The 226,654-nt window shown below is 42.4% G+C and overlaps 2 protein-coding genes across 4 annotated transcripts in view; one reads left to right on the forward strand and one right to left on the reverse strand.

The window, feature by feature from the left end:
• Positions 1–261: 261 nt before the first annotated feature.
• Positions 262–135,192, reverse strand: SVEP1 (sushi, von Willebrand factor type A, EGF and pentraxin domain containing 1). Its single transcript, XM_063319541.1, has 50 exons — positions 133,036–135,192; positions 114,715–114,970; positions 113,341–113,517; positions 87,532–87,690; positions 87,114–87,293; positions 82,508–82,687; positions 78,031–78,228; positions 75,585–75,703; positions 74,057–74,186; positions 73,280–73,387; positions 72,911–73,042; positions 71,347–71,541; positions 70,147–70,268; positions 68,053–68,161; positions 65,941–66,126; positions 65,376–65,609; positions 64,700–64,861; positions 63,787–63,948; positions 62,790–62,951; positions 62,083–62,177; positions 60,806–60,902; positions 58,943–59,056; positions 57,967–58,080; positions 56,888–57,089; positions 55,716–55,873; positions 54,321–54,522; positions 53,518–53,693; positions 52,084–52,208; positions 47,259–47,382; positions 46,562–46,732; positions 42,803–42,976; positions 39,722–39,841; positions 38,772–38,948; positions 37,966–38,050; positions 37,461–37,652; positions 35,320–35,487; positions 32,736–33,408; positions 28,590–31,369; positions 26,728–26,953; positions 25,497–25,652; positions 23,651–23,714; positions 22,770–22,943; positions 21,617–21,790; positions 19,490–19,663; positions 17,839–18,015; positions 16,809–16,979; positions 11,466–11,561; positions 7,554–7,649; positions 4,860–4,953; positions 262–2,893 (listed from the first exon to the last, which is right to left on the reverse strand). The coding sequence occupies exons 1-50, from the start codon at positions 133,546–133,548 to the stop codon at positions 2,863–2,865; spliced, it is 11,064 nt and encodes a 3,687-aa protein (XP_063175611.1). The 5' UTR covers positions 133,549–135,192; the 3' UTR covers positions 262–2,862.
• Positions 135,193–180,565: 45,373 nt separating this feature from the next.
• Positions 180,566–226,654, forward strand: part of MUSK (muscle associated receptor tyrosine kinase) — a 56,033-nt gene continuing 9,944 nt past the window's right edge. Inside the window, exons 1-14 of one of the 3 annotated variants that reach the window (XM_063321102.1) lie at positions 180,566–180,662; positions 184,844–184,970; positions 188,227–188,378; positions 189,784–189,911; positions 190,443–190,584; positions 204,556–204,680; positions 208,380–208,539; positions 210,046–210,052; positions 212,877–213,143; positions 217,837–218,012; positions 221,438–221,526; positions 221,857–222,016; positions 223,235–223,424; positions 223,768–223,959. In XM_063321102.1, coding sequence (XP_063177172.1) covers positions 180,566–180,662; positions 184,844–184,970; positions 188,227–188,378; positions 189,784–189,911; positions 190,443–190,584; positions 204,556–204,680; positions 208,380–208,539; positions 210,046–210,052; positions 212,877–213,143; positions 217,837–218,012; positions 221,438–221,526; positions 221,857–222,016; positions 223,235–223,424; positions 223,768–223,959 — 2,012 coding nt within the window. Of the gene's footprint in view, positions 180,663–184,843; positions 184,971–188,226; positions 188,379–189,783; positions 189,912–190,442; positions 190,585–204,555; positions 204,681–208,379; positions 208,540–210,045; positions 210,053–212,876; positions 213,144–217,836; positions 218,013–221,437; positions 221,527–221,856; positions 222,017–223,234; positions 223,425–223,767; positions 223,960–226,654 lie in introns of those variants that run through there. The other 2 variants (XM_063321099.1, XM_063321101.1) reach the window with 2 other exon arrangements.

The following is a 226,654-nucleotide window of genomic DNA, read 5'->3' on the forward strand; positions in this document are numbered from 1 at the left end:
TCACCATCTGGTAGTGGAGTAGTGAGTGAAGCAGTTTTAATGCATCTGTTTATGCCAGTGGTAAATTTGGCCCTTATTAATTTTAAAATATGCTCCAACAGAAAGGATTTTAAAAATTAGGTGCTAACTGCATTTTTATCTGAGGATCAAACCTGGACTAATCCAGCAGATCCTTTTAAGATTACTGGCAATTATTGTGTCTTTTCCTTTGAGTGGAGTTCCATCTCCCTAACACTCGGGCTTTGCCAGCAAGTCCTAAAGGGTAGGTTGATATTTCTATTGTGAGGCATTAAGAAAAGTGCAGTGTTGCCTCTGTATGGGTACTAAAGAGGGTGCAACTTTATTTACAGTGTAAAGTGCATCACACAGAAGTCGTTCAAAACACACAACAAGCAGTGACATAAATGACAATACAGTACTGGGTAGGGAGGGGAAAGTGTTCCAGCAAGTATCAAAACATCATCAACAGCACTAATGTAACAGCCTCTAGTTTCAGCTACTCTGTCCTACCACCACATCTCCTTATGAAATGTGTTGACTGGCTTGATCCCAGGACTCCATGTACTAGTCACCAGTGTGACACTGGACTGCTGAAAGCCATCCTGCAGCCCCGAAGTCTCCAACAATGTCCTGCCAGTTCTAAGCATTGTCCTCACCGCCGCTGTTCTGCTCTGGAGAACACCAGGGCAGAGTCAGCGCACACACCAGAGAAGCACACTGGAAAAGGGACCAAAACATGAGAGTGACATATAAATAAAGATCTGCTTTTCTCACCCATGCACTCTTTTGCTTGAGAAGTCCTGTGTTGCTCACTGCACCTTCCATTCAGATGTCGTTACGGCAGCAAGGAGGTCAAGGAACAAAGTGCCTACAAATGGTGGTGACTCTGGGTTGAAATCCAGACATTATTTACTGAACACTAACTTCAGTCAAAGCTGTAAACATCGATGGCTGTGGAGCTAGCTGGGAGACAGAAGATTGTTGCTACGTGCTAGCAGAGTCCATTACAAAAAGAAGATTGTGGGAGCTGAAACGACAACTCTTCAGCTGGTTGCAGCTCCCACTGGGAAGGAATCTACATTCACATTAATCTGATCCCCTAATGACTCCTATTCTTTACCTATCAGTTTTTCTTTTAATTGGATGAAAGCTCTTCCTGGCTCACAACTGTGCTTGTTTCCTTCTTCCCCGTTTCTGGTCTTGGGTAACGGCCATCAGTTATGTGTCAGTATTTACTAGTGCCCTATTACTGTAACTGTTAGCTCATTTTGGTGTCACATCACTTTCCTGTGTCCGAGTTCATGCATTCATAAAAGGAAGGTTAATCTATAAAGGAGGGAGAGGTGGGGCAGGATGTGCACACTCTAAATCCGGAGGGTAACTAAGCAGGAATGCTACAGAAGGTAAAATTTATTTCTGCTTCTTCTTTCCCAGTGCTGACTGCAAGTCATGCTCTTCTATTATTACTGGGAAAAATGGAGCTTCTGATCAATGACTCTTAGGTTCTCACTCTAACATCTTCTTTCATAGATCAGACTTTTTGGTAACCAACAATAATTACCAAACATCTGACCTCAAAAAATGCATGTGATTTCCACCTTGTAATTCCACCACCCTGCTTAACCATAGGGAAATCTTAGCATCTCAGTTCATTAGAGCATGACTTAACGATGGCACTCAGGTGTGTGTTATCCTCAGATGCAATGGGATCAACAGAGAAAGAGATATCTGACAGCATGTGTACTCTCAGTATTTCTCACTCAGCCGAGCACTTCTGCCTGTGTGTGTACTCAAGAGAGGCCTTTTCCAGTTCTCTGAGAGTTCTGCATAACATAAATACAACCTTTCTGTAAGCAAATAGCAAAGTTTCACCTGTAAACATAACCGGTGTCTTCTCTTTCCATTTCAGGGGCAGTGAAACTCTGGGACCCACACCCCATGTATCAAAAGCATTCACCTGGCAGACAGCGGCTAGACATGTATTTCATCATTTACACAGGAAGGAGATATTGGTTGCAGGCAGGTGGTTTGTCCCATGGCAAGTGGGAAGCGCAAGTTTCAGTGGTCCTCCTGCTTTCCACTGCTGGATCCTGGATTATCCAGTTTTAGAGCTACACCTGAACTGCCCCTAAGCCAAAAAAGCCTCAAAGGCTCTTGTTGGCTAGACTTGGCCCATCTTTCTCTGAATGACATGATGTTCTCTCATCTTTTTTGACTATTTTACCAATAAATCTCAGGTAAAATTCATGCTGATGCCTTCCACTAAGTCACTCTCCAATTATGTTAATGTCACATAATATACATTACAGAATCTTCTTCTTATGCCCACCAGAAACTGTGGTTACAACATGGACTTTATCACATGTACTTCCAATTTACATCAAAATGAGTTCAGAAATAGGCCCAATGCAAAGTTTAGCGGCTCAGTTAGCCTTGCGTAACTATTCTTTACTGTTGAGTCGCTGGACTCAGTTATGCTTTGGCTGATGGTAAGCAGAATTGCCACATCCTGTTTAATCATGATTGGCAGTATAGTATGGTTTAATTAGCTGACAGTATGTAAGAAATGGGAGGGACCTCACTATACACAACCACTTCCTCAGTGGACAGTAGGAATCTTTATGTGTATGTGTGTATGGTGTGTGTAGCAGCATATATTTGATAATACTTTTGTAAATGAGAAATACAGATGAATTTCTTTAAAAATGGAAAGGCATAGTAAAAAATGTACCACAAAATAAAATACAAAACAAGGGAGCTGAGGGGGAAGGGAAGCAATGGATTTGATTTACGACGCATTAGATTCCAAGTCCTGGTGCCTAGGCTGAAGAAATATCTGAAGGTAGAACTGCTGCTCTGATGTTAAAAGGGATAGAATCCAGTCTTCCGTTTCCTGCATCAAAAAAGCCAAACAAAATAAAATCAGTGCTGTACTGAACATACCAAACAAGATCAACAGTGAGGCACAAGAAGATGGTGTCTGCAGGTACACCGGGGATTAGAGTGCCACAGCTCAAGATGGCATATTGACAGGGAAAAGAGTGGACGTGGGGAATAGAGAGATCTGGCATTTAATACAAGTCATGACCCATCACAGAGTGGTTTGGAGCTAATCTTGCCCTGGATGCTGACAAAACCTTTTGGCCCTTTCAGCTTCCCCTTATAAGTCACACCCAGTTAACCTGCAACAGCGTATCTTTGATATCATGGCATTTACTCCTGCTTTGCTTGTATTGAGTCCTCAGCGCAGCATCATAACCCATAAAGAGCCACTGGCAGCTGAGGGCAAACCTTAACAAAATACGAAGCAGATCTTAGTGCTTGTTTCTGTCTCTTCTCCTCCACTGACTGCCCCAGTTCTGGGTGTAAAACTTCCTCTCAAACAGCTTTTGAAGGGATGAACTGCTAGACTGCCAGCCTCTCAGACTTGATCCATGCTCTCTCAGACTTCACAGCGCAGCACTTGGACAAAAAAAAAAAACGAAACAAGAAGAGTCCAGAGTCCAGTTTGGCAATAGCCTGAAACTTTTCTTTGCCTCAGTGATAACTCCATATTTTTTGTCTGCTACGTCCACTGGATTTCGGCTTCTCTGCTTCATGTCCTGAATGGAAATACTATCAGACTTTTTATGTGTAGCTTACATTCTAAAGCTTGATACTGTTTGTTGGCAGTACATTTAAGTTGCTTCACTTAGGCTTATATAATCACAGATGACAAATGGAAACTATTCGTTTTGGACAATGTGATTTCTCAAACAAGCACCTTTTCTATAGCTTTAAGATAAACAGCATCTCAGAGAGTCAGGGAGGAATTTCTGTCACTCCCTGTCCAGAAAGAAGAATAGAAAAAATGTACAACGTCTTTGTCTGTATCCTGAATAAAAATATTAATATTCAGCTGTTATTTATTTACCTCTCCAAGATAATGAGCAATGTGTTCAGTAGGAGCCTGTGTGAGCTGAGGTATAAATATTTTTGCTAGCATGTTTTCATGGCCCTCATTAATATTCCATGCAGGGAGCAGGAGGACTCATGCTGCATCCTGACCACAACGATATCATTGCCATCCCACCACCCTTCCCTGTTCAGGGCTGTAAATGGCTCTTAATGGCAGTGTAAAATAAAACATCTTTCCAAAGAAAAACTGGGTCCTGTTCAGACTGACCTCGAAGCTAAACACCCAAACTTCACAAGTTAACTTTAAAAAACAAAGCCAGTCTGCTACTGGCCCCATTAGACACGAATCAGCAAACCCAAACACAAGTACTGTTAAAACTCTCTAAAAGAGAGCACATGTGAACCAGATCTAAGCCCAGCCCTTGGGCCTCTTGATACAGGGACTCCACTGCCAGGTGGCTTGAACTGGGACTTGACTCAGAGACACTGTGTTGTACTCTTTAAATGATTACATCACCCAACACTAGGTGTAAGAAGAGCTATTATTTATAACATCTGTTGCATGGCTCTAGTCTTGAACTTGGACCGAGCTGAGGTATATACAATTCAAAATGAACACTTGTACACAAGTTTCCAAATTTCCTTAAGAACATTCTGTATCAGACTATAACAAACATCTCAATTTCCACCATTAAAAATAAGGCTAAACCTTGCGGGTTTGCCTGTCTGCTTACATGTAAATGTACCACTTCCTGAGTTTTCTAGAAGTTTGGCAATCATTTTGCAGATTATTCTCTACGGTCTTTCCAGATTGCCCATAAATCAGGAGCCACCCGATGACGACTGATTTACAGGATCTAGAGATGCTCAAAATGCGCAAAATTAATTGCACATTCTTCAGATATAGAGTACAGTAGGGTGTGATTCAGCCTAGATATGGGACAGCCCTCGGCAACACTTACCTAGAGCAGTCATGTCCAGTCCATGACGAAGGACAATAGCATCGATTTGGTCGTATGCACTTCCCACCATTTAAGCAAGGCAACTGGCAAACAGCTGCGTACAGACACATACAGAGTTGCATTAATGAGCACACCCACAACAAGCGGATTAAGGAGCCAGGGCACTGAAAATCCAGCCTGCATTATTCTGTTAAGAACAGGCTACTCTCAAAACTACAACATTAAATAGCACCTGTGAGTCTGTTGTAAAAGATGGCTTGCTCTGGAAAGGGCAGCCTCAGAAGGACGTCTCTGCTGAATGTGATTTGACACTCTCTGCTGCTTGTTGCTATTGCGCTTTTGCTGCAGCGTATGAGCTGCATGAAACAGCCAATGTATTATTTTATGTTGCCTTAAAAATTGTTTTCTTTTTGCCTCAAGTTGAGGCAAAAAAAAAGGAATGCAAGTGGAAGCAGGAGGAGGAAACAGGAGAGAAGAGTTAGAAGATCAACAGGAGAACAGGCCTTATTTCTAGGAAGAAAATGTGGGTTTATATGAAAGGAATGTGACAGCTAAAAAGCAGCCAGGACAAGCAGACACCAGATGTGGTAAAAAAGTACAGAATGAGGCAGCATAAACAGAGAAAGTTAAAGGTCAGAAAGCCGTTTACAGATCAACAGGAGGCACGTCAATGGCAACCTGCATGGAGACAAGGAAAGGAAGCAGAGAATGACAGTAGATGCCTGAAAGACACTGGATAACCATAGGAGGTGTAAGTAGGCGGTACCAGGCATTTGAATTAGAGAACAAACACTAGCCTGCCTGACAGGGTCATGCTGGGCCAGCTGTGAAATGGCTGCATCTGCTTTTGGGTGACGGCCTAGCCCAAGGGTAGCAAGTAGCAAAACAAAAGTCAAGGCTTCAAGTCTTCCTAACAATTTTGAGACTGGAAGATAAAGCACCAAACAATTTAGAGAACACATTTAGAGACTCTCTTAATGAGGTACTTCGAACAGAGACATTTATATTGCAGGAAAGCTGAAAGACATGAAGTCTTTTAAGCAGATAATGCCGTATCTAGAGGAAAGACCTAAAGATACCAGTGAGGACAAATGCTGAGTAATATTTTTGCAAGAAATATCCATATGGAAACACTGATTAAAATGGAATTACAGGAAATGGAAATAAGTAACCACAGGAATGTGAAAGGAGATGGAAAAACACTACTATGATTCCTCTGGGCCAAACATGAACAAATAATGGCAGGTGATTATAGACATGGACCATCCCTGTGCAATTAAGTGCACCAAGTTTGTGACATTGAAAATTACTTCTGATTCTGGAATGAAACATCTTTAGCTCTCACTAGCTCTCACTTTAGCTAGCCCAAAAGCGAAAAAGGCATCTATTCTCCTCAATGACCTATACTATTAGAGCTGTAAAGTTTGTGAAATATGAGAGGAAATGATGCATTATGTGCTACGCAATTGTCCCTTCAGAAAACAGTAGTTCTCAGTTAAAATGTTCACTCCAGAATTTCAATTTGCTGAAGGATGGTTGGGTTTGCTGCTTATCCTGCAGACTCATTATTCTTATCAGTTGAACAAATAATATGAACATTTGTTAACAAAAGCATGACTTCCTCCTCCAGTTCACCCAATCAGCCACTCCAAAATCTTGCAGGAAGGCAAAATCAGGCTTTCATGTTAAGGCCCTGTTAACAATCAGTTAAGGTGCACCCGGACAATAAAAATACAGTGAACTGCACAAAAATTTTTAAAAATAGTTAACATTCATTAGTGATTGAGATTTAATAACAACTGAAAGACATTTCAACAATCACTCAATTGCTATGAGTTTTACAGGCTATTTCCACAGGGACAAGCCTTTCAAAAACTGACATTTGTTTAGCCTTGGTCTGGAACCATATATCCCAAACTTGGGTTCAAATAGTATCCCTAATTGCAAATCAGCCTCATCGGACACAAGCTGACTTGCCAGGACACAGGTCTGGCGCCTAGAATCACTCCCCTCACTACCCCTCACTATTTTGGTGTGCTACATGCCCTTCAGCCTCAGTTAGGTGCATGTAAGACATCTAGTAAAATGCAGCACACGTTAAATTTGTTCAGAGAACTTAGATGATACCTAATGTAAGGTACCCACATACCGTGTACATGGTACCTTACATAGGTACCACGTACCCATTAAACTCAACTATCCTTAAGCAAATCCTTGCTTTGCTCTGCCCTCTTGCCTAGCTCAGCGCACAGGCAGTAAGTGGGAGTCCCCCAAATCAGACAGCTGTGTGGTGAAAAACCTCTGTAGTACCTGCAGCTTGTTTGTGAGTGTGATGGTGACCGTCATGTGCTGAAGATGAAACTGAAATTCTAACTCTTCTTGGAATGGACAGTCTAGTTTCATTCTTCTCTTTGGAAATCCTCTCTCCTCTGCCCTGCTTCTTCCAGACAGCACTTTTGTGAATGTTGTCTGTCCTTTCTGGGAGCAAACTTTTCTGAGGATTTTAAAGACTTACCAGGGACTAGTTTGAAAATAGCTTGCAGCTGCGGACAGCAAATCCTCCAGGAATATTGTTGCAGGCCTGAGTTTTCCTGTGAGAAGCTTAGTAGTTCTACAGAGTATTATTGAATGGTGCTAGGGATTGATAGTAGAGTCACAAAAAGTGAGAAAAAATACAGGTGAAAAGAGTTTTACCTGTATGGCAGCGCGATCCAGTCCATCCAAGGGGGCAGTCACACTGGTAGGGGGCCACACAGCGACCTCCATTGAGACACGGCAGAATGCATATTGCTAAGGAGAGGAGAAGAGAACCAGTGAAAAGAATTACCTCCCATGTAAGCAAAGAATAAAATGTGCAAGAAAAGAACCTGTGTTTAATTAGAAACTCTACTTCCCCTTGAAGTGCTTGCATGCAGTATCAGCAGAGTTGAGTATGATCTACCCACAAGGCATGAGCAGCAAATACGACTGGCATGGCAGCGAGAAATGAGAAGGAATGATGACAAACAAATGGACAGACTGGAGCAATTGCTAGAGTCCTCCAGATGCCTGTAGGCTCTGTGCTCACTGGAAATGAGCAGGGCTGTTTGTTTATTTCTCATGTGTAATACCCACAGACATGTCCCACTTCTGTGACAGAGGCTAACAAAATCAGTTCATGCTTTAATTACAAACAACTGGATTGTTTGTGAGTCCCACAAGGCAATGGCCAAATCAATTAATCTATGCACTGCCCATAGAAAAGCACTTGGTCTGGGGCAGTGAAAACATGCCAAGGCAGGTGATACCACAGGCTCCCCATGGAAAGACAGCTTTGATAGAAGGCATTTTGGGTGCAACAGGTTGACTGTGGCTGGAAGCTTTGGGGAAGAAAAAGCAGATACCAAGCCGCTGAAGGCCTCAGGACTGAGGCACCAATCAAGCTATACTGCTCCTGTGAGCAGACGACCTGCAAAATTGTCCAATGTGCACAATGGTCATGACTTAAGTACCTTCAAAAAAACTACCATCTCCACTACCCTAATGGAATGAAATATTCTGTGAACATGCTCTAATAAGAGCAAGAGTTGAGCTGGGTCTCAAATTTAGACCCTTGAGTGGCACTTCCAGCAGAGTTTTATACGGGGAAGGTGGATGGGGGTTGCAGAGGATTGATGCGGAAGTTCTTTCTCTTCTGCTGCACAGCAGAGGTCAAGCTGAGCAGGTGCAGTCAGGCTGGATAAGAAAAGAACATTGAACTTCCACAGATCCCATGGGACTAACCCCTGTCACCAAGAATTACTTGTCTATATCATTTAACTAGTAGCGCTCTGCATGTCTTTTAGAGTGGTCAGGCCTCTCTCAAGAAGTTGAGTTTATCTTGTTATCTGTGAAATGTACTGTGAACCACAAGGTGACTGAACTCTGTCAGAGCTCTGTGGCCTCACCTGTGGCCTGATCCTGACAGATTGGTGCCCAAAGCTAGCACTCAAAAATCCCTTTGACTTCCACAACAGGCCCTCAAGTCCAAAGACTAAACCTATCTTTTCTGTTCAAAGGTGCACCTTACTAGACAAGCAATGCTGCAAAACTGAGGTGGCACTAACCAATGGTGGGAATCCTTTTCTCCTTTCCTCACTACCCATGCCAAAGTAAAGAAAAAAAAGAGAAAAAAGAGAGCTAGTGCCTGTATCTGCATGAAGTGTGATCTGGCTAGTCAGCTGCCTGTTCATTTTCCTCATACGGGAAAACAGGGTCTGAATTGGGATGACAGATCAAAAGGACTGGGGGCAGAAAATTTGTCCTCTGGTCCTGAAGAATGCATTAAATATTATTACTAATTGTAAGATAAGGAAATCAACTGTGGCATACCAAACGCAATTCTGCCAGGCACAGGCTCAGCCCTCTTCTGCTGAAACTGTGAAATGCACAGGGCTGAGTTTGTGTGTCTGGCCGTGATGGTAGTGACAGACACAGGGGCAGCAAAAGGGGGCTGTGTGAATGCACAACATAGCTGGAGTTTCTGTAAGTGCAGAAGGACAAAACTTGCCGAACTACTTCTCCTCGTTCTGTATCTACAACGAATTTGTGCCATGTGGAAATGACACTGCCACAGAGAAGACTCGAAAGCTGCGGAGGACCTCAGAGGACCATTTTAAGATGTGATACATCTACCTTGCAAAATGCATGAGCCACATTCCTCTCCATGAACTACAGGAGGAGGTGCCTATCTTTTTGTAGGTCTCCATGTATACTTGGAGCCAGGGACAGTGACAACACCTCAGCTTCAGGTGCTCTTGGACAGCTTTAAAAGATGTCCAGCTAAAGCTTTTAAGTCAGTGCCACACGGAGTACTAAATACAATAAGGGTACTTTCCTTTTCTATCCACACAGACCCATGACTAACTATGTGTACAGTAATAAGGCTTCTCGTGCAGCAGCTATGCCAGCATGAAAGGGTTAGCCCTCCCAAACTCCTTGTGCTAAGATCATAATGAAGAAAATGGGGAACATGGCATAAAATGCTATCTCCCATGTCACCCAGGGAATCTCTGACAGGCCCAAGAGTCAGATTTGTTTCTTTTCAATCTGAACAGGTCCAGTTCTCTAACTATTCAGAGATCAAGACCACAAAGACCCAGCCCAGAATTTGTGGGCCACAGGCACACAGGTGAGGAAGGACAGCATGGAAAAGATGACACAGTTGTATTAGAATCATAGAATCATAGAATCATAGAATCATAGGGTTGGAAGGGACCTCTGGAGATCATCTAGTCCAACCCCCCTGCCAGAGCAGGGTCACCTAGAGCAGGTTACACAGGAACATGTCCAGGTGGGTTTTGAATGTCTCCAGAGATGGAGACTCCACCACCTCTCTGGGCAGCCTGTTCCAGTGCTCTGCCACCCTCAGGGTAAAGAAGTTCCTCCTCATGTTTAGGTGGAACTTCCTATGTTCCAGTTTGTGCCCATTGCCTCTTGTCCTGTCCCCGGGCACCACTGAAAAGAGCCTCGCCCCATCGTCCTGACACCCACCCTTTAAGTATTTATAAGCGTTGATAAGGTCACCCCTCAGACGTCTTTTTTCCAGACTGAAGAGACCCAAATCCCTCAGCCTTTCCTCATAAGAGAGGTGTTCCAGTCCCCTAATCATCCTCGTAGCCCTCCGCTGCACCCTTTCCAGCAGTTCCCTGTCCCTCTTGAACCGGGGAGCCCAGAACTGGACACAGTACTCCAGGTGCGGTCTCACCAAGGCAGAGTAGAGGGGGAGGATGACCTCCCTTGACCTGCTGGCCACGCTCCTCTTGATGCACCCCAGGATGCCATTGGCCTTCTTGGCCACAAGGGCACATTGCTGACTCATGGTCATCCTGTTGTCCACCAGGACTCCCAGGTCTCTTTCCACAGAGCTGCTCTCCAGCAGGTCAGCACCCAACCTGTACTGGTGCATGGGGTTGTTCCTCCCCAGGTGCAGCACCCTACACTTGCCCTTGTTGAACTTCATAAGGTTTCTCTCTGCCCAGATCTCCAACCTGTCCAGGTCTCTCTGTATGGCGGCACAGCCTTCCGGTGTGTCAGCCACCCCACCCAGCTTGGTGTCATCAGCAAACTTGCTGAGGGTGCACTCTATCCCCTCATCCAGGTCATTGATGAATATGTTGAACAGGACTGGACCCAGTACTGACCCCTGGGTCATTACTTGAACAGGAATTGATAAGGTTCATAATCACAGACTGATAAAAAAGGAAGCCGAGAAACAAATGCATCCATCAGCAGTACACTCACATCTCTTCTGTTCTAACCCCTGTTCTTTCCCCCATACTATTAGAAACAGACTTCAGAGAACTGAAGCAGGCTGTTTTTCAACCATAAGTGAAAGAACACCCACAAACAACATCACATCAATTAAAAAAGTGCTTGTTTTGGTTTGGAGATGTCAAGGCATGGTCATTTATCCAGACACAAGCAATCAGTCGGTCCTTTGTGTTCTAATTTGTCAAGCAGAATAAAGTAGTGATTTTTACGGTTTTGTCTCTTATGCTTTTAATTTTCCCACCTGGTTCACTGCAGTAAATTCACTTGTCTTACCTACAACAGCCTTAAAATTACATTTAGGGATGATATACATACGCTCTTCACAGAGACGACCCATCCAGCCATCTGGACATGAGCAGGCATTTGGTCGCTCACAGATGCCACCATTCTGACACGGAAACCGACACACAGCTGCAAACAATATAACGTTATGAAAAACCCAAGACAGCTAATTAGAAGCTTAGCAATTCAGCATTTTGCACAGGTCTTTGCAGTTGTAAAGTTTAGAGTAGAACAAACAAATGTAGTGAGGTTCAGAAACATACCTTGACTTTGATTTCAAGGGCTACATTGTTTTCTGGCTCTGTGTGTCTGACTAGGTACCGTGAGCAAGAGCAAAGGAACTCTTTAAGATGATCAATCACCTCTGTGCCTGGGAAGATCATGGAACAGATCCTTCTAGAAGCTATGCTAAGGCACATGGAGGACAGGGAGGTGATTTGAGACAGTCAGCATGGCTTAACCAAGGGTAAGTCCTGCCTGAGCAACCCAGTGGCTTTCTGTGATGGAGTGACTACATCAGTGGACAAGGAAAGACCTACAGATGCCATCTATCTGGACTTCTCTAAAGCCTTTGATATGGTCCTGCACAACATCCTTCTGTCTAAATTGGAGAGATATGGATTTGATGGGTGGACTGTTCAGTGGATAAGGCATTGGTTGGATGGTCACATCCAAAAAAAACTCCACCCCAGACAAACATGTTACCTGCCCCCCCCCACTTCTAAATTAACTCTAAAATAAAATCAAGATTTCTTCTAACCTTGGTATGAAACACCAAGATAATGCCATGTGGCATAATATAGGGTTTGTTGAAAGTAAGATTAAACACTGTGGTAGAACAAGCAATTTTAATTGCACTATCATCCAGCATAATGAGGAGTGACCAACAAGGGTGCAGCAGTAGCACAGTGAAGTGTTTACCTGTGGAACCCAAAGTGTGATTATAAACTTCACTTAGCATTCATGCAGACTGGTGCTCCTTGGCTCACACACCGGTTAATAAGCACCTGATCATAAAAATGAGGAATTTGAAGCGGACTCTACCAGGCTAGCCCAACACGATGCCTGGACTGGACAGGCTTTGGACTTCATCATCATTTCTATGACATCGTATCGTATCTTGGCTAATACATCCAGGAAAACCAGGACTACTTTACAAAATCAGGTGGCAAGCTAAGTACAAACATGTTAGACTTAAAGATCATTGGAGGAAGTACAATCCTTGTCATGTTGGTGTACATACTATATATAGAAGATCAAAAATTGTGGCTTTGAGACGATACTACAGAACAAATAAGTAATCAGACTAACTTCTAATTAGTGGTAGTTATGAACAGAGGAAACTCGGTGTGAACTGCTAATTGCATCCTATCTTTAATTAGTTACTAGGTGAGCAAAATACAAGTTTAGGCTTTGAGTGTTTCAGATCTCATTCAATGTTAGTATTAAATACAAACAGTGGTTTAGCACACTGAAACACCGTTCAGACCTGAGCTCCACTTTGGAAAGAATGCAACTCTTCCCCTGATAGAGCCAAACTTGAGTCACTCTTGCAGCTAAGCCACGCCAAGCTGCAAGCTCCAGCTTGGAGTCTGCTGAAATGAGGCCAAAACTTTTGCCATTTTATTTTTCAGTCTCAAGAGCCTTCCCTTCAAACGTCAGTTGATAATGAGAATGGGAAAAGACCTTAGGCCCTGGCAGGTTCACAGAAGTTGCGATATTTTAACAGGTATTTTGAACAATTTTTGTTGTGAAAATATCTGTGACTACACAGACAGCTTGTCTCTGGGTGTTGACTAAAGCAAAATACTGTGCCAACTAGATTTCCTTTGTGCAATGAAAATTTATGAAAGTTGAATCAAAAACCATTTAAAGCTTTGCGTGATCCACGCCACTTAAAACGATACCCCACAAACATACAATGGGATGGAAGGTAAAAAAACATATAAATGATATCCCATGTTAAATTCAAAGGCCATGAAAAATGGTCTCTGAAATCTGTTTTCTCTGTCTCTCTGATAATGGAGAAGATGTGGATATTTCATGAGTTACAGAAATCGCTTTGGATGGCAACTCCATCTTTCTAAGTAATCCAGGATCTCAGGCAGAGATAGGCTTTTCCTGGATTTCTGCCCAGGTCCTGGTTGTGAAACTGAATGAGTAAGTCAGTATCATCCCTAGGTGTGCGCTTGTTATACAACAATTTAGGCAGGCAGTGACTCTCTGTCTGTAGCTGTGGGGATTATTCTTCACTCAACAGACAAGACTAGAGAAAGGCTTACAGCAGGAAATTAGGCTGGGATCTCATTCTCTTTTTTTGCTACTGTAAAAGCAAGCAGGGCAAATACAGTCCTGATGTGCTGGGGAGAGAATGGGCACAATTAACTGTGACTTCGGTTAGTGGTAGCACATCTCACATCCATGGTATCAATCTTAATCTTTGAGATCCCCTTGTAAATCCATGCCTGATAGTTATCTCCACAGGATACAAAAGCATTACACTGCTGCAAGACAAACATGGGTAAGAAGGGCAAAAAAATAATTTCTGGTATTTGTTCTCAGCTTTGCCAAAAAGCTTTCCTGTGGTTGCAAGTGAATAATTTCCTCCATGCCTCAGTTGCCCTCACATAATTCTCTTGTTTGCTGACAGGGTATGAACTGTTTGGTTGGTAGCTCCACACTGCCCACTCCCGATCAGCAAGATGCAGGCAGAAGCCAAACAGACAAGACAGATTTTAGAGCACTTCAGAGAGAAAAAAACCTGGAGTCAGACAAGCTGTGTGCATGTGTGCACACAGTCTGCGGAGTCCTGCAGGTGTTTACGATCGGCAGATCCAGGCTAATACTTCTCACCCCTGAAACTCAGATCAGAATCTGGCCTGCAACCTCTAACCAGCACTGATTCAGGCAAGTGCAGCTGTGGTGAGAGCTCTCCCAAAGCAGCTAACGAAGTCTGCTTTTTAATTATAATATTTACGTTAACTAACCTGTTCAACCGGGCAAGAACGTTTCAAGCAGGCTTAGGACACATTAATAATCAACTCACAGAGCCAAAAACAAGAAATGCAGTATGAATCATTACAAAGAGTGCTTTCATGTCGCTTCTGATGTAGACCACAAAGGCTTGCGTCCTGTAGGCCTTTTGTTAGGCAAATCCCTCAAATGAATTATAAAGCAGTTTTGAAAGATTATTTTGACATGTGTCACAAAAACACAGGTCAGTCCTCTCAGAAACATCTTTTGTCCTTTTTAGTTCCCCTTTCAGGTGAAAAAAGGGGTGGAAATTGTTATTGCTCTCCCTTAACACACCAAAAGGCAGGCTATTCTGCTTTGTTTTCCTGCAATTAGACTCTGATCATCTGTCCACCTCATCAGTTTGTTTTTTGAAATAATTTTTCCTAATGCTTATTTCTCTGGTCAGTCCTAGTAGACTCCATAGTGTTGCAAACAGGATACACGTTTGACAATGCTTTGCAGATCAGCCCTTCCAGGTTGCTAGTAACCAGTGGCAAGACCCTCTCTTAGCAGAAAATTACAGCCCTTGGCATAAAGTGGGGTTCTGTGTAACTAATAAATAAGAATAAAAAGTAAAGCTAGTGATGTTAAAGGGGCAGCTGAAGAATCTGAAGTGTTATAATCTGAAGAGATAATAGCCAAATAATTTTGCTAATGAACTCTAGCTTAGGTAGAGTAGCTATTATGCAGAAATGCCTAGAATTCTGCAGCCAACACGGTTTAGAAAGAAATGACGAGATACTTGTCAAACTTTTCAGAAAGGGCTTGGTGCTTTGGGAGTGTAAATTTCTAACAGGACTTTTGGATACCCCTTGACATCTGAAGAAACTCAGGTGCTTTCACTGTAAAACTCTGCTTGTCTACCTGAGAGGTGATTATTCATGGCAACTGCAAGCCATCGTCACATAACTGGGAGAAACGCATTTTTCAGGAGCAGCTTTTCTATTCCTGAAACGTTCAGGAGTTAAAAGCCCACTTCTTTGGCTCTGGGTCTCCTCAAAATGATCTACTGATCCATAGAGCAGGGCAACTCAGCTTCTCTAGGTCTTAAAATTCATAATATTTTGCTATCAAAATTTATATAAAAAAATTATGAGTGGGCCCTGATTAGTCAGGCTTAGCACAGCATGGAATTCTCCATCTCCAAAGGGCTTCTGACCTAAACAGAAAATAGCCAAGGAGCAAGGAAGTATTGTTGCTTCTATTTTCAACACAGGGAGCTGAAACTTGCAGGAGGAGAGGCAGACCTAACAACTTTGATGATGGCTCTAACGTTCCCAGATGAGTGTTCTGGCACCTCCCCTCTTCTGTGGGAATTCTTGAGCCTAGGGAACGGAGCTGCTTGCAACTGGCTACTAATGTGCCCTAAGCTTTTTCACTTTTACTACATTTCTAAAACAAAATACCTAAGCCTGTTTGTAGTATGGCTGCTGTTACACCAACTGAGATAAGGCTTCAGAATGCAGCTAACTCACTTCTCTACAGCTACCCAGCAGCAGGCGGCTGGTCAAGCTTCTGATATGGAAATGGCAGATGGCAAGGTCTCTTCCATCAAAGCCCTGTGACCCCGGAATCCTTTTGCTACGCCTCATCCTTGGTTTTTACTATATGAAGATCCTTGTATCTGTTTTTATCTGTTTAGTTTATAATCTCTGTTTTGTGTTGGTTTCCCCCATTTTCTGTTCAAAACTTTTTATTTATTTGAATCTTCTGTATAGAGGAATTAATTCTGTAATATAAACAACTGAATTTTTTAGCTCAACAAACCAAAGAGTGACATTTTGCTGCTGGTATGCCAAGGGTCGGAAGGCTACATTTTGTCTTTGTTATTTTGTTAAAACCATGACTTTTCTGCAGTACTTAGTGTGTACTATTTAGTGAGCTGTATCAACCTATCCTTAAGAATTTTATTGCAAAACAATGTTCAGGAGCTGCCAAGCTCTAAACACAGTGACAGACACTAGGCACTCATTGGATCACTTTTGTTTTCTGCTGTACTTGATCTTGGCCTATGAAAAACTGACTGGCAGTGAGTGTTTATGTGAAACAGCTCAGCATGTCAGAAAGATGACTGGTTCTGTCACTTTCTCACAAAAGATGTGAGGAGGGAAGATCTTAGGTGTGGGATACAATGTTGTAGCAAACAGAACAGTAAGATTAGGAAGGACTAAAGAGAAAAATTGTGGAAGTCCTCTCTTTCACTTGGAAAGAAAGCAATACCCTGCTCTTTACATGCCCTGGGTGAAACTGTGACTGCACTGAAACTAGCAAAAATTTCATTTTCATTTTTATTGCAGCCAGGATGACACCTCCGTGCTTATGGCAAGTTAAGATGTGCTTCTGTTCATAAAAAAGACTTACCTTTGCAGGTAGGTGGTGTTGTCCATGTTCCATTTTCTAAGCAAATGCTCCGCAGGGGCCCCTCCAGCATGTACCCACTGTAGCACGAATAGGTGATCATGTCTCCATACTGATAGAAGCTACCACGAATCAGAGCATTCTCAATGTGAGCTGGGGGGCCGCAAGATATCTCTAAACAAAAGAAATCACCCGGAGGCTGGTGAGCTGCAATGCCTACAGGATACAGTTTCTAACCCTGGACGGCACTGCACAAAAGGACCTGCGAGGTGCCAGAGAGACACCTCTGATGGGAAATCAATAAGCAGGACTTCTTCATGGTGCAGACACTCACAAGGAGAACCAGTGAGCAGGCAGATGGCCAGGAACAGCAGTTTTAGGTAACGCAACAATGGCTATATCCACCATATAGATCAGAAACTTTCAGATGGTCCCAGCCTATACTGACTTTGTAGAGTGAGGTGATGTCGCTGTCTGACAGCAACAATATTCCTTGCCAGAAGCCAAACAGCTTTCAGATATGCCTGCAAAAGGACACTATGCATTCTATCAATGTCAATAAACACAGTAAAAGGCAGCACCTCTCCCTACAACTCTCATCACCCATAATCTCACAGGATCATTCCTGGGATATTTAGGGTATCCAACAAACAATCAAAGCTCAGTGCTTTCAAAAGGTAAATTGAGAATAAAATTACAGTAGGGTATAGTCGATAGAAGAATGAATGCTCTTGGGGCATCAACCCACACAGATATATTCTGGATCCTTTTAAAGAAACAACTCTGTTAGAAAGAAAGAAGAAATAGCTCTTCTGTAGAGCTTCTTAGGTTGCCTTTATGTGCCTGAATCTCTTGGAGCGACCCACCTCTCCAAATGGCAATAGTAGACAAAAGCTCTCTTCCAGAATAACTGCACCTAGGTGGAGCACTGTGTTGACATGTCTGTGCCGTCATGCTCCTGTGTGACACAGCTGTGATCATCAGCCCTCTAGAAAGTACTAAGCCCCTGTGGAACTGGACCTTATGTACTTACTTTCACACTTAGCTGTTGCTGGAGTCCAGGTCTCATCCGCCTTACAGGTGATCACAGACTGCCCTTTCAGCTGGTAGCCTTCCCTGCACCTGATGGATACGTTCTGACCAACATAAAAATCCACTTCGGACAGAAGGGCATTCTCTGGGATTACGAAAGGCACAGGACAAGGGTTTGCTGTTTAAAGAAATAGTGTGAGGGAAAAAGGATGGAAGAAGAGAATACTTTAGAGTAGTTTCTGCAAATTTCAAAATCAAGTAATAACAAAAGCAATAGAAATGGATGCTGCACACAACTCCAATGTGTAATTTGATGTAAAGTTATGAGATTTGGGTCATAAAATAATAATAAAAGGTTGGATTCTCTGCTGTCACTTGGCTTGCTACCATACTCTACCATACTACCATACCATACATGCCAGTAGAAGATATACTAAGGATTTAAGTGGCAAATATCCTACTTGTTACTATCAAACCATTCTCTCTTGTCCTTCCTGTTTACTATAACCTTACTATAAAAAAGAGCCAGACCTATCCTACTTCTTTTTCTAAGGGGCTGGACCAATAAAGAGCAGCAAAAATCCATGTGTTTGAGTAAAGACTTCATTAGAGTTTAGAATTTCTCTGATAATCTTATTTATTGCTGGCTGTAAGCTTGTTGAGCTATTTTTGCATGCTTTATTGATGTCATCATGAATGTGGAAAAGGTTGGACTCTATATACAGCAGAGATTGATGCCAGTTTCCTGAAACTAAAATCCTATGAGTCCTTTGTAATACAAAAATTAAATGTCCCAGTTAACCACCCTAAGATACAGTAGATCTTAAAATTAGCTACAGACACATACAGCAACAGGGAAGGCTATATAGGGGGTGCATGCACAGCACACGTGCATAAGGTGCTATTTCACAGAATAATTTATACATCCATTAAGTCCAACCTCCTTCTCAAAGCAGGGCCAACTATAGGTCAGAGGTTGCTCTGGGACTTGACCAACTGAAATTTGAGTATCTCCAAGATGGAGATTTCATGTCCTCTCTGGGTCCTTGTTCCTTCATTTGCCTGCTATGATGGTGAAAAGTTTCTTCAAATACTTAATTGGAATTTCATTTCTTGCAACTTGTGTCCATGCCTCTCATCCTACCACTGTGCACGTCTGAGAAGAGTCTGGCTCTTTTTTCTTTACACACTCCCAATAGTCAATTGTAGACAACAATAACATCCCCCTTTTGCCTTCTCCTCCAAACTTTCCTCTCACCTGATTTGTCACATATCAAGTGCTTGACTATAATTGACTCCATTTTATGTCAGCTTTCCAACTAGAAGGAGCTATGCAGAACACAGCTTGGTCTTTTACTGTCACAAAAATCCACTCAGACAAGTTAATGCTTTAACATGTCTCAGTAACTGCTCCCTTTGTTCCTCTGTAAAAATGGGATACACACCAACAAATCTCCCAACGTAGATCAAACCAATTTTTTAAACTACAGGTGACAAATTCTGCTTATGGTCACTCCAGAAGAAAATTACAGTACATTTCCACAAAGATCTGCAGAAGCTGCTCTCATTTACTGTCAATTTAAATGAAGAGCAGCCTAGCCTTTAGTGCTTACAAACTGAGATCACATTTTCATTACAAAGCAAACACACACGTTTACAGAGAGGCAAGGGATTACTCCATCTTCCATCTCTTGTGCACTCTGCCGCAGGTTCCCCTTCCAAGTTGTATCCCCTCTCACACAAATATGCTATTGTACTGCCAACTGTATTGTTTTCATAAATCGCCTTCCCATTGAGCAGGGAAACTGGAACTTGGCATCTGGTCTCTGCAAAGGAAGAGCTCTCATTAATTCAGCTTGATATTAGATCTGGACTTCCAACAATTCCTGAATTACTCACACAATACGTTTAAAGTAGCAGCCACAGACTAATAAATCATGAACAGCACTGAGGGAGAGTTCAGTAGCCCTGGGAAGGAAATGTAGCCAAGCTAGGGAAGGAGCTCCTCCCAGTGATGGATAAAAGCCACAGCCACATGTTTTTCAGGTCAGCAAAGTGTGGCAGTGCTGGGAAGGAGAGGACACATTCGTGACTTCATACAGGGGTCAGTGGGGCAGAACATGGAAATGGTTCTTTCTTGCCGCTGACAGATATCCAGAAACTTGCAGCACTTTGTGCCTTCCTTTTCACCTGATAAGAAATACCAGATGAGATGCAGGGTGGCTTTGGTGCAAGATGTTGACACTTAGTAATTGCCCCCTGCAAGATTCTCAGCTGTGTTTCTGAAGCCAGCAGGCAGTCAGTCCAAGTTCGGTTACCACTGCTACACAAGAGACTGTGTTCTGTGTTCCATTTTCCATTTGATTTTCCTAGGTGGTCTCTGTTATGGGATGACTGAAGAATAAAGCTGTGAGACAGACACAAGGCCATCAGGCAAGAGACAGAGAGGAGCTGGTGAAGTGGCTCTGCTCAACCTTGTTCAAGGTCTTCTTGACATCTGTTTGGCACTGCTAGTGTGTGACTTTTCTTAGGTGCCTGGCTAGGTACTAGGGACCTCCTTCTTGATGTGGATGTCCCCTGTCAACTTTCCAGGTTGCTACTGTAAGGTCTGCAAAGCATTAGGGCACCGTAGTGCACAGTGATCTGTGCACTGTGTGGGTGCCTAACACTACATCTTATGGTCCCTAGCCCTCATGCAGTTTTTATGGCTCTGGTGACAGGAACCTAATATCTGCCTTGAGAGGAAGATCATTATCTGTCTTACTTTGGTGAAGCTGCCACAGCATACTGGTTCTCTCTGTGTGCAGTTGGCGGTGGAGACATCAACATATCAACTCCATGTAAGAATGCCAGGAGTAGCTATGAAAAGCAAGCAGGATGCTGGGTCTGGAGTATAGCTTGGGAGACCTGAGGTATATGCAGCAGGGACAAGAACAGCCTGAAAGGGAGTGCGACAGGAGGAAACGAAGCAGTGTGTTTCTGAGAGGAAAGGAAAAGTGTGAAGCCCAGACTTTGGATTTTCATGGCAAAGAGGCCAGGAATGGAGAACACTCATACTTAAAAGTTAATGATACTGCAATTTAGTAAGCTTCTATATGCATTACATTTTGAACAATCATCCAACAATACTGGCTATCTCTTCAAACTTGGCATCTTAAGTTTTTGTTCTCTTTTTGTGTTGACAGCCTTGTTTCCACCCACTACTGCCCTCTCCATATGACACAGACAGTTCTTGCTCAGATCTCACTCTGCTTTGTGGCATAAACAACAGGACCTACCGAGGGAGCACCTGAAAGCAGTGATTTGCAAAATAGTACACATCATGCATTTGTGGTGGTTTTTCATGTGAGGAGTCTGGAGGTTAAAGGCTGAGTTGTTGAGACTGTTCTTTGGACTCGGGCCCAAAGTTCAGAAAAAGAATATCAACTTAATAATTGACTACAGAAGGCCACTGGGAGAAAAGTCAGTTGTCCTCGCAATCAATCACCATTTGTTAGGGGTTTGATTGTCTGAGATGGCAAGTAACCTCATGTCTCATCAAGCTTGTTAAACTGCAGATTAAAACCTTAAGAAAAATGATGCCTAAGCTCTTTTTGGCTCGGTAACAGGCAGTGCTCCTTGTGACACATTTCATTTTTCAGGTACCATTTTTAATGCATATTGCAGAATCGTTTCCTGAAAGCAGCTCAATCCCTGGATCCTAAGATATGCATGCATAAGGAAGGAGCTATTGCTTATCTCAGATCAGAATGTGCCATGCCATGAAACCAAAGAGTTACCTTCACACAATGGCAAGGGTTTACTCCAGCTCCCGTTGGCCAGACATGTGATATTCTGGGGCCCAACAAGATGGTATCCAGAGTTGCACACAAAGGTCACGTTACTTCTGTATGTGCTTCCTGTAGAAATGGCCTCTGCTTTTTCAATTGAGGGATGCAGTCCACAAGTAATTCCTAGGAGAGAAGAAAACTTTTTGGTTTTATACAGACAACGAAGGCCATTCTGTCTGTTACACACTGTCAGACACCTCTGTTCACACACTGAATTAATGGAAAGATGGGAAGAAAGAAGCTGGGGAGTATTATATGGAGAATGGTTATACAATGCCTGGCCTATCCTCTCTCCTGGGGTTAAGGCTGCAGACACCTGAAAGAGAATGTGCCCAAGTGTATCTGATGGTGTTGCAGGCTACTAGGTGTGTTCAATCAAACAGAGTGATCCAGAATATTTCTTCTGAGCAGGCCAGAGGCTGTATTTGCAGTCTCCTGTGCTCCCTGTAGAGTGGAAGGTGATCTCAAGATATCCTCCAGAAAAATGACAGTAGTTAAGAAGGATCTTGCCCCTGGCATATTGGTCAAAGGTGAGAGGGAAGAATGCAAGGGGTGGGACTACGACATCACCATGAGAAGATGAGAAATGATTTATTGGTAACGACTATAAAATCTTGGCATTTTATTTATAAGCCATATGAAATAAGTCATAAATCCTTTCCATACTCGCACATTTAATCATCCTTCTGCTGCACAGAGAGCCAAGATTTGATCCTAGGGAGCAGAATCTTGATTTCTAGATATATAGAATGGCCAGGATATATTAGCCTTGGCATGGCAGAGAAAAGCCACGCAGCACATGATGTCCAAGGCTCTGCACACCACAATGCAAGGCACATCAAATACAGCAGGCCATGCTCCTCCCCTACTGACCTGAGCACAATGCTACACTTGTGCCATTTTAATGTGCCAAAAGGAGCTCCCTTCAGATCAGAGAGGAACTGCCAAGGAGAACTCCTCTGCTGGCTTTTCCTCTGGCTTCTTCTGTTACAGCCCTCCAGCTGGAGGGGGAAAATGGGAGGAAGCCAATAAAAACACTCACTCAGTTTGTTCCCCTACTCTCTTGGAAAACTGCCACCATGTTGTTCCACTTGCTACTTACGCGTGCATGAAGGGGTGGAGGGGCTCCACTTTTTGTCAACGTGGCAAATCCTTCGGCTTGGTCCCTGTAGCTCAAAGCCAGGGTCACAGCTGTAAAAAACCTCACTGCCAAACAGGAACCCCTCTCCTTGAACAGATCCATCTTCTATCATGTCCGGGGGTCCACATGATACTCCTGTAGCATAAAGAATATGTTCCAATCAGACATAAAGCACATGGCCTGTCCTGTTCATAGCTCCTATACAAGGTTTACTCTGAGAAACAGGGAAAGAACACAGCATTTATCTGGGTATTCACCGATATTTGCCCCAGAGTAGCAGAAGAGTATCATGCTTGGTGCTTCCAGTTCCTGCTGAAAGACAAAATCTATTGTGGCTGTGCTGGCAGGAAGCCTCGGGAAATTCTGCTGTTGCCACTGACAGCCAACAGCTGAAGTCCACGTATTTGTGTAGACAACTCCTATTTCGTCACTGCAGTTAGTGTGCATCAGACATCTCACAGAAGTGAAGTACCTTTGAATGAGCATCTGTAGAGTTACATTTGAGGATGCTGAGTATCCTGGCAACTAATGTTTTCAGAGGTCCTCAGTAACCCCAGAAATCATGACCTCAAGTATCAAAACTATTTAAACTTGGAAGCTGTCTGCACAGCTTTCTTAGGGATACCACAGCAAGGCAGAAAGGTGTAGTGATTTCCTTCACACTATTACCTGCACACAGCAACAATTCTGCAACTCTTCCAGAGTTTTATCAGTGGTACTTACCAAAAATTTTTAGAAAAATGCGGACAGTATGAATTATAAAGCAAAATGAACATTAGTGTTTTCTACTGTGTAAAATCAACCTTAACCAACATTAGGTGATAAACTCTGGTGGAACGTACTTCTGCACACCGGCACTGAGCCACTCCAAAGCTTGTCTTCTTGGCAAGTGCGTTCTGCATTACCCTGTGAAGCAAAAGAAAATGCTCAAAGAACAACTTCACTTAGTCAGCTCTTTTCTCCCATCAACTCTAATATCCAGTAAGGCCAGGATGTTTCCCCTCCACGTGCAACCCATGTAAATAGACAATTAAAAACCACAGCCCAAGTCTACTAGTAGAGTTTAGGGTAGAACTCCCTCCTGCAAAGTGATGGGTATTGTTTATAAACCAACAGTTTGTGGGGCCAGTTAGTGAGTTCTCCTGTCCTTCTCCCTGGAGTATCATCTTTCTTGTCAGTTTTACCACTCTTGTTCCCAGGAATGTGTTTTGATGACAATTTTTCTCCTTCCAGGACTGACTTAAAGGAAATTTAACTCACATTTTTTTCAACAACAGTACAAGCTTGTGTTTTATAAATTTGACCGCATCCCAAAGACTCATTCTTTAAATATGCTTTCTTACATATGGGCTTTACAGCCGGTCTAATAGCCCAGGATTTATTTCTTATTTTATTTCAAGACATGCAGAACAACATCTAAATTTGTCTCTTGAAGTAATGTACTTCCATTACAAAGCAAACCCACTAACAAGGGAAGCTGTTTGACATGAGTGTTGTATGGCATCACATGCAACAGATTCTGCTTCCCAAAGGAAAAAAAAGCAGGACTTCTCTTCAACAGCAGGGAGACAGACCGACACTAGATGGCGAAGCTGGAATACAAAGCTTGGAAGGACTTTTTACTGCATGAAAGCACTGGCTTATTACCTCCAAAAATTACTTGAAACAGCAATTCTACCTGTCTAAATACCAACACACCCCTTCATCCCCAGTGATATTACATATGTGGCAACATAATGCAAATTAAATTTATTGTTACTTAAGCATTCTCTAAACTCTCCTTATTTTTACAGAGTGACTGAGTGAATTCACTCCTGACAGGCTGAATTCACATGCATGAAGTTCTTAACTTATTATTGGTGTTAGGACAGTACAAAGGAAGCACAATACTGCGTTTTGCTTGGTACTCACACAACACTGCGTTAAGACCCAGCCTCTGTCCTGGAGACACCTCACCACCCCATACCTCTGGACATGACTGTGTCCTACTCTGCCATCACCTGGGGATGATGGAGGCCATGCTGTGCCACAGCAACATACTTTCATTTCCGAATTCATTGCAGCTTTTGAAAACACACCCGAGGCAGCTCTGAATTGGCTAGCCTGGGTCCTGATAACTGGACAGCAGTGCTGCTCCAGAGCGCAGGGGGGATAAGAGCCCAATACTCATAATAAAAACAATGGACAGGAAAGAGCTTTGTTCCCTTATCCATCAGGGAATAAAGGTGCCATTGAACAAATTGGAATCTCTTTGCCTTACTAAACCAAGAAATAGCACTTTCATACCATCTAGCGATGTCATAGAACTGAGGGCAGTGGAGTCTATCACGAGTTTTGAGTCTGAGCTTTGAGTTTGAAAGACACTGAAACCCTATACTTGCAGAGGATGGAAACAACCTTCAGTCAAAAAAACCAAACAACAACACTGAAAGGTAACTGCTGAACATGTATCCCTAACAGCATGCTTATATTTGCTTCAATTATACCCTGAAGTCATTCAAGCACTATCCCAGACATACCAGGAACATTCTACAGACAATAACAACAACAGCAACAAATGCCCAACTTCTGTGGCAGTTAAGGAAATACATCAATATGGCCCAGACATAACACATTCTCACAGTCATCACTTAACAACTGAAAATGACAACTTAAGGTTTAGAGTGCCAGAGATTTGAGCTTGCTTACTTGTAATTCATAGCCAGAATCACATTTATAAAGAACCACGTCTTTGTAATTGTATTTAGTGCCAACCACAAATCCATGCTCTGGAGACTCTGGGGTCCCACAGGAGACAGGAATGCAGATGTCATCAGAAAACGGTGGCACCCACATGCCACTCTCCTGAAAAATAAGTGTAATTAAAAGTGTGAAGTCACCACTTTATATGCTTAATTCATATGTAAATGAAAAAGTTAGTAAAATCATAGTAGAAGCATCCAACGGCTGTGGGTGTACAGATGTGCTTAATGTAATATCTGTGCAATCTTTAATAAAAATCTTAAGTAACACTTTTAAGATGTCAACTGTAGCTCAGCTTTGGCAGCAATGTTCAGCTTAGACTTACAAGACAGAAGGAACAAAAAGTAAATGGGGAAATACAAGCTTGAAAAAGCCAGTTCGCTTGTACAAGGTCACCTAATAGCTCAGGGAACACACCAGGAGAACGAAAACTACAGCTGCCTGATTCCATGTTCTGTATTTCTCTCCTGGCTGAATGTCTAACACCATGACTAAGTGCTTCAGCTGCCTTCCCAGACTCTCTACGGGAAGTCTGGTACCTGAAGTGACGCTCATCAAACACATCTACTCCTACCTCCATAGATCTTTGAAGCAGCAAAATAGGGGGAAAACCTTTCCTTATGGAGTGCTGATTCTACAAAAACACACGTGCTCAGCTTTTCTCATATGCGCGGACTTTAAAGACTCTATTTACAAGCTTAAATCAAGGTTGTCCACAGCTAACGCGACAAGAGGCTACTAGCAGAACTGATGAGGATGTTTGCTTTTCAACATACAGAGGATTCACATTTCTACAGCTGCACAGTGGATTACGATCTGTGCTGCCTGTTATTCTGGAGAAAAAGAGGTCTGCACACAGCCCTCAAAATACATTAGAAATCTTGGACATAATTTTTTTAAAATATCAGACATAATTTATTCCCTGAAATGTAATAAAAAGGAATTAGCATTAGTTTTTGATGGAAGAAGAAATCGGTGATTTCTAGTTCTGAAAATTTAGACATGGAAAACTAGTAATTGCTCTTACCAGGCAACAAGGAAGCCTATTATATTTTGCAGGACATGGTTTAAATTTTTCTGTTGTGTGCAATTAAGGGCCAAAAGCTAACAAGGGCATGAGGAGGACTCCTGAATTCAACAAAGCCAGCAAAATAAAACAGTGCAAATAATACTATACCTTGCACGTAGATATGCTTGGCCCCACCAGACTATAGCCTTCTACACATGACAAAGTGATGTTTGTGTTCATAGTGAAGTTGTCCCCAAGTACGATTACATGGGTGATATTTCCTGGGAGGGGACACTTTCTAGGGCAACAGGAAATACTTTGAGGAGACCACTGTCCATCTTCCCGGCAAATGCATACATCCACCTCTGTCACCATTGTGTAGCCTTCCAGGCATCTGCAACACAGCATGAAGACCTGACCACACAGACACAGCTAGGGATGAGCTAACCCATAAATTACAAAGTCAGACAGCGATTTTTCAGCCTCAGTTGTTCATAAACACACTTTGGGATTTCTCTATTATTTCAGAATATTTTGGGTTGGAAGGGACCTTTAAAGGCCATCTAGTCCAACCCCCCTGCAGTAAACAGGGACATCTTTAACTAGATCAGACTGCCCAGAGCCTCATCAAGCCTGGCCCTGAATGTCTCCAGGGACGGGGCCTCCACCACCTCTCTGGGCAACCTGTGCCAGTGTCTCACCACCCTCACTGGAAAGAGCTTCTTCCTAATGTCTAATCTAAACCTACCCTGCTCTAGTTTAAAGCCATTGCCCCTCGTCCTGTCGCTACATGCCCTTGCAAACAGCCCCTCCCCAGCTGTCCTGTAGGCCCCCTTCAGGTACTGGAAGGGGCTCTAAGGTCTCCCCGGAGCCTTCTCTTCTCCAGGCTGAGCAACCCCAACTCTCTCAGCCTGTCCTCATAGCAGAGATGCTCCTGCCCTGGAGCAAGCTGGACTTGCAAGAAGCAAGCCTGGACTAAGTTTATTCTGCTGCAAGAGCTGGAAGCTTCAGACTTCATCTCCAGCTGCTTCATGCTGCCGCAGCACCTCAATGGAAAGTGAGTGGGTGGCTTTAGTGCTTGGAGTGTACTGAATGCCTTATGCAGTTCCTGCACTGCCCCTCCCTTTGCAAGGAGGGCTTGCAAAGGGAGCACCAAGCAATACTAAAGATGATCTTGATTTCTTCCAAGAATAAACCAAGCTTTAGCCTGACCTCAGGCCATTTGCTTAGACATTGAAGGCTGATTCGTTCTGTTCCACGAGGTGCTTCACCAAGAGCAACTCAATTGGCTTGCACAAGTGGGTTCACTTGTAGAAAGGCAGACACAAGCACCGCCTCCACCTTGTTAAAGATGGATGGAAATGACTGATACTGTTAAATTCATCCACGTGCAATCTCCCAGTTCTTGTCCCATAGTATTATTATATGCTTTTACTACCAAAAATCACCACCCCTTCTGCCAAGGAATTCCTCCCCTTGGAGAAAGAGATCAGCAGTGTGCACACTTCAGGAAACTAACAAACCCCTCTTTCTCTCGTATCTGACAAAGGAGTAACTTTCCATCAGCAACACTTGCTGACAGTGTGGTGTTGCAGTACAGAAAATGGCATTAGAGAGATCGGCCCGTCTGTATTACGACAGGCACCTGAAGCAGGAGGAAGACTAAATGGGATGCCAAAAGGGGAGAAAAATTGCACACCCTGCTGACTGTTGCTGCCACCTGCTAAGAAAACCTGAATGTCCAGACCAGTGTTTCAGAGGAGAAGAGGAATGCAAAGGGGAATGGGAAATTAAAGGTGGTGGTGGAGGGCAGCCCAACAGGCTGAAATAACTTGCTGGCATTTCGACAGTGGTCCAATTAATACTTCATATGCGCCCCCCATGCGTGGGCTTCATCAATCTGAGCATGTGATAGGGCATAACTTTTCTTCTAGGTCTTTTAAAAACTTGCACTAACCTAGGGTGCATAAACCTTCCATTTTCATTCCTTCAGAGATTTTATGGAAACAGAATGGCAGCAGCATTCTTACCTGTACTGGACCTTGCTCCCATAGGTGTAAGTGTTCCCAAGAACCTCAGCATTTGGGACAGAAGGTGGTGGTCCACAGCTTAACAGCTCACAGCTTGGGTATGGTTCCTTCCAGACACCAGTCTCCACACAAGTCAGTTCTGGACTCCCCGACATGACAAAACCTGTCAAGCAGGTATAGATGATGGTGTTCTCATCTGCAGAGCTGCTCCCATTAATAAATGTGTTGGGGATGATGGGTGGAGAGCCACAGGAAATTTGCCCACAGCGAGGAAACCCAGAACTCCACTTGCCAGCTGCCTCACAGGTGACTTCAGAAGGCCCCAGCAGTTTGAAGCCCTCCAAACATTGAAACTGGGCACTTTTACCACAGCTGAAATCTGTACCAAGAACGACTCCATTCTGAATCTGTGGTGTAGGACACAGACAGGGTAGGCAAGATGGAAGGCTTCCACTCCAGGAGCCATTGGACAAACATTGCCGCAAAGGATTGCCATGCAGCTCATAACCAGGGAAGCATACGTACTGAGCAAATTCCCCATAGGTAAAGCCTGAGCCATTCAGATATCCATGGGAGATGTCTTCAGGAGGTCCACAAATGACTGGCTCACAGTGTGGAGCTTCTGAATCCCAGGTACCATCACTCTGACAGGTAAGTGTAGACACTCCTTGCAGGCTATATCCTTTGTTGCAGTGATAGTGCACTTCTTTCTTAAAGCCAAAATCTGAGCCACTAGTTCTCCCATTGGGAAGAGGCAGCGGCACAGGACAGGTCACCGGTTTGCAGACGGGAGCAATTCCACTCCAGCTTCCATTTGCAAGGCAGACTCTACTCCTGTCACCATCTAACAGGAAACCTTCGTTGCAGCTGTACTCTGTGCGGCTCTGGAATGTGTACTCCTCTCCAGTCACCTGACCATTTTCCAAAACTGGTGGTGGGCTGCAGGAAACAGGAATGCAAATTGGTTCACTGCCATCCCATTTCTGGTTCTCTTGGCATGTCCTCTCTGTGGGGCCATTTAACTGGTATCCAGGATCACACTCATAGTACACAACACTCCCATACGTGTAGTTTTCTCCTCTTATGTTCCCATTCATAAGCTGGGCAGGTAAGTTGCACGTTATTGCTTTGCAGTATGGAGCAGTGCTACTCCACTGCCGACTTGGCAAACATAGTCGTGTGTCAGAGCCAACAAGCGCGAACCCTGGTTTACAGGTGTACTGCACCGCGCTACCGAGTGTGTTCTCAGTGAAATGTAAAAAACCGTTCTCTGGGGGTGATAGCAAGGTGCACTCTATTGAAATGCAGGTGGGGGCAGTGCCGTTCCAAGCCCCGTCTTCTTGGCAAGCCAGAACAGGGTTTCCCAGCAGCTCGTAGCCAGAATAGCATGTGTATAAAATGATAGTTCCAAATAAGAAAGTGGTGAGCTGCATTGCACTGTCCTCCTTCAAGGAACTTTTGAAGTGTTTCAAATTGTCAGCCAGTAACATATGCAAAAGAGAGGGACCCTCTGTAATACTCTCCTGGTCAGAACGTCTTTCCCCATGTCTCACCTGCACGTATTCCCCAAAGTCAATGTGAGGAGGTAGACCACAGTCTGTTGGGAGGCAGGTTGGTGTGGAGCTAGACCAGCCCGATTCTTCACAGGTCTGCATGGCAAGGCCAGACAGCTGGAAGCCTGGCACACAGCTGTAAATGACCATGGCCCCATAGCTATAATCTGCACCCTCCACAAAGCCATTCTCGATGGGCTGAGGGGGCTGGCAATTTATGGCTTTGCAGGAGGGAACCTCTGTACTCCACTCCCCCGTCTCTAAACATCTCAGTGTTTCCTCCCCTTGGAGCTGGAAACCCCTGTCACAGGAATACCGAACAGTCTGCCCATAATGGAAGTTTGTGAATGAGTATTTGCCATTGAGGATCTTCTTGGGCCTTGGGCATTGAATAGGTTTGCAAGCTGGCCTTCCTCCAAGCCACTGGCCATCTTCTCCACAGAGGATAGTAGTATTCCCCACCAGTTCAAAGCCTGGTTTACATGTATAGAGGGCTGTGCTAAGAAAGGTGAGGCCCTGCACATCAACAATGCCATTCTGAATTTCTTCTGGTTGGGGGCATTCCACAGGAATACATTCTGGCAAAGGCAAGCTCCATAAGCCATCAGCCTGACATCTGATGGTAGACTCACCCTTCAGTAAAAACCCATCCACGCAGATGTATTTCACAGTGCTACCAAAATGAAGGGATGAAGTCAGGGGGTCACCAAAAGGGATGTATGGAGGTGCAGGACACTGTACAACCTTGCAGAAGGGAAAAGAATCATTCCACTGTTGGGAGGGCAAGCATTTCAGTACAGAGGAGCCATGCAGAACATAACCCTCCTTGCAGGAGAACTGTACAACACCGACTTGGTAAGTCACTTCCTTCAAGACCAGCTGGTTTTCTGTCAAGGGTGGTTCTGGACATTTTGTTGGCACACACTTCGGGCTTTGCTTTTTGCTCCACTTCCCAGACTTCTGACATGTCCAAGAAACATCTCCAATCAGCTCATAGCCTTCATCACAGAAAAACTCAACTTTGGAGCCCGTATCAAAAGTTTCTCCCTTGGAGTAGCCATGCTGGATGGGTGGTGGTTTTCCACAGCTGAGGGGAACACAGTTAGGAGGTGATTCACTGTACCACTGCCGATTGGCTTGGCAGATAAACACTGAGCTCCCAACCAGCTGGTAGCCAGGCTCACACTGATAATTTGCCTGATTCTCAAAGAAGCGTCCAGTTGTTTCCTGCAAAACAGGTAAGAGGGAGACATATCTGAAATAAAAATGTGTGACTGGCACAATAGGAGGCTGATTTAATTTCTTGTGTTCTCTTGGTCTAGCTTCTAGCTGAATCCCAGACAGCAATAAAGGCTGTCTGCAAAGAAATGAATGCAAATAACTGATACAGAATGTCTTGCCTCAAATGATGCAGTCTGCTGTCATGAAATCTGAGAACACCATCAAAAGCAAACAGAAAATTCAAGCCTTAAAAGGTAAATGCTAGAAAATATTTCCTCTGCTTTCCCCCTTCCTGACCCATGAGGCCAAAAAATGTGTAGACAGGAAGACAGAAAAGAAATGAGTCAGGAGAAGCTGCCATAAAATGGCCTATTGTTGTTATGATTCTTTAGCTTCCAGGCGTATTCAAGGCTGGAGCCTTCAGATGTACTACTACTAGGAGACATTTATTAGTGCCCCATATGCAGCTGCAGGGTCTTGAGCAGGCTGAGCTCTGACAGAGGTACTAAAAAATGTCTCTAACTGGAAGGAATATGTGGACGAGTTATCCTACTTAAGGAAGACAATACAGAGTGATATGTATTAATTAGAGAATGTATCTGTGTGGGAGTCTGAAGAGGAATTGTTGCTGGAAGCCCATGTAGGAACCGCGATGCAATCCCCTACCAATTTTTTAGCAAATGCAGATTCCCTGGTGGCTAGATTTAAGGAAGGAGGGGGGATGTTCGGAAGAAAAATGCTTTAAAAATTCAAAGCTGAATCTTTACAATAGTTTTTTTGATCCTCCTTACCACAATATTACCCTTGTGCATCAAAGCACAACACAGGTTAAGTAGTTCTTACAGGTTTGTGCTGCCATGAGGAGATTTTTAACTTCAGGCATTGTTGCAATGTAATTTCATACGGAAAGGGAAGTTCTGACTTCATAAAAAAGTGTGCTTGCATCGAAAAGAGAGAAATTATCCCGAGGTGATTTACCTATTGCAAATCAGGTTTTTTTTCATAGCAATGAAAAGACCAAGGCTTGTGAACGGGCAACAGTACTTTGAATGTCTCCAGATGGCTTTGGAAAACCACCCACGGACCAAACAAATGAAGAGTAAGACATCAAGGACATCAATTGATTGTCATATGGCATCTTGAGTCTCCTAAATGAAAACCCACTTTAAGATAGGTAGTCCCATGGAAGTGTCCATGATGTGATTCTGCTGCAAATTCACCCGTTTTTCCCTTTGGTTATTACATTCAGTTATGTGCTTCCTCAATTTTAACAGGAGAGCAAAACAGAAGAAAGAAAACCCCAACAGCAGAAATTGTGAAGACATATTCAATTTGCTATGGTATGAGGCAGATGAGAAAACTCATTCTGTACCTTAATAAAGCCATTCTCAAGCTGCGGTGGTTCTCCACAGGACACTGGGTGGCATGTGGGTAAACTGCCACTCCAGTTGCCAGTGGCCTCACAGGTCCGCTTCTTCTCTCCCTTGATGTAGAACCCCTTGTTGCAGCTGTAAGCCACCACTGCTCCGAAGCTGTAGTTGGCCCCGCTGGCATAGCCATTGCTAATGTGGGGAGGCTCTCCGCAGCGAACAGGGATGCACTGGATGCTCAAAGGAGAAGGATTCCACTGTCCCCCTCGAAGGCACTCAATCTTGGCTGACGTGTTCAGAACAAAACCTTCCATGCACTTGAAACTCACGATGGAGCCAGCTACAAACCTGGCTTTACTAACGGACTCCAGGATGCTGTATGAGACAGTGGATGGCTTTTCACAGAAATCAGCTATGCAGTGGGGCATCTCCCTGCCCTCTGGAGGCACCCACTTCCCTTCTGCATTACAAAGCAGCTGAGAGTTATCAGCCAGGCTGTAGCCATCTGAGCAGAAGTAATAAGCTATATCACCAAAGAGGCGGTGGCCACTCTCTGGTGATGCATTTTCCACATGGGGTGGTTCATCACAGGATACTGCCAGGCACTGCTGGTGGCTCACACTCCACTCGCCGCTGGCTAAGCACTCTATGGCTGCAGGGCCAACTAAAGTGTAACTGTGGATAAGGAAACCACACAAGAAGTCAAAAAGACAAGCATTGTCAAATGCTACCTATAGTTTCCTGAAGCCCTTGCAGTACAAGCTTGCTTGCTAGCACCCAGGAAGAACAGGATCCTTTACAAAAGCTATGATCAACTTCAAAAGGAAAATCTTAAAGCCTACATGTCCACAGGTGAGGTATCACAATGAGGGATATCCTAGCACACCCTGAGTACGTTGCTTCTCTCTCATCTGTCCATCTGACAACCATTCCTGAACCTCCATTTTGGTTGAAACTACTACAACAAATCTAGTATTGTGCTGCGACAGTCCATACAATCTTCAAAGAAACTATCCGACCGAGAAATTCTTCTCCTTTAGCAGAACTGAATGGAGAAGAAAGAGATGAAAAGCCCACAAAGGCCTTTTAGTTCCCGTATCAGTCCTATCAATCTCTTTTCACACTTGCAAGCAATGAGAAACTCCTTAGTGAGCTACCCTGAGATGCCCTTGCCAGTAATGCACATAGCAATTTTGCAACAAAAAACCACTGTAAAATTTCTTATGAAACCCAATAAAAATATTAATGATGAGTAGAAATAGAAAAAATCTTTTACAATGAAATTCTACCACATGATTACTGACAGTGTAGTTGTATTTCCCTATTCTGTCTATGCGATGCAGTGATAGGCATCCCATGCTGCTTACTACCCCACTTAAAGCCCTGCTGCTTAAACATGCAACAGGATAGTGACAGTACCTGTGACTATCTTCTTCCTCAGTTTTGAAATCTCTGTGGTGTGCTCTCACAGAAAGCAAAGAAACAGTAACTACTACAAGTTCCCAGTGACTCTTTCCAGCTGGATGCTGGAAACTAGTTGTTCAGATTTTGATGGCAATGTCTGTAAAAGTCATGTTTGCAGGATTTGTTTCCAAAGCCTCATTACTGGACTCCAGAAAAATAACATTATGTGTCAATGTTTAATGTGATCCACTCTATTCATTGCCACAGACAGCTGCGACCCTCTTTAAATGGTGCTATTCTATCCCATTTAAAATGCCTGCACAGGGAAAAGAAGCAGCTTTTTAAATCAAAATACAATCAAGAAAACAGAATATGGATGCTTTGCTTCAATTATGTTTCAAATCATATTTCAAAGTCAGTTTGTAAGAGAAATGCTTGTTTATCAATCTAACTTTTTACAACAAGAAGGAGGACAAAATCCTCAAGTTATTTAGGGACTGACCTGACAAAAGCTCTGCATACCTGCTCTGCCTTGTCGACAGAACAGTTTGAAGAAATTCAATGGAACTGCTCTTTACAGGCTGTAAAGATAAGCATGTGCAAAGGTTCTTGCAGGATCAGAGTCCAGCATTGTATTCATACTTGACACCACCAAATGGAGCCCCATCTTTGAGGAAATTTGGTCTGAAAAGGTGACTACACTGAGTAGGTGGAAATCAAAGAAAAATAATGGACTTCAATAAATGAGGATTCAAGAGTTTTAAGGAAGCAGAATTTAGAACACCAGAACAGACAATTCTCAGAACATACCAAACAGCTTCCTTACAGCCTGAGGAGACACAGGGAATTCTTTACGATCAGGGCCTTGAGTTTACCACAGAAGTACTAGTTCTGGAGTAACTCCAATGGAGAGGGCTTCCCATTGAATTAGTCTATCATTCCCCATGACTCCTCTCCATTCTCCTCTTCCACAGCGTACTCAGGTGCTGTGAAAGCATTTTAAGAAATGCCTATGTGTCCTGTACTAACTTCACAGCCCCCAAAAAATTCTCAATCACATTTAATTTCCAGAGAGTTAAGACAGAAGCAGTAAAAATGGATTAGCATGCAGTTATAAAGGACTTGTGAAGCAGTGCACCGGTTTTACTCATCCTATTAGTCCAGTAATGCTAATCTACATACCCTTCCTTACACGTGTAAGATACCGTGTTTCCAAAAGTAAAGTTATTTCCAGTGATGACCGCATCTTTGATGGCAGGAGGGGATCCACAAGAGACAACGTTGCAAGCTGGAGGTGTGCTGTTCCAGTTTCCTGAAGATGCACAGACAAGTACAGAAGGTCCCTGAAGGCTGAGACATAAACATCATTATTAAGGCTGCCATTTCAGTCCAGGTGAGGAACAGAGGGAGAGAGGTGCTTTGCTTCTCACTGACTTCCTTGCCCCAGTGAAACCAAGGGGAGGGATTCTCTCACTGACTTCGGTAGAGGTCAGAATCTCACCCTCTGATCATGAAAAAGCACTCTGATGCTGTCAAAAAAGCTGGTCTTCAGATTATTTTGAAGAGAGAGCTGGTGGAATTCATGTGGGGCCTCAGTGCACTGTGCAGACAAACACATAACTTCTGCTGTAGCTTTCCCCATCTTTGAGACACAAAAGAAAGTCATGGCGTACTAAAATATTTATTTAAGCTTAAAGATTTACTTGTATGCCATCAACACCATGCCGATCTTGAGACTTGCAGCTGGGCCTCAGTTCAAGACCTCATTCACTCAAGGACTTAAACACTATCTTCACTCAGAAAACTGAAGGAAATGCTCCAGTTCAGGTTTGTTTCCTTCAGGTGGTAAAGGATTTTGCTTGAGTGAACGGGCCACATGCATTTGAAGTTAATGGTATTTTTTGGCTTCCTTAGCTGCGGAAACAGCAATGCTTTGATACCAGAGGTGTGACTCAGTTGTCTAAGCAGAGGTATTCAACACCACCCTGAGATGCCCTGCGTGAATCCCATGGCCTCCAGCTGCTATGTCACCTGGCTATGGATTCCCCATAATCCCATGTCATATCTGAGAGCCCTACACAGGTGTGTCTGATTCTCTACAATTTCATCTCAAATAGCATTAGAACCCCATGTTTAGTTGACTGAAATGAGCTCAGGGGTTAATGGAAGAGAACACTGAACTATAAAGCTCTTACAGATACGGCACAGGCCCTTGTCAGGGCAGTGGGCTCTGCCTACCTGTGGCAATATGTTTAAGACAAAAAGCATATAAGAGGTGCTTGAAGGAGGAGACTGGGTCCACATTTAGGTCCGGACATACTGCATAAAAGGGATATTGTTTGGGAGGACTTCCCCTGGCGTGGTGACCTCAGGAAACAGGACTTCTCTCACCAAGCTACACAGGTAAAGGGAAAAAGTCACAAGTGATGTGGCATTTGCTGCCTATATGTCCTAAGTCTATGGTCAAAAACATCAATGACATCGGTAAAAACAGTGCCTGGTTTAGTGGGGTCCAGATAAGCCCACACTGTGGATCTATGACTTAACACTACACTGGGCTGCAGCTGAGGTAACCATTTGTATTAACATAATTAAAACATTCACAAGATGAGCACACCTCACCTACCTGCCTGCATCTAGACACGGGAATGCTTGTAGCAGGAAAATACAGAAAAAATTCAGACCTAAACAGGTCCATATGAGATCGCATATGTCAGAGCAGATCTGCTAGAGGTACAAGAAGACATCAGGAGAGGCAGCAACTTGTACTAAAAGCCACATCCTTGGACATAGGTTACTGTATTATTTTTAAATTGCAGCATATTAAAAATGTATTTTCAATATAATTGCTTACAAACGTAAAACAGAATAAAACCCTAGAATAAATTACTACAAAGAGTTCAAGGAGTAAATGAGTAACTTCCAGAAGGTTCTTGCACCATAGGCATTGTAAAACAATGGCAAAAATAATACTGGGTGTCTACTAAAGCTATAGGGGTATGATAATCTTTAAAGACAACTCAGAACTTTCAAAAATAATAACAACTATTTTCCTGAACATTCAAAATATGTCTTCGAGCTTGATGGTAAAATGAAAGCATTAAATATATATATATAGTAAATCGTGAATGACCTTCTTGAACTCCTCAAATTTAGGATGAAATACAGAAATTACCTTCAAGATATAAAGACATCTTTTAAAATTCTATTTAAGTATTTAATCTTTCTGAGCAATGATCCCAGCTTTGTTTTTTTCAGACATAAGTTAGACCTTCCAGCAAGCATGCTGTCTGCATTTGGCTCAGGAACGTTCCTGCATTTACCTGTATCCATTGTCACAGGTGTATGATACAGAGGAAAGGTAGGTTGTGCCAGTGAGTGTGTATTTTCCATTGCTGATATCCTGTGGGCTAGGACAAGTCACCATTTCACAGGAGGGGGGAGGATGATTCCAAATGCCACTAGCAAGACACAGAATTTCCTTTTCACCCACTAAGTGGTATCCATCATTGCATCTGAGTTAGAAGAAAAGAAGTGCTATCAAACACAGACCCTTTTATGCACAACGTAATTAGCTGTACCTTGTCTCTCTTCATCCACACGTGCATACACCATCTGTCTCTGCAGGGCATGGAGAGGTAGTACTGAGTAAACCTTCCGCTCTGCTAGTGAAGAGCCACAGCTATAACCATATGTATTTCATGATTTTAATCCCATCTTGCTCCTCTCCTTCATTTAGGACACTCTCTCAATTCATCCATGCTCTAGTTTGTTGCCAGATTCTCAACCAATTATTAATATAGCACTTCAAGCATACTGAATTCCTACCTGTACACCACCTTATTGTGGTATGTAAAATTTGAGCCCAAAATGGCACTGTTCTCTGGAATAACTGGACTGCCACAGGATATAGCTTTAAAAAGACAGGAATGACAAGTGAGGTTGATATAACACAAATAAAAAAGAACAGAAAATCAGGATTGTTTTCTCTAAATAGGTTTGAAGAGGTAAAGCCCTAGGTAACACTGGGTTCTTGACTCAGCTATAACTGACATTCAGTAGTTGGAACTGCTCTAAAACCCACACGATTGATTGTCAAAAGGATTCCATAGCCACCCCTCCCTGTGGACAAAGTAATTGTTTTTTTTGACATTGCCTTTGTCACCCCTTCATTTTGCCCTGTTGCTTCACCTCATTAGTTCTGGTTTTCTAAAAAAACCCAATTATACTATGTATATGTACATGCACCAGCCTGTCCTCTCTGTTGTTTTTTATCCACTGAAACACAGTTAGTGATCTTTAATACATTAAGTTCCCACAAGCTCCTTGACAACAGGAGGTTGGGTGGAGAAGAAAGACACTTAATGTTTGCATTAAAATGAGGTGAGTCTACGCCTTTGACACTTTGGGGAATCTGCTTAAGAGAGTAACACTATGAATATGACAACTGTTGGAAAAGATTCAACTGGTGTTTACATCTCTTAAGACAACAGAAACACCAACACCGAGACCCAGGTCTTCTAGGACAGGGTTTCATTAGCTGCTATGTCTCTAAAGGCTCTACCCTACTACTTTCCCCCTTCCATCTCTCTAACAACGCACATTACAATATGCATTCTCCCCAGGAACCACACCTTCGCAGTATGGAATTGGGTGGCTCCACTCTCCAGACTCCATGCATGTAAGTTTAGTCACTCCTGTCAGCTGAAACCCTTCTTCACAGGAAAATCTTACTTCACTGCCAACACTGTAAGTGTCTCCATATAAATGGCCATGCTCTGGATTTCCTGGATTGCGGCACTTCACCGGTTCTGAGGAGGAAAATAGTAACTATAAATAACATAACTAAGTACCAGATTTTATAAACAAGATGCAGGGAATATCCTTGAGAATTTTTTGAAAGTAGGAAAGCAGAGCATGTGGAAAACACTCATAAATAAATTACAGCCTTAACAGCTTTTCTTTGTTCTGTATGTGACAGGCACTGAAGACTCATGCAAGCAAGCTAATCTTGATATGGAAGAGCCTTCTGTAACTGAGTTTGCATTCATTGTCAGAAGAAAACACATCTCACAGTCATTTTTCCCTCTGTGAGGGAAAGCCCACTCCAGCACGTTCAGCCTGGAACATGAAATCAGCTCAGCTACCTTTTATCCCAACCTATGCCACTGTCTTGTCATCTTCATACAGTTACCTTGCTTAATGTTTCCACCTGCAGCAAAAGCCCTACTCAGATGCCTGCAATTAAGTATTTCTTCACCGCCTAGCTCTGCTGTGAGAACTAACAACGTGTGGCCTGTGGCCTTCCCAGGTCTTCAGCACACTTGCTCCATGTGCAAGAGGATTATGCACGCCTCTATGTCTTGGAGCAGAACCCCAATGACAGCTGTCTCCATAGGGAGAGGTGAGTTCTCAAGAAACAAACGGAGACACTTCATCACAGCCTCATTAGGGCCAAAGTGATCTGGAGATGGGAGCATGCCTGCCCTGTACCTCCCTAGATATCAATTACTGGCAACTGTTTTCCACAGTTGGGAGGCAGCAGAACCTGGAAATGTTAGCCTGATGTTTTTCTTTTCCATACCTGCACACTTTTTACCATCTCCTGTGTAAGGAGGGATGCAAGTGCAAACATAGGATCCATTTGTGTTGAGACAAGATGCATGCTCATCGCAGTCTGATCCAACAGCACATTCATCAACATCTACAAAAAAGAATCACATAAAAGATGTCTCTAGGGTGGTATTTGTAATAAGCATCTGCTTTAAATTTCTGTCTCACTAACTGTCAAGAGGAATCACTTTATTTAGTATAATTAAAAATCACTTCAGTCACATTTTTGATGCACTAGTAAAAATCATTAATATTTAATATTTATGTTTTCTATATAACTTAATATACAATATTGTAAAATGTGTGAAAATCAGAGACAAAGCCTATTAACCTTCAGTCAATACCTCCACAAAAAGTATACAGTTTTCAAATAGTAAAAGAACAGACATCGTAACTCATGTATGGTTACTACTAGTTTGGACAGACACTATGAGGGAGGACTTCACAACAAACACTTGCTTGGGAAATCCACTATATTTCAAACTTCGCACTTGTAAGACCGGAAAACTTAGCCAAGAGGGGAAACATAAAATATGATTAGAGCCCCATCTTTGCTGAAGAGAATTCCACTCCAACTAGAAATGAGAAAAGCCTGCAGTTGCCAAAAAAGTTGAAATGAGTTCAAAATATATTAGTTATTATAATTAACCATTTATATGATAGTAATGCCTAGAAATGCCAATTGATGATTTATGCTTCATGTGGCTTGGTACTGTAGAGCAAAAAAAAACCCTTGCTCCAGAATACTTCATATCAGCTTTCAAATCCTGACTGTAAAGAAGTGTTCATGGTATGTAAACAATAAGTCATAAATTGCAAAGGGTCAATTTCAAAGTATCAGGGATTATTCCTCATATAAATCAGACTGTTAGAGATAGACAGAACAATTCTTCATTTAAAAGTTCTCCTACAGGACAGCTGTTGAACTAGGTATATCATGCAGACATACAGCTGGAGTTCTTTGCCCATTTCCGGCAAAAAAACCAACTTGGTTAAAAAAGCAACAAAATGTACTGAATTGGTGCACTCATTCTTCACTGCTGAATGGGTCTGGCCAGCACGAAAAGAACCAACAATGTTCTGAAAAGCGAGTTTCTATCATCTGGCATGCAGGATGAAAAGTGCACATTATATCAAAACAGTTGCCAATTACACAAGCACCAGGGGAATGCAAAGTGCTACCACAGCAGAACTGGAATGACTGCTCCTCCTGTAATGTCTTGTAAGGCAAGGAAGAGTGGAAGGACACTATGAATCAAATCCATAACAGAGCAGAAGGAATGCCCCAGGGCACAAGTGTACCAGGCTTTGTTAGCACCTGCCTGGAGCATGAATCAGAAAGGTAAAGCGTGGGTTAGGGTGCCAAAGCCACTCTGGTTTTCCTTTTGCCCTTAGTCTACTCTGCTTTAGAGAGACAAGGCAAGCTGGAAGGTGGGGCATAGGGCTTTCCTTCTGAACATTACGCTGCCTACTGCACAGACGTCAAACTATTTGGACAGCCTTGCAGTATGTGCTCTGAGCCTGTTCAACTTCAGGCCTTGGTATAAAGTGCAACGGAGAAAAAAAAAGAGGAACAATAGACTGGATGGCCTGTTGGAGGTTCTGAAGGAGTGCCTGGAGACAGGATGCTATGAAACCAGATGGATCCTACTCCAAAGTGAATTTTGGCAGAACTAAGAGACTGTTGGCTTTGCTTTTACTCATCTTGACTAAAAAAAGTGCTACACCTACATAAAATAAAAAGTCAAATCAAACAGAAATCTTGCCAGGTTGTTAGCCTGCAACTCCCACGTTAGGCATGACTAAGATGGCAGCAAACCAAGTACAGCTAGCTAGCGGATTCCAACAGGGATCTGCTGGAGAGATGACCCTACAAGAACAGTCATGCCTAGTCCTCCTCCTCCATAGACCAGTACAATGCTGGTCTGTCTCACCTTTCAGCTCCTGCAGCTGCCTCTGGTAGAACAGACCCAGCTGACCAGGAAGTAAGTTATGGCATAGCAACTATGTGAGTTGTGTCCATAAGCGTGCTCCCAGCCCTCTCAATGCTGCAGCTGCTTGCTGGCAGGTGTGCGTGACTGACCATTAAATCCCCACAGTGTAAGAAGGCTTTGAGGCAAGGAGCAAAGGTGATCTGCCCATGAAGCTCAGGGAACAATGCGGCATGTGACTGACCCCTGCCTGCTGTTACAAAGAAGCTGATTCAACCTAAGGGGACAGGAAAACGGCCTTTGTTCGAGGTTAACAGTGATCAACGGTTGAGTGGATCAACTGGTGGTGTCAAATGTCTCCCCCTGAGTTCATTAAAGGAGTGCGAATGTGTCACTGAGTTAGCCAGACAAGTTTGGGGAAGAACTGAATACGCGGCTCAGGCCAACATAGAATATAAAAACCAAACAACTAGCAATGGGCTTGAGTTGGCTTCAACCCACATATTCATTCCTGGCTCCTGGGGACACCCAGTGTCATGATGGCAAGCACATTATAGAGACTTGTAATGGGAAATAACGCTGGTATTGTGATTGAACTGTGTATTGCAATTGCTATATTTTGCTAAGTGGAACTTACATTTATTTGTATTGTGTTATGCAGTGTATTTTGTATCACTCTGCTAAATTAGAAATCCTGTGCAGCATCAACTATCTTCAAATAAGTAAATTTGACACTAAACATAACAACCTCCACATGTGGAACATCTAAAAGAACCTGGTCAGAGAGTACGGGACACTGACAGGGTGCTGAAGCACAGGGAAATGCACAGGTTAGAAGCAGAAAACGCAAGGACTTCACGGCTAAGTGAACCTGGAAGGAGAGAGGCTGGGAGTGCAATGCAGGCTTATAGGGTGTGGGGTATACAAGACTGACAGAGAAGTTGTCAGAATGTAGTTTTGGTTTCACATAATGCCGAACATGTTATTTCAGAAACGTTAATATTTTGGAGTGTGATTTCTGAGACTCTGGTCAGCCATAATTTCAGAATTAAATCCCACCAAACCCAAGGGCACAGGACAAGTGCAAAATCTCCAGCCCATGCATGTAGGGCAATTCTCACCTAGGCAAGATGGTGAAATGCTGTTCCAGCTCCCATTGTCCTGGCACAACATCCTGGAGTCGCCCAACAAATAGTAGCCATTGTTGCAGTGATAGGTAACGGTACTGCCGGCAAAGAAGTCCTCAGCTGAATAAAATCCGTTTTCTAAAGGTGGAGGCACTCCACAGCTGATTCCTGCAACATGAGTGAAAAGAGGGCATAGACATTAGCAGAGCAGACACAGATCAACTTCAGAATAATTCCACATGAGAGCCACCACTGGAGATTTTTTTCCTGAAACTGTGGAATTCCATCCGCAAAAGGCCCCAGACATTTTCTGAGGTAGCTAAGTGATGCCAGTTCTGGCAGAGGGGCACTTTTCTGTGGGCACTTTTCAACCAGAGACTGAGCAGGACTTTCCAGCTCCTACTATTCTACTGGCTATGGAGGAAACATCTGTGACTATGACCTGAGCAGATGCTCTTCAGTCACAGGACACTTCTCCTGATAATCAATGATCCTTGGTGAGTTATAAGGAAAAAGGAAAATGAAGTTTGCCTCCATGGAAGTTTCTGTTATTTCCCTTCATGGAAAAACAACCTCAATGTTACTGTGTTTGAACATTGCAAAACTAGCTAACAGATTACTGCTAAGAAGTTACAGTACTGGTCTGAGACCAGGGAATGTATGAAAGATGGAGATGTTGGAACTGACCTCACATACAACTGTGGGCATCACTTTGACTTTGACTATAGTACATGAGCCCTTTTGACCCCACCTGTGTCAGCAGAAGGTATTACTGTACCTGCCTGCCGGAGGTTACCATTTATTCTAGCAGAGCTGCTTCTGTTCATTTCAATGAAGATGAGATGAACTTATTCCAACTGCTACACAGCTCATCGTTGTAACTGCATGGATTGTAGCAACTACCTGAAGTCATGGCTAACTGGGGAGGTCCCAATGAACTGGAGGGTAGCAAATGTAGCACCCATCTACAAAAAAGGCAGAAAGGAGGATCCAGGAAACTATAGGTTTGTCTCGGTAGCAGGGAAGGTCATGAAGCAGATCATCTTGAGTGCCATTACAAGTCATATAATGGACAAGCAGGGGATCAGGCCTAGTCAGCATGGGTTTATGAAAGGCAGGTCCTGCCTGACAAACCTGATCTCCTTCTATGACAAGATGACCCGATTACTGGATGAGGGAAAGGCTGTGGACATTGTCTACTTAGACTTTCGAAAAGCATTTGACACTGTCCCCCACAGAATTCTCATGGGAAAACTGGCGGCTCATGGCCTGGGTGAGCATACGATCTGCTGGATCAAGCACTGGCTGGATGGGCAGTCCCAAAGAGTGGTGGTCAATGGAGTTAAATCCAGCTGGCAGCCGGTCACAAGTGGTGTCCCTCAGGGCTCGGTGTTGGGACCATTTCTGTTTAACATCTTTATTGATGACCTTGATAAGGACATAGAGTGTATCATCAGCAAGTTTGCAGATGACACCAAGTTCAGCGGGAGTGTTGATCTACATGAGGATAGGGAGGCCCTACAGAGAGACTTGGATAGATTGGACCGATGGGCCAATGCTAATGGAATGTCCTTCAACAAGGCCAAGTGCCAGGTCCTGCAGTTGGGCCACAACAACCCCATGCATCGCTACAGGCTTGGGGAAGTGTGGCTGGAGAGCTGCCTGGCAGAAAAGGACCTGGGGGTTCTAATTGACAAGCGGCTGAACATGAGCCAGCAGTGTGCCCAGGTGGTCAAGAGGGCCAGTGGCATCCTGGCTTGTATTAGAAATAGTGTGACCAGCAGAAGGAGGGAGGTGATTGTCCCCCTGTACTCAGCACTGGTGAGGCCACACCTTGAGTATTGTGTCCAGTTTTGGGCACCTCAATACGAGAGAGATATCGAGGTGCTGGAGAGAGTGCAGAGGAGGGCAACGAAGCTGGTGAAGGGCCTGGAGAATAAATCTTACGAGGAGCGATTGAAGGAGCTGGGACTGTTTAGTTGGAGGAAGAGGAGGCTGAGGGGAGACCTCATCACTCTCTAAGACTACTTGAAAGGCCACTGTAGAGAGGTTGGTGCTGGTCTCTTCTCACAGGTAATTAGCGATAGAACAAGAGGGAATGGCTTCTAGCTGCAGCAGGGTAGGTTTAGGCTGGACATTAGGAAAAAATTCTTCACAGAAAGAGTGGTCAGACACTGGAATAGGCTGCCCAGGGAGGTGGTGAAGTCACCATCCCTGAATGTGTTTAAGACTCGTTTAGATGTGGTGTTAAGGGATACAGTGTAAGGGCGAACTTTGTAGAGTGGAGCTGGTGGTTGGACTCGATGATCCCAAAGGTCTTTTCCAACCTAAACGATTCTATGATTCTATGATTCTAACTCCTTCCTCCCCAGTCATGTGCAAGGATCACACAGTAAAACACTGCAAAGTGGTAATAGAAGCCAAGTATCAGCTGTAGAAGGATAGTGCCTGTAACAAAGACAGGCTGTCAGGGGAGGGGCACCTGTGGTTTTGGGGTTCTCTGTTAGCTTGAAGAGGAAAAGGATCCTGGTGGGTGAAAGGAGTGATTACAATGAGCCTGATTCAGTCAGTAGAAAGCTCTTTTCTGCACCACACCTTCCACGATAAACCCTGTAGCTTTTTATGCAGGAAACACCTATCTTCAACCCACTTTAATTCATCAGGTACTTGTGGAACAGGCTGAGACAGGCCAGTGGGAGAGTCTGGCCCTCACTCACTCAGCATGTTTGTGGCAGGTCAACCCTGGTCTGTCTGAGCTCTGTGCTCAACAGGTAAAACTGCATGGCCCAATACAGAGAAATGAGATGACAACACTAACAGGATTCTGGTGGCTTGTCACTGGTAACACACGAAAAAAGAGAAAAGCTGTCTCTGCCAGTGAACTTCTGCTCTGCCCAGCAGGACTTGTTTTTGGGTAAGTCCTCACATGCATGCTATTCTTTAGGCAGAAGAGGAGAAAGATCCTAGATTTGTGCTATAAACAACTGAATAAAGAGGAAAACATGAAAATCACATCAAATCTAGATCAAACTATTTTTAAGGCATTGTTAACAAATTTGATGATTTTCTGCAAACTACTGAATGATTCTGGGATTGTGCAATACCTATTTCTGGAGGTAATTTACTATTCTGCTGAAATGAAAAATATAGTCAGCTTCAACACATGCAACTGCAGTCACATGTGCAGCCACAGCAGAGAAGAATCAAAGGAAAGGAGAAGGCAGGGGCAGGAAAGCAGGAATCAAAGAACTCCGGCAATCTGAATGTATATAGCTTAGTTTCTTATAAGAAATCCTGTAGGTCTTGGAGCACTTTTAAATTCTGACAGAAATACCTGCTGCCTTTAAAGAAATTATAACGTACTAATGCCAAAACTTTTACTTCAAACCAGATGTTCTCAGTGACACTTAAAAATCACAGAGATATTCTAGCACTTCATGTGCATCTTCCACACTCCTGATGCCACTAGGGAGGAAAGTCTGGAGTATCAGATTGCTGATGCAAATAGACTCATTTCTAATGAGTCTAACGCCATGGGCATTAGAAACTGACTGAAAAAGGCGGCAGAATCCAACTGTGATGTAGCTCCTGCTCAGTAAAACAGAAGTTCAGTTTTAAGCACATATGTATATGCTGTAACATGGATGGATTCAAGTGCATCATAGCTACAGGGATAAACAAGCCACGAATAGTGACAGGGTCCAAATAAAAGCTGGGGTTTCCTAATCCTGTCAGCCCACTGAGACAACTCACTTTCACAGCGGGGAAAAGGCCGCGTCCACTGTCCCAGGTTAAGGCAGTGTTGAACAGAGTTTCCCACTATCTGGAAGCCTGGGTCACAGGAAAGGCTCACTTTTGACCCTGGCTTTAAATCAGCAGAAGAGGCCCGCAGATGTGGTATGGATCCTTGCAAAGATGGACAGTCTGTGGACAAAATATATGCATACAGTGAGAGATACAGCTATGCGTTAAAATAAATAAATTTGTTATGTAATTGTTTGATCCCATATAAGTTTATCTAGGAGAAAGCTTTGGGAAGCGTTATGTATGTATCCTGCTCTGGTTCAAAGGTTTTTGAGAATCACTGACATGTAACATCAGAAAAGGAAACTGTAGGAAAAGAGGTGAGGAGGCAGTAGATATTTTAATATGATCCAATTACTTTTATAATAAAAGACAAGAAAAACTTCTTTCTGACCCAACACCATCTTCACTCTTTTCCCATTTCAATTCAGGAAACAATAAATCTCTTTCAGAGACTCCAATGAACTTTTGTTACAAACCCCTGGAATTTGAGGAACGAAGGACTGAATGTTCTGACTGTCAAATTATCAAAATAATTTATTCAAGGTTAGTAGGGCAAAGGCTGCAAGCTAGCATATTTGACCTCATAAAAGAGTCTTATAATATTGTTCAGAAAAAAAGGGGTTCTAGGAAATAAATTTCTAACCAGCACAAAATATACTCTTGTAATCTATCTTCACTCTTCCAACAACTCCTGGCAGGAAATCTGGCCAGGCTAGCACATTTCCTTTTTGGAGTTCTTCTGGACAGGATGTTGCCAGAGATTTTACCTATGGATTTAAAACAGTTGATTAGGTGCTGTTGAAGGACCATGTAGGAAAAGAATGTAAAAAAATATTCCTTCCATGTCTGCATGCAACACTTGAACAAATCACTGAATAAGCGATGTTCATCCTTTCTAGCACAAGAGGCTTCTGGCTGAACTACTTGTTATTCTGCACTTATAAGCCAGCTAGCTGTGGACAGGCATGTACTGAGGCAATACCTGAAGGAATATTTCTCATACAAGCAAAATCTAAAACATAGTTCTTGAAACACAATTGCATTTGTTATCAGGAAAGAAACATGTATATATGTCACAGAAAAAGGCAGATATGACAACGCAACCTGAAGAGAGAACTTGATGTATTTGCAGAAAAATGTCAAATAGGAGCCAGAAGGAACTTAATGTTGAAGATCTGCATTCCTCAAACTCTGCTAGCACTGCACCACGTTTAGGGAACTAAAACACCAAAAGGAGCAGTTTAATAAAGCAATTTGTTGTTTCCAGGACAAGAGTTTTGTGAATTCAACGCACTAGGCTTTTGTGTGGCTTTCCAAAACATTTCAGGCAAGACCTGCCCATACCAATACTAGCATTGTCATTGTCATTGGTATTGGCATTGACTTCAATCAAAACAGGACAGGGCCATAACTAAACATGTACTGAAACGGGAATGATATAGGTAAACTAAGGATTGCAGAAAGAAAGGAACACACTGTGAGATCAACAGCATATTAATATCTTGGGAGGAGATCTGGTCAAATATCTTTGATGGAAAAGTTTTCCATTTAAAACATAACTCCTTTAATGGACCACTTCTTTCGCATTCTTACTACAAGAAACTGAAATGCCAATGGGAATCCTTAAGCTGTTTCAGTACTGTATTTTAATGTAAAAAAAATTAATTATTTCAATAAAGTAAAAATATTTCTACTTCTTCACTGTAACCCTGAGAATCTATTAAACACAGTAACATTATTATATTTCTATCTGGCCACCAACAGAAGGACTTGGGCAATACAACAGCAGATGGCACAGTACTTTTAAACTACTCAGACACCAGTGTAAATTATATGCAACAGTAAGAATATGCAGCCAGACCCTTTATGATGGAATGTCACATAAATATTCCATAATGGTCCCTTGGAAGGAGCTCAGGTGCCCTGATCCCAACATTTGTGAAAAAGAAGGCTGTCTAGTTCCATTGGATGCTCAGGGAGATTTCTGCTACGTCAAAATGTTTTAAAACTGCAAATGAAAGACCAGGGCTTGAATTCACTCTGCATTGCCTTTGTTCACTGTAACTCCAGGAACAGGAAGGAAACATAGTTCCAGAAGGTGACTGGGACTAAGGTGTATTATTGGCACAGTATTCCCCATTACGTTCCTCCCTGTCAGACAGACACAATTGTCTTTCACCCATGGAACTGCTGAAAAAACCATATGTGCCCTGAGGAGGATAAATGCACAGCAAAGGGGTAATTAAGGATTTCCTCTTCTTTGAAGATATCAGAGAGGGAAGTGGTCTATGGAGAAAAGATGCTTATTCAATCAAGAGAACATGTTAGTAATTAGGCTACGGAGAGTACTTTCTACTCTTTGGCTCTTTTGTGCTGGAGTAATTCCCTGTCAGGGAGAAAGGAATATTTCCTTCAGCAGCATGAAAAAAATGAATTAAGAAGAGCAAAGATGAGCAGCCCAGTCGGCTGTGTACATCTCAGCACAGCCAGCCTACCCATGCAATACATGCTGCATGGCTTCAGGGCATAGCTAGCTGGTTAGAAAGCACAGGCGTGCCCCGTTTGTACCCAACAGTTGGGAAACTGTCTTTCACAGAAGGGTGACTGTCTTCTGTCAAGTCTCCAGTGGATGATACCAACTACCAAGAATAATGTGCTATACTGTCTGTCTTTGTGAGAAAGGAAGGTGATGAACACCAGGCTGAATTATTCTCACATTGTCCCTACCCTGAACTCCAGTGAGGCGGATCAGAGTCTCGTAGAGTCAGCTTAGTTGGAGAAGAGAGCAACCTGCTCTGTTTATTCTGAGGCCATTTCAGAGATCTCACTTCTACAGTATGTGCTGATGGAAACTGCTTAGGCCAAGGGCTGCAAACAAGCTGCAAGGAATCTGCAGGGGAAAATTTCCAGTGTGGGAAAGAAAGGTTTGGGAATCAGCCCTTCCAAGCCATATGATGGAGAATGAAGGGCTGGAAAGGACCTCACCTTCCCATATAGACAACTCGTATTTCTACAGCTATCTACTCAGCAGCAAAAGCAGCAGACTGTTGGTTTACTCACACAAAATTAATGTGCAAGTGGATGGGCAACTAAAGCACACAAAGAAAACTCTTAAAAGAGTGAACTTAGCCCTACTTTTGTTCATGGCTGAGAACAGGAAGGTAAGACTTACTGAATAGTTCCATCTGGCCATAACAAAACTGATAGTAACAGATTAACAATACTGGTTTACTATCCCAAGCTCTGAAATAAATGAGGTAAAAATTTTATAGGAAGTTTACTTGGCTCAGCTGCCTCAGCTCCCCTGTCTGGTCTCACATCTGTCTTTTCAGATGAGTAATATGAATGCCATAAAGGAAGCGCAGGTTATTCTTCCCCATCACAACTGCATTGCATTTGATGCAAATGGGAATTTAATCAACCCTGTCATTAAAGACTGGCAACTACTGAGAAAGAGAAAATTGAGCTTACTCACTTCACCAGTGTGTCCTGTAAAATCACAGGGTACTTATTAGCTTAAAAACTGCTAGTGAACAAAAACCTGAAGATTTGACTTGGCAATACAACAACTGGTGACCCCAAAAGCAGTTCTGGGGTCACCCAAACAGTAACAGACTGTTGGGTGGTTCTGACATAGCAGAAAGCCAAAGTAGCAAAGAAAAGGAGGAAGACGCAGAGGAGACATCTGGATGCTGTAAGCAAAGATTCTTCTTTATTTCTATTTTCTGTTAATTTCATTATTTCTTATTTGGATTATGGATAACAAACAATGATAAACTACTAAATAGTGGTAAAACCTTAAAAAAAAACACAAGGAGAAGGGCAAGACCTTTACACTGTCATCAGGTTTGCAGATAATATCAAACTGGGACGCCCAGTCAGTATGCTCAAGGACAGAGCTACACGCCTATGGACCTTGACAGGCTGGAGGAATGGGCCAACACAGACTTCATGAAATTCACGAAGAACAAATGGGAAGAAAAAACTTCTGAATGACACAGGCTGGGGAAAGCCTGCAGAGGGAGCAGCTCTGTGGAAAAGCACCTAGGGGCTCTGGCAGGCACTGAGCTGAGTATCGGCCCTGGCAATAATGAGGACCAACAGCATCCTTGGCTGTGTGAATAGGGTCACAACCAGAAAACCAAGGAAGGGATTATTCCCTCTTCTCTGTGCTCATTAGACCATATCTGGAGTACTGCATTCCATTTTGGGCTCCTCAGTACAAGAAAGACATTCTTCCCCCTGTACTCAGCACTGGTGAGGTCCTACCTCGACTACTGTGTCCAGTTTTGGGCCCCTCACCACGAAAAAGACATTGAGGTGATGGAGTGTGTCCAGAGAAGGGCAATGAAGCTGGTGAGGGGTCTGGAAAACAAGTCTTATGAGGAGCAGCTGAGGGAACTGGAGTTGTTCAGCCTGGAGAAAAGGAGGCTGAGGGGAGACCTTATAGCTCCCTACAACTACCTGAAAGGAGGGTGTAGCCAGGTGGGCGTTGGTCTCTTTTCCCAAGTAACAGGCGACAGGACAAGAGGAAACAGCCTCAAGTTGTGCCAGGGGACGTTTAGATTGGATATTAGGAAAAATGTTTACACTGAAAGGGTTATTAAAGCATTGGAACAGGCTGCCCAGGGAAGTGGTTGAGGCACCATCTCTGGAGGTATTTAAAAGACAGGTAGACGTAGTGCTTAGAGATATAGTATAGTGATGTTTTTGTCAGAGTTAGGTTGATGGTTGGACTAGATGATCCGAAAGGTCCCTTCCAACCTAGGCAATTCTATGATTCTATGACAGGCTGGAGCAAGTTCAGGGGAGGGTATCAAAAAGGTGATGGGCTGGAGCATTTGCCCTGTGAGAAGAGGCTGTGGGACTAAGATTGATTCAGCTTGGAGCAGAGACAGCTTTGAGGACACCTAACAGCAGCCTCTGGCAGCTATAGGGAGATAATCACATATATAGAGTTGGGCTCTTCACAGTGGCGCGTGGTGGAAGACAGAAACAGTAGTCATAAACTGAAGTGGGAGGTCCCAACTACATATAACTAAATAGCTCAAATTTTTCATAGTGTCTAATGTGTCGACAGAAATTCTGATGCATCCCCTCTGAAGTTTTACTGGTGCCTTCACAGAGGAGGATGAGGGAACCATAAACTGTAAAACAAGCCCTGAGCTGATTTCATTGGGTTTTCTCCCTCTTTAACATGACTGCTAGCTTTTGTGTATGCCTTAATTTCTCTTTCAAAGCTATGTAATACAGAAAGGTTCAGTCAAAATAGAAGGTGACTTCAGTGTTGATTTTACCACACCTAGTTTTGCTTATGCTAAGCTTATTACCTTAAACCAGAGCTCCATCTCGTCCCCAGTGACTTCTGTTGGAACAGAAGTCTATCCAACATGCTAAGTTGGAATGCCTTTTTAAATGTTCATCCTACATTCAGAGCCCTGTGCTCAAACACTGCTGTACGGACTTACCTGCTGTGGAGACAGGACATGGTCCCAGATGTTGAGCTGGCTGATGGAGCCCACAAAAGATTCAGCTGGGTTGAATCCTTCTCCTTTCTGATCTTGCTCTTGACCCAGTACAAGTGCACCACCACCTAAACTCAGAGAGAATTAGAACAGGGATAGGAAACAAAGCCTTACAGCAGGGATCCCCAAAAGAAGATTAAAAACTAAGCAAAACAAAACTTTTGCTACATTATGTTACTAAGATTTTCTAGTGCAGGAGACCAGCCACTTCAATAAATTCTCTCAGCAAACCCCTGGGAAGTCTTATGCTAGACCGACGTAAGTGAGCATAACAATTTGGAAGTGACTCTCGAATATGCATTAATGCTAAACTCAGGCTGATGAGAGCAAAAACTTTACATGGCTGCTTCAGGAATCGTATGGACTTTAAGAGGCCAATTCTAGCTCAGTACCTGAAGCATATTACAGAGCAATGCAAAATGCAATTTTGAGCAGGTGTGTCATATTTCACAGTGCTAGCTCACACTTGCTGCTTTAAACAAAAGCTTAAGAAGTCAGGCAGAAAAATTTGATTCAAAACCCTCAGAAGCACATTGGTGATTAGACAGTCAATGATCTGACATGCCATGCAAGTTAAAATTCTTCCCCTTGACAATAATACAGACAATGTGGACATGTATTTTGTATGTCACAGGGTGTATGGACAAGGGCAAAAAGTAATGGAGTCTGCACACTTCCTTAGATCTTGTGTCTGGAGAGAACTGCAATGTAATTGGGAAAGTCAGGGGCAAACATAAGGTACACAAACTACTTTTTTTTTCCTAATATGAAGTTTTTGAAACTCTATGTAAATTTGGATGATAGTATGAAAGCAGTATCAAAATGAAATCTCTTTGCACTAATCTAACACCAGGTCTTTATTAGCTCTTCAGTACTGATGGTATTCCTTTTCAGGTCTTCTGATATTACTGGAAAGACTGCTGATTACAAGAAACAATGCAAAACCCAACTTGTTAAGAAAAAATGCAAACGTAACTTTAAAAAGATGTCTGAAAGTAACAGCAGAAGGCTAATTCAATCAACTCTGAGCACACATTTGTAAGGGAAATGCCATTTGAACTTAAGTTTGTTGTATGACAAACCTATTCTCCATTCCAAAATCAGCTCAGTACAGGCTCCTTTTTAGACTAAACTTTGTCACCCCCAAAGCAAGTTAGCTACTAGTTTATCCTAGAAATGTCCACTATGTCTTCAGCAAGGCTAAGTGAGGGAACTGTCCTCATGAACAAGAATAACAAATGTGAGCCCTGCATAAATGCTGAAAATGTGAAAACATACTAAAACCACCAAAATAAACACTTCCTTGCAGGCACAGCAAATTCTGCAATAAAAACAGAACGAAGGCAACAGATCTGGTGTAATATAAATAAAGCATACCAGGAATTTTTGAGCCAACAGAGAGCCCACTGCCTCCATCAGACAGTTTTCCATCGATGTACACTTTCCATGCCCCATCTGTACATGTCCACGTGACTGCAATGTGATGCCAGTTACCATCATTCACTGAAGGACAGTCTGTGATCCTCTCTTTCCCATTTACATAAAGAACCCAGCTGCATGGAAGGAAGATGAAGGCATACTCAGTTGCATGCAGCAACTTTAAAAGCATGGCCCATCCCACATTACTCAGAGAAATGTTACTTGCCAAAAGAGATAACTGTGTCTACACCATACAAGGAATTTCTCTTGAAACGTCATCATACAAGATATCTCTCTCTCAGAGAACTTGGAAGTCATGGTTATCATATGCAAAGCATGGTGAAATAGGTGCTGTGCTTTTGTACCAAACCATGAAAAGTCAAGTCATGGCTGCACAGTGGATTCTTAAACTTAGGCCCATCCCTGCTTTTGGAGTCACATTAAAAGTACTCTGAGTGCTAAGCTCCATTTTATCCAATCATTGTCTCAATGCATCATTTAAATATGATGTAAATGTGGTCCAGACAAAAATGTTCCGCTTTCAAAACGTCACTGCTTCCTTGGCATTACTCTTCTACTTGGCAGAAAGCAACGAAAACAAAGCCAGAAGAACAAAACAAGGAGGCAACTCCAGCTATGGAGTTTGGATGCAGATTTTTCTATCCCAAAGTAGATAAAGCTGACACTTGTACTTCTGGTCTATGCTTTCTTTACCTATTCAAGACATCTGTAAGCTACAGAAAAGCAGAACTGTGATTTACCCATTGTAATCAGTGAGAAGAAATGCATTATCACTTCCATTCTCCACTGCATAAGAAATGGGAGTCCCATAGTTTGTGGTGTCAGTGGATTTCATCCAGAACGTACAGGTGATGTCACCAAGAGATGGGAAGACACCATCAAGCATGACGTATCCATAGATACCAGAGACTTCAAAATCAAGATTGAAACCAGAGGACTGTTCTGCAACAAAGACAAAGAGTTTTCAGAGCTACATTCCTGAAAACCCAGAAAGACAACGAAATGGAATCTAAGCAAATGCAATAAAATGGAATACAACCCATCTACAAAAATTATTCACTTTAAATTGATCAGAGGGAGAAAGAATTACAGCAGTCTAACATCAGCTGGCATACAGAGCTTTCCAGGGCTAGAAAACTCATAGGGTTTGAAGAAAAATGACTGGAAAAGAAGCTAATTATCTAACAAACAATGAATGTGAACCTTGCTTTTCAGTCCTCTATCAATGAAATGACATATCTATCTGCCAACCTACAACCAAAAGAGGTGTGATCAGCTGGTTCCATTTTATTCACAAGAGTTATGATTAAAAAAAAAATTTTTTTTTTTTTCTGTTCTGGACTTACTGAAATACACTTCACTTATATAGAACAGCACTTCTGTGCTGCTCTTCAATGCAGAGTGACATGCTTTACAAGCATACTACATGTATGCACTTGGTAGTGGAGCTCCCCTGAAAGCTGGGTGTTATTAAACTGGGACATAGGATGGCAGGCCTAAATGACCTGTATGCCCTCTACTGTCTCTGTGAAATCAACACGGGTTCTTCAGCTTCTGTTTAAAGGTTCACCAGCTACTACTGTGACACCTCATAATTTTCATGGGGTGGCTAAAAGACAAATGGATTTGATCCTCATGGTTGTGTGGCCCACCTCCAGCATCATCCAAAAGGTTGCACGAGGTGTGACCCATTTTGTCTGAACATGTAGAACTTCATGCCCTTTTGCTCATAGGGAACCTGATGCCTTTAGGACTTTTAAAGCTGAGACCACCACATACTAATCTCTACCTCTGTGATGCAAAGCCCTACATGAAATGTAAGAAACAGGAAGAGCTAATTAACTCAGATACACAAAGCAAATACAAATTAAACTTGATAGACTGACTAGGTATTAAAAAGATAGAACTGTGCCTTAGAAAAGAGAAATTAATATAAACATGACATAACATACATGCTGTTCCTTGTGTGCAATTACACGTATTGACACCACAGTCACACAGGCTCCACTCAGCCTCTCAGAGTCCCACCACCCTAGCTGCTTTCTGGGGAAGCTGTATGAAATCAGCCCACTCAGTGCAAATCTTGCCCAGAGACTTAGTCAAGCCACCCTTTTCTGCCACTTGGTCCTGTGTACCTGTTTCACACCTGCTGCCTGTAAAGCCAGGGGGACATTTACAGATGTATGAGTTCAAGGCATCCACACAGGTGGCTTGGTTTAAGCAGGGACTGGAGTCACACTCATTGATGTTCACTTCACAGTTTAGTCCTGTGTACCCTGTCACACACAGACACCTATGGAGGAAAGGAGAAGCACATTTCAAGGGTGGCTGCTCTCATGACAAAGAATCCTGGCCATGAGACCAGGTCCACCAACGGGAATAGCACATACTGAAAAAAAACCCAAAACCACAGAAGAGATACTACAGAATTAATGGAGCTTTAGTTTGGTTATTCCTCTAAATATGCTTGAATTCTATTAGCTATATAATATTTCTTCTTGATAGCTACAATACAATATTAAAACACAATGTCTGCGTTTCTTCATATGAAACTGGAAGAGACAATTCTTGCTTTCCTGTGAGTGGAGCATGCCTTCTAGAGTCCACAGAATTATACAAGAGGTACTCGACTTCTCAGGCAGGTATGCTTACACAGAGGAAAAAACCAAGGAAGTAGAAAGGGACCAAAACCTCTGGTACTTGGAAAACCAAGGTATTTGAAAGGCACTGAAAATTCCGGGGCTTTGGGGAGGGAAGAGTTACTAAAGCCAGGCAGTAACAGCTGTTCCATCTCTCTACAGTGATCTAGGATATGACACTGCTATTGGTATTTGTAGCTTCTGATCTGAGTTCGGATACCCTAAAGCATAAAAATAAATATTTCGAAGATTCCACCAGTGTTTGTATTTTAATCTCTATATTCTCAGTATGTACAGCTATCCCTGCCTTCAATGCTACAGAAATGTAATATTACCATGTACACAACTGGTCATCACCTATTCTTCTAGTGGAAAGCAAGACAAACCCTTGGAGCTTGGGAAAGCAGATTTCTTTAGGAAGATCAATATTAAAACCATGCAGTTCTACCATGCTTACACTTCAAACTGTGCGTATTTTCTCTGCTGCCTACCTTGGAATTTTTTAAGAGTGAGGACACTAAGATTTATTTTCTTGTCTTTTAAAATCCATGTGCATAAGGGGACCGTTTATATTGGATCAGGCTGTCAAGTGACTTGCTGAAATCTAAGAACGAAGCACCACACATCTGACTTTCCACATTGCATTACATCAATCATCTGGTTTTCACCTGAAGCTGTTGATACCATCTCTGCATGTAGCTCCATTCCTACAGGGTCTGCTGAGACACTCATCGATGTTTCTTTCACACAAGACACCAGTAAAACCTGGGAGGCACTTGCAGGAGAAGCTGCCAACTCGATCTTCACAAATAGCCCTATTAAGACAGGGGTTTGAAAGGCATTCATTGACCTCCATTTCGCAGTGAGCACCTGAGAAGAAAAGAACAAAGTCACAGTTCCACTTTGAATTAAGCTAAGAAAGAAGATTACTAACCAATCTCTGTTTCCAGGAAACAGCAAACACCGGGGTAGCCATGCAGGGTTTACTCCATCTGGGATTTACCACATTAACTGAGGTTAAGTGGTCATAGAAGAATTACGGGAACCATCTTTGCAGTTGTAGAAATTAACATTCAGAAACTGTGGGGAATTTATACGGATATTGCCCATTGTGTGAATCAGGAAATCACCGGAGAAACTATTCTGAGGAACTAATGAAAAGCTGCTACAAAAGACATTTAGCTGGAACCTTAGCTCTAAGCAGAAAAAGCCAGAAACACATGATTCTGGAATTTCTTCTGTGAGTTACAGCTCTATGTTACAAGCACCGAAGAATGAAGAAACTGCATGTGATTTCATAGTGGAGCTCTTTGGCAACATGATAACCAACAGATATGCCTAGTTGTTACGGAAATCTATGAAAGCAGTAGAAGGCTGACTATGGTGATGGGAAGTAGTTTTAATATAGATCATCTTGTATACTCTTATAATATTTATCTTTTTAAAATAAAATTAAACATAACATTTCACAACCATGTGAATGTCCTTATTCTTTCCTCAACAAAACACAGTAAATTCGTGGCAAAATTAGGAACAGAACACCGATCACTTACTAAATCCTTCTGAAGCCACACTTGCACTACTGGGACTCTGAGAGATCCCATGGATGTAGGGAAACTAGTACATCCTTATCAACATATAATATATGGAAAACATAGCAATGAGATTGAAACATATTGGACAGGGTAGGAAGACATCTTTTTTGGTCAGAAAGAGTGAAGGCTGACTTAAATAGAAAGAGATGTACCTGTGAACCCTTTTGGACAAGTGCAGCGGTAACCGTTCTTGCCATCAACACAGTGGGCTCCATTCAAACATGGACTGGAGCTACATTCATTTATGTCTTCCTCACACAGGAGACCTTCAAACAGCAAGGGTTACAAAGCATGGTCAAGACATAGTCAAGGTCTGCATGCTGCAGTGACTGGATGTGGAAGACAGAACAGCACTATATAGTTTGCATAAAAAAAGGCTACAGAGATCAGATGATAAAATTCCATGTTCGACTGCACTACTCCAAACCCCTACAAACGTCATCTGCATTATTTAGATGCCGGGATGTGAAAGATGTCAAGTCCATGGTTTCTCTTTATAAAGTTTAAAAAATATCCAGCAAGTGTTGCTGTCGATACATGTATAGCCATAAATACGAAAAATGAGGGACACCATTTCTGGAGGAAAACAACAAGCTTTTTTTTTTCAATCACACAAAATTTCCTCCTCAGTAGTTTATTTCAATATTTAGAAATCAGGTGCAGTTTTGGCAAAGTACTCAAGCATGTCAGTTTCCTCACAGATTTCAATACCTACAACATGAAAAAGCCTGAGAAAAAAGATAAGAAAAAGCCCACTCAGTCATAGGGCTGGAGTAAAGCAACGGCATAAATGCTTTGTCTAGTCAGGCCATATTCAGTCTCACAAGCATTTTCCCTGTGAGTATTTACTAATTTCCTAAACTTCATTCCTTTTTCTTTTCAGACCAGAAACATCACAAACTAGAAGCATACATGCACATACGTGCACACAGACTGTCCTTGAGCGTTCATCCTTTTATTTCAAAACCCATTCACATACAGTAGAACCTTACTCTAACCTGTAGATCAGGTTGCCTTCCCGTTATAATTCCATGGATGTGGAATTATATAGTTCTTGTGTTTTGTGTTATCTACTTGGCACAGAAACAATGCCTGTCTGCAGAAGAGCTACAAAGTGAAACAAATTACCTGAATACCCTGGTTGACAATGGCAAACAAAGGTCCCAATGCCATCTTTACAAATCCCTTTGTTGTGACAAGGAGATGACTTACACTCATCAACTTCTGTCTCACATTTCAAGCCTGGAATGCAAAATAAAGGACTGAGAACAGAGAACAAAATTTGAAATTGTTCAGCAACATAGGAATCATGACTACTTAATGTAGGAAAACATGACTGATTATGTGCCTACATTACCAGACATTCAGGTTTATTACCTTCTCTTTAGATTATGTTTTAACACAGACCTGAGACAAAATGCTATTAAAAAGTTATGATATGCATCGGGCAACAGACTGATCAGTTCCAGATAGTGGCACTTAATATCTATGACAAGTAACAAAGATCACTTCTCGATAATAGCTGAACAGTAAGTCATCTGTTTGCTTTGAAGCAATGTGGTGGTGTGACCGTCCCAACTCCTTTTAAGCCACTTGGTGCCTGGTGCAATTTCCCCCACTACCTGGGACACATAACAATACAATGGACCAGAACTGTTATGCCAACCCATTAACACCTGGGACACATAATGGTCCAACATAAAAGAAAGAGAGTGAAGGATGATGGACCAGAACCTTATGGCAACCCCTTAGTGCACGTGACTCCTGTGACTCCTATCAATAACGGTAATTGATCACTCCTGACAATATATGGATCACAGCTCAAAGAGGGGGGTGATACCAGAACTTCCAGATCTAACAAGTTCTAGGCTTGCACAACTGGTGGGAAGTACCAGAATATCACATTGTCTGAGTTTGGCTGGAGTGGAAAAGTACCTGATGAAAGTCAATTATCTTGGACCCCATAAGTAGCGATTCTAGTGAGACCCTTTGAGCTTTTCTGGGTCACAGTGGGCTGTGCCCAGCATCTCCCCTGAGCTGGGATGCCACTCTGTCAGATATCTCAAGGATTAAAAGGCCAGGGCAAGTCAACCCACTCAAGTCTCTGTTATCACCTGCTGAGGAATGCCAACGCATTGTATTTACTCCAAACTCTAGAGGAGGGAAATTTTAACTATAGTCTAGCCTCTCTTTCATCCAGCTCTCTATCCATGTGTCTCTAATATACACATTAGCTTTTATGAGTGTGGGTGTTCTTATATTTTACGAGATCCAAATACTTTGTGCATGTGTAAGGAGTCAAAAGGGGCACCTGTCAGCTCACTGGGGTTGCCCACTACGAAGGAATCTGGTCGTAGCAATTAAAGACTCGTGTGTATGTGTGTGTGTGTGATCCCTCAAGTGGTATGTTTGTGCTCATATGTATATGTATTGATTTGGGATACCTCATTTTAAGTTAGTGTGAATCTTGTCATTTTCGAATCTGTAATTAAGTTGCTGTTCAATCATTTTGTTAAATCATTTTGTAAATTCTTAAATAGGTTAATGATTAAGTGCTGCTAAAATTCAACCTCTTGACCTTCCTCAAATCATTAAGAAATTTTGAATTGCTGCTAAATCATAGCTGTGTCAAATATTTCCATCCGCAACTGGGAAGCTAACACTGAAGAGGAATACAGGCAGATCTGGTGGAACTAGCTGTTTAGAGTGCAAATTTCCAGCTTTTGCTAATCATTGTCAAGTGATAGGATTTTCAAATCCACTCACTCAACTAAAAGAAACCCCATTCGAAATCCTTTTCTGCCAAACACATATAACTCAGCGAGAACATGAGGAACTATTTATTTTCTTAATACTTATGTATGGCAAATCTGTGATGGATGTTCCAATCGTTTAGGCTATACTCTTGCACTGAAATGTTTTGCTCCTTTATGCTTGCTCATGTTAAGATATGGAGACGTTAGCTCCTCCACGGGCTTCTCAAATTTTTACCTGTATATCCAAGTGGGCATATGCAAATATATCCACTTCCCAACTGTTTGCATGTCCCATTGTTGTGGCATGGTTCCAGGAAACACTCATGAAAGACCTGCCAGAGGCAAGAATGATACTATTACAGTGAAGGTGGAAATATAGTTGGAACAAAATACTGTAATTTGAAACTGCACACCCCATAGTCATTTTGTAAAACTGTGAAAATAAAGTCACTGGTATTAACTTCTACCTCTTCCTCTGTGTCTCTTCAGCATACCAACCATTCTTTTTACTAGAGAAGAATACCAGGAATCTGAATTCTTTTTTTAACTCACCTTTTACTTAGCAAAATGTGATGATCGCAGTTGTTCCCTTAGAACTTTCTTAGCTATGATTCACAGTGACGTTTTATATTATGCTATCTTTTATATGAGAGTTCTCCACTTTCTCTCACTTTTACACCAGCTAATCACTTCCTGCTACCTACCGGTCATCAGGTGAACTGGTGGGGAACTTCACTGTGCAGCGCTATTTTTTCTGACATAGGAAACCTGAGTTCAGCAGAGCCTTTAAGTGAATGGTCAACTAAGACCACAGGAGATCAGTTTGTCACCTGTCCGTATGTTATATAATGGTTCAGGTCAAATTTACCATCAGTCAACTTTGCTCCTGTTTATACAACTTTAGATTCAAACAAAGCCGTCTTGTCAGAGTTACAGACTTGGGGGGAGACGGTGGGCATTAGGGGGCATCTCTGGCAAATATTGTCACTGGAGCAGTTTCTGTTACATGAGGACTTGCCTGTATTTCAAATGGGGTGCTCACAGCAGAAGGGAGTTCTGCTTGCCTCCTCTCAAGTGTATCTATGTCGCAATAAGTAAAACAAAGATTTTACAACTGGGACTTAGAAGCCTGGTAGCATTTCCTGGAATTCAGCATATGGAAGATATCAGACACTGAGTGTGGTCAATGTACTTTTAATAGATTGGCTGAACCTCCACCATGGAGTTTACATTTCTTTTATAAGTGTAATATATATTTTATGCATCAGGTGAAGGCTTCAAGTCCAGAATTTATGGTTGCCAATAGCTGATGCAGCCTGCTTTGTTCAGCAAAAGTGCTTCTATGACTACAAAGAGAGCCTTGAGTGTTCCCCTCATGACCATCGCTATCATCTCTTTAGGAAATATAGTCAGCATAACAATTACATTTAAAAAGCCCTTAGTCATTTACTGCTGCATAAGGCACTCCTTCTTTCATTTAAGATAACATTGGAAAATATCTCTTGTCCTTACCTGACTGCTGACTTTGTACTGCTTGCTGATATTTTCTGGAGAGGCTGGTACCATCATTACACTTTCCTCAGCTGCTGAAAAAGTAGAGCCAAAACCTAAAGAGGAAAGATATGAAAGTGCTGTTAACAATACTGTATGGCAACGTCCCTCCCTATTCCATAAGGGCCTAATAATTGCATGTTTGTAATGCATCTAAAGATATGCTGAAAAAAGTGAATTTGTGGGAATAAAAACCAAAACTTTACAGTAACCACATAGAATTTTATATACATATTTTACACATATATGTATTTGTAAGCACATACATTTCTAAAACAAATACATGTGTGTGTACCTATAAAATATATTTTATGTGTATTATACACACACACATACATGCACCTAGATACTTGTGTATGTATTTGTGTATTATGTAACTCTCTCTATAGTGTATATATAGTATACATATACAATGTGTGTGTGTGTGTGTATACAAACCCTGTATATGTACACTGTGTTATCGAGCCTTGGTATGTATCACAGAGCCACTCCTACGTAACACAGAGGCACTACCAGTAGGCAAAACCAGCTGCAAATTTCACTGGTTGAAATGAGAGGTCTACATTTGTTAGGAGAGTGAGACAGATGCTTTCTGTTAAGACTACTGCCTGTCCATCCTTTAGACATTCCCTTTATTCACTTTCTCCAGCAGAGATAATTTGACATACTTGAACAATCTGTGATGGATCTGGCACCGATGACTGTTGTTGTTCCATAAAAGGGGCAAGACAAGCAGTAGGACTTTCCTGGGTCTGGCTGATAGTAGTCTCTGGGACAAGGGTAGCAAGGTGTCAAACCTGTACGAGAGAACTCGCCTGCAAGACATGGTACTGCAAGAACAAAAGAACATTTTTTAAGTGACCACTTGCACCTCCACTCTACCTTCCCCCCCACCTCTTACTGGTCATCTTCTCCCCTCATAGTTCCTTATGAGACTTAAAGGAATAGGGTGAAACCTGCCAGGAACTCACAACTCTAGGAAATGCTTATTTAAATTGTGCTGTTAGGTGACATGTGGTTCTCAAAGGACTACAGAAATACCTAGGAACTATTTCTATCTTCTCCTTATGCTGCTCTGGAGACAGCTTTCAAAAGCACCTTCCTTTCCTTTTTATCTCTCACACTTTTTTTTTCTGATTTTTCTTCCTTCAAGAAGGAGTAAGGACAAAAACCAAGTCTTTTAGTCTTTTTTGTACCATTAATCCCTGCAGACTACTTGCCCTGGGAATCTTACTGGCAAAGCTTCCCAAAGACCACTGAGGACAATTTCTTGAAAAAAGTTACAGAATAAATTGTATTAAAATTCAGTATTTTTGTACAGAAGATGTGGAAGCTGTTCCAGAGATAACAGTGACAAACATCCCATCATCCCCTTTCTCTTCTGTAAGGAAAAAAGTTTTATTTTCACGTATATCTTATTTTATTCATCTTTAGATAAGAATCCATCTTAGAAATCAGAAGGAGGGCATCTGACATAATCAGGGTACCAGGAATGACCTATGATTTTGCTGGGAAATGCTGCTTGGTCCACACTTAATCAGAAGCGGAATTCAATCTTGGGCAGATGAATTGGATTACATTAGCTGATGTTTAAACAACGTTTAGAATTTTTTAGGATTTAATTTAGGATTTAATAAAACTTTCATAGCCCCTTTTGTTACAAACCTCCACAAGCTGAGACATCCACTGCGCCTCTCTTTACCGTTGATGTATTTTCCGGGCAAGAAATGCAACTCCTGGATCCAAATGCTGGCTGATATGTGCCAAGTGGACAGGTTTCACAGGTTTCAAGACCATTAGGTGAATATGTTCCCTGCTTGCACTGAGCTATAAGCCAGAAGAATTAATAAAGATTAAGCAATGTCCAACAGGAAACATGTCTCCTAACCTCTGAAAATAATGCTGAAATCACAATACATGTCACAGGGACTTTTATTTCTAGAGTTTACTCTATTCTGAAAGACTTCATGGGTACAAAGAGCAAAATAAAAAGGAATTGTGGTAAGTTACTGATAATGCATTTGTGAATTATTAACCAGTTAAATCTCCTCCTATCGGTTTCACAGATGATAGATGATTTATTGCAACTCAGTAACTCATTTTTAATTAACAAAATTAATGATAAGACAATAAACAGGAAATAAAACTAGCAACTTATTTTTCAGAACAAGTCACAAAGAGACAGTAGTGCTGAGGTACTTAATGCCAGAGCACTGTAGTGTAGGATGGGGACATTTCATCTTTGATCTTGGTAGGATGGAGAGGGGCTGTCAAGGAAAAGAATGGCATTATTTTAAGTGTATTAGTCCCTGCAAAATGGGCTCAAAATCTCACAGAATGAAGACAAATATGAAACATAGTTTCAAAGGCCAGCTCTTCTTCAAACATCTGCCCAGGTATCCTGCATGCCACAGCAGTAGTGAAGACATGGATTTTTCTCTTTACATATGCTTCAAGGGGCAGTTAGGACTGCTCCTTGTTTCACAGGCTAACCTCATTCCAATACTCCCACAACGGGGACCAAAAGGATGCCACCAGGCATTCGGAAGTGGCTCTCTGAAGAAGACAAAGTTCTCACCTTTGCATTCAGAGATGCTCCTAGAGTGCAGATACTCAGTATAGCTACCAGATGGACAACTTTTGCATTCCAGCTGCCCTTCCTCATCTTGGTAGGATCCAGTCCAGCAGCTTTCACAGGTATGATGCTCCAGGGAGTAATAGGTACCCAAAGGGCAGTTGACTGCAACGTTGGAAACATAAGCGTCCCCTCAGAATGCACAATCATACATACTTGTCTTGCCTCTGCAGTTCCCATTTAGCCAAACCCTGTTTATGCGAAATGTGACTCTGTTCTCAGCAAATGGAGTATCTCTCTGGAACGGTGCAGAGATCTCGTTATGCACAGAAAATGGAATCCAATTCCCTATCTTAGCTACACATCACCCACAAGACTAACAGGGTTAAAAGACCACATACCAAGCACTGTTTTCCTGTGTATCACCAAGTGTGGATATGCCTGATTTCCCCATGGGAGTGGAATCCTGGGTACAAAAGCATCCTTTTTCCACAGGCCTTGGTTAGGAACATAAACATCCTCTGGAAGTCAAACTGTGCAAAGCATTTTTGCAGTTTATTGTTCTGGGAGACCACAGGCACTGGACTGTGTCAAACCACAACCCTCTGCAAACATCCTCTAAAACCTTGCTTTTCAAAAGGATTCTAAATACATGTAAGGAGCAAGTCATCTGGCTTACCACACATTCTTCCCCTCAGCACAGAACCAGGCCTGCAGAAAAGAAAGGCTTTCTCGGTCTCCAGTGAGTTGCTGTCAGCTACAATGAGTTCGGATGCAAACTGAAAAGAATACATGGGTTCCTTATTGAGAGTCCTATTCAGCCTGTTCGTGATCGTCTCCAGAGTTTTAAGGAGCCGTCGCTGGTTTTCCAGTTCCAATGTATCATTCCTTTCATCAGGCAATGGCACGCTAGCTGGGATATAACAGAAAACACAAAAAGCACACAGATTTTACAGTCATCACTTCCAGTGTACGCTGGAGTATGTCAAGAGTGCAACACTCAAGCTTGCCAGTGGGAAGTAGAAAGCAGGCCATGTGCACAATGCCCTCCATGAACATGAGGCTGTGAACTTTCTTCCAAGCAGAAAGTCTGTGATGAAATGAGGCTGTGAATGTCTCCAGAAAACCGTCTTCTGCATCTCCAGCAGGCTTTGTGAACCGAAGGCTAAATTTACTGAATGTATTAGAAACGTGGTTTTTAAAAACAAACAATAAGAGAAGGATAATATTTTTACTTCTCTCACCTGTGATGTTAAATATTAACTTGATTTTGTGGTCAGTCATTGGAACACTCAGCTTATGCCTTTTGACTCGAGTAGGTGCTGCCTTTACTGAGGCGGAGAGATGCTTGGATAAATCTTCTTGCGCTGCATCAACAAAATCATCATAGGAATAATCCAGCTGGTTTGCTGCCCCCCAGCCGGCAGGTCCTGTGAGGCATTAAGAAAGAACAGAAAGAGAAAGAACAACATGTGGAAAATAAGTGTGTGTACTTTTTTCTAAAATACATCCCCAACAGAATGGGGACCGTTTGCAGCTCCAGATGATGCGTACTGGCTTTGCCTCCGCACAAGTGCCTATTGTATCAGCATCTTGACTAAAGAAGAATGAAAAATCAGTCTCACTCCTAACTGGTATCCTAGAGACCCTGAATCTTGTGCAGTTAGCCAAAGCTTTAAAGAAATACTATTACAGAAGTTACAGGATGCACTTCTTTCTCTTCCCCTGTCTTGCATGGACCCTCTCATGCCAGGAACATCTTCTTAAACAATTCCATATTGCTCTCTCTTCCTCTTCCTGGTCAATTACAGACAGCATGGCCTATGCCACATGTCTCCGTTGCATCTTTTTCTCACAACTCCTGAATAGTTTTACCATCATCTGCCCTCTCAGAAAAGGCTCGTAGCATCACCTTATGTGCTTATTCCCCCCAGACATGCATTTCCTGTTATACTTATTTGAGTCAAATTCACCGCCTGTATAACGTCCTTCACCTATAACATGCTTTCCACCAGAAACAAGTAAACCATTTTAAATTTAAAACATAATCTACCTTTTCATAATGACTAAATCTAGAGGTGTGTGGTCTGTTTCATTGATTTGGTTCTTTTTTTAAAAACATGAAAATATAAAAAAATCTGCTAATTACTGTTAACAGTAACCTAGATTATGCTTAATTTACAGTGGAAACTAGGACAAATTAACCCTACAGCTTTGCTGTTAACACAGTGTGAGTATTCCAGAACTAATTTTCTAAACTGCTGTCTCTTATGGCTTGAGGAGAGTTCTCCTTTCCTGCCTCCTCAGTGTAAAATCATGAGAAACTCCAGAAAAACAGCAACAAGGTTATTCTGATAAGAGGTTGACACGAACCAGAAGAGAATAGGACCCTACAGCCATGTCCTCAACACTCTTTCCTCCAAGTGCTTTTACAAGTTAGCTCCAGCTGTCATCAGTATTCATCCTTACCCTGATGACAACCGCAAACTGAACACCCAGCCCCAGCCCCCTGTGTCTCATTACAAACAAATGTGCTTTCAAACTCAGTGAAGCGTATCTAAAAGGTGAGAATAAGCAGGAAGCTCTACCAAGTAACTCCACCATAAACCTGTAAAAGAGCCACAGTCCTATGACAGAGTACGTATTCTGATGTAGATCTGCCAAAATGTCTCCTCTAAGATAGGTAATGTTAGTTGTCTGTTTTTAGCCTTTCTGCTTTAAGCACCCCCATGGGACTCAGAAATGCCAAGAGCAGAACAATGTGGACGTTAACCTGTTCAAAAATGGACTGAAAATGACAATTTATTTGGCATAAAGCAAAGTTGGAACAATCAGTAGGACTGTCACAGTTTTCACTCTCATATAGCTACAGTCATCCTGCAAAATCTGCCCTTGACAGGAAGTAATTTCACAGTTAATACGCAAACTTGAGCTTGCACAGCTCTGCACTGTGAGGGCTCTGTGCTGATCTTAACCAGCATCAAGGATGCTCCTGGTTTTCTTAACAATATCCAGAACCATCCACTGTACTTTTTCAGTATTTTAAAACTGTTTGTTTTTAAAAAGTTCCTTTTTCTAGGCTAATCAAGCAGGTTTGTGCTTTTTTAACCCTGCCCATCATGAGGCATCTCAGTAAACTTTTCCTTGACACCATATAGGAAGCGGTATCAAAACCAGACAGCAAATAGTTCTGTAATACTGTTATAAAACCTATTATGCAATTGCTTAGTATCTTAAGAGCTCTATAGTTATTTATAAAAAATAGCTGACACAACACTTCGCCTACTTCAGAACAAAAGGAATTAAGCCATGTTAAACATGGATGATGGCTAAGAATCCATGCAATCAATAATTACCAATGGCAAATCCATTTTCGTAATCATAATTATATTCCAAGCAATGTTTCTGTGTCTGATCTTCCAGTCTGCAGTCAATATCATCAACATCGTTACAGAATGATGGGACCTTCCAAAATAAAGAAGAATAACATTAAAAAATAAAACCACACAGCCCCCTCCCGCGACTTACAAAAACTTCCAGTTACAATGTAAAGTACTGGTCCTGCCAGTGACACCACATTTCTCCTTTCATGTCTCTTAAAATCCTGGCAACGTCTGGTGAAAGAACTATGGTCTATTGATACAGCTGGGAAATAAGATGGCAACTCATAGGCATACAAGCTCTTTGTTATAGAAGATCTTTTTTATAACAGAAGATGTCCTTTCAGTTAAACACCCTTGCATGTGAAATCCCAAAATACAGAAATAAGTTCAGGCTTGTTTCTCCCTGCTGAAGACGACAGGAGAGCTGACACCTTTGAAAACATCTGTGTTTTTTCCAAGTATGTAACTTGTAATTATGTCAGGTTTACAACAGTGCTGTCACTTTGTTTCGAGCTTTCAAACCTTATTTCTGCATACCCACCTCTGCCTACTCATGGAAAGGGACCCATGCATTCAGCCAGGAGACCTCAGAGGACAGGGAAAAATCATCAAAGAAGGACAGAAACTACAGAACAGAAAACTCAACAGAAAACTGTCTGGTATTGCTGATGACTTCTCTCCACAAAAGCAATGGAGATTAGATAAGAATAGATGAATGCGTGATTTTTGATAAAATCTGTGTTTGTTTGTTTTTCCAGAAAGGTTTCAAGGAAGTTGTGCTATAGGTCGTGTTTTGGAATTGCTTTGCTTTTTCCATATAAATTTTCATTGGAAAGATGGCTCCTGCTGATTCCTCCCCTCCTTTTCAGACCTCTGCTAGAATTTCAAGTTCTTGGGAATAGAAATAGGCATATTCAAAACAGCTTTTTTGACTGTTTTCCCAGATTGCTGCATTTTGATGTAATTGCTTGGACAGGTCACTAAGAATTTTTTCCTTATTATCTTTTGCTTGCCAATAGTTAACAGTCTAAGCACTGGAACCTGGTGGTAGCTGGCTCTTGGGGGAAAGGAACAGAAATAAAACAAGCCAAGATTTCTCTACTGGAAGAGAACAAACCTGAAGCAAGGCAAGAAAGTCACAGATATTTAGGCCCAAGTGTCAGAGACTGCCTGAAGTATTATGTAGGTTTTCAGCCATTTGACAAGGGCTACTGACATATATTCCCAAATTGCAGGAGTTTGTCAATTAGCTGTATGTGCTAATAGTGCTTTTTAGTTAGTTGAGAAGCTTTTAGCGTATGGGCCTTGTCCTGCAAAAAATCTGTAATTGCCTAGTGTTCTCTTCTGGAACAATGCCAGCACGCTAGAAATTGACATCCACTCCTGACACCACAACTCAAAGTCCTGCTGCTTCTGCTTTGCAGCTGAGGACAGATATTGAATTAAGGCAGATTGTAATACTGAAGTGAAAAGGAAGAGACATGGTAGAGAAGGAACATGCTACCCCTTCAAATTCAGTGCCTTGCAGTTCCTAATGGTAAGAGTGAGAGCTCAAAAACTCAAGACATCTGAGCAAATTATTTAAATCACTATTACTGGATTTAAATGCCTGACCAAATGTGGAATCCACCTATTCGTATGCATGTGTATTAACTTATACGGATATGTTATACATATTCTATATAAAATACATATATTTTGTAATGACATCCAACTTTCAAAAACAACACTGAGGTCAGAGGACAACTGACTGGGCTTTTCAAAACTGCAGAGGTTCTCTTTGGAAGCCTACTGAAAATTTATGACTGACAGGTTCTTAATCTACTTGGACACTTCTGTGAATTCTGTCCTATATAAATCCACATTGAAGGCTGAACTGAATCACACTAAAATGCCAGTGAATCATCTTTATTTATAAAGAAAACTTGTCACCTACTGAAAAATCACAAATTTCATTTAGCAGTTTCTGTTATATTTTCCTTGTACGAAATTGGTTAGCTGGGGAAAGTAACAATAAGGTACATTTTTTTAAAAGTATGTAAGAGGAAGGAGTATTTACTAACCTACCATTTTACCAAGTGCACTCTGGAATGCATCAGTAAAGCTATTTAGAAGACTGTTGTCATCACATCGTGTTGCTTTGTACATCATCTCAAAGGATTTGAACCCATGGTTTGCAAATCGATTTACTGAAAAATGTTGGAGAAATAAATTTTTACTGGTCAGTGCAAGAGTTTCAGAGCTAAAAGCAAGATCATTCAGGCTAAAAATGGAATACACTAAGCTAAAAAGCATTGTCTTTACATCAGCAACCTAAATTCCCAGTGTTTTACATATAAAAATGGATCACACATACCTCAGACAATGCAATTGAATATGGCCACTTGACAGATATCAAATTTATGGGGGAAGGTAACAGACGTTAAAAAAAGGTCTGCCATTTATTTATTTCAGCATTTTCTTAACAGGTGAAATCTGTGAGCTGTCAATTAAACTCCATATTTACTTTCTACTGAGAAAGAAACAATAAATATTAAAAGTCCTAATGCTGCTAGTCTAAATATGAAAAACTCTCATCCAGAATTTAAGCAAATCGAAGTTCCTAAGTGTCCAAGTTACGGATTTTGAAATGATAGATGGCTCTGAAACATAACTCTCATTTGTTCATAGCTGAAACGCTGCTCTCAATTGCAGAAAGCAAGGAATCCACTCTGATGGAAGTGGATGCAACATGGTGCCAAGACTGCCTTCATATGTAGCTTTAATACATTATTAAAATGTCACCAAAGCTGGAAAATTCCACAGCTGAAGTTTTGCATGTATTCATCTCAAAAAAACCCCATAAACGCTTCTGATTTGGTGACAATTAGTATGTAAGTACAGCATGCACTGTGCATTTGGACCAGTAAGTTGCAAATACTGTTGAAATTTCTATTGAAAAGACACTGCTAGTGTTTGTAAACATATTGTTTCAAATACCAATTCAAAATAATGACAGACCCTGTTGACTTTGCCATATTTGTTATTTTGTGATTCCCAGGATTCAAATTCACTACTAATTTTGTGTTTCAGACAGCTTCTGAAATAATACATTTAGGGACTTTCAGGCACTCTTTCACAATATTTGTAACAATTTGGAGGCAGAGGACAGAGAAGATCTGTTATTATTAAACAGAAGTAAAAATTTCTAAAATATTTTCATTTAATTCCACAGTAAACATAATGTTTGATGAGTTGCAGATTCATTTTAATAACAATAAGACATACAAGAGCATCCAGGCCACTCTGGAGAATAAGGTGGCTTCCAGACACCATCCTCATATGCACAATAGTAGTTTTCACTTGATCCTTCTGAAAAGCTATAACCCTCTGCGCAGTGCAATGTGCAATTAACTCCCACTTCATCTGATGTGCATGTAAAATCACCATTCACAGGCTGAAAGGAGATTTCACACGGGGAACCTATGAAAAATACAAAGATTTATATACTGATGAATGTGGTGAAGTAAGCAAGCGCACAGGAAAACAGCACTGATGGGATTTCCAAAAGTACCTAGTATCAACCTGATCTTGCCTCTCTTGAAGTCTGTAGAAGTATTATTTGGTACTTCCATAAAGGCAGGATCAGGATGTTGCTAAATTATTCTCTGCCACTGGAATTTGAAATGCAGAAACGTGAAGACTTAAAAAAATTATGATACATATGAGAAATTAAAAAACTCCCAGAAATGCAAGACCCAAACCCTTCTGTACTTCTTCAAAGGTATATGCTCAGGCATGTACTTACTAAAATAATACAAAACATTAATGTAAGTTTTTACATGAACTTTCATATAATAAATTATAGTAAACTATATTATGTCTTGAATTCTGAAACTAAACATTATCCATTCTGCACTATTGCCACAACACATGAATTTGTCAGAATCATCTTAGGAAGGACTGATTGTAAAACCCCAGTTATGATATATTTACAGGCCAACAGTGAAGGAAATTGTGATCGTCTGAAAACATTATGTCACAAACAATGAACCACAAAAAGTCTGAGGTAGTCTAGAACTTGAAATAATGCCAATTTTAAGCACTGGCTTGTTGTTGCTAAGATTTACAGCAAATCAGAAATTAGCACATCCATTTGCAATTTACATTTTCTAAAAGCTATAACCAAAATACCAGTCTGCATGATTTTAAATTCTCTCTTCACTAGCCGATTTTTTTATACAGAGGTCCAACTGAGAAATAAGCATCAGAGAGCAGAGACGAAGTAGAATTTTCATCCTTAATACTTTATCTGCCAAACCGTTGTTTGCCCTTTAAAGAAGAAAGTGAACTGTGGGGAAAAGGTGTCTATGCAATAAACACAAATGTACCCATATATCTACAGGTACAGACAGCTTCTAAAGTCTAAAGAATGTTCTAGTATCTGCTACAGTATTTGTGATTACAGAAACATTTACATGAAGTTTTCCTTTTTAACTACAGATTTGAAGTAAGACTTCAGTAACACCTAATAATTCATTTCACATGGTATCTGTCACTGAGAAAAATATGGATCCATTACCATAAGTTTTACTGCTTAATGAATCTTAATTTTCAGTGCTAATTTGAATATATAGGACCAAATTCACTGCTGTGCTGCTTCAGTCTTAAAAAATTTATTCATTGGTACTAACAAATGTCCTGACCGCCTTCAAGTCAACCCAATATAAAACAGGAGTAACTAAAAGGAAAAGTGGAGACTAAATGAAAAAACGGAATGGCATTGCATCCTTTATGATATTCAGTTAAAACAATGCCATACACTCTTGACCAGAAGATAAAGGCAACAAACCTTTGATGATAATGTGGATCTCACATGTCCTGTTATTGCCAGAAGGATCCACAGCTGTGTATTGAACTGTTGTCTCTCCTTTGGGGAAGAGATCTCCAGGTGCATGACTCCTAGTGACAGTCAGTGGAGCACCTGGAAGAGTTAAAAGACAACCTAAAACATCAGTAAGTGATCAAGGGTTACTCACACCCAACCTTGAAAATGGAGAAGAAAATGGCAGCATGTCTTCCAAGTCATGTGTTCTTAAAAATAAATAAGTACAAAAAAAATCTCAAAAAAATCCTAAACTCCAAGGGATCAAGGGTGAACAGGCTGGAGTTCCCGTAGCGTTCCACTGTTGCATGCCTGTTTTGCGGTGCACTATCTCACCTGAATTGTCTGAAAATTGTGGTTCTTCCCATGTTGCTGGGTACTCATTCTCTACTGCTTGCATGGGTGGTGGAGATCTGCATCTGTCAATTACAGGAGGTTCTGCATCTGCAGAATTTGAAGGGATGGCATAACATTAGCTTACTGAACTGCCACCATACTCAAATGAAATCTATAATCAGAAGAAGCCAGGTAAACAACAGTTTTAAGTTCGCATCAGAAGGTACAACAAAGTTAGGTGCACACTTGTAAGCTGCTCCAAGTGGTAGATGCTGAAGGAACAGACAAGAGTAATTCTTCCGCGGAACTCATGGTTTCTGCATTCTGTTTGCTTTTTACAGAGCAAACCTTGTTTAACAGCACTGCTGAATAACACAACTGTCTGACAGAAATACTTGAACAATGATTTGTATCCGCAATGTGTGAGAACTTTGGAAATCTTTTGGGGATATTTCAAGAAGAAAAAATAATATACATATGATGAAGGCAATAAGTGACAACACAATAAAGCATTTAATCTAGCAGTATGAGGAGGAATCTTAACACTCAGAACGAGCAACAGAACAAAACACAACCCAAACTCAAGATCCAGAAGCAAAGACTGTTCACTGTGCAAACTGTGACCCAACATCAGCAAAGCATTTATGGAGATGATATTACTCCTGGGCTCATACCTGCACACAGATAGGCCACAGTGACCCATAGTCTCTTTCTGCACAAAATTAGAAGATTTCAACCACGACAGACTCTTCCCCAGTGATTTTTACCAGCACTTACCAATGACCTTGACTCTGAATGTACAGCTTGCCTCATTGCCTGACTTATCAGCCGCTGTGTAAGTAATGGAAACTTCACCAATTGGTAGAAGAAACGGTGGTATGAAAGCTGGGGTAACGTGAACTGAGACCTTTTATAGGAAAACACTTGTTATTTAAAAAAAAAGCTGATCAGTAATCATGACACTCGTGTTTCAAGAAATGGCCACAAAATAGTATTCTTCAATGTTAAATGTCAATAGTATTCTTCAATGTCAAATTCTTAATGCAAATAGCCTCTTTAAATAACGAGGGTGGACTTTGCAACAGAGTGCTCTGTTCCCCTTCTCAAAACTGCCTCCTTTATAGCAACAGGGACTTACCCAGTCGGGATTTGGACCCTGACCTGCTGCAGTTTACAGCACTGTGCATTCAGAAAACTCAAGACTGACTCTTGTCTGCCTCATTACACTGAACACACACTACACCGGCTCAGAACGTGCTTTGCCTGCAGTTCAGCTCTCCAGAGGCAGGGGCAGCAGACATGGGAGATGAGTGGGGCAGGCAGCTGTGGGCTTTAAGTACTTACATATCCACTTTTAAACCACATATCTTTACGAGTCAATAGCCCACAGATGCTTCAGAACATTCTGGCACGGCAAAGAAACCCTAAATTTGTAGTAAATGACACTTACATTCTGTCTGTGGCTTTTTCATATGGGTTAGAACTGTCTTAAAGAACTTAAAAGAACTGCTAAGGCACTTGGTTTCTACAGTTCAATGAATGACCCTGTGTCAGCAGAGCTACGGTACCTGACCATGGCTATGCCAGCAAAAAATGTGTGAACTTAAACGTTTTTTACTGGGATAGCTCACAGTTTCCCAGTGCAAAAAAATCTTTTGTTTGCAGCAAATTAAAACCACACACAGAGTCACTGTTCCTCTGCTGACTCATGATAAAGCATTCAGCTGCTGTAACTTGATCATGTCTGAGCCTGTGGGGAATGTTACGCTTTACAAAACAGCTCTGGAGCAAGTTTTCCTTCTAACTCCATTTCCAGACCTCTGATACCTATAGTAGCCAAAGGCCCACATCTGAACTTTGCATCGGATAGGAAAATGAGATTTTTCTTTCTCACTTGGGAAGCTGAAATGAGTTTTTATTTATCACAGTGTAGTTTTGTTAGCCTTTTAGATTAATGAACTGGTTTAATACCTTCTGAGAAGAGTTTATTAAACTTCTTCTCATTCTAAGAGCTCATTTTTAAAGCAGTTGTCTCCATCTTATAAACAAGGGCACATTCTTTCTTTTGACTGCATAAATTAACCATATGAGATTTTATGTGCTTAAACACCATGCAGAGTGTCCTGTGACTGCATAACCCTAACCAAGACAGAAAATACTGGATTCTCAAGATACAAACTTTTCAGCAGATTTTTCTTCTACTCCTGCTTATCAAAAGAAAAAAATTCTAGTGGTTCAAAAATTAATTGGAAATAGCTAGCTATAGAAAGACTGCCTCCAGACAAATGAATAGATTTTAACTTGCCTCATCTCCAGAGTTATCCTCAGCTGTTGGTATCTGCCAGCTGATATTAGCAGAGTTATGATGTTCCAAAGTCTCAGTCTCAATATTTTCTGGACAGTGGATCCGAGGAGCTTCAATATCTGATCCAGGAAAAGACAAAGTAGCTTTATATGTGGGTTTATAGAAATAAAACCACTATAATGGTTAGACTGCAACTTGTTATAACCACTGGTTTTAGTGCTGCCTGGAATACAAATGCACATATTTTTGCAAACTTCCTGTCTCTGCCCCTTTTTAATTCTTGCCTGCACGCTCATACATAAACAGTAAATTCTCCTGGGGAAGGGACTATTTTTTTGCTGTAAGCAAAAGTTCCTACAAGCAACCATAAAACAAAGAATTAATAAGACAGAATGAATGGCTTTTCTATCCTTTCACTGCCCACACCCATGACACATACAGGTGTAAACACTTGTTTCTGATAATCAGTGACTTAAAAAAAAAAGGTATTTGCAGCATGATATATGTACTATGAACAAGACAGTAGTGACTCCCAAATTCCCTGGAACATGATGTGGAACCGACTTGAGAGAAACAATGGCAAGATTTCTGGCACCAGTTGCTAGAAATGTTCCTTAATAAGCTCATGCTACAAGGTATTATGTAGGACAAATGCAGTCTTTTTGTGACATATGTGACAATGCTGGATCGTTTCAAAGGACTGGTGGTACAATATGGGTAACATCACCACCAACATTTAAGCCTCAAGTTTCTCTCACAAACTTTAAGTACTTAATTTCCCTGGCACAGGGCCTCCCATAACATTTGTGGTCAGGTTATTTTATTGCTGTATTGTTTGATAAATGGTCTCTAGACTCACGAGACCAGGACAACAGCATTCAGCTCTGAACTCATCTATGCCCAGGAGGCTTTACAACAACTCAGAACTGATATCACTTATATTTTTGTTACTAAATAGTTCCAGTAAAGACATAACTCAGGCAATTAAACCTCTGTAATTGAAAGTGCAAAGCAATAAATACAAATGATTTTGCCTTCCTCTGAACTCATTCTGATTAAAATTTTATTAGAAATGCACTCTTTTAAATAACTACCAGTTATGGTTCACACTGCCCTGACCACAGCCTTCAGGCTGGGGCAAATTCCACTTAAAAGTGAAATTCTGTAAAAAGACTAATAAGTAAGTCAGAAAGAAAATGGCTATTTTGAACTGGCCAAATATGTTGGCAGCAAAATAACAAGAATTAAAGCAACTGAAACACAACTGTTCGTTTTTACTTGAGAAGAATAACCTTCAGAGTTTCTTGATGCCTCTTATTTTAGGGTTTTATGCACTGGTAATATCTAAAAGCTTGAATCCAAGCCATGCTGCTTTATCTTGATCCAAACACTTCAGCTTGCAGCCTTGTGCTGGGATCCCATCAAATATTAAAAACTGTGGTTTGGCACAGGTTTACACAAAAGAATCAGAAAAACAATGATGTGGCACATCACAGAGTGGGAAATAATATGTTTAAATAGAGGGATAAAATCTTCCTGGCCATTACAGAGAAGAAAGTTCCCACCTCAGTTTCTGTAGTGACCTGGCATGATGACTGCCATAACTGTTTTCTGTACTGTTCTTTCACTCAGTGGCTGGCGAAGGCCCCAGTTTTGGGTGGAAGCATTAGTTCTAGGAGCACAATAGTTCACGAAGAGGTGAATAACATATTCCCAGACACACCGCACTTTTGCTTGTATCTTCCTATAATCTAAAGACAAACTCCTTCCAACCCAGCGTGCATGTGAAGGGAGTAAATAACTAACCTAACATTTCTAGAAGAGGTGGGTAAACATGGCAGAACCATACTGAAATGCACATAACCATCTTCTGCCCATCTTTATACTCTGTGTACTTGTGTTAGGCAATTTTGGCCTTAACTCTTGCGTGCTGTTGCTCGGGGTGTGGCAACAGCCATAGTCAATTCAAAGGCAACTGAAACGAACCATCCCTCTACAGTCTGCCCATCAGTCAGGGTTTACACAGCGTTTACAGATTTGGTCCAACTACAGGGCCTACATAAACCTGTGCTAAACCAGTAATAGTATTATCATTGTTGTTTTTCTAGGAGTGTGGGTTCCACTTTGACTGTCTTTAAGCTACGAGCTTTCACTTCTGCCTTTTAGCAGGCAACTTCCCAACAACAGACTTAGGAGATGGATCCCAGGAGAGGCAGTTGATGATGAACACTATAGGATGGCACTCAAACAACCTCTGAATTCCACATTTTTATTACAAACTGCAAGTAAATCTGACAGTCAAGCTACAATGGTAGAGGCAACACTTCTTACAGACTATTTAAATCATACTTTCCCCAGTTCAAACCTGTCCTCACAGTTATTCGCAGTGTGCTTCCCTTCAATCCTGCACATGTGTACATAAAAATAATTTTGTGCTGGTCTCTACCTTTACACAGAGCCTCCTGGATGTTTGCACTCCATCTCCCAAATGAAATGCACCTTATTTCTTCTCTAGCTCCAGACAAGATGAATCCTTGGGGACAGCTCAGCTGGCACACAGTCCCAGAAACGGCAGGCTCCAGCCCACATCTGGGAGGGAGAACTGTTACACCTGCTGGTTTCCTGAGGACTGGGCAACGCATTTCTACAAAAGACCAGTAGGACTTGTCTTTTAACTGCCATACACAAAGTATACATTCAAACAAATTTGCAAATAAAGTCATACGGCAATCAGAGGGAACCAAATAACACAGACTTTTTAAGATTCTGCATGTGCTGTAAGTGTATCAGAACAGTAAGGCCTGCTGAACCTTTGTACTCCAGGGCTGACTGAAATAATCAGCATCCAGTATACTAGGTCTTCTATTTTCTTGATGATGCTTTTCGCTGGGACAGAAATGCGGCATTTTTCATGGGGCTCCACTATATCTTTCTCTCTCTCTCTGTTTTGTTTTGTTTTGTTTTGTTTTTTCCTTTCCAACTTCATCTTTCATGGTTGCTTTGTAGCTGCATTCCCTTGCCTTCAATGGGAACCAGACCTTCATAGCAGTAGAGAGGTAATAGTCTTGTATCTGTTGCCTTCTACAGCTTTTACACTGTCTCTTGAAATAAGAATGAGACAAGAAAAAGGACACCCTGCCATGAGCTCACTGTAGGTTAGGGACACAGCATGTGATTTTGCCTACCACATTCCAAACTGAATGAAATTGGACTTGGTCTTGACTGTGTTGGAGGCAAAGACTCAGGGTGACAACAGGTGGCAGATGACCACCTCTGTAAAGTCAGGAAGGGCTGACGATTGCTTAAAGGCTTAAAATTGAAGTTTTGAACTATTTTATTACTAGAATTCAGTACAAATTCTGAAGACCATTTGCATCAAAGTGTAAACTTCCAAACCCCACAATGTCCAAAAAGAGGTTCAACTGTCACAAAAGCTTTGTTTCATTTTTGAGCCGCTTATTTTACCATGTGAGGCAAGGACTGTTATTTTTACTTCAATCATGAAGGCATTAACAAACAGGGCAAAAAGGAGCATCCCAGGAATGCAGTTCTTAAGACTTTCGGTAGTGTTTCTTGCAACAGATAATAGAAGAACACACAAGACAGATGCCTCATTATTTATAGCAAATGAGAAGACTTGTAACTCTTCAGCTAGTCAGTGAAGAAAGCAGACAGGTCTTTACACAAAGGGGACACAAAGAACAACCCAACCCAGTTACAGAAGGGAGGGCTCTGTTCATCTCTTAGCAATGGTTTAATGACACAGAAGTGACTCACATTCAGAACGCTTCATATCCCTTTCCTCTCCCCTCCCAAAATATGCAGCAAGTAACTAAAACTGGTTCTTCTGCATGAAATAAAATTTAAAGAGTCTAGGCGTTCTAAGTATTTCCTGCCCTTGAAATTCTCAATACTGAAATTGTGTTTAAAGTCCCAGCAATTAAAAACTGCACTTCATTTCAAGAGAATACAAAGATCACAAATGTTAACACATTTGTACGCTTTAGGCAGACACTGTTGGTTATGCAATATAACACAACTCCATCAGAAAAAAAATCCCAAACTCTAACTTTTGGTTGCTCACCACAGGAAGGTAACTGACAAAAAGCAGAAAGATCAGCAATTGGAAAAAGCAATGTTTGAAAAGACAAGCTAAAAGTATTAAAATGCATACTTCTCAGGGAAGAAGTAGAAAAAAGGGTATGAAAGGTGTAAGCATGAAAACCAGAGAGAACTGCAGCTTTTGGGCAAGTAGTAACAGCCCTCCTGGTTGAGACACTTCCAACTGTACGAGCAAAATCCTAGTAGAGCACAATCCTGAAACATCTGACAAACATTCAGGATAACCTTTGATATATCTAGCCTGAGTGAATCCCTTCTAAGTGGGACAGATTTTTACCAGAAAAAAACTGTAATAGTGTCCATAGCTTTTTTATCTGTGCTCATTTGCAGAATTTGGTCAAGCTGGCCCAGGAAATCTGGACTTCATGAGGACCAGCGTTATATTACTCATACGCATAGGGAAGTTATAGAAAGAGAGGAAAAAAGTATTTCTAAGGAGAGACAAAAACCTGCTTTTGCCTGCAACTGCCTGTGATGAATCACAACACTGTATTTATAATTTTTAACATCAAGAGGAACTTCAATATGGTAACAGAAGATTACCAAGCAAATCGTGCCTCTGTCTTTCAACCCCTTTGCAAACACAATGTTTCAGGGAAAGAACCGGCCAACTGCAATTAGAAGTGTGGAGGAGTAATTCTTTCAACACTAGGTGGCATCAGCGCTCTGGATGCCACCTGTATTTTTACCTTCCTTCACTAAACCTTGAACAAAGCAAGGAGAACAGCATCTTGCAAAATTCACTAGTTTTAACGTGCTGGATAATAATCTTTCGCCAGTGGGGAAGGAAACACAAGAACACGACTGTGGAAATATTTTTGTCAAATTGGACAAATGACAAAGCTCCCCTTTTCAGCAGATACATTATAAGACATCTATAATATATGTAACCTACTCAAAAGTAACTCACTGTTAATCAGCATCTTTCCTGAAAACAGAAAAATTTAAAACATATGTAATATCCAAAATTGCAATAACTTTCAGTCTATTGGAAAAAGATGCATATGACAACAGACCTCACAGAAGGGACCGTAAACAATCCAGGCTACGTTATGGTATAGTGTCAGTTATGGTTACAGATGGTTGCAGTACAGTCTCAGTGAGCTGACCTTTAAATATGGTAAATTTTGCACTGATGCGCACTCAAACTGAAAAGCATTCAGAAAAAGAGCCAGGAGAGTACCCTGAGGTACGCCATTTTAAGGTAAGAAACTAACGGCAATTCTACTTCATTTTTCTAACAGAAGGGTAGGAAATGAATAAATCAACAATTACAAGTGCCTAAATACAGCAGGATTTCTGTTATCTTTTAGGTAGCAGGTGATAAATAATAGTTAGGAGCTGTTCAGACTAAAAATGAATGGAGAATACCTCCATGATTATGATGAACATTCAGAAAATGAGTACAAAGCGTAGTTTGAGGACAACACGATACTAGTCTTCTGATTTGCCTCCTTCCCTGAATAAAAATCCACACATCTATATTGAACAGGAGTCTCAGCAAGCTTCTTCTAGACACCAGGCACAACAAGAAGCAGCAGAGACATTTTCCAGCTAACACTCTTCCCTTTGTGACAATCAAAGGTAACTTTTATACTAGATTTTCAGACTCAGCAAAAATAAGCTATTGCCATGGGTAATCCAGCAATGGAGGCAATATTGTATGGTGTGAAGAAATCTTCTGATACAGAGCAGAGCTGGATTTTAATAATCAAAATGCTAAGCTAGGAAGGATGAATTCAACTGATGAATACAGTTAATCTTCCAATTATAATCTTCCAACAGGATTTCAGGGTCCCTTCCTTTTGAAGTTAATTGAAGTTTTTCCACTGACTTCAACAGAAGAAAGATTAGGATCTCTTAACAAACTCTCTCGATAAATTAATACTTGTGGATTATTTTCATCTTTTTAGAGAACATATCTACAGTTAGAAATTTATTCTTGTCTCATGCAAAGCCCACATTTTTAAGCCTGCAGTAAAACAGTAAAAAAGTGCTACAGGTTCAAGCCAAGTCACCCTACAGGAATCATGTTTACTGGACCCAGGAGACACATACTTCACCCTAACTTTAATCAGCACAGGATGAGCTTCTGAATTGCTGGACTTTATGCTGGTGCTTTTTTTTTTTGCAGTCTACCCTTGGAAGTGTTTCTACTGCATTTCTTCCTCTTACCTTTCTAAATTAATTTAATACCTGCCACTAGTTCTAAATGGGTACTTCTGAAATCTACAATCCTTTAGTTCTGGAACAGCAATATAAGCTTACCTATCCCTGCACAGCTGGTGTGACCTCTGAATCCTGCCTCTGAGGTGCTTGGTCCCTAACTTGCCTAAACTCTTCCTTTCTGCTGGGAGTTCAGCAAAAGTTACAACTGCCACATCTGTACTTGGCACTCACAGTGCCTGGCTAACATACCTTAGTCCTTATCTGGAGGTCATCTTTAGCTTTAAGATGGTAACTCAAACTCCTGGCTGTTCACATTTAATCTGTAGTATAGACCTACAACTGGCATGTTTCCTACAATACATTGTGTGACAGTGTCTTAATACTCACCGGATGCAACCACCTTTTAGTTATTAGCTCTCTGTGCTGGATTTCAATGATAACCTGTCCACTTTCTCCATTTACAAATTCCTTTGCCCCCCTCAACTTCTAAAACTTGTATAAAACATCCATAGGCAAATCATCATTCCTATCTTAGCTTCACCATATATTAAAATAGGGAGAGTTTCTCACTCATGTCTGCATGTCAGAAAAGGCTGCACTCTGACAAGAACAGAATGTGATTGGATACCTACCCACACACTTTGGCTCCTTTGAATCCCACTGTGAGGTTCCCTGGCAGGTGAGTTTGCTGTTTCCTTCTATTTCATAGCCCTCGTTGCAAGTCACAAAACATACTGTCTTATAGGAGGTGTCAGCCATTGAACAATTAATGTGTCCGTTTTCAGGGACCCGAAGTTTGGGACACGTTCGAACTGCAAAGGGAAAAAAACCATCAGTTCACTCTGCAATACTGAGAATCAGTGGAGTTACACTAATTTACCCAGTTTTTCAGAGGTGGGACAGGTACTGGCTTGTACAGTAGTTACAATACTTTGTATAGATTTAGGGAATAGAGCTGGAACAGGGCTAATTTTTTTCAAAGGCTTGATGCCTTCCTCTTCGTGAAACAGAGACTTACATAGCATATATGAGGTTGGGCACACACTTGCAAGCTCACCAAAGTTCTAAGTCCAGGCTAGCAAACTAACTGTGCTCAGGCATCTGGCACACGGTGTGTAGCCTGTGCTAGTAATGTCTTATCAGCCTTCCAAACAAGACAGCTGCAGGCAAATGGCATCCAGTGGAAAAGTGTGTGTCTTTGGAAGTTTCTAATCCTCTAACCATGCCTGAGAGTTGTTTGGGGGATTTCCAACTGGCAGTTTGGTAAGAGCTGACCGCACACCAGGGAAGCGGCTAAGAGTTTATTAATAGGGCAGATGACAGTGTCCCAGTGCTCAGGAGCATTCTCAGGAACTCTGAGGTAGACAGAGACACCTGCGAACCTGCACAAATCAGAACAGCAGACATTCATCATGGTGGGGGAGAGAGAGAGAGAGAGGAAGAAGGAATACCAGACATTTATAGACAATAGAACTATGAGAGATGAAAAGGAATAAATTAGGGTGTTGCTGAGACAAAAGAGACCCCTTCAGGTGTAGGGCTTCCCACGGAGGCAGTCCTAACTACTGCTGTGCACAGAGGCCTTTCTCCTGCCACGTCTCACAAACACTGCAAGCAGCATGATGGCAAGGAGAATGCAGTCGTGTGCAGGACATGTGTGCGGAAAGGGAAGTGGGGCATGGAGAGTGATCCTCAGGTTGTCTTACAGTTTTGTTACTGAATCCTGATGCTGCAATTTAACACAAAGCTACAGTGTAATTAAGACTGATCCCCAAATACCCGAACGATAGTAAGAAGAAAAAAGTAGTAGCACTGCTCTGGCCCAGATTTCTGTTGTTTCAGTGTCATAACCTCAAGCTCTTCTACTAGGACCACTTTCCTGTGCACTGCCTCCAGCTCTCCTCCTCTTCAGCCAGTATCTTATGCTTCTGCATTTGTTGGCAGGTGGGACTAGATGATCTCGGAAGGTCCCTTCCAACCCCTATCATTCTGTGATTCTGTGCTCCCCTCTGGACACGACTCTGAGCTACATACACACTGCCTGCCACTTGGGTCCCCTGAACAGCTAAACTGTACACATCTACTGTCTGGCCATGACTCTGTGATGATGATACATGTATGATAACTAGAGTGATAGCAAGCCCAAAGGTGTAGATGCCTGCTGGGGTCCTACTGCACCTTTTCCTTCAATAATTCATGCCTCATACACCCTCAAACTAATAAATGGGCAGACACCCTCAGTGCTGCTTCAAATTAAAGCCAGCTGTATAAATGCCAATAACTACAAGCCCCTCAAAGCTACAAAAAGAACACGTTATATAATGTCTTGCTTGGAAAGAGCTATAGCGGTACCTGAGTGGAAAAAAAAGTCTGTAGCAAAACCTATGTATATTGGAAAACAGAGAGAGAAAGAAAGAGAAAAAGAGGGAGAAAGAGAGAGAAAGAGAACGAGCAAAGGAAGGAAGGAAGGAAGGACGGAAGGAAGGAAGGAAGGAAAGCAAGAAGGAAAATGAAAAAGCCATTCAGATACACCTGATATATCTTTGAATTACCCCTGTCTCATGTTTACTCTATGACAGTACTAATCCTATTGTGCCTGCACATACACAGGTATCCTCTAGGAGGTGCATTTAAGAGTATAAAAAAGATCTTGAAACTTCCATTGTGTGAACGGCACTCTGAGCTTCACAGCAGCTTCCTAATACGCTGTATCTTAACTGTAGTAGAGTCAGTAAGAAAGACATTTTTACAGTGGAATCCCACATGGTTTATGCAGAAGAGAATAAGCTTCCTCTTTTAAGGTTTCTATGGAAGCCTTTAATACCCAACCTGTGGTAAAAGGAAGCAAATGCTACCAAACTCTATGGCATTATTGAGGAAGCCTGAATAAATTAAGAGCACTGAAGAGGCTCTCAGCAATATTAGTGTGCCTAGATAGAAGGTACTCCCTTCCACCACCTGGTAATTCTAGCCACCTCTTCTGGAAGGACTGCACAGCTGTAGTGCTCCTGCCTCCTCAGCGTTTCAATGTTCACACTTACTCAGTGTCTCAGTAGGCTCTGGCAGAAACTTGCAACAGAGCTCATATTATCCTGATTATGGTTCCATGCATTAAACACAAAACCATTCTCTTGTCAATAAGGCTTTTTCCATAACCAAGAAATATTTCCATAAAGCTAGTGAAAACAACAAGAAGAACGGTATATTTGGCTTGCTCTCTGTTTTCTCCCAGTACACTTTTCTGGATTAAATACATGCTTTGTAGTTGGTTTTTTTCATGGGTCACTGTTAATTGCATGACATGACTGCATTAATCACTTTCCAATAGCACAGCAGATTTCAGCTAGCAGAGCAACTGAGGAGTGTTTAATGTCAAAATCCAAAGCAGTGCAGGGATTTCCCTTCACTCTCCCTTCCTAGTTTATGTGATAAAATACTCCTGGGATTAACAAGACAGATATAAACTGTGCCTTTGATCTTGCTCCCTTTTATAGTCTGAGCAATCAAGACTAGCAGATCCAGCACATGTAAAGGTAGGATTTCTTAATAATTTTTTTTTAAAATTGGAAGTCTTCAGTCTGATGGAGAATGGCATAAGAAAAGCAAAAATATACCCTTTAAATGCTTCAAAGGATATTAACTCAACATCAAGATAAAATCTCAAGGCAAACTTCTCTTCCCCCACCTTCCAGACAAATTCCCTTTTAAAGGAAGATCATGGACTAACACCCAATAGGTGAGTATTTTTGAATGCTCCAGAAAGTATTTCAAGTACTAGAATCTTCCACTTCTCTATAGACAGTGAAGATGAGGGATCCTTTGTTTGAGGCTGATGCCAGCTTTCCCCAGATTTTTTGCACTGGAGGGTACTGTGTGGGAGAGGTTTTGACAGGCAGGTGCTCTTTCCCAGTATCCCAGTCTACCTGAAGTAGCATACATCTTCAGTCTACGTTTTGACTGCTGGAAAGTCAACAGCTCTAAGTCTAGCTTCTCAGGATACCCTCATGGCACTGGCCAGAAATTTATTTTCTATTGGAAGTTTCTCCTTCCTGCCTTCTGTCACTGGAAGCTGTAAAGGAAGACTAAGTTTTCCAGGATTATCTGAAGAAGAGTCCTGCAATGTAAGCAGAAGTGAACTACTATATAAGAATGGCCTGAAGAACTGATCTCTAGCTCGGATCCCTCATTTCAGAACCATGACTGCTGTTTCTTTAAGAGCTGAAGTGTTTGCTCTAGTGGCATAAAGTGCTAATGCCTCTGAAGATCTGTCCTGCCTCTCTCCCTGAACTCAAGGCCCAGGGCAAGAGTTACAGAACAAGTGCGTGGCTTCTTATTTACCAGCTTTCAGTGCAGGATACTAATGTCAAGTGCATTCAACTCAAGTTAAACATGTGGAACTACAACCTGTGGCTGCTGAGGAGATGAGGGCTGCTACCTGTTTTTTTCAGGCCCTCCTTGGAAGACATACCAGACAGGACTACATGGGAATACAGCCCCCCTTCGAAAACATCAAGAAGCCAACCTCAGGCAGAGATAAGTGATAACCAAGCAAAACAGTGTCCCTATGTACTTGTAAGAGCTCCAGCAATAATGTTTTTCAGGATGCTCTTTCCCATGTCTCCTCCCTTTCACACTTTTTGTTTAATTATTTTCCAGCTGACATTCTCTTACAGTCAACTTCTAGGATACTGCCAGTTGTTCCATAGTGAAACATCACTCAAAATTCTTCTGAAGACTATGCTCAAGGCCTAAGCTTTCCTATTTTTCTTAAGAAGGAACTGTAAGAAACCAAATTGGAATTCTTCTGTGGTTAATGTCTACCAACGCCAATGCCCGTCTAAGCCAGGAGTCTGCTGAATAGTCTAAAACACCCATGTGGTAAGGTCTTGTTATATATTTGACTACTTTGTAGGGTCACTGGACTCACATAATGTAGATACAAAATGCATAGAAATTAGGTGGAGAGAGGTTTTAGGAAGGACAGTGTAGATTCACTTGCAAAAGACTGTCTGCCTAGTGAATATTGCTCTGCATTTTCTATTGTAGATGTCCACTTTCCATTTTAGGAAGGAGGGAAACAGAGAGATTGGAGTGGGAGTTTACCTTTGGAACATTCTTTCACCCAAGAGGTAATGGAATCAGATCTGCATGCCTGACTATGTAGTGAGCAGAGAAAGCCACTGTTACGAACAAACTAATCCAACAGAGAAAGACTTTTCAAACACAAAACATCCATACCTCTGCAAGTAGCCTCTGATCCGGACCACTGGCCATTTGGCTGACAAAGCCGGATGCTGCTTCCCACAAGATCAAATCCTGCTTTGCATCGGATCCCACAGGCAGCGTTAAAGTCGTTGTTGCAAACATTCTGGACAAAGTAACCATTTTCAGGGGGCTTCAGTTCAGGACAGTGAACAACTAAATAATTAAACAACCACAACAGAGTTATGATGCTAGCTGGAGTGCAACAGGTTACTGAAGGAAAGTAATCTTTTTCATTTCCTACTTTACTTGGTACTTTTGTTGTTTTGGAATGTCACAGAAAATCTTGCATGCAATTTGATGCATCCTTCACAGGGCAAACACCATTAAAAAAATTGTCCCAGACTGTATTGTGGATGCCAGGGGTATTTTGTTTCTGGATGGAAAACCTTACCTTCACAGGTTTGTCCTACAGCATGATATCCCTCCCGGCAGGTACAATCCTCAATGGAGGTACTTCCTGGTGGAGAAGTATGATTCTTATCGGGACATGAGATGCAAGTGCTGATTCCACCTGGTGAACCTTCAGGTTTGTACGTTCCTGGTGGACAAGCTGTTGAGCAAAAGAAAACATGACAGAAAGGAGTTCAGGATATCCACCTTTCACAGCTAGCATAATTTTTCAGTTGTGTTGCTTTACTTTTTTAAATTATTTTTTTCTACCTCATACATTAAGTGTATCTTAGGGCAGGAGCACACCAGATTTTCACTGATAAAACCTGTGCTGACCTCACTAAGACATTCCTGATTTAGAGGCGTGAAAAATTAGTTCAGGCAAAATCTTGCCATTCAGAACTACGACGATGTTTCATGCATACAAACTCTTAGTAACAAGCTAACACAAGCTAGCAAAAAACCCAGCCCTTGATTTACCCATCATGATTATATACGATCTACCCACTGTATTTGCCAAAATGTATGAACCACAAACAATGAAGCAATTAATCAAAGCAGCTGCTCCCTGAAGCTTTTGCACTCATTTATATACCATTTAATATTTTTAACTCTATACATCTACATGCACAAACATTACAGAGATTTAGGACATGTCTTTAAAGGCAGGGAAAACACATAGGAAAAAGGCACGTCTCACCTGAGAACTTCAGATCGGTTGGATAAGGCTGAGTGTTATCTCTCTCTGCCTTGAATTCTATTCTTCAGGAAACCACCATAATTATCTTTATTTATTTCACAAAGACGATGTAAGAAACAGAGGAGTGACTAATCAACCGGTTCTGATAAACTGAAGTATTGATTGATCAGATTACCACTTGAAACAAAACTCAAAGACACTTGTGCTGAAAAACATACCTCCTGATGTAAAGTTCAGGAAATATTTTAAGCAGGTTACGTAATACTAGCTCTGAAAACTCAGTCAAAAAAGCTCTCATTTAATAAATTTCACTTTCTACAAATTTTCCTAATGGCCACACTTTCTCTTGCAGACTGCAAGTCAGCCTCTCATTTCCTCTGCTCAATACAGTCACTTTGTATGACCTGATGTAGCGCTGGATGGTATAAAGAACTATACACCTGTAAACACCCTCAAGTCCTTACACAGTCAGGTGTGCTCTGCTTCTGGAGCAAATCTCTCCTATTGAGGTATATTTCCTGGTGTTCAGAGATTCTGGCAGCATCAGTCTTTTCTTTGGTAGGTATTGAATCAGCTCTATTTGTTTTGTAAGTTAGGTGCTAAGATACTCTAAGTCTTGTCTTATTCATGGAAACAACTTCCTGCTTTCTAGGCAACTGGGAAAAAAAAACCACACAAAAAACAAAACCAAAGAAACCTCGTCCTCCTTCTTGCTCACCTGTCATGGGAGATTTGACTTTCATAAACTAAATTTTATGGATCCTACCTTAAAAAATCAACCCATATGAACAGCTAGCGCTTCCTTCTTTCCAGAAGGAGAAGAGCTTTTTGTCTTTTGAAGAGCTTCCAGAGATAATATTTTTGTTTCCTTTTCAGAAAAATTTGCAGTTTTATTTTGAAGAAAGCAACCGAGTGGCTAGCAGCTAAGAGGTGATTTTGGGTGCTGTAAATCGGCTTCACAAATCTGTATTTTAAATAAACTTTAAAAAATACAATGAAAATGCCTAAGTGGCAAAGGGTATAACTACAAATCAAAGCATTTCAGGAGGGAAAATGGGCAGAAAAATCCAATCAGAATTATAGCTTTTCATTTTTGTTTTGGGACTTTGGGAAAAGCATTTGCAAAAAAATATCCCTTTCCTGTAGTTCACCTGCTCTTCCCATCCAAGACATTCCCCCTGGACTCTTACTGCTTCTTTCCCATCTGCTCTGCAGAAATCCCCTCTTTGGACATTAAGTCTCTCTGAAATATTCTCTCATGCTTCAGACGATCACCTCCAAGCTGGCTAAGTATCAGAGGTATTACTCTGAAATCTCTGAAATACTTCCCTCTGGCACTTTGCGAAAGCCTCTGTGTATCCTTATTAAAATTAATCGGTATCCATCACAAAGTGATGAAGTGCATCCAAAAGGATACAGGAAAGAGCGCAAGTTAACCATCACAAGAGACCTATTGTATGACAAAGCTGCCTTCCCTGTGCCAGTGAAAGTAAATTAGTCTCTTCTGTTCTATGTGGGGCATATAAAATGACATCTAAAATAAATGTTTCATTAAAAGAAAAATGACAAAAACCCTACCTAACTTCTCTCTTTCTTGGAATGTCACCTTTGATGAAGCAGCAGCAGCTCTTTTCTGTTTCTGCTTTGTGGACTACAGGATAAAAATAATCACCCATTCGATGGTGTGAGCATTTTTAACAACAAACCCAGTAATTTACTTAGGGCTTTTAATCAGTCTGGCTTTGACAAAAATGGTTCATTCTCAACTTACACTTACGATTTGCTCTTTCCAGTGAAGCAGCAGGAGGTAAATAATGCTGTTAAAATGGTTATTAATGCTACTGGGACAGACAAGTTTCCCCAAATGTCCTGAATCTTTTTGTATGCTTCATATGCTTCCCACCACCTTTCTAAAAGTTGAACCACACCCTATCTTTGCTTTTTACGTAGAATTTTCTCCAAGCCTGAATCATTGAACTGCTCATTAACTCCACATCTGCCCTAGATGTACTCAGCTACGAAACTCCATGCAAGCTACATTCAAAATTTCCACAAGATAACCCTTGGTTACAGAGCTATTTCCAAGTGTGTCAGATGACACAGTTTATCCTGTGATGCCAAGGTGTTCAAGAATGGAGCATAATCATCCTCACCTCTGTGCATTTCCATCACTGACGCAGAGTTTAGCCTGGCCACAGCTTAGGTTAAAACTATCCAAAATCAGCTGTGTTAGACCACAGCTTCATCCATCTGCTGTAGACTGGACTTGTTCATACCTGACCCAGCTAGACTGCAGATCCGTCCCGTCCCACTCCAGACAGCACTTCAGCATGGCCCAAGTCTACACACAGCAATGAATTTGGAGGTCAGAGAGAACTTGGTGGGTAAGCCACATGTGGCCCCATCCATGACTGATCACAATTTCCCTCTCCGGGGTCTCTTCCGAGAATTGAGCAGTGCCAAATTTTCACTGCATTCTAGTCACCAGTCCTCCTGCACTCACTGTCATGCCTTCTATACCTGCAAAAACTGACAGCATCTTCTCCAGTGCTAATCTATAAACAATTTAATTTTTTTTTTAAGGCTTGCTTCCCCATGCAAACAATGTGATAATATAAAAAGGCACAAAACAGCGTGTGAATGAATCCCAGTGTAAATAACCATCAGTCTGGCACTGTGAAGAATGAAAAAAAAGGCAAGAATTTTAGAAATGGGGAACCACTTTGTGTTGGGACGCCAGGTGCCCACCAAACCACTCTATCACTCCTCTCCTCAGTGGACAGGGGAGAGAAAATATGATGAAAGGATAATGGGTCAAGAGAAGGACAGGTAGATCACTTACCAACTACCATCACGGGCAAAACAGACCCAACTTGGGGAAATTAGTTTTAACTTATTACCAATCATATCAGAGTAGGGTAATGAGAAAGAAAATAAAATCATAAAAACACCTTCCCCCACCCGTCCCTTCTTCCCAGGCTTAACTTCATTTCTGATTTTCTCTGTCTCCTCCCCCAAGTGGCACAGGGGGATAAGGAATGGGGGTTGTGGTCAGTTCATCACACATCGTCTCTGCCAATCCTTCCTCCTCAGGGGGAGGACTCCTCACCCTCTTCCCCTGGTCCAGCATGGGGTCTCTCCCACAGGAGACAGTCCTCCAAGACCTGCTCCAACATGAGTCCTTCCCATGGGCTGCAGTTCTTCATGAGCTGTTCCAGCACGGGTCCTTCCATGGGGTCCTTCAGGATCACACTGCTCCAGTGTGGGTCCCCCACGGGGTCACAAGTCCTGACAGCAAACCTGCTCCAGCATGGGTTCCTCTCTCCACAGGTCCTTAGGTCCTGCCAGGAGCCTGCTCCAGCGTGGGCTCTCCACAGGGTCACAGCCTCCTTCAGGCATCCACCTGCTCCAGCGTGGGGTCCTCCGTGGGCTCAAGTGGATATCTGCTCCACCATGGACCTCCACGGGCTGCAGGGGCACAGCCTGCCTCACCGTGGTCTTCACCATGGGCTGCAGGGGAATCTCTGCTCTGGAGCCTGGAGCACCTTCTCCCCCTCCTTCTTCACTGACCTTAGTGTCTGCAGAGCTGTTTCTCTCACATATTGTCACTTCTCTCTGCCAGCTGCTGTTGTACAGCAGTTTTTACCCCTTCTTAACTATGTTATCCCAGAGGTGCTACCACCATTGCTGATGGGCTCAGCCTTGGCCAGCGGCAGGTCCGTCTTGGAGCTGGCTGGCATTGGCTCTGTCGGACATGGAGGAAGCTTCTAACAGCTTCTCACAGAAGACACCTCTGTAGCCTGCCCAGTACCAAAATCTTGCCATGCAAACCCAATACACAATTTTAACAGTATCAGCCTTTAAAAAGAGAGGACACTTATTCGCACATCTGCATGTATGATCTCAACAAAAAAATTAACTACTGCCTATACGTGAACTGTGTGGTTCTTGCCCAGACGCAAGGGGAGGAGAAAGGAAATGTTTTTTGTTTAATGTAATTCTCTTCTTGAGACCAGAATAGTGAATACTGAGTTGCAACAGAGGATTACCTCTTTGTTACAAGAATGAAAGGGTATCTGAAAGCGGGGATTAGTGTCCTAACTCAAACAAGCACAGGCCCCAAACTCCCCAAGCACACAAAGATGGCTCACATCTTGCCAGTTGTCATAAACAGCAACCTGCTTTCATAAAATGGTGGACATTCACCAATGACTCACATTCAGATTTGATTGTCCGTGGTAATGACAGTGCAATAACCTTCTGATCAGAAATGGCAATGAAACAGTACATGCTTAATTCAGCATGCCTCCCACATTATTCTCCTCAGTTATGCTCTCCTAGGGCATAAAACTACATGAAAAAATGTGAGGAAGTCCAGCATCTTTATTCTGTTCTCGAACACTACAGGGCTTGATGACTTCTTAGGCTACCAATGGAACACCGCTTCTTACTCCTTACTGACCAAAAAAAATTAAGTTGTGCATAGAAGAGAAAGCAGTAGAAAGGCAATATGACACAGGTTTGCTCAAAATAAAAGACCCACAAGGCAGGCATAAAAACATTTCAGTCAATGCGTATATAGTGTAACTATATGTCAAGATGTTGCCTGAAACTGAACAATGGACATGGAAAATTAGGAAAGTCCACCAAAAAAAATCAAAGGACAGACTTTCAAATTCAGTAGCAATTCTTCTGCTCTGCCTGCCTGCAATAATCACAAATTTGGTATTTTAATTCTTAAGCAGAAGAATTTAACATTGTAAAAGTGACAATATAAAACAAGATATATTTCAGAGATTCACCAAACACTTAACACATATTATCCAGTTTGGCTTTTTTTAAATTACAAATACTAAAGCCAGTGTCAAAGTTAAGCCAACTGGTACTGAAACCATACGATCGCATGAAGACTCCAGGCTGGATTTAAACAGGTAGAGATCATGTGTCAAAGGATCCTACTCTGTGACACAGGGTCACAATTCTTCCTCTGAATGTACGAGTACAAATTTTAAGGATAAACAATTCTTCCTAAAAATGTAAATCTTTCAAAATCCTGGGAGAGCAGGCAGGCTCAATTTCCTCTCCAACTATACTAGTCTATCTAAATCAGTGAAATGGAATTATTCTTCATTTATTCCAGTGTAAGAGAGAGGAGAGTCAAACTCCATGTATTTCAAAGATCAATTTGAGGGATTTTGTATTTTCTTCAATGCATAATTTATCCCAATAACTACATCTACTAAGTAATCCCTGGCATGAACTGTTTTTTCCACACTTGATGCTAATGAAGGATCCGATTAAGGGTTTATCTTCCACGAGATATGGCAGGAATCAGCTAGGCAATATCCTGCTCTCTCCTGCATCAACCTGAGCTCTATTCGTACACTGCTACTGTGATGATTATAGTCTCCAATTCTCATTTTTTTCACCTCTATCTGTAAGACCTAAATGAAATGACACCTTGATGCAGATCACAAATACATAAATAGTCTTCATAACTCAATCCCAAAAATTCATAAATGAGGAGAGAAGGCTTAGTTTTCCATTTAATCAAACCATTTTTATGCTACTGTAATTACTTTTTTGACACTGATTACATGCACACATTCAACGTAATGAAGTGGTGAATCTGTCTCAGAAACACAGTGCATCATGAATACTCATTCTTACTTTGGTTTGTTTGTGTCTACTAAAAATGATGCAATCCATATGTCACAGGTTGTCTAAACAATGATCACTGGATGTTTGTATTAAATTCTTTACCCCTTTCCTTAGTTTTTATTACTGAGTATATATGGACAGGAGATTTTCGGTTATGTGGATCTTTGACCTGGCTTATGCAGTCTTGTACTTTTATTAATTTTTTGGAAGTTATGTGGAAGATCCAGTGTGTGCCTAGAACTGCTGCAAATTATAGTCCACAACATCAGGATAACCAAAACCTCAAATTACCTCACATTTATGCCCTTGGAGGAGAACTACAGACTGAAGCTGTGGGCTCTCTCTCCACTGCTTTACTTCATCTAAGATTCTTGTGCCTTGGCAACAGCAAAAAAAAAAAAGAAAATTAGAAAATATGCCACCCTGACCTTCGTACATGTAAAACAAGTGCTGTGGTAGCTGTATTTGACATAAGTCATGTTTTAAAATGGCCACCTTGAACAGGCCTGACTAAAAAGCTTAGTTATTTTACTAAATAGAAGTAAAAACTTTCACGAGGAAGGAAGTACAAAGAAGTTACAGCACATTATCGTGTGCTACATCTTTCTACCCTGTTATCTGCATCTCTCATCGTGACAAAGTACTACATGATCAGATTTGCCTAAGGGCCAGGCACATCCTCTATTAGAAGAAGCAATAGGAAAAAAGGGCTGTTATGTATTCCTGTGACAATGGCCCGCCAAATAAAATATGCTTTACATGGATAATGCATGGTGTCATGGAGCAATTGGAGATCCCTGCTCCACACCATGCAGCCAGAGACTTCCTCACGCTTTCCCACTTACTGCTGCAGCACAGGAAGAGTTTGGGATGTCTCACAGTACTAGCATGCAGTGTTGCCCAGCCCTCCCTCTTGCCTCCATAACCCATTCTGCTGCTGCTGCTGCATAGTTCATTCATGAGTGGCCTCTGCAAGTGGCCATCTGTTTCTCAGTGGGCAGGGGACTGGGGACTGTCCCAAGAAGACTTCTCTCGGCTGTTGCTTTAACTATTGTATTCTGCAAACGTGGGGCAGCAATGTGCCCCAGCATTCTGTAATTTTCAAGTCTATTCTACTAAAGCAAAAAATGACCTACCGTTGTGGATTTCCTTCTTGGTGTTTACAAGCCAAAAAATGCTTGGCTTGGGCCAGCAGAAAAACAGACTACCCTGGCCTCTGAAAGGTACCTCACTGGACCCACACATGAAGATCTTTAAGCCTGCTTCTCAAAGACTTTCCATACCCTGGGTCTCTTACCTTAGAGACTGCCTCCAGGAGTTACAGCTTTTGTTGTTACAGTTAAGTTATCTGGGAAGATTATTTTTTTTTTTAATTTCCTATATGGTAGGTTTGTCAGAATGGGCACTCTGTGCCCATGAAATGCCTCCGGAAAGCTAATCTTTGGTAGATGCTGTAATCCACCTTCCTGCAGTTTGCAACATGTATGGTGCCATAAAAAAATACATGAGCCAGGAGCATGCCAGGATTACAAGAAATATGCAAGGAAGTGGCTTTAGTTAAACATTTGACATGTATGACTTGTATAAAGACTGCAAAAGAAAACCTTGAGCTTGCCTTTAAGTGTAGGGATCAGAGAAGGATTTCTGCTAAGTCTCAGCATGTTCTCCAACTCTTCAGTATCTCCTGTTATCCCCAGCATGTGCTCTGCATTAATTTCAGACAGCACTGAACCTACTCATCCATCTGCTCTTTGTCAGTATTCCTTAAGCATCCTTCTCACAGCAACGTGATTAGCAATTTAACAAGCTAGATGTCTTCTCTGTTCCTATTTGATGTAATTTGCTCCATCTCTTCATTACAGAGGAATTTACAAATTTCCTCTCACTGGGGAGAGCAGGCTGAAACAAATCAGAAGTTTAGCTACTTCTATAAATGATACACAGGGAGAGGTTCACTCAAACTTTTCTACTGAGTTTACAGACATCAAAACTGCAATATTCCACTACCAAGCAGGCTGCAGCATTTGTAATGACACTTTGAGATGATCTAGCTCTAGACCTTTAAGCACTTCAAAGAGACATAACAAACTTTCAGCAGAAATAACTTGTTCACGATAAAAATGAGCATCTTGGATCCTCTCCCATGGGGCAGAAGAACTGGAAAGTTGCCTGGAAGGAGATGCAGTCCTTTGGGTGACCATTCCATCTCAGGACCCCAAGCATGCACAGTGTGGGGGAACAATCTGCCTGCTGAAGAATATAAGCACAAGAGCTATCACAGCTTGTAAAAGTTAGGATGCCTATAAGGACCTTCTTCCACTGGGAGGTCTGGCCGTGAGCCATAACTGTGCTGAGAATCCCTGGGTAGGCTTGGGGCCAGCAGATTTAGACAGGATTAATGCAAAGCAATGACTCTGACTGCAAAACATCCTCCTTGGTAATAGTAGCAGTACTGACAATACATAGAAAATTGACTTATGCCCAGTTTTAAAACTTTTTTAAAAAGCAGACCAATTATTGTATGTTAAAAATGTGGTGAGTGCCTTAAATAGATTCATAATTGAACCACACGTGTGTTGCAAGGACACAGAGCTTTTAAAGTATTTTACATGTTTTACAATCATAAAAATAAAGACTACTATATACGCTTTTACAGAAGGTAACTTCTCTCTTTGCCGAAAAGCACGTGGCTTACTCAGGAATAAAAACAAAAAATCCTGATTCCATGTAGTGTATTGTAACTTAAAAAAAATCCTACCCATGCTTCATTCAAGCTACAAGTTCACAAGATATATCCTGACAACTTGGGCAATTTGTATACTCAGAAATGGCATTCATGTATTGAAATGAAGCTTTTTTAGTTCAAATCTCAGTGGCATTTTACACAGTGTTTACAGGTTTGCCGTTTGTTTGTTTGGGCATACCCAAAGCAAACATAAACATGCCTACTAGCTATGGATATCAGTTCATGCCAGCACTTCTGATTTTTAGAGCTTGCATAACGATGTATGTCCTCATGCCCTTGCATATTTCTAAAATGTATCCTGATAAAAGTGTACAAGCACTTCTGAAACTACAAAAAGGTCTTTCTAGGAAACGATCTGTGTTGACTTTGTGGAGTTTGCCGTGCAATTAGAGATTATTCATTAATGTATTCATGAGCAAGTGAAGGTTTTGTGTCCAAAACTTCGCACACCATTAGTCCCTTACTTAAAAGGGGAAATAAAAGCAATTCTGAAAATGCTTTGCTCAGAGCAGAACTACTATATAGTAAGCTTCTCTGGACATAGTCTTCACCATAATCACAGACACACATTCCTCAGTAAACCTTAATCACTGCTGACGTGACAGCACATGCTACTCTAAATGGACTGTTCTAAGTGCCCTGGATCTCTGGATAGCTTCCTGCTATTTAAATACATAAACACTGAAAAGGAACATCACCATCCTGTCCTAAGTGCGCTTTTTTGCCATTTTAACATACTTGCTGTGAAGTTACATTTTTTCTTTTACAAAACAATAAAAAAATACAGACAGCCTGAAGTAAAGCAAATTCCACCAAAAGAACCCGAACATTTTGTTCAGTTTTTGCTACACACAGATGAGCAAATACATGTTTCAGAGATCTAGTATCTGTCTCACCCGAAGGCACTGGAAGCCCAGTTTTCTCTAGGCCTGGACCAACCATTGTACCATGTACCTAATAACTCTACTCTTCCTTTCAGCTGACAGAAAGGGTTCTGAGTCAAGAAGGAAAAGGGAGGGCCAAGAAAAGGACACATTTGCAAAGGGGGATTCAAATCAGATGAGGGAAACAAAGTCACTCCATACTTTACTTAGTTTTGCATTACTCCTTGTTGTACCAACAAATCCACCAATCCATCACCTCCCTAACCCGATAGTCTACTAAGCAGCTTCTAGATGCTGAAGGGGCCAAAATTATCCCCAGACCAAACCCCAATTGATGGCAGTTACATACACCAGAGGAGTTAAACAGCTCTCTCTGGGCTGTACTATAAGCTGCTTGTTTAATTTCTGCGTGAGCCAGTGGCATGCATTGGAAAGCAAGAACTAGTCCTCCTTTACCCACAACTGGAAAGAGGGACTACGTGGAAAGCGAGAAGTCTTAGCTGGGGCTGGAGAAAAAAAAAATTGGTTCCTTAGCAACTCCTGATGTGCTACACCCAGAGGAAGCTGGACAGAAGTGAGAAGGTACTCCACTGCCTGCGACTCTTGGGACACACTGAAATCACTACAACTCACCCAGCACTTGCTCATCACAGCATACACTTTCTTCCAGAAGCCAGGAGCACAGGTCTCATATTACATGGCTAACTCAACAGATCACCTTCTCCTGGGATTCCTCAAAGGTAATTTTAATCAAAATAAGGGACTGGGGTTTAGAAGTCAACGACGCACGCACCCAGTCTTCACAGCAATGATAGATTTCTGCAGTGAAGAATGTGCCTGGTGGTTCAAGATCCATTTCCATTGTGTTCACCTACTCAGCAACTTCAACACAGTTTTATGTTCAGTGATTCTTGGGGCTTAAAGAGTGTAACTAAAAATGGCTTTCTGGTCAAACTAAACTACCGAAGCGGCTTTCCTGAGAGCAGCAATTTGCATGAGGAATCCAGGGGGTGTCAGAGACTCCACATCCTCAGATTTTCTCCCTCTCATTCAGGCAAAAATTGTGAATTTGCTCTCTGTCAAAACATTAACAGAACCCTGTGTAGTCCTGAATTATTTTACTAGTCTAAGGTGAAATGCTCCCTTTCTGGTGTTGCCTCCTGTTTCCCAACACCCACTCCCAGCAGCTGCTGTTGCATATGATCATGAAGAAAAAAAAAAAAGGTACCTATTTCTGCCTCTTTTCTCTGCAGATCAGAGTAGCTCCAGTTGCTGAATCACAGATGGGGAATGCAGCAAGCAAAAGCTATTATAAACAGGAAAGTGAAGCCATTTCTGCCAGACCCTCAATAAACTGTCACTACTGCATTAGGTGCCAAACTTGGCCCCTCTTCCACATCCCTTATTTTTATCATTAAATACACTTTTCAACAACAGTGATTATGTTCCTATTAAGTAACATTTCTGAGCACTGAAGATACAGCACATGACTGTGCAGATGGAGAACATATGTCACTATTTCCATGTTTATTTACTTAGCAGCCTCGGGTGGGAGTCAGACAGTTTTTGGTTAACTTAAGTGAGCTGAAGCACATGCAATGGCTCAGGCCAGCAATCAGACAATAAAAAGTGGTGGGTTTGCCAATTATTTTTTTACATATTGTGAAACTAGCCCAGCTATCCCTGTGCAGAGTTCAGTAAACTGTTGTAATCTCGATGTTATAGTTTCTACTTAATTCCTGGAATCGTTACTGATACCCATGATTTACTGTGAAAAATGCCATAAATCCCATTTTTCATTCCTCATGCAAAACTCTTACAGAAACTGACAGGATCTCCTGAATTCTTTTAAAATTATCTAAATATGTAGATCAAAACAGAGTTTCCTTTATAGAAGGCAAGAGCACTGAGAGAACAGCTAGATCACTATGGTCACTATTAACCGCTGCTTACTCAAGGAATGTTTGGAGAAGTGACTGCTGCTCACTTCATTTCCCCCATCTTCCCTTGTCCTTGTCCCCTTTCATTTCTTTGCAAGACATAAATGAAATCCTTAAGGATGGATCTGACTCTTGGTAAAGCAATGTCAGCTGCAAAAAAAAGGGTCACCTCAGATTTGAACTAAAGGTATGTGTTTTAAGTACTAAGTCCTGGGCCTGCCAACAAAGTGAACTTTACTACCACAAAAGCTATGGTAAAAAAGATTGAAGATTAAAAAGATTACGTTGCAGTACCACTATCAAATACACAAGCTTAGTCCTCATTCTAACGAAGTTTTCTTCTGTGAAGAACTTCCATTAAAATATTTCTGAACAACACCTTTGCACCCCCTACTAGACAGCACTAACCCGGTGTCCACCCGTTATCCACTCTGCAAAGACCTAATCTTCTGCAATGCAGGAGTTCTCTCGTAAAGCAGGAATCCCTGGCAAGTTAGTCATGTGTTCGTAAGGCCCCTTCTCGCTATTGACCAAACATGTGCTAAAGTAGCAACCTCTAACAACCAAAAGACTTACTGAAGTGCAGTTGTTTAATCTAGAATGAAATAGCAGGCTGCTGCTGCCAGAAAGCGAGCAGGGAAACAGCAGAGTGAGATTCTTTGAAGAATTTTCAGGTGCTCAGCCTCTCTGTACAATGAAGTGATGTACAGATGGTCTGTGTCCCACTTTTCCATCCTCTTCTTAGCGTCAAGGGTATTTCTTCCACCTTGAAGAAGCAGAATCGCTTGTTCTTTTTCTAAAGGGCAGTGAGATCCTTTGTATTATTTGGCAGGAAAAACTTCTGCTACACTTTCAGTCCTACCTTCTTCTCTAAATGCATGCCCTTTTCCTGAGCTCTTTTGCCATAAACAAGCCCATCTACATGTGCAGAGATGGAGAACAAGAAGGAGGGAACAATCTTAACTGCAACCCGAAGAAAAAGAAAAAAAAAAGGTAAGCAGAAATAATGATTATATCACTGCTTAATGAACCTAAAACTTACGATTATTAAACCCCTGATTTTTAGCTAGAAAATCTATTACTAAACAGCACTTGATTCCAATTAGTTAGGTTCACGAGATAATTAACACTGTTTAAAAATATCCCAGTTTTTCCTGAGTTGGAGCCAAGTTCTTGGCCAATTTCTTGCACTTTTGCAGACTGTGAAACAGTGAAAGACGCAAGGAACAGACGATAAACTACCTCTCTGACGTAGGAATATATGAGGCACTGCATGTATGAGACACTGCACTTTCTATTTCAACATAGGAGCCTCCCAAAAATTACCTTAAAAGCAGTGAGAATCAATCAATCTCTAACATCACTGGGAATGAAATTTAAGACGTTACAGACAACTTCGTGAGCATCACATTCACTGACCTTGAACCTGTTACATTTAGTAGTTGTCTGTGCTTCAGTCCTGAGGCAAAAACCAGACAAGTAGCAGCTGTAATCCACCACCTGCATCTTGAGGGATAAGCAGTTGTTAAAAAGAAGTAGGGGAACAAGAAGACAGTAAGGGCCTTCCCACATTCTCATGGTGTAAGCTGCCCTCTTCCCTGTGACATAGTAGAAAGTGCCCAGAGAGTTGCTGAAGAACTGCTGGTGATGGTGAAAAGCTATCAATCAGCAGAGTAAAGACAGCAGAATCCTGGAGGCTGGCAGAGCATGCAACTTCATTTGTCAACTGGAACTGATGGGCCATGCTAACTCTGCTCTTGGGGCCACAGTATAGCTTAGTATTGCTTCTAGGCCTAACTCCTCTGTCACCTAGGCTAGAAGAGCCATTATCACAGATGAATACCAAAAAGGAGCATCACTGCTAAGTCATGGAAAAGGCAGGAACAAAAGTAACCCTCAGCTACTGTAACATTAAAGAGATATAGTGCCTCAGTGTCCGAGCCTGGTGTGCTCCTTCTCAGTCCAACTTTTTGTGATCACATTACTTCTGTTCTCATGGGTTTGGACTGTGGGCACGAGGTGGGCAACTGGTCTGCCTAAAAAAGCCATACGTGAATACAGCTTGGCTACTCTCATTGCTGAAATCAAGTCACTAACAAAGACGGAGAGTACCTGTACTCCTGTGCCATGACCTAACGACCACCCCTGTGCTGCACTGGGACAGTTTTGGGAAGTGTTGGGAAGTGTTTTTGACCAACTGGGAAGAATATGGGTGCTCATAGAGGTACCATGTTTTGAAAATGGTGTTATATTTTGTAAGGCATTGTATTTTTAATTTCCATTCAGAAATATAAGAGAGAAAAAAAAGTATGTATGTGCTTTACTCCTCTACAATTCATAATGACATAAAAATTGAGTGAAGGGATTTTCAAGTGACTGCATATTTTGATCCTCATTATGCTAAGGCAAAGGCTTAGACTCTGAAAAGAGGGAAACTGAATATTTACATTTCAGGTGATATTCCTTGCCAGGTTGACAACAGAAACAGGGCTAGAGGACCAGGCTATTTTTAGGTACACAAACTAAAGCCTCTGTGAGATAGATAATAATGGAAGTCCAAAAGAAACACCAGCTTAACTACACATCTCTCTTCTGCTGTATAACCATGAGATTTGGCGAGCATTGCTTATGTTCTGTGTCGACATCAAGACCCCTCAGAATATGGCAACTCAGCCTCCCACCCTCCTTCTTGTACTTAGAAAAACCTAGTCCTGTGAACTGTGTTATCTGCACGAGTAACTCTTGCAGCACTTCGTATTCCTGCAGGCAAACCCCTCTTCCATACAGTCTGTCTTGAGACCTATGTCACCTCTGTGCCACAGAGCCAAAAAAGATGCAGAAGACTTAAACTAGTTAGCTGCTGCATTTAAAGGTACCAGAGCACCTTTACAGTGGCCTGGACTCCCCTGAGTGAGCACACACACTGTGGCAGCTGTAAGATGCACTGGGCTTGTCTCCTACGATGCTGAAGTTACTGCAGCAGGCTTTAACAGACTGCCATTTCCAGGCCCACGTAGGCTTCACGGGATGCTCTGAGGGCAGCAGATGGGCAAAGCGTGAAATAAGGAACAGGAAGAGAAAACAGAATAACAAGCCAATATTCTCCTTCCAAGCTCCAGGCGTTTTTACACAGACATTAAGCTCAGAATATAAATATATGCCTTTACAGTAATGTGCCTTAGAGTACTCCCAGCCCATGTAGGTATAGATGTTTCTATGTTCCACCAGAACATTAACGTTTCCTGTCTCCTATCTCAATACAGTTTTTAATACCACCTAAGCGTACTTCCAGATAAGAGTTTTTCTAGGGGAGCACATTCAGTATGTAGCAAGCACTTACATGTCATAAAACCATAAAAACTGGAGCTGAAGGGAAGTCTGACAAAAATAACAGGAATGTTATAGTCTGGACTATTCTGCAAAGCCCTAACCAACAAACAGACTGAAATTAATAGCAATAATCTGTGAAAAAAAAAAAACGACACAGGATTAGCAGCCACAATGTAGGAAAGTTCTTGTACTTCATCTTCTGGTACTCTTGTTCAAGAAACAAACTACACACCACAAGGAGATGGAAACTTTGCATGGGTATTTACTATGGCATTTACAAGGGAACACCCTTTGTTTGAATTTTTTGGGCTAAAAATCCACTTTTTTTTTTAGCTATCCTCAGAACATTTCTTTTGCTCTCATGAAAAAAACCCTAGCAGATTTGCCTCAAGGCCAGATGAAGGAGCCAGATCTTAAGACTGTTGCAACAGGCTGCAGCTCTATGTAAAATCAGTAGAGCTGCACACACCTACACAGATGGAGATTTTGCCATTCCTCTACGCTTTACACTAATGAAAAGCTGCAGCTTAGTGCTTAATTGCATTGGGTTTTGTTTCAGATCTGTCAGGTCAAACTATAACTAAACAGCACGACTAAAATTAGACTATATGATTTAACTATATTATACACACTTCTGTAAAACTAATCTTTCTCAACTCCTCCACTCCCCAAAGATCCCTTCATTCTTCCCATTCTTGAGAAGGAAAACACTCCATATTTAAATTTCGGACTGTGGGGAAAAAAGTTCATGTCTTCAAACTACCTTCAGACATCAGTCTTACTAAAACATCTGCACTGGAAGTGTGAGCTGCTGGTCTGGCTTTGTTTTGCATGGTAACAAATTAAACCCTAGGGTTTTGGCCTGAAGAGGTTCCCATTTCTGTGCAGAGTTCTGTTTTCATCAAAACACCAACAAAACCAGGAGAAACCAATTTCCTGTTTGATGAAACTGATCTGTGTTGCTGCTTTCTCATTCTCAAGGGACCCACTCACACTCCACCATGCAGTCAGCACTGTTTCTGGGTGAGAAGGTTGGGCCATCTGCAGTAGATTTTGGACTGACAGAAGAAAACAAGGCTGCTTACAAGACAGAAGACCAAACTGCTCCCATCCCCTCTGACTGCTGACTACCTGGCGAACAGATTAAGCTTATCATAAAATGTCTGCAACCTATTTGCTCTAATTACGCTCCAAGTTGAGTGGGCTTCTGCACCCTTTTCATCATGGTGTTTTTTCCAGCATACTCGTGCTGCTGCCCGCTGCCTTTGCTGGAGTTGTACCAGAGTCTGAAGTACTGGACCTCTGTGGCTGAAGAAACAGAGAATGTGCACAGCGGCAGGAAGCGAGGAGTATAGCTGCAGAGGACAGAGAGAGAGGGCTTCTTCCCTGGTCGTGATTGTGAAATGATCTGAGGAACCTGCCAGACAATTTTCCACAGAGTGCACAGAGAAGTCAGCTGGACAGGAGTGAACAGGAGAGGCAACAGAAAAGCCACTTCATCCCTTCTTGCTACTATCTTTCCTCTCTTATGATGGTGGTAGCCCAATGGACAGAAGGTAGTGAAAGGAACATAAGGAACACCTACATTGCCTTTTGGGTAAATATCCCTTGAAAGACCTTGTTTAGGTCAGAATCTGCAAACAAACTACTTATTTAGCTGTGGGTTATGACCTGATGAGCTTTGAGCACCTTTGCTTCTACATTTTCTTTTTCCTCTCAGCAAACTCAGGGCAATTAACAGATGACCATCTCTGAACACTTGAAAAATCATGCAAACTGCATTTTATACAAAATACTTGCTTCATATTGAAAGAGAAGTAAACAATATTGTTTAAAATGTTGAAAGGAACAGTACTTATTCTTACAGAGAATATGCTTTGCAATATTCTCTGGCCTGGGTAGAGTGAATATCACAGTGCAAGTCAAGACAAGGATTTTAAAATAAAATGAAAATAATTGTACACTCCATGCTCAATTGGGAACTGATTCTGAGAGCTAAGAGTCAAATTTGTTTGACGAAGTGACAAACACACCATGTACAATCCATCAAACTCCAAATGCAGAGACACAGTGACTGCCTGATTTTGTCATATTAAGAGCGCTATGCTCCAGTCTGGTTAAATGAATCAGCTTTGACAAGACTTTAGGAGCAACTTAATGATGCTAGGAATCCCGATACCTATTCATAACCCCACAGGCACTAAGGCTAAACCTTACAAGTTAATTGTAGCACAAATTATGTCCTGGGAATGACTTAAGTACTTAAAGGTGATGCTCTGGTGCTTGAAAGAGCAGCTAGGGATAAAACAGTTAATTAAAACAAGCTCTAAGATCTCTCTTCATTTCAACTAACACTCTTCTCTGTATACTGCCATCTTATTTTATCCCTGATGCACTCTTTAAAGAATTTTAATTTTTTGTTCTCTAAGACAAAAGCTGCTTAAATGCTAAGATGTCTGTTTCTAATTTGTGAGATTGGCACAAGTTCAGGAATAATATGTGTGCATGCGTGTCTATGAAAACATCCTGGATGTGTGTTTCTGAAAAGGCAGTGAAGGCAAGATGACACTATTTAATCCATAGGGGTAACTGAAGAACGTTGCAGTAAGAACCTTTTCATTAAGGGATTCAATGGACAGACAGTTATTCCAATAATGGCCTGGTATGATCCAAGTCCCAGTCCTGAAAATGATTCTCAAATCTGCAGGACCAGTCAGGCTTATCAAAGGCCTATGCTAAAATAGTATGAGCCTAAACTCTTTACAAATCTGTGACAACTGGCTGATTAATTTTTCAGGCAGTTAAGGAAGACATGTTCAGCACAAAGTTTTAAACTAGCACTTTGCCTGGGATTGCACAGCTCGAAAAGGATGTTTTCAAACTATGTAAAATCTCAACAAAGGTAAGACAGCCTGCTTTCTATCCTGTCTAGAGACTAAAGGCAAAGCCCAGACTTAACAGTAAAGGGTTTACAGTCATTTAACTAAAGGCTAAACCTATCTGGTGCTGTATTGAGCCTTCTTCATTGTGACGGGTGCCTGCAATGGTTATACTGTGGCCAAAGGACAGCTTGGGCGCTCCAGGGAGAGCCTAAACCTGATCGGCACAGAAAGCTGGAGACTATTTCTACGTCATGTCTATTTCTATTCAGAGCACAGTTTCTGCTCCTCTCAAGCCCTCCAGATGGTTGATTTTTCTCCTCTAATTGCACATATGAACTTTGGCTGGAGGCTTTATTTTCATGACATTCTGAGGTGACCAGGACAAGCCACTTCCAAGAAAAGGAAAAAAAGGGTAACTTGTGCATCACTTTCCAACTTTCCATCAAATTTATTTCAAAAATAGCTCTGTACTTAATACAAAGGAAAGAGTCTGTTTTGGCATAGAAACTTATTTCCTAAAGCCTCAGATGACACCTAGTTGGAAAGGATGAGACATTTCTCAATACTGCATACAGACGTAAAATTACACCTCTGCTTTTCTGGTCTGCACATGTCAAAATTGAATCTGGGTTTTCACCTTCACCCTACAACTTCATTTTTAAAGAATTTCCTCAGAAATGGAGCAGATATACACAGAAAACTTTTCTGCTGGTGGTTTTTGGTTAGTTTTAGGGTTTTCTTCCTCTGCTACAGTTCAGCTTTAAAGGCAAAGGAAACAAGCTATATGGTGAAGAGTTAGAAAAATTCTATACCAGTGAAACATCATTATCCATATTAGCTATCATTTTACTTAAGATTTTTACTTTTGCATCAGAAGGTGTATAGAAGTTAATACATAAGGCCTGGAGAAGAGAGAAAAATGAGTCACTCAGTTCCAAGGACTTGATCCAAAACTCATTAACACTACTGGAAATACTCTTATTCACTTCAACAGGCGTATCAAAAACTACTGATATGGTTAAAAAACACCAGTTGCTGCATGTGTCATTTGTTTAGGTGAAAAAACTTGTACCAGGCTGACCAAGAAAAGCTTCTTTTTCACAATTTTGCATGCAAAGCCATCAGTTAGATGTTAAAACTTTCACATTCTTGTGATGGCTTGGAAACTCACTGTCTGACTCTGGAGTTTGTTAAAGAGTTTTTCTGATGGACTGAATCTGGGCCAAAATTCCACTTTGTAAACAATGAGGTTCAATAATCTTAAAACAACAATCCTCCACCAAAACAAAGCAAAACCCCCAAGCAAGAAGAAACACCGTAAGAAACACTTCAGTAATTGATAAAACCTGTTATCTCCTCATACACACTGTGCCTTATGAACCTTTTTGGTATCACTCTTTGGGTACAAGGTCATAAGGCTTCAAGGAGTAAACTCAGCAAAAGGAGCTTGCACTGATAGAAATGCCCCATCTTCATAAAGCTGTTTGTACAGGTGGGAAACAAACTACTTTGGTGCCAGAAGCCACTTAAAATGCAAGCAAAACTACTGTAGTATCGTGCAAGCTAACATTCCTCTCTGTCAAGCGTCATTCCTACCTAAAAAAACCCTCCTGACATGAAGAATTTACTGACATCATGCTTTTAAATTACCAAACTAAAGGATTTTATCTCTGTTGTGCACTCCATTTTGAAAAATCTTACAGCATCCAGATCCTTTTTTACTCAGCCTTTGCTCTGCTTCCTCTAGCAACAAGCAGGAGAAACTCTACCTGAATTTCCAAAAGCAAAGCAGGAAATACTGGGCCTCAGGGTGACAAATTTTTGAGAAAGCAAATTTCAATGTAAAAAATCTGGACGAGCATGTCTGCGTGCTTCCAGATGTATTTATTTTCCACACAAAATATCTGTAAAAGCCATTTTCCTCAGGCTTTATGCAAACAATAATTACAAATGTTTTTATATTGTTTTTTGAAGTCTTAAAAAGATTTTTTAAAGATAAAGATTTACTAAAATTCCATAGCCCTGCCTATAGCGCTTGCTTCTTGTATCCACCTTCCTCATTCGCTTGTCTTCCTGTACCCTCAGTGAAAAACCAGATCGATTTACATTTCTCTTGTACTTACCATCATGATGTTATGATACCCTCACTAGAAAAAAACCACTCATTTACATTTCTTCTGTATTTAATCATCACGATGTTATGCTCAGATTGTTACCCATAAAAAGTCAAACAAGATTTATAAGAAAAAGAAAAAATACACAGAATGACAACAAGGAATGTTTTTGCCAGTATTAATTAGGCATCAATTCACCGTTGCTTAGTCATGGGTATTTTGCATCCTTCCTCTTGGTTTAGATCCCTGCTTTCTTGTTTTCTCTTCTTCTTTCATGACAGCCAGTCATTTTAACACAGTATATTCACAATAGAACCTCTGTGTATCATCACAGACAAAAAGCCACTGAAGAGACGCTGTAACAGAAGGTGGCTCCACCTGGGAGAGGCATTTTTAAAAATGAATTAATTAGAAATAAATGAGTAAAGTTTCCAAAGGTATCTCGTCCCCCAAAAGGGTTACAAAAAAGGGTTCATGATAGGAGAGCTGCTAAGCAAAAGAGGAGTATCACTGACTGACAGGTGTTGTCCACAGAGCAAGGACCCTCTAATCAAACTTTCCTGTCGCTACAGTAGGTAAGTGCACACCCATGTCTCTCCAAGCTGCTCAGGCTTTGTAAGCATTAATTAATGCTTCATTTAGCATGTACGTCCCAACTCCCTTGCCCAGATCTAATCCAAGTTGTTCCAACTCATCTTGTTCAAAATTTTTATTTGCTTTCTTCTTTTTTGGCTATCGAGATCTGCAGGTTTATGTGGCACAAGATAACACACTAGCAGCCTTTTGACACTTTCCTTAATGGAGATGCTCCTTTTTCAATTTGCCAGTTTTCAATGGCTGCGGGTCTCAGGAGAAGCTGTCTTTTAGTGAGAGCTAGGGTAGAACTGAAAAGCATTTTTCTTATTTAGAAATTAAACCCACTAGAACTGAGGAGCATTTTTCTGATTTAGAAATTAAAAACAAAGAAGAGGAACCAAAACGAACTCTTGTCCACTTTTAAGATGCAGATTCAATTGATGAAAGCATAAAATGGCACTGCCTTGTGAGACAGCATGAAACTAGGTACTAAGAGCTTGATAATTTGCAGTTCTGTGAACTAATTCAAACCTTCAGATTCTACAGGCAAATTTAGCCTGACATTCTGCTGTGGCTGTAGACATTTTGTACACTCTCTTTTTCATACTCCCTTTCTTGCCGTCTTTCCCCTTCCTGTCTGTCAATTACTAGTGGAATCTCAGAGTGCTGGCTGGTGGTTCTCCTCCAGATACAAGAGAGGCACCCACTGAAGAGTACAGGGCATGTTATGATATGTGTTAGTAGCTCTGGATGCCTGGGGACTTGGAGGGATCTTGTAAACTTAGTGAAAATTTCCACGTACAGTATGGCAATTTCTAGATGGCTGGCAAAGCTTCATTACGTCAGTAACTCCTATAGGGTAGCTAAAGAAACGCTTCCCAAGAAAGAATATTGAGAAAGGGTGACGCAGCTTCCAGGAGGGCAGAAGCTCCTATCAAAAGGAAGGACACAGCATAAAAGAACAGATGTTTAGCTTTCTTTGACTAGGCCATTGGAATCGCCATTGGAACTAAAGTTCTTCCTGTCTGACTAAAAAGAACTGCGTAATACATATTAAACACAAAAATATTTTTTTTTCCTAACGAGAAGGCTATCCAACTCCTGAACATCAGGTTTTGGTTTGCATTCACAACAGGCACAATCCTGAAAATCCCACAGAAAAAAAATGCTCGGCTGAAAATTAGGTCTAAAATCCAAAAAACCACAAAATGCAAATCTCCCCCGCCTTGCTGGACCTACATTTCCTCAAAGTTTAAAGTCTTTTCAGTGAATGCGTTCTGAATTAAAATTTGTAAAAAAAAAAAAAAGTCAAAGTTTTCACATGATTTCAGGTTTCACTGGAAAGGCTCTTTACAGATCTAATCCATGTGCTGTTTTGTAGGCAAAACTGTTGCCCTAGTGTCTTTGCAGATGGTAACTGATATGCTGCACACTCCTAAATCAAAGCCCAGGCAACCTATTCAATACTCATACATATGGTGAAATTCTACACTTCAATAATTATACCAAAGTAGTGGATCAAAAACAAACAAAAGAAGGAATAACTAGCATAGTCTACAAGTATTTCAGTTACTAGTTCTGCCCTGGAACTGCACATCATCTTCATGGATACCTTGTGCTGCAAAAAATGGGGTCCACATGCTAGATAAAAGAAACTACTGGTTGTCAGGCAACAGTTTCCTGACCTCCCCCAATAACTGTGGTTCTGCTTAGGAGGTAACTGATTAGAAGACCATGACAGGTGTCATCTTCTTGTTGCATCCTCATGAACCTAAAAGCTCATCCAACCCAAGAGCCCATTTAAAAAAGTACTTTCTCTGGAGAGTCTTGATGAAAAAAAAAGTGTGAAAAGGCTGTGTTAAAGACATATTCCCTAACTTCCTAAGACAGAGAAGAAGATGCAAATGGAGATATGGACATTTGTTTTACTTTTCTGTGGAAGAAGCAGTTGACTTGAACACCCACCTTTTTATTGGTGGAACAGAAGCCCTAGTCTTAGATAGCGGAAATCACAGATTTATTTTTGCCGACTTCTGTATTTTTGTTTGGTTGTCTCTGGTTTGAAACTCAACATTTGTAATCAAGAAAGGAAGAAGAAAAAAAAAGTGAAGCATTATTGAAGAGGAGGTGTTTATGTGCTCTACAATACTTGGGACTGGTTATAATACTGCCTCTGTTCTTCCTCTTTCTCCTTTCTTTTGTCACAGTTGTCACGAATGTCTCTGGCTGCATGAGGCTGCTAGTGTGGGCCAAGAAGCTTTTGTTTGGTTTGCTTTTTAAAGTAGAGAACAGTCAGTCTGTTCTTCTTTCTGTGGCACATCATCAACAATATTACAAAGAACAGGAGGGGGACACTGAAGCCAATTTCTGCTCTTCAGCACAAAGCATGTGGCTGCTATTTTATTTTACAGAAGCTTTCTAGAGAGTGTTTTCAGGTAATTAGGAAAGAACTATACAATTTTTACATAGTTATTCTGATACCTCACTTTTAAAACCATAAAAAACAGTAAGGTGGTATAATGCATAAGCACAAGAGCATACAGAAAATAACCACAGAAAGCAGCTAAAATAGTAAAAGAACAGATACTTTGCAGAAGAACAATCTCCCATCTTAATGAAAACTTTTTTAAAAAAGCCTTAGTGTATTATGTAAATGTAGGCTAGTAGAGTACCTGCAAGTGTAACCAATCACAAACTAAAAGTAGTCCAATTAAAATATAAGTCCTGTCACTGTAAACTTGCCAAAAGTCCTCCTGCAATATTATACACTGAAGAAAAGTTAAGATGCATTCTTAAGATTCCTTATGCTTTACAAATCCACAGCCATGCTCAGCTGGGAAATGTTAAAAAAAAAAAAGGTTGGAATTCTTTTCAGAATAAATGATTTCAAAGTCTTCTGTTTTTCCTTTATAGAACACATGTTGCCTTTTGTCTCTGTCTGTCTTAAAGAAGAATACAATAGTTGAGCAGAGCAGAAGCATTTTAAAGAACAGGCTTGAGTTACTCAGGTCAAATTCTCCCTAAAATGTATGTGTATGCATCTTCAATTATCTTCACATATACGACAGATGGCTGCAATCACCAGCTTATTTGAAGTGTATCTAACACCAACCCCTTCAAAAACTTATTTTACAAGCACCTGATGATGATGTCAAAATGAAACTTTCCTCTAGAGCTGTGAAGTACCCATTTAAAGAAATCAGACTTTTATCATTTTTGGTGGCACTTAAAAGGTATGCTTACCCCATCAAAAGATCCTTTCATGTAGAAAGACTAAGTAAAAAATGATAGGCCCGCTATCTTTAGGAACAGATCAAAGCAATATTTAATGATACAAGCTACTGATAGAGGCAGAAATGCTGTGTTATTTTGTTCAATAGTTTACTAGGGCACTCGATGTGGAGGAAATTGAATTGAATGACAAAAAAAAAATCAAGATGAAAATTTTATTTTTTCTGAAACAATTTAGAGTTACAATGGAAAATAAGCTAAATGGAATAGTGTATCTTTGTTTAGAGTTAGTTGAGCACACAAGGAAGCTGCACCCACTTACATAGAACAGGACTCTGACCCAATGTACCAGCGTTGACATTGATTCTAACTACATTCCTCTACTTAATATTACACTCAAAACCCAATGAATTTCTGCTTACCTACTTCTCTTAATACAGAACAAAGGAAAAATGCTCCAGAGGCACAAGGTGAATCACAAGGTGGTAACCCACAGGGAGCATAATACAACTGATCAACTTCCAACACAAATACTGGGGTATCTCAGTCACCAGTATCTTGCACTGGTGACAGACAACACCCCCCATCATGTGCTTATGTATAGTCTGGATCCATCCATGTATCATTATAATCCTCCTTGTGCAGGCATACAGCCATCACAGTCTCTGTTAAACCTTCCCTTGAAGGAATTCTTTAGCTTCTAGTCACAAATCTGCCTGCGTCTATTCTCTGAACAGAACTACCAACTCCCACGAGTTATATCAAGATATTCTCTATGTGTAATGAAAATAACATTTAAAAAGGCAGCATGGCCCTCATCATAAACAGATATACAACCATGATCCATATATCAACCACTCTTAGTCCACATCTCATCAGGAAACATCTCATGAGAACTGTGATACACAGAATGTAAGTGAGAATATGAGAATCAATATAAATACTGCATTTTGTTTCTAGTTGAGAAATATTTGATTATAAGTGCTCCTTTTGTCCAGCTCACAAAACAAATATAGCACAGTTCAGATATTATCCAACAATTCTGAAACTTTTTTCTTAGAAAAATCAATGAGGTTGGATAAAACCTGCATACCTTCTCTGACAATAAAGAAATGTAAATTGTTATTTTAACTGTAGACTTTGAATGCATACTAGTAAAAGGACTTGTCCAAAAAACAGTAACAACAACAATCTTAGCAGAATGTGATGACAAGTTTCTGTTTAGTGACTCAGATGCCTTCTTCCTCTTTAGTAACTGAAAGTCAACATGCAAGAATTAAAGAACATTTAATTGACTAAGTTTCAGCAAGGATTTATCCAAATATACAGCCCCTCTCTAAACAGGAAATTTTATGAAAGTTCAAAAAGCAATCAGCAAAATTCATGAAGGAAAAATTTACTATGAGCATTTGAGTGCAAAATACATTACCTCAGACTTGGTAAACTCTAGTCACAAATTGCTGGTGAGCTGTGTTTTGGGGAAGTTTTACTGTGTCAGGACATTTGCCCTATTCTTACCTCTTTTCTGTGCATCTCTTTGGGCTGCTGCTGGAGACAAGGTACGAGGTGAGTCTGCCTGCTAGACCTATTCTATGTCTTCAGCCAGAGAGAGTTTTACAACAGCCTCAAATGCACTCTGACCCAGGTTCATAGCCATAATCCCAAATACAGCTTTTTGCTCTCAACTAGATTAGCCATGTATTCGGGGCATATAGAGAAACCCAAGCACTGAAACATGAGACTCACCTGTGCATTCATGTTGTAGTCCTTTCCCATAGTATCCTTTTTCACAGATGCACTCAAACTGGCCAGTGTGAGTGCCGCATTTGCAGCTTGCCATGATGTCGCAGCAGTTTTCATTTGCCTCACAGAGATATGAACAGTGCGATATATCTTCTTGGATATAGCTGCCAGAGGGCAGGTCTGAAATAGTACCAATTTATTAACAAAAGAAATCCAAACAAAAGTCCCCCCACAACCTCACATTCTGTCACTAATGAAATGTTTCTTAGGCTCCAGTTCTAAGCAGCAGTGATGGCAGCATGAAGCAGAGCCTTGCTACACTCAATACATTAAAAAAAACACAACGGTGTTCTTATTCTTGAAAAAGAATCCATGACACAAAGATCCTCACATTTTCTCACTCAGCTTCATTTGAAGCTGCATGACTGCCAAAATACAGTCTTGTTCCCAACAGAAGCCGCTGAGACAGCTTTTGCCAGCTTTGGTGGATGCCATCTTTAGCATCAGGAGAGCATTTGGTCACGACACGTATAACCAGTTGGTCATATTAACAAAAGAATACTTTTCCTTTGGCACATTCACGTAGACCAATTAAACCTTACCTGGAACAAACAGAATGGTGGCAAAACACACTACTTATGTAAAAGTAGCATGATTTTAAAAATTAAATGTAAGAAATAAATGCTAATGGCTAGTCTGATGCATGTTCTAAGCCTCAGTCAAGAAGCACTGGCTTACAAACGAAGGTCTAATCATGTGTTCTCACTTGTTAGTCTAAACTTTCTTTACTTTTCAAGAAGAAATTTTTTCTAAGAATACAGTAGATTAAAAAAGGATAAAAGCACAATCCAAACTCTCTTTCCACCCCTTGCTCTTTCCAGTTTTACTGAATGTATAAGGTCATAAGCATCAATCATATTTACTCTTATATGCAGTGATCTAAGTCAGTTCTGAGCAGGCTAGCTTTTGTTGCTGTATAAAATACCAACACATATTAACGCCTGTCCTAAAGTGTGTACTAGGTGTCTCTTTTGGACAACCACTGTTTGACTACAAGGTTCATCTATTCAAGCAAAAGTTACACTGAGCCAAGACCATAGTCTGTTCTTCGTGGGCAAAATAAAGAGTTGAATGGATCTAAGTATGTATATACCAAAGAGGAGAATTTGGCTCACATTTCGTTGATGATAAGTTAGTCAAACAAATAGTTTATCCTTTTACCTGAGGAATTAACACCTTTGCTAGAAAGTTAGAGGGGAAAGGGAAAAAAAAAAAGGAATCAACGCTATATGAAATGTAGTTACAAGACAGTTATGGAGATCTTTCTATTCAGAACTCTCTGCTCTCTGTAGACTTCTGAGTTTAGTACATTAATACCTTCATGAAGAGCCCTGCGTGCCAGAGCTTCAAACTCGGTAAAACTGTGAAGAAGGTAACAGTGGTCTTCTTTCGGATGGGATGCCATGTCATTCAGTTCTCGGATATTCCCCTGCCATATCCCGAAAGTGAAGATCTCCACTCCGAATTCACGCAAGGATGCTGCAATGGGTCTTGGGTCTCCCCCATTGGAATATCCATCAGTAATGAGAAATATCACCTTTGTGGCATTTCCACGGGCATGCCGTAATATTTGCTGCAAGAGAAAATGAAATTGCATGCCTCAGCAAAGGGTTAGTAGCAGTTGATCTGTACACTACTTCCTCCATGATGTGGCTCCTTTTATTTGAATTATACATCTAGATTAAGTCCTTGCAAGACCTCTCACTATAATTAATATCAACCATCTGCAAGTAGGGCCTGTGGTTAGACAAAGCCAAACACTGCGTCACACTTCAGATGGACACAGTCTGCACAATTACAGAAATCATGACACGATCTGCAATAAGACACTTTTCACACTGACCGATAAAAGTCACCCATGTGTCAGACAGCAATGATCCTGACCAGTGCTTTAGCAACTACGTTCAGGCTGCAGTTTGAATAGGTAATACAAACATTGAAAATCTAATGCAAGACCCATGGGACCAAAGTTCAGATGCTACTAACGGTCTCAGAATCATGGCAGTGATGTGGATGCATATCAGCTTCCAGCTTGGTCCATGTTGTTTTTACATTCAGCACATGAATGCACTTCGATTCCAAATATCTTTGACCATTCAGGTAAGTGAAAACTCACCAAACCCCACTATGAAAATGTGCTGCAAATGTGCTGCAAATGGTAGCACACCCGCTCTCATTATCATGGCTTTCAGTATGTAACTTATGAGCAAATCCTCTACAGTTTGTAAGGCGTAACTAAGAACAAAAAACATTTTATTAGGGATTATTTTGCTCAAAAAAATCTACAGACCTATTGGAAAAATTGTTACTCTTCTCCCAACAAGCATTTGGATTGTTGGTTATTTCAACCTCAGCATAGCATTCCTCATTTGTCCCTGACGAATAGTACTTTTCTCCCTTAGACCAGTCTGCCAAGACCACTTTAGCTTGTCCATCATGGCTTCAAAAACTGCCCGTAATCCCTTCTACCCTGCTTCCACCAACAGCTTTAAGGATCATTCTTTCTAATACTTCATACACAGCATTTGTGACAATACTCAGTAGTGCCTGAGTGAGGACATGCCCCACAGATTCCTGTCCATTTCACCCTTTCAGTGTGAAAGTGCACTAGTGCTATTTACATTTGTTCTTGGTCGACAGGCAGAGCACCTCGAAAATGCATTGTTAATGTGCTGTGGGCTAGAAACCACCCTATGGAGTTACCACTCTCAGAATTAGCCACAGTCTGTCAGATTGTGAGTAGATACGGGACCACCACCAATATCCTCTTGGCGGCCAGGTGCTGTCTGCAGCCCTAAGGCAAGGGATGGCGAAGGTGTATTTTCTCCTTCCCCTGTGGACTTAAGTAGAAGGAATTAGATGCAGATTTTCAACTTGGTAACATGGAAATTACTAACATGTTTATTTCAATAATAGATTGTACCATGCTACAACAGACCACATTTGACGGACCTTCAATACTCCAAAAATCATGCCATTGTATGATGACTAGTAAATGTATTTAAGTCACCTTTAACAAACATGAATTCCAAAAACTGATTAACTGAGTTGAGAAGTTTTACTACAAAATCTTAAAGTAAGACTCAGAGAGTAAAATTGTCTCACTTTAAGCTCAATCAAAAGTTTACAAGTTAGGCCAGTCCAAAGAACCTGCAGAGATTTCATAACCTTTCTCAGTAACCCAGGCCATATTTCAGAACAATTTGATTTTGATTTGGCAATTCATTCATTTCAGGTAGATAATAAACAAAAATGAGCACCCACACCATAAATCAAAGCACAGACCATTGGCACCATGGTCTGAAAGACTGCCAAGCAACGTGTTGCTGTTGGGCTTCATTTTATTAATACTTGTATGCAAAACCCAAAGGGAGTGAAACCAAATTCTCTTGCAGACACAAATACCCTTCATAAACCAAACCTATTGTTCCTCATGTCATTTACACCATAAGTGGAAAACCAGAATGATGTGAAAAACCAGAATGAAGCGGAAAAATAGAATGAAAAGAATCAGGAAGATAAAGACAAGGCAAAAGACAATATGAAGACAAATAGTAGGAAAAAACCCAAATGCCTCATTTCAAAATGCATTCTGAAAGGGATATTCTAAGACAAGTGGCATTGCAGGCAGAGAGGGTAGTGCTATTTATGATTAATGCATATATTTAACATATTTAGCATTAACCGTGCTATTTTAAAATTCAATGCAAGCAACTTAAACGTCTATCCAACTTCTTAAGTATTCAGGATGAAATTTTCCACTCAGGATGTTTGTCTCAAGCTGTTTCAGTGAAACTGGCTTTTATTTCAAAAAACATGATGAGGAAAAACATATGTTCCATTCATACTTATTTGTTTTTTGCAACTGTAGCATCTCTGAGGTTTGCAGAAGGAACTTTCAATCTGCAAATCACATTTATAATAAAGGTGGGATAATAGGCCCCAAATATATGCAAGTTGTGGAACTTATGTAACTGAGAAAGAAACCACAACTTGCACAGACTTAAGAGACATAATGGATATCGCCAGTGCAATTCTCTGAAGATCCCACCTGCAAGCAGCTCGCTCTAGCAGAGTACGATTTCAACTCACGATTATGTCATGACATGCATAGAAAGGGTAACAAAGCTCAATTTTGGCAGGACATGGCTTTGCAATTTCAGTAATATCCTTTCAGCAATGTTTCTTTTGCAGAATGTGCAGCACAAAGCTGCACAAACTTTGCAGATGAAGGTAGTGGGCGGCATTACACATTGCCCTAGTTTTTCAGCAAGTGATACAATAGGTAGCAATCAAACCTCCGTATTTTCCCCCAATACAGGTACACGTCTGCATGGCCAATGAACAAACTACCTTGAGCTCCAGTAGTCTAGCCAGGACAACATGGATCTCAGAAAGGACAATTTAATTCTGATTAGTAAATTAGTAGGGATCTCTGTTTTACAAAACTAGACTGCCACCAATGACTTCTGAAACTGCTGTGCAGAGTACACAAACCCTCCATGTCTTTCCAAGAAAGGTTCCCTGGCTGTTGGTGCCATGAACAATAGCTTACCAAGCCCTCTTAAAAAACATGGATCATCGATTAAAGTGAGTGGGAAGTGTCAGGAAAAGAACATTTTTTGAGGGGCAAATACCCCTTAGCTACACAAGCCTGAGATAAGGCAAGCAGCCAACAGAGCTTTTCTGTCCTCTGCATCTGAGAGGGCCACCTCCTCTTTGGGGCAGCACTTCTGTCACGCACAGACACATATTGAGCTAAGGGGTAAGCGAGCACGAAGTACTCTCTGTCAGGTACCTCTGTTCCTGGTGCCTGACAGACTCAAATACTCGGGCACCAGTGGATCTGAGTAGGGAAGCAGACAGATGAACACACAGGATTGCTACATATTGCCCGTAGAAATCAAAACAAAACAAAGCCACCAAACATCCTGGCCCTCATGTCTTGCAGCTGTAACTCTAGACACAGAATCCCTGCTGTATAACAGCAGAGGAAACGAACAAGGGAAAGAAAGACTCATTCAACATTTAAGGAGGGGGGGGGAAGAGATGTAAGTCTATTTTAAAATCATTTGTATATGTCTGGCCATCCAGTTAGTGTTTTGCTTCTTTCTGTGAAAGCACAGCAACATAATGGATAGGCCACCACCCAGAGCTGCTGACAGTCCAAGTGCCAGCCTGCATTGCTCTGCCTCTTCTCTCCAGTATTTGTGTGGCATTTCACATCATTTTTGTCTCCTTTAACCCTGTTTCACATTCCTCTGTTCTGAGACACCTCTCTCTTTCCCTCTCCAGAAAGCCCTTTTGAAAGCTATTTTTTTTTCCCAACAGAAATTTCATGTATTTTAAAATGTTTGTTCACTTAACCCCTAAACTTGCAAGCACACACAGATGTGGTTCCATGTATTTAACCAGTTCCCATCAACTTCATGGACTGTATTTATGTAAAGGTTATTGTTTTTTCATGACAAGTCTCTGCACTCTTTTCATAAATTGTCAGGTTCTTCAATAAATAAAGCTTAAAAGCCCACTAAACATTACTCGGAAGTTAAAAGGACCCTGAGAACCTATTTCTTTGGTATGAATATCCACATCTGCTTCTGATTTTACCATCAAATGAAACTAAGCACCAGCCATAATTCAAAATAAGGTGCTGAATGACCTGTTTAATTGAGAACACAACCCATTTGGTCACTACTATAAATTAATTATAAGGGATAAGTACAAACAAAACAAGACAATTAATGCTTTCGATGATTGCAAAGACATGCATGGGGCCACTAGAAACACCTTGTATTTGACTGCTTCAGTACCTATTTTCTTGTCTACACTTCTTTCACAGGAGCGATAGATCAGTCGGTTTCAGCAATCCTTCCAGATCTTAAACAAAACATTCTTTTCACATTAGCAAGAAGTTATTACCATCTGTATTGTATTCAATCTCTGTTTAGTGTGTACAAATATCTGGCAGACTCACCATTTTCTTTGTGCCAATAACAATCCTTAAGAATTAAAAAATGAAGTCTTGTGCAACAGAAAAGCTGTCGTAAAAAATACTCCTCTAGAAATTTACAAAATACTCCTCTAGAAATTCACTACTACAAGGCAAAATGAAATCCTACCTGTATGGTCACAAAAACAGCTAAACCTCTAACTTCTGTGTTTCTAATGTTGAATTTTTAATACAAAATCAGGGGATGCGTAGCCCCAAAACCAAAGACTTCTTCAGCCATTTGACAGCCGCAGCAATGACGTTGTCAAAGGTTCTTTGTTACTGGCTTGATTACGTGTTCTGCATTTAATAAACACGTGATCATGGGCCTAATTTCTGTCCTTACTCAGTGTTTTGCTTTTAAAGAAGGTTCTGGCCATACAGAATGGGCTATTAACATATCTGTCTAAAGGGAAACAAACTGAAATGGGTTAATCTGTCTCACTTTACAAACTAAACCTTAGATAACATCAGACAGCCACAGGATCCTTGCCAGGAGAAGCTTGCCTTAAAAGGTTTAAGTTGGAACCCAGCTTTCAAAATAACATTATCCAAGCATTCATCACAAAAATCACACTGCTACTTGTATACCTTGTAGGGAATACGCTACCTAAGGGCTACAAAGGAAACGTTATTTGTCATAGGTCAGGAAGAACCATCACTGCACCTCAGAAGCAAAACATAAAGCCCTCCATTAAAAAGCCATTCAGCTCTGCTATGACAGTAGACCACTTACACTGAATTTGTTTTTACCCTAGGAATTTCCTAAAACCTACACACCATGGGATGAGTTCTGAATAGAACAAGATGATTCTTTTTCCCAGAGGATCCCTTATTCCCTATAAAATAAATAATTCCCATTTTATAATATTACAGAATTAATATAACTATATATAATACAACACAGTAACTATGAAATCTATATTAAAATGAATAAATTATACTTTATTACAGAAAACACTGCACAGATTTGACCTATATATTCAGCAGAATATTAAAACAGTATGTCTTCATTTCTCACGGATGGCTTCAGAAGGGGATCTGCATGTCATTAACAAAGAGAAATCGCAACATTAAATCCTGCAAAGTTCACCCTTTGTTTCGAGGTTCCTTTGCTTTCATCCTTTCTGCAGGTAAAAAAGTCCAAATCTGGCAGGAAATTTTATGTAAATAAATATTCTTGAAATTAAAAAAAAAGTCAGTACTGGGGTCAACCATAGCTTTTGGTGGAGTTGAGGCATCTTATCACTGAATCCTGAGCAACCCTAAGGAAGTTGGTTATCTCACATAAATAATGCAAACCTATGGCATGACAAATGTTCCCCTAATCATGATACAAATGTTATTCCTCTACATAAAAGAGCTGGCTATACCTCCTCTGCCTTTTCTCTGAAACAGCAAAGGTCTGATTTCACCACCTTTTCTTTTGGTCACTGAACACTGCTACTTTCACTCTTTGCTACTTCATGCTTTGAGTGTTCCACTCAAAAAATCTTATCTCCTCTTCACAGTTTGTTGCTCCTTTCAGGAGAGGAACTAAAAGATATTAGCTCCACAGTTCCAAAACCAGAGGTTTTGGTTTCCAATTGTTAACTTTCACCACCTTCTTCTGCACTGCTACATGAGATCTACAGAATCGAGAAGAAATTAACTAAAATAAAAACTTTCCTGGAATACTCCCCTAGCAGGAACTGCACTCATAATTCAGGGAAAATATATATGTATAGGATTAATCTGGGTAGTTAAATAGTGCTACAAGTAATAGGCTGTTGAAGATAACAACCAAAATTTTAAAAATAAGAAAAAAAGAAAGGTTATTTAAGCTACAGTGACTTCATGCTGGTCTAGCCTTGTATTACAATGACTTTCACTTCAGTTAAATAATGTACTGGCTCTACAGATTATTTTCTCATGATTAATTTATGCAACAATATAATCAAAATCACGCCCTTAATCTATGCATGTATCTTTTCACCTTTCCTATCCCTCTCATCCCCTTCATCTTCAACCTTCATCTCTTCTTTCCACAGTGTCACTCTCTCTGCAGTTAGTCATCTTCCACTTCTCTTTTATGCTTTTCCAATTTACACGTGTTTTTTGCATAATTTAGAATGACTTTCCAATCTCTTGATAATATCAAAGTGCAAGAATCCTAAGTAAACTGGGGTTTTTTTTTGCCTAGCCACCACTCTTACATAAGAGTTACTTATCTAAGTAACTGGCAGGTACGACCTGAGTCAGTCTCACAACTGAGTCAGATATCCTCACTCTATAGATCAAAGCACACAGGTAAAAAAGCCAGGCATGCTCATGGTGAGGAAATGTAAGGACATGTCATCTGAGGAAAGACTGACAGAACTAGTATTGTTCAGCCTGCAGAAAAGAAGGCTTGAGATCCTCTTACACAGGTAGATAAATACTTAATGAGGTGGAGAGTAAAGAAGGTGGATCCAGACCCTTCCAATTGGTAGCATGAGCCAAGAGGCACAAACTGAAGAACAGTTTGTATACAAATGGAAATAAATGGAGGAAACAACATTTCTACTAAAAGGGTGATCAGCCATTGAAGTAGGTTTCCCAGAGAGGCTTTGTGGGATCTCCATCCTTGGAGATACTCAAAACCCAACCAGACACAGTCTTGAGCAACCTGCTCTTGTAGACCCCACTTTGAGGAGGGGTGTTGGACTAGACGGGCTCCAGAGGTCCTTTCCAACCACAATTCAGTAATTCTGTGGCTTTGTGATATGAGAAGAACATATCTGACTTCCAGTTCTTAGCATTTATTATTAACCCAACCTTTTTCCCTCTTTCTACAGCATGGATTCTGCCTGTAATGCTTGTGCTACATTTTCAATTCTTCAAGTACCATTGCAGTTTAAAAGTGTCATTTCATGCGTATTGTACAGTTTGAAAAATGAGTCAACCATTCTTACCTCAGAGAGCAAAGCTATGCACTCAAAGTCTAAGACAAACATCTTCACATTGCCTAAAGACTATTTCTTCCCTCCACCAGCCCTCTCAAAAAAAAAAACCAAACCCAAACCACCACTGCCTTTGCAATGACAGGAGCTACTACACAGAATTTTGACCTACACACTTGTTTCACACGAGTGCTTCGACTGTTGGATCTGGTGACTTGAAATTCGGTGGCTTGCAGTTTTGAGCTCTGAATTAGAGCAAACAGAATGTACTTAGTTTCCAGGAAACAACTAATATACATATCCTTCATCTTCTATCATTCTGAGGTGTTCTAAACAGGACATTAAAAGACAAGGCATGTTATATGCCATTTCCTCATCTCTTGGTGCTGTACGACCTTTTAACATGTTTATCAGGACTTTGAAAAGTTGCTGAAGGTCTTATATGCTGCTGCTGTGTGCTATATTCAAAATACTGTCATGCTAATAGATCTCACTTTGATTTGAAAAATGAAAAATCCTAGCTTTCTTCAGGTATGAGCAATTTCCATCATTAATATAACCAAAATGTTACTTGATTTCTCTGGTACCACTCTGTTCTTTTGCTAGTAATAAAAAAAGAACTCAAAAATATTTTACTGAATACGTAATTAATCTTCATGTATTTTCAGACCAAGCATTCACACCACTATTGACTAGTGCATCTGCCAAATATTTGTTTCTTTTGTGATTGTTTTAAACATTCATTATTTTAAAAAAAGCAGGAAAAAAAGCTGAACAGAATAATTAATTCCAAAAGGACAGACACAATTCATGACCTGGCCCATCTACTGCCAGCTGTCACTGCTTGATTATCTTTTGAATATCTTCTTTTGCTCCAGGACTGCTAGAATTGAGCAATGTGAACACACAGTTATCACTGGTAAGAGCTGTCCCAGCCTAACTGGGTGTGGGGGAGTGTTTGGGGGAGAAATAGCACAGACAATTGGACACTCCGCTTTGCTGTTTATACTGCATAAGCCCAGTGGAGCACCACGGCTCTGAATGCTAAAGCTTTTTACAGGCTGTTGATCAGATTTAGGAAGGTTCTTCATCTTCCTGGTTGAGGTTGCCCGAGACTCTGAAACAGAGGGGACATCATCATTTTAACAAGAGCTTTTGTTTTGAACTGCATTAACATCATAGAGAAGGAAGCAGCTCAAAGAGTTGAACAGGGTCCTGGTCACCCAGAGAGCCTACCTGCTGCTAAAGGCAAAAGTACATTTAATTTCTGCACCTAGGACAGTTAGAAAATTCTGAGCACCACAAACATTCTGTCTTGCCTGCAAAATCTAACTTTCAAATTCCAGTAACGAGTGGAACTGGAGGACAAAGGCTAAAAATGTGTCACAGAACATTTAAAATATATTACATACAGAATATTAATGCTGAGGTTCGTGTCAGGAAATACTACTAAATAAGATGTATTTTGCTGGAAAGGCCTCCCCTAAGTCTAGGAAATTAATTAAAAATTAAAAAGAAAAGTTTATTTTGTCCTGCCTTCTTCAAAATTTGAATGCCTCAAATCTATTTCTTACTCAGAAAAAATCGCTCAGTAGCTTTTCTGGTTTGTCTTTGTGTCTCTGGAGCAAAGCATATAATAAGACTGGTTTCTCCACAAAGGTGCTAACTCTAAAGGACTGGGGATCAGAGGGTACTTACTGTCAGACCCGTCCAGCAAAGGCTCTGAGACAAGAGGACAAGAAATGGTTTTCCTGGGAAAAGTAATCTCTATTCCTGAAACATTTATGAAAACATCACCCAGATACCATAGTGATGAAAGGTTTTGTTCACTGTGCTGTTAGTTCTGCTATTGTATCAGCGAGACGTGTTCATTCCTGCAGCAATGTCTCGTTTCTCACCTTTCCTCTGCCTCTGTATGTTACACTGGGAAATGGATAAAGGTTTGTGGTACTATGCTACAAATAAAGAGTGTGCCTTCTCATGGAGGTCTGTCTTCACAGATGCAACACAGTGGATGCCGGCACACCTCTCTCTCTTTGCATCCCCAAACCTCCTCTCCTCCTTACTTCACTCATGGCTGGTTGACAGAACAAAGTTCAGGAAGGCCACTGTACACCATGCAGTGCAGATCCTTCCAGGCAGAAACATCCATCTCAGCTCTCAGAGCTATAAGTTATGAAAAATGTCAGATATGCTCTGATCATATGACCTTGTAAGGTTTAGAATTAGACCAGCTTCCTGTAGCCGAGGGAAATGAGCTGGAATAGGTACATGATGGCAAGACAAGGAACAACTACCCAGTAATAGGAGTTTCCTTGCTGGTAGTGCCCAACTCAGCAATGGGGGACATAGAACACCCTTCTTCATGCCAAAAGGAGCGTGTTCTCCTGTGGTTGCCCTCTTTTTTCCAAAAAGTTACAGTTCTTTGCCTTCATGTTTTTATGCTTAGCACATAACAACAACTCGAGAACATCAGCCAGACTAGAATATGTTAACACCAGTGGAATGGATCAAAATGAAAGGGTCTTTCATAAAAACGAAAAGCAGACTTCAGATGACTAATTTCCAAAACTTCAGTAAAATCCACACCATTACTAAAATATACTGGCTATTTGCACAGTTCCTTGGGATCTCTCTTAAACACTGTAACAGTTTTCCTACTTCTGAAAAGCCCCCAATGTACATGTGGCATCTCTATCCAAAGCAGATGGGAAAGTCAAAAGTATCAGCTCATCACTGTATCACTCAACTATATCCCACACAGCATCACCAACAGGTACTTTTTATAGGTGGAATTCATAAAGCACTCTATGCAGTTATGCGAGGGATCAAACAGTATACCCGTAACAATCATTTCAGTCTTAAAACTTCATGAAGGACATTCAGAAAGCAATCAACTGGAAGCTAATAGAACTCTACGCACTTTCCACAGAACTTCAAGATTTTCATGGAGACCATGATTTGGATTAAATATACCATGTCTTCCATGTCTTCAGAGTTCTTCCTTCTGCTGTCTAGAACCGCAAACACCTTTGGATACTGCTGATCAAACTCATAGTAGTGCAATAAGTAAACAATATGCCATAATGAGCATCTCAAAAATTAAAGAACAAAAAGAGAACTGTAACTTCAAGACCTTTTGTGGGCTAATTCGCCATTCTCTGAGACACCAAGGTGCATGAGCAAATTACTTGGCCAGGAGATGTGCAAAAGTGTAAGCACAGATGGTAACTTGAATGCCTTTGACCCAGGTTTTAGTAAACCATAAACTTTGCATGAGAGTATTGTAAACCAGTCCATCTCATAACAATTCTTTTTATACAGTGTTTTGCATTGCTGTTACTTATCCCTAGCACTAGTATGAACATATTGTTGGAGTATATTCAAAGGTATAAAAACTATAATTTGGGAGGGCACGCAGTCCAAACTGTTAAGGAGAACTGGCAAGTGACTTTTTCAAGCCACGAGAAACAATTTTTTAAAAAGCAATGAAGAACAGAATACTCACTAGTATGTTTTGCCTTTTTTTTTTTTTTTTTTTGGTCAGAACTACCAGTTGTATTGCTTCTAGGGATACCGGAGAAGGAAGAACACGGCAAGTAAGGGAGAGGAAGCAGGTGTTTAATTCAGGGTCTAGAGATAGGCCGTGTATCTGAAAGAGTGGTCAGGCACTGGAACAGCCTGCCCAGGGAGGTGGTTGAGTCACCATCCCTAGAGGTGTTTAAGAAACGTCTAGATGTGGCACTTCAGGGCATGCTCTAGTGGCAGAGATTGTAGGGCTTTTTTGTGTGTGTATGTTGGACTCGATGATCTCAAAGCTCCTTTCCAACCATGAAGATCTATGATTCTATGACCTGCAGCTTTCTACATACTCAGTGGAGAGGCAGACACTGGAATAAATGGCTTCAGCACACCTAACGCAGAACTGCCATAGAGGCGCTGCACATGGGGATGACCCTACCAGTGGTCTCTACTGGGATACAGACTCCCAGGATGAGGCGCTTCAGTCTGTGCCTGAAGCCAGGCTGTCTCTTCTGTACCTCACACTAATGAACTCAGTCTTCCTCGTTGACCTGATGAGACAAAACGGTACGTAGCTGTATCCTTCAGTGCTTCTTGTGATACACATATTTTAGCATTTTAAAAACAAATTACACTGAAGTTAAAGGGAAGATAATAAATGGCTAATCTGCTAAATGCCAGACTTCAAAATCACATGCTTCTGCTTAGGCCAAAACGCAGGACAAAATTTTGTGAGCACAAACAGACCGATTTTCAACCAAAAAAATCTTAACTCTGCTTAGCCCCATATATGATGACAAACAGACCAATTTTTGCCTGTCCCAGCCGAAAAGCCAGAGAAAAAATGAACTACTTAATAACTTCTTAAGGAAGCCCCATTTCAGACTAGGTTTAAATACAATGAACAATGTGCAGATGTGTATCTTGCCTCTGACCCTGCTGTATTAATCTTGTGAGCAAATCCTATGCAAGGCTGCAGTATGCAGGACAAGTACTTTTCAAAAACACTACACATTAAAAGCGGTGATTTAGAGCTGACACCAATGATGGCTGACAGAAACTGCACTCTCAATTTGCTCAGTAATTGTTAACAACCAGCCCTGCAATTTCAAAGGTGACCACAGAGGTAAACCAGGTTGACTTCAGTTTTTTTCACTGTAATCTTTAATATAGACTCCAAGGCCCACTGATGACAACTAGTCAGTTAGCTGTAACTGACCTCAGCCATCATCAGATGTTTAGAGCACAATGCCAGACACAGACTAGAATCTGCTGCTCTCTCATTATAAGCTGATGATTTTGCAGAGGTCATAGGAATAAAAATCCATAAACACATTCTTGACAAACAGACAACATACGTGACTCCAAATGCTCATCTTCTCAGTGAGAGGGTACTACTTTTTTAAAATAAAAAAAAAATTAAACCACTTACATGGTAAGAAAAGATTTTAAAGTTCCTTTACTTCAACTATTTTTTGTTTTTAAAAAGCCCATTATCCTAGTGGGTAACAATGCTGAATTTTGTACTTTCATGCTTTTGACACAGAGAAGAAAGAAAGCCACCATTACTTATTTAAACAAGCATTAAATAAGCATTAGAACTGTTTATCCTAGATTGATATGTGCTTACATTCTTTTCAGGGCCATTTTTTTCACGTTTGTTAATTGGACGACAACAGAACACGGAATGCAACATGCTGGTTGGCCATTCATCATGCTCCCTCAAGATCAGGTTAGATATAAAAAACAGATTTTAAAGACCAAATAGTCAGATAATGTGTCACCTGATTCTGTAGATGCTGTGACAGACCTTCCACTTACATACACCACTGACTTCTATGGAGTGAAGATAAATTACAAAAGCATAAAGCCCACCTCTTTATGCAAAAATTATTACAAAAGAGCAACTCCCAAAAGCTCCCTCAGCTATTGCATTGTCAAGTTGTTGGTAGCAATTGACTTGTCTGTTTAAGGCTGCCTCTGACTTCAGCTCAAGAGCCGTGCACACCTACAACTTTCAAGTACAGTCTCCCATTTTACTTCCACTGGAAGACAGAATCAAGCCTGTCTTCTTAGAAGCAGTTATTATTATTTTGTCAAGAAGCTGCCACATGCAGTAGTTTAAATAATTTGTATTTTCATCTTTTTTAGCCCACAACAATCAGTGCAGCTTCAGGATGTTTAAACTGCCCATCAGCAAAGATGGCACATCAATGCTGGCGCATATGTAACTTTGAGTCTTGGGTGCAAAGATAAGAACACACCATTAAACTTCCACTGCTGTATGACGATCCCTCATTTCTATTTTGCGACAGATCTGGCAACAAATGCACATCCTACCCACAATGTGCAATGGGTGCTGCTACCAGTGGTTATCTTTCAGGATCAGAAGATCTAATCCAGGTGCCTACAGCTGGCATATTCAGCACTTCACACTACTGAACTCTTTCGGCTTCAGATGCATTTCTTAATTAGCAGCAGCAACACTTGCCCAAACCTGTTTGTACCTTCTTCAGTTCTACTTCAGTTCTTCCTCACTGTCACAATAGCTCTGCAGCTTTCCATAATGCAATAACCAACCTGCTCAACATAAAATGCACGTAGTTTGTGCTGTCCCAGAAAATCACGATGTGAGAAACTTAAGCCAAAGAATTTTGAATGAGCTTAGTTTCTTCTCCTTTCTCAGACTGCTTACACAGGCCTTAAAAGAAAAGACCGCTGAACATGAGCAGAAGTTAATACCTCTAAATAACTGCTATTACAGATATTTTGTTATGCTAGGTATGTTTTATGTAACTCAACATCTGTTCTTCCTAAGATCATAGAATGGTTTAGGTTGGAAGTGACCTTAAAGATCATCTAGTTCCAACTCCCCAGAAGCACAATCTCAACACATAGCAAGTGTCACAAGCCACATATGTTAATCCCCTTTGAGGGATGTTCTGTGGATCTGAAAACAAATTTTGAACAACTTCATGCCTTAACTCTTTCCCTATTTTAAAATCAATGACTTTAGATGCCATAAAAGACATGTGAACCATACATGATTTCACTGCATGGAAAATACCATCAAAAAAGTTGTCATCAAAAAGTATCTGCAACAGAGCTGTTACTAACTCTGACCTCATGAAGCAGACCTTGATATGTTTTGTGGTAAGGTCAAAGTGGCCTACGTCTGCGATCTAGTTTTAGAAGCAGAATACAGGGGGTGGGGTTTGACTGGTACTCTCTAAAGGTCCGGATTCAGTACCCAGTTTCCTACTGTTCCTTCATACACTAAGAAGTGAAGTGAAATCCACAGACTTCTTATGAACTGCAATTATGAATAGCAGTAATCACATACAAAAATTAAAAAGTTATAGCAGCTGGAAGGTTTGCCCAGAGGCCATAAAACTTTACTGGTGAGCAGGAAGGTGCAAGTAGTATTTCTTACAGTCATTAAAAACTACATTTTGGTGAAAGTAAACTTACATTTGAAAACATTCTAGTACGTGTGTAGATGAGCTTAACAGTGATAATGTATAAATAAAAATGTCGCTGAAATGTTATTAAACCTGACTGTCAGAATCCAAGCCTGAAAAAATTCCCTTCACTGGGGGTTTTTAACTAGCAAGCATGACAAACTCAAATTCTGTCAATCTGATGGTAGCCTAAGAGGTTTCTGGGACATGTAGTTGCAATAGATTTCCCTCCTGGAATGTAAGGCAAAATGGTTTGGTCCTGTTTTTTTTTTCCCCAAACACACAATTAAGTCTGACTCTGGAGCTCTGGAAAAAGACCTTGGCAGCAGAAACTCTCTCTGTGACACCTTGTTCACTGAGAAAATTAACAAAAACACTAGGGTTTTTTACATCAACAAATATATCTAACACTTGCTAGCTCAAGTGTAGCATGAAATCCCAAACAAGGTCACAAAACCTAACATTGGTAGCAGTTCAGCCTTCTTCATCTGGGTGCTGTCTCTTCCCGCTGTTTCTTGCAGTACATCCTTCATATTTCTGTGTACCTCATAGAATTTATCTTTAACCTGCTGAGTAGGAATGTCAAATTGTGGTCCACATGGCAAAGGTAAGCATGGACAGACATGCTTTGTCTGTCCAAACAAAACACAGAAAAAAACAAAACACAAAAGCTCAGAAGCTCCTCACAAACAAAAAACACAAAACACAGAAGCTCCTCAACAAACTTTTCCGCGAAGCACCTTTGCAAAGGATGCAAAATTTCAGTGGCAAGAACTCCCTTGTTTTTTGAAAGAAGATGGACGTTACACAGATGTGCAACAGCTTGTCAAACTGAGTAGCTCTGCTTTTAGGATAATGTTAAATGAAGGGTTTTGCTGACACAGGTTTTGAGACAGTAAACTGCTAAGTGAATCTTTCTCCTGTTCACTGATGTTCCCAGGTCAGCCTGGTCTGATGACCTTGCAGAATTCACTTATCTCTCTGCCTCTGTAGTTTCCGTAGAACTGTCACAGTTTTGAATTAATCACTTTGAGACCCACCAATGAAGAGTGCTGCATGACAACTTAAGTGCTGGGATTATTCTAACAATGTACTTTCCTTCATTTTCTGCTACTACAACACATAACTGATACTATTTTGGGGAGTTTGTCATGCTTTGCAGACACTTTTTGGTTTTGGAAAAGAAGCAGCGAATTCCGGTTAGAAGCAGAAGACAAACCACATTAAAGTGTAAGAAGAAAAAAGAGACAATTTAGGAAAGTGAAAGAAGAAATAATTACAGTTGTATGAAAAGACAAAAAGAAAGGACAGTGGTGTAAGAGTCCAGAGGGAATGACAATTTTGTTATACTTAAAATACTTCTCTAGATTTATCCCAATAGTAGTATTTTAAACTTAGAACAGTCATTTTCTGAAGAGTCCCTAGAAAGGAGAGTATTCCCTGAAGCAATAATTTGTCTCACATGAAGAAGACGTACTGAACAAAACCACAGTACAGTATCTTTAACCAAGAGCCAGCAAGTAGCCTGAAATTTAATCTTGTCATTCTATTGCAATTCTCCCCGCCACCATGCGAATATTTTTCTTCCCACATTCTTATGAGACCACAGTGTAAAATGACAGTGATGCTGTCGTAGCCACAAGGTTTAGCTGGGCTCATAAAACTAAATTGTAGGTTTCTGAAGGGAATTTTTGTTTATTCCATTTCAAAGGTATGATTAGTCAAGACTCCATATCAAGAAAACAGATGGTATTTCTTAAGCTTATATTTTGTTTGTAATCGTTATTTTTAACTCTCATCATTAACTTTTAAACACAGCACCTCTAGGATGGATCTATATTGCAACCTTACTTCACAGTGGAAGATCTAACATAGGGATGTGTTTTCCTAAAGCAGGTTTTCTACGTGCAACTCTGGGCACATTAGAAAATGGTCTTCCTTTCTCCTGCCAAACGCGAACAATCTTTGCCAATTTCATATGCCCAGCACTGATGCACCTATCGCAGTCTCACTCTTTTTTTTCTTTTTTGCAGTCTCACTCATTTTTTTTTTCTTGCAGTCTCACTCCAAACAAGAGAGCGCAAGATGTTTCAACGTTAAGTACACCCAATGCTCAGCTACAGGACACCACCAGAAATCAGACATAAAAATAACAGAAAACTAGACATGATTTGGGAATGCTCCTGCACACAGAGGCCAAATGGCAAGGAGCAGCCTGGTCTACACTTGTAAAAAAGCTTTCAGAGTAGACTGGCTGTCCATGAGCCATCTACTGGGAAACCTCCCCAGCAGGCTCAAGTGCCAACACATGCCCAGGAGCTGCCTAGACCAAATTTGTGCCATGGGACTGTATAACAACTTAACACCACAGATGATCGTGTTCCAGTATCTGGAAATATTCCTGGACATGCTTCTATTTATTGGTATACTACACGCTGCTTAAGGGCACCTTTGTCAGTCATCAGCAATTAAAATAGTCACCTGGCGACAGTATGTAGATATCTCTGATTGCTGACAGCTATCAGGCACCCAAGTCCTGCTGCCAAGAAACAAGGCAGACGTTTCAGATGCCAGACTTGACTCATATATATCACTTCTGAAATCAGGACATTGGCTTCATGCTCCTTCAAAGAGTGAATTTCACACATTTGTTTGCAAGGGCAGCAGAAAACATTGGAGCCGCAGGCGCAAACAGCATGGGAAGATGGTGACTAGCTGCCCTGACCAGACTATTCTGCGTCCCACACCACACGGTTCCGCATCCCACCATACACCCCTTGACACTGAACACCCTCGCACGTCACACAGAACCACACTATCACACCACACGCTGTGCAGCACACCGCACACCAAGGCATCACGCCTCACCACCCCACGCATGCCTCACCACCTCTTCTCCCCTCGCTGCCAAGAGCGTGCCACAGCACACCCTGTGCCTCACTGCACCACCACACGCACCTCACCTCACCTCACCACACCACAGCACACCCTGTGCCTCACCGCACCGCCACACGCACCTCACCTCACCACACCACAGCACACCCTGTGCCTCACCGCACCACCACACGCACCTCACCTCACCACACCACACCACAGCACTCCCTGTGCCTCACCGCACCACCACACGCACCTCACCTCACCACACCACCACACCACACCGTCACATGGCCACATGCGCCGCCATGCCTCTCACCACACACCACACCGCACCTCTCCAGACGCCTCATGGCACCATCAGGCACCTCACCTCACCACACACCTCCATGCAGCACCAGACACCTCACCTCACCACACACTTCACCTCTCCAGACTCCTCATGGCACCACCACACACCTCACCTCACCACACGCCTCACCTCACCACACGCCACACCTCACAGCCACACGCCCACGGCACCCTTCACCACACACCTCATGGAACCACTACATCCCTCACGGCAGATCTCACCTCACCAGACGCCTCACGGCACCACACACCGCCCCTCACCCGATGCCCCACGACACCGCCCACACACCTCGCCTCGCCACACACCTCACCTCACCAGACGCCTCAAGGCACCACGCGCCTCAAGGCACCACACGCCGCACCTCGCCGCCACACGCACACGGCACCCTTCACCACACACCTCGCGCAACCACTCCATCCCTCACCTCACCACACACCTCCTGGCCGTGCACCCCCGCCCACCGCACAGCACGGGGCCAACCCCCGCCCGCCCTCCCGCCCGCCGCGCCGGGCTCACCGCCGCCTGCTGGAAGGCGCCCTTGGTGTAGGTGCCGCCGCCGCGGTAGGCGATGGCGGGGATCTCGCGTCCCAGCAGGGCGCACTTGTGCTGCTGCGGCCGCCGCCGAGAGATGTAGTCCACGCGTGGCACCACGTTGCTGCGCGAGGAGAAGGTGACGATGGCGACGCGCGTGGCCGCGGGCACCACGGGGAAGTCGGAGAGCAGCTTCTTGACGAAGCGCAGCTCGCTGAGGAAGTTGGCCGGCCCCACGCTCGACGACTCGTCCACCAGGAAGACCAGCTCCAGCCGCCCGCTGCGCGCCCGCAGCCGCCGCACCTGGCGCTTGAAGGCGCGGCCCAGCTTCTCCACTTTGCTCTCCGTCGTGTCGGGCAGCGGCGGTGGCGAGGCGAAGGCGGGGGAGCGGGAGAGGGCACCCGGCGGGCCGCCCGCCCGGCCCTGCGCCGCCGACGGCGACAGCGACAACGACAGCGACAGCCCCCCCCAGCAGCAGAGAGCCACCAGGGGCCACATCGCGGGGTCGGCGGGCGCGGGGAAACGCCGGCAGCCGCGGGAGGAGAGCGTCTGGTCGCCCCCTGACGCCCCACCTCCTCTCTCCTCGGAGGGGCGGCCTGCCTCCCTGCCTGCCTCCCCGCCGGCCCCCGCAGGTATCCGCGCCCTTTAATCCCCCTGCCAGCCTCCCCCACGGCTGAGGCGCTGCCCCTCGCACGCCCCCCTCCCCTCCCCGGCCCCTCGCCTTTCGGTAACGAGCCCCCCCCTCTGCCGCCGCCGTTCCTTCCCCGCCCCCCCGCCGCTCCGCTCCGGAGCCAACCGTGTGGGACCCATCGGGGCGGGACGGGGCGGCGGGCGGGCTCCGGAGCGTGGGGAAAGGCTGACAACCCCCCTCTCCCTCCCCTCACACACACAACCCCGAAAGCGAGGAGCGCCTTCTGCGCTCCCCCGCCGCGGGAGCTGCTGCTCGCAGGGACGGAGCGAGGGCTGGCACTGACACGTGCTGAATTAATCGTGGTTAATTGAGCCCTTTGTTTTGCGGGGAGGATGCGGTTGCGGCTAGGAGGTTTGGCGGGGCTGCGCTCTGGTGCCGGTCCTGGCTCTGTCACAGTCTCCCTTTCTTGTTCAAGGGGACGCTTCGTCCGCCGGCGGGCTCAGTTTTCCAACTTCGAAGATGTAGCAATACCTTACTGATGAGCATCTCACTGACGTGATGGCGAGGTGTCTGGGTATGTGGGGTGAGTGTGCACAAGGGTACGCGCATGAAAGGCAGGGACAGCACCTGCATACGTGCATCTACATGTGTATGTAAATGTATATATGCATGGATGGACCAACAGTGACAGTCATCTTCTGTGCTCGTTATGAAAAATTCCCGGTAGCCAAGTGTGAGATTACAAGCCGTTGCTTGGAAGGGTTGCCATGCTGTCTTGCTGTCTGTGAACCACTTTGGGAGAGAGGAAACACTCCCGAAGAGACCTCCTGCCCAAATTCAGAACCCACTCCCCCTTCAGCCAACCTCTGTACAGATTTAATTCCCTAGATTGTTATGAGGTAATAAATTGGGTTCATTTTAGCAACTAGTTCAGTATTAAACAGTTATCTAGCTAAGCAACTGCATTTCCAAGGGTAACTCAGTCTCAGAAAAATTCCCTTGGGATAAATTAGCCATGTAAACCTGCTGATTGCAACTCTTTGCCTTTCATTGGTATTTTTCCTTCCTTTATTCATTTTCTAGTCCTCCTCTCTGCTTTAGTTTAGTTTTGTTGACTTTATGCAGTGCCATGGAACACACAGGTACATTGGTGCATTTGCAAGCCAAACCCCACATTTACATTTAATTGAATTATTTACTCTTTCTTCACTGTGGTGTCAGCTGATGGAAAATTGATCCAATACTGTCCCTTTGACTTTCCAGCAATACTCATATTCCATTGCAAATGGCAAGAGACTAAGTGACAGGAAATATTATTTTCACTGTGCCCAGTTCTGGGCTCCCCGGTTCAAGAGGGACAGGGAACCGCTGGAGAGGGTGCGGCAAAGGGCTACCAAGATGATTCGGGGGCTGGAACATCTCTCTTAGGAAGAAAGGCTGAGGGATTTGGGTCTCTTCAGTCTGGAAAAAAGACAGCTGAGGGGGGATCTTATCAACACTTATAAATACTTACAGGGTGGGTGTCAGGAGGATGGGGCCAGGCTCTTTTCAGTGGTGCCCGGGGACAGGACAAGAGGTAATGGGCACAAACTTGAGCATAGGAAGTTCCATCTAAACATGAGGAGGAACTTCTTTCCTTTGAGGGTGGCAGAGCCCTGGCACAGGCTGCCCAGAGAGGTGGTGGAGTCTCCAACTCTGGAGACATTCAAAACCCACCTGGACGCGTTCCTGTGTAACCTGCTCTGGGTGACCCTGCTCTGGCAGGGGGTTGGGCTAGATGATCTCCAGAGGTCCCTTCCAACCCTATGATTCTATGATTATTTAGTTAGGGAAATGATACATTTGATACATAGTTCTAACACGTTTTTACATTTATGTAGTAATCTAAGCGCTTCACCAAAAATCTTTTTCTTAGGTGTACTTTTGCCACTGTTAGTGCTCAAAGAGAACGTAGCAATCAGACGCTCTTACAGAGGCATATGTGAAGAGTAGTTTTGGTATTGACGGATGCGCAGCTGGTGGTCTGGATCAGTAAACTGTCTCTGCTCATGTGACAGCAAAATAAAGGCTGCAACATTGCGCTTTGTCTACTATGCTTTTCCTTTCAAGTAACAGGCAACCTTTTTGTCTTGAACGGGGTAGTTGAAAGTTGCTACAACCACCGAAATCCTCAGCAAGTTGATTTGCACTGTTGGTCTTTGGAGGATTAAAGACGTGCATTCACTGTGGTCTGAGTCATGCCACTAGTATGCCTTACAATGCTCTTAATTTTTGTTGTACTGGGTAGACTCAGTCTACCAGACCAGAATGAAAAAACCAGAAAAGTACAGCCGAGTAGAGGAAATGGAAATGTAGGAAATGCCTGGTTTCTGCAAGGTGCTCCTAAGTGAAGTGGATCATTGCAATTAGGATGTGCTGCTGTTACTCCTGCACGTTCAGGTTAAAAAATGTTAAAAATTTTTCTCTAAGCTTGTTTAGTTTGTTGGAAAGCTAACCGTCAGTTCCCTTGCTTTTCCCATGTTTTCATAACATCAGATTTAGCTTTATAAATGCCACACATTTTAGGACTCAGAAACAAAGAAAAAGAGAATGAATCGGAAATATTTTTAACAAAGGAAGAACAATTCATGTCAATGTCCAGTTTTCACATGCACCTCCTGTACTGCCAGCGTGGGAGATAGCGATCAGGTATGACTAACTGTGAGAACACAGTAGTTAATTTCAATCTTGGCAATCTTATCAGAATTGTGAATGCAAAAAATAACAGGGCAATTATAAATTAGTCCTTGATATGTGCATAATTTGTGAAAATACGTATTCCCCTAGGTCACACACGCCCTTCAGTCATGCTGCACAAAAGCTTTGACTGGTTCAATGGAAAGCTGTATTTGTATGTGTAAGAGCAGCAGAGTGAAGTCATCAATTCAAGATGTAAATATATTTGTCACACAGGGAGTTCAGAGTAGAAAAGGAGTAAATAGGTGAACAGCTAAGCTCTGAGTGTGGATACAAGACAGAGACCCTAGCATGGTACTGATGTGAAGCAAAACCCAGGAAAATGGAAGTGATGAGGGGAAATTTCCTTTCAATCTGTGGGTAATTACCGTACAAAAGACTTTCACGAGGAATCAGTGACCTGTGAGTAGTGAATAATTCCTCGTATAGTCTCCTTGTGTACTACACTGGTAGCTCGCTTTAAAATCATTGGCATTCAACCTAGTTGTGCAGAGAGGGGACACAAAGCATTACAAGATACTACGAGAAGTTATCATCAGCATCTGAAATAAACATGATCTAATGGTATGAGGGAAGGGCATCCAAAGTATTCCAGTGTGTTCCCAACGTGATTTGAGAAAACTATAGAATAATTTCTGGAATAAACTGGAACTTAAAAAGCTTGGATTCAGCCTGGGAAATCCTCAGGAAGGTATTCTATCCATGTGGTTTTGCTTGCAAGAGAAAAACGTCATCTTGCAGATGGTGGAGGAGATTGTGTGTCTGTGTGTGTGTTCATGTGTGTGTGTGTATGTGTAAGCAGCAAGCATTCCGTTCATTGTATGTTCACTAGGCTTTTCTGAAAGCACCATTTCCAGGGGAAATCTCTGTTGTAATGAAATTGCCTTCTCCAAGCCTGCCTGCCAGCTCTTTACAAATCCTTTCCATGTTGATCCGCTTAAGCCCTCTGCTTTTTGATGGTCTTTTCCCTGTTGTATTCATGCATATTATTTGTGCTTTGGTTCATACTGATCTGTAGCAGATGGGGAAGTGGAGAGCAGAAGGAGTTTTTCCCACTTTAAGTGTCCCTGAAGGTGAAAATATCTGCCCTGGGCTTCACCACTTGAACAGAAAATGCAGGTTTCGTGTGGCTTTTGATGGCAATGTGCACAAGAAGGTGGTGCTGGACTGTGACTCTATTCCATTACAAAACAGCAGGTAACAAAAAACATTAGAGCTTGTGAATAAAACTGCTTTTGTCATGTGACAGAAGAGGGCTGACTGGTCCTGAAAAGGAAAGCTTCAGAGCAGCACTTCAATTGCTTTTACAATCACATTCCTGTATCTCTTTAATTGTCTTACTAAAATCCACAGACTTCATGAATTCCAGTAATTCTTTACTGTCTCCCCGCAAGATCATATGGTCATTTAACACCATCCTCCTTACTAAACAAAAGGGAAATCTTTACCCCTGATTAAAAACCCTTCTGCAAACAAACAGTCTGAGGATTGCTGTCCTTTAGCCAAATATCTTTTTGGTTGAATTACTCAATGAAACATGGCCAAGCATCTCTCCAAATATGGAGAAGAAAAGCACTATATTCCTCCCCCTTCGTGTTCCCCCAAATACAGCTGGACAGAACACATCCTTGTACTCAACCCACACAGTAATTGTGCCTGCAGAGACAGCACCGCAGTATCACATACCCTGCAATTTTTAGAGGAATGCAGGTCATTTCTGTTTTTACAGTGAAGATGTTAGTGACTTTGTGCCACAGTGCAAACACAGCCACAACTGAAACATTAAGTCTTTTGCAGGAATCTTGCAGCATTCTAAATTTTATCTAAACTAGAGAGAAAATGATAGCTTAAGAACAGAAATCAGAATCTGATGTTACTTAAGCTTGTTCTAAGCCTCTCTTTGTGCTCAAGCACACAGTGTCTATCTGGGGAAACCTCACAACATGGAGGTAACAGAGCCATATTTATTTCTTCCATTTCAGCCGTTGGCAGGGTACAGGTTTGCTCTGTGCTATCCACTTCCCCTTGCAGATGTCAGGCAGTGTTTCAGCTGGGGATGTTTAAGATTGTATGAGGAGAAAAGCTTGCAGGAATAGTATTTATAGAGCAGGAGAAGAAATACTTGCATTCTCAGAAAATGACCTCTGAAATCTACCATTGGGGAGCCATTAATACAGTACCAGGGATGAAGTGCCAGTCCTTGGTGGGTGGCATCCCAAGTCATCCAAAGCAGCAGAGCTATTCTAGGAGAGGGGGCGTAAGAGGAAGAAAGGGATTTAGGAAGTTGCTTCTTCCTTTTTCCTCCTGTACCTCCTGGAGTGCGAGTTCTGTCCCCACCGCTGAGAACCTTCACTTCCTGGTGCTGCCAGTTTCTTACCTGCCTACAGCTCTAGCTACGTTTTTTCATTCTCTGCCCCTAACCCATGACAAAGACCAGGCAGGACTGCAGCCTTGCTGCAGAGTGGAGCCTGCCCTTGAGAACTCCCTACAGTAGGATGTGTTGCTGGAACATGCTGCCTCAGCAGTTTCTGACTATGGAATATTTTTTTAGTGGCAGTAATGAAAGAAGCATGGAAGAGAGATCAGGATGTATTTTACATTCAGTACTGAGGTAGCAAAGCCAGACAATCAAGATCTTAGTCATAAAAACCAAGTGGGTTTTTTTTGGACATTTTAGGTCTCAGCCCTTGGCTTAAACAGAACATGAAGCACTGTTCAAGGAGGAAATGAAGAATTTTCTGTAAAAATGAGAGTACTCTCAAAAAGGAGAAAAAGAAGAGATTAATTTCTTAGATTATCACTTATTGTATCATTAAAAAGCTAGGACAGATACTTTGCAATCCTTTCAAATAGCAATAATTCACTGCCTTGAATTATTTTAAGATAATTTTTTCAGGGCTAGAAACTTGAAGTTCTGACTTTCTACATAAATTGTCTAAACACACACAAATTGAGGGCAGTCAGTTTTGATTTATACATGCAAATCCCATTGACACCTCTGGGAGTTCTGACACAGACTGAAGAGAGTACATGGCCCTTAAATGAGAGCAAAATGTCTGTCCACATGACTTTGGAAAAAGATTATTACGTAGGAGGAGAAAAGTCAGCCTGCCAAAAGTTTCTCCTTTCAGGCAGAGGTCTGGGTGTTTTAGTCTTCAGCAGAGAAAACAAGCATTTGAATGATCCAAGCTTTGGGTTATCAGTTCAAGCTATAAAAAAGAAAAACAAGATTCATATTGCTCCGCAGTATCCAGACAATGACAAAGTTTAGTCATAGGAATTTCATCTTCACTTGTGGACAAGCCCAGTGCACACTAAGAATATCATATGGCTAGCTTCCAAGATAATAAAAAAAAAGGTAGGCAAAATCAAAACATCTGCTTGTCTCCGTCTGCACAGCAGATGTTGAATATACTTTTAAGTTAAGCTCATGAGAGTTCATGAAACACACTTTGTCCATAAGCACAAAGTCAGCCTGTTGTTGGCCTAGTACATTCATGCTAAAGTGAGTACATTTTGCCGTATTCTATGCCCCAAAGTATGTGCTGTATGATTTTTGTAAAGATCTAGGCAAACATTAAATGTGAGAAAACCATGAACGGCTTTTTTTATCATAAAAGGCAGGTTCAAATATGGGAAAACTGGAGACTGTGAAAGCTCTGGTGTGGCAGGACAGAAGATACAGGCAAGGTCTGTATGGTGAGGTCTGTTTAGGGCATTTTTTTGTTCCTGAATAGGCTGACACAATTAATAAAACAGGTTTGGTAGACAGGCTGTTGCTGGTTGCTTTTTCAAAATTTGCTGTGTGTTGTAGCCCTGAAACACAAAAGCTCTGGCAGTCTTTGACTGTGCTTGCTTACAGTGCACAGGCACTGCCCCTTGTGAATATCTGCCCCACAGGGTGTTTGGCGCTAACCCATCAAAGTGCAACAGTGCTCTGGCAGAATGAGAGTGAATTTTCAACTCAATTCCCTATATCAAAAAACCCGCAAAGAACCTAAGAAATGGTTCTTGAAAAGCGTGTTTGGTGCTTTTCTGAAGGAGGACTTCAGTTCTGTCATTTCCAGAGGTACCGAAGTTTAAGGAGTCAAGGAGAGAAGGTTTAGGGCTTCTAAGGGTTTCTCTGTGGATGAGAAAGGACTCCAGTCTCCGGGGATATGGCTTCCTCATTAAAATTCACACAACTTTTAGTATCGCCCATGAATATCAAATATGTTAGATATGCATTTAGGATACTATGATGAAAATACTGCTCTTGGACAAGAAATTATTTTCAGCCTGGAAAAGAGATAACTGAAAAGATGTGATAGGCAAAAGAATACAGATAGTAAGTCATGAGGAAAAAACAGAGGCGATGAGTAGGGAGTGACTTCGCTATTGTTTCCAATGCAAAGATTATGTGGCTTTAAGTGAAAATGGCAGGGATCTCTTTCAAAAGGAGATGCTTCACACAACAGTGTGTGCCTAAGCAATTGAACTCCAAGCCATGTAATAATTCAGTGGGTACTAAAAGTTTGTGTGAAGAAAAACTGGAATAAAAATCCACCCAATGCTTAACACAGCACAAAGGTACCTCTTCCATCTCTGAACACTTGGAGTTGCCTATCCCAGATTTCAAGAGGGTATTAACTACACTTGCCTAGCTTTAAACTCTTCCCTAAAATGTGGGAGTTAAAAAGAAGATTCAATGTAGACAGCTCCTTAGTCTAGTCTGGTATGGCTCATATTATATTCACATAACCTCACTCTCCCTCTGTATGAGAGTTCATATGCGCCTTACTCAAAATATTATTTTGAAGTTAAGCCAACCCAGGACTGAAGACATGAGAAATAGAAATGCTTTCAGAATTACTGTGATACACATCTAGGACAAAGAGCTCTTAAAAACACAATGCCAAGAGAAGGAAAATATACAAGCCTGGAGAGAGAGTGTGCTCTCTTTTCTCCTACAGAAAAAGGTATGAGTTCTGTCAGTAACTTCAGGGACAGCAGGAATAATTAACACTGAGCTCGACATGTTACCATGGGAGCAGGAAAAAACTGAAATGAGAGCTGGAGTGGTAGGAAGGTCCGGTTACCTCTTCCTTTACATATTAATGAGGACAGCATTGGGACATCCCAGCCAACATTCATGTCACAATACTGGGACAACTGGAAGGGCGTCAGCCTCCATCCCCTCCTTTTGCAGGTATCTGCTACATCTTTTCTGTCCTAACAGCAGGTGCACTCAGCACCTCAAGAGCTTACAGACTGGTGTTTGAAGTCACACACACAACCCTGCCACGTCCAATTCAGCAGCCTATCAGAAGTTAAGGCAAAGAGAAAGGAGGACATGCTATGTTTTGGGTTTGGCTCCCTCGCCCACTTGAAATCACACCAAAGGTGTATGTGCTTGCAGCAGTTAAACCAAAAAAAGTGTTTGGAGTAAACTTAGTACTTCTTCTAGCAGCCTGACCCATTTGGTTCATGTGACTTTGTTTCTGGTTGAAGTGACATTCAGGTTATATCCTCTTATTGTTAACAGTCCAAGGTGTCTCCTTTCCTGTCTGGTTAACAAAAGCTAGATAATACTAAAATTTCAGCAAAACAGAAATAGACATCAGGGAACTCCAACTGAGACTGAATGTTCTGGGCCTAATCCTTCCATGCATATTCAGGCATAATTCCCATTTATTGCTGATGAAAATTTTGACAGAATAAGGGCTAAGAAAGATCCCCGAATTTGGACTTACTCTGGAAATCAGTGAAACCAGTGGAGCCATGGCAGTAGACACTATTTCAGAATCCCAGATTTGAGTCCGAAGCAAATAATCTAAAAGTTTTACCTGTATTCTGTTGTATAGCAGAAAGAATTGTCTGTCTTCACATACATGTGTCTGTGTAAGTGGTGGCCCTAAGGCTGTCCACCTGGTGCATGATGAACCGTATGCTTTGTGTACTCCCCTCTCTCGTTGTCTGGACTCTGTACAGTAATCATGTCTGGCCCTGTATCTTGCTATTTACCTTTTCCGTGGTCTTGTATTTTGTCTACTTGTCACAAAGATTTGCTTGCACATGTGTCAGCCCATCAGTATTGCATGACCACAAAGGAAGAGGGGGTTAGATGAACCTAGTTCAGTCAACATATGCGCTTACTTTGATGCTTTTGATGTTTGCCATTAGAAGAACTTTGTCAAGAAGTAAAGCATGATCCTCAGTTGAAATAAAGAAACTGACCATTTTTTAATTTGGTTTCCGTGTTTTTATAGTCTATTACAAATACCTGTTCTTTTAGGTTTTATTACCTACTCCTTTTTCATGAACTGTTTTATAATTTGGAAATGAATTTGTAAGATTTTACTCTTGTAAAGGGTTACACTGTGAGTTTCTCACACATTGTCTGTATTCCCAGTCTTCAGAGAAGTATGTTAATAAATATTGTGCTTAGTAAATCTGCCTACCTTTGCTTCTCCTAATTTCCATTAAAGGACATTCAGGTCTTTCTTTTTCTTCATGATCCCAACTTTTCCTAATCCAAGAACTAGACTTCATCCTTTCTCGTTATAGGGAATGAAGCATGGATAATTATGACCAGAAAAGCAAACAATGAAGTTTAATACCTCTTTACAGAGTGTATGGTAGAAGATGAGTTGTGTAGTTTTTGTCAATGGACAACTTGTACTAAAAGCTCAGGTACTACTTTGAAAAAATTGCTGTATACTTCAACGCTATCACTACTCGTAGACAAATCTTGGAGAAAAGACACAAAATAAATTTGGTGTGTGTATTTTACTGTATCTTGTACAAAGCCTATTTTTGTCATAAACAGGAAGAAATTATTTTTTGTTTCCCACTGAAATAACTAGAAATGTGCAAGAATTAAGTCATATTGGAGAGTCATGTCTAGTCAAGTCAGCACTAGTACCTTTCCATTTTATAAAGTTGTTCTACTTATGTACATGTTGGTGCTCTGTTCTTGTTCTAGGCATACTTAACTGAAACTATGTTTTAAAGAAATCATTATTTCCTTTTGGCCTTCAGTCCTGTGTTCACTGAAATTTATGTGACTTCAGCCACTGATGTACTTTGTATTAGAAGGAAGGGTTTTGGATAGATTTGGTCTAAGGATTCTCTTGCGGTGATGTAGTCTTTGTCATTGGTGAAGACAAGGGACTTCTCTGTACCAAGTGCTGTGGGAAAGGAAAGAGAGGTTCACGGAGGCTGAGGGTACCCAGCAGAGCAAACCTTCATTCTGCTTCAGCAGCGTCTCATTCTCAGACATTCCAGGTTACAGAGCTGTCATCAGGGCCATGTGCTAAATACCACTGTAAGACCAAGCTTGGCCTCAACTAGAATCTACTGCTGTCTGATGATGTCAGCCTTCATCATCAGGGATGTTACAGCCCCATTTTGTAGATGAGTTAAAAAGCCTGGTGGATCCTGATAAAAGTCTCATGGCTCATGGACTTCTAAAAGAATCAGTCAACTTCAAGTTGGATTAGATCAAGCCTCTTAAAATCATGAGAGTGATACTTTAAGCACATGTTTTTACCAGAAATGTGGGATGGAATCACTTAGGGCAGTGTGGAGAAGTTGTTTATACCCAATAGGATATAAATAGCATTTATAAATACCTACTCACATGTTGTGAGGGAAACACCAGGGCTCGCTAGTAGCCATTAGGTAGGAAGTGAAGGTCCTGGATCATGCACTGTGTATGAAGAGGTACTTTGTCTCTCTTTTGTTATTTTCTTTTCTGCCTGTTGGTGGTTTCAATTCTCCTTCCAAACTTAATGTTTGCATTTTCCCTCCTCATCATTTGTATGTACACACAAAACGTGCTCTTGATATTGCCCCTTCTTTTAAACGTATCAGTGCCATACCTTGATATATTCGATATATATACTCCTTGACCAGATTGCATTCTGATCTTTCAAAGATCTCCTTCAGATCTCCAAATACCAGATGGCATCTGTACAGGCTTCTACTTGGAGAAGAGCCAGACTATTCTCATATATACAGCAAGCAAATGGGGACAATTCCTGTTCATATCTTTAAGACACCATTATTCACAGAAGGAGCCAACAAAATGACAGAATTCCTTGTGAGATAGAATCCCTAAAATGTCTTCCTTGACATCAACAGAAGTGTCATAAGACAACATAATTGATTTGAAACCTCTCTTTGTGAATGAAAGCAATGGCTTATTTCACCCCAACTTAAACTATCTTTTACACTCAAAGCTTCTTGTTTATAAACACTAAGTTTGCTTATTTATTTACAATTAATTACCATACTTGCAAAATTATTCCACATGGAACACATTGTTTTCTTCAGAAGTACAAGAATTGCCTCCTTTTTCGTTTCTTTGTTATTTTGTTCGTGCACGTGCAAATGCCAGACCATGGGTCATGCCTGTGTGATACAGCTGGTTAAGGTGTTTACAGGTTGTATCACATCACAATATTTCAAAAGGAGAGTGCGATTTTTAGAAAGAATTATTTTATTACTTAGTAAAGTAATGGGGGCACACACAGTCTTCAGTGTTGCTATCTTCAAAAATGGACAGGCTCCCTGCCCTGCCAAATTAACACAATATATGCAAACTTTTTAAAGATAATTGTCAGCATTTGTACCCATAGCAGCATTTATGTAAACTAATCACTTTAATGCACACCAGCTTCACTAGGACCGAACCATGAAATGGTACTTTTTGCTGAGGATAAGATCACTTTTTTCCTCAGCTTCTATGTGCTAGAGCCGTGCTCTCTTTCGCTCTCTTGTAACTCTTGATGAGAATTTTAACTTCCAAGGAGACACGGTGATTTGGATAAAAAAAATCAGAACAAATACCACTTACTTAAAATTAGAGGAATAAAGAAATGGTAGTTGGATGCCAAACATATTTCCAGACCTCTTACCACAGTCTCTGAAAAAAAATATTTCTTTCTCTGGAGACTTCTTCTCATTAGGTGATAAGCCCTTCAAGAACTATAAAAAGTCAAAGTATTTTGTTGCCTCTATCTAAGAATGTTGCACTTTCCATGACCAGGAACTTTTGCAGGTTTTTGTGTTCCACTTGCAGAAATAAACTCATTAGCAGTGTACCGTTATTGTATTTAAATAAATATAAGGAAAAGGAATATAGTATAGCAAAAATCTACAGTGTTTATTACAGCTTGGGAAAGTTTTAATGTTAAAAAATGAAGTGTGAAGTACATTCACTTGCTTTTTTTTAAAGTTCTCTGAATTTGTCAAACACTGAAAAAAAGGCTGTATAGTCAAAATGGAAGAGGAAGCCTAATGCTGTATGAACTCTAAGAGTGAGTTTTACTTCTGTAGTGTCCTTAAGAAAATAATTAGTTATGGTTCTGCACATGTTTCTTAAGCTTCCATAGATGTATGAACATGAAATTTTCTCTTCTTTCCTTTCTTTTGTCCTCTGCAATCTCAGGTTCGCAGCTGCAGGATTTGCCAGTAGGCCTACAGAAAGTCATGAAGAAACTGGTATGCATACACACATTTAGTGCTCGAGTTCAGGTATGTAACCCTGGTCAGGAAAGACATGCATGATAAAAACCTCAAAATCAAAGCCAAGTTCAGTGACAGCTCAAATTCCCACCAAATTCATTAAATAGTTGGATTTAGAAAAAGAGTGGGAAGCTTCAACTCCCAAAGTAAAGTTTGCAGCACTGAAAGGGAGATAATAATGGAAATTGCTTTTTGTCCTTAATGAAAGGGTGAAGCAATACAAAAATGTTCCTTTCCACAAAATAGTAGTGAGGTTTAAAACTTGCTAATTTCATATACTAAATTCTATTTATTACTAGCTGCATACATTATAGACCAGCAAACAAGACCCTTTTAAAATAACGAATGTAGCTAGGACCTAGTTGGGCATTAGTGTTTTTTCCTTCTCCATTAAACAGAAAGAAGAAAGTGTCTTTTCTTCATTGTTTCATCCCTTCCCCTTCATTGTTTACTTCTGCTTCTTTCTTCTGCAAGCACAATTAAAAGTTTACAGTATGGGAACATCTTTCTGGAGTGTTAAAACTTTGGGACCCTCCACTTCCCCAGAGAACAGCTCAGAAAGATCCAGAGTAGAAGAAGGACGATGAACTCTTGGAAAGCTGTCAGGGGTAAGGCAAACAGTTGCCCTTATGTATGGAGGAGGGTTCTCGTACTCCAGATGTTAGGGAAGAAGGGAGGGTGCTTTTCCAGTCTTAAAGGCTAGGGCCAACCCTCCTTTTTGGTGTTGAATATACTATTATGTGTGGATAGGAAGACTACTCATGAACAATCGCATAGAAAGCAGTGGGGCTGGAGCCACTTTCTAATGTAGATACTGGAAAGGAAGAACATGAACTGAAGTATCTGTTACAAAAATAAATACTGGAGCATTTAATCCTCTTCCTGTGTCTTTGGCATGACTGCCTGTCTCAAGCCATCTCCCCAGTGCACAGCTGGAGTGAAGTGGACTGTCCACTGTTATACCTATAGGAAAAATGTGGTGTTTCCCTGCCACCTAACCATTGCCTCGCCTTAGAACCTGTTGATGGCTCTTTAGATTGTTGCTTCTTAAGGATGGCCAAACACGGAGGCCTATTAGGTCACTAACAAAGGTTCAGATAAAGAGTGTGAGGGCAGCTGGAAAACAGAAGAGGCTAAAGATTCCTTTTCTTCAGTGGCGTAAACCTAATCATGGAGGCTACACAGACAAAAACCCTCAACCCACTACACTAAGCTTAAGCAAAGCCAGATCAATTGCAAATAAAGACAGATGAACTTTATCTGAAAAAAACAGGGAGGAATTTGAAGCTTATCTAGATAAATGGGATTTTGGTGATAGACCATGGCTTTTCTCATGGGCATAATTTATTTTAATTATCCTACACATGGAAAAAGAGGATGCTTTGGACAGAAGGAATTTTGCTCAGACATCTTGACCTAATTAAGAGTGCATTGACATTTTATATTTGAATTCTGTCACTAACATGCACATGACCTTGGAAAGTCACATTGGTAATTGTTTCATAAAACAATCTTAAACATTCACATGAAGCAAAATGGGAGAGCTCATTTATTTTTCTGGGCTTTGAATATAGAGGGGTTTGACCACTTACACATTAAAATGCAAAGATCACTGCACGAGTATGCCTAGAAACTTCAACTTCCTGGCCTGGGTTGTTAAATAGTCTGCATAGTTGAGGCAAAAGGTTAAATGGCAAGATGCTTAGTTCACCAGTAAATGTTCTGGCATAGCACAGACGAACATACAGAACATACAAAATGCATGTGTTATTCACTGCGCTCCTACAGTTCTAGAACAAATAAAAGAAGCATGAAGAGCATGTGTCTTTCTGGAAAGCTTATGGCTCTGCCGTTCTAACATGATTTTTCTACATGATCTCCTCATCACTGGATTTGGTTGGGTTTTTTTGGCAAAAGAAACAGAAAAAATTGTGTTTGGGAAATAAATGTAGGACTAAGAAAGTAATATAACCAGAAGATTTCATAGCCTGGAAAAGTTATTAAGAGTGTTTCTACTGTCACCTTGGCCTTTGAGTCGGGGCTTGTGTGGTGGAGCATTCAGCTTCTGTCAGATCTGCAAGGTAGCATTTGGTTTAGAGCTGATAGACCCACTAGGTTTACACAAAGGCTTTAAAAATAAGAAAAATTATTTAACATTTAGCAAAGCATAATTTCTAATAAAGTCTACCTGCAATTCAAGAGGATTCTTGAACTGAACTTGACAGATTTACTTCTGAGAGGTGGAAAGTGCGTGCTTTGGATCTCTGTGTCTGGGGAGAGCCATTTTGTCATGATTCCACTTCCTGAAAGCATTGGAAGAGCTTTGTTTTTCCTCTAGCACACATTCAAAACAAGTTTTGAAACCTTGAGAACTGTTGTGAAACAGTCATCCTCTGGCAAGCTCTGCTACTTTTGCCTTCCAAATATTTTAAAATTTATATTGTGTCTAGCACACCATTTTTCCGGAGGGCCATGGGAAACATGCAATCTCTGTCTGCTACCTTAATCCTATATTTAAGACCACTTGAAAAGTTTGAGGGATTCATTCAGGTTGCAAAAGCGGTTACTCTGAGGCTGCGAAATGGCACAGCTAGGTTGTCTCTTTGACCCTTTGGACACAACTGCGTGCACTGAGCAAGGCAGCAGTATCATGAGCAAGGAGTGCTGACATGATTAGTCTTGCTCCATACACGCACACACCTGGATGAGTCTGAATGAAGACTGTGCCTCTCACATGGCCAGCTACTCCATACAAATATTTCTGGACACTTTAAATGGTCAAACAACTATTCTTAGTAACTAACCAAACACTTAACAAGCATATTTGTTGATAGAAACAGGATCAGGGTCTTGCAAATTCATTGGCTTCACGCTGTTCTTCTGACTTTGTTTGCAAACTTATTTTTAGTGAAGATTCAGCATTATGTGGGTGTCTGGAGTCCTTTAAAGTCAGCTGATGCCCAACATCAGGTTTACTGTCTTATACACAAATGTCAAACACACTGTAGTAAGTAAGTAGTAAGTAAGTGATCGCTTACTACTAATTTAAAAAATCTTCAGACTTCAGCTCCAAATTGGAAAAGGGATAAGCTTTTTTTGTCACATAATTGTTTTGAAAAGAAAATCCAACAGGAATAGAAGAGACATATGGAAGAATCGTCACTCCACAAACCCATGAATTTTGCAATAGTTAGTGAAACAGGTGCATATATAATGCTACATGCTACTCAGAAAAGCTCCGAAAGTTACCAACATCACGCAAAGTAAGGCACCCACCACTGCAGCTCTCCCTGCCTTCAGCAGAAAGAGGGCAGTATTCAACATTTGAGAACATGGCCCCCACTTCCATATGTTTATGCCAGAAAAAACTCTGTTGTGCACCTGAAAAGTAGGTTTTCATAATGTATTTTACGCAATTTATTTACAGAAGAAATGCTAATACTGGGGCTAAAGCAGAACTGCTACTTCTGAGAACAATCTGATACCACATCCATCAAACTTCCTTGACTGCTGCTTTTTCCTGGTAGTCTCAGTTTTGATTGCAGGTTGAAAAGGTAAAACAGCACCCACTGCAGCTGACACAGCTCTTGCAGACTGTTTGTTTTATGGCAGTACCTCCTTTTTTTTTTTTTTTGGCTGAGCTGGTTTTCTTTTTCCTGCTCACTTAGGAGCCTCATGAGCCAACTGACTCCAAAGAGACAATGCAGGAAATTGGGTGGATCAGTTTATTATTCTGAGCTGTTTGTTTAGTTGTGTGGGGCTTTCACTATCTCTGGCATTCCAGAGCAGCCTTACTTTGAGGACTGTGCTGACGCTAGTTAGCAAATAGGTGAATTAAGCTGTCTGTTCTGTTCTTTCTCTTTTGCCTGAAATACATCTGAAAGAATCAAGACAAGGTGAAGCAGCTGCACTGCAGGTTAGAAGTCCAGCAGTTACTCATTCGAGCTGAGTTTCAAAAGGTAACGAACCAGCAAATTTATGACATCTTCTTTAACAGGGTGCAGTCAGTTTAGTAGGATGGAAGTAGAATTGGACTTGCTGCAACGTACCTTACAGATGATCATTGTTGAATGGGCTAGTGAAGAAATGTGCCTGAGCTGCAGAAGAAATGAAAATCCTGACGACTACCAGATTTGTATTTTTACATCAAGTGTAATTTCCACCTGCCTTCTGCTGTTATGGGCCAGATGGAGGTCCAATCCAAATGAAGGAAAAACAGAAAAACAGAGCCCATTGTGCATTATGTTGTGACAGTATTCTTCATGAATTTCAAGTCCTTGTATATATTGGGGAAAAAAAAAAAGAAAAGAATCCTTTCAGCTTCCTCTTATAGCTACAGAGAGAGAACAGAATAAAAAGCATTGTATCCCTGTATAAACCTGTCATGCAGCCACATCAATACATCAACATTATTATATATGCCTGTTCTCTTGTCTCATCTCAAAGTCAAACTAAACAAAAGAACAGGAAAGTCATCAAATGTGTAAAATAACTCTTGGTCCTGGGAACATGATGATTGAGAATGCAACTATACAAAGCATAAGTGCAGAGGATTGAGAACTACTGCTGTGAGTAATGCAAGGGCTGAAGGCAACAGACTTGAAATGTGAGGTAGCCAATTTAAACCAACAAAAATAAGTTATTTCCCCTTTTTTTGACCTTTTCTCCACTCTACACACCACACAAGTTAGACTTTGAAAGTCACCTAAGGTGGAATATTGTAGAGGACAGTGATATGAACGGGTTAAACTACGTTCAATAGATTCAGGGAAGAGAATTACATATGGCTACTAAACTCTATTGAACTCAGTACTTCAAGTCTCAACTCAGTAGCTACCATACCGGAAAGTTCTTACACTGTTAGACACTGGACGCTGAGACTTTTTACAAGAAGAAGAAGGAAAATAAGGTGCTTTAACTTGTGCTGTTGTATGGTTTTCTTAAGCTGTCATTAGCGTCCACTGTTGGAAATAAGCGCTGCTCAAAGCAGCATTTTGCCTCACCCAGCATGGTAGTTTTTACATCTTTTGTGAATGCATTTTAGAGCTGGTGGCTCGATGTGTTTTTCAAAATCTTTTGCTGGCTTCTACAAGAACACATTGAAACCCCTTGTTTCAGTGGCCAGCAGCCTGTGGTTCTAAAGAAATCAATTTATGTGTGTGGAGGCAGCAAAGGGAACAGCACACACAGAAGTTGTTTTGGACTAAGCTAAAGCCAGCTTACTCTAGGAATGCAGGGAAAAAAAAATTCTGCTGTTTACATAACTGGAATGTTTCCCCACTTGTAAGCAGGTCAATACTTTTATCATGGGTGTTCAACAGTGCCAAGATGGAAAATCTTGTTTCCTTCAGGTACCTCAAAGTACAACAAACATGTGATAGAGCAGCTTTACAGTTTATCGGAGAACAAGCCACTTACTGATGCAGCAGGACATGTTCTGTTGTAAGCCATATCTAGCTTGTCACCGCAGGACTTGTGTTCTTGAGTGTGTTTGCACTAACCTGGACAGAGTCAGCAAGAACAGAGCACAGTGCATATCTGAGAGTTGAAAGTCTGTTTCCCACCCATCCTAAAGACAGACAGAGAGGGAAAGCTCGCTCCCAGATGCGTTGTTTAAACATAACAATTGTTAGGTCAGAGCCTTGGAACAGCAGACAGGCCTCGAGATACCACCCAAGAGATGGGATAGGCTGAGAGCCCTGTACAGAGAGCACAAGAGATTTGGAAATGTCTGACAGAGGAGGAACCCCACCCAGCTTCCAAAAATAATGCAGAACAAGCCTCACTATGCAAACTTATGAAAGGGTTGTATACAAACTTATGAAAGACTGTATACAAGTTCATGGTAACTTGAAACTGTCATTGTTCGTGTTTGCAGGGGCATTTCTTAATCTGTTTCCCTTTGCTCCCACTTCCTTGATTGCAAAAAATTTCTTAAAGAAGCTTTCTGTTCAAGATGAGGAACAATGAAAAGTTCATGCAAAGAGGATAATCAACATCCATTTTGAAGAGATGAATTCTTATGTATGCAATTCAGAGAACATTCCAGTTATGGTGGCTCTTAGTTATGCTAGTGCTTACCTCTGATAAGACGTGCTTAGAGCGCACATTCATACTAAAGGCTCAGCTCGATCACAGCCATGATACTTGGCTTAGAGATTCTGAGGTGGCAGAGAACAAACAGATTCTCACCATACTAATGTCAGTTAAATCATAAAGTATCTTTGCATAGAATTAGCTCATTCTGTCAAACTGACAAGGATTTTTTAGACAAAGCATTAGCAGCGCTAAGGCAGAGGGTAGCTGTGCAATATCCTCTAGATTTCTAAAACCGTGATAAAGTTAATCTCCATGATGAGAACCATGAAAACCAAGGGCTACCATACTGGAATCTAGTCAACCCCCTTCATTTGCAACCCAAGTGAGAGAGCTGATGGTCCTTTCTTTGGCTGAAAAACAACCCAGCGCCTATTGCAAACTTATCCTTGAATCACGCCCATTTTTATCAACTTCAGACAATGAAACTTCAGATGTAGTGCAGTTGCAAACCTAAAATCAGGGTCTTGTGTTAAAAGAAATCACTAGTAGTCTGTTGATCTGCGTTCCCCGCATGCACATGTGTAGATCGCATGTTCCACCCTGGGCCACAACAGCAATAATCAGCTCTCCCAACTAACTTCTCATGTCATGATCAGCTTTGATGATCAGGTTTTTGTTCTTACATACATACATCTTTCTTACATCTTTGAGAACTGAACTTCAAGCACTCTGGTTATGAACAACTCAATAATGAATTCTCATATATTGTTTAGTGCCTTTTCAGCATAAGGAAGCTAAGCGCAGGTGAATACATAATGTGTGCATCCCACATAGTTTTGAACCTGAGGACAGCCTTTCATGACAGAGTATTAGAGAGTCTCAAAGACACTAACAGATACTGAGTTACTGTAAGCTTCATACCAGGCATTAGGAAGAAAGATACCTTAGGAAGGAAAGGCAGCTGTACAACCTTAACCTTTACTAGACATCAGGGAAGCCAAATTGCACAGAGGAAGCCCACAGCAACACAAAGCACGTGGTGTTTTTAGTGGGCATTTCTTAGGTGCTGGTGATTCACTCCAGAGGACACAGAGCATGAGGACAGTTCTTCAGCTCGCAGAGCAACTTGTTATGTGAACTGTTGCAGCACAGCTACCACAAAATCACTGATATGTAAAAGCAATAGCATAAAAGGTGTGATTTAATTCATTGCAGGCAGACACACGCTGATATTTCCCTTCTGTTTGCTCTGTCTCACAGGAATTTTGTTTTGACTAGATACTCAGAAACCTTTTTTACAGGTGTGCGTGGTCTTGCTGACTATAAGGACAAACCTGATGGAGAGGCAATGTTTCTGGCTTAGCATGTTGGTTTATGAAGTTTTTGTGTTCCTTTCTTTTAAAGAAAGGAGTCAGGCAGGTAGGGAAGGGTGGCACAGAGACAGTAATGTTCCCCCCGTGGGGGTCAAGTGGAGAGAGGCTGGCACAGAGCTTGTCTCCTGTCGTTCATCCAGACACTGACCTCTGTCCTGTAGAAAGCGCTTGGGGGTGGGGGGGGATGAAAAAGCAATGGTGGTTGACTAGGATGTGTGTAACCCACAGGGGAGACCAAGGGCTTCCTGGGCGCTGCTTTGGCTGTTTGTGTGGAAGCATCTCACATCACTTGAACATGCTAATCTCCTGTTATGCTCACAGTTTTAAAATACTATTTCTCCTTCCCAGTTGCCAACAGTTTATCCAGGAACAGGCAGCCTAAAGAAGGTGGTTCACTTTCACTTGAGTTCTTCACTTTTTGCAGGTGCGTGAATTGGAGCACCAAGAAGTCATGTATTTTGGTCAAGATCAGAAAGAGGTTGTACATCATCAAGGATTGTCACCCAAGATCTTCACAGGTATAACCAGACCCCAAAAGTTACAGTACTGACCGTATGAGTTGGCCAAATATGGATCTAACTACTCTTTGTGAAGTACCTGGAAGGCCAAGGACAAATCAGACATCTTAGATTTGGTGTAAACACATTTGACTTAGTCTCAGATGTCTTGAGAAAAGAAGAGGAAACAAAAGCCACAGTCTGTGCTTCAGAGTTTATTTATATTTTGTGATGTAAGTGTAAGTATGGTAAGAAGAATTCCTTTAATTAATCTGTAAAAGCAGAATAAATACCACCAATGCATACTGAACAGATCACTGTAGAAAAATTAGATCACAGGGTGAGAGACTGAGGACTGCTTCTTCGAGAGTCCATCTACTCCACGAATACACTGCATTAAAGCCTCTAGCAATTTTTGTGATGCTGGAAATGAGAACCACTAATTTAATCTGGTGTACCACTCACTCACACGTTTCTAGTCCACCAGTCTGGCTTCATGTGCACTGACAAATTCATATCTATTGCCGTCCAGGCGTGACTTCTCTCAGACCTAAGCTGTGTGTGGCCACTCTGGGCTGAAGTAAGATTCTTGCCTTATTTCTCTTTCGAACCTGCTGGCAGTGCAGGACCAGCTCCACAGATGAGATTCTGTAGAGCAAAGCCTTCTCCATGCCATGGCCATATAACTGCATCCATGGGAGGGTGGTAGGAGAGACCTCGGGCTAAGATAGAGACTTGGCAAGGTATCTTTTATTTTTCAGATGTTGTACTGAAGCAGTCTGCCTGATGGAGCCATTGTCAGGCTGTTTCTCGCACTTGGTCTGTGTGTCACTCCGCGAGCAGAGGAGAACAAGTCCTACTGTTAAGTCAAGTTGCTTGTGATTAATTCAGACAGATCTGAAAGCAAAAATTAAACAGCATTTGGCAGAAGTCACTCTTAATGAGACTGTCATTAAGAAAGTCACTCTACAGAGGACATGTGTACAACTTCCCTCCCTCTCATTTTTCTCCCAACCACTACAACATGAAAGATGATAATTTGTGTTCGTTTTCCTAAAATTATGATCCCCGTTGCTACCATATCACATATTTACCAGAAGAGCCATTTGAGCTTCCAGCTAAATAAGGCAGGATTTTTGGACATCTGCCCTGCTTGGCTGCTGCAGACATATGTTGGAAATAGAACACCAAGCTCTGATGTTAGGATACCCTAGATAATGTCCCATGCAGAAGAAAGGAGGAGAGAGATAGAAGAGAGCTGAAACTGCAGGCTAGCACTGGAAGTCTGCTGCCACCCAGGCTTGATTATCCTCAGTGTTAAGTAGGTGGGTGGTCATCTGGGCTGAAACCTTGGTTGTCATATATGCAAACCTTGCTTAGAGTATCTGAGGATAAGATTGAAGAGTAAGTAGGGTCTGTCTGGGTGTGAATTTGTGACCAGAAACAGTGCTTCAGCTAAATTTGTAGTTAAGAATGTATTTTTTTTCCCTTCTAAGAGCAACAGCCTCTGTTCCTTGAAGTGGCTACAGCATCATCTAGTGGAAACTGACCAAAACTATTCAGGTCGTGGTTGTATGATCCAGCTGTCAAACATCAATTCATGCCCATACCATTTTTTACATGAGGCAGAAAATATTGTCCCCTTTTCTCCAGGTATAAAGGGTTACCTAGGAAGAAGAGCAGGACCAAGATGTTGGCCTGGCCTAGCCAATCCAGACACTGGCTGGTGTAGTAGCTGCTAGATCAGCTGTGTATCTCCAGCTAGGCTGGTCCTCTTCTTCTGCAGAGCTGTTCCTAGACACTCCCAAATTAAGCCTGCAAAGGCAGCAGTGAGGAAAACGATGCCTATGAACACTGTGGTTCTCTATGTCCATGACAATGAGTGGAAAGTGTTTTAAGTGCATTGATGTTCGTGGCAGACATAAACAACTTTGTCTTTTACTCACTTTCTCACTGTCTTGAAAAGAACCACTTTGGTCCTTGCTGGGAAGCTTCCAAAGATCATCAATGCCAAGAGTAAAAAAAATAAAAATCTTCACTGTTAAGTAGAAGCATGCACCTTGTGTCCTATAAGAAATCACAACTAAGCAGCAACGGCACAAAGCTGTGGCAAACTGCATCCTGGAAACCAGCATTTTAGCAACTGCTATTCATAGAGGCAATGCTGAAATGTGTAGAAGACAAAGTCCTGTTTCAGAAAAGTTGCTCTAGAAGCTAGAAGGTCGGTGAAGAGTAGCTGCTATTGCTAGTGTGTGAGAAGAGTGAGTCTAATCTTCCCACTACGTCTGAGCAGCATTGCACAGCTATCGCACAAGAGTAACAGCTAAGACTCTTCTGGTGGGGATTTCAGTCCCAATTTTCCGTGCTGTCTTTCGAAAGATTAAAGACGGTAGATAGTGTTTACTGTTTCAAGAAATTAACATCTCTTGTGGATCAAGAGAACAAATGCAGGGCAAGGGAGGGTCTGTAGAAGCGCAGCACGGCAAAAGCTGCATGAAACACCAGGACAACGAGCAAAGCGTCCTGCTACCCTCTGGCGATGCTCTGGTGAAACTGCAGACAGCTCGCAAGTAACAGCAGTTTCTTGGACGGTCACAAACACAATTGCTCTATTAAAACGTGAGCCAAACCTTAAAAAGACACATTTTTGTGGTTGGCACGTCTGGTTGAACAAAGCATGCTTGAAACTACTGGTGAATATTGGTTAAAACTAAGGATTAAGTCAGAACTGCGCTTTCCAATATACATAAAAAAAAAAAAAAGGCATTTTTAAGATATTGCCACATGCTGTGTGATCTTTTTGCATATCCAGGACTCAAGGTGTGAAGATGGATATAAGAAAAGCTTAAAATTATGCAGGCCACAAATATTTACATACTATAGATGTAATGATGTTTGAAACTGCTCTAGTGCTCAAGGGCTCTGAGCAGAATCTTAACACCCACCAGTTACTGAGATTTTCAAGCATTTTTATTCCACCCACAAGTGATTTGCAATAAGCAGCACAAATGAGGAAAAGGAAGTCAATAAAACGAGCAGCCAGTCACTTCTACCTGCAGGCATAACCTCATGTCTCCTGACTGTTTGGGAGGCAGGGAAAAGCCCCACACTGCAGAGTAGGCAAGAAGAAGTGACAGTTTCCTGATTAAGTCCTTTCCAGAAAGATTAGTCTGTTTTGAGACTGCAAGAAAATACATAGTTTAAAGCAACTTCCTCAGAAATGCATGTTGTTTAAAATGTCAAATAATGCCATTTCAACACTTATAAAAGTATATTTATCCAAAGGGAATCTAACTCCATAAATACTCGGTTAAATTTAAAGACCAATAACATTTTGTTTCTGTTTCAGCCCCATATTGCTGGTTTTTTTTGAAGTTCATTTCAGGATGGTAGAAGAATAAACAGTCTTCTCAGCTGGAGAGGCAGGAATGTATTATTAAGTATCATTTTGTCCCTTTCTGTTCTCATCTCCTCTTCTGTCTGCCCAGTTGCAGCATCTGTGGTCACTTGCATCACAACTGAGCCACAGGAGGTGGCCCTGCAGTAGAGGCCCTGGTAGATGCATGGGCAGAGATATCTGTCAGAAACGCTGGTGCCACAACATTTCAGGTGAAGGGACAGAGAGTGGTGTTGAAAACAATGACGACAAAATTCTAGTTATGAAGGGCTTTGAAGGGCTGATCCAAAATCCATTGAAGCCGTTAACATCTTTTCCCAGACCCAATTTTGTGTGACTTCTATTTGCTGCTCTGATTTTCCCCTTGTCAGGGACTTTATGAGTTGAAACAATATTTTGTTTTTCCCCTCAGCCCTTTGAAATTGGCTAGGGAAGGATGAGGAACTACATTACAGAGCTGGGGAGAGCACCTCAGAGATACAAGAGAGGCCAAACCTGCAGGGTAGCCTCTCCACCCGGCTGCGCACTCCACTCCCCACAAGGCTTATTTCTGGCCAGAGCTGACAGACAGCTTGACATTTGCTTGTTGCTCCCTCTGTCACGAAGTCTGCCCTTCATCCAGATCAAAGGAGCCCACACATGGCAACCTTTGCTGTGGGTGGCTGTGCACCCTGCCAGAGCCACTCCTGTGTGGGCACCATCAAGGTTCAGCCACGCTAGGAAGGAAAGCCAGGAGGAGGGGCTGGCATGGATTTTATGACACGTTATAAACGCAGATTGTAAACAGTGAAGTCTCACATGTTTTTGAGGGAAACATCCCCATCCTCTAAAGGCTGCTCACGTCTCTCCAAGCCTGCAAGTTCTTGTACTCTTCGGAAAACCCATCACAAAATAACTGAAGTGCAGCAGACCTGGTATGAGCTGAGGCACTGCGCAGATCGTGCTGAGGAGTGCAGCATGGGTCTTCCTTGGAGTACAACACTCTTCACAACTTCTGAAAGGCTGGAGTTGAGACCAATACACCCTAAGCATTAATAGGAATGGCCAGAGGTACAATTTATGTCCTTTTCCTCTGGGATAAATACTTTTCAGATACGATTAGTTAATTTTAGCTCTGCCCAGCTAGAATACACTTTTCTGGGAGACAGGCAATGTCCTCTGGCTAATGAAAGATGTAACTAACCATTCAGTGCAGCATCATCTGTGAGCTCATGTGAAAACTGGAATAGTCTCCCACACAAAATCTCTGCTTTTTTTTTTGCCCTTTTTTTTTTTTTCCTGGTGGCACTGACATGACCAAGCAACAGTTCTTGCCCTGTTGTACCACACTGTACAGCCACTCTGGCTCATGCAGTTTGCCTCCTGCACGCTGTCCCCTGCAGTAACAAGGGTGTCTCTAAGGGAATTTAAATTGCAGTGTAACAGGCACCACTACAGGGATCTGGACGATAATTGCAGCCTGAGCCCCAGACTTATCCTCACCCCTAGCTGTCCACAAAGACTTGCTTGGATTTAGGAAAGACATTCCTGAACAGGCCTGCTCCCCAGCATACTGACTGGTCCCAGTGCCTCCAGGTTACCTTCCCCAAACAGAGAGAGGGATTAGAAACATCAGTCCATCCCCAGATGAGCACTTTTTGGCCTTATGTGTTTTGGGTGCTACTTCCCTGGGGGCCAGTGATGGGGGCCAGTGATGGAGGCCAGCCAGGGAAAGGGCAGGGCAGCTGCCTGTGCAGCAGTCTGACAGTGTGCATGGGGCACCCCGACCCTCGAGGGAGGCACTGTGCCCTATGGTGGGCTGCTGTAGGCCCCCCGAGCTTGCCCTTTGCCAAGTGCTCCTATTCAGCCACAAGCTCCACGTATGGATACAGCAGCTGTTGTTGGATGACTTTTGTGAACACCTGATCAAATTTTCACTGCGTGACAGAGCATACAATCTGCCTGTGTGAAGACCATCCCTGTTTCTTGTTTCTCCCACTCCTTGTGAGTACCACTCTCATGGGGAAAAAGGTCTTTTTCCATGAAGGCCGCAAGAGACAGCTCAACTTGCATGGCTGAATTGGAGCAGCTCCATGACAAATCAATACTGTGTGAACAATCTCCACAGCCAAGCATCGTATCCTCTGGCTTTCCTCTTCACATTCCTGTCTATTCACTTTCATGACAGCTTCCACTGGTGCTGGTGCTGTGTTAGGTCTCCTGATCGGTGTGGAAGTCCATCTCCTGCCAAGGGAGCTACTTTCAGTACAACCTCAAAATCACTTCCATCACCCTCCTCATCCCTCTGCAGTGTCCCAGCTTTGCTTATTTATAGCTTTGTGGAGGGAGCAGATACAGCCATCTTAGTCTTCCCTCATTCTTCACAAACCTCCAGTACCACTGGGACCCTAAGAGGGACAACACTCCCCCCTCAGACATACGGGAGATAATCAGGGACCAGCTGCCAGGGTTAAATTTGCTTGGAACAGATTAATTAACTGAAATTAGATGCAAGAAGATTTTCCACAGTGCCCTTCATCAGGGACGTGGTGAATATGCCTTGGTGAGCTCACTCATCCCCCGCTCTAGGCTTTTTATATCTTATGCAGAATGGCTGGGAACAAGCTACATGAATGCAACTCACCCTTATATGCAGAGAGTTGTTTTTGTTTTTTTTTTTAAATGACATATCTCACTTTCTTCTCACTCCCAGTGCAACTGTTGCATAACAGACTTTCATTGACTAGAATCACAGAAAATTCAACCTAGTCAGGCATAGTTAGAAGGTTTAGCCCTAAGCGATGCTTTACTAAAAAGCTGAGTGTATTTAGTGATCAAATAAATCAATATAACAAAGCAGCTGAAAAGTGTCAACATTTTTCTTATCAGAAAATCAGTTAAAGAACAGTTAAAGCTCTGCTGCAAGGAACGCAGAAAGAAAAGGAAGGACAAAAAGTCAGACCATGTTTTGGTATTTTTGAATAAAATATTTCAGGTGATCACGCTGAGGAGTTTTGTTTTTGCCTGGAACCTCCTGAAGCCAAAACCACAACAAAAATTACATGTACATGCCAAACACAGACTTTGTTACAGCTCGTTGTCTCAAGAAGTTGAGCTTTTTAGTGACAAAAGGGATAATTTGTGGCCTGAACTTCACATGTCACTCGGCTGTCCTTTGTCTTGATTTAGCCAATTTTTTGGAAATGGTCTCTGGCATGAACTGAACTGATCTTCTAGATATGCATGATCACACCAGTAGTTTGGGTCAGTGCATGTGTTAGTGCACCTGCAGGGGTCTGGGGAGAAGGACAAGGCTGGGTCAGTCACAGAGACACTGAGTCAGCATCCCCCACACCAGCCACTTCACCTGTCTCCATCTGAAGACAGTGCAGTGAATGGTGGAAACAGATTTGTGTCTTGCCATTGGTTGTTCTTCCAGTGAATCCCTGGAATGCAGTGCTCCAGGCTTCAGAGTCTGTTTGAGCACTTTGGAAACAGCTGGCTTAAAAAACCCCAACTTCTGCTTTTCACATTTCACATCTCGCATCCCATTTTTCCCCTCTTTTAGTGGTCTACCTTCCTGGAGTCAGTCGAAACAATGCAATTTATGTAAAAAAATTAGAGTATCCCTTGCAGAAATTAATCTTTTGTACAGGAGCTGGTCACAGTTTCAAACACAACCAGGAGATGTCAGTACGCCCACAAAGAATAAACCTCTGGAGGTGGTTTTAAGCAGTGCAGAACACACTTTAAGGAACGGATGCTTAGTGTCCCTTGAGAAGTGAATATTTGGATATCTTTTACATATGACATGGCTTAGGAGAAGGATTCTTCCTGGAGAATTAAAATTCTTCAATATTCACATGGGAAAGCTACTAGCACACCTGCACCTGTGTTTTACTCACGGACAAGGTCAGGCTGTGGCCATCCTATTTCTAGAATATAACAGTTTGCTCCCCCTCCATAGCTCATACTCCATGAGAGGGCTGAAAGTAAAGAGAAAACAGAAGAAGAGCTGAAAATCAGAGCTGGTCTTTACTGGAAATGTTCATGACCTCTATGTTGCTGGCTCACACCTGTCTCAGATTTCATTGGTTGGATACTGTTAACATTTGACAAGTGTTTTGTGCCTTTGATTTAATGATCTCCATGCAATTGCTCATAAACAGACATCCCCCATCTCATAAATCAGCGCTGCTAACAACACCCAAAGCAAGTGTGTCAAAGAAACCAAAATGTGATGGTCACAAAGAATGAGCTGCTCGTTTACAGGCAGCTTGAGGAAGCAATAGGGACAATCACAGACCTTATTCATGTTTTAGTCAGTCTTCCCATTCTCTCTCACCCAGCAGAACATTTTCTAAGTTTATAAGATCAGGGTAACAAATAGGACTTAGTTTTTTGCCTAGTCAAATTTGCAAGACAGCTCTCCTTGACTTGAATCACGCATTGGACAGCTTTCCATACATCATTCAGTGATAGCATCTGCACACCCATGAAAAAGTAAAGCATATCTGAAAAACAGATATCTCAAGAGCTTCAGGACATATCTCAGGCTGAATGTACTCAGCTCTATTGTTTAGGTGTGTAAGAGTGGCTAAACCTCTCCGTATTTGAAGGAGGCAAGATGATGTATTCCTGAATAATCTATTAGTAGCGAAATCCTGTTAGTTTTAAAGCTCTTAGTTGCAATCCATGCCAAGACAACAGAAATAATCTGATCTACTAGAAGAATACGGATTTTCCCATTTTATGTAGTTAAGCAAATATTCAAGTGTTCGTGGAGGCACAATGTTGGCTTCCATTGGCACTGCAACATAGCATTAGTCCAGACGCTAAAATGCAACATCTACTGAAATAGATTTGTAGCTTTCATCCACTTCTACTATGTACTGTTTGACCAGATGATGGGATTCATTAATTTAGGACAAGTTATGAGTGTATACTGTGAAAGTCATGGGCCAAGAGATTGAAGGTCTGAGAGATGGAGGACGAGGTAGGAAGTAGCAAGCATACGATGCCTTTTCAACTTTGCTATGAACTATTTGTCATTTTGTTAAGTCAATCTGAGAAAATGCTCTTCAGGTCTTAATTTGTGGGCATTGTGAAAGCTGTGGATAACATACTGACATTGTGGTCACACTTTTCACAGGCAGTTGTTAGAGAAACTGTGCAGTTTTAGGAACAAACCCCCAGGTCCAAACATCTTCCAGTAGAACTGAATTAGATGAAACTGCCACTGGGATAGAAAGAAGTCACGCCAACCCTTCCTAACCCCCAAGGTGAGCAGCTGTGTTTGGCATGTTCTAGCCTGTGTTCCCCTCCTCAGGTCCTTCTCTGATAAGACTGCTCTTCCTGATGCAAGAGAGAACTTTGTTGTCGACCGATATACCATGCTGACTATCAATGTTCTGTTTGTTATCAAGTCTTAAATACGCATCTGTATTGCTGCAGTGCTAATAACGAGACACCCATGGTGAAATGAGGAAAATGGTGTAGTTTACTTGTCTCTGGAAGGGGGTATTGTATTATTTCAGAACTTTTGGAATATGCATCAGGCTCACAGAAAGCCTGTGGAAGGGGTTTCACAATAGGATCTGGTTTCAAGAGCTGAAATTTCACCTGAAAAATTGAGTTTGCAGATGGAAAGCCCAGTGTTATTTCCTCTATGTATTGTCAAAGCACATCCTGGGATAACGAAACATTTAAGTGTTAAACTACATGTTTGAAGCAATGAAAAGAAGTCTGAAATTTCCTATGTCCTAGGTCCTTTCATGGGTGGATGCATATGCCCTACGATGCATATGCCCTACGATGCATATGCCCGATGTGCAAGCTGCTGGAAGAGTCTAGCATGGTGCTGAAAATGAACTATCATTTTCCCAAAGATGCTCGGGACACAGAGCAATGCACCAGCCTGGGTGAAGGGAGCAGATGGAGGTGTACTGTGGACTCAGGTCTTACCCTTCAAGTACAAGGCAGGAGAGCTATCGGCTATGATTCATCGTCAGTCACAGAAAGTAGACATACTTTCCCAGGGACAAAGCTGGACTCCTGCACATGTGCATGAGAGCCTCAGGCTTCCTCAGACCTCACTGCTGGAGTCTGTTTTCAAAAGAAGTTGTTTTTCATCATAAGTCTAATTTCTTCCAGCTTTTCTGACTGCGTCACTTTCAGACATTAAAACATCACAAACCACTCCAAAGTACGCTCCTCCAACTTAGAAAAAAATCAAGTTACAGTGAAGACTAAATTTAACATATGAAATATAATCACTTAACAACAGAGAAAGGCTTCTTTGGGCTCTGAAAATGAGTAAAAGCTCCTCAGTAGAAACAGTTTAGCATTAGCACTCCTACTTATTCACTCTTCAGAAGAAGAATTTGGAAGCAGATCTGGAGAGTGCCAGATGAAGTCAGCCAAGTTTGCAGCTGGTTCAGTCAAAATCCACAGTGGGAAATGCAGGTTATGCCATCAGCTTAAGACTGAACAGGCTGCTGCAGTTTGGGTGTATTGCAGAAAGGGCACAATATATCCAGAGACAGTGGCAAAATGGATGCACAAATAGAACAAATTCCCACTTCAACAGGCAAAGGAAAATTGAAAAGGAATTTCCTCTGTAAATATTTTTGACTAGGAATCTATGTATTTTCTCCTATTGGATTTTTTAGAATAAAAACCCCTTATATGGAAAGCTGGTAAAAGACTGTTTGAAACATGGTGAGTTTGCTAAATCCAAGGCAGAGAAAATAGAGAGGGATTAGAAGCCAGCTCTTCAGACAAAGAACCAAGCCAACAAACCTTCCAAAGACTCCATTAACTCATGGAATAATTGAGGTGGGGAGGGACCTCTGGTTGTCCAACCCTCTGCACAGCAGGTTGCTGCGTGCCTTGTGCAGTCAAAACTTGAGTATTTCCAAGGCTGGAGATCTTGCAACATCTTCAAGACCCTCTTCCAGTGACTGACCACCCTCATGGTGAAAAACTTTCCTTAAGTAAAAGGTAAAGCAGAATGACCCTTTTGCAAATTGTGTCCTCTTGCCTCTTGTACACCACAGAATGGCTGGACATAAGGTCTGCCCTTCCCCTCCTCCTCTCCAGGCTGAACTAGCCCAGCACCTTCTGACTTCCCTTACATGCCCTATGCTCCAGCCTCAACCATTGCAAGGACCTCCTGTGGTCACTAGGTAGAATATGCATCTTCCTGCTTCTTGATTATTCACTGTGTAGTCTTGCTATATTTTAATTAAGAAGCCTTTGAATCACAAGAAGGTGTCATCCTGGAAAGGATGCGAAGGAATGAAGAACCATGACCAGACGCCAAAGGGACCACAGGGGCTCCATGCACTGCCATGCTGGCAGGTGATTTTGGGCAGAGGACAGCTGGCTTTGTTGTGAATTGGTAGAAAATGAGTTCCACTTCTGTGGAGGCACAACTATTATACCACAAAGTCCTCAGAAGCAAGTTTTTTTGCGAAGACTGTAAAAATATACCATTTCAAAGGCTGAAGTGGACAGAGACTTTCTCTGAATTTCAGAGGTGCCTTCTCCAGGACCTCAGTTTTCACACGACTGTTCCATTACCTAACCAAAATGACATTTAAAATGCCTTGGCCACAGAGAAAGCAGCACGTACAAGGATGTTCAAGCATGTTTTTGGTTTATTAGTTCTTTTACAGACACTCGAGCAGATGATTGTAAAAGGAGAAACTGGCTTTATAGTAAAGAAAGAGACCTACAGCAGTGACAAATTAATTTCCATCCTGTCATGACTCATGAGACAGTGCTACAGTAACATTAACAAAACGTCAGTTAAAGTGGTAGTAATTGTTTCCATTGCTAATACTGACTCTGGCTTAACAACATTTACAGGCTTTGTTACACTGTCATAAAATAAACAGTAATATAGAAACAAACCAGATTCTCTGCTTTTGAAAGAATGGACTTTTCCCCCCTCTGTACCCATGACGGAGCCATGCCTCGTGAAGCAAATCGGAGATGGGAGCATGAAAGCAGCTCATGAAAAATCCCGCTAAGGACTTGCGCAAGGTTTTCAGCAGCATTATATTCAGTGTCAGAAAGGCCATGGTCTTGTTTGGCCAAGCACACCACAGATGGAGACTGCAGGAATAGGACTCAAAGTCCCATCCAGTCCAAGCCAACTCTGTGTTTTTTCCTGTGTGGTGTTATAATGGCAGACTGGGAGGAACTGATGCCCCAGCACTCAAGATTTTAATTTTCCTGTTAGGCATCTCAAATTGTGTTAATTTCTCACAGTTTTGTGTGATATTGGTACCCTGGCTCTTGAGCCATGAGGAATGTGGCTGCAGCCTGTGGATGGATTTCCTTGTGGTTTCATACCAGACTACTCAGGAACATACAGCAAGACATTAAGCAGAACATGCCCAGAGAAAGAAATTGACATAGGAAAACAGATTTTCTTCATGAAATTTCATAATAATGACCAAATCTGAGACAAAAGGGCCCCAGACCGATTTTGAGTTAATCCTTGTATTGTGGATGCCCAATATTAACCAGCTGCCAGAAGCTAGTTTCTAGGACTACTGGAGGGTCTTAGAACTGCATGTTCAGAACAGAGATTTATCACACCCACCAGACTGTATGTAATTTCACATCACTGAACGATATTTCTTGAGGGCTGTGATCCTCAACACAGGGCAGAAATGTGACCAAGCCTGAGTGTTCCCCATGAAATGTCTGCAACCAGTTCAAGCTTGAATCTTTTGGAAATGGATGCTTGCTTTCTGGGAGTTTAATGAATATTAAATAACATCCAAGGCCTATTCCTGTCCTTTTAATGGAAGGCATGTGCAAAGGAAGCACATTATTCTACATCTGTGTCTTTAGCCAACAAAGGAGGGAACGCACACAGAAATGGCTCTTTTTAGATATAGACAGAATTTTCCTTCCAAAATGACTTTATTGCAGAACTGAACTTCTCACTTGCTTTTGACTTGGTGGTAAACTCCCAAGCTCGTCCTCAACATTTCTTAAAATTATTTGAGGTTAAAATTTTGTTATGGTAACTTGCACATCCCCAATATACTGCTTTTATGAGATTCTGTCCTTGGAAATTCAGATATGGTGAACCACAGAAGTTTCTTGCTGAACAAGCAAGCTCACTGGGGGTAAATAGGGTGCAGTTTCAGATATGTGCCTGAAGTGCTGCCTCATTGCGGTGCACAGAGTGAGTCACTTCAGTCTTTGCACTTGCCATTGCCAGGGACTAACTTTTAAAACCAAACCACAAGGGATGTTGCATTTGGTACCAAGTGAGGGTATTACTCATATCAGCAAATGGACATTACACCACAGAATCCTATTTGTGTTGCCTTTCCTCAATCCTGAACCCCCGCTGCAGATATTTTAGTAGTCCAAACTCAGATTTGAACTACCATGAATCAGACCATAATTAAATCAAAGGAATATCATCCATGGCCTATTCCTATGAATTATCAGTACTTTGAATCTAATAGAGGCTCTGTCTGCCAAAAATCTACTGGGAATTAGTCCTAGACTGCATTTTTCTTTTTAAGGCCTCACTTATTTTTCCTAGTGTTTGGGAGAGTTTAACTTGGCAATGTTCAATGATTAGTTTTAACTGACTTGAAAAAAGTAATAGCTTTTAGCTAAAACCAGACACTTCACACAGTATTAAAGAATGATTATCTGAAGACTGGATAAGAAGACAGCTAAAAATCAGGAGACTTTCTTTACATTTCCATTCATTGCCAATTCTTTGTATGAGGATCTATAGGACCAATACTCAATGCACAGAAAAACTTATGTAGGAAAAGCTTCTCTAGATCATTCCCAGTTGTAATTCAAAGCCTTTTGAAATTAATGCATATCTCTTCAAAAGAACAGATCTTTGTAATCCACTTCTGAACAACAACTTATCTTGTTTTTTTTTTATTATAGTTCTTACTTAACTTTTTTAGTATGCTTATAATGAACAAAGACATCAAAATTAAGGTGCGTCACTAGAACAAATTTTTTGGCACCTTGGCAGCTGTTTTAGGACTATCCTTTTGTCCAGGTATCAGGGTTTGCTTTGAATGTGATATAGCTCCTCCCATGCTGGATAGCAATGCAGGGCTTCGTACACTTGTGGCCACACTGCTGGGGGGAAGGGTGTCCCCTGGAAAATCCTGCAAGAGTCAGAAGCCACTCATGACGACTTCCAGGTCACCAGTTAGCTCCAACAGGCTTAAAATCTACTGGACGTTGCTACACTGATGCTTCTCTGCTGCTCTGTCCTCCCACCCACCACTGTGTGAGCCTTGTGTGATGGGTACTATCTGTGCCCTCTGGATTTGCTGTTTCACGGTGCTCTCACGCCTTGGGCCACAGCAGTCAGGGATTTTCTGGTGAGATTTCTTATTCCACGCTCTGTCTAGTAACAAAATGGCTGCTCACAAGTGGTTGATATGGATACTTACAGATTAATGCCTCCATACTGGAGCAAGGGTTTAAAGGGCATTACTAAGCTGGCAGGCTGGTAGCAGACTCAGGCTGCCAGCACAAGGATGGTGATAAAGGCACAATGTGTGTTGTAGTTTGTGCTCTAACAGACTTTCTACTGACTTCAAGCACCCTTGGTTGGTCCTGGGTTTCTCAGTTTGAGATCCCATCCACCTCCCTCTGAACATTTGCTAAGAAGAAATTAAGCTGCCCTTTTTGCGGTGGTGTTCAGCATGGTTTTCTGACCTCTCCTAATGTACGTAGCATTGGAAACACACGTTGTGCACCCACTCGTTGGGAAAGTCTAAGTAAGCCTGCTTGTGTTGCAGGGATGCCATTTCTGAATAGAGCAGGCAGGTTGCATGCGCTGATGAGGTCAGGGTGACAACACCATGTCTCATTCAGCCAGACATCACCAGGCACTGATCTCCTCCACTAGCACAATCCTCCTTGGTCTGTGAGACCTCCTTCCAGCCCACCAAGTACCTTCATCTCTCAAGGCCAATCTCTGCTTCGCCCCACAGCCCTGGCCAACTCCACATCTTTTAGGATCCATCCCTTCCCCTTCTCTGTCTGCTCTGGCTGGGCTGGTTTCTCACTTGCTTTCTTTACTGCTGCCTGTGTGAACTCCTTCCTTGCCACATATAACTTGTGCTATGCCACTGGCAGTAGCAGCAGCTACTGTCATACCCAGTTTCGTCTCTGATTACATGTCCCTTTTCCTTTCCCCCAACACTGACGTTAAGGTCAAGTAGTTGCAGTAGGATGGAGGCAAAGGAGTGTTGCCCATCCTGCTTGGCCATCAGGGACGGCTGCGCATTGTCACAGACAGGTACTACAGCCCCAGAGAGAACAGCAGGGTCACTGCCACAAGACAGCAGGTCTCCATTAGTCCTTGCACCGCCTTGTCTTACCTAACTGACAGTGTATGTGACTGTATGTGACAGCCTAAATCCTGCTGTTGCCGGAGGACAGGAAGATGAATGTAAGTAAGCCCCCACAAGAAGGGCCACAGATCTTTTATCAAGCCTTGTAGGAGCTTAGACTGAGGCAAAGACTGTGTCTGTGGTGCCTCTGAGCTCACAGAAGAGAGAGAAGAGTCTAGACATTACCACAGTTGCCTAAGTACCAGCTGCACAGAAAGGATTCTGTAATTTTGTGCTTCTGACAGGCATGGAGCAGCAGATGGGGATGCCTTCAGCACAGACTGCTGTACTGGCAGTACCTTTTCTTTTAAGGGCAAAGTCTGATGAGGAAGAGCCACATCTCTTTTCTTAGCACATTAATATAGTGCTCTGTCTTTTGTAACGGAGCCATGGCCAGATGCAGCATCACTTGGCAAAGAAATTGTAGTGAAGTGCACTTGCTGGAAATGTTGATACACACTTTCTGACAAACATGGTGTACATTTGGTCACTGTATGATGTATGGTAACAAACCGAGGGTGGGTGGATCTGAGGGGGTGAATGAAAGGTGTGGCGGAGGATTATAGTTACCTATGTTTCAGAAAAAAACCCACCCAAATGTGGAGGATTTGACTTTCAGGGCAAGTCCATGCTTCTGGAATTGTTTCTAAATATGGATTTGCCCCCAGTCAAATATAAGAATTGTTTCTCCCTGTGTGAAGTGCATTGTGACATCCTTAAAGACTGGTAGAGATGGTAGAGACCTAGGGCTCCCAGGCCACCTCCCAGCATGAGGGGCTGGTTGGTGGGAAGAGCTCTGATCTGTGCAAGGAGAGGCCGGGCGTCTGCAAGTGCTTGTGGAAGTGTCAGAAGCTGAGACTTTTTCTTGCTTTTTGAACCAAACTTTAGGTCCCCTTAAAAGCCAAGTTGTTAGCAAATAAATAAATATTTTAGCCAAACCTCATGCTACATATGAATTTCACCACAATGTGATACACAGGGGATGAGTTTTAGAGGAACCCGGTGCATCTATTGAAATACAATGGACTCATTCTCCCTGAATAAGCCCCTAAAACCTCAGAAGGTCCTTTGAAATTCTATACTTTGTTGTGCTAGTTAATTTGTCACTGCAGAAGTCTGTCCCTCAGGGGCTGTTCTTTTCTCTTTCAGAGAGGCTTTTTCCATTGACTGGAACAGAGCTATCATGCAATTTCTGACAGCCACCATCTGAAAACTGCAGCCTGGAAAAATTATGGCTGTGAATCACTGCACCAGAGCACACTACTTCTGTGGATGTGGGTTCTTGAACCAGGTCCCAAACCCATTGCCAGGGCTACACAAGCCAGGGCTCCAGCATTTCAAACCGTTGGGATTTTATCACATAATCTGATGTTCCGCTTAATGCCTTAGCCCCTAGGGCTATAAGATTATGTAAGAATCTCTGCTTTTATTACAAAATAAAGTTCATTTTCTAGTTTTTCCAAAAGAACTTAGAAATGTGACCCTTAATAGTGCAGACAACGCAAGGTTACTAACCCTCTTCAACTATTATGTTTAAGCCAACTGCGATTTTTTTTAAGACCTGACTCATGATTTTTGAATGCCTCAGGGACAATAGTGTATTTTCAAAAATACAACTATTGTTCAGCTTTTCAGCTTGATTTCTTATTTCCTTAGCCTGACAGCATTGCCTAATTCAGGGATTTTTGTTTCTCTGAATGTTTTGAACGCTGTAGCTCTGTAATGCATTTCTGACATTCCAGAAGCAAGCCCACAGGAGCCTCTGTCATGCATCTGCCTTGGAGGTGCCTTAACGAACGTCCTGCAGCACATTTACAGTTTCAAAATCATACTTGTCTGCAAAAAAAGTGTTTGCTAGATATATCAGTTTTGGCACCATTTCCATGATGAAACTTTCTTCAGGATGCAAATTCCATCAAGGATAGCAACGATCTTTCTTTTTCCAATGTCTAAAGCACAGACACAACTGCTGTGAAGTACTCATGTGTGCACCTTGACTCTATGCTTGACTCTAAGCACATCCCATGTGCTTTTGTGACTTTACAAGCATAATTGATTCCTCCTCCAGATTAAGTTGTCTATTGCCCCAGGAGCATGTCCTCCTTGCCCTGAGGTGGCTCCTGGAAGAAGAAGCATCCCCTGTTGTCTGGTCCCTGACAATGCTGGTGGGTGGTGTTGCCACTTGCAATCACTGATCGACTGTGCAATGCTTTTCCCTGCTCATAGGAGGCAAAGGAGAGAACTGTGTGGGAAGAAGACAATGCCTCCATGGAGTGTGACATGATGAATTACTGTGCTACAGCTCTGGGCTAAAGGGGTAGTCAGCGGTGTTTGGGAGGGGTTTGCTGGGGTGAGTGCATGGCATGGGACAAGCAAGCATTGCCAGCTGGCACCAGTGACAACGTCCCCCAGAGCTAGGGTTAGGCTCTCTGCAGAGAGCTGTAGATGGTTGCCTAATAACTGCCCAACTCAGCTGGGCGTAGAAAGGAAAGTGACTGTGAAAGGCAGTCCAGATTGTTCCTGCTGTTGTGAAAAGCACTCTGGCATGAGTGGGGAGAGGAGATCTGGGATCTACGTATGCTGGGGAAGAAACAAACAACCAGATACCCCGAAGGCATTTCCTTTGCCTTTACTAAAATGCTGGGCTCTCCTTGCTGCAAAGGGTATCCCTGACTTCAGTTGGATGTTGCAGCTCTCTGTGTACTTGTAGATAGCACAGCAGCGGGAAACACTCCCAGCGCTGGAAACTCAAGGTCCGTACTATTTGTTGGTTTATGAGCACTTTGGCACAGTTTTGGGCCATGTTAAAACAATTCTCAGGGGTGGCTCGGGTTTTAGGATGGGCCCTCACCAGCAGGCGGTCGGGAGGCTGTCTACCTTGTGTGGTTCAACAGCACAGGTGTAGGCTGCTGGGTGGTGGCTGCTGTTATAGATGGAGCCTTTTCACATCTTCTAGGCCTGGTGAAGAGAAATTGTATTTTGCCTCATGCATGGGATTATCATGCTATTAAAGGTCCAGACTTTTAACAGAAGCTTCACATTCAAAGTGCAGAATCTGGCTCCTGTTATGGGTTTGTTTAAGTAAGAAGATACATCCACTGAAGTTGTAATTTAGATGCCACACAGACTGTGTGATACAAGTCTTCACAGAGGCTTGATTTAAAATGTCTTCATGGGCTAAAATACTTCTTTTTCACCTGGAGATAAGGCATGGGAGAGCAGAGTGGTTTACAGAGCATAGCAGCTGCACAGGGGACCTCTGATGTACAGATAAGACAAACAGCTGAAGTCTCAGTGGTGTTAATCAAATATGAAGTACAGACCCAGTTCTCCAGCAAGGGCAAACTGGCATAGCTCTGCTATTGCCAAGGGAACGATAACAATTTATACCATCTGCAGGTCTGCAGACATTTTGTGGAAATTCAAGTCCATCCTGCTTTTTCTGTCTTGCATCTTCAACTGCCTTACTGACACCAGTAGGAAATGGGCTCCCAGTGTCAGTGAAAGTAGGATTTCCAGCCCCTGCTGAGAGAGAAGTGGGTCTTTGTGGGTCCCTCATGGACCATCTCCTGCATCCCCAAACAGCTGGGGAGGAGTCACAGATTTGGGACGTGATGATCCGTCCCTTGGCGTAGGGCAGGGAGGGCCCCGGGAAGCAGCTGATGGCACCCCATGGAGCTGCGTGGCCTGTCCAAGCGCTTGTGGGATTGCAGTTCGATGTACCCGGTCTGCACCAAGACGAGCCTGCCATGGGAAAGCCCCTGGCTGCTCCAGACGTGCCGGCAGGCACCGCTCAGCAGCTGCGACACATTAAGCACAGCGTTGGGGAGGGGGAAATCCAGCCCCGCTGCATGCCTGCTGCGGTCAGAGGAGACACATCGGAGATGAATTTGGCCCAGTGCATTATTTATTCATCCAGACAATCCAGAGCTGCCACTGATACTTAGGGAAAAAAGGCAAAAGCTATGAAAACACCCCAGATGAAAGCTTGCCATGGAAGCACTGATACTTACAACCAACTGATTGCAAGTTGTTTTGGAGCCTACAGCCCTGTGCTGCTTGCCAAGTGTGATGTCTGGGACAGGGTGAAGCCTCTGCCACCAGTGCAAAGATGCTTATGTATCTTACCACTCCTGGGGAACATCTGCATCGCTAAACCCATGTGGGTTTCCGTAATGTGGCCTTCTCTCCCATAGACCACCCACCCACAGCAAATCTGATGCTGGTGGGGGAAGAAGGTCCAAAGTGGAAATGTGCTGAAGGAGTGACCAGAAACCCCCTCTCCATCTGGGGTGGGGTGGAGGAGGTGGAGGGGAGAACGGACCCTCACCTGGGCAAATGTCCCCCTCCAGCTGCCCTCTGGGGACAGCACATGAAAGCACATGTATGTAGAAACCATTCACCCCTCAGCTGCAGCAGCCGTGGCTCTTAGGAAGGACTTTAAGCCCATCTTCTGAGTCTCAGCCTCTCTCAGAGTCACCCAGGGTGGCTTCTGCCCTATATCGTTTTTGAGTCAAAGTGTTTTGCTTTATGACTGTCTTCTCAGGGCATAAGATGAATTCTGTCCTTTGCCACTCCCTCCCCAACAGATGGATATCAAATGGTGAAGGAGTTAGCCACAAGGCAATTTCAGTTTAGGTTTCGGTGCAACCCCTTGACACCCATCTGTGTTAACTCCTCACCAGCTGCACTGCTGATCTACTGTTCATTAATTATTCATAATATCTGAAGTGAGAGAAGCCCATCATGCTGGCCAAACACTTGGGCTGTGGGGCCAGGCCTACAGACTGTGGACATTGTTCTTGATTCAGATAGGTTTAATGATGCTATGTCAACAACAGGCTAGGACAGGACCCTCAGGCCAAGTCCACTGAAGTTAAAGAACTGATCCTGTGGATGTGCCACTGTTTTGGATCAGGTCTTCTATGCTCTAGCTCTTCTTCAGGACTAAACCTACTGCTCAGGAAAAATACTGGACAGTGTTTCTAACCATTGTGCAGGAGACCATAACAGCTTATGGATGGTCATAAACGTTACCTGCTACGAAGAGCCTGCAGAAGTTTCTTCTCACTGTATAGTCTTCCATAGGCTTATCAGGCACATGCAAAATCCCATACCTATTCCTGTTTTGTCAGGCCCTGGGGGCTCCTGGGCTTCCTTCTCTCAACACTCTGTGCATCCCACAGGCTTTTTTGCAGGGCTGCAAAAGCTGCAGAGGCATGTGTGAGCAGGGTTGTGCTGCTGGTGCATAGGACTCCCCTGTGCTTGCTGCAGAAAACAGTGCCATGGCTGCAGGCCCCCCGCAGCTGGTACAGCGGCCCATCGACCATGGGGATCCTTGCATTGCTAAGGACGTTTTCGTGGGGCTTGGGTCTTTGGTTCTGCTCTCGTTTCTTGCTTCACATCAGTCATCTGTGTGCATATCACTATCACAGTGTTTGCTGTGAAATGTGTTGGACGCATCTTTCTGCTAAAGACTTGCCATTTGACTGTGGAGATGTGTCTACACATATTGCCATGATAACTGTGGTGCTTCCAAATAATAGGCAGCAGTGTTTAAATAGCAGCCAGTGAGACTGCTGTAGGAGGTAGGTATTGGGATGGTCCAAAACACTACAGCCAAGAATGCCGCATTGAGTGAAGTTCACACTGGGACCTGATCTCTGCAGTGCAAAGCTCTCTCCCATAGAAATGACTGGGATGTCACCAAGGATTATGGCTTCAAATGAGCAGCAGGTGAACTCTTAAGAAATAAAGATCACAGGCAACCTTCTGCTCTCAGTTACACTCCATTGACGTCAGCGGGGTTGCCTGGGGTTAACTCAGAGAAGAATTTAGTTCCTTTTTTTAAATGCATATAGCTGAAGCCCCCCAAAATGGTTTTCAGCATATGGTACAGTGTCTAAAAATGCCACCAGTTACTCCTGGGCTACACATGCTGCAACGTTCTTCCTATCACAACAACACAAAAAAGCTGTTTCATCCAGAAAAATCTCATGGAGCTGTTTCGCATGTTGCAGCATGCTGCGCACGGTTCAGTGAAATGAAAGGGGATAGGATGCCCCTGGGACTTGTGTGTTGCACACCTCCTGCAACCGGTCGTGGCAACCCGCCATCGGCTGGCAGGACATGGCAGCTCCATTTCAGGTGTCCTGTTCCACTGTCAGACATGCTATTGCATGGGTGCAGGTACTTTTGAAACTTGAGTGTTTCCTCATATCACACCCGTATGTCGTAACGCATCCCAGATCCCATTTGGCTCCAGAGGGATGCTGTGGTGTTTCAGAGATGCCATAGTGATGGGTGGGAAAGGTATTTACAGGCCTATGAATACAAATCACTTAGGACAGATAATTTCTACTCTGTGTACAGAGCCACAATCTTCCACTCAAAGCCAGTTGTGCCAGAGGCTGAATATTTGAAACCAAACTGGTTGTTTGCTTGTGACACGCCTATAAACTGCTGCTTCTAGGCTTGTGCTCCTCCACACTCTACAACAGCAATCAAGAACAACAAATAATGACAGCCAAAACCTGAAAATAGAACATTTTTCAATCTGACACAAGGCATCACAGTAGATAGATCTATTTCATTGTACTTTTCCTTTGTTTTAGTTTTGATTTTTTAAAAGAGGTGCTAACAATAATTAAAATATTTCTTACAGGAATTCTGCTATGAAATAGCCAGATACAATTCTGTAGGGCCCGTATTCATGCAGTAACTGCTAATAATACCTTTGGATCAAGATAAGATTGAATTTTCTTCCTGGTGAGAGTGAGATTTTACAAGGTGCAGTATTCTGGGATTGAAGTCAATATGGTATGTTATATCCCTAACACATTCCTGTCCTGAAGCAGCTCCTCATTTCTGCAAGAAGGGATTCTGTAGGGAGGTGTTCTCATTTGCGCAGTCCCCACGGCCTGGGAATCCACACCACATGCCTCCTTCCCCAGTTCCCTGGGGGCTTCACATGGGGCTCTGCTATAACTGTTTCTAGCAGGACTTGTTTCTTGTTTGCTGGGTTATGGTACCATGTGATAGAGAGCAGGTTTTGTGCATTGGCAGCCACCCTAGCCCCTCAGACTGCACTCTTCTGACGACAGCCAGAGGATGGAGGACTGAAGTCAGAGGCTGGGGAGCAAGGGATGTGCATCCCTGTTTGGGGAAACATGGGCATCTCCAACTCTCCCCAGCTCAGCACAGCAACAGCATTATCCTCGCAGAGAGTAGAGGGTTATAGAGGGTGGGAACTTTTCCCATGTTATGGTATGGTGTTGGCTGCCGTGGGCAGTGAAGTGAAATAGGGGGCAGGTCTCCCAGCAGAGAAATTAATTTCCTATATTATGAAAAAGCTGCATTCAGCTCACCCTCTGTGCTATATACATCAGTTAACTAGCTGCATGACAGGGGATCTTCCTCTTTTGTTACAGCACTTACACTATTTCACTACAGTAATTACACCTCATAACACTACATAATTTTGCCCCACCACAAAACATAGAACAGCTGATTAGATTTGCCTTAGTCTGTACTGGCAGATCCTGTGAGCTTAAAGATGATAGCAAGAAATTAATGCAAATCTTAGGTTTCCCAATACACAAAAAAATCTCAAGAGAAGAAAAGGGGACCGTTTTAGATTCAGACATCAGAGCTCAGTAAGTGTTGAAATATTAGTAAGAGATCAGAAATTGGTCCAGATGGCTGAGGGCAGAGGTCAGCCAAGTGCTCCTGAAACCCTGCAACTTAAACACAGTAAGTGTGGCTTTGGGATGGGTCTGTGTTTCTTAAAGGGCTTTAGAGAGAAGTCTTTCCTTCCTTTTGACAATCAAGAAAAACCAAACCCCAAACAAAAAAAACACAAGTGCAGGGTAAAGAAGACCGGCAGCATAGCTTATTCCCTCACATGTTACCCTGAATACAGCATTTGCTATTACTGACACAAGGAAAAATACCTTACTGGCCGTAAGTGTGTTGCAGGTTGGGTTAAATCCCTTGGAGCTGGTGGCTGTAATAGCTGCGTCCACTCAGGATCACCGTAAAGAAGAGAGTTGCAATGTGTAATAAAAGAGCTAAAACAATGTTTACCTCCTCCCCAGATGCTGGCGTCCACTGTCAGAGATGCCCTTTCCACCCCATACACCCAGGAGCGTGCACTGCGTTTAGGTACTGCTGTCATCGTGGGCAGGGTGGACTGGGAGGACTGCTGTGCCCCATAGCCCTATGGCGGTGCGACCTTGATTCCTTTCTGTGTAGGAAAGCACACGTGCAGGCCCATGGTGTCAGATGGGTTTCACTCTCAAATATTTTGTGAGGATGCCAGTGTCTGAGAGGCCAGGAGCTTTGAGGAGGGAAGCAGCAAGGGTGCACCAGGCAGAGGGTTAGAGCACGCCACGACGTGTGCGTGCATCTCAGGGAAACACCACACAGTAATGTCTTTCTGGGCTCTGTGTGACTGGAAGAGGCTTGGAGTCATGACATGGGAGGCTCGTGTTTGAAGACCACTTGTTTTTTGTGTCTGTACTCATCTGTTACTCATTAGGTTAGGGCTCACTCCTTTTCTGGCTTGCTTGTTACGTATATGAATTGAGCTGAATACTAGTGACCTAGTCTTTTTTCAGGGATTCTTGTTGCTGCTGAAAAGCAAGTGAAAATAGCCAGGCCTCAGCTCTGGTCTCATGCTTCAGAGACTACATCTGTGTTGCTTTCAAAAGGGTGACTGCAGAACCAGCAGCACCAAAGCCGAAGGCCAGTGGCCCCTGTATTTACTCAGGTAGGCTGACAGCTCCAACGTTCATGACTTTGGATTAAAATGGACACTGGTCAGGCTGGGTTAGTGCTGACCTGGATATTTCTGTGTGAATCACCAGATGCTGGGTGACCGGGTCCATTGCCAAAGCAACTTCATTGAGTCCCTCTGCAGAAGGAGTTTGTTCCCTGGCTGGACACTTGGATGAACATCTGTGACTATCTAGGGAGAAGATATCCCAGATGGTGTTGTGGGGCAAAAGGCAGTTTTCAAAGTATTCAGTAATCAAATGATGTTGCATTAATGTGTAAAACTGTCAGCCTCCAGCAGAGCACTTGGAAGACGGAGAGAGAGAAGAGGCATACAGAGAAAAGGTCCAGCATGGTCCTGTCTGCAAGGAGTGAAAAGAAAATTTCCCCTCATCATGGCAGGGAGATGCCAAGCAATTCATTAACTGGAAGACAGTTATCAGAACTATTCAGCAAACTCTCAAAAATTCTGACTTTCTTTGTATGTATGTATTTATTGAAAAATACTGTATTTATCAAAAGTCGCTCTGCAAACAATTTGCAAAGGGGAAAAATGGTTGCTAGGTGACTGAATGCTCCAGCGCACCTTGTCTTTGTCTACTGGACTTCATGAGCTGACTTTTGTGGAGGTGTTTGCAGTGCAGAGAGCTAAGCTGCCGCACAAAGATTTGTGGGGAAAAAAGCTCCGCCTGCAATGCGTAGAAAGCCAGGGACTGCTTCTCATTAATTGTGTAAGCTGCTGGGACCTCATCTCGGCAGAGGCCTTGGGGCATGACTACAAATAACAACAGCTGTAAATAAAAATTAGCTGTAAACTGTATGCATCTCAGCTTTGTCAGAAAAAAAAAACGTCAGAACCAACAGACACAAAACTTGTAACTACAGGAAGTAAAAATTAAAGGAGCATTTTACTTTTGTAATGTAAGCCTGGAAAATGCTTGGTGTCAAGCAAAATTTCATGTCATCAGTATTTAATTTCCACTGATTTCGCTCTATACAGAAATGTCTTTCCATGACAGACATAGATGATCACCGGCTTCCCATATATATTGTTTGTTAGCTGTATGGCATGCGTACCTGGAGAACAAAATAACTCCAACTTGTGCATGTGTATCTTCTCTACTCCCATTTATAATGTAATTTTACATCCTTTCAGTTTAAAGCAGCATAGCTCACTGTGGTCCTTAATAAAAATTTATAAAGCAGAGGAAATGAGAGTAGTCTGGTAATCCTAAAAACACAAAGGCATTATTAAGATTAACAGTCATCCCTGTCAGTGCCATTTCTAAATGCTGTGACTGGCAAGTAAAAGGGAAAGATTAATTTTTGGACTTGTATGGGATGGTGCAGTTTTGAAGTCCTCACACAGCCCAGACAGGAATCCAGTGATGTAGAGGTCTTTGGTCAAGTCCCTCCATGAAGAGAATTTTACCCTAAAAGACCAAGTTGCATATCTATGGAGCAGATTAATTAGACGTGATCAGACTTAAACAAAACAAAAGAAATCTTTGTAAGTTCAGCCATAAGTCAGGATTTCTCTGTTCCTTTATAGGATTATTGTTGTTTCATTGTTGTTGTTTTTCTTTGTTGGTGTCGCTAGCTCCAGAATTCCTGGAAGATCTTTAACACATGTTCAGTCAGTGCTTCTGCCTTTACTTGCATTCAGAGGAGCACTTGTCTGGGGATTTTTGCTCCTAATGAGCCGTTGCATGTCCCCCTGTCCCCAAAGTAACATTGCCATTATCACACCATGCCAAACATTGGGATTTACACACGCATAGCTCTGGCCAGCTTTACTCCATTTGCTCCTCAAAGGAAGCACTGCCAAACTATTTATGTTCATTGCAGAAATGACTGTTAAGGAGTGGTTGAAACCAAGAGGTTCAGCAAATAAAGGAAATTCCAGAGATCTCAAAGTACCTTTTACTGTGATATGTTATGACTGCACATTCTCTCTCCTCAAACCATGCCTTTTATTGCAAAGCTCACATCCGCTCTGCTGATAACATGATGAAAAGTATCTGGAGTCATGTTCCCAGGGCATCATCGTCAATTAGTTTCTCCCCAGCCTGATTATTCATCTTTTTCTCTTCTGCTCATGCAGATGTTGCCCCCACATCAGCCTTTCCACAGTGGTAAGACTGATTGCAAATGCTCTTCATATAAATATTTGTCCTGGAAAAACAGACAGTACAAATGACTTGACATTTTTGAAAAAAGATGATGTCATGTAGACCTCTGTGCTAGGATGGGGCAAGACGGAGTTAGGAGATCGCCTCAAGCCTGATACTCTTCTAAAGCTTCCTATAAAATGAGCTCTGATTTTCAGTCTTTCACTTTATGCAGAGACCTGGTGGATAATAAGATATTTCTGGGAGATTATTAGTGTCAGTACCCACCAGTCATATTTCGTCTACCTTTGCCCAAATCCCCTGGGCTACTTCTGATGTTGAAATGAGATGCTTCCTTTCTGCCAGGGTATAAAAGTATAGAAGTTGCTCCCTCTGGCATGTTCACTATTTTGGGGGTCTGTTTCCAGGACAAGGCTCACTTTTTTTCAGTGTGCTGCAGCAGTTCTCAAACACTGACAATCTCCTTGGGAAAGAAGGGCATTTTCATCCCCCGATGCCAACCTCTCCTGCTCCAGTAAATACATCTGTTAAGAAAAGAAATGCTATCAGCAGGGCAACAGGTGGCATATTGCAGCCAATCGTGAAAGGTTATAATAAGACAGAGGGAGTGCATGTGAGAGAGACAGGGGAAAAAATGAAAAAGAGGGGGACTGAGCTGAAGGAAAATCCAGTGGCAAGCATTTTTTCCACTACTGCACTTACGCAGTGCTGAAAAAAAGGCCTGATGACTTTGCAGCGCTGGTGTATGGTACTGTCCTGGAAATGCATTTGCCCATTGTAGTCCTCTCTGTTTGCTTAGAAGGAATTCAGAAGGGATTTGCTTTCTCTTGTTTCACGAGCCCCACGCTTTCACACTGACCGAAGTGGATACGCACCAGCTGGCCACGTCCATCACTGCTGCCGGGTGGGAGAATTCCTGATTATACTTAGATCCTGCAGACCCCGCTCTGTCATTAGCGGAGAAGCTCTGCTCGTGCACCGCCGTTCGAGATGCAGCCGGCCGGGAGCTCTGCACGCCTCGCCTGAAGGAGCCAGATGCCTTCTGGATCAAAAATGAATGACCTGCTGAAGGTGCCCCTGGTGCACGTCCTCACCCTGGCAGCCCTCAGCTTGGCCGAGACAGTCCAGAAAGGTTTGCTTGGAGGGGCTTTTGCCCTATTCTGCTTCTGCTACTTGCTGACGGAGGTTTTGCAAAGGGGAAGGCGTCTCTGGCAACGGTGGGGTGGGTGGTGCGGTAGCGTTCCCGGAAAGGACAAAAATGCGCTGCTTTCAGTGGTCGCTTCCCTGCTTTTAGAATGATAGCAGTGAAAATAATCTCATATTTGTGTCTGGGATTGAAAGTTCTTTGTCTAGGAAGAGCACGTAGTCCTGTTGTAATGAGACCTTTGGATTCAGCCTGGGTGGGATGGACATTTCTCATGTCAAAGGCATATTACAGGTTTTAATGGCTGGTAGCACCCATTACTGCAGAGCCGAAGATTTGTGGTGTTCTGCATGCCTATGTATCTTTTTAAATATATAAAGTTCAAAGAAGTAGTAAATAGCTATAATGTCTTTACAGTGTGTACGTACATAACTACAAATATGAATGGTTTGCATATAACATAAAAGTTATTATACATTCTTCCTCTCTTGTGTGCACGCACGCACATGGACACACGCATACATACTTTTAGCCAACACAAGAACTGGAAAAAAATCTGTTTAGAAATGTCTTTGAGGTACAAAGTGGAAAAGTGGTCTTCTAGATGTACCGTCTGGTAATCCTGTGGATAGAAGATTTTGCTGCATGGTGATTGTCAGGAGCCATTCAAAGCACACCAGGAACTTTTCAGCTTCAGGAAAATAAAAAAAACCTCAAGGAAGATGCCAGTATTCACCTGTTAGGCCAACATTGCTTCTTTTGCAGGGCTGTGCTCTTACAATTGTTAGTCAAGTTGGCCTCAAAATGGAAAGAAAAAAAAGGTCTTTTCTTTATAAAAAACTTTTAAAATAATTTTTTTTTCCTAAGGCTCTAAAGTAAGTTGCTGAACCCCGGTCTTTTTGAAAGCTGTGGTAAAATGGGCTTGGAAAGACAACAAAAACAAAGAGGAAGGGGATTGATTTTTTTTCCTGGTGGCACAGTGCAATGAAGAGATAAGCATCCCTTCCTAAAATGTCACGGGTGACTGAATTTCCCTTTTCCCTGAGAGAGGCTGAAATGCAACTACAGCCCAGCAGTGCCCTGTAGAGATTTTGCGGCATTAGCTGGAAAAACGATGGAGCAGTTTTTGACCAGAGGACCTGCGGTATCTCCAGGTGTCTGCAATGCTGCAGGGGAGATGGGCTGTGTTTTCCGCTTTGTTTTGTTTGCCTGGCTTGTCTTGTTTCTAAACTGTGAATCCAAAACCAAAGCCAAGCAATTTGGGAGCTTCTGATGGTCTGGGGATAGAAGGGGATTTGGCTTTCTCATGGGCCCCGTGACCAGCACTGGGTCATTTTGCTATCTCGGGAAACTACAGCTGACACCCAGAAAAATGGCACCTGTGTGGCTTTACAGATATGTAAGTTAATTGATTTTCAGTGTTATTTAAAGCCACAGGGTTACCTAAAAAATGTCAGGGAGCCCCAGTGGATGCGCACAGAAAAGTCTGTGGCCATTTCTATATGCTAATGGATATGTCGATACGTTGTCTGGATTTTATTTTGCCACGTTAAAACCTGGTAATGAAGGCATCTCAAGTTTTGATCTCTTTCCTGAGAAAACGCAGGCAGCTGAGGTTTTTGGATGGCTTTTAGAAGCAGGCACCATCTCAGCCATTTTAGGGCTCTCTCACCACCTCACGACAAAATGGCGGTGCCCTTGCTGTTCCCCGCTGACATACGGCACAGCCTGCGGCCTTGTGCCCTCAGCCCCCTCACCCTGCCACAGGACCACGGCCTTCACCTCCCCACTGGCCGAGCACTCGGTGCTAGTATCAGAAAGGTAAAAAAACAGCATACAAGGAAATGGCACATTGCTGCTGCTGTCACGGTTGCTCTTTGAGGATGCTTTGGGGAGGCAGCTGTGAAAAACAAAAGTTCCCTTTCTGCTTTTACTACACGTAAAGTGCTGTTGGTTTGGACAGTATTTTCAATGAGTATGGGGCTTGATTCTGCCCTAAGAGCTATGTGCTGACTTGCAGGAGATGCCAGATCGGACCCCCTGTAGGCAATATTCCTAAGAATAATTCTGTCATACATTGAAGTAAAGAGATACCCTGAAAGTACTTAACTCTTGCTAGTGAATTTATTTAATACATAAAACTGACAGCCCTTATTTGCCGAAAGAATAAAATACTGTCGTTACGCATACTGGCTCTTGGTACAAATCTAACTTATTCTTTGTGAGAATGGCCGTGCTTTTCGTGACAACACGGTTATAAAACTGATTGCTTTGTTGTTTACTGTAAAAATTCACATTTCTCAGGGTGAAAAAAAGCATCCTTCCAGACATCAAGGCATGCGGACAACAGCAATAAAAACATACTACATAAAATTAGACTGTAAAACTCCATTTCAGCCAGGCTTAATGCCATCAAAACCCAATAAACTCTGTCACGAAATAGCAACGTCCCCTTTGAAGTAGACAGGATAGCCATCAGTGGAGGTTATTCTCCTCAGACAACCTTCAGTAGCAGGGAATCTAGACTTTATGAAAATCTTCCATTCAGTTTCACTGGCATGGGATTCATCTCCAGTGCAATATGGATGATTACGTCTATCTAGTGTGACCCAAAGTGACCCAATATATTGAAGCTTGATACAATTTGAAGCAGTGATCTTAAACAATGAATCTGACACAGGTATGTTTTGACTAATGTTTAGTTAATATAATCTTTAGTGCTACCTTAGTGGTAGTTTTAAGATCTTTTTATATAAGTATAGTCATTACCAATTATGCAATCTGAAGTCACACAATCTAGAAATATTATTGAGGCAGCTTCGTTCTAATGACATCTCAAAAGCATTAGGACATTTACATAAACCTGATAGTGGAAGCTGATCCTTTCATCCTCTAGACTCATTCCAGCTGAACTCCAATGACATTCTAAATTTTACTCTCTTGTAAGTTGAAAAAACATTAAGGTAAATGCTTTCTATTATTCTCAGTCACTTAAATTGGAGTGTCTTGTATTTTCCTCTTTTTTTCTAGGAGGGAAGGGTAAAATTGATGTAGTTTATTATCAGTACTTTAGTACTGATGAGGGCCAGCAGATACAGTGCAGGCAGGATTTTCCTGTGAAAAGACACACAGCGTGCCAGATACTGCTACAGTCAGGGAGGAACAGGAAGGTTCCTGCATCCGCTGTACATTTTCAAGGTGGTGTTTCAGGAACATGGTATGAAACTAGTTCATCTCAGCACAGCTGTCAATGATATCTAGTCCAACAAATATCACATGTGTCTCTCACAGCCATAGATTAAAAGTCATTCAAGCGTCTTTGGAGGCAATGGCTGCAATGCATACCATGTGCAGGGAAAGCAATTCACTAGACATATCCTTTGATCCCTTCCAGCCATGCTTCAAGTCTTTTACCAGGGAGATGGAAAATGTTTCTAAACATACATTCAAATAATGTATGATGACAGGTCTGTGATAATAAGCATTAGACAGAGCTATTAGACTTCTGACCCTCATGCTACCTGGTTAGAAAAGGTGAGAAAAAGAGAATGTGTGCTAGTCATGCCACAAATCTGGAAGACCTGAAGGGCCTTTACGAGCCTGGCTTTGAAAAATATAATGCTATATAAAAGCTTTCTTTAACAAAAGATAAATAGTTGAGCAGAACAAATCCCATACTAATGACAAAGAAGCCCAAATCTCATACATTATGCATTAATAAGAAAGCACTGTGCCCACTCCAGGGGCGGGTCAGCTTGCCTTCAATTTGCATGCTGTTCCTTGCACTTCCAGCCCATGCAATACCACCCCCATAGCAGGCTGACAGCCTCACCTCTGTCCTCACAGTATGTGAGGGTTAGAAACAAGGGACGCATTGGACTTGCTGGAGCTGCCCCATGCTTGGGTCGCTCTGTTTTGCACACTATAGAGAGAGCACAAGGGAAAATGCAAACCCTGCATCAAACAGCAGAAGGCTGCAGCTGCAAACGCGGAGGGGCCTGTGTTACAGTGAACATGTGGAGGGTGTGCCAAGCACCTCTGTGCTGGGGAAAAAGCCATGAAATGACCCTGCAGGGACACAGCTGCCTCTGCCAAAGGGGTCTGGTAGGCTCTGTGCCTCTCTCTGGGAGGCTCTGGGAGGTTTTCTCATTTTCTCTTCCTTTGTGCAGCGCCCTTGATCAGCACTCCTCTGGAAACTGTGGATGCGCTAGTAGAGGACGTTGCCAAGTTTGTCTGCGTAGTGGAGTCGTACCCTGAGCCGGAGATTACGTGGACACGCAACAGCATTCCCATCAGGTAGGGAGCAGACCTCAGCCCTCTCCAGCATCTCCTGCCAAAAATGTTAGTGCTTCCCTTCATGATAAAGGAGATATCTGGAAACATCAAAATGGGTCTGTGGCAGGGAAGAGGGTGAGTCGCTGTAATTACGTAGGAATCTGTGTTCCTTAGGATTGATGGCAGCACCTGGGGGGTGCTCTTTCGGCTTCACACACTTGAGCTTGGAGATGGTTGATTTCTGGTGCAAGCAATGCAAGAACTTTGCTCTCCAGCTTCAAACAATGCAATTCGCTCTATTCCTCAGTCTACACATATAGGATCCTGTATAATATTTAAAAGGAACATTGCCAGAGTTGTTGCCCGAGTGTCTGCAATATACTTGGAAACTTTGCGTGGAAGGGGTCATATCATGCCATTCTTGTTTGTTTCTAGTTCAGGATCTGGCCATAGGAAACTGGCTTCTTGTTGTCATGCACTGTCAGACATTAATCACCAGGTGTCAAGGTGCCACTGAAGAAGGCAGCCTTGGAAATATGTTATGGAAGTTGCTACTGTTGCTTTAGCTCTGTTGGTGTAGAAAGGCTCTTGCAAAGTAAGCTGTACCTGATCTTCCAACTCTGAAATCACATTATGTCCGTCACATGGCTTCACATCTCTTTCTTATTCTAGATCACTGTTAGTGACTCCCTCTGTAAGGGAAAATTACAAAACAGTGTCTGTGTAATACAGTTAAGGCCCATTCTCCACAGGAGATGTCAATGTTAGGCAGATGTTCACCTGAAGCACTGTTCCTGCTGTTGGGGATAAGCGTCTGAAGAACCCTTGAATCATTGGCTCAAGGGACTCCAAATAAGCAGCAGAAGAAGGGCTTACTGCTAGGAAGACCATTTTAGAATAAGAGAAAAGCAGAATGCTACACATACCAATGCTGGCTTTCAGAAATCTTTTTTTCATTGCCTGCAACAGAATCTCAGCAAAACCCCCAAGGTCCTAGCCCTCTGACCCTGGTCTTGTTGCAGGATGGAGGTCTGAATTTCCATGGACGTTATTTCCAAATCAGGTCACCTTTCTTCTAATTCCTTCCCCATCAGCGACATCATGCCTGAAAATCAAAGGTGGGAGAGGAAGCCATTCGTGCAGGACCATGAAGATTAAATGCCTTTCTCTCCCCATGGTCTTTAAAATTTCACTCTGTGTTCTAAGATTGTATGAGAACCAGATCCTTTCTCACCCCAGTTCCCACTTCCAGAAGCCCAACACACCTTTCTAAAAGCCATCCCCACTCTCTCTGAGACATTGTGCCTTTTTCACAACGTTGACCAAAAAGGAAAATACTGATCAAAAAAACTCTGCTGGTGAGGCTGGAGAGCTCAGGTGCTTCGTTCCGTAACTGGGGCTTCTGAGGCAATATTAATAGCAGCAACTATTTCACTTTCACAAAGCTTGTTGACATTCATAGTCAGTGCTGCTGGATACAAAAGCTCAGACCAAAGACGGGGAAATAGATAAGCTGAAAATATTTCTGTTACTTTCCACAATGGAAAAGGATCAGATCAGTGGACTTTTATTTTCTGAAAAAAACATACAAATGTATTTATGTGCCTCTGTGTGTGTATGTATCAAACTTCAAAGGGGCTAGTTATTGCAAGCAATAAATATAAATTATTTTATTTACAAAATTTTCTTCCCTTGCCAAGGTCCCAGCATCCTGAACAGACAGCTAAGCTAACCTTCAAAACAAAACAGTATGTAAACATTCAACTTCAATAGGAATAGTGCCAGGATAGAGGCTCTTGTCAGCACTAGTCTTCTGGAAGTGCCTTTCCTTTTGGTGTCAAAACTCATGCAAGCAGCCTGGCCGGTTCCCTGGGACGAGTGAAATGGTTACCTGCCCCATCTCCCAGGATAGGGCTGCCTGGGGTGAGCCTTCCTCAGGGAAAGAAGGGAATGAAGCCTGCCTGTCTTTTGCACAACAGATGAGTTCATTGTACTCTTTCTTCCCAGATTGAAAAAGAGGAAGGAGATACAAAACTGGAAATCAAAAGGCTGTTGAAAGGAAATACCTGCCTGTAACACCATATATGACACACTCAGATTACTCAGTGACTGCTGTACGATTTGTAACAGTAAAAGAAAAACCAGGACATACTTAGGCATCAGGTATTTGTAATAACTTGGGAGACAATCCTCAGGTCAGATCCCTTTTGCTACTGTTTGTCAGAATCAAAGGACAATTCCATTAAAGTGATTCCAAAAAGCATCAACGAAGGTTTGAAAATCAAACATGGAGGAACTTACAAAATGTTATGCAAATCTTGTTCCACTGAAGTTTTACTATACTTTACTATACTATACTGATCAGGGATCAGGCCTCCGTTTTCTCACCACCTTTCTCTCTGTCCCTCCCTTGCTCTTGCAGACGAACACACACACACATATGCACACCCCATGCTCACATATAGAATTAGTCTTTGCTCTGCAGACTTTGTTACAATATCCCATGCCTTTATTGCTCCAACTTTAGGGCTTTTCTTGACTTCTCTAAAGTCTCCAGGTTTGAGCCTGCTGTCATTAAACTATAGCTATCCTTGCATCCTTTAATCTTTATATGGCTTCTTTGCTTCAGCATGTGTTTTTGCTTGTTGGGCTGTTCCACCCCCCACCCCAAAAGTAACACTTCTGTAGTTCCAAAAAATAGACAAAATCACTCCTGATTCAGACACAGTCACACAGACACAAAATCACTCACACAGACACAAAAATGCTTGTTCTTTGGTTTGAGTATTTTTCACAACAGTAAAAATCTTTCCATATCATTATCTGTTTAGTAAAAAAACATTATTTTTTTTCAAACGGAAGAAGTTTTCTTTAAAAAACTTCAGCCAGTTCCAGTTCCTGTATAGGTAGTCCTTCCCTTGCACTGAGTGATTATACCTAAAACAGGACCCAGCTGGATAAGATTATTTGTGCTCATGCCTGTCCTTGGCCAGACAGAAACCCGTAATACCTACTTGCTTTACCAATACCTGACTGAAGGAAGAATTGCCACCATACTGGTGTCAGTCAGAAAATGCACGGTCTAGTGAGGACCAAGCCGAATCTTAGGGCCCAACTCAACATTTTAAGTGCCCTCCCTTCTCTTTGCACGTTGAAAATAGAAAGTAAAACATATTGCCATTCATAGTGCTGTCAGTGCTCTGCAGATATAAATGCAGTTCCCCTCTCGATCCCCAGCTGTGCCCCCACCCCTGACAACCTGTACTGTGCCCTGCAGGCTGTTCGACACCCGGTACAGCATACAGAGGAATGGGCAGCTCCTGACCATTTTGAGTGTGGAGGACAGTGATGATGGGGTGTACTGCTGCACGGCGGATAACGGTGTCGGAGCGGCTGCGCAGAGCTGTGGGGCTCTCCAAGTGAAAATGCGTAAGTGGGAATGTAATTTCTCCCTGTGAATGTGTAGTTGAGAGCCTGAGCAGACCCCTGGGTATGGCTTCTGGGGGTCTGTGTTCAGGGCAGACCCCAGTTCCTGTGGTGCTGCGTGCAGTCCCTTGAGCCAGACACATGGCATATTGGGTCATATCTTAACTAAAAGCCGTTGCGATTATTCACTTTGAGTAACATACACTTGTGCTAGGAGGAACTGTTTTCATAGCAGAGAATAAAAAATGATGCTTTGAAGAGCGTCCTTTGTACAAAACTTCATTAAAAGCAGCACAATTTGATAGATTAAACCTCTGTATGAATACTGCATAAATCCCTTATGAATTTTAAACACAAGATTTCACTAATCAGATTTATGCCTGAGGATGACAAAAGCAAGTAAATGCTGTTCAGATGTTTTTGATAGTAATCTCGAAAAGCTTGGAACACCACAGTGTAAATCTCATCATCCCATGTGGAAGGCAGGGGACTGGTTCTTGCAAAGGGCTATATATGTGCTGAGCTCAGTAAAGCTGAACTCACATGGCCGCAGTTATTTACACAAATACTTAAAAGGGCAGCTGCAATATATCCTGGTTAATGCATCTGTTTGTAGGAAAGGATTTGTTTGTGTTAATGAGCATGACCCTCCAGGTCTGGTAATTCTGGGACTCTCCAGCACCCCATTTGCCTGCAGGCGGGGGCCAGAAGGGGATGCTCTCTGAAGGTTGTTTTTCTGCTGGTTCAGTATTATGCAAAGGAAGCAAAACTTCAGATCTCCCAAAACACTGAGATGAAGATCTTTTTTACTCACAGCTCAGAGTAAGCTAAGCCATGGGTTTTTTTTGAGTAAAATGAATTAAAATTTGTCCCATGTTAACTATAAGGGAGTTTCACTGTTTTTTTCTTTAAGGATCCTTTCCTCTTTTTACTAACACAGTTACAAATCCTTCAATTAGGGACATTATCTGAGTTTACATGCCCTTCTTGTTGAGCTAGAGACAAGCCTGGGTTAAAACTATTTCAAAACCGAACCACTCCAGATCGAGCTTTCACACAAGAAACTGTTTATTCAGTCAAGAATGTCAAAACCTTGAAAGCAAACGTTCCTCAGTACTCTTATCCGGATTTGGATTTTACCCCAGGCCCTAATTCAAGTGACCACTCCTGATAATAAATAGCCATGCAAGTTAGCTTCTTTTGTGTTCATATACTGAAAACTCTGAATGCAAGAAAATATACAAGAAAGTTTTTCCTTTCCAAGGCAGCTCATGACATACTGAAACCACTCTATCTTTCAGCAATGTACAGAAGAAGTAGCAGAGGTTTTGTTGTTGTTTATGAACTTGTCCTGTTCTAGTACACTTAGCCTCAGTTCAACTTTAATTTTTGACTCTTAAAATTTTAGGACCCAAAATAACCCGACCGCCTATAAATGTGGAAATAATAGAAGGATTAAAGGCTGTTCTTCCATGCACTACAATGGGGAATCCAAAACCTTCTGTTTCGTGGATCAAAGGAGAAACAGTTGTAAAGGTGAGTAGAGAATGAAATTTAAGTAACGCTAACTATTCAGTAAGGGTACTGTGTTAAAATATTAGCATCAATTACAGGATTTTTAAATTCCAGTTGCTAGGAAGCAAGCATTTGGAAAATCCAGGGCTCATCTCATAAATGTCTACATCTGCAATAATTCTGCCTATAAACCAAACATTCTCTGTGTATCTATATTTTATATTGTATATACTTATTACTACTAAGCATGGCCAGATGCTGCTGAATGCACTGTGAGTGTTCTCATAAATAAGAGCTTCTGATTTATCTTAGCCACTCAACTAAGATTCAGGGTTCTTTTGCAGCTATAATTCACTGATCTCCAAAAACAGGGATGTGTGAGTGTGTCATGACAATGCTGAGTCAGGAGAGCTGCTCCCAAATCCTTCAGCTGTAGAACACCAAAAATAATTTTCATGCGTGTAAGCTCAATGTTTGCAAGTGGATATTTGGTGCTGTGTGTGTGCAGCTTGCATGTAGAGCCCTCACTTCAACCCCTCCTTCCTCTGGCAGGAGAACGCTCGCATTGCTGTCCTTGATTCGGGGAATTTAAGGATCCACAATGTTCAGAGAGAAGATGCAGGACAATATCGATGCATAGCCAAGAACAGCCTGGGCACAGCCTATTCGAAACCAGCAACAGTGGTAGTAGAAGGTGAGTAACCCTTGCACTGGGCTCCAGCTCCACGTGCCAGCTCCTTGTTAACTGGAATTACCTGGTTAACTTGAATTAACCTGAAGTATCCTATTAATGTTGATAAAAACATCCTAGGGGTGACCCAAAAGGCAGAAGAAGGGAAAGGAAAGCACAGTGAGAAACTGAGAAAGTTTGTCCACACCTGCTCCCATTGCTGTCTGATGGTGAAAGGGATGATCTGTGGAGGGTCCTTGTTCGTGGCTGCTGTGATGCTGCTGCGATATTTATCTGAGGAAGGAATCCCAAATATGTTTTTCCTTCTGACTGATGGTTTCCAAGATGCCAGCTTGAGTCTTGTTTAAAAAGTCCACCAGACCTGTGGGTTATACGCTATGGCTTATGGCGATGGACAAGTAGAAACCTGATGGCTCTGGAAACTCGCTGCAAAGAGCCTGGTCAGGGAGAGCTGCAGCTGCAAATAGTGAAGTATTTTGCAGCATTATGTCTAGGTCCTTCTCCCTTTCCTCTGCTTTTCCATCTGAATTGGTTGATTCTTCAGGTAAACAGAGCTTTTCTCTTTGAGGACTTGAACATTTTCTGCCTGCTAAACCAAACACCGGATTGATTTTTTGGTTTCTGGTCTTTATGTGCTCAGTGTCTGTCTCTTATTTACAGAAGGTGTTTGCTTTGTGGTATAAATCATCACCAGTTTCAGAGTACAGAAACCAGTGGACTGCAGGGGAACCCAAATGTAGGCAATGAAGCACTCAATGTTCCTGAACCCTATAAGACAATTCAAGTTAAGCAAGGTTTTATGGAGTGGGAGGTGGGATGACTGACTCAGTAGATGAACTAATTTTTATATTTTATTCGGAATGACTGTGCTGTAGAAAGTGGAGATGGGTCTCCACTTGCCTAGTAAGCTTCAAAAGATTGTTGTAGGTTACATTTGGCCTGGGACTATCAGAGGTAATTTAGGGTGCAATCGCATTTCTAAAATGACCATTGACTTTTTTGTGGGAACAGAATCAGGTGTATTAGATCCAACTACAAATTACTGTAGATCTGTTGTTTCCCCAAGAAAATGTATTAATTTTTCTTTTTTTTTAAATATTTACACTTACACACTTCAAATATTTTAGAGATTCCTTAAATATCTTTAAAACAGGGAGGAAGCTATTCCTAATCTAGATTGAGAACTGTATTTCTCCTGAGCTAAAAGCGATGAGGCAATCTGGACTCTTGGATCTGTCTGTAAACAGCTTGGGTCCTGGGTTTTGGTTTGGCCACATCACTAAGACAGTGTCCAAAGGCTTGTCAAGAATTAACTTGGAATGGCAAACACTCAGTGCCATGCATACAACCCCCCCCGGCACTCCATGCTGAAGGGCCTCAGGCACTGGGATTTTATTGCTACAGATCCACCAGAGCTAGTTAGGGAATCTAAACGTGGGCTGGGACTGCACCAAAATCCGGGCTTCTAAGGTTGATATCTTGTTTTGTCCCTGTCTCTGGAATTATACAGCCACCTTGTAATTCAAGGAATAGCAAAATAATCCACAATAATCTCCACTCGCAGAGGAGAGCCTGTGTATGCTCTTTTTAAAATGAGGAAGATATTAGTTCTTAATTAATCAATGGGAGCTCAGTGCTCCCACACAAACTATCCCCTCATGTTCCATTCATGTGTTGGGTGAACAAAGCAATGCTGTTCTCCAGGCTGGCTTTGTTTTTTCTGGTAGGGCACACATATAATATACCTTGTTTCAGGCTGCCACCTAAACTAGACTGATACATATGTGTTTTACTTTTTTGGCTTCCAAAATACAAAGGTAATAATCCTGACTGCAGTTTACTGTGTATAAAGATCCCTTCCCCTCCCAGTACTTTAAATTAATTCTCATGGATATTTATCATACATACATATGCACATACCTGTCTATGCACGCAGGTATGCACACACACATGAAGACCCCTCATGCACCTCTTTTAACATTGTTTTCAGTGTGCCTCTCCTCCTATCTCTCCTACCCCCTTAGTATCAGCATTTTAAAATAACTCCAAGTAAATAATAATCTAAAATTACTCGATGCAGGAAAACGACACTTCAGTCAGTCTTATTTGAGCATTTGCTATGTTCAGAAAACTTATGAAAATGTGTTGTTTGTTGTTTCTCTGTAGTTGTTTCTCTGTAATAACACTACAAATTTTTTCCTTAAATCTTGGTGCTACCATTCACTGGAGTTACCATCCTGCATAGTGTAGCTTAATATTAAAATAAAATGACTAAGCATGGATGGTTAACTATGAATACTTAATCCTGAGGCAAATGCCCATTCAAAGACCAGTGCAAATATTTATGCCTAGCTAAATCTAGATCAGGCAGGTCCTGATTTCTGAAAGAGGTTTCTAATTTTCCGTTGGGAGCTTCTATTTTAACAAGTTCAGCATTAGTCCTGCAATTAGTTTCAGGCATTGTTCAAAGAGTCGTCTAACTTCTTGAAAGTTAGGACCTGCCTCCTGCTTGCAGTCAGGCTCCTTAACACATCTCAGGTCAGGCAAATGCTTAAATGACTTGCTGAAGCCAGGCCCAGAAAATACAGCAAGCCTTAAATATGCAAAATTATCTATGCTGGATCCAATCATTCAAACGGATGATAATCTTAGCCCAAGCATTTACACCACTGAGGTGCTTTACAGTCCTACTTCTTGTCTGGTTTCAGTGGCCCAGGGTAAAACTGTCTGAAAAATGCTGCTATTTTGATTTTCCAAATATATTTTCTCCATTTCTTGTCGGCTTTTATCACCATTTATAACAGTTACTTCTATTTATTACTTTTAAAGCACAGCTTTAATATTTTTAAAGCAAAGCTGAAATCATTTGTGCAGTGATTTTAGGTGATTATTCAGGTGCAGTTCTTGTCAGGAAAAAGAAAGCAGTGGAGGTCTTTCTTAGCAGAACTGATTTTTCAGTTGTTCCGGATTTTTGTCAGTGAATGGAAGGAAGCAGGTAAGCATCCTCTGGGTGCTTCCCTCTGCATGGACTGGTCCCAAGTCAGCACAGCCTGCTTCCTCTCCCAGAGCACATTTCAGGCACCAGAGCTCAGGTGATGAACTAGTGAACTCAAATCAGTTAATGAGACAGAACTGGGTCAGGATTTTAATGAAAAGCATTGGGAAAAGCCTGTCTTTTTGGACTGTGTTTTTCTCCAAGTTTGGGGCAAACCCACATGAATTTGGAGGTGTTGATGGTGAAACAGATTATCTCCTTAAAAGGCATAATCCATTAGGGGTGGAAACATGATCACAACTGACCTCACTGCTGGATCTGTGGGAAGAGCCAAGATCTTCATCAGGAAGATCCAATAAGAAGTGACTACTGCAAAACAGCAGTAAAACAATACGTTTTGTGATGACTTACAGGCTTCATCGTCTGACCTGGGCTCTGTGTTCTGTCAGAGTTTTTTGATCTGTTTTGGAGAATGTTTCCTTCTATCTTTGGGGAAGGAATGTGCCACTTTATGAACTGGTGGTATGGGCTCCTGTCCTATATGTTCTTCATTCTTCAAAACAAAAAAGTCAAAAAAGAAATAGAAAAGTTGGCCGTGAATTGCTTACAGTTTAGAAGTAACATAACATGAGGCATAAAGCAATAAACCATGTTTCTTTATCAGCCTAATTTTTATCTTCAGCTATGGAAAGAGCATTTTCTGGAAATGAATGGGGTTATTGCCATTAAGATGTAGGAAGGGTTGTGGTGGATTAGGTACTAAAACAACTGAAGGTAGAATGTTTTCCTGAGAGGTGTTGTTCCATTCCAACAGAAGCACATTCTGTTGTAGCTCCTTCTGCTGTAGAAAGACAGTCTGAATTGTCTAGTGTGCTTTTTAGCGTTGCCTACTGGGACCTCTTTTGCAGAAATCCTGAAAAAATAATTTTTCTTCCCCTGAGTAGGAAGAGCAATCTTCCTGTTGCGCCTTTATAGGTGTTGCATCCAGCCAGTGAAACCTCCAACATTCCTAGTTTGCCCAGTGATGCATTTTTAATGTTGAACAAGAAAGAAAAAGGCCTGAAATATATGGACTGTAACATGAAAGGAAAGAGTATGCAGACAGTCCTGCTGGTTGTGTGCTGAGTTAGATGCACCTCCATCTTGTGATTTACATGAAGTTAAGCTCGATCTCCAGCCTGTGGCACCAGAGAGTTGTAGAATTCAGGAGTTTGGGAGTATACTGTGTGATAAGGTTTAGTTTTGAAGTCATCACTGTACAAAGGCATGTCTAGAGATTAGCAATCATACATCTGTCAGGAAACAAACAAACAAACAAATTAGCTAGGACAAGTGGTGGAAGATCCAGTGTGCTCATCAAGAAACTAACTGGGTTCTCCATGGATTTAATAACATTTTTGGATCAAATCTTCTCTGCAGTTTCCAGTTGGCTGAACAGGGCACTCAGTTGAGGGCTACTGATCCTTTCTTCACCCAGGCAGTTTCATTCATCCCTCTGTCCAAGTGTTGCTGCTCCGCTTCCTCCTGTGCTACTATGTGACAGTACACGAAGCAAACAAATCAAAACAAGGGTAGAAGCAGTGTCCCCGTGCTCCCCTGTCTTAGACCTTGTTTGTTTTTGCGTTCCAACCCTGGTAGATAGAAGTCTTTTCCTGCCCACAGTTTATTGCTTATTACTAGCTACTAAAATAATACCCTGCCACAGGCCACAAAAATGTTCCCCTATAAGCCACTTGTGAGAACCGCCTTAGCCTTAAAAATAGGAAGGTTTTCCTTGGAGAATCATTCCTTCAGAGGGAAGGATCTGCCAGTACATGGGTAGATTCGGTCTATATTTTTGATTTTGATTTTTTTTAATCATGTTGTCTAATTCTTGGAGACAGTGAGGGGTACCAGATTAGACAACGATAGAAAGCAGTGCCTTGGCTATTTGCTTAAGACCATGCCTATGAAGTGTAAAGCACTAGCTTCCTTCAGCTGTTTTGTGGACCTCCTATGTTGTCTTGGGACAAATCTGCATCACAGATAAATCAAAAGACAAGAAAGTCACACCATAATTCAGGTAACAAGAATGAAAGCATGTGTTTAGTCCAGCTAATCTATCAATTTGGATGGACAACGTTCCAGAGATGGGCCCTATTTCAAATGAAAACTGACTCCAGATGTGCCATCCAGAAAGTTTTCTACAGTTTCGTGTTAACACATCTGTACTTGGCATAGACAGCATAGGAAAGGGAGATACCGAGAGACCACCAAAGCAGCCAGTCAGCACTGTTACCCTGACTCTTGCCGCCTTGCCCATAGATCAGCTATCAACATGAAGTCTGAATTTTTATCTGTGCCACCTTCTGAGATAGGATGTTTTGTGTGAGATGGATTGCCAAACAGCAGACTGACAAGTTTACAGTTTTCCATTTAGGTGCTGGGTAAAATTTCCTCAGGGAAATTCTGATACCAACACTGAGGAAGAGTGCTTGGCCCTTCAATGACCAGAGGCAGAAACCCTGGGAAAGGATTGCCTTCCATGTCCACAGTGATGCTGCTGTATGTACCTGCAGGCAGTGTCCTATGGCAGTAAATGGTGAACACTGCAGTTAGCTGTTAAAAATTCCAAAAGGTTTGGGGGAAGGGAGCACTACAGGGAAAGAAAATAGTTCTGAGCTTGCCTGTAATTACACCAAAGTAATTGACTGGCCTCAGTGGGGTGGCATGGGTGTAACTGGAAGCCCAGAATATCTCATTAAATCTCCTCCTACCTACTGCATTCACTATAGTCATCCAGATGTTCTCAGATGCTGCAGATACGACCATAGCCCTAATTACAGGCTAACAGGGCAAGCCGCAGGAGAAAGAAAACAGCCCCAGACCTTCATCAGGTGAACAAACGTGAGCTATTCATTTTATTCCTGAGGCTGGGTCTCTGTGACTGAGGCACAAGGTGCATGCTACCTTCAATTAATTGTCATGGGGTGGCCTCCTGCACTGAGGAGCTGCAAAGCAGGCCTCCTGGGAGCCTGAGGTTTCTGACAAGGCATATACAAGCAATTCTTGTTTAATGGGCACTTGAGCCTGCTATTTCCGTTTGTAAAAAACTCTTTCCCTTAACAAAGAGTTTGGAAAGGCACTTAAAAATATATGAATTTATCACATCATTGCACGAACTGTGGTTTTAAGAAAAAAAATAGATATTGCGAACAAAATCCCTCTGGCTTGTAAATTGTGTTGGATAGCTAGGAAGCATGTGCTTCCTGAACAACAACAAAGAGAGCCAAGGATAGACAATATCCATGGCTATCAGATAAAGGGGACCAGAACAAACTGAGACAGCTATCCTGAAATGACTACATTTTCACATGAAGAAACCGAGATAGACCTGGGGCTGAAGGTAGAGAAAGGAGGGTTTTGAAGGCAACCTGGAAACTTTATAGACTCTGTTTAAAAGTCCAGTTTTGATAAGTTGTCTGTGGACCAATATAATTTTTTTTGAGGCTGATGCTTTTTGTCTTCCAAGGAAATCTTCCATCTTTCTCATTCAGGTAGCCTTGGTGGAGGTGAAAGCCCTGCTGTTGTTTTCCACTGTAACTGACTCTTCCCAGCTGTACAACTCTAGATTTTGCTTCTAGCACTAACGCCAGTTCTAGTGTCACACAATATTTCTAGACCGTGTGTGCCTATACTATGGAACAGAAAGTGCCTACTGTTGTGCTGCTCTGTGTAGGAATGGTCCCGTCACATCTCTGGAATTGAATGCAGCCCCCAGGCAGCCCCTCCCAAAAAGAGCCCCTGAAAGTAGGAGTTGAGAATAAGGCATGAAAATGTATCTCTATATTAGGAGGGACTAGCAGAGCTTTCAGTGTTGAAAAACAAGCACGCATAGTGGATAAGGTGAGCAGGGAACAGGCTACTTGCTATTTCCTCCAAACAAGTAACATCCTAGCAGCTACTGCAAGCAGGACTTCAAAATAGATGAAAGGAAGTACTTTTCACCTGGCATGTAGTTAAATTTATGGCACTGCTGTTACCCATTGGTGGAGACCAGATGTCAGGATGCTGCAGGGCTTATCTCAGTTTTGGGTAACCCAGTGCTTCCCATAATTGCCTGCTCTGTTCCTGAGAGTGGGAGAGAGAGAGACTCGTGTGTAGCTGTGGAGATTTCAGTATGCGCAGGCAGACTGATAGCCTTGGTAGTGGTCTTTGTGGGTCATGATCATGACTGGGATGAACAAAAGAGTTGCTTTTTGACTCAGGAGACTGGGAACTTCTTTTCCAGTTTCACATGCAGTAATGGGTGATGGCAGAGTTCAATGGCACACAGTCTACCTCTATAGTGTAGAAAAGCCAGAGCATGGGGAGGTTCAGAAGGGTCTTTCCTTCTAGTACTCCTAGTACTGACATGAAAAGAATTTCCTTATTAATTTCCTTGGGAAGTAATTTGAACACGTTATCCTCGCTTGTCCTTGAATCTGGTGTTTGCTCTGTATATAGAAATGAACACTTGTACAGAACAGGTTTTATATAGTTACACAGGATATAAGCTATCTATTTACATTTTACTCCTGGTTATTATAGCTTTGCATATTTGCAGGGTCTGCTTTTAGGATTCCAGAGACATCTACATACTATGCAAAGTCTTTCACAGCCAAGAAGTTCTTGTGCTGGCTGGTGCATTTATCATTATATGAGTCCTTCTGCTGATGCAAATTGTCCTACCGCCCATAAATCTTGGAGCTTACCCTAGAATAAGGGTACCTTGAAAAGCTATTGCCTTGCTAAGAAAAACTTGCTTTGATATTAGACACCAGAGCTTAGAATCTGAAGGCATATGCTTCAGGATGGGGATGTTGTGGTTTTCTCCACCTCCCTTCCACAGAGATACTGAATTGTCCCTGCCGTCCACCTCCCAGCCTCAGGCTCCAGGTTGAGTGTCTCTGTATCGCTGTGCTGTCTGGCCTGTGTTGCATGAGGTGTTAGAATTACTGCAAGCTCCAAACCTCCCAAATCATGTATCGGGAGCCAAAAAAGATCGGAGATTATGAGGTTTTGTACAAAACACTGGTATTTCAGATGCATTGGGGGGTGCTCCTCCCAGATTAGCATGATAACCAGGTGAGGGGCAGGCGGATGATGAAGTACTGCTTGCCTACAGTGCTTGTACAGCATGCTCGTCTGGGACCCACACCTAATAGTTCTGTTCCTTGAGTAATAATACAGTGATTGTGTGCATTTTCTACTGCATTTGTACATTTTTTTCTTTTGATAATCTGTATACACGTGGTTCTCTGGCAATAAGCATGTTTGGACAGGGATTAAATAAAAATAGTAAGCAATTTGACGGAGATAAGTGGAAGTGTCTCATATCAGCTTTGCCTGTGGCATTTTTCTCCTCTTTGTGCTTACTTGGTAGGCTTGCAAAAAGATAAATATTGCAGTTTTGATAAGAAATGCTTAGAGATCAAAGTGAAATTGACAGCTTGCAGTTATCTCGGGATTTAATTATTAACCCAGTAGTTTTGGAAGGGGGTGGGAGGGCGGCAGCACACCTTGAGCAGTGTCAAAGGTACGTGAGCCATTCTCATAAGGAGGTGTGTGGTGAGCCATGTGCACAGCCCATTGCTGCTGCTGCCAGAGGAGCTGCTGACCGTGCTTACTGAAGAATTTGTTAGTTCTCCAAGCTGGGATTTGGTCCCATCGTGTCAGCTGCGGAGACTGTGCCTTGCTTGTTCAGCCCTGGCTCTTGGCATGTGGTTAGCTGTTGCACACAGCTCAGCGTGGCTGTCTCTGTGACTGCTGATCCAGGAGCATGATGTGCGGCCTATTCTCAGCCCTGGTATTCCAAGAATTGTTGGGATTTTATACCGATTAATTTGAAATGTCAGAAAACGCAAACACTGCAAAATTCTATGTGTTTATAAATGTATTTGTTAGACCTCCCCTCATCTCTGACCATTAACTCTCCTTGACTGTCTGATTTAGACTTGTGAGGGAGAGTGAATGGATGTGAGATGAATGAATCTGAATGGGGATTTAGAGAACTGGACTTCTCATTGGCAAAAGACTGCAAATGCATTGGTGCAAGTTTATGGTTTTTCAGAGCATATAGGTGGCAAGCATAAATGATTTTTTATGGATTAGTAAGCAAAGTCCAAGCCCGGAGAACTCCTCTGTAGAGGAGTCATTTCAATCTGTCACGCTTCAGGTACAAAAGGGCAACGGAAACATCGGTAAACGCAAACAAAAAAATGCTTGCAGTTTAGCTCGTAAATGCTTAGACATGAATAGCAAGCAGCACAAAGGCTTTGCCGGGGTATTTATATCAGGAAAGTTTCTGAGGCGATGTATAGCGTAACAGTTCCCCCAGCAATGTAGACACATCGGTTCTCAACACAGCACCATCTGTACCAGAGGAAAATGCCCCTTACGCATAGGAGCTGCCTTTACCTACTGTGTTATACAGCTTAGCTGGAAAACATTGTCAGCATAGCACCTGGTCCTAATCACCCAAAAGGCCATTTTTCATTATAAAGGCAAAATAATCAGGGAAAGTGGAGCAGGTTGAGATACCAGATCTGGCAGTATGGACATGCCTGGTCTGGCTCACATGCTAGACCTGGCTCAGACTGTGGTGGGAAGGGAGTGTGCACCCATTGTCGCCAGGTGGTTTCTAACACAGGTTTAGCTCTCGGTGTCTTTATCTCAGTTTGGACTATCAGGTATCCTTTACAGTATGCCAGGACTAGCAACAAGCTCTTGGCTGTGAATATGTGCGGATTTTGACAGGCCAGGTTAATTCACTTACATTGGCAAATGTTGCTCATGTTCTCTGAAGTTGAGGTTCATCAAAGCCAGTGGAGGCTCTGGAAAAAAACCCCTCACCAAACCAGTGTTTGACTGGGCGTGGTGCATCAAAGCCAGCGTCAAGACTTGTGAAAGTCTGGCTGGAAGGGGCGTCCTCCTGCAGCGGGGCTGTGCATATGAGAGTTTCCCGTGAGCTCTGGGCATCACTTTGTTCTCTCCTGAAAGCAGCAGCATTGTCCCAGGCCACCCAGGCTGCTGCCTGAATGCAAGTTGCCCGATCCAGCCTGCTTTAACAAAAAACCAGGCCTGAGCCCGTCAGGGGGCGGGCATCTGCCAGGTCTGCAGGATTGGGCGCCAAACCCTGGAAATGAAACACAGCTCAGTCAAAGGAGACGGGAAAAAAAAGTCACCTGGAAAGAGTTAGCTGTTCAAACTAGGGGCTGCAGGGGGACCCTGCTTTAATCTTTTTATAGTATAAAAATTTCGTGACTGAATTAAAGCCCTACTGTTTGGACTGGATGATGTTACCTAATTCTCAGAAACGAGAGCAGCTGGCCACGATGCAGATACCTCCTAGCAAGCCCTACAGTGCACAGCACATCATTTAGCAGGGCTGTAAAAGAAAGGACATTTATTAGGGGGCTTGGGAGTGAAACTTAACATGCTGGCTTGGCTTTTAGCTGGCCAGATTTCATTTCCAGCTCCTCTGTTTTATTTTCCACTTAAATAAAGAAATAAATTAAGCACTTTTTGCCCGCCTTCCAAAACTGGTTTTTCGCATGCTTTTGGGTAAATCCCGTGCAGAGAGCCTGGGGGATCTTGACATGAATGTTGTTAACCTTGTGGTGATGTAGCTAGACAGCAAAGGTCCTCTCAAAATCCGCTCTTGGGAGGATGTGGAAAAGGAGGGCAGGTAATGGAGGTGTTAAAAATCACCTGATTGTTAGTAATTTTCACTCTGAGGCAAAACGAAAACAAAACCATGTCCTGAGTCAACCAAATAATGTGAATTTTGCAAACACTTATTGCCATTTCCTGTTCCTTCTTCTTCCTGACATTCAAGCCAACCTCCAGTTGCTTAGGTTGGCACCATCAGGGTTGACATTTCTTCAGACAGATTTCCTTGCTGATGTGATTGCCAAAATGGACCTTGAGCTCATCCCGGTGGTCTTGCCCTGGTTTGTACTGGTGGAAGGTGACACTGGCTGCTCTCACACAACCCGTCCTGGCTTTACCACAGCACCCAAGTCTGCTGGCCATGGCAGCGTGTCAATCATTCACCCATAGGTGATGGGGCTAAGAAACAGCTGATGCTAATTTTTTAATGCTGTTTCACAAAACGATGAAGAGCCCTTTCGAAAATGTGTCCTTGGGTGGGCCAGTCAGCAATGCTCCAAAAACCATTGGGACCTGAGGAGTCCAACCCTTATCCCAGGAAATTTCTCACTTAAAAATAAAATAATGTAAAACCCCCCAGGGTTATTCCGTTCACAGCGTCTAGAGCATGCAAATATAAGTACTTGAAATCTTAAAGTATTAAATCTGTAATTTAAATTTTGAAAGTCCTGGAAGTGGCGCTGGGGGCACTGGGGACCTTCCTTTCTTCCAAACTTTGGAAATCAGCTTATTTCCTTATAGGGACACTTTTATTTAGCCATCCCTCCCTGCGCTAGATAATATACCTGCAGTACTTTCCACAAGAAACATGTTCATGCTTAGCAGTGCTGGCAGGATATTTTACCCTTAGATTTGGTGTTCTAGGCTTGAATGGCCTGACCTTATGCCTTCCCTGTGCTGGTGGATGAGCGCTCACACCAGCAGCATTCTGGGCAGCTGAAGCAAAATGTTGTGATTAGTGCTGGTGGAGGGACCCCAGGGAGCGGGGTGCAGTTTTCTGGCTTCCCCGCAAGCACTGCCCGTGAGCCGGATGAGCCACCATACTCACTGTGGCTTTGCTCCCTGCCTGTGCAACTACCATCGTTTTCGAAGCATGCCTCTTTTTGTCCTTGCTGAAAGATCCTCTCAGATTTTGGGAGAGCAGCTGGTACAGAGGAGGGCATAAATGCCCGTGTCTGGCACCAGCTAATGGGGTGCTGTTAATTTGTCAGTTTGGTATTAATTAAGCTGGGCAGGATCTGAGCAGCAGAGTCATCGGGTGGGCAGGGTCCCAGCAGTACACTGAGAAACCAAGAGCAGCATGAGAAGAGTGCTAAGGGCTGCATTCTGGCTGTGGGAGCTAATGCGCTGGCTTCAGCGGGAGCCATGTGCACATAACTGCTGCCAGGGGACAGGCCAAAAAGTTTAGTATTTCTCCGAACGAAGTATAAAAGTAATTATGAGCTTGGCCCGGGGTGCTTGGGGCTGAATTCATAACCATCTGGTGTTAATGGCCTGGAGTGAAACTTCAGGCGAAGGTTTCATTTCACTTATTATTCGTCAGGAAAGTCCCTGGCCAGCGACTGCAGCTTTCCTCATTAGTGGTGGAGTTTTGTACCTGCTGCCTTGTTGAGGGGCAGAGTGGATGCAGCAGCCCCAGTGCTGCTCTGCTTTGACATTAAGCAAGGGGCACAGAACATTGACAGTGAGGAACTGCTCAGACACTGTAAAGGAATTAAGAAGCCGAATGTAATACGTATCTTTCCACTCTGACATTAAATTTAATCTTACTAAAAACCCATGCCCAGGAGCCTATTGTATGGCTGTGCTCCCACGACAAAAAAGTTTCTAGGCTGAAATGTTCTCCTAGCATTGCTTATCCATGAGCAAAAGCTGGTTTTAGGTTCTTTGTTAACACAAATCTCAGCCCATCCCAGGCCAAGACTGGGTGGAAGGACTGTGTGGAAAGCATATACTTTTTTTATTCCAACTGAAATTTTGCAGACAAAGCTTCCCGTCCCAAATGGTGGGGACAGATATTCAGTTTCTGAAGGGACCCTCGTTGGTCTCCTATTTGCTCGGCATTGGAGGTCTCCATCTGGGAGCAACCAGTGACCAGTGCCCAGAGGTGCATTGGGCAGAGACACAGAAGACTGTGACATAATAAGGTATGTTGGTAAGGGGAACCATACAGAGAGCAAAAGTGGCAAACAAGATATTAGGCTTGTCTGAGAACTCCAAGAGACACTTCCCTGCTTACTAAAATTTCTGATGGAGACTTTTAGTCATTGCTGTGCAGCCCAGAAGGTAGCGAGAGAGCATTACTCACTAACCATGAGAAACTGGAGTAAGAAATGTCACAGAGCTATTCAGCCTGCTTCTGCACAGACATTCAGGCATCTCCATTAAAAATTTTGGGTGAAAACTCAAATGTTCCGCATGGGAAATATCTCTCTTCTGTGCTTTCCTCTCTTTAGTCCAAGTACAGCAGCTGAAATACAGCTTGTGAAGGCCATCAGAGTTGTGTTCCTGGATTAAAATAAATTTTCAGCTAAAATAATTCAGTTCTTCTTTTCACCAAAAAAAAAAAAAATTTCTCGGGGCAGGGAGGTGCTTATCTTGCTTATCTTCACACTGCCCGGTAACCACATTGCCACAAAAGAAGCAAGAGCAGTAGAGATGAGAAGTCACTTTAAAAATCTAATTCCACACTGCACTCTCAGCTTCTCAAAGTCTTTGCCAGCCATTCCCCCACAACTTGATGTTAGACTCTCTCTCGTTAGGGCAGGCTGTCATGGCATGGAAAATGCTGGGGTTTGCCTCTCTCCATGGTAAGTCCTAATCACGGCGATCACACTGAGGAGCTTATCTGACCTTTAACCTTCATGGTATGTGACCATGCTGGTGGTCTCCCATGATGGTTTTGGACAAGTTTTGCATGATATCACCCTTGGCGGACAGCATGGTAGCTTGCTGCGTATTTGCTGTAAGCTGTCCAGTTTGCATGATACTGATGAGTTTGCGCTTGGTTTTTTGCATGTTACCTCCTTTGAGGCATCAAACTCAGACAATGTAGAAACTTTCCAGAGGTAAAATTTTGCTCTGTAAGGTGCAGAACATAACTGACCACTTTCTTTCTCCTCCTCATCCCTCTCCCAAGACTGTCAATCGCTGGCAATCCTGTGCTATGCTCCGCTTTGTTTGTGGGGCTGTGGCTTATTTCAAGACATGTTGGGGAGGAAGCACCCACACAGCAGCACAGCCTCAGCTTTATATTTCTGCTCAATTAGCATCTTCGTCTTCTGCAGTTTTTGCCAGAATCCTGAAGGCTCCTGAATCCCAAAATATCACCTTCGGCTCTGTGGTGACGTTGCGGTGCACAGCGACGGGCCTTCCAGTCCCCACCATCACCTGGCTGGAAAATGGAAAAGCTGTAAGTTCCTCTTTTTTCATGCTTTTGGTCCCCAGAAGGCTGCTAGCATCTGGAACCACAGCCCGGGGCTTAAAATGCGGGGCTGGGAGCCATCAGCCATGGTTTCTATTTCTGCCTTTCTTAGCACCTCGCTGTGCAGTCAAGTTGAGCTCGCCTTCCTGCTGCAATTTTCTCCTCTGCAAAACACTCTCCGGCTTCTCCAGGCTGTTGCATTTGTTAATTTTTTTGCGCCTGGAAAGGTTGAGATGAAGGATGCTTTGGATGCTTACAACCTTCCTCTGAGCCAGGGTTTCTATGACTTCATTGTGGGTTTAAGTATTTCTGCAGCCACCTTTCCTCTCTTTTATCCTAATCTGATAACAATAATATGGCAAAATCCTTTATTTGGCAAACTTACTTATTTGATGAAATAACACAAACTGAGGTAGTTAGGTAGAGTGAACTGTCTTGAGGCAAAATACCTGTGGGATAGCAAATATACACACCATATTTTCAGGTTAATAGATCTGAAATTTTCTAGACTGACCTAAGTGGCACACTGAAATATGTCACCAATTTATTCCTGGCTAGAAGCACTTCCTCAAGAAAGGCACACCATCCTTAGCAGCAGTCTCCAAGAGATGCAAATCCACTGCTTCTCACAGGAAATTGTTCTGTGGTCTGATTATCCTGACCATTTAAAATAGGTGCCTGTTTTGAATTCGTCTGGCTTCCATGTCTGTATGTAGGCTATTGCAGTGCCTTCCCTTCAGCTGAACTGAAGAGTCTCCTGACACCTGATGCTGCCTGCCTAGGAGTGAGCGGTGCGCCACAGTCACAGCAGCTCTGCAGCCTGGGCCTGCCATGGTTTTCCTCCAGTCTTCACATGGTTGTGATGGACATGTTTTATATTCTCTGTGGTCTTTCAACAATTTTTTTAAGGATGTGGGCCCCAGGGTGTGATGCTGTGGAGGAAGGTGGAGCAGCCGCTACTTGTAGCCTGGCAATCTGCCTCTGCTCCGTCTCACTGACCCTCTGTCAACCCTAAGTCCTTCTGGACACTGGCTGGCCATGCCCATTCCTGTGGACTTGCTTGTCCAACAGGACCAGTGAAACCTTTTGCTCACGTTCCTTACTTCAGGAGGCTATCCCCATCCTGGTCTGTATCACCTCTTTGCATGTATTAAAATACATTGTTAAGGAGCCTGGGCTACTCTGCAGGCTGTTTTGCCTTCCTTATCTCCTCTAAACTTCATTGTGTTCTCCAGTATGATTAAGGCTAACTTTCTATATTCCCTCAAAGTCCCTAGGGAGAACAGTAAAGGGAGCAGATCAGCCTCTGCAGAGCCCCATGTGTCCTTGGTAGTTTCTGGTGATTATTTTGAGACAACTGCAGGTGTTCGTTCAAGACTTCTTCCCCATTGGGAAAGAAACTTTTTGGGGTGGTCTGGGGTTCCTGGGAAGGGCAGAGTATTTCCAGACCACAGGCCCATGCTTTCCTAAGTTCCCACTGGTGCGTTGGCCCCACAGAGAGCTGTGTGTGAGATGATGCTCAACGCCTGCCTGGGTCACTGCCTGGCTAGTCAGATCTGCTCTGCCCAATTTCTGTCTGCAAGGCAAAGCCCAGTCCCAGAAGGTGCTTCAGACTGCCTCATTTTAAATATGGCAAGGAGAACTTAAGAGCCTGTCTCTGGGAAAGTCAGGCCAGGAAGAGGGTGGACGAGCGTACTTGTGTTTGAGGGCTGGCTCACGAGCAAGCAACGGTGAGTCATTTGAAGATGCAATGTGCCTGTGATGTTACAGTCTCTGAACGCCAACCTGTAATTGTCCTGAGGTTTAAAGAGTGGGAATCTGCTGAGGTTGTTGAACGCCTTTGAAGAGAAGGATGGAGACTCCTCTGTGCAGTAGCTGCCTTGCCTACCTAAACAGAAACACAATTCCTTTTCTTCCTGCTGTGCACCATGGGGCATCATGGTCCTTAAACTGTAGTTTTCCTCACTGCAAAGAACAAGTGGGCCAGGTGTGAAGAAGTTTCTGCTTTGGTGGTGGCTGACGTGGCATTTTAAAGGCTAAAAATACCTGCTGAAACCAAAATCTTAGAGAATGTGTTTGAAAAAGGAAGGGAAATAATTAACACAAGGGAATGGTTTGAGGCTCCCAGCAGAGGAAACAGATGGCTGGTGTGGAAGTCCTAGGCATAATAACTACCTGACATTTTCACCTGTGATTTTTCACGGTGCATGTTACTGCGTGTACTGCTCGTACTGCTTGCAGCTACCTGAGTGCCCTTTTCCTCCCATGGCCCAAGGCGGGAGGAGCAATCCTGGCTTTCTGTGCTCATCAGGCACACTCCAGTACTGCCAGGAGGGGAGTTAACAGGACAGGGTACATCCGAGGCCTGAGAGGCAAGGAGGGAGAGAGGACTGGATCAGCACAAGGGGCTCAAGGAGAGCAGCCACCTCTCCTGGGTGGATGCTGGGAGGCAGGGGCAGCCTGTAAAGAAATTCCTCCTTTCCACCAGGCAGGTCCCAGCAGTGTCTTAGTGTGGAGTGGTTTCTGGGGAGAAAAAAATTCTAAAAGTAAATCTGACCAGCAGTGTAACAAAAGAGAAAATTATGAAAAAATATCCCCTGAGCTCCCATCCAACTGATCCATCCTGAGCTCCTGTCCTGAGCTCCCATCCATCTTAACTGCATAAAGGCAAAAATTATCCCTGGTCTCTGCATTTGCACAGTGACTGGGACACGATCCATCCCTGGTGCAGTACTTACAATAACTCTGTTCGTCTGGTTATTTAGTGATTACTTCCCGTGCACATTCCCTCATGACAACTCCAAGTTGAGCTTGAGTGAGGCACATCAAATACATTATTTCCAGCATTTTCTTTTCAGAGAGAAACCTGTCTGCTTACTGAGGATGTGATAGAACACTGACACATCCCTTCTTGCTTTTTCAATTATCGCTGTTAATACCTTTGGAATCGGCGACTTGTCCTGTTGAAATCACGTTTCTACTAACTTCCAGGGGGGTCAGAGTGATCTCTCTAACCTCTCAGATAGACGAGTAGGTAGAGTGCTTTGCTGGGATGGATCCAAGGAGACAGTTGTCACTGTCCTTAGGGTCAGGTTGCACTGTTAGGATTCATGGGCAACCTAATCATGCTTGAATTGCACTTGATGCTTCCTATTAGTAAGAAAGGTAAAGCAGGCAATGCTGCTCCTTCCTACTGCTTTTGCAAGGTAAGAGTCTTGGTGTACCATATCCTTCTACTTTAATAAATGCCATATGAGCAGGAAAGACTTGAGGATAAAATCAAGCCCAGCTGGCCAAAGTCATCGTGCTCCAAGCTCATTTACCTGTGCCCTTCCTTGCTAAGGCATGAACAGGCAAACAATCTACTAGAAGTCCTGTAGCAATTAGCCAATTCAATTACATGAGCAAAACTGAGACTATAGCACTGTGGAACTGAAATTAGTTGCAAAAGTACTGCTCAAGTATGAAATATGAGAGGCCTTTAACATTTGCTTTTGTCTGGAAGTCAGCTGCTATGAAACCACCAAAATAACGCCAGCGGCTTTAGCTCTCTGCCACTTCTGTCTTCTTGCTATATCTTTCTCTGCCAATTTAAATGTTTGGGACTAGGTCACTTAGATTTTTCCTTGCTTTATTTGTTCGCCTTTGTTGGAAACAGCATTGCACTGGGGCTTTTCACTCTCTTAGGTTTCTGCAGGGTCTATAGCGGAAAGTGTCAAGGACAGAGTGGTTGACTCCAGACTGCAGGTGTACGTCACCCGACCTGGCCTGTTCACTTGCCTCGCCACGAACAAACACAGCAAAGCTTTTGGAGCCGCAAAAGCTGCAGCAACCATCAGTGTTTCAGGTATGCTGGGAAAGAAGGTGTCATTAACTTTTTACCCTTGCCAATAGCAGTCCTAGCTACCGTGCTGGGGGAGAGGAAAGGGGTGTGAAGTACTCGGGATGAGGAGGGAAAGCCTTGGAGAGCTGATAGTGTGCAGGGGGCTAAATCTGAGTACAAGTGCCTCCCCTGCCAGGCTATTTCCTCATATATTCTTACACTTTGTAGACTGGCACAGCTGTCATTTCCTGAATGTTTGATGCTGTCTTGTACTTTGTGTCCCAGAAGCACACTTGCTAAGTTCATCCATGCGGAGGAAGTTGTGGCCATGGCCCAGCATTGGTATCACCTAACAGCAAGGTGAAAATAACTTTCGTGAGCACTTTGGCTTCTCAGAGGGTTGCATCCAGAAAGCAGTGAGATTGCTGTTGGAGCAATACCCTGCCTGGGATAACCTCTGCTCCCAGGACATCTCCCAAATGGGGAAAGGAAGATCCAAAGAGGAGAAATACCAATGGTCTGAGCTAGTTGACAGAATTTATCACACTGAGAGAAATGTGGCAGCTTGTGCCTTCCCTCTTCGGACAGGCAGGGAGGTTTAGTTAGAGGAAAGAGGAATCATCCGGGACTCCAGATGGGGGGTAGCCCTGCTCCTGCTGTTAACCAGGCATACATCTGCTCCTCTCGTCTGTGCCTCAGTTTCTGCTCTGCTGAGAAAATAACCATGCCCTTTCTTACATTGGGCACTGAAACCTAGCAGCAAGCTCTGCCCCATAAGAAACTCAGCAGTTAGTTAGTACCATATTTTGTGTCCCCACTTCTGCTTTTAGCCCAGGCAAGGCTCTGCCCCACGAAACAGAGCTCCAAATGCAGTAGGGAGGGCAGGTGCTTTAGGCTGGTAGGAGAACTTTGCTCCAGGCAGTCTCTGCTCAGCAAGAGGGGAGCAGCCTCCCAGACTTGAGCAGGAGCCTGCCTTGACCTTGTCCGAGCTCCCAAGGGTCCCACGGTAGAGGTGTCCAGGTCCTTGGATGATGCTCAGAGCTTCCTCCCTGTGCCAGCGCAGCCCAGCTCCCTGCAGTGCTGCAAGTGGGGAGCACAGCCTTGTGCCTGTGCTGCTCCCTGGTTTCTCACACCTGTTACAGCTGCTGCCTGCAGTAATAGGTGATGGGTGGCTTAAACAGAGGATGCTATTTGCCAGTTATGTAGGACCCAAAGGATAAGGGTAAAGATGTGGGTGCAACAGTCCACCTCGGCAAGAATTGCAGTCAACAATCCACTTCCACCTCATCATTCCCTCTCCCCATATGGTGTCCAGTGCTGCCAAACTCTTTTTCACCACAAGAAGGTGCAAAATAAGGATAGAATTGAGCTGCATCCTTTTCAGACAGCTTACAAGTCTCAGACAGATTTCCTAGCATGGAAATCTTAACTCCCACATCTCAGAGGGGGCAATGAAGTGTCACTGATGTCTTTTCCATTTCTTCTTTCTCCTGGCTCATCCCAATTGCTGGATCCGGTGCCTTCCGGCAGAGTGGAGGTAAGAATGACTTTCTGCAGCTGCCTAGGGGCTTTCTCTTGGCCAGGGAGGAGAAGGATGATGAATCAAGGGGATTTGGTTAATTTTGCTTAAATGCAGGGAGTGGGTTTCTGGATGCCAAGCATGCAGATGATGTTCACCTGAAAGGAACACTGAGTTTGTTTATACAGGCATAATTAGAGACTGGGACCAGGTAGATAAGGATGTTTCAGTGTCAAAGAGTGGATCACACATCAGCAAGGGTGCTTAAAATACAGCAGTGGGGAGAATATTCTGAAGTAAATTCTGTTCAGTTACATATCCACAAATTCACTGACCTTATAAATTTACAGGCAAAAGCTTAACTGCAAGTTAAACTCCTGTCTGTACACAGCCAATAAATTTATTTTGGTTTGGTGATCACCAGATTAGTGCAAGAGAAGTTCAGTCATTTTTTCCAAGCAGAGTTATGCATGGATAAAGCTACTTGTGTGTGATCAGACATGCACTTTTTCTTAGTATTTTTTTGAGTACTAAACACTTTGGCTATTTTTTTTTTCTTTTTAGAGTCCTAGCATGTTTCTACAGGCTGCACTGGCAGATCAGTCTGGAATGAAAATGAGAGGCTTAGCCTGTGAGGAGGGCTGGTAGCTACTGGCCCTCAAAGTAAAGAACAGAGCCTGAGAAAGCCTGAGCAAATGGCTTTGCCACTCTGCTGACACAGGCTCCCTGCCAAGGCCCTTGCCTCCTTCACAAGGGCTTGCAAGGTTGATTCAGGAAGTTTGAAAGTGATTTAGTGACCACCCGATGATGATGGCAGACTTATGCCTTACACCTGCACCCGTGTAGGTGTGACAGGCATGGGAACAGTGATCAAATACTCAGCCCTTCTGTCCTGCAGTTGTTCTCAACATTTGCTGCACGAAATTCCCTTTCTGTGACAAGGCGTTGTGAGAAACATGTTGTGGCTGCCTCTCCATTGCAGCCTGGTTTGTGTCTCCCTGCAGGTTTTAAAAAAGCAAGGGAACACAATATTAGCACTAGTGGCTCTTGTCAGGCTTCTTCTGCAGCCCGTTGAAGTCAGCAGCACAGCTGCCCCATGCATACCTGTGCCTTCTTTTGCCTTTTGGGGCACAGGAAGGACGCACCTTTCAGATTAAGCACAATGGGCATCATCAGGAAAATGTGAAAAACATGTTCCCTCACATGCCAAGGACAGCTCTGGCAGGGTGCTGGGGACAGCATGGTGTTGTGGGGAAATATTCTTTGTGCCAGGGAGATGTCACAGGCTGTGAGACCAGTGAAGGATGCCTGGGAGTGCCTGTGTCACACACAGGTGTGTTTGTGGAGCCTGGGGTGATGCAGGGTGTCATACCTTCACTGCTGTTTTGGTACTACCTCAAGGAATCTGTGCCTTCCTGTATTTTTTAGCCAGTGCAACATATAGGAAAAAGTAGGAATTAAGAAAAAAATGACATGGAGCTCAAAGTAGGGCAGCTAAACCAGAGCCAGAGAGTGTCATCTGCAGAGAGCAGCATCTGAAAAGCTGAAAATTGGGCATCCTGTGTAATCCCTTGTCCTTGTACCTCCAGCTTTCCAAAGAAAAACAGCAAGAACCCCCAGGGTTGACAATGGATGATTATTTGGACAGGGGAAAGAAATAAAAGGCAAAGATACAAATAACTCTGCTGGCTACTCCAAATGGTTGGCGTGTTGTGAATTGAACTCCCTGACCCCACTTAAACTGGCCGAATGAGCAGTGGGGACAGCTGCACCCAGCCCTCCTCCCCTCCCTATTCGGCTGTCTGTCGCACCCGCGGAGGCCGTTTTCCCAGTTTTCCCCCCTCACTAAGGGCACTGCATCCCACAGGCTGCCTGAGCGGAGGGCGCATCCTCACCACAGACCTTGCTGCCATGGGGCAGCCATGGGAGCTGCTGGGAGCATGGCTGACCTGTGCATGCCCTCACCCTACTGCTCCCTTTTGATGGCCGTGGGGAAGAAGGGAAGGAGGGATGACAGCCGTCTCCTGCTAGATACTAAAAACGCGGGAAAGATAAATAAACAGCCCATGAAGGAGCCAACCCTGCTGTGCTTTTTATAGCTCTAGCATATTTCTGGCCCCATGCTTTGTGGCAGGAGCTTGCAACGTGGGAGATGTGGTGAAGGGTGGAAAAGATGGACCTTGCAGGGAAGCGCCAGAAGGAAAACCGCAGAGGCTTGTGCCTTTCTCCTCCCTGTATCTCCCACCTAAATGTGTGTGGGAGAGGGGCAGGGTCAGGAGGGGTGCAGGAGCTGAGGAGGGGCAGGCAGGAGCTTGGCTGGTCTGATCTTGTGAAAAATTTCCTGGCACGTGTTGGGTGGGACTCACCACCCTCCTGCTAATCGAGTCTATCCAAAATTAAACTGTTGCTTGTCAGGAAAGCAAAAACTCCCGAGTTATCACAGGTGTACAGCAAGCAGCATGGCTGATCTCTACTGCAGGGAAGCAGGAAAACAAAACATTTCCCAATTAGGGCATGGGCGCAGGGTGAGGGGCCATGCTAGGTCACAGTCATGCATGATTGCTTTGTCTTTTTGCCCACTTAGAATGCTAGCAACCCTTGGCCAGAGCCTCAGCCCTGGAGCTCACCAGGAGAGGCCTGCATACTCACCAGGGCTCCTTGCAGAAGTTTCATTTTTGGGTGGTATTAGCTGTTTTTACGGTTTATAACCATCTACACTCCCCTCCGTCCTCTGTTACCCTTACAGATGTCACTTTATTCAGAAACAGGGCTTATCCATCTTGCTCCTACAGGTGTTTAGGGCTGTGAGCTTACTGTGTGTGTATGTTCTTGTCCTCAACAGCAAGCTGTACAAGGGTGATGCAGGCTACTGCAGCACATACAGAGGTGAGGTGTGTAGTGCTATCTTGGCGAAGAATATTCTTGTTTTCTTCAACTCCTCCTATGCTGACCCAGAGGAGACCCAAGAGCTGCTTGTGCACACTGCCTGGACTGAACTGAAAATGGTGAGTTCATTCTGCCATCCGGCCGCTGAGTCTCTGCTGTGTAACTACATCTTCCAGGAGTGCAATCCCTCGGGAGCTGGGCCAGCCCCAAAACCAGTGTGCAGGTAAATGAAAAGAAATGCTTATCTTTCATTTTGTGGGGACGTGTAGGCAGCAGGGGAGTGGTGAGGGTCTGTCTAGACCTGCAGTGTCACTGAGTGAAAATGGGCTGTCTAGGTTTGCATGGGTTTTCCCTTTGGTCTCTCCTCTGTACACACAAAGATGACCTGATCCATCTTACTCTGTGCTCATTGCTAGGGTATGGACTGACTTTCAAGCCCAGACATCTGTGTTATATCAGTCTTTTAGCAGACAGTGTTGAAAAGAAATATCCATTTGACTGACATAATTGATTTAAATAATTAACATATTGCTATCGGTTAAACCTTACTAGGGCAGTATGTACTCATTATTACTATCAAAAGTAATTGCTTGTTTGGAATTTTGGCTAAATATGGTCACAATGCATGCAACAAATCTGGCTAAGGCAATACACTAATCATTCAGCACTTCCCACCACAACGAAGATGAAACAAAAAAAGATTACACCAGAGACACTGCCAGTGTAATTGTACCTATTAAACCAAACCTCCCATCTGGCTCTTGTATCCTCCCATATGCAGAGAAATGTGTATTGAAACAGGTCTGGCAGGGACCCCGAGGAGTCCAAAGCATCTCTCACTACAGCTAATCCACTGCTGACAGGTGTTTGTGCAACACGTTCCAGCGACAAGAGACGCTGCTCCCTCCCCATGCAACCTTCTGAGCAGCCTTTCTCTCATTGCTCCTTGTCCTCCCACCATGGCCATGGAGACGAGTTTCTTCCCTTACTCTCTGCAGCAAGATTTTACATCTTCCCCAACTTCTCAGACTAGAGTAAATGAGGTTTTCCCAAGTTCTGCTCATAGCTCTTGCTTTTCCAGTCTCTGAAGCTTCTGCTCCTCATCTTTCTTGAAGCGCTAAATATATATATAGCCTCCAGCCCAGATTCTGTTAACGTTAACTATAACAGAACAATGATTGCTTGGTGTGCCTTGCAGAGGACAGCCCCATGTAGATGTCTCAGGGTGAAGCTTTCTTTTTCTCTTATAAAACTTTTGTCCACAACAGATTCATGTCCATTTTCAGCCTTTGGAGGATTGTTGTCTGGCATTACCCATTTCATGTCTGGGCAGCTGATACCCCTGCCTAAGTGCAGTCCTTTGCTCTTGTTCTCCTTGAACCACGTCTTAAAACAGATCATTCAGATTCGTGTTTATCAGGAAAGCAGCCCCAACTCTAGTGTCTTAAGGAAAATACAAGACTTCTCTGCAGACATGGCAAGCACGCTGCCAGCTGGACTCAGGCCAGATGTAGTCTACTAGCAATTATTTTTCCAGTTATGTAGGGGCTTTTTAGGACAATCATCAGCATGTTGTTTTTGTAATCTGGACCTTTCTCATTGCTCCTCCTTTAATATCTCTAAAACATAGGCACAGAGGAAAGTCCCAGTACAAAGCTTGACAATATGTTGTGTTCTCTATTTGGTGCCTATACTGTTCAGTATTCCTCTGCCAGCACAGTAGTGGCATATATCCTACAAAAGAAGCGTATGTGCAAGTATCCATAGGTAATCATGCAGCCAAGTACTGAAACTCACTTTTTGCTGGCACACTCCTCCCTGCCACCTTGTTGTTTTGCTCTTTGTCATTGTGCCCTTTAGTTCATGATCTCTCTGCCTTTTTTCAAGATGTGTGACAGTATTTATATCTGAGCCACATATGCACAGCACATTTGGCAGCTAAGGATTTTGCACAGTGCTCCACGAGGCATTTCAGTGAGATCTGGGTCTCACTTAATTTACTGCTGCTCATGAGTGACCCTGCTGGACCAGAACTCATGGTGATTTGACTGAAGACCTGCACTTCTGGGGCGCTTCTGAAGTCAAAGTATTATAAATCAGCATAAATCTACATTTGATCTTGAGCTAACAGGCACTGCATTTACAAATATGTCAAAATCTCAATGGACTTTCCTGGCATCATCTTTCTTCAAATCCATGAATCAATGTTACATTTTTTTCCCCTTTAAATATTCTTCCCCATGATTTTAATGCAGGTTTAAATGCAGCTTTCTTCATGACAAGAACCCTGGAATGACATCCTTCCTGTTTTCTGTTCCCAGAGCACATCAGCTGGACAACAGCTCTTCCAAAGCCCTAACCCAATACTCCTTTTGATAACTCAGATATCTAATACATACTTCTGAACAGCCGAGTCCTGTGGGGGATCTTGAACACATTTCACATGGTCTTGGTTACTTTCCAATTATCTTATCTGCTTTTTACTGACAACTTTATACCTCTCTGCAGAAACTGGCTAGACTATAACGGTTTTCAGCTGAAATACTTTATGAGTATGATTTTAACTATGTCAGAGGCTAGAGAATTTTTGAGGGACATATTTCCCTTAACATATTTCCATATGTTGTTGTCTTTTTATTTATTCTCTGCACTATTTTTTCTCTCCCCATGTAATTTTTTGTGTTCATTTTGGTTTGGAAGCTAGCTAGCAAGAATAACAACTGACAAACAGACTGAGTAAAGCTTTTATAAAAATAATCAGGGGATAAAGCAAGATGAAGTGAAATAGACGAAAACAATATGGGAAAAATTTTGCTTCATGTAAGTCAAGATGCAATTTGATTAAAATTAGAGTTTTCCTGTTTTTAAGGGAAAGTGATGTGTCATCTCATAATTCTTGATTACATCTGCCTTTTACCACTAGCTGCTTCTGTGTTAGCAAGACAAAACCCCTCAATTTCTGTTTCAACCACTGCTGATATGAAGTGACTAGGCTGCAGGGAAGAGTCACGTGTTGGCAAACGTCTCACTTTGGTTGGGTCTCTGTGTACCCACCTCCTTTCAAACAGTCCTTTGTGGTTCCTAAAACGTTAGTGGCTCATTTGTCCTCTTCTGCTGATGCCGTTCTTTGTCCATCTGTCACTTACATGACATAAAATTTCTAATAATAATCTGAAGTAATCTTTGCATATGATCTCATCAAGCTCTTGCTGATCAGCATTATGTGTTATAACAATGGTATGAACCCAGCTTGAGGAGACTGGCCATCCCTCCCTCTGGCTGCCTCACCATGCTCCTGGGCTGGATTTGTAGGTGAAGAGAACCTACTTTTAATGCTGGAGCAGACAGGATTGCAGAGGAAAGGCCTTTTACATTTTGCAGTTGCACACCGAATAGGGCCTTGTTTAAGGATGCTCAGGCTTCAGGAGTGAAGGCAGCTAATGCAGTCCAGATCTCCTAAGTGTCAGCCAGCACTTCATATGCAAGACTTTCTCATTTCCCTAGCTAAACATTTCTTTACTTCAGAAGGTCATTCCTGTTCCACATGTTGTTTAACATAAAAAAGATAAATTACACCATCTGGCTGCATTCTGGCTTTCATGGAAGCGAGGAAGGAATAAACTAGCCCTGGCTAAAACCAAGCACGGGGCAGCTGGGCTTCGATGGCTTCAGCCGGCAGACTTGGAGGGCATACATTGCTGTTGCAGAAAAGCTGCTGCCCTGGTAGAATTTCTAATGTCCTCCATCCTTTCGGTGCTTTGAGGGTTATCACTGTTGGTAGTCATCTGAAACTCATGACCATCTGCTCTTGCCAAAACTGTTAGCAGACTATAAGTAAAGAAACTGCATGAGCTCACCAGGTGATGAATTTGGCTAAAACCTTCACTGTGGATCCCAGCTGTACCTTTCTGGATCATTGTGTCATCTTGCACATGACCTCAAAGCTGGTTTTGAAACTCAGGCTGTCCAGAATGAGTACATAAATAATCAAATCACTGAATCACTGATGAATTGACTAATGCAACAAACCCTCAAACTTTACAGTACGGTACTGTAAAGTCCGTCCTTCCTTCCTTCCTTCCTTCCTTCCTTCCTTCCTTCCTTCCTTCCTTCCTTCCTTCCTTCCTTCCTTCCTTCCTTCCTTCCTTCCTTCCTTCCTTCCTTCCTTCCTTCCTTCCTTCCTTCCTTCCCTCCTTCCTTCCTTCCTTGATATTTCTGCCTTGGCCTTCTTCACAAACAGTTTCTGATCTAAGGAATATTTAAACACCCAAAGCACTTCTTGTCAGTGAATGTTTCACATCGATGGAGGTAATACATTAGGAAGGAAACAGTTAGGTCTCTTTTTCTGCCAGGCATTGTAAAGTTTTGATGCAGACAGCTGACAGATAAAAAAGGGGCTGAAAGGTGACCGTGGAGAAAAGAAGAAAATTGGATGGGTGATTCTGTGAGATTAAAAATACAGACAAATATTTAGTTTAAGAAGCTTAAGAATTGCAGCTTACCTTCTGTCTTTAATAGATGACACTTTAATGTACAATCTACAGACAGGTGAGATTTTTAGAATGCACCAAAAAATGCTAAGATAATTCCCAGACCTGATGTTTATTAGTAAAAGATGTCAATAAATATGTAGGAAAAGGTGGGAAAGAACTTCTCGCAGACTGTGATGTGTGTTGTGTTTTGAGCATAACCCTGCTTCATTAAAAATGTAGCTTTGTGGGTTTCCTAAAGGAAGCTGTTACATTTTAAACAGAGTTTCCTTTATGGTTTATGAGCCAGACAGACTGGCCTGAAGAGGCATAGCCCCATTAATGGATTTCTGTCAGCCTGCATAACCTGCACACCACTGCTAAGTGCAGCCATTGTTATCAAGCCATTGACTGCTGTATTTCACTGTTTTTTGCAAAATAATGTAGAGAGAATTGCCTTGCTGTAAAGGATCTCTACTGCTTTAAGGAATGGCTCTCAATGGAGGAAAACTCTCAGAAGGGGATTTACAAGCCTGGACTGTTGCTCCTCGCGCTTCCTGAATGCAACAGGCTGCCCAGCCTGCACCAGGACCCCAGCGCATGCACCCGCATCCCTTTCTTTGGTAAGGTGGCACGTGCTGCCCACTGTGCAGAGAGTCGTGGCCTTGGTGAGGGAGGGGGGAATGATATGATCCATAATTTACAACTAAAGTAAAGGCTCACGGTGGGTACCATGCTGTCAGCACCTGTGCACAGAACTGTGACAGCTGCATCAGCTGTTTGCCTGTCTCGTCTGACTGGGGCGCGGGAAAAATTCCTCAAGCAAATAAAGCCTGGCTCTTTATTGAGAAGGTCACTACAACCTCATTTCCAAAATCAGTCTTAATGATAGCAAAATTGCCATTCAGGTGCCACTGCAAAGAAACAAGATGCTTAAGCACACTGCTGGGAGGGAACTTATTTGCATTCTCCTAAGCAGGCACTCAGTTATACCACATCCTGGGCAACCCCTCCTTACGTCTTGTCTTTTTACAGATTTTAAGAAGGAGAATATAACCAGTAAGTAGACTGCTCCAGGCTCTATGTTTCTAGAGATGGACATGATATTCTTTGTTGAAGATGCAGCTTGCATGGCATTTTTGTGTTTTGTTGTGGTCCTGGCTGGCTGGATTCAGGTTATTACCAGGGAATGCTTGAACTTCCACATCCAAAGCATGGGGAAACACAAGCTCTTCAGGGCTTGGTGAGAATGTCAGCTGGCAACTGTTGAAGGTGATTAGAGAGGTATAGTGCTTTTAAGTGGTACCCTCCCTTCCAGCTCTTCCCCCTTCTTTCTACCCATTGCTTCTAGTTTTGCTTTACCCATATTTAGTATTTCTGGTACTACTACTGAAGTCTGACCATTTCTTGTGTGACCCCCGCCATGAGCAACAGCCAGACCCAACCACTCCCTGCAGGGCTGTTTAACTTCTGTTGGCCTCCTGCCCTGCTGATGGTCACAGCTGAAACATCCAGCTCTTCCAACTGGCATGCAACTGCAGTTTAAAGCTCAGCCACTGAATTTGTCTAGCTGGAAAGAGGAAGAACAGCGCCTCCCTTCTGCCATGCTTCTAAGCAGGTGAGGTCTGCAGGTTTGGCAGCGGCAGGCACCTTCTGCATTGAGAGAATGTGAGAGAAAGTGAGAATTTTGGTTCATTTTCTTTCATGGGAAGGCCTTGGCTCCACCTGGAAACCCAAGGCCCAGATACCCAGTGCTGCACACCTCGGAGGCAAATGCTTTAGCACCCTGTAAGTGCTCCAGTATCACTGCCCAATGCTTACAGCCTGCAGCCAAACCCTCCCTGGGGAAAGGAGCACAAGGCGGGGATGCTAGCAGATGAGTAGTGCATCCACAGAATGGTTTCAGCCTCCCCTTGGATGTTTGCAAGTTCAGGACATGGCCTCTGTCTCCTGTGTAAATGTCTGACGTTTTTGTTCAGATTTCACAGGGTGATATTGCACAGATTTGCACTATTTGGTCATGAATCAGGGAGACATAAGAGTAACATTTTAGTGATATTTCCCCCTTTTTTACTTTAGAGACAGTGTTATGTCCACAAACGTTTGGGCAGCATGAACTCAACTGTTTTCTGCTTTGCCCATCAAAGCTATTCATTAAAGCCCAGTTGGACCACCTTTATGTCCTTATTGTAGCAAGACCATGTATGAGACCATCTGCATTTTCCAGGCCACCAAGGACTCAAGGGTGCTTCCTTAGTGTTGCTGTTGCTCCAAAAGCCCTCCACATTGCTCGTCTTAGGTGCACACTGATCTTTTCAGATTGGTTTATTTCAGACCTGCGTAAAAGTTTTTTTCATGTTGGTTATTAGCTCACTCATGGGGCAGGTCTCAGGCATTGCTTTCCTTGCCTTTGAATGTGAGACATTTAAAATGCTGGACTCAGACACAAACTATGGTCTCGCGTGGCTTAACAAGATTTTAGACTTCTGAAGAGCTACAGGTGCTGGTCATGTGGGGGCTGTTAGCTTGTTGCAGATGCGAGGCATAACTCGGTAGCTTACATATCAGTCAAAGAAGTCCAAGTTAGAGCATTTTACTAGTTATTTATGATGGGTTAAGTGTGCTTATGAAGTCCATGGCCTTTCCTATTCTGAGGTGTTTGCATGCTTTGGGCTACAGGAACTTGATCCTCTGTTCGCGCTCAATTACCTGGAGCAAACATTGCCATGGTGGTGTTTCTTCCTACCCATATGTAGTGCCTGGTGGAAGTTCAGAAAGCTAAGTGTCTATGAAAGACCCATAACTGCAATTCTGAGTGCAGTGGGTGATGCAAGAAGAAAAGAGCAGACAGTCATCACAATGCATTTACTATGTTTCTCTTACAGGAGAAACAGGACCTGCAAGGTTAAATTAAAATGCTTAGCCTTTGTCTCAAACTTGGATCAAAACTTATCCAAAGCCTTCATGAAGCTGAAAGAGATTTGCTTAAAAAAATAATTATTTTAGAGCAGGTCAGGTTTCTTCATGGTTTTCTTTTTCTGAGTGTAAGAACACAATAGAAAATAAAATCATGACAACAGTGTTTACTGGCTTGTTAATTTATCTAACAAGGTTAATAATGCAGTGGACCTTAGTGCACGCCATCGACAAGAATGCTAGTCCTTGGTCAGCAAAGTTTATGTAAGATTAGCTAGCATGTGTTAAAGTGTGTAAGGCTGCACGTCCTCTGTTGTCTTCCTGATTCATAGCATGCATTACAGTCTCCTATAAGGACATGTCTTGCTTACATTTATGTTTTGGGAACATATTCCTGCAGTAAAAATCACCTCAAGATTTTCTGCTTAATTTTTCTGCAGCTGGAGTAAGCCTTCTGTATGGAAAGTGAACTACACATTCTTCATTACAAAGAACGTTATTTTATACTGATACTATTCCTTCAGATCTGTAGTTGCGTTCAGTGTGTGGTTTCCACACGTGCTGGAAACCATAAACTGCTTCCAAACATTCAGCCTAAGAGGACAAGCGCTGAACAGAGGCAGGAAAGAGGGATACTACTGTGGGATTTTATGAATCCCAGCCCTCTTCTACCTACCCCAGGAAGGAGGACGTCTTCCTGTTAGTCCCCCTGTAAGACTGCAGGCTGGGAATCATGAAATCAGTGCTGCAATTTGCTTTCTGCCATGGTTTAGCATGGGTGGCTTCACTGTGGTTCTGCTCTGCACTTTCTGTGTGGAAGCGCTGTGAACTGGGTAGATGCAGTGCAACCATCGCAGGCACATGGCCCGTTTCCTCAATCTGAAAGAGCTCCAGTTCCCTCTTTGGAGTTTTACCAGATTTGATCATATGTATTGAGCTCAAAATCCATTTAAGTCCAAACAGGAGGCTAAGCAGTTCCCTGCCTGCAGTTCTCTGGTCCTTTTATGTGCTTCACATCTGCTAATTGCCACATGGTCTTGTGTAACAAAATGAATTTTACTTTTGTGAGTCCCCACTGCAGGATATGGTCTGAGATGCTTTGTCCCCATGTGTTGTTTTTTTTTTTCCCCAGGGACTTGCTACAGCGGCAATGGCCAGTTTTACCAGGGTTGGGCCAACGTCACAGCCTCCGGCATTCCCTGCCAGAAATGGAGTGACCAGGTGCACATCAGTGTGAGACCCACTGAATGGAGAGCCATGCTTGAGATTTGCTTTTCCAAAGTTTCCTAGAGCCAGGCAGCCCAGTCCCAGTAGAAGGGCTGAGCAGGGGACTCATTCTTGAGTTCACTGGTGTTTCACACCTTCTTCATGTTTCAATCTGCAAGTTCCCCTTCCCATGGCAAGATGAATTCTCTGTCATTCTGGCAGGCTACTGAAAGGCTGTTTTACCTCTGCCTTTCTTTGCTCCTGTGTTTTGTTTGGTTTTGTTTTGCTAATACCAGCAGGAAAAATTATACTGCAACACTAATCCAATTTGTTTCCTCCCCCAAGGCTCCCCACTTGCACAGGAGGACTCCTCAGGTTTTCCCTGAGCTGTACGATGCCGAGAATTATTGCCGCAATCCAGGAGGTGAGAACGAACGTCCCTGGTGCTACACAAAAGACCCATCTGTGACCTGGGAATACTGCAGTGTGCCTCCCTGCAGAGATGGTAGGCAATGGCAATGTATGATTTCTGCCACTGTGGTTGTTTTGGGGCCATGCAAGGTGTTTGCATCCTGAGCGCTCATGGCCACACATGGTCTGTTCTGTCTTCTGGATTCAGCCAGTCCTGGTTCTTGTCATAGATTCACTCAGCAGCTTTAACCAGAAGGTGTAACATGCACTTTAAAGATGGGAAAATGATGACAGGCAAATCAAGCACTTTGCCCCAGTTTATATTAAGACCAAAGGATGAAATCAAATTTCCTGTGATGTTATGAAAAATGGATTTGCCACACTGTGTTTTGAGGAGAAGGTAGGGTTTGGGGCTGTTTTGCAAAGTTGGTTTGCCTCTGGTGATTTTTTTTTCAATAAAAAAAAACAATTCTAACTAAAACCAAACCTGAAAAAGATGGAAGCAGACTTTCTGTTATTTCTTGTTAAAGGACAGAACAATTTTTGAAACGTATTTCATCCAAGGCACACAGTTTCTAGATCTCAGTGTTTGGAAATAAGTCCATTCTGCTTGGATGGAGAGCAGGGGTTCTCTGGACTTCAGGGAACACAAGTCAGTATCAGTTTAGTTGGCCTTAAAAAGAATGGTTTAAATTTCTTTCTGTTCTCAATCATTGCATGTGCTGATTAGCATTTTCTAGAATATCTCAGAAAGTACTCAGCAGCTGGGTCTTTTTTTCCTAACAATACAGACAAATATATTTTACACTAGTTTACCATATTGCTCCATAAAGACAGTGAGATGCACATTATTGGAAGCAATGGGATATTTCAGGAAAGTATCACTGTGTACTTACTTGGTCTTATACTGCTCCCTGCAGATTCCTTTCAGGACACATGATACATTGTGGTCCGTATTGTAGACCAGTGATCTTTCCTACTGCAGACATTACTATATTTGAATACTGTTGAGACTGTCAGATTTGATCTCCTGTCTGTAACTCTTGCAAACATTCCTTATGAAAATTGTGTTCCCAGCTCAAGGGGAACTGTGTCTTGGTCTTTACCAAATCCTGGGTTCTCACATTTGGCAAGCAGAAATGGGTTTACTTCCTGCAAACCAGGCTTCCCTAGTATGGTCATCTCATGGAATCATACGGTTGTATCTGTCATGTCAGTAATTCCCAGGACATCAGACTGACTCCGTAAATACCTTAGAGAAAGCCCTATAAACTATCAGAGGCATAACCTTCTGATTTTGTTTGCATTACAGCATCATTATCACTAGGAACAAGAAAACCAAATGGAGAGACTCCAAATCTCCCCCCTCCTCCTCCCTTTTCCCCTACATACTCCATGACTGTTATCATCTCGATCATCTCCAGCTTTGCCCTGGTCATCGTCTTTGGCATTGTCACCCTGGTTTGCTGCCGTCGGCGAAAGCAGTGGAAAAACAAAAAAAGGTAAACCTTGGGACTTAATTCAAGGCAACAAATGCTGCTTTGAAAGAGGGCTTGACTGTTTCTGAGAGCATAGTCCTGCAAAGTCCTGGTAGGGGGCGAGCACCCCTCCCTTTGACTGTAGCAGCCCAGTGCAAGCTTTGGCAAGTCCCTGTGCTGGAGCAGAAGGTGGCCTGGTGACTGTTTTGGAGTCATGGTGTGACACCGTGCTGCAAGGCTCTTTCAACAGCCCTGAGTGCCCTCCCTTTTCCATCTTGGAAGAAACCAGCCCTGGAGGAGATGCAGATAGTTATCTCCTGTTTGAGGATTGTGCACACATTGACCAAAATCTGCTTCATTGTTTCAGAGAGTCAGAGACACCAACACTCACCACTCTGCCCTCTGAACTCCTCCTGGACCGGCTGCACCCTAACCCGATGTACCAGCGGATGCCCCTTCTCCTCAATCCAAAGTTGCTCAGCCTGGAGTATCCCAGGAACAATATTGAATATGTGAGAGATATTGGGGAAGGAGCATTTGGGAGAGTCTTCCAAGCAAGGTAAGTGGCCTGTGTGTGAGTTCTCTTTATCTGGAAATACCTGGGAAAACTTGACAGTCAGGCAACTGCTTATCTGGGCTCTAGAAATCGTTCATTCATTCATGCCAAAATCATATGCATGTGCACCAAATGGTACACTCAGGCTTGAATAATTGTTTCTGTTGTCCACTGCTTTCTGTTGATATTTGTTAAACTTCTGTTGGAAATGACTCTCCTGTTCCCTCTAGTAGATGTAATGTCTTACATACCAAAATCTGGTGTAAAAGCTTAGCTAAATTTATCATCACTGTTTTTGCCAAGAGTATAGCCTGTGATATGTGACCTATTGTGAAATTCTTGCATTTCCCAGTATTTACAAATTGTCAGTGTGTGGTGTCCTCCATTACAATTACCACAGAGGGCAACGTGTCATGTTGCAGTTAGGTCCTGACCCAGTTTCCATTTGATTCAGTGGCAAAACCAAACCAAGCCAAAAATCCCCTAAAAACCCAATCCACTTAGGACAACAATTTTTTTTGTGTGTGTGTGTCCTCTTTAGTTACTCATTATTTATTCTTGGGATTTGCACCCATTGTTGCCTGTTTTAAATTTAAGATATTAGATGAGATCGCAGTTCTGTTAAATCTCATGGGAGGGGAGATCGTGCACTTCCCAAATGTGAAGAATGTTTCATTGAAAAACACAGAGGTGAACCCAGTCCTGCCTAGACTGAAATGGATGGAGGGTGTCTTGTTAGTCTTGACAGATTCCATAATTTCTGCAGGACAGTCTTTGACCAGTACTGGTCTCCTTGGAAAATCCTATCCCCAAATTCCTGAAGGGAAGTGGATAGACTGCCCAGTTCCATGTTTACTTAGGATGGTTTTCTTTGTCCTTTACAGTTAAGAAATCTGGGATGTGTCTGATTTTGTAGCTATATCTGGAGTAGTGTATGATGACCTAAAAAAATCCCGGGGTGTATCAGAGTCCCAACATGGGCCAAGACCTGGATGGTGGAACTGCACCCATTGACTGCAAAGACAAAGGACTCTCCTTGCAAAAAGCAGTCATAATTGCAGATACTTTCTGTGTTTATAGTTATGCTGTTAACATATCCCCTAGGAAATGAGTTACTTGCAGGTTAAATGTGTTAGAGAGGGGAAACTGTTTCAATAGCGGAGATGGATTTTTTTTTTTCTAATGAATGATGCATTTTTTCTAATGGAAGAAACGCAGGCATACTTTTCTTTAATACAGAGAGAGCTAAAAATAACAAAGATCAAACGGTGTAGAGTGGGAAAATCACAGATGCTTAGCCTGTGATTGATCGTTAGCCTGGATGGCAAAGCTGAACACATCTGAGCTTGAAACAAGAACAAGGCTGTAGGAACTCTGGCACAGCTGTGCTCGGGGCATTGGACACCAGCTGGCACAGGGACACAGGGCAGCCATCATCCCAGCCTCAGCACAGCGCTTGGGATGCCCTGCGGAGCGTTGTCTTCCCACTCATGTGGTGGAGATCTTCACCACACTGTGCGTTTGCACAGGTGATCTTCCTGCAAAGTGCTTCTTGGGCCCTGCGCTGTGACCTTCAGTATAATTTAAGTGCTGCACAGACCTTTCTGAGCTGGAAATGACTCTCACCCACATCGAGCAGGACCTCTCAAAGGGTATTCAAATGTCACTAAAGCTCTGGGTTAAGCAAGTGCCAAAATGGCAGAGAGATCTTTTATGTGGATTTCATCCACACCAGTGCTGCAATTTCTTTTAATTAAACCTTTTTGCTAGTGTCAGTGGAAACTGGGAGAAAAAGAGACACACGTACAAAAATAAAAAAGCAACACATCTTAGCCAGCTTTTGCAAAGTGGAGAGTACCATACCTTAAGAAACTCCCGCTCTCTGTGGCTCAGGGAAGTAGTCACAGAAATATTGCTTCTGAGGGGCTTCCTTATTTTTATTAGTATCTATCAAAAGTCCCTCCAAGGCCTTATATTTCCAGGCAACATTTAAGCCACTGTCATTTCTGTGCACCTCTGGTAGATCAGCGCAGACTACTGATCCAGTAGCACCAGCTGTGCATCCCTACAGGTTACTAAAGCTATCACAACTCAAATCATTGCCTTCCTGTCTCAGATGGATAAAATGTACTTGTCGTACTTGTCTACGTGTGTTAAATGGACATCTCGAGCTAAGTTTAGCAACCCTCTTACTTCTTCTGGTCTCATGTTTCTCCCTCTCCTGTAAACACAGCTCTGCACCCAGTGCCAGCGATGTCTTTGCCAGTTGGCTTGCTGTGAGTACTGATTCAGTGTTTACTCACTCCTGGGTCAAGCAACATGTTAGGACAGGAAGCGTCTGGCTATCATTTACCAGCTTCTCCTGAAAGACTGCTGTAATTGCTGGGGGCAGCTTCACACTGCAAAGGATGAGGAAGTAACCAGTTACCCTAATAGATGTCCTTAAAACAAGATTCAGGACCTGGCTCAGGTCTCTCCTGACTGGGTTGTGATGGCTGACTCAGGATCCTCTGCCCCTGGGACAACCACACTGGCCCCACATGGTACTAGAGAACCAGCCCTTTGTGGTTCAACACAGATCAGCATGCAAATTTTCTCCCAGAGCTAGAGCTGCATGGTCTGGGCTAAGCCTGAAGCCCAGGATTGCCTAAAAGCCTGGATGTGGGGTCTTTGCTAGCCTGCCAGTGGACCCCCACTG

This window comes from Chroicocephalus ridibundus, chromosome Z, assembly GCF_963924245.1.
Source record: "Chroicocephalus ridibundus chromosome Z, bChrRid1.1, whole genome shotgun sequence".
NCBI classification, from domain to species: Eukaryota; Metazoa; Chordata; class Aves; order Charadriiformes; family Laridae; genus Chroicocephalus; species Chroicocephalus ridibundus.

Coding starts and splice junctions, on each gene's coding strand:
- SVEP1 (XM_063319541.1), bottom strand. CDS start 133,548: ATGTGGCCCCTGGTGGCTCTCTGCTGCTGGGGGGGGCTGTCGCTGTCG. Junction 25,653..26,727: donor CAAGCATATCTACGTGCAAG/GTATAGTATTAT, acceptor CTTATTTTTCAG/GAGAGTGGCATGTGGGTGCC. Junction 4,954..7,553: donor TGGATCGCGCTGCCATACAG/GTAAAACTCTTT, acceptor GTCTGTACGCAG/CTGTTTGCCAGTTGCCTTGC.